This window comes from Phyllostomus hastatus, unplaced genomic scaffold, assembly GCF_019186645.2.
Source record: "Phyllostomus hastatus isolate PE091 unplaced genomic scaffold, TTU_PhHast_1.1 phas_scaffold_200, whole genome shotgun sequence".
Lineage (NCBI taxonomy): Eukaryota > Metazoa > Chordata > Mammalia > Chiroptera > Phyllostomidae > Phyllostomus > Phyllostomus hastatus.
The window spans coordinates 8655480-8943837 of record NW_025334016.1 but is presented as its reverse complement, the minus strand read 5'-3'; the positions used below and the strand labels follow the sequence as shown (position 1 = coordinate 8943837).

Below are 288358 nucleotides of genomic sequence, written 5' to 3'. Positions count from 1 at the left end.
ACTGAAAGCCACCAAGAGATGCCCAAGCGGCATTGTTTCCTCTCACAACCCTTCCCCACGTACAGCATCACAATGTATCCAAGCAGGTTGCCCCACCCTGGTGAATACCTAAGACTCTATCTCTTACATTGTAACAACTCTGCCAAGACAAAAAAATATGGCCCTAATGAAAGAACAGTACTAAGTTCCAAAATTAGAACTAACTGATGAAGAGATAGCCAACCAATCAGATCCAGAGTTCAAAACACTGGTAATCAGGATGCTCACAGAAATGGTTGAGTATGGTGGCAAAATGGAGGAAAAAGTGAAGGCTATGTAAAGTGAAATAAAGAAAAATATACATGGAACCAACAGTGAATGGGAGGAAACTGGGACTGAAATGAATGATTTGGAGCAGAAGGAAGAAATAAACTAGAAATTCAACTAGAACAGAATGAAGAAATAAGAATTCAAAAAAGTGAGGAGAGGCTTAGGAACCTACAGGACATCTTTAAATGTTCCAACATCTGAATCAAAGGGGTGCCAGAGAGAGAAGAGGAAGAGCAAGAAATTGAAAATGTATTTGAAAACATAATGAAGGAAAACTTCCCCAATTTGGCAAAGGAAATAGACTTCCAGGAAGTTCAGGAAGCTCAGAGAGTCCCAAAGAAGTTGGACCTAAGGAAGCACACACCAAGGCATATCATAATTACATTACCTGAGATTAAAGATAAGGAGAGAATCTTAAAAGCAGCAAGAGAAAAGGAGACAGTTATCTACAAAGGAGTTCCCCTAAGATTGTCAGCTGATTTCTCAAAAGAAACTTTACAGGTAAGAAGGGGCTGGAAAGAAGTATTTAAAGTCATAAAAGGCAAGGACCTACATCCAAGATGACTTTATCCAGCAAAGCTATCATTGATAATGGGGGGGCAAATAAAGTGCTTCCCAGATAAGGTCAAGTTAAAGGAGTTCATCATCACCAAGCTCTTATTATATGAAATGTTAAAAGGACTTATGTAAGAAAATGAAGATGATCAAAAATATGCACAGTAAAATAACAACAAACTCACAACTATCAACAACTGAACCTAAAAAAAAACTAAAACTGAAACAAACTAAGCCAACAACTAGAACAGGAACAGAATCACAGAAATGGAGATCACATGGAAGGTTATGAGTGGGGAGGGGGAGGGAAAGAATGGGGGAAAAGGTACAGGGAGTAAGAAGCGTAATTGGTAGGTACAAAATAGACAGGGGGAGGTTAAGAATAGTATGGGAAATGAAGAAGCCAAAGAACTTATATATACAACCCATGGGTATGAACTAAGGGGGGTCTTATGCAGGTGGGAGGGGCAGTGTAGGGTCGAAGGGAATAAGGGGGAAAATAGGACAACTCTGATAGCATAGTCAATAAAATATATTAAAGAAAAAATGGTGCATTATTATTATCTTTGAATTTCTGTTTCCTTCCTCCTCAAATGCAACACTTATATGTATTTCTATTTACTGTACTCTTGCTTTTCCCTATAGTTTGCATACATGTTTGTATAGCTAGACAATATATTGTTTGTTTTTGTGTGTTTCTGAAATTTATATAAATAGATCATTCTGTAGGTGGTCTTCTGCAACTTGATTTTTTTTCTCCCTCCACTTTATGTCTCATTTGGGATTGTGACTGAAATGACATTGAGGAGAATTGTTATCTTCATGATATTGAATCTTCCAGCCCATGAATATAATATATATCTCCATTTATTTAGGTCTTTTTTTCATGCCTTTCAATGTAATTTATCATTTTCTCCCTAAATGTCTTGCTCATTATTTGTTAGATATATTGATAGATACATATTATTGTTTGATGTTATTCTAAATGCTCTTTTAAAAAGTTAGTTTTCTAGATGTTCATTGTTGGTAGATAAAAATGCAATTTAAAAGATGAAATGACTCATTTATAATCTGGAAGTAGGAAATCAACCCACTGTTGTGAATATATATAGCTGTAGTGAAAATCTATAAATTTGGTTGGGAAAGATAGACACAAACTTCAGGATAATGTTATTTGAAGAAGCAGGGGAAATGGGATCAAGGAGAGGCACAAAGAGGATATTAATTGTACCTATAATATTTTATTTCTTTTTTGAAGCCAGTATGACAAAAATATTAAGATTTGTTAAGATGACATAGCTGGTATATAAATGATTGTTTTATTATTCTTTATACCTTTTTGAAATATGTCATAATTTAAAAAATAAAATATGCAATGTTAACTATCTGCTCAAGATAAATCAATTTTATCATGGATGACCTCAGAACCCATTAATATCATCGATTATTCTAAATTGGATGTTCTATAGTGTGGGCTGCATGCTTAATCCAACCTCTGCCTGTGATTTTTTTTTTGTGATTTATCATTAAATGAATGAATGAGCAAACACCAAAGATTTTACATTAGAATCTGGATTTCTGAATTCCCTTAAAAATTTAGAAAATCAGACAATACTATATTTCCATGTGATAACAGTCAACTATATACAAACAAGTAGTGGCTGCCTGTTTGGTTTATGACTGTTTATAATGAAAAATTTCAGCCCCGGCTGGTGTGGCTCAGTGGATTAAGCACTGGCCTGTGAACCAAAGTGTCACTGGTTTGATTCCCAGTCAGGGCACATGACTGCATTGTGGAAAGGCCCCCAATAGCAGGTGTATGAGAGGCAGTCACATATTGATGTTTCTCTCCCACCCTTCCCCCCTCTCTAATAATAAGTAAATAAAACCTTAAAAAAATTCTCATTTTCAGAGTTCCGGCCAAGATGGAGGCATAGGTAGAAGCAATTCATTTCCTCACACAACCAAAAAGAGGATAGCAACCAATCTAAAATCAATAAACAACCAGAAGTGCCAGAAAATCAAACTGCATGGAACTCCATCAACCACAGAATTAATGAAATGGTCAAACAGAACAACCAGGTCAGTAAGGTGGCAGACAGAGAGAACCCCAGGCAAGGCAGCAAACTGTGCAGGCGTGGCTGCCTTAAGAGGAAACTGAGACTCAGAGCTGGTTGTGGACTACAGCGGGGGGTTCCCACAGTGGGAGAAATTCCCTGTCTGACACAAGAGTTTGTTGGAAAGTGGACTAGAGAGGAGCAGACGAGCTGCACTGTTCCCTCTCGGGCCCCTCCCCCATAGGCAGCACCACAGCAGAATAAGGAGGGTTGCCCTGCTCTTGTAAATACCAAAGGCCCTGCCCCCTTATAATTTAACAGGTGTGCCAAGACAAAGAAATGGGGTCCACCAGCCAGAATGGCCATCATAAACAAAGCAACAAACAACAAGTGTTGGAGAGGTTGTGGAGAAAAGGGGTCCCTAGTGCACTGTTGGTGGGACTGCAGACTGGTACAAACACTGTGGAAAGCAGTATGGAACTTCCTCAGAAAACTAAAAATGGATCTGCCTTTTGACCCAGCAATTCCACTGATGAGACTATATCCTAAGAACACTAAAACACCAATACAAAAGAACCTTTGCACCCCGATGTTCATAGGAGCACAATTTACAATAGGAGCACAAGTTGCTTCTAGGTGCTGGAAGCAACCTAGATGCCCATCAGTACATGAATGGATCAAAAAACTATGGTACATTTACACAATGGAATTCTATGCAGCAGAAAGAAAGAAGGAGCTCCTACCCTTTGCAACAGCATGGATGGAGCTGGAAAGCATTATGCTAAGCGAAACAAGCCAGGCAGTGAAAGACAAATACCACATGATATCACCTTTAACAGGAACCTAAACAACAAAACAAAGAAACAAGCAAAATATAACCAAAGACACTGAAATAGGGGACAGACTGACAGTGACCAGAGGAGATAGAAGAGGGAATTTCAGGGGGGGAATGGGTAGGGTTTACAGGAACAAATTTGGAGGACACATGGACAAAAAACTAGGGGTGGGGGGGGGGTAATGGGGGGAAGAGGGAAGGGTTGGGTGGGTGGGCTGGAATGGGAGTAAGTGGGAGAAAACTGTACTTGAACAATGATTAAAATAAAATTAAAAAAAAAAAGAAATGGGGTCCAAATGAAACACTAGAGCAGAACTTCAGAAAGAGAGCTAAGCAATGAGGAGATAGCCAATCTATCTGATGAAGAGTTCAAAGTTCTGGTAATCAAAATGCTCACAGAACTGATTGAACTTGGGCACAAAATGAAGGAACAAATGCAAGATACCCAAAATGAAATGAACCAAAATATTCAGGGAACCAACAGTGATAGGAAGGAAACCAGGACTTAAATCAACGATTTGGAATGAAAGGAAGAAATAAACATCCAACTGGATAAGAATGAAGAAATGAGAATTCAAAAAACTGAAGAGAGACTTTTGAACCTCTGGGACAACTTAAAATCATCTGATATCTGAATTATAGGGGTGCCAGAAGGAGAAGAACAAGAGCAAGAAATTGAAAACTTATTTGAACAAATAATGAAGGAAAACTTCCCCAATGTGGTGAAGGAAATAGACTTCCAGGAAGTCCAGGGAGCTCAGAGAGTCCCAAAGAAGTCGGACCCAAAGAGGAACACACCAGGAACATCATCATTAAGTTACCCAAGATTAAAGACAAAGAGAAATCTTAAAAGCAGCTAGAGGAAAGTCAAGAGTTACCTACAAAGGAGTTCTCATAAGGTTACCAGCCGATTTTTCAAAAGAAACCTTGTAGGCAAGGAGGGCTGGAAAGAAAGTATTCCGCCCTGGCTGGCGTAGCTCAGTGCATTGAGCGCGGGCTGCAAACCAAAGTGTCGCAGGTTCGATTCCCAGTCAGGGCATATGCCAGGGTCGCAGGCCATGACCCCCAGCAACCGCACATTGATGTTTCTCTCTCTCTCTCTCTTTCTCTCTCCCTTCCCTCTCTAAAAATAAATAAATAAAGTCTTAAAAAAAAGAAAGAAAGTATTCTAAGTCATGAAAGGCAAGGACCTACATCCATGATGACTTTATCCAGGGAAGCTATCATTGAGAATGGAAGGGCAGATAAAATGCTTCCCAGATAAGGTCAAGTTAAAGGAATTCATTATCACCAAGCCCTTATTATATGAAATGTTAAAGGGACTTATCTAAGACAAAGAAGATCAAAACGTATGAACAGTAAAATGACAACAAATTTACAACTATCAACAAATGAACCCATTAAAAAAAAGAAAGAAAAACAATAAAAACAAAAACTAAGCAAACAACCAGAACAGGAACAGAATCAAAGAAATGGATATCACATGGAGGCTTTTCAATGGGGAAGGGGAAGGGAGGAATGGGAGGAAAAGGTACAGGGAAAAAGAAATATAATTAGTAGGTACTAAATAGATGGGGAGAGGTCGAAATGGTATAGGAAACAGAGTACTCACAGAATTTATATGTACAACCCATGGACATGAACTAAGGTTGGGGAATGCTGGTGGGTTGGAGGATGCAGGGGGAAGGGGGGATAAAGAGTGAAGTTTTGGGAACATTGTAATAGCATAATCAATAAAATATACTTTAAAAACATTTCAAACATTTCCAAAGATAGAAGAGCATAATGAGCTCCTAGATACCCATTGTTGAAATTCAGCAATTATTGGCCCATGGCCATCTTTGTTATATCTATTTTCTATGACCTCTGGATTATTTTGAAACAAATCCCAGGTACTATATAATTTTATTCATAAGTATTTTAGTATTTACTTATGAAAGGTAAGTACTTTTAGGAAACATAACCAGAATGTTATTGTCACATGTACAACAAATTAACAGTAATTGCTTAATATAATCAAATACCCAGTCACTATTCAAAATTTCTCCATTTTCTGAACTCTATTTTACAGTTTGTTCAAATAAGAGTTTAAATAAGGTCTTTACATTGCATGCACTTGATAAATTTCCTAAATCTCGGAGATCTAGTAGTGAATATAGACCAACAATGTACCCAAAAATTTTCTGTGAAAACCAAAATATTCTATATTTGTACTATCCAATGTGGTAGCTACTAGCCATATATGGCTATTGAGTTCTTGAAATATAACTAGTGCAACAGAGATAATACCTTTTTTATCTTATTTAATTTTTGTTAATTAAAAATGTTTGCAAACAGCTTTGGGGGTAAAATTCACATACCACAGGTTCACCATTTAAAGTATACAATTCAATGTCTTTTTAACTTATTCAAAAGTTGTACTTGATCACCATTTATTTTAGAACATTTACATCACCCCTAAAAGAAACCCACTAACTGTCACTCCCCATTCCCCCTGTCCCCAACCCTGGCAATCACTAATCAACTGTTTTTCTCTATGAGCTTGCCTATTTTGGATATTTCATACCAGAAAATCATACAATGTAGCCTTTTGTGTCTGGTAATTTTTACTTTGCATAATGTTTTCAAGGTTCCTCAACTGATGTAACATACATCAGTTAATTCATTCCATTTTATGTCCAAATAATGCTCCATGTTATGCATATACATAGTTTGCTTATCTATTCATCCCTTGATAGACACTTGAGTTATTTCCACTTTTTGACTATTATGAGTAATGTTAGTATAAACAAGTTTTTATGAAAACATATGTTTTCAATTCTCTTGAGTATATACCTAACAGTAAAATTTCTGGGTCATATGGTAACTCTGTCTAACTTTTTGAGGAACTGCCAAATGTTTTCCCAAAACAAATTTCCATCAGCAATCAGTGCAGTTTTCAAATTCTTCACATCCTCACTTGCACTTGCTATTGTTTGTCTTTTTGAGTCTAAGCTATCAAATGGGTATAAAATAGTATGTCACTAGTGGTTTTGATGTGCATTTATCTAATGACTGATGTTTGTATATGGTGTGATGACCATGCATTGGTGTGTAGCAGGAGTACAAATTAAATTCTTTTGTATATGGATATCCAACTTTTTCCGGCACTATTAGTTGAAAAGACTATTCTTTGTTCCATTTATTAATGCTCTTGGCACCCTTGTCAAAAATCAATTGACCATAAATTTAAGAGTTTATTTCTGGACTCTCAAGTTTTATTCCACTGATCTGTATGTGTATTTTCATACCAGTACCACACTGCTTTGATTATTTTAACTTTGTAGTAAGTTTTGAAATTGACAAGTGTTTTTGTTCTTCTTTTTGAAGATGGCTTAGGCTATTCTGGGTCCCTACATTTCTATATAAGTTTTCATATTAGCTTTACCATTTCTGCAAAAAAATACATTTAGAATTATGATAGCAATTATGTTGAATTTTTTATCAATTTGAAGAGGACTGCAATATTAAATATATTAAGTCTTCTAATCTATGAAATGAATATATTTACATTTATTTAGGTTTTCCTTAAATTTTTGAAATATATTTTTAGAGAGAGGGAAAGGGAGAGAGAGTGGGAGAGAAACATCAGTGTGAGAGAGAAACATTGATTGGTTGCCTCTCATAAGTGCCCAGACACGGGGACCAAACCTGCAACCTAGACATATGCCCTGACCGGGAATGGAACTGGTGATCTTTAGCTTTGTGGGACAACATTCCAACCAACTGAGCTACATCAGGCAGGGCTATTTAGGTCTTCTTCAGTTTCTTTCACTGATGCTTTGTAGTGTTTAGTGAACAAATCTTCCACTTCTTTTGTTAAACCTATTCCTAAGTATTTTTTGATGCTACTGCAAATAAAATTGTTTTTTTAATTTCATTTTCAAATTGTTCATTATTAATGTATAGAAATAAACTTGAGTTTTGTTTATTGATCATATATTTTGTCACCTAACTAAGCTTGTTTGTTTTTTTAATAGGTGTGTGTGTGTATTCTTTAGAATTTTCTATATACAAGGTCACATCTTCTGTGAATGGGGATAATTTCACACTTATTTCCAACCTGGATGCTATTTATTTATTTATATTTTCTCTTATTGCCTTGGCTAAAACCTCCAGAATAACATTGAACAGAAGTGGCTTTTCCTGATTTTAAGAAGAAAGTATTTAGTATTTTACTATCAGGTGTAATGTTAGCTGTGGTTTTTCATGTATGGCTTTTATTAGGTTGAAGAAGTTCCCTTGTATTCCTAGTTTATTGAGTGTTTTGTTAAATTTAAAAAAGGTGCTGGATTTTGTCAAATGCTTTTTCTGTTTTATTGAGATGATCATATGGTTTTTGTCATTTATTCTCCTATTATGGTATATTACACTGATTTTTAGATGGCAACTTTTTATTCTTAGAATAAATTCCACTTGGCCATGGTGTATAATCCTTTTTATATACTGCTGGATTTGGTTTGCTAGTATTTTGTTGAGGATTTCTGTGTTTCTATTCATACTTTTCTTTCTTTCTTTCTTTCTTTCTTTCTTTCTTTCTTTCTTTCTTTCTTTCTTTCTTTCTTTCTTTCTTTCTTTTTCTTTCTTTTTTGATGCCTTTGTCTGGGTTTAGTGTTAGGGTAATACCAGCCAAATAGAATGAGTTTGGAAGTGTTCCCTTCTTTTCTATTTTTTGGAAGTGTTTGTGAGGGATTGGTGCTATTTCTTCTTTTAAATGCTTAAATGAGGACTTGAAATGTGAATGCAACCCAAGTAAGTACAAAATAATAAAGAGTGTCAGCTTTCAGGAGCTTAGAGAAATGAGGCAGTGATATTTATGAGTACATCAGGACAAGGGAGACTTGAGAGGCAAAGCTTCAATAAAGAAGAAAAGGAAGTTCCCACAGAATTACTGTCAAGGGCACTCCCTCCTGATGCTAAGGGCTCTTGAATCTTGTAGAAAGGCTCTAGATTTCTGGATGACCTCATTCCTCAAAAGAAAACTTCCAACTGGGCAAATATTTCTTGGCTCGTAGGCCAGTTTGAGCTTCTTCAGAAGAGTTGGCTGTGTCGACCTCCCCTGTGCTTTCTTCATCAATGGGTATGTAGAACACTGATTCTGTGAACATAAATAACAGTGCTTCATAGTGCTGGTCCTGACATGCCCCAAAGTGGCTTCAGTTATTTCAGGGGGTGTCTTGCAATTTGCAGAGCTAGTTTACTTTCAATTTATTTTTTAAAAGGAGATACATGCTACTTCAGATATTCCTTTGTGGTAGATGTGTCAGGTGAAGTGAATGGAAAGATAGGTGTCATAGAAAGTAAACAAAACAACAAAATAACTGGCAAGTTACAAAAACCTGAGAATTTCATATCTGGGTCATTTAGAAGTGTTCACTCTGTCCTAATCACTTGATTTATCCATTTGGAAAAGGTCCAACTACATCAGAGTACATGCTCAGAAATATTTGTTAAATGAAAAACTATTGAATCAATAATGTAAAGCTCTGGCTGGTGTAGCTCAGTGCATTGAACGTGGGCCTACAAACCAAAGGGATGCTGGTTTGATTCCCATGCAGGGCACATGCCTGGATTGGAGGCCAAACATGCCCAGTTTGGGGCCTGCGAGAGGCAGCCATACATTGATGTTTCTCTCCCTCTCTTTCTCCTTCCCTTCCCCTCTCTCTAAAAAATAAATAAATGAAATCTTAAAAAAACTTAAAAAATAATATAAAGCTCTAGGTGTGTATGGGAGAAATAGTATTTGGGGGAGTACCTACAGAAATACAAAGGTGGAGGGAATTATCAGTGAGCCCAAAGGAGGTAGCATATATGAACAGGTAGGGCAATAGAAGGATATGTTGTGGCAGCCTCAGCTCCTGGATATTTCAGACAGCTCTAATTTACAATATTTTGTCCTGTTACTCACTTAAGAAAGTCACACTTACTAGAATTGCTTTTATGTTTCAAAATTATTCTCCCTGTAGAAGGCAGAGCCCTTGTATATGTGGAATGTTGCCATGACTGGTCAGTAGTCAGTGTGGGAGCTACATAGCATCTTAGAGATCACTGGCCTAGAAATAAGAGGGTGGGAGCCTCAGCTCTAAAACTTGCCACATAGGTTGGATCACCAGAAAGTTTCATAAACACACGAGGGAACAACTCTCTATGAAGGGGAGTCAGCCAACATATTGTTGGATAGAGGAGAAGTGGCACCCTGTGAACATAAAAGAGTAGAATTATTGGTTAAGGGTTCTAAACTAAGTATGCTTAAAATTATTAAAGAGCTTAAATAAGCAAGAGAAATGACAAGTAAAGAGCAAGATTCTATTGAAAAGAAATAACATTCAGATTTTAAAAAGAACAAATAAAACTTTTAAAATTGTAAGTACATTTTTTGAAATTAAAATGACAATGTATGAGCTATAATCGCTTTTAAAAATGTAATACTACTTGGTAAAATTGAATATGTTCAATTCTTTTTAAGAAGTTATAATTATAAAAATAAACACTAGAACAAAAACGGAAGCCTTCCTAAATATCAAAAGAAATGTATAAATTGTAATAGCAAAAGAACACATCAGAAACAGTAAACATACATAATACACATGATGTATTATGATGTGAAATAACATTGAAACTGAGACCAAAATTATCTGTCTTATCAATAAATGTGAGTCTTATCAATATCTGTCTTAATATCTTTTGTCAATAAGACAAAAATATCTGTATTATCAATACATTTTCTTTTAATTCCTTTACTAAAAGAAAAATATCTTCAATATGGCTCACAAAGCAAGACCCAACTATATGTGGTGTACAGGAGATACATCTAAATAAAAATGATTCAGACAGGCCAAAAATAGAGGCATGTGCAAATGGCAATGATAAGTAAGTGGGGGCTGTGATCCTTCATATCAGACAAAGTAGAATTCTGGCCAAAAATAATTAAATGTGACAAAAAGGATACTTTATAAAGATAAAGGCCAATTTCACAGTATAGGTATAACAGTTATGAAAAATCATGCACCAAATAATAGTCTTTAAAAGCAGAAACTACGGATGCAAGAAGATACAGATAGAAGCACACTGCTAATAGAAGAATTTAATACTCCACTTCCAGTACAGAACAGATCAATTGGCAGAAATATAAGTGAGGATATAGAAGAAGTAAGCAGCATAATCAATAAAGCAGATCTCATTGATATACACTAAATTTAGAACCTAATAATAGAGAATACACTGGTCTTTCTTAACTGAACATGGAAGAGTCACAGAAATTTATCATATATTAGGTCACAAAGAAAGCATCAATAAGTTCTATTGGAACAATGGAAATATTACAAATAATATACTTTCTTATCACAGTGCAATAAAACTACAATTAAGACAATCAAAAGCTCTTCCAACTAAAAATTAAAAAATCTCCAATTAAACAACTTTTAGGTGAAAGAAAAAATATGAATCAAAATTAACAGAATACATAAAAAATAAATAATGAAAACTGTATATATCAGAGACTGTTGGATACATTTACAGTAGAGATCAGAGGAAAATTCATAACCTTAAACACTTACATCAATAAAAAGAAAAGAGTGAAAATCAATGAATTATATAAACTTAAAAGGTGAGAGAAAGAACAACAAATGAGCCAAAAGAAAGCAAAAGAAAGAAAACAATTAAGGTAAAAGCTGAAAAGTAATGAAGATTTGAAATAGAAAACAGTAGGCCCAAGTAACAAATAAAAATTTTGGTTCTTTGAAAAAAGTAACAAAACATATAAAGCACTAGCAAAATTAATCAAACAAAAAAGGGAAAAACACAACTATAAAAGATAAGAAAGACAAAAAGAAATAGACAATGATGGAACAAAAAAGGTAATGTGAAATACAAATGACTGTCTTTCAAATGAGTAACATAAGCGGCATAAGCATTCTAAACAGGGAGGGAGAGGAGGATCTGCGAAACAGAACTCAATCATTTGGGAACAAATGATTGCCTAAGTATGTAAAGACTTTTACTTCAGAAGAAAAATGAAAACAAATACTGAACTCTAGTTAGTAGGTTTGTTTGTCGATATGACATGAGCTAGATACTCTGAAACTCATTTTGGGGGCTTTTAGCATAAGCAAATAAGTAAATATTTTGAGGGTAATTGGAATTAGGTTTCTCACGGTTTGAGAAGGGCAGTACAGATGTGGAAAGGGGAACAGGAGCATGCACCCTATTGTGCTGATTGGAATTGGACATATAAATATAAACTCATGGTTTTTATACACTTATTTCTACATGTATCTACATCTATCTATTTACAGGCAAGAATGGAAAGATATCTATATCAATATGTGCAGATCAATATCTACCTATGAGTATTTTGATAGATATTTTAATACCTTGTAGTGATAGAGCACATGGAAATGCTTGAAAAATGACAAAAGGAGAGAGGAGTTAGCTTAGAGGGACTCCCACTGACCAAATGTGAGATAATTTTGGCATCAAAATAAATAATAATAGTAACAGATTATAATCCACTGAATAAAACAAAAATATGTAGACCATTATAAATAAATGAATGAATAAATAAGTAGAGGGAAAGAAAAGTTATTCCTGGTAGTAGAATGCCAACTAATATATGTAAAAGGAATGGAGTTAAGAAATCACCATTTGGCAACTGTTGCGCGTGGGTCACCGGCCAGCAGTGACCACAGAACACTGTGGATGGCTCGACGATAAACATGCAAGAAAAAACAACACATGCACAGAGACAAACTAGTTTCTGTGGGGAAGTAGGGACGAAATGGCCACCCCCCCTAGTGGGGAGCGCGCTGATTTACCGTCCATACCTGCTTTTATTGGGCTCATTCTGCATAATAATTCAGGTAAAGTACAGTACTCATTAGGGGGAAGTAAGGAACCATAGAAAACAATGAACTCTGCCGGTCTATTGAGTTGGGGGTCAAAGAGCTGTAAGACTGAGGAACAAACTAACTTCCTCCTAAGACCCTTCTCATTCAACTGAGAGCATTCTAAACAAAGAAGGTTTCACAGTAATTTACATGTTCTTTCTTAGGCCTGATCACCCCGGGGAATCCGCACTTCTCAGTACCGAGCTGCACCACCCTGTCATTGTTTCAGGCTTAGGTGGAGCAAGAGAACTAAGGCAACTGGGAGACAAGGAGGTTTTCTCCCAGATGCTGAGAACATAGGCTATGTCAGAGCTGAGGAGTGAGAGTCCATCACCCCCTTTTGCTGCAGCCCCCCAAGTCCTTCTTTTGGGGGGCCTCCCAAAGTGATCGTGCCTGTCTTAGGTCGTTCCCCCCGTGGGGAATCTTACCCGTCTTTGGCTAACCGACCAAGCTTTTTTGGGGGTTCAGTCATGAATAAAGCAGCAGAAGCAGCATTCCTGCCAGGGAGATAAGCTTTTGTCTCCTTGCTGGCTTACGGTTCCAAGGGTGTTCCCTTAGCCTTAGCTAGGTGGGGGTTTCAGCTTCTGATACCAGTCAGGGTGGTTCCCAACAGGCAACATGGTGATTTTGGCAACATGAGGATTTTCAATTGATGATAGTTTAATGAGAAACTTGGTATTTACATAGTCTCAAAATATCTACTCACAAAACTATTATTAATTGCAAAGGAAAAATAATAATTTTATAGTGGACAAACTTGGCATATACCACCACCCTAACCAAGTGATCAAAGTTAACCTTACCACTGATGGTTAAAAAACACACTATGTAGCTACTCCTTTGATGAATGAGGACACAGAATTCCCTCTGTGGTGTTCCTGCTGAAAAGCCATAAACAAAGAACCATTTGGATCATATTCAGATTTTTTAAACTAATTTTTTTTGCTAAAAGTGACATTTTTGGAATTATCAACAAAACTTGAGTATTTTAGATTATAAAATAATATTTTATTAATGCTAATTTTCTAATTTTGGGTATTATATTTTAGGCATGTAAAAGAATATTCTTGTTATTAGTAAGTATACACTGAAATATTAGGGAGCAAAGGAGCATGAGGTCTATTTACTCTAAAATAGAAAAAAATGTATATATAGAGAGAATGGTGAAACAAATATGGTAAAATATAAAACAATGGGGGAATTTGGGTTAAGAGTAAACAGGAGTTGTTTATAATATTCTTGCAGCTTTTCTTTATTTTTTGTTTTTTATTTTTTAAATTACTTTATTATTATGCAATTACAGTTGTCTGCATTTTCCCCCCACCATTCCCCCACACCCCAGCCAAACCCACCTCCCTCCCTTGCTTCCACCCTCCCCCTTGGTTTTGTCCACGTGTCATTTATAGTTCTTGAAAACCCTTCCCACACTGACCCCTCCCCCCTCACTATTGTTAGATTGTTCTTAATTTCAATGACTCTGGTTATATTTTGTTTGCTTTTTTCTTTTGTTGATTATGTTCCAGTTAAAAGTGAGATCATATGATATTTGTCCCTCACCACCTGGCTTATTTCACTTAGCATAATGCTCTCCAGGTCCATCCATACTGTTGCAAAGAGTATGAGCTCCTTCTTTCTCTCTGTTGCATAAAATTCCATTGTGTAAATGTACCATAGTCTTTTTTAAAATATATTTTATTGATTATGCTATTACAGTTGTCCCATTTCCCCCCCTTCATTTCCCTCCACCCTGCACACCCCCTTCCACCCATATTCTCCCCCCTTTAGTTCATGTTCATGGGTCATAAGTTCTTTAACTTCTACATTTACCATACTATTCTTGCCCTTCCCCTGTCTATTTTCTCCCTACCATCTATGCTACTTATTCTCTGTAACTTTTCTCCCTCTTTCCTTCTCCCACTCCCCTGTTGCTAACCCTCCATGTGATCTCCATTTCTGTGGTTCTGTTTCTGTTCTAGTTGTCTGCTTAGTTTGTTTTTGTTTTAGGTGTGGTTGTTAATAATTGTGAGTTTGCTGTCCTTTTACTATACATGTTTTTTATGTTCTTTTTCTTCAATAAATCCCTTTAACGTTTCGTAAAATAAGGGCTTGGTGATGATGAACTCCTTGAACTTGACCTTATCTGAGAACCTCTTTATCTGCCCTTCCATTCTAAATGAAAGCTTTGCTGGATAGAGCAATTTTGGATGTAGGTCCTTGCCTTTCATGACTTTAAATACTTCTTTCCAGCCCCTTCTTGCCTATAAGGTCTCTTTTGAGAAATCAGCTGACAGTCTGATGGGGACTTCTTTGTAGGTGACTGTCCCCTTATCTCTTGCTGCTTCTAGAATTCTCTCCTTCGATTTAACCTAGGGTAATGTAATTATGATTTGCCTTGGTGTGTTCCTCCTGGGGTCCAACTTCTTTGGGACTCTCTGAGCTTCCTGGACTTCCTAGAAGTCTATTTCCTTTGCCAGCTTGGGGAAGTTCCCCCTAATTATTTGTTCAAATAACTTTTCCACTTGTTGTTCTTCCTCTTCCCCTTCTGGTACCCCTATAATTCGGATGTTGGAACGTTTCAAGATGTCCTGGAGGTTCCTAACCCTCTCCTTATTTTTTTTGAATTCTTGTTTGTTCATTCTTTTCTGATTGTATGTTTTTTTTTTCTTTCTTCTGGTCCACTCCATTGATTTGAGACCCAGTTTTCTTTCCATCACTATTGGTTCCCTGTGCATTTTTCCTCATTTCGCTTAGTGTAGCTTTCATTTTTTTCATCTAATTTGTGACAAAATTCAACCAATTCTTTGAGCATCCTGATCACCAGTGCTTTGAACTGTGCATCTGATAGGTTGGCTGTCTCTTCCTTGCTTAGTTGTATTTGCTCTGGGGTTTGATCTGTTCTTCCATTTGGGCCATTTTTTTGGGGGGCCATAACAGGTCACACCTGTTATGTAGTGAGGGGCGGAGCCTTAGGTGTTCACCAAGGCAGGGCAACCCAGTAGCTAGGTTGCGATGCTGTATGTGGGGGTCCAAGAGGGAACAATGGTGCTTGCTCCACTCTCTGTTGGATTTCAGTCCCTTCCCGCCACTTCCCCCAAGCAAACTAGGCCTTTCTGGTGCTGATTCCCATGTGGGTGGGCTTGTGTACATTCTAGGACCCTGTGGGTCTTGCCAACATACTGTTCTGTGAGGCTGGGATTCTCTCCCTGGGCCTCAGCCCCCACAGGTATTTTTCAATTGGTGTTTGAGGCTTTATTTCTTGGCGCTGGGACCCTGGGTTGCACAGTCTGTCTCGCTCCCCAGTTTTGCTTGGTTTATCTGTGTGCAAATGTGGGACCATCTGGTCAGCCAGCCACCTTTTGTGCAATGCCTCGCTTCATGATTGCCACCTGCTGGGTCTGCCCATTGCCACCTGTGCCCGGGGTCTGCCAGCTACTGCCTGTGCTTCCAGGGTTGGCTCGCTGCCATCTTACATGCCCCGGATGCCTTGCGCGCCCAGTGCCACTGCTTTTTGTGCTGCAATCCCTCTCTGCTTGGCCACCCTACTCCGCCCTTCCTACCGGTCTGGATGAACGTCTCTATTTTAACTCCTTGGTTGTCCAACTTCCACATGGTTCAATTTTCCATCAGTTCTGGTTGTTATTTTGTTTCTAAATTGTTGTTGTCCTTATTTTGGTTGTGCGAGGAGGCACAGTGTGTTTACCTACGCCTCCATCTTTGCCCGAATCCTAAATGTACCATAGTCTTTGATCCACTTATTTGCTTCCAGCACTTGGCTATTGTAAATTGTGCTGCTATGAACATTGGGGTGCATAGGTTCTTTTGGAGTGGTGTTTCAGGGCTCTTAGGGTATAATCCCAGCAGTGGAATTGCTGGATCAAAAGGCAGTTCCATTTTTAGTTTTCTGAGGAAATTCCATACTGTTTTCCACAGTGGCTGCACCAGTCTGCATTCCTAGCAACAGTGCACTAGGGTTCCCTTTTCTTCACATCCTCTCCAACACTTGTTTGTTGATTTGTTTATGATGGCCATTCTGACTGGTGTGAAATGGTATGTCATTGTGGTTTTAATTTGCATCTCTGTGATGGCTAGTGATGCTGAGCATCTTTTCATATGTCTTTGGACCCTCTGTATGTCCTCCTTGGAGAAGTGTCTGTTCAAGTCTTTTGCACATTTTTTAATTGGGTTTTTTGTCTTCTTGGAGTGGAGTCATGTGAGTTCTTTATATATTTTGGAGATCAAACCCTTGTCTGAGGTATCATTGACACATATGTTTTCCCATACCATTGGTTCTATTTTCATTTTAATGCTGTTTTCTTTAGCCATGTAGAAGCTTTTTAATTTGATGAGGTCCCATTTGTGTATTCTTTCCTTTATGTCCCTTGCTTTAGGGGGCATATCAGTGAAGGTGATGCTGAGTGGAATGTCTGAGATTTTCCTTCTTGCCGCTTTTCTATTGGTTTGAAATAATTTCAATTTAAAAAGTAACAAAAATATTTTAAAATATTTGTTAGAATATGTAGGAGAATAATTTTGTTCTATATGATTTTTTTTAATTCACATACAAAGTACAAGTCATAATGGGAAAGAATGACCTATTTGAGTAGAGTAAAATGACACATTCATGCACAATAAAGAACTTTACAAATGGAATAAAAAGGCAAACCACAAATGATGAAAAGATATTTGCTATGCCTATCATTTGTATCCAGAATGTATTACAAACATTACAAATGAACAAGCATATGAAAAGATGTCCAATTTCACTAGGAATTAGAAGAAAATTAAAATAACAGTGGTACATGATTACATATTTATTTAGATGATTGTTCGAAATTATACAATTTGATAGTACCCATCAAAAGGATGAAGGGGAAGGAGAACTTTCATAACTGGTTCAACAGTTCTGGAGGTTGTTTAGCAAGATCTAAGTGAAGTTGAAGGTGTAGACAGTTCCACCTCCAGGTATTTAGCTAGATAATTTTCAAAAGAACAGGAAATGGTTGCTCATTGCAGCATTGTTGGGAACTAGTGAAATATTGGAAACAACCTAATTGTCATCAACAGATGACATCAGTAGATGACATGCAATACATTGAAGATGAATAAAGTATATCTAAATGTGTTAACATATAGAAGTCTTGAAAACAAATCTTAGGTGAAAAAAGCAGGTAGCAAAAATTTGTATTGTGAAATTTATAAACACAGGAAACAATAATATATGTAGTTTATGAATCAAAAAGGAGATAGAGTCCCTGTCCTGGAGACTTTTGGGGACATATGAAGAGAGGCAAGTAAACACATGATTACAATGTAGAGCATGAGAGCCACAATTCAAATGGGCACCAAATACAGATGGGGGAATGCAGGTGAAGGAACACTTTCCAGAAATGGCAAAGCTTTCCATGACTCTCTCTCACACTGAACCAAGTCCTGGAAGACAAAAAGAGGTTACCCAGGTGAGAGATAGAAAGGAAAGGTGTTTCTAGCAGATAGTGACATTTGCAAAATTCCAAATGTGAGAAACTGCAGATCCTGGTTTGGAAACAGACTGGTTTCTCAGAACTGGAGTAGAGGAGGAGGGTGGCAAAGAAAGGGATGGAGGGTATTGGAAGGGACCTCCTGCCATAGGCTCTGACTGGGCTAAGGGGTTTGCCTGTGTCCTGAAGGTGGCAAGAATGCTAGAAGGACATTGAAACAGAAGAGTAACATGGGCATCTTAAATTATGGGAGATGGCTCTGGAGACAAGATTAGTTAGGTTTTTAAAATCTATATTTTTAAAAATAGAGAGGGAGGGGAGTTGGGGGAGGTGGAAGAGGATATGGGGGAATAAATGGTAATGAAAAAATACAATAAAATATGAACTATTCAAAAAAGAAAGAGAAAGAAAGAAAGAAAGAAAGAAAAGAAAAGAAAGAAAACCAAACAAGAAATAATGGAACCTTAACTGAGATAGAGGAGGTAGTGACTGAGAGATACCCGCCTGTCCAACCAGTAGGACTCAGGGAAGGATTAGCTGTAGGTGTGGGGAGAGGAATTGAGGAAGCTCCTGGCCTGCGCATCTTGCGTGTATGATGGAGTGACAGGGGCAGCGTTTTATGTCACCTGCTCCCGCCCCTGGCCACCCTGGCTAGATCAGGAATGAGCACCTTATAATGTTTTCTTCAAGTATAGAGTGGACAGAGGAAGGACCGAGGATAGCGGTTACCGCTGAATGGGGAGGAGAGAGGCCGGGAGGGAGGGATGAAGTATGTTTGGCTTTGAAGACATCTGGAGAGTTTTAATTACAAACTAAAAACTGGTGCAAATGTAACATTTACTGGTGTGACATTTCTGAGAGCACACGGGTATCATACGATTTTCTGCATTTCTCTGTGTATTTGAACTAAATTTAATAACCAAATGGAAAAAATGTCCTGACAAAATTCTAAGGAGCTGAAGTCTGCGAAAGGCTTTGAGCTCTATAAAGCGATTAAGCTAGAAAGCGGCGGGGCTGGGGGACAGCGTAGTTGTCTTTGTGTTTGCACTGAGCATTTGGAAAGTTAAGCCTCTGGAGCTGGGTACCCGGCTGAGTGCGTAGAGGTGGGAGGGGGAGGGGTGACACGCGCAAGCAGAGCTGCGCGCCTAGCCCCGCCCACTCCAGCCCCGCCCCAAGCCCCTAGCTCGCTGCAGCCCCACCCTCTTCCGTGACGCCGCCTCCTGTCTCTAGGTAACGTGGTGGTGGTAGAGGGGTGTCAAACAAAGCTGCCGGCGCGACGCGGCCGCTACCTGCTGGCCCCTTTCCTCTGAGACCGTTGACCCTCAGACACTCAGAGCCATGGCCCTGCCACTGCTGCCTGGCTACGGCTTCAGCTGCACCGTGAGTAGTGAGGGATCCCTAGGTCAGAAGTCGTAGCTGGGGTCTGGGGTCCTAAGTGTGGCCATCTCCCTGACCCTTACTGTAGACCTCTTCCTGCTGCTTCGCCTTCTGTGAATTGGGTGCAACTTGGACCAAACTTTGTAGGTTGATGGAACCTTTACTGTCTGCTTCCCCTTCCTTCATCTCTTCAACTGCAGTTGGATGCTTTTCCTACCTACCTTAGATACATAAGTAGAGTCTTTAGAGGAGGGAGGACCCTTGAAAGTAGTAAATGGTAGTGATAACAATTATCTGCGAGCGTTTAAGATGTGCGAAGCGCTGTGCTTTAATCACCTTACATGGCATTTGATGCTCTCAACATCTCTTTGTATTAGGTACTGTTTTTATTCTCATTTTACAGTTGAGGAAACTGAGGCACTGGCCAAAACTATGCAGTCTCAGTGATGAAGCTGGGTTTCTTCCAGGCAACCTGTTCACACAGCCCTGTGTGAAACAGGTAAATATAGTTTTTGTTATTAAGTTGAAGAAACCTGGCACTCTCAAGTCTGGTAGGGCCCAGGTGGGTAAGGGTTCCTTTATAGAGAGATGACACCCTAACTTGGAGGAATTTTTCTTTATTTATAATTTGGAAGGGTTCATTTTAAAATAAGATACATGATGGTATAAAACAAAACAACACAACACAACAACATAAAAACCCCTGAGTGTGAAAGGACTTTTGCCAGTAAATAGCATCATTTAAACAACAGCAGAAAAATGATTCAGGCCTTTGTTCGCATTTGTTACTAATCTCTACTTGGGTTTTCCAGTTGTGTCTGTAGGAAGAAGGTAGGTAACATACCGATGGCAGGGAAGTAGATGGAGACATTCAAGGTATTTGTGTAAACTTCTGGTAAATTTAGAAAACAGGTGCCAGATTGAAGCATTTGATTTTATGGATTCTGAACAATGTCTGTATCTAAGTTGTGGGCCCTAACATACAAGTTATCTTTGTAGCTTCAGCTCACTGCATTCCAACACCTGCAGGGGGGCTGACCACTCCAACTTGCTTCTTGAACACTGGTTTGTGCATTTCTTGGCTGATTGTAAGAGGGTGGCCTTCCTGCCTAGTATTGCCCTTTGGTAAGATTGAGCCAGCCACACAAAAAAGAAAGACCCTTGAAAGGCAGAGCATAAAAAAAAGATTCCAGAAGTAAAGAAGCATGCTGTGTGAAAGTAATTGTAATAAAAATTGAAAGTAGAGCCCACAGCTTTGGGCCCAGCAACACTTCAAATTACCAATGCCTACCTCCTGTGCAAGTACCACAGCTCTCACATACAGTGATTAAGAGTGGGAAGGAAAAAAGTGGTGGATGAGATATTTTAAAATCTGCAAGGCTGTACTGAGTGTACTTTTGCTTTTTTTAATGGCAGTTTCTTTCTTTTTTAAAAAGTATTTTATTATTTATATTATTACAGTTGTCTCACTTTTTCCCCCTTTGGGGAGAAAACCCCCCTTCAACCCAGCCCACCCCCCACTTCTATATTCAATCCCTGCACCGTTGTCCATGTCCATGGGTCCTTCATATATGTTCTTTGATTAGTCCCTTCACCTTCCTTCAATTCCCCCCTCCCACCTTACAGCTGTCAGTTTGTCACATGGTTCTATGTCTCTGGTTCTCTTTTGTTCATTTATTTTTGTCCATTAAATTCCTCTCATAGCTGAGATCACATGGTATTTGTCTTTCACTGCCTGGCTTATTTCACTTAGCATAATGCTTTCCAGTTTCATCCATGCTGTTGTGAAGGGTATGAGTTCCTTCTTTCTTTCTGCTCCATAGTATTCCATTGTGTAAATGTACTATTGTTTTTTGATGCACTCATTTACTGATGGGAATTTAGGTTGCTCCAACATTTGGCTATTGCAAATTGTGCTGCTATGAACATTGGGGTGCATAATCTCTTTTGAATTGGTGTTTCAGGATTCTTAGGGTATATTCCCAGCAGTGTACTCACTGGGTCAAAAGGCAGATCCATTTTTAGTTTTTTGAGGAAATTCCATACTGTTTTCCACAGTAGCCATACTTGTCTGCATTCCCACTAACAGTGAACTAGCATTCTCTTTTTTCTACAACCTCGCCAGCACTTGTTGTTTGTTCATTTGTTAATGATAGCCATTCTGACCTGTGTGAAGTGGTATATCACTGTGGTTTTAATTTGCATCTCCCTGATGACTAGTGATACTGAGCATTTTTTCCAAACTTTTTTTATTGTAAAGTACAATACATATAGAAGAATGCACAATGGATGATCATAGAAGGAATATCAAGAAATAAAAGTAGCCCTGGCTGGTGTAACTCAGTGGATTGAGTGCGGGCTGCGAACCAAAGTGTCGCAGGTTCGATTCCCAGCCAGGGTACATGTCTGGGTTGCAGGTCATAACCCCCAGCAACCGCACATTGATGTTTCTCTCTCTCTCTCTCTATCTCCCTCCCTTCCCTCTCTAAAAATAAATAAATTTAAAAAAAGAAATAAAAGTATTACCAGCACTCTGAAAGCATCCCCCTTGACTAAAGTTGTCAGATTCAGCAAAGAAAAGCACATATCCCAAATATGGCATGGGACCTACTTATACTAAAAGATTACTTCTTTATCTGAAATTGAAATCTAACTGAGCATCTTGTATTTTGTGTGGCAACTTTAGAATTTTCTGACTTTTCCTGCTCTCCAGAGGTAAGCACTATACTGGCTGCTATCACTAGAGTTAGGGTTTGTTTGGTTTTGAACCTCATGTCAATGGAAATGTCCAGTGTTTACTCTTTTATGACTGGCTTTGTTTTAAGCTCAACATTATATTTGTGAGATTTTTTTCATGTGGCTGACTGTAGATGTAGTTGGTGCAGTATCCTATTGCATTAGTATGACACCATTTATATACACAGTTAATCTTGACAGATATTTGTTTTGTTTGGGGTTATCAACAATAGGTTTCTGTGACTATTATTGTTTATATCTCATGGTGCAATTGCTAGGTCATGTGGTACTCAGACATTTGTCTTTACTAGATGCTGTGAATGTAATTATAGCAATTTAAATTCCCACCAGCATTTTATGTCCCTCTTGTTCCATATTCTTTCTAACACTTGATATTGTTAGTCTTTCAAATTTTAGTTATTTTGATCAGTGGACATAGTGCAACTCTGTAGTTTTACTCTGGATTTACATATTTATTAGTAATTTGGATATTCTCTTTTGTGTAGTATCTGTTTGTCTTGTTTGGCAACTTTCTACTGTATTCCCTGCCTTTTTCTTAGTGATTTCTAGGATTCCTATATAGATTTTGGATATGATTTGCTTGTCAGCTATATTGTGTTGCAAATATCTTCTAGTCTGTGCTTGGCTTTTTCACTCTCTTGATGGTGCTTTTGTTGTTGCTTATAAGGTACTTGTCTATTTATTTTTTTAATTTTATTTTGCATTTACATTTTACATTCAATATTATTTTGTATTAGTTTCAGGTGTACAGCATAATGGTTAGACAATCATATACTTTACTAAGTGTTCCCCCCAATATTTCCACAATCCACCTGGCATCATACATAATCATTACAATATTATCGAAATTATTTCCTGTGCTATACTTAACATTCCCATGACTATTCTGTAACTACCAATCTGTACTTCTCATCCCTTCACCCTTTTCAGCCTCCCTCCAAACCCTTTCCTCTCTGGAAACCATTAGTCTATTCTCTGTTTCTATGAGTTGAATCTGTTTCTATTTTGTTTGTTCATTTATATTGTTCTTTAGATTCCACATATAAGTGAAATCACATGATATTTGTCTTTCTCTGACTTATTTCACTTAACATTCTCTACTTCATCTTGATGATGGTTTTTAAAAATACATTTTATTGATTATACTGTTACAATTATCCCAATTCCCCCCTTTTCCCCTTTCCACTCAGCACTCCCAACTCTCTCAGGCAATCCCCACACTTATGTTCATGTCCATGGATCCTTCACATATGTTCTTTGACTTTGCTATTTCTTATACTGCACTTTAAATCTCCCTGAGTATTCTGTAACTACCAATTTGTGCTTCTTTTTTTAAAAGATTTTATTTATTTATTTTTAGAGAGGGAAGGGAGGGAGAAAGAGAGAGAGAGAGAGAAACATCAATGTGCAGCTGCTGGGGGCCGTGGCCTGCAACCCAGGCATGTGCCCTGACTGGGAATCGAACCTGCGACGCTTTGGTTCACAGCCCGCGCTCAATCCACTGAGCTACACCAGCCAGGGCCAGTTTGTGCTTCTTAATCCCCTCACCTTTAAACCTATTCCCCAAACCCCTCTCCTATCTGGCTGCCATCAAACCATTCTCTATATCTATGATCCTGTTTCTGTTATGATTTTTTGCTTAGTTTGTTTTTTAGATTCAATTGTTGATAGATATGTTTTTATTGCCATTTTGTTCTTCATAGTTTTGATCTTCTTTTTCTTAAATAAGTCCCTTTAACATTTCACATAATGGTTTGGTGATGATGAACTCCTTTAGCTTTTTCTTTTCTGGGAAGCTCTTTATCTGCCTTTTGATTCTAAATAGTAACTTTTCTGGACAGGGTAATCTTGGTTGTAGGTCCTTACTTTTCATTCTAGCCTGCAAAGTTCCTTTTGAGAAATCAGCTGACAGTCTTATAGCAACACCCCTGTAGTTCCTAACTTCTTTTCTCTTGGTGCTTTTAAGATTCTCTCTTTATCTTTCACTTTTTGCATTTAATTATGATGTGTCTTGGAGTGGGCCTCTCTGCATCCATCTTGTTTGGGACTCTCTCTGCTTCCTGGACTTGAATGTCTATTTCCTTCACCAAATTAGGGAGACTTTCATTCATTATTTTTTCAAATACGTTTCCAATTTCTTGTTCTTTCTCTTCTTCTGGCACCACTAAGATGCAAACGTTGGGACGCTTGAAGTTGTCCCAGAGGCTGCTTACATTATGCTCATTTTTTAAAATTCCTTTTTCTTCTTGTTGTTCTGTTTGGTTGTTTTTTGCTTCCTTATGTTCCAAATCATTGGTTTGATTCTCATCTTCATCCACTCTACTGTTTTTTTCCCTGTAAGTTGTTCTTTACTTCACTTAGTGTATCCTTTGTTTCTGAGTGGATCTTTTTTTATGCTGTTGAGGTCCTCACTAAGTTCCTTGAGCATCCTTATAACCAGTGTTTTGAGCTCTGCACCTGATAGATTGCTTATCTCCATTTTGCTTAGTTCTTTTTCTGGAGCTTTGATCTGTTCTTTCATTTGGGCCATGTTTCCTTGTCTCCTCATTTTGGCGGCCTCCCTGTGTTTGTTTCTATGTATTAGGTAGAGCTGCTTTGACTCTGCGTCTTGGTATTGTGGCCTGATGTAGTAGGTGTCTTGTAGGGTCCAGTGGCACAGTCACCCCCTATCACCCACACTAGGTACTCGAGGTACACCCTTCTTGTGGGCCGAGTACACCCTCCTCTTGTTGTTGAGCCTTGATTGTTGTTGGCAGGTCAATGGGAGGGATTTACTCAGGCCAGTCAGCTGCAAGGACTGGCTGTGACCACTGACTACCAACCTCTGCCCTCTGTAGATGGTCAGTGGTGCAGGGGTAGGGTGATGGTGTTCTGACATGGTATGTAACTGTTCACTGGGTGTGTAGGCTCTAGAGATTCCCAGGTGGTGCAGGCCAAGGTCGGCCACCACCTGTGTTTGGCCTGGGACTAGTGTGCATGAGCTACAAAGCAATCTGCAGATGGAGGCTACTTGTACTGGGCTTAGAGGTTCTCAGGTGAAGCCAAGCTGTGAACCTAGGCTGGCTGCTGCTAGGGCTGTGCCTGGGGCCACTTAGTAAGAGATATAGGAATTGGGGCCTCACTGAGGCTGGCTCTTGCTTGTTTGAGAGGTTTTAGGAAGTTTTGAAGCATGAGTCAATGCCAGCCATTCATATGGAAAAGTCAGTGTTAACTAGCTTCAGTGGGCTCATAAATTGGGTGGCACAGAGCCTCAGGGGATCTTCAGGGTGGGGCAAACAGCATTAGCTAGGTTGATGGAGTCTCATATATGGCACCCTGCTGCTGTCTCTGTGGCTGTTTGGGGGAGGGAGTTTAGAAAAGGGAAAATGGTATCTGTCTCTTTTCTGTCTGGGAGAAAGCTGTCCCCCAGCTCTTGCCTTAATGCCACACACTTCAGTTCTCCCCTGCATGCCACTGGTACCCTTCAAGTTGCTACCCTGGTGCTGGAGCTCAGAGGAAGTGAGTCTGAGTAAGTCTGTGTGTGTGGGTTCTTTAAGAGGAACTTCTTGGGATTCAAGCAGTTTCTTCCGCTGACTTAATCTCCGCTGTGTTTTTGCAGCCAGAATTTGTGGGGATTTATCTTCCTGGCACTAGAACCCTGGGCTGGGGGGCCTGGTGTAGGGCTGGGACCCCTCACTCCTGAGATATCACTCCTGAATTTTTATCCACCACATTTGGGTTTTGGACCAGCCTGTTGCGAGTCTCTACCCTTCCTACTAACCTAGATTGATGTGGTTTCTTTAATTCTGTAGTTGTCAGACTTCTATTCAACTTGATTTCTGCTGGTTCTGAGCGATGGTTGTTCTATAGTTTAGTTGTAATTTTGATGTGGTTGTGTAAGGAGGCAAGTGTGTTTACCTAGGCCATCATCATGGAGATCTAGCTCTTATATCATTCTTTATTAATTTCAGTTTGGAGAAATTTCACAGTATGGCAGTAGCATCCTAACTTCCATAGCTAGTAGATTGTGGTGCTAAGATTCAAACCTCTGTCTTCGGTCCGATTCCAGAGTCCTGCTTGATGGTGTTTTTGATGAATATTTTTTTTTGTTTAGATTTGTGCTTTTTGTTTCCTGTTTAAGAAATAGTTCCTTATACCAAGGTCATGATGATATTTTCCTGTTTATCTTCTGGAATTCTTGTTGTTTTTACCTTTCATGTTTAGCTCTATAAATCTAACTAGAATAAATTTGTGTGCATGTGTATGAAAAGAGATAGTAGTCAGGTTGTATTTTTTTCTCAGGTGGATATTCATTTGACACAGAGCCATTTGTTAAAGAATAAATTCAACTAACTTTTAAAGATCTTGTTACTTTTATTCAGTGATCCAAGAATGGGGCAGCATCCAATCCAGCAGATAAGAAGGAGCTCTGAAGAGCTATGCAAGGCAAGAGAATTTTGTAGGTAGATGCAACAAGAACCAGGAAGTTGTAACTGAATTGGTTATTGCAAAGTTTCTTTCTTTATTGGGGATGGCATGGGGTTATCAGGCAGATTACCTAACTGATGCTAATCAAGAGATTCATGCTTGGCAAGTTTAAGATTCTACTTTTGGTAGAGCTAAAACTGTAATTAAATTTTAGTTCGGTGACGTGGGGCTTACCAACTTCATTTTAGGTCTGTTGCGTTGTCTTTAACACATTTTCTGGGAAAGGACACCCTTTTTCCACTTCTCTTGCAGAGCTTTGCTTGTTATAAATTAAGTATCTGAATATGTGTGGGTCTGCTTTTAGTCTCCTGAGTGTATTTTAAAAATTATTTATTTACCTTATGCCTCAGATCAATAAGCATACACATGTGAGACAGAGGGGAATGATCTAGGGAATGACAGTACATGTACTTATTAGATATCTTGGGTGGTCATTCAACAAATCAGTATTTATATATTGAGTATCCTAGTATGTGCTCAAGTAAGATGGTTGCATTTCAAAAAATTGTTGCACTTGTCTTGGGACTAAATGTGCTACAAAATTAATATTATTTTAAAAACTTGTACATGGTTTAAAAATTGAATGTTCTCTGGCATAGACTGGTCAGAAAGTCAGTAAAGCCAAATCTGGCCTTTTTATCCCTCTTTTCCCTTCCCATCCTCAATCATAGAGCCTTGCTGGCTGAATTAAATTTTCAAGTCAAAAACCTTGGTCTCCTGGAGACAGTATAATTACTGGCTATTTGGTTCTAAAATTATAACACAAACTAACTTTTAATGCTTTTTCTCAGAAATTAAAAAGCTTATTTCCTTCCTTAATTAGCTGCTGATTTCTGTCCACAGCTAGCTGAGGTACAACCTATACTTTTATCTCTGAAATACAAAAAGTATTGTGCTTTCTAAAATATAAGCATTTGCATCACTTATGACATTAAATTTGATATGAATTAATTGAATACCTTTGGGAAAGATCACAGCTAAATTCCATACACACATTATCTTTTTCCAACAATTTACATTCTGGATTTGTACTGAGAATCTCAGGCATATTGTCAAACATGATAGGATATTAATGTTCAAAGGCACATTTCTAGCCAAAGCTGAAAATTCTTTCTCCAGTATTTTGGACAGATGGTTGTATAGTTGATTCTGAAAGCCTCTAATGAATAGTAAGAACACTTTCTGCTTTTTATGAAGCTACCTTGCCACCATCTTTGGTGTAGTTTGTTGTAAATTGTGGATCATATAATTTATAGTGAAGCAACTGTTTCCTTAAGAAGAAAAACATTATTTGAATTCACAACAGTAAAATAAAAATTCAGAATCTCTGTCTCTCTTACAAAAAGGGGCAGGTGATACCTTGAAATTTATTTTTATATAAACCTACATATTAATACATAGGGAAAATTGTTCTGTGGGAAATTTACCAGTGATTTAAATGATAAATAACTGAAAGAGAAAAGCACTATCAGTAATACATAGTACACATATTGACTTAATTATGTAATGTTAGATAAGTCAATTTAAAATTTAGCTCAATGACAAATATAATCATAAAACAATCACTTTATTCACAAGGTGGAGGTTTTCCCAATCCAAAATTCTACTTAAAGATTCCCAATTTTGTCCTTAGTGGTCAATTACATTGCCTTAAAATAACTGCATCAGTTCCAAACCCCTTAACCTGACAGCCGAGGCCATTAGAGTTTGCCACTCACTTTGTGAGAGCAATTTAATGAATCATGACAAACTTTCAGAGTAGAATAGAATAAAAAATCCGAGTGTATTATGTTTGGGAAGGATAAATATTGTTTCATGAACTTTTTTTTCTGTCACGTGTGTATGTGAATGTCACTGGATTAGTGTATGTCACTGGATTGCACTAAAATCTATTTGTTATTGTAGTTGTACTTTGAGTTTGAAAAGCACTCTCATTATAGCCATCTCACCAATTGTTACCTGTCTTTTAAATTCAGATCTTCAACTTCCTTAAAGACCAGATCTAGCTCTCACCCTTTAGGATGCTTCAAGAGATCCTATTCACCATTAACCATTTAAAAGTGTATACTTCAGTGGCATTAGTATATTCACAATGCTTTGCAACTGTCACCTATAACTATTTCCAGACATTTTCATCACCCCAAATCTTAATCTTTTTACTCCAGTGGAAACTTTGAAATGATATTCAGGTCTCGAGGAACTCCTATGTAAAAATGATTTCTATAACACATAATACATTAGTTTAACCCATGGATTGTAGATATAATGATCCAATAATGATATCTCTTTTGAGTAAAGAGTAACAGTGTTCAGTAGATTTGTTGATTTTGGCCAACTTATTCCTTACTATGTGTAGTTTCCCTATGCTACAATGGATATCAACTCTAATGCAAATGGGAGTGCAGTAGAGGAAACTTTAGGGTATTTTTTCTTATGGTAAAATTTCCTACTTGATTTTCCCCCTTTGTCCCTTTTCTGAGTAAGCCTAAGAATCCTCTCATAGCTTCTGTTATTAGATAGTGCTTTCAGATATGAGATGGGGTATATCGTATGAGTAAGAGCAATTTTCTCCCCTATTTAAAGCAAAAAATGACATTTAGCCAGATTTTCTGTAGAAATAAGTAATTAAGCTTAGCTTACTTTTCTTTTCTTTTTATACATTTATAAAATTCTTAGGGCAGCATAATACATTTCTGTTCAATAACAGTTTTAATCCAAGATGGGATTTACTTTTTCAAAAAGTACACTCCATTGATTTAATTTAAATAAAGGTTGTGAATTCATTTTAATTAATGTCACTTACAACATGAAAATATGTTGACAATATTAAATAAGTAAAGCCATTAGAACCATATGACAAAGTAACATGAATAAAAAATATAGCCTAAGACACAATTTATATGAGACTTAAAAATTAAGTATTTCTTACTGACTGACATGATCAGGTTCAAATATAGAGATATGGCAGTGTCAGGTTTAGACAGTGGCTGATGAATGTCATAAATAACTCAAACTCTTTTTAATTTCTTAATTCTGCTTTCTTCAGAACAGGCTTTTTTCTTTCTTAGACTTGTGTCTTCATGGTTGCGAGATGGTCACCTCAGTTCCAGATATCACAACTTCTCATGACATGTTCAAGATAAGAGGGGAGAAAAGGGAGGAAAAGGGCTCTTGTATCAGAAAACAGAGTGTTTCTTAGCCACTCAGTAAGTTTCCCCCTTCCATCTTATTGTCTAAAATTGAGTCACATGGCTATCCTTTGCTACAAGGGGCATTGGTAACTTGATTTTTTGCTGTCTATTTTTGGAGCTGGGAAAGAGAAAAAGGAGTAAATAATGGCTGATGGGAATCAGCAAACTTTGCCCCACCAGCCACAGACTCAGTACCTGTGAGTCTAGATGTTCTCCTGAGCCCTAGTATTCCTTTCTTTAAAAACTTTTTGGCTGTGTTTTTTAATTATACCAGTGACACATGAGTACATCATCATTTTAAAATACTCAGACAGTACCATTCTTTCTTAACAATCTTCTTTTTCATAATGGGAAAACAAGCCTAATACTCCAGTTAAGCCAGCATGCTCATTGTCTGTCCTTTGAATATATTTTGTACATTTCCACTCAATTATTGGTTTACTTACCCCCTTCCCTGACAACATTATCTTCCTTTTTCCATCCAGATCCTGGCCTTCTCTGGAAACTTGGCTGTAATCCCCTCTGCTCATTAAAGCTTTCCCTGATCACCTCAGCAGGAGCTGTCTCTGTCTACATAACCCTGAACACTCATATTGTCCAGACCACTCATTTACTGCCTTATTTCCTGTGTTGTGTTTTGTGTTCTTTTTTGTGTGATCATTACGTTCTTTGGCTGAGTGGGAAACTGCGACTGATTGCTCTTTGAGTTAACCCTTCCTTACCCAGGGCAGGCCCTTAATAGGTGCCTGTCAGCTGTCCCTGTGTACCTGTAGCAGCCATGCTCAAAAACTACAGGGGATATCATCTCTAGAATTAGCTTCTTGTTTGGGTCTTCTACCACTGCTGTGGAACAAAATATGTATTTCTTATTTTAGCAAGAGTGAATATAAAAGAGGAAGAAAATAATTTGTTTTTGTGGCTTAAATAGGTTATAAGCCTCTCAGGATATGTGGCTTAGATGAAGTGGCCAGGACAGCATGAAGATATACCATGCAAGTTGCAACTCAAAGCCTCTCTGGGGCCTATTGTGCCATGTAAAAGGACCTCGATCTTTCTCCTTGTTGGCATCCAGTTTGACTTTTTCTGGACGCAGCATATTTTTCTCTGAACATTCATCAGGCAGGACCCCTTAGGAGACCAGTCTCTCAACAATAGGATCCCAGATACGAACTAGTGCAAAGGCAAAGAGTTTTTTTGGGTCACTTCCTGAGAAGTTTATTCCTGTTTCTACATTTGTAGAAAGGATAGAGCCAACTGTGTGTATGTGTATGAATGTGTGTGTAACCCTCCAAAGCAAAGAGAAGGGACAGGTGGTCATTTTTACTTCATCATTAACTAGACCTTAGGACCCCTAAATTTGACCTGGCAACTCCACTGTGACAAAGTAACCAGCTTGGCCAGTTAAAGGATAAACAAATTATCTGCTTTTCTAACTATGTGTTTGGCATCCCAAAGGAGAGAATGGCCACAAGTCCTAGAGTTTTGGGGGCAATAAAATCAATTTGCATGGCTTAACGGTTGATTTAGATTGTGTTTTCTTCACATGAGCTTGGTAATTGAAACAGAGATGTTTGTTTTATTATTTACAGGACTACTGTCATCTCATTTCTGTTGAGACTAGTCATTTATTGTTCATCAGTGTTCATGTTCATACTTAATACTTTATAAAGGCACCTGAGTGGAACCTCTTCTAGTTACCAAGGAAAGTGGACCTTCTCTTTCCTTTTATTGTCAATTGATTTTTTTAAAAGATTTTATTTATTTATTTATTTTAGAGTGGGAAGGGAGGGAGAAAGAGAGAGAGAGAGAAAGAAATCAATGTGTGGTTGCTGGGGGTCATGGCCTGCAACCCAGGCATGTGCCCCGACTGGGAATCGAACCTGTGACACTTTGGTTCACAGCCTGCGCTCAATCCACTGAGCTATGCCAGCCAGGGCATCAATTGAAACTTTTATTGAGATCATTGTAAATTCACATGCAGTAAGAGATAACATAGAGTACCCTTTACCCAGTTTCCCATTGGTAACACTTTGCAAAACTATGATATAATAGCACAACCAGGATATTAACATTAAAGAATCTACCAATCTTATTCAGATTTCTCAAGTTTTACTTGTACTCATGTGTGTATACTTAGTCTATACATTCCATCACATGTGTAGGTTACTGTGACCACCATGACAGTACAGTCATCCATTGCTATATCACAGTTCACTTATTGCGGCTTCACTGTATCATGGGCAAAAAACCTGCAATACAGTGAAGCTGCAATAAGTGAACTGCGATATAGCGAGGGAGTTCACTGGTGAGTACCCATATAGAATTTTATATGTTGTTAAAATTATGTAGGTTTAAGAGTGTGGAAAATGTTTAAGAGCATATGAAGTGTTTATAAGAGTGTGGGAAAGGTTTATAGGAGTGTCAGAAGGGTTTATAAAGCCTTAAAGATATATAAATAATAAAATAAATATAATGCTGCTACTTCACAGATTTTCACCGCTTGCGGGGGTCTCTGTAACATAACTCCCATGATAGGTGAGGGATCACTGTAAACATACAGTGTGGTTCCATTATCACAAAGATCCTTTTTTTGTTGCCCTTTTATAACCATAGTCACCTTCTTCCCAGCAACCACCAACCTTACCTGGCCACAAACAATATCCCTCACTCCTGGCAACTACTACTCTATTCTTCATGTCTAAAATTTTATTACATTGAAAATGTTACATAAACAGAATCATAAAGTAGGTACCTTTTGAGATTATTATTATTTTAAATATTTTATTTATTTATTTTCAGAGAGGGGGAAAGGAGAGAGAAAGAAAGGGAAACATTAATGTGTGGTTGCCTCTTGTGCACCCCCTACTGGGGACCTGGCCTGCAACCCAGGCATGTGCCCTGACTGGGAATCAATCTGGTGACCCTTTGGATTACAGTCCGGTGCTCAATCCACTGGCCCACACCAGCTAGAGTGAGATTATGATTTTTTCCATTTGGCATAATTCCTTGTATATTTATTCATGTAGTTGTGTTTATCAGTTTTTATTCATTTTCATTGCTGAGTAGTATTCCATGTATATAGCACATTTTCTTTAATCATTTACCTGTTGAAGGACATCTGGGTTATCTCCAGTTTTTGGCTGTTATGAATAAAGCTGCTAAAAACATTCATGTATATGTTTTTGTGTGGACATGTGTTTTCATTTTCTGGGATAAATGCCCAAGAATACAATGACTAGATCATATAATAATTGCATGTTTAGTTTTGTAAAAAACTACCAAACTATTTTTGAGAGTGAATGTGCCATTTTACATTCTCAGCAGCAGTGTATGAGTGATCTATTTTCTCCACATCCTAGACAGAATTTATTGTTGTTACTATTTTTTATTTTAGCTGTCTGACAGGTGCGTAGTGATATCTCATTGTGGGTTTAATTGGCATTTCTCTGATGGCTAATGAATTGAATATCTTTTCATGTGCTTATTAGCCATCTGTATATCCACCTTGGTAAAATGTCTGTCTATATCTTTTGCCTGTTTCTACTCTTTTTCTACTGTTGAGTTTTGAGAATTTATATATTCCAGATACTAGTTCTTTATCTGAGATGTGCTTCACACGTATTTCCTTCAAGTCTGTAACTTCTCTTTTCATCCTGTTAACTGTTTTTCGTGGAACAAAAAGTTTCTAATTTTGATGAGGTCTAGTTTATCAATTTTCCCTTTTATTGGTTGTGTTCTTTGGTGTAAGTCTAAGAATTCTCTGCCTATCCCTAGATCCTGAATATTTTCACCTATGTTTTATCCTAAAATTTTTATAGTTTTACATTTTATGTTCAAGTCTGTGTTCTATTTTGATTTTTACATCAGATGCTGGTACAGCCAGGGTTTTATTACTGGTGTGCTGAACTGGAGTGTTATAAGGAGCTTACTTCAACCTACTCCAAACATAAACACACACACACACACACACACACACACACACATCACACTTAGGAATCTCCATCCCATGAACAACTCCCTGGTTTTACCTTGAGGTAGACTTTCCTTCATAATATCCATAAAGAAGGTACTAGGCCAGATCATTAACTTGTGGTTTCCACCCCCTGTCATTTGTATGTAACACATAGCTGCCTTTGGCTTTTCTGCTCTTCTAGTCTTGTCAGTGGAACCAGTTGCCCCTCTTCATAAATCTAGAATTACTCTCAAATATATCCCTAAAGTCAGTGAAGGTGATAAGTTATACTAATATTTGTTGTGCTCAGTTTGAGAAGAGATTTATTTTTCTCAATGTATAAAGAAAATTACCTTTTGGATCACTTAACCTTATTCTGTAAAATAAAGCCATTAAAGCACAACTTTTAGAGATTAAATGCATTAGTTGGTGATACTTTCTACAGAAAATAATGACATATCTGATCAATAGAGGCTTAAACAAGCAAGGATTTATTTCCTTCACCAAGCAGGAAGTCTGGAAGTAGGTGGCTGCTGACATACATTTAAAGTCTCAACTTTGCCTGAACCAGTAGTTCTTCAATCTTCCTCATCTTCATGTCCATCATCCTAAAGTAGCTATTGTAGCTCCATACATCATATATACATCTCAAGGCAAGAGTGGTGAGCTAGGAGCAGTGTCACCTACATTTGTCCCTTGACTCAATAGGAGGACAAAAGTCTTTTCCGGAATCCAAGAACAGACTTCTGAAAAGGAGTCTGAGGAAACAAGTGGAGTGTTTAGTCTTTTCTGACTTATAAATGGCAACTGGCAAGGGAGAAGGAATGGGGAAATGGATGTACCAATCAGCTACAATGAGCCAGTAATTTTAACTAACTGTTGGGGAAATTTTTAGCATTCTCTCTCTCTCTCTTTTAAATCCTCACTCAAGAATATGTTTACTGATTTTTAGACAGAGTAAGGGAGAAAGGGAGAGGGAGAGTGAGAGCGAAAGTGAAAGAGAGAGTGAGAGAGATAGGAGAGAGAGAGAAAGAAACATACTGATGTGAGAAAGAAACACTGATTGGTTGCCTTCTCTACCTTCTCCGACCTAAGATCAAACCCACAATCTAGGTATATACTCTGCCTGGGAATCAAACCCATAACCTTTGGGTATATGGCATGACACTGCAATCAACTGACCCACCCAGACAGGGATCTTTTAAAAAATTATATTTTATTGATTGTGCCATTACAGTTATTCTGAATTTTCCTCCTTTGCCGCTCTCCATCCAGCATCCTCCACTCCATCAGGCAATCCCTACACCTTTGTTCATGTCCATGGATCATGTCTGTAAGTTCCTTGGCTACTCCATTTCCTGTACTGTACTTTACATCCCCATGGCCATTCTGTAACTGCCTATTTGTACTTCTTAATCCCCTCACCTCTTCACCCATTCCCACATACCCTCCTCCCATCTGGCAACCATCAAAATGGTGTCTCTATCCATGATTCTGTCTCTGTTCTTCTTGTTTGCTTACTTTGTTTTGTAGATTCAACTGTTAATAGATTTGATTTTTTTCCATTTTATTGTTCATAGTTTTGACATACTTCTTTTTCTTAAATAAGTCCATTTACCATTTCATATAATAATGGTTTGGTAATGATGAACTCCTTTAGCTTTTTCTTGTCTGGGAAGTTCTTTATCTGCTCTTCGATTCTAAATGATAGCTTTGCTGGATAGAGCAAGCTTAGCTGTAGGTCCCTGCTTTTTATGATTGAATATTTCTTGCCAGTCCCTTCCAGCCTGCAAAGTTCCTTTTGAGAAATCAGCTGACAGTCTTATAACAACTCCCCTGTCGTTCTTCACTTCTTTTCTCTTGGCACTTTTAAGATTCTCTCTTTATCTTTCACTTTTCGCATTTAATTATGATGTGTCTTGGAGTGGGCCTCTCTGCATCCATCTTGTTTGGGACTCTCTCTCCTTCCTGGACTTGAATGTCTATTTCCTTCACCAAATTAGGGAAGTTTTCTTTCACTATGTTTTCAAATAGGTTTCCAACTTCTTGTTCTTTTTTTCTTCTAGCACCCCTGTGATGCGAATATTGGAACACTTGAAGTTGTCCCAGAGGCTGCTTACATTATGCTCATTTTTTAAAATTCCTTTTTCTTCTTGTTGTTCTGTTTGGTTGTTTTTTGCTTCCTTATGTTCCAAATCATTGGTTTGATTCTCATCTTCATCCACTCTACTGTTTTTTCCCTGTAAGTTGTTCTTTACTTCACTTAGTGTATCCTTTGTTTCTGAGTGGATCTTTTTTATGCTGTTGAGGTCCTCACTAAGTTCCTTGAGCATCCTTATAACCAGTGTTTTGAGCTCTGCACCTGATAGATTGCTTATCTCCATTTTGCTTAGTTCTTTTTCTGGAGCTTTGATCTGTTCTTTCATTTGGGCCATGTTTCCTTGTCTCCTCATTTTGGCGGCCTCCCTGTGTTTGTTTCTATGTATTAGGTAGAGCTGCTTTGACTCTGCGTCTTGGTATTGTGGCCTGATGTAGTAGGTGTCTTGTAGGGTCCAGTGGCACAGTCACCCCTATCACCCACACTAGGTACTCGAGGTACACCCTTCTTGTGGGCCGAGTACACCCTCCTCTTGTTGTTGAGCCTTGATTGTTGTTGGCAGGTCAATGGGAGGGATTTACTCAGGCCAGTCAGCTGCAAGGACTGGCTGTGACCACTGACCACCGACCTCTGCTCTCTGTGGAGGATCAGTTGTGCAGGAGCAGGGGAGACATCTAGCTAGGGCCTTTAGGCTTGTTTTAATTGATTGGTGCTTTGAGTTGAGTTATTTAGAGAAAAAAATCTGAGTCTTCTGAGGAAGGGGCCAAATATATGTCTAGATATTATTGATTTGAATTTTGTTTTACACTCTACTGATTTAAATGTATTATTAAATATATAAAACTAATCTTATTGTTATATGAGTTGATCACAGCATCATGAGCATAACATTTTCAAATTATGTTTGGAAAGAGAGGAAAGTTAGCTTAAAATGTTTAACATTTTCTTTGACATGGCTTTTTATTTTTATAGTTGGGCTTTCTTTTTGAGTGATTTAGCTTTAATAGGTAATGTTAGGTTTCATGCTCTTGTGGTCCTGAGCCCTAAGGTTTCAGTATACATGAAGCAATTTTGTTCTTATTTTCTTTGGAAGGTTCACAGTATTTGCTGAATGACTTCTTTTTCTATGTAAAAGTGCAGAAAAGAAAGAAAAATAAATTTCTAACATAAATATGATATGAAGGGAGGAAGAAACACTATTCATGGAACAGAAGCAAACCAGTACAAAGCCTGATCAGGCAGAAGTATCTAAGAATGGTAGTTTTAGGTAATTCTGTATCATATTTTTTATTACCATCAAAAAGTAGTTAGAAATGTATTGTTAATATATATTGAAATATTAATTATTGACTGGCTTTCTTCAGTCTCCAAATTTCCAATATCTGTTGGTGGTTATAAAAGAGTTTCTACAGCACTTTCTAATATCTGTCCTGCTTTTAAGGGATTGAGTCTAGGTATAATGATCTGATCTAATCCCTCCCTTCTAGGTCATGGTGGTGATCATTTTTATTATTATGTTTGTCAAAAGCAAAAGTATTAGTTCAACCCTGATTACTTAAACAAGGGAATTTCTGTTATTTTTCTCTAAGAAGGTACAATCAATATGAGGCCTAATACTGCTTAAGGGCTTGGGCATTGAGTTTATACCCTGTATTCATCACTTACACTAGTTGAGGGCACTTGGGAAAATTACTTAAAATTCTGTGCCTGAGTCTTCCCATCTGCAAAATGGATAAATCATAATCAGATATTTGCTCTGAGAATTAAAATACTTTAAAGCTTCTAAAGTACTTAGAACAGTGCTACATATTAACTATGATTGTTACAGGAATGATATTCACATCTGCAAATACATACTTCTAGTTCATGGTGGCCCTAAAAGAGCTATCATGTTCTTAGGAGGCACCTTACTCTTTCTGCTTTTGTCATATAGTTATTAAGCATCTGGGCTTTGGAGTGCAGCCTAGAAAGAAACAATGTGCTGGAGCTCTGAAAGAGAGGTAATAAATGGATAAGCAACTCATGCTGATGACTATAGCCTTCTCAGTTTAGGTTAACTTTATGGTTTCTGTAGTGGCCCTGACAACTTATTGATTATTCATTAATCAATCCAAGCATGTGATAAAATTGCCATTCCAATATTTAGCAACAGAGAAGGGGTGGTGATATCAGCTATTAATTTAATGTGAAATGTCAAGGGGAGTCTGAATTTGGCTACTGTTTTTCCAATAGTGGTGTCATAAGTGGGATGGGACCCAAGGAGTTGAAATAACAAGAGGCACTGGATCTGGAGATAATATGTTCCTGATGTTACTATTTGCTAAGACATTCACCTATTATCTTTGCACTGAGACTGAGCATCACTTTGCAGTCACTAGGGCAAAAGGCAGGTTGACATGTTGTCCTAAGAGATTATAAACCTTTAAAACAGATGACTTAAGGGCTTTTACATTATACTAAAAAAGTCCTCAAGCAATAAGTTTTAAAGGTATAGAATTTTGAATTGAAATTTTAAGTTAATACTCCAATAGTGCAGAAATAGAATTTTGCTTGGTACGTTGATTAGAATGATAATGGAAATTGACATTACTGAACTTCAAAGAAGTGTGTGTGTGTTTTGTTGTTTTTAGTTTGAATGTGTGAATTCATAACTAACAAGGCAAGAGTTTTGGAAAGGTTTTAGTAATAGATTCTTTCATGATAAAGACATTCTTTTAAAGAATTATGTCTGGCTAATTTTTTACTCACCAAAAAATTGGAAATATTTCACAAGTATTTAGGTAATACTCTTTGGACAGATAAATTGCTCATTTATTTAGCAGGAACTCTTTTGAACTACCTTCTGAATTTTATATATTTTGATTTCTCCTTAATTTCACAGCACTGGTGAATCTTATATTTAAAATAAAAAAGCTCTATTGTATGTTATTCTTACTCATTTCACTTGCCGAACAAAAATATGCTGACAAGAGTTCATACAAAGTGTGTATGTATATGAGTGGGCTGGGAACTCCTCATTAGCCCTTTGCTCCTTCCAGTCCCTTTTCTTCCCCTAGCTCCTGTGGTGGTGACCAGAAAGGAAGGACTAGCCTTGCTGAGGGTGCTTCAGGCTCAATCTACTGTTTTAGTCTTCTTTAAAATTTTCAGAAATCAGAAACTCAGCCTGTGCTACTAGAACCATGGTTGGGGGCTGCAGGAACCAGGTGATGGAAGTACTTCATCCTTCTTATTGTTTTTCCTCTTCCTCCCCCACACACTTTCAAAGTGGAAATGAGGTTGACATGAAACTTTCAAGTCAATTCCCATTACTCTTTCTTTCTTAACACCCCCAATCACAGATGTTGGTTTCTTTGCCTAATGTCCACTATAGCAGTGCTACTCCAAATGTGGTGTGAGTTTATGACATTGGGAGTCTTTAGAAACTTATAAAGCAAGTTGATATTGCCATGATATCTGAGTATGATCAGTGGGGTTGTAAGTTTTTATGTCTGTTTTCACTTCAATTTCTTGTAATTAATTTTATTGCATATTACAAAAGTATTAGTCTGAAATGATTTGGGAAAATCATCAAACTTGCCTTTCCTCAAAGATACTTTGAGAGTCCCTGTTTTAAAGGATGTTGTCCCTGTCTTTCCATTCACATTGTCTTTACCCTGGTGCAGACCTTTCTCACCTTGTGCCTGCTTAGCTCCACTAGTAGCTTGCCTAGTCTGCCTACCTTTTACCTCTATTTCTAATCTGTTATTTTTATTTATTTTATTATTTTTTATTTATGGAATTTATAGGCGTGACATTGGTTTCCCAAACCATACAGGTTTCAAGTGTGCAACTCAACAAAACATCACCTGCACCCATCACCCATAGCAAAGTCTGTTTCTGTCCCCATTTATCCCCCATTTGCCCCCCTCCCCCTCCCCCTAATCCTATACTGTACTGCTGTCTTTATCTATGTGAGATATCTCATTGTGTGAGAAATGGAGATATTCCTCCATTTCTAGCACAATATCATCATTAACCTGTGCAAGGTCTATCTCTTGTTTTATGTATTTTTATTCCTCATCATTCCTGATCCCTCATATCATTCCCTCTCCATTTTATGTAGGCTTCTATACAACTGTCTTTGATGTACATTCTTTAATTTGTATTGTCCTTGCAAAATATGTAGTATTTGTCTGTTTTTTAAAAATAATATATAAATAATATTGATAAGTAATATTGTATGTGATAGATATCATTTTTTTTACCCAACAGTATGTTTTAAAGATCTGTCTGTATTGCTATATGCATATCTGATGCAGTGGAATGAATTGTGTCCCCCTGAAATTTATGCTGGAGCCCTAACTCCCAGTGTGATAATATTTGGACATGGGGCCTTGGGAGGTAATTAGGTTTTAGATGAGGTCATGAGGGTGGGGCCCTCATGTTGAGATTAGTGCTCTTATTAAGAAGAGACACCAAATAGTGCGCACTCTCCCTCCCTCCCTCCCTCTCTCTTTCCCCCTCTCTCTTTCTCTCTCTCTCTGTTATGTGGGAACATATTGAGAAGTTGGCAGTTTGAAAACCAAAAAGAGAGCCCTTACGGGCAAACCGACTTGACTGGCACCTTTATCTTGGACATTCAAATCTCCAGAACTGTGAGAGAGAAATTCTTGTTGTTTAAGCCACCCAGTCTATGGAATTTTGTTATGGCAGCCTGAGTTAATACAACTAGTTTGTTGCTTCTTAGCAGTAAGGTGAAGTTAACAACCACCATAGTGTACTTATCCATTAAAAATATTTTCTTATCTATTCCATCAACACAGCTGTCTAGGTTGCTTCCAACTTATACAAAATACTATGACACATACTCGTACATATCCATTTATTGCCTACCATGAAAATATCTCTGAGGTATATAATCAGGGGTGAGATTTTTGAATCATAGGGAATACCATCCTTAATTTTGCCAAGTATTACCACATTGCTACACAGAGTGATAGTTGACTGACCCATCAACAAAGTACTAGGGTGCCTGTTTCCACATATTCTCTCCAACAGTTCATATTGTCTAGCTTTGTAATTCTTGACAGTCTGATGACTATAAAACAGTTTCTGGCCCTGGCTCGTGTAGCTCAGTGGATTGAGCACAGGCTGCGAACCAAAGGGTCGCCAGTTTGATTCCCAGTCAGGGCACATGCCTGGGTTGCAGGCCAGGTCCCCAGTAGGGGGAACATAAGAGGCAACCACACCTTGATGTTTCTCTCCCTCTCTTTCTCTTTCCCTTCCCCCCTCTCTAAAAATAAATAAAATATTTAAAAAAATAAATAAATAAAATGGTTTTCAGTCCATTTAGAATACTACCACCCCAGATACTCTTTATCTTTGCTCAAGAAGAGTTTTAGATGTATATGGTATTTAAATGTGAGGTGTTCCATAATATAGATCTCCTTACATATTTTGCTCTCTCTCATCCTCCTTCCAAACTTGAGCTTGTCTTTATTATTAGCCTTGCCTCTCATACTAGGCACTGTCAGCTTGGGTGCTGTGCATCACTTATAATCCTTTCCAGAACACTGTTGCCTCTCCTATCCTGTATAATTCATCCCATTCCTCCAGGCCCAAGACAGTATCCAATTACCCATAGACAGCTCTGGGTGAATTAACTTACCAGAGTTTAGGGTCATATGAACTTAGGTTCAGATGCAAGGGTCTACTAGTTACTGTGTAATTGTGGGTGTGGTAGTCTACCTCTCTCTGCCTTGGATTCCTCATTAATAACATGTCAGTAATAGTACCTATCACTAGTTTTGTGATAGTGAAGTTAGATAATGTATATAAATTCCTAGGTAAAGAGTCTAGCTCACAGTAAATGATCAAACATTGTAGTTACACTGGTTTTCAGTTTTCTAGTTGTTTTATATATCAAAATCTTGCATCATCAGTAAGGTTGTAGGTTTCTTCCTTAAGGCAAGGGCCGAATCTTATACTTATTTTAACTAGTATATCTGGCACAAAGCTAGAAACATAATAAATGCTTAAGAGACATTTACTGGTTTGACCTGAGGTGAATTTGTGATTTCTGCACATTACTTGCTTCCAAGGAGGGAGTGAACTTTGTTTTTGTAATTGTTGTTCAAATATAGTTGTCTCCATTTTCCCCCACCACTTTCCCCTGGCCCAGCCACCCCCACCTCCCACCCTAAATCTTAACCCCCTTTGGCTTTGTCCATGGGTCCTTTATACATGTTTCTTGACTACCCTTCCCCTTCTTTTTCCCACTATTCTCCCCCTTCTGGTTACTATCAGTTTGTTCTTTATTTCAGTGTCTCTGGTTATATTTTACTTGTTTGTTTTGTTGATTAGAACATTGTTATAGTATTCTATGTTATTCCAACATTCATTGTAACCAACTCACCTTTTGCTTTGCTGTGGTGATTTGGGACTGACTTGTGGTAACCTGTGTGTGTGTCTGCCTGTTTGTGTGGTTGTGAGTGTGAGGGAGTGTGGGGGGCTGGTTGAGGTGGTAGTTATGGATTCTCTAAGGGACAGTGTCAGGCTGCAGCTCACCATACTAACCACTGCCTCTAGCTTTCCTCCCACAGCCTTCTAGTTGGGCTGTTTATCTGTTCAGGGCAGCTGCTGTGGTCTGGCTCCCCTGGGCAGGGCTTCACAGACCCTTCCCCATTCTTCTAGGCTGCCTTCACTACAAGAGGAAACAAGGTCTTTTCTTTCCTTTTTAATATTGAGTAGTTTATTTTTATTGGGGTATAAGTGACATATAATATTATGTTAGTTGCAGGTATACAATGTAATGATTCAATATTTGTATACATTGCAAAATGATCGCCACAATAAGTCTACTTAACATCTGTCACCATACATAGTTACAAACATTTTTTTGTGTGATGAGAACATTTAAGATTTACTCCTTTAGCCCTGGCTGGTGTGGCTCAGTGGACTGAGTGCTGGCCTGTAAACTGAAAGGTCAGTGGTTCGATTCCTGTTGAGGGCCCATGCCTGGGTTGTGGGCTAGGTCCTTGGTTGGGGGTATGAGACAGGCAACAGATCCATGTATGTCTTGCACACTGCTGTTTCTCTCCCTCTCTTTCTCCCTCCCTTCCCCTCTCTAAAAGTAAATAAAATCTTAAAAAAAGATTTATTCCCTTAGCAACTTTCAAATATGCAGTACAATATTGTTAACTACAGTCACCATGCTGTACATTACATTCCACAACTTATTTATTTTATAATGGGAAATTTGTACCTTTGACCGACCCCTTTTTACTCATTTTGCCCACCACCCCAACCATCCACCTTATGCAAACACCAATCTGTTCTGTATATATGTGAGGGTTTTTTAAATCAGATTCTTCATATAAATGAGATCATATGATATTTGTCTTTGACTTATTTTACTTAACATAATGCCCTCAAGGTCCACCTATGATTTTGCAAATTGCAAGATTTCATTCTTTTTATGACTGAATAATACTTTATTATATATACCACATTTCTTTATCTATTCATCAATTGGTAGACACTTAGGTTGTTTTCATGTCTTGGCTATTGTAAATAATGCTGCAATTTTAACATGAAGGGGCAGATGCATGTATTTTTCAAATTAGTGTTTTCATTTTCAGATAAATACCCAGAAGTAGAATTGCTGGATCATATGGTAGTTCCATTTTCAGCTTTCTGAGGAACCTCTATACTGTTTCCTGTAGTGGACATACCAATTTACATACCCACCAACAGTGCGTGAGGATTCCCTTTTTTTTACATCCTTGCCAATACTTGTTATTTTTTGATAACAGCCATTCTAAATGGTGTGAGGTGATATCTCCTTGTGGTTTTAATTTGCATTTCCCTGATAATTAGTGATGCTGAGCATCTTTTTATATGTATGTTGGCCATTTATAACATCTTCTTTGGGAAAAATGTCTATTCAGATCCTCTCTCCATTTTTAAATTGGATTTTTTTTCATTTTTTAAAAATATATTTTATTGATTATGGTATTACAGTTGTCCCATTTCCCCCCTTTATTCCCCTATGCCCTGCACACCCCCTCCCACCTGCATTCTCCGCCTCTAGTTCATGTCCATGGGTTATACATATAAGTTCTTTGGCTTCTACATTTCCTATACTAACCTTAACCTCCCCCTGTCTATCTTGTACCTACCATTTATGCTACTTATTCCCTGTACCTTTCCCCCTATCTCTCCCCTTCTCACTCCCCCACTGATAACCCTCCATGTGATCTCCATTTCTCTGATTCTGTTCTTGTTCTAGTTGTTTGCTTAGCTTTTTTTTTTTTTTTAGGTTTGGTTGTTAATAGCTGTGAGTTTGTTGTCATTTTACTGTTTATATTTTTGATCATCTTCTTTTTCTTAGATAAGTCCCTTTAACATTTCATATAATAAGGGCTTGGGGATAATGAACTCCTTGAGCTTGACCTTATCTGGGAAGCACTTTATCTGCCCTTCCATTCTAAATGATGGCTTTGCTGGATAGAGTCATCTTGGATGTAGGTCCTTGTCTTTCAGGACTTCAAATACTTCTTTCCAGCCCCTTCTTGCCTGTAAGGTTTCTTTTGAGAAATCAGCTGCTAGTCTTATGGGAACTCCTTTGTAAGTAACTCTCTCCTTTTCTCTTGCTGCTTTTAAGTTTCTTTCTCTTTAATTATGGGTAATGTAATTATGATGTGCCTTGGTATGTGCTTCTTTGGGTCCAACTTCTGTGGGACTCTCTGAGCTTTCCGGACTTCCTGGAAGTCTATTTCCTTTGCCAGATTACAAAAATTCTCCTTCATTAATTTTTCAAGTAAGCTTTCAATTTCTTGCTCTTTTTCTTCTCCTGTTGTCACCCCTAGGATTTGGATATTGGAATGTTAAATGTTGTTCTGGAGGTTCCTAAGCCTCTTCTCATTTTTTTTTAAATTCTTGTTTCTTCATTTTGTTCTGGTTGAATATTTATTTCTTACTTCTGCTCCAAACCAGTGATTCGAGTCCCAATTTCCTTCCCTTTACTGTTGGTTCCCTGCACGTTTTTCTTTATTTCAGTTTTCATAGCCTTCATTTTTTTCCTCTAATTTGTGACTACATTCAACCAGTTCTTCAGCATCCTGATTACCATTGTTTTGAACTGTGCATCTGATAGGTTGGCTGTCTCTTCCTCACTTAGTTGTATTTTTTTTCTGGAGGTTTGATCTGTTCTTTCATTTGGGCCTTTTTTTTTTTTGTCTCAGCACACCTGTTATGTGTAGTCAGCGTGGAGTCTTAGGCTCCACAAGCGTGGAGCAACCCACATCACTGCGTTGTGATGCTGTATGTGGGGAGAGGTCTGAGAGGGAACAGTGCTGCTCGCTCTGCTCTCTGCCAGCTTTCAGTCACTTCCCCCACTACCCGCAGTCAAACTGGGCCCTTCTGGTGCTAATTCCTGGCTGGGTAGGTGTGTGTATGTTCTAGGACCCCTGTGGGTCTCTCCAACGAACTCTCCTGTGAGTCTGGGAGTTTCTCCTGCCACTTCAACCCCTACAGGTGTTTTCAGTCAGAGGATTTGAGGCTTTATTTCCCCACACTGGAGCCCTGGGCTGTGTGGTCTGTCTTTCTTCCCAGTTGTTCCTCCCAGTTTACCTGCACACAAATGTGGGACTGCCCTGTCCACCAGCTGCCACCTCACCTGGTCCTCCAGCTACCGCCTTGCTGCCAGTCCTCTCCACCCAGCTTCCAGTCCCCACCCCTCCTACCAGTCTGGATGAAAGTTTCTTCTTTAACTCCTTTGTTGTCTGACTTCCATACAGTACAACTTTCTGTCAGTTCTGTTTGTTTTTTGTTTTTAAATTTTTTGTTGTCCTTTTGGTTGTGCAAGGAAACACAGTGTGTCCAACTATGCCTCCATCTTGTCTAGAACTTGGATTTCATTTTGCTGTTACATTGTATGAGTATTTTATATATTTTAGAGATTAGTCCCTTATCAGATATATGATTCAGAAATATATTCTCTTATTCAGTAGGTTGCCTTGAAATAAGTAAACACAAAGACACAGAGTCTTTGAATTTCCTCTCAGACTTCCCTGTCAGTGCATCATACTTTGTTAGAGGCAATTGCCCTGACTGTATATAATGCTGGCAAAGTGTTCAAGTTCAAGTAGCAAATTTAGGATAATGGTTACCTTTGGAGATGGAGCCAAGGGCATGAATTCAGAGAGGGCTTCAAGTGTACTTAAATGTTATATTTTTATGCAGGGCTGTGGGGTACATGGGTATTCATGTTCATATGATATGAGTCTGTCCAGAAAGTATCCAGCCATGTACTATGAAAAGTAGAGACATTTATTGAAGTTACAAGATACAAGAAACATTATACACAGGACAATGACACTCCAGTATCCTTCAAAGTAGGCACCTTGAGACCTTACACAGTTCTCCCAGTTGCCATCAGCTGCCCTGTCGTATTTTCCTGAATCTCATTGATGGTCTGAAATCTCTTCCCTTTCAAAGGTGATTTTAGGTTTGGGAAAAGGCAAGAGTTGCAGGGCACCAACTCTGGGCTGTAGGGGGCTAAGTCACTGGGTGATTTGATGTTTTGCTGAAAGAACTCTGCACAAGATGTGATGCATGAGCAGACATGTTGTTATGATGAAGCTGCCAATCACCACTTGCCCATAGCTGTGGCCTTCTGAATCATCCGAATAGTTTCTGTGGAGGAATGTTCAAGTGTAATGCAAAATTTCATGCAGATTTTTTTCTCAACTCAGTCATTTTGAATATGAAGGCCACACAGTACACATGCTCACTCACTGGAATCTACCACCCCCACTGACTAGTACAGTGAAGTCGTCATTGTTCATACATGCACATTCCAGTCCACTCTCTTTGGCTGCCAGTTGACATCAGTGTCACACAAACCATTCTTGATATATTAACAATCATTGGACTTTTTCCAGATAGACCTCATGATATTTATTGTATCACATATTATATATATTATATTATTTTGAATTTGCTAGTTATCACTTCCATGCTTATATTATCCACAAATAATACTGTAGTTTTTAATATTTTCAGATTCTACAGATGTAGAATTATCAAATTTAATGTGCCCTTCTACTACCTTTTATTTTACTTAAAATATTTTGAGATTTGTCTATATGGATATATGTAATTTAGACCTCTATATTAATATTCCATTTTATAAAGAGGAGACAATTGAGGGATCTTTTCTGTTATTGGTGGACATTTAGATTGTTTCCTAATTTTCACTCATACAAACACTGCTATAACAAATTATTTGATAAATAGCTCCTTGTGCACAACACAAAAGATATTTAGGGGTGAACTTCCTAGTCTGTAGGGCATATACCTTTCATTTTGCTAGGTATTGTCATAACTCAGAAGGATTCTTCTGCTTTATTTTCCTTCTAACACTACATGTGAGTTGATGTTGGCCCACATATTTTCCAGCCCTTGGTAGCATTTTACAGGCTTTTACCTCTCTGCCCAGATCCCCAGAAAAGATGGGAGAGGAGTGAGGAAGAGGGAGGTCAAGGTTCTGCAATTAGGAGGAGAATGTCACCTCTGAGGAATTTCCTGTTATATATAGTTTAATGAGCAAAAGTTTTTGTTCTCTGATTTGGTGAAAATAATGTTAGATTTCTGTTGTAAACTTACATTTTTTACTCTGAAGCAGAGGAGTTTTTTCCCCCTTGTTTTTGTTCTTTGCAAATAAGTGGAATATGCCAATTAGCAAGCTAATGTTCTAAATGTTCACTTGTGATAATAGATATTTTTAAATGTTTTAAATAGCATGGAGCATTGGGTTTATTCTTATTGCTTTCCAAAGTTTCAAATTTGTTAAAAATGAATGGAATTTAAAATGTGATACAACTTTATGGAGAAAGATTGATTATAATTATTTCCTACTCTAATATGCATTTTGTAATGGGAAAAATAAATGATAGGAAATGTGTTTACCTTTTAAAACAAGTAAGAAAAGTCTTAAAGAGAAAGTTTGGCCATTTTATGTTATCTCTTGTGTTCACAGGTGGGAAAGGATAAGTTCCACAGAATGCTGGTGACTGAAGGTAAACCTGGAATAGATGAACTGCCTCTCAGGCAAAGGTCGAAGCCTAAATATAGTGTGTTTCCTAAAGAAATGGGAAGTGGAGTACCATCCTGGGTAGCTTTTGATAAGCAGGTAAGTCACATGACATTGGGATAAATGCAATATTAAAATGTTACATGTACTAAATATTAAGTAGATTTGAGAAAATAAGAGTCCCAATATAAATGTTAAGGTTAGTTTTCTGAAAAGACAAATTATGGAGCAAAGGTATGCCAAACAAAGAAAAATTATCCCTGTTTCTGTTTCTGATCAGGCACATTGGTTGCAGGATGCCAAATGTTCACCTTTCTTGGCTAATGCTTATTAACTTTTCTTTTAATGATTATTTTAAAATGATAGTTTACATTCAATATTATTTTGTATTAGTTTCAGGTGTACAGCATAGTGGTTAGACAATCATATACATTAAAAAGTGTTTTTCTTGATATTTCATGTACCCACCTGGTGCCATGCATAGTTATTACAGTATTATTGGCTATATTACCTATGCTGTACTTTATATCCTGGTGACTGTTGTGTAACTATGAATCTGTACCTCTTAATTCCTTTACCTTTTTCACCCAGTCTCCCAATCCCCTCCCTTCTGGCAACCATCAGTCTGCTCTCTATATCTATGAGTCTGTTTCTGTTTGTTCATTTATATTGTTTCTTTAGATTCCACATATAAGTGAAATCATGTGATATTTTATCAGACTTTCTCTCATCTTGTCCCCTGGACAGGATAAGCTGTTCTTCTATAGGCCATCACTTTTGTTTATTCAGTTGCTATTAAGTAAATAAGTTTGTTTGATTCTCAGTGTGCCATTACATAGCAACAGAAAGATGCTTTCTGTCCTTTTCTCCATACCAATTTTGGTTTTCCCTTCCTGATGACCAGATGGTGCCATGCAAAGAATTGTACAAGTGAAGGAAAGAAGTTTCATTATCAGAGAAAAGCCTGAACTTCTTAATGTGTATGTTTATACATATAGCACACACATAATATTCTGGCATATTGACAGTTGACAAAGGCAATCCATTTGAATATCTTAAAAAGGAACTAAGATCAAAAGGAAAAATACCCAGGCTGACCAATTATTTCTCATTGCTGTGTTTATTGACAACCCTGTATCTCTGCCCCATGTTCTATTCTCCAAAACAGAGACTGTTCTTAGATTATTTAGGTCCTATAATTAAAATATAATTTAGGTAATTAGATAAAGAATTCAGATGGACTTCTGGCCAAGATGGAGGCATAGGTGGATGCACCATACCTCCATGCACAACCAAGATTGGAACAACAACAATTTAGAGGTAGAATAACACCCAGAACTGATAGAAAATTTATCTGAATAGAAGTCAGACAGCCAAGAAGTTGAAATAGACCCATTCATCCAGACTGGTAGGAGGGGCGGAGATAAGCAGCCAGGCGCAGGTCGAGGCGTGGAGAGCAGGGAGAGTTGGGCGCATAAGGCAACCGGGAGCACGTAAGGCATCTGGGGAATGCAAGATCGCAGCAGCGGGTGGACCCTGAGTACGCAAGCTGCGGCTGGCGGACCCAGTGAGGTGGTGATTGTAGAGCAGGGCAGAGCACGCAACCCAGGATCCCAGAGAAGGGACTGAGGTCCCACAGAGAACGGAGCTACTGCCATTGTTGCCTCTTGACCCCGCCCTCACACACAACATCACAATCTAGTGACTGGGGTGCCCAGCCCTGGTGAACACCTAAGACTCTGCCCCTCACCATAACAGGAGCAACCAGACCAAGGGAAAAAAAAAAGAGAGAGAGAGATGGCTCAAACAGAAGAACAAATCAGTGCCCCATAACTCATCCTTTTGAGTAACCAAGAGATAGCTAACCTATCAGATGCACAGTTCAAAACACTGGTGATCAGGAAGCTCATAGAATTAGTTGATTTTGGTTGCAAATTAGATGAACAAATGCAGGTTACCATAAAAGAAATGAAGGAAAATGCACAGGGAACCAATAGTGATGGGAAGGAAACTGGGACTCAAAACAATAGAGTGGACCAGAAGGAAGAAAGAAACAACCAAACAGGAAAGAATGGAGAAATAAGAATTCAAAAAAATGAGGAGAGGCTTAGGAACCTCCAGGACATCTTTAAACGTTCCAACATCCGAATTATAGGGGTACCAGAAGGGGAAGAGGTAGAGCAACAGATTGAAAACATATTTGAACAAATAATAAAGGAGAACTTCCCCATTCTGGCTAAGGAAATAGACTTCCAGGAAGTCCAGGAAGCTCAGAGAGTCCCAAAGAAGTTGGACCCAAGAAGAAACACACCAAGGCACATCATAATTATATTAGTCAAGGTAAAAACAAAGGAGAGAATCCTAGAAGCAGCAAGAGATAAGGGGACAGTCACCTACAAAGGTGTTCCCATCAGACTGTCAGCTGATTTCTCAAAAGAGATCTTGCAGGCAAGAAGGGGCTGGAAAGAAGTATTCCAAGTCATGAAAGACAAGGACCTATATCCCAGATTACTCTACCCAGCAAAGCTGTCATTTAGAATGGAAGGGCAGATAAAGTGCTTCTTAGATAAGGTCAAGTTCAAGGAGTTCATCATCACCAAGCCATTATTTTATGAAATGTTAAAGGGACTTATCTAAGAAAAGAAGATTAAAAAAACATGTATAGTAAAAGGACAGCAAACTCACAATTATTAACAACCACACCTAAAGCAAAAACAAAAACAAACTAAGCAAACAACTAGAACAGGAACAGAACCACAGAAATGGAGATCACATGGAGGGTTAACAACAGGGGAGTGGGAGGAAGAGAGAGGAGAAAAAAGTACAGAGAATAAGTAGCATAGATTGTAGGTTGAAAATAGATAGGGGGAGGGTAAGAATAGTATGGGAAATGTAGAAGCTAAAGAACTTATAAGTATGACACATGGACATGAACTAAAGGGGGGGGAAGTAGGTGGGAGAGGGTGTACAGGGTGGAGGGGAGTGAAGGGGGGAAATGGGACAACTGCAATAGCCTAATCAACAAAAAATAAATATAACACCATTAAAAAAGAATTCAAACTTTTATATATTGTTTATCAGGTGGTACTTTTAGCAGCTTTTTAAAAGTATATTTTATTGATTATGCTATTATAATTTTCCCATTTTTTTCTCCCTGTTATCCACTCTCTGCCCTGCACTACCCCCACCCTCAAGCATTCCCCCACCACCTTAGTTCATGTCCATGGGTTGTACATATAAGTTCTTTAGCTTCTCTGTTTCCTATACTATTTTAATCCCTCCCCATCTATTTTATGCCTACCAATTATGCTTCTTATTCCCTGTACCTTCTTCTCCCCATTCTTACCCTCTCCCTCCCCACTGAAAATCCTTCATGTGGTCTCCACTTCTTTGTTTCTGTTCCTGTTCTAGTTGTTTGCTTAGTTTTGTTTTTGTTTTTTTAGGTTTAGTTGTTGATAGCTGTGTTTGTTGTCATTTTACTGTTCATAGTTTTTGATGTTCTATTCCTTAGATAAGTCCCTTTAACATTTCATATAATAATGGCTTGGTGATGATGAACTCCTTTAACTTGACCTTATCTGAGAAGCACATTATCTGCCCTTCCATTCTAAATGATAGCTTTGCTGGATAGAGTCATCTTGGATGTAGGTCTTTGCCTTTCATGACTTGGAATACTTCTTTCCAGCCCTTCTTGCCTGCAAGGTTTCTTTTGAGAAATCAACTGATAGCCTTATGGGCATTCCTTTGTAGGCAACTCTCTCCTTTCCTCTTGCTGCTTTTAATATTCTCTTTCTCTTTAATCTTGGGTAACTTAATCATGATGTGCCTTGGTGTGTTCCTCCTTGGGTCCCATTTCTTTGGGACACTCTGGGCTTCCTGGACTTCCTGGAAGTCTATTTCCTTCACCAGATTGGGGAAGTGTCATTTATTATTTGTTCAAATAAGTTTTCAATTTCTTGCTCTTGTTCTTCTTTTTCCGGTGCCCCTATGATTCAGATGTTAGAGCATTTAAAGTTGTCCCAGAGGTTTCTAAGCTTCTCCTCATTTTTTTGAGTTATTGTTTTTTTTTTCATTCTGTTCCAGTTGGATATTTATTTCTTCTTTTTGTTCCAAATTATTGATTTGAGTCCTAGTTTCCTTTCCTTCAGTGTTGGTTCCCTGTATATTTTGCTTTATTTCAGTTTGGGTACCCTTCACTTGTTCCTTTATTTTGAAACCAAGCTCAATCAGTTCTATGAGCATCCTGATTACCAGTGTTTTGAACTCTACATCAGATAGGTTGTTTATCTCCTTGTTGCTTAGTTCTTTTTCTGGAGTTTTGATTTATTATTTCATTTGAGCTATGTTTCTTTGTCTTGGTGCACCTGTTATGTTGTAAGGGGGTGGAGTCTTAGGAATTTGCCAGGGTGGGGCAACCCTCTTTGCTGTGTATGTGGGAGAGGGGTCAGAGAGGGAACATTGCTGCTCACTTGCTCTGCTCTTGTCTCAGTCTCCTGGGAACTCTCCTGTGAGACTGGGAGTGTCTCCTGCCCTTGCAACCCATGCAGTATTTTACAGGTAGCTTTGAGTCTTCAGTTTCCTGTTCAGCCAGCCCTGCCTTGCCCACATAGTCTGCTGCCTTGCCCTACATCCTCTCCTCTCAGCTGCCTGTCTCTACCCCTCCTACCAGTCTGGGTGAATGTTTCTTTAACTCCTTGGTTGTCAGAGTTCCATGCAGTTTGATTTTCTGGCACTTCTGGTTGTTTATTGGTTTTAAATTAGTTGTTATCCTTCTTTTAGTTGGGGTGTGTGAGGAAGCAAATCATTTCTACCTCCACCTTCATCTTGGCCAGAACTCCTAGCAGCTTTAACATGGATTGATTAGCAATACTTTGATTCCAATTAAAATGTCTTCAAATTTGGTACAAGTGACATGTCCCATGTCATCAGTGTTAAGGTCTATAACTTAGAGCACATATCTTTTTGAAAGCCAGTTCTGACACTTATGGAGATCTAACAGACTGTAGGGAAGCTTCTTTCCTGGGAAATCGTTTCTACTTTGAACATGGACCAATACTTTTCTATCTCTATCTTTTTAAAAAGTTTTTTCCCGTACCTGACTCATTACTGGGCCCAGAGTTCAGAAGAAACTTCTGGCCTGATGTACTGGGATGGATCATCAATGGTTTCCTGTTAATGTCAATCTTATAGGTGTTTGTACATAATCGTTCTACAATATATAATTTGCAAGGGCCAAAGAAAAGATTGTACTTTTAGTTCTTATGTTAAAAAGACGGTTATTTACAATAGGTAAAACTAATTCAGCACTGAATAAGTAATGTTGTAGGCCACAAAATATTAAACTGTTCTCTTGAGTTTAAAGTTGAAAATTCCTTTTATTTTATTTTTCTCAATATGTAACATGTGCCTTTCAAGCCTATGTTGTAGCCCTTTAATTACTTATAAAATTATGTAGAATATTTAATGAGGTTGGAATGATTTTAGCTTACAACTACTTGAGAAAATGAAGAACTTGGTCATTTCAGGCCTAACTAAATGCAACATAATTCTTTCAGTTATTTTGTTGGTCAACTTCAATTAAATATTCATTGTGCTTAAAACGAGACACTAAGACTATGAAATATTTACATGCTGTGATGAGAATGTGAACTGCAGACTAAATCCCAGTTAATACCCATAGAAATTTATAAAATACTTTCTAGATTCATGATTCAACAAAACAAGTCAATACCTATTAATAATTTTTCTTAAAAATGAGGCATTTTTAACTCATTGCCAGTTTTCCCAATAGCTTTTAATCATAGCAATACATCTAGTATTACATTCTCAAACAATACAAAGTAGAAATAAAGGCAGTTCCTTGGAGAATGTGTCAAAATTAATGTTCATAGATGCTCTTGGTGCCCATCCAGATCCACATTAACAGTGAGGTATACCCATCCCTCTCAACTGAAGCAAGTGCTTTGGGAAACAATTCATATTTGCAATCTCCTATGGACTTTTGCTCTTGACCAATGGGCAGTACATTGCCCAGAGAAGCTGGGGAGGTAACACAGGACCCTTTACCACAGGACGGGGCAGCAAATAGTTGATTTGTCAAAGTTAAAATCTGAGCTTCGTCAAGGTGAGCACCTCTTTATTCTGATATAGGCTCATAAGCCTTGTGTGTCTGACCATCGCAAAACTTCACATGGGAATGCATCCTTGCTTTGCTCATTTCTCTTCCCTTGACTTCTCCCCTCATTTCCTTCTAGGTTTCTCCTATGAGTATGTCCATAACAAAGCACATGCACCTAAATCCCTGTTTCTGGCTCTGCTTCTGTGGAGCCTAAGAAATTATTCCATGTTATTCCATAATTCTACAAGTGACCATCAAAATGCTGTGCTCAGGCTGACCATAAAATTACAAGCAGAAAAGAGGCTATTTGCAGTCACAAAAAAGAGCCAGTGTTTATTATCTTATATGGCTCCCATGGTGGACATTTCTAGCAGTTTATCTTTTATTCTTCCACCCCCTTCATCCTAATGGAGAGAACAGCAGTTTTATTCGGGCTGGAGATATAAGCACTTAAAAGTGTTCACTTCCACAGGCTCCTTGCAGCTAGGAGCAGCCATGTGACTCAATTCTGGCCAATGACATATGAGTTAAGGTTTATTAGGTGTGGCTCCCAGGGAATTTATTTTTTTAATTAAAAGAGTCAGGCTCAGCTGGTATGTTTTCCTGCCCTTCGCCCTACCTTTGTGTTTCTGTCTGGAACTAGGGCATAATTCCTTAGGGCACAGCAGCTACCTTGTGAGTGCTGCAGATACAAAGAGGATCTAGAGCCCTGCTGCCATAATATACCTACAATTTTTAGGCCACTAAGGGTCTCTCTCTCTGGACTCTTTGTTATATGAGAAAAATCAGTCCCTATTTCAGAGATTCTTTACTCAGGGAGGCCTTTGGAAATGTGCAGAGGTGTGCAGAGGTGTTTTGGGTTGCCACAATGACTGGAAGTAGCATTGGACTAAGTTAGGTAAGTGAGGCACTTGTCTTGGGTGCAAAATTTGAGGGGTGCATCAAAACTCAGTAATCAAACTAGATAATAGTTAATTTTTATTTTAATGAAATATATTAAAGATAAAAATTAATGCAAAAACTTCATGATGAACAAAATGCCAACATTTTAAATAAAGACAGGATCAGTTAACTGCCATGCTTAGCTATACTAGAGGCTGAGACAAAAGGAAAATCAGTAATACTGATTCCATCTTTATTTAACACTTAGCATCATGGATTGTTTTCCATTAATTTTTATGTTTTAAATCACCTTGCCCTAGGGCCAGCCCTGATTGTGAGGTGCTGTTACTATTGAGTAGCTTGGGGCCAACCATAATTTTATACCCTAAAATGTGGAAAGGGCAACTGCACACTGGAGAGAATATTCTACTTAAAATGCCAGTACTGCTCCCATTGGAAACACAGTTCTACTTGCTTAAAACTGTTGGCATTGGGAGGATTTATGCAAACAGCAAAACATAATTTTACCTGATAATACACCCACTTCCAAAGACTATTTGTTTTATTGAATTCATTCAAGTATAAACAAGCACCTATTCACTCACACCAGTTAGTTGCAGTAATCACCCCAGTACCTCCATAAGGAAGAAGCAAACCTGGATGATTGTTCTCATTCTATAATTGAGGAGTCATTTATAAGAAGTGGGTAGGGGCCAGGGTTCTGAGGTTGCATGTTGAAGGCACTGGAACTACCATGTAATGTTAACTTTAAAAATACAATAGCCAATTATTTTACCAGTAAAAGTGAGTTTATTCAGGAATGAGAGAAGAATTACATTTTGAGACATGTGAATTATGACAAACCATATGCAAATACAGAGAACAAAGGAGGGCACGTTACATCATAGAGAAAAAGAAATTAAGTTGGGAGGGGAGGTTATGAGCAAAAGTCCATTGAAAGAAAGTGACAGTTCAGGGTGGTGATAGCTTCTCACTGATTGAGTTGTGGCATTTCTCATTGGCTCTATTGCTGGGCAAGGAGAAAATCTTACTTCCTCCTGCTGGAGTAGTAAAGTAAGTCTCTTCCTGTTGAGAAGTACAAAGTATCCTTCTTCCTGCTGGAGTCTGCAGAGGGCAGTAGGTGGCAGTGTGTGAGAGTTCTCCCTTCAGGGATTCCCAATTCTGATACTTTTTGTAATCTTAAAAATATTTCATTAATGTTCTATTACAGTTGTCCCCATTTTTCCCCCTTTGCCCTCCTCTGCCCATCCCATCTCCTGCTCTCACAGTCAGTCCCCACCCCATTGTCCATGTCCATTGGTCATTCATACATATTTTTTGACTAGCACCTTCCCCTTCTTTCCACCCTTAGCCCCCTTCTCCCACCCCACTGGTTGCTGTCAGTCTGTTCCTTGTTTCCATGTCTGGTTTCTATTTTGCTCATTTGTTTTGTTCATTAGGTTCCTCTGATTCTGATAATTTTAAATGAGGTTTTCTTTGTTCATTTTTATATAAATAACTAAATGTGATTGTGGCTCAGTCACTTTACCTCTCTAACCTTTAATTTTTGACTATTGTGTGGGGTTTGGCTAGGTGATCTCTAGTGATGTTTTACCACTAGCAATAGATCTCTAAGAGTTTAGTCTTACTTTATGACATTTAGTCTATAACTAAAAGCAAATTCAGCTTGTTCATCATAGAGCTGAGCCTAGACCCTGGATCTTATGGCCTGAGGCTCTTTCTAATTACACTAGGCACCTATTGCTTCATTATCAATTTAAATTTGGCATTTAGTAGTTTATTATATACTGCTGTTGCTATTGTATATGATCTATCATTAGCTGCTATTATAAAAAGTCACACTAGTTAGAAATTTTCAAATGACTGAATGTTTTTATGTGACTTTTATTTAAATGTTCGGTACCATTTACACTGACCCTACAATTATACTCTCATTTCTTTTAATTTGTCAATGGCTCCTGTTTAGCCTAATTTGTTTCCTAGTTTGCAAATGACCCTATTATAGTAAGTGGAAGGATAAAGGTTGATCCTGTGGGGTATGCATACATTTAAAAATGTTATTTTATTTTTTCCATCTATTGTGGACATAATAATTATAATCAAAACTACTGACCACAGAATTAGAATTTTAATAACTTTGCATTTATCAGCATTGGGTTTGTGGTGAGCTGAATATTTATGAAGCACTATGTGAATCTTTATGCTTTGAACAATATAAAAATATATTTTTAAAATATAACTTGATCTCTTAGATCACCTTGATTTTTTTAAATTGAACAAGTTGGTTTATTATTCACTTAGTGAGGGAAAACACACACACTTAGTAACCACAGGATGTCTAAGTGAGCACATGTTAGAAAAGACTTACTGTAGGATTTGGGTTTGTGTTAGGGAGTTTTGGAGAGGGCTTATGGAAGTGGAGTCTTTCTCTGGATTGATTTCTATTAAGCAGGGATGCTTCTCTGATTGTGCATCAATAAAAATCACTTATAGTGACAGTAGACTAGAGTGAGGCCATAGCTATAAGTGTGAGAGAAGCAGCTGTCACTCCTGTGAGCTAGAGGGGGATATTTGACATTTTGTGGCTTAGACAATTTTCATGTTCTCTGTGTTGAGACATGGTTATAGGGTACTCTTATTTTTGTGTTGATCCACTGTGGTCTCAGACTGGTCATGTCTGAGATTGATGTTCTATGAAAGTGTTCATATTCAACAGGAGAACACAAAGTCTTTGCTGTTGCTGCCAGCCCAGCTTATAGCAACACCAAAGCCAGATGATAGTGCAGGGCTGGGTCCTGAATTTCAGGGGCTGCTTTTCTATTTCTAACCCAATACCAGCAAAATGTTTAATTTTCCTACTGGGGCATGGGGTCAAGGAGCAATAAAATACATTAGAATTTCATATAACTACCACAGAAAAATACATAAACATAGATTCTTCAAGTTTGGCTTATACCCAATTAGGAAAGTTATAAAATATAATCAGAGTATATAAAATACAATTAAAATTTTAAAAATAACTGGAAGATGAGTCATATATTGCACTTTTAAACCATACCCAAAATTTCAAATGACAGTTTTTCCATAAATTTATGTAATTTTCAGATTATCTGAATCCTATTAGAATCACTTCATAAAAGACACCAAGAGGAGCAAGACAGACCATGCAACCCAGGGTTCCAGTGTGGGGAAATAAAGCCTCAAAACCTCTGGCTGTAAAAACTTGTGGAGGTTGTGGCAGCAGGAGAAACTCCCAGCCTCACAGGAGAGTCTGTTGGAGGCACACATGGGATCCTAGAACGTACAAAAACCCACCCACACAGGAATCAGCACCAGAAAGGCACAATTCGCTTGTGGGTAGTGGGGGAAGTGACTAAAAGCAGGGTAAGAGCCTAGCAAGTGGTGTTGTTCCCTCTCTAGCCCTTCCCCACATGTAGTGCCACAGCACAGCAAAGTGGGTTTCCCCTCTGGCAAATACCTAAGGCTCCACCCCTTAGTACATAACAGATGCACTGAGACAAAGAAATATGGCCCAAATGAAAGAACAGATCAAAACTCCAGAAAAAGAACTAAGCAGTGAGGAGACAGCCAACCCATCAGATGCAGAGTTCAAAACATTGGTAATCAGGTTGCTCACAGAAATGAGTTGCAAAATAGAGGAAGAAGTGAAGGCTATGCAAAGTAAAATAAAGAAAAATATACAGGGTACCAAAAGTGAAGGGGAGGAAACCTGGACTCACATCAACAATTTGGAACAGAAGGAAGAAATAAACATCTAAGCAGAACAGAATGAAGAAACAAGAATTTTTTTTAAAAAATGAGGTGAGGCTTAAGTACCTCTAAGACAACTTTAATTCCAGCATCTGAATCATTGAAGCCAGAAGGAGAAAAGGAAGAGCAAGAAATTGAAAACTTATTTGAAAAAAATAATGAAAGAAAACTTCCCCAATCTGGTGAAGGAAATAGACATGCAAGTCCACTAAGATCAGAGAATCCCAAAGAAGTTGGACCCAAGGAGGAACAAACCAAGACACATCATAATTAAATTACCCAAGATTAAAAGATAAGGAGAGAATCTTAAAAGCAGGAAGAGAAAAGGAGAGAGTTACCTATAAAGGAGTTCCCATAAGACTATCAGCTGATTTCTCAAAAGAGACCTTACAGGCAAGAAGGGGCTGGAAAGAAGTATTGTAAGTCATGAAAGGCAAGGACCTACATTCAAGATGACTCTATCCAGCAAAGTTATTGTTTAGAATGGAAGGGCTGATAAAGTGCTTCCCAGATAAAGTCAAATTGAAGGAGTTCACCATCACAAGCCCTTATTATATGAAATGTTAAAGGGACTTATCTAAGAAAAAGAAGATAAAAAAGTATGGGGAAGGGTTTACAGGAACAAGTATAAAGGACACATGGATAAAAACTAGGGGAGGGTAGAAATGGGAGGGAGGAGGGGAGGGCTGGGTGGGTGGGTTGGGATGGGAGTAAAAGAAAATTGTACTGCAACAACAATTAAAATAAAAAAAACTACCAAACTTTTTTTCAAAAAAAAAGTTCCATGGAATTTTGATTTGTAAACTTCAAATATAAGGTTCTTAAATACTACATGTAATTTGTCTGAAATAAATTAACTTTATTTCAGGAGATTAACTGTATTTAGAAAATGAATAAATATAAATAAATCAGCATATATATGAATGCTAAAAAAAAGTATGAACAGTAAAATGACAACAAACTCACAACTATCAACAACTGAACCTAAAAACAAAAACAAACTAAGCAAACAACTAGAATAGTAACAGAATCACAGAAATGGAGATCACAGGGAGGGTTATCAGCAGGGAGGGAGTGGGAGAGAATGGGAGGGAAAGTACAGGGAATAAGAAGCATAATTGGTAGGCACAAAATAGACAGGGGGAGGTTAAGAATAGTATAGGAAGTGTAGAAGCCAAAGAACTTATATGTATGACCCAAGGAGATGAGGTAAGTGGGTGTAGGGGGGAGATGCTGGCGGGAGGGGGGTGGAATGTGGAGAGGGTAAAGGGGAGAAAAAAATGGGACATCTGTAATAGCATAATCAATAAAATATATTTAAGGAAAAGATGCCAAGATGTATAATTGTAACACGATGTAATTGCAGTGTATCGCAGTTTAAATCCCATGTTTTACATCACAACTACATAAATCTTCAGCTACTTAGTTTTGAAGAAATCAAAAGACTTGCCTGAAATCAAACATGTCATGCCCCAAATTTCAAACTATGCATTCTGCATTTATCACTGAGGAAAACACAAAATTACATTATTTAAATTTGTGTTAAAGTTTACAATTTCATCATATAATATATTTTTTAAATAATACTTTGAAATTTAAAAGACATTTCATAAAAAGTCCCCAAATTCAGAATAAGTGTTTTTGGAATAAAAAGAATGAGATTCACAAATTAGTGTCTTATTAAGGAAGATAGAGTTTTCCTTTCCCCCTTTCCTAAAACCTAGAGTTTAGTTATTAGGCATAATTTAAAGACCCTGCCCACATGCTTAACACTAGTCCAAAGTTAAAATTGTCTTTTCAAGCTTAAACTTGGATACCACTACATACTGATTAGAATTTAAAAAGACTGACAAATACTAAGTGTTGGCAAAGATGTGGAGGTCTGGGATTTTCATACATTTTGGTAGGAATGTAAAATGATACTGCTATTTTGGAAGAGAGTTTGGCAGTTTCTTAGATAGTTAAATATATAATATTTACCACATGAATCAGTAATTCCACTCCTATGTATTTTCTAAGAGAAATTAAAATATATGTTCACATAAAACTTCATAGCATCATTATTCATAGTAGTGCAAAACAGGGAAAACCCCAAGTGACCATCAACTGATGAATGGATAAAGAAAATGTGGTATAGCCATGTAATGGAAATATTCAGTATTGAAAAGAAACTATGATATATATTACAACATGGACAAACCTCAAAAACATACTAAATGAAAGAAAGCAGACAAAGAAGGCTTTATATTGTATGACTCCATTTATCTGAAGTCCTAGAAAAGGCAAATACATCAGAGAAAGCAGATTAGTAGTTACGTGGGGCTAGCAGTGAGATAGGAAACTTTTAGGGGGTGATGGAAAGGTTCTAAACTGGATTGTGGTAGTGGCTGCACAACTGTATAAATTTATAAAAAGTTGAATGGTATACTTATAAAAGGTAAATGTTATGTTATATAAATTATAATTTAATATATTATAATAGTTTGTTAGGAGTACCTAGTTTCCTTGTGGGTGCCTTAAACCATAGAAATTTATTTTCTTATAGTTCTAGAGGTTGGAAGTCCAAGATCAAGGTGCTAGCAGGGTTGATTTCTCTTAAGGCCTCTCTCCTTGGCCTGCAGATGGCTCTCCTTTTGCTGCCTCTTCATGTGGTTGTCCTCTTTGCACACTGATTATTTTTTGGACATAAAATATTTATTTGTAACATTTTAATTCACAAATTAGGAACTAATAGCTGATATTTGATTTACTGACTTATAGTTTAGACTGATTAATATTTTTTCTGAATTTTTAATCCATAGAGTAATGTTTATGTACTTTCCCCCTTCTATATTCAGACCACCTGCAACTTTATTGGAAACAATTATTTGCCTCCTTCAGTTTTGCATTCGCAGGATTCTGCCCTATAGTAAGATCATTACTTTGATGGTGGGTGATAGTACAAACACTGAAAACATAATCTGTGTACTTTTTTAAAAATGTTTTTGAAATAACTTAGACTTATAAGAAATTACAAAAATGGTCCAAGGCAGTTAGTTCCTGTGTACTCTTTTCCTAGCTCTCCCCAATGATAACATAGTATGTAACCATAGTACATTATCAGAGGCAGGGAATTGACAATAGTATAATTCTAAACTTGAAGACCTTATTTGAATTCCACTAGTTTTTAGATGCACTCATTTTATCCTCAGTTTATAGTTCTATGAAATTTTATCACATGTATAGATTTATTTTAACAACCACCACAATCAGGATACAGAATAACTGTATTTCTTTAGGATTTTATTGAGTTTTTATTTTAATCAACTTTATTAAGGTAAGTCTTATTTTAATTTTTCAAATGAACTTTATAGAGGTTATTTATACATGATGAAATGTGCCCATTCTAAGCATACAGTTCCATGAGTTTTGACAAAGGTATGCACCACCACCCCAAACAACATATAGAATACCTCTACCGCCTCAGAAATTTCCCTCATACCCCCTTTCATTCACCCCTCTGCCATTGCTCTTACTTCCATTACCATAGATTAGTTTTGTCTGTTTTGAACTTCATATAAATGAAATCTTATAGTCTGTCTTCTCTGGTGTCTAGATCACTTTCAGATTTAAGATTTGAGGCATTGCTTTGGTAACAAGTATGTATATAAGCAAAGTGCAGCCAATTCATGTAATAATACACTATGGCAGATTTCTGGCTATTTGTATAGTAATTTTTCATCCTCTGGATTCATATCCCTTTATTTTTTAAAATTTATTTTAATTGTTGTTCAAGTACAGTTTTCTGTCTTTTATTTTTAAGTATGTTGGTTTTACTTTTTCAAATAAATTGCTCTTCTAACCACCTTCATATATTTTTAAACATTTAAAGATGTTAGAATTGTTTATATTCTTCTACTTATTTTATTTATGCTCTCCCATTTAAATACCTGTTTTGACTATGAAATTCATTGTGCTGTTTAGTGTGGTAATAGTTCTTTTAATAAAGAAGATTCTCCAGGGATACATGTCATGATCATAAACCTTTTATCAGAGGTATATTTAATTTAGGGAGCATGGTTATTTTTTCTAGGATATTAGAAATGGGAAATGGCAGGGAGGGCATGATTGCCACATTATCAAGGGAGGCAGAAATACTTATCTCCATTCTTTTTTCAAATTCATCTACCCTCCCTATACCCCACCACCAGTCTTTCAACTTCTTTATTCCCGCCCCCTTCCATTCTTTTGACCTTTTCTCTATTTCTTTTTCTCTATTGGAATTCTCCTGTCTCTTCAGCCTCAGTCTCTTTACTTTCCATACTTTGCCTTCCTCTGCTTCAGATCTGGCAATTGCTGACTTTAGCTCTTAGGAGAGTATAACTATCATCATCAGGATCTTTCCCCTTCCATTTGTTCCTAGGGTTGGACCCAGGGTTCATGTCTCCCCAAATGGAGCATTGAAATGAACTATGTGTACAGTGGTTGGGGTATCCCTTGAGAAAAATGTCCTCCTACAACACCCTACTAATGAGAGGCTCTTTGGTATGGTAGAGAGAGCAAGCCTTTTCAGTCAGGCAGATAGGCCTAGAACCTAGACTTGCCATTGATTACCTGTTTCATCTTGGCTATGTTTTCAACCTCTTTGGTCTCAATTCTATCATCTATAAAGTAAGAATACCAACCCCTGCCCTGGCTGGTGTGGCTTAGTGGATTGAGCCCCGGCCTGTGAACCAAAGTGTCGCCAGTTCAATTTCCAGTCAGGGCACATGCCTGGATTGTGGGCCAGGTCTCCAATATGGGGCACACAAGAGGCAACCACACACTGATGTCTCTCTCCCCCTCTTTCTCCCTTCCCCTCTGAAAATAAATAAATAAAATCTTAAAAAAATAGTTTTTTTTAAAAAAAGAATACTAACCCCAACTTAGAGCTGTTATGAGCATCCGATGGACAATGCATGTCAAATGTCCAGCTCATAGTGGTAGTCATGAAGAATTAACTCTCCTCCTTTTCTTAAGAGTTGGCTTGTTGTTGTTGTTGTTGTTTTATAATACATGGGGTAGGGAGAGTGGTGTTCCTACAGGAAATGAAGCATGAATTGGGACTATTTCAGTCATCTCCTATGCTGCATACTTCTTGAATTTTTCTTTGGCATGAATTCTGGCTTATTTCAGAAGACTAATTATGGAGATGCTGGCATGGAGAAGGGTGAGTTCTAAAAACTGGCCATTAAGATATTATTGATGCATTGCTGTTCCCAGTTGTTCGCCAGTGTTTCATTTATGCTGTGGGTATTAGGGTAGTTTAAAAAGTCCTCTCTTATTTAAATAAGATATTTTGTCATGTTTCTTCTATTTTAGTAAATTCATTTACTGGTCTTTTAGGAGGAAAGGTGGTAAATAACTACCTTTATTATTATTATTTTATTTTTAATCATTTGGAACTAATAGCAGTCAGTAATAGACTACTACAATTGTGTTTACATTCCAATTATTCTGAATTTATTCTCAAAAATTTTATACCATCATCATCTAGGTTCTAGAAACTCCATGTAGGCCATTTTTTAGGGTTTGGATTTTTAAAATTACACTTATTGGGGTGACATTGGTGAGTAAAGTTCAAAGTATAGATTTCCATTATACATGATCTGTATATTGCTTTGTGTGCCCACCACCCAAAGTCAAATCATCGTCCATCAACATTGTGTTTTTTTGGCCACCATTTCTTTATTTTTTTTTCCTTTTAATTTTATTATGCACTGGTTTTAGGTATGAAACTTAGTGGCCCTTTTATGTTTAATAAAATTTTTATTTTCTCTACAGTCTACTCTGTTATGTCCCTCCTTTTTAGCTTAAAATATGAAATCTGTTTTGAGTGTTTTTTATTCTTTCTCTCTCTGGTTCTACTTGTTGCCTTTTTTTTCTCTAGAATTTCAGGGCATTTATTTTTGCATTTTGTGTTTGGATATCAAAAATAGAACTTTTAAATTCTGTCCAGTTGGCTTTTACTGTCAGCTTTATCAATTGAAGCTTTGGTTTTCACTGATATGTAGTGAGGATAATATTATTCATATGTATTCCCAGCTTTCTCCTTTTTCCCATGCCCTACTTGCTGAACAAAAAATTGTCTTTGCTCAAGTGACATTCTCCCCATCCTCTGAATTTTTCAGTCAGATTTTCAGGCTTTGGGGGATGTAGGAAAGGGAGAGGGGCTGGAGAGAGATGGAGGAAGGAAGGAGAGAGGGAGAGAGAAAGAGAGAGATACCATAGACTAAGCTGATGGTGAGGAAAAGTGGGACTTAAGAGAATCAAAAAAGAGGGGGAAGGCATTGGGGAAGATGTAGATGTAGAACATAAATTGGATCACTTTTATAGTTTCTTCAGAGGTCTAAGACAAGATGGACTTTTAAATTGGTACTGAATTGCCTGGCCATTTCTTTTAATATACTACCATGTTGAGACCAGTTCACATTTGATTATTATTTGAGTTATATCTAAATGTCAAATCACTAAATTGTATATTTTTATTTATGTTTAAACAAATAAGAGAACCAGCATTACCCTCTCTGTTACTGATCAGTTGACCTAAGTCCTCTCTCAACTCCCTCTGAAATCTCCCTTCCATCACTCTCCTTTTCAAGGCCACTGCTGCTATCCTAGTTCATATCTTTCACCTAGAGAATAGCAACTTCAGTGGCATCCCTTCCTTAAATTTGATTCTCTTTCTTGACTATCCACTCTACTACAGAGTTAATGTCCTAAAATGTTTAGAATCCTTTGACTTAATTTTCTATGGCCCAGAGACCACCTATCTTTTGGCTCTTGAACTTTACTAGTCTTATTTCCTCTGCTCTCCCTTCATCACTCAGCCCTCAGCACACAGAATGACTTAATAGGACCCCATGCACCATACATTATCATGCTGCTGTAACTTTGTTCATGCTATTCTCTCTGCATAGAATGCCCTTCCCCACTGTGTGCAGTTGTTCCTCCATCTCTCAGTCTTTAAGAACCATTTCACAATTCAACACCCCTCTGATGCTCCTGGTGATTGCACTTTCCCCTCCTACTGAGCATTTTCAAACCCCTGTTAGAATAGCCCTGTTACTCATCTCTGTGTCCTCCACTGAGCTGGAATGTGTTGGGGATGTTGTGGAAGTTCAGGAAATAGTGGTTAACTTGTGGCCTCTGAAGTTAGGCATCTTGAGTCCTAATCCAAGCTGTCCCATTCTCTTACCTTGAGACTTTGGGAAAATTACCTAATCTTCTAAACTTTGACTTCTGTAAAACAAGGATCACAGTATTACTACTTTATAGATGTGTTATGAGAAGTGAATGATATAAAGTGTAAAAGCACTTAACACATTTCCTGATCCATTAAAACTACTTAACTAGTGTTAGCCATTTTCATTAATCTTTGAATTCTCAGAGCCTGGCACAGAGCCTGACACATAGCAAGTGTTCAGAAACATATCCTAAGTGATCTCACCTATAAGAGGAACCTAATGAAAAAATAAACTAACATGCAAAATGGAACCAGAAGCATAGAAACATGGAACAGACTGACAGTAACCAAAGGGAAGTGGGGAGGGGGATAATGGTGGAAAGAAGGGGAAGGGACTAATCAAAGAACTTGTATGAATGACCCATGGACATGGACAACAGTGTGGGGATTGAGTGTGGGAGTGGGGAGTGGGCTGGGGAGGAGGGCAAAGAGGGGAAAATTGGGACAACTGTAATAGAATAACAATTAAAAAATAAAAAATATATATTATTGAATCTTTCCAAATGGCTTTTAGCTTTATTTACAATGCATTATAATAATTTGGAGGTACCATACCCTGCTTTCATAAAATTATATTTTATTGATTATGCTATTACAGTTGTCCCAATTTTCTCCCCCTTGCCCCTTTCCATCCAGGATCCTCCACTCCCTTGGGCAATCCCCACACCATTGTTGATGTCCATGGGTCATGCATATAGATTCTTTGGCTACTCCATTTACTATACTGTACTTTACATCCCCATGGCTATTCTGTTACTACCTATTTGTACTTCTTAATCTCCTCACCTCTTCACCCATGACCCATAACCTCTCTAATCTGGAAATCATTAAAATGCTGTCTGTATCCATGATTCTGTCTCTGTTCTTGTTTGCTTAGTTTGTTTCTTAGATTCAATTGTTGATAGATATGTATTTATTGCCATTTTATTGTTCATAGTTTTGATCTTTTTCTTAAATTAATCCCTTTAACATTTCATATAATAGTGATTTGTGATAATGAACTCCTTAGTTTTTTTCTGATGTGGGAGGGTCTTTATACACCCTTCGATTCTTAATGATAGCTTTGCTGGGTAGAGTGATCTTAGCTGTAGGTCCCTGCTTTTTATGACTTTGAATATTTCTTGCCAATCCCTTCTAGCCTTGCAAAGTTCCTTTTGAGAAATCAGCTGACAGTCTTATAGGAACTCCCCTGTAGGTAACTAACTTCTTTTCTCTTGGTGCTTTTAAGATTCTGTCTTTATCTTTAACCTTTGGCATTTAATTATGATGTATCTTGGATAGGCCTTTTTATGTCCATCTTGTTTGGGACTCTGTGCTTCTTGGATTTTCATGTCTATTTCCCCCACCAAATTAAGGAAGTTTCTTTCACTATTTTTTCAAATAGATTTCCAATTTCTTGCTTTTTTTTCCCTTCACTTTCTGGTACCCCTAAGATGAGAATATTGGAATGCTTTAAGTTATCCCAGAGGCTGCTTACACTGTCCTGTTTTTTTTTGCTTGTTTGTTTTTGTTTTTATATTCTTTTTTCACCTTGTTGTTCTGGTCAATTGTTTTTTGCTTCCTTATGTTTCAAATAATTGATTTGATTCCCAGCTTCATCCACTCCACTGCTGTTTCCCTATAAATTGCCCTTTATTTCAACTAGTGTCTCCTTCATTTCTGACTGGATCTTTTTAGTACTGTCGAGGTCCTTACTAAGTTCTTCAGGCATCCTTATAACCAGTGTTTTGAACTCTGCACCTGATAGATTGCTTATCTCCATTTTGTTTAGCTCTTTTTTTGGAGCTTTGATCTGTTCTTTCATTTGGATTGTGTTTCTTTATCTCCTTGTTTTGGCAGCCTCCCTGTGCTTGTTTTTATGTATTAGGTAGAGCTGCTTTGACTCTGTGTCTTGGTAGTGTGGCCTAATTTTGTAGGTGTCTGTAGGGTCCTGTAGCACAACCTCCTCTACCACCCAACCTGGGTACTCAAGCTGCACCCTTCACGTGAACTGAATACATTCTCCCCTTGTAGTTGAGCCTTGGTTGCTGTTGGCAGGTCAATGGGAGGGATTTACCCAGGCCAGTTACCTGCAAAGCCTAGCTGTGACCACTGACAACCAACTTTTGCCCTCTGTGGAAGATAAGCTGTGTGGGGGCAGGGTGGTGGTGCTCCAGTGTGGTCTGTAGCTGTCCACTAGGTGCATAGGTTCTGGGGTTTTCCGGGTGGTGCAGACCGAGATCAGCCACCACCTGTGTTTTCTGGGGGCCACCTTGCCTGAGCTATAAAGCAATCTAAGATGGCTGATACCTGTGCTGGGCTTGGAGATTCCCAGGTGAAGCCAATCTGTGAATCTAGGCTGGCTGCTGCTAGTGCTGGGCCTAGGGCCACTTAGCAAGAAGTATGGGGGCTGAGGGCTCACTGAAGCTGGCTGTTGCTTGTTTGAGAGGATTTAAGAAGTTGTGAAGCATGAGCCAAGACCTGGCATTCATATGGAAAAGCAGCTTGGGTGAGAGTTGGGTCACATGGAGCCTCTAGTGATCTTCAGGGTGGGGCAAACAGTGTTAGCCAGATTAATGAAGTTTCACATATGGCACCAGCCTGCTGGCTCTGTAGGGGAGGGTCCAAAAAAGGGAGCGGTCAGGAAAGGGTTCAGAAAAGGAGGCCTTTGCCCTCCTTTCTGTCTTGGAGAAATCTGTCCACTACTCTTGCCTGGATGCCAAACACTTCAATTTCTCCCTGTATGCCACTGTAGCCTTTCAAGCTATTACCCAGTGCTAGAGCTTGGAAGAGTGAGTCTGAGTAAATTTGTGTGTGGGTTCTTTAATAAGAACTGCTTGTGACTCCAGAAGATTCTCCTATTGACTCAATCCCTCCTGGTTTTTGCAGACAGAAGTTTAGGGACTTACCTTCCTGTCTCTGGAACCCTGGGCTGGGGGGCCTGTTGAGGGCCTGGGACTCCTCACTCCTGTTATCCCTTCTGAATTTTTATCCAGCTCACATGGATGTGGGATAAACCTGTTACATATTTCCACCCCTCCTGCCATTATGAATGGATGTGGTTTTTCAATTCCATAGTTGTTAGACTTCCATTCAGCTCCATTTCTGACGGTTCTGAGTGATGGTTGTTCTACATTTTAGTTGTAATTTTGATGTCCATAGCCTGTTTTGTAGTTATTTGCATGTAGTCTAATCTCCCTTACTTGACTGTACAATCCTTGAAGCTGAAGAGTTTGACTTATTAAGTATTGTACCCCCCACATAGAGCTTTGTAGTTAGCAAGTGCTCTGTAACTGGGTTGGTCTGTATTACTTTGGTTTTGATAAAGGAACCTTTCCATATGAAGTATCCATTTTGTGATCTCAGCTGTTGATGCACTTGTGGGATGTAAATAATATGCTTTGAAAGCAAAAAGATAATCTAACATACTGGGTATCTAATTAGTAATTACTAGAATTATAGAGTAGATTCTTTCTATTGGAGAACATAAAGGACATCTTTTTTTTTTGGACAAAGATAAAGTTACTCCCTTTCTCAAAATATAAAGAAATAGCTTTAGTTCCTCTTAGCATCCACAACATTGTCTCGGTTATTTTGGTGTTTGGAAGGCAACCATAGTCCTGGTTTACAAATTTTACTTGATCCATTTGTGCTGTTACTTTTACACTGCCAACTTTGTGTGAGCACCTTCACCACAGAATACTCTAGACTGATTAAATTGCCATACAAGAGGCACATCTGGCTGTGTCCTCAGAGACTCCTTAACTGTAGAGGCTGTACTATAGAGTTTCCCATAAGAGCCTTATGACACAATTTCTCTCTGTTTTCTTAGTTATGCTTACTAAATGTTTATCAATTTTATGAATCTCATCAAAGAACAGCTTTTTAATTTTTCTCCATTGATTTCCCACAATTATATTGATTTCTTTTCTAATTTTCATAATTATGGTTACTCTGAGTTTAATGAGTTCTTTTTTCTGAAATAAATGCTTACATTATTTGATTATAGATCTTTTTCTTTTATTTAAAATGTATTTATTTTTGAGTGCATACAATCAGAAATTTATTTTTTATTGTTTTTCTAGTACAGTTGTCTCCATTTCCTTCCCACAACTCCCCCTAACCCCAGCCATCCTTACCTCCCACCCTCAATCCTACCCCACTTTGGCTTTGTCATGTGTCCTTTTTATATGGTCCTTGATGACCCTTCCCTCTTTACCCCCTATTATCCCCTCCCACCACCCCTCTGGTTACTGTCAGTTTGTTCTTTATTTCAATGTCTCTGGTTATATTTTACTTGTTTGTTTTGTTGATTAGGTTCTACTTATAGGTGAGATCATATGGTATTTGTCTTTCACCACCTGGCTTATTTCACTTAGCATACTGCTCTCCAGATCCATCCATGCTGTCACAAAGGGTAGGAGTTCCTTCTTTCTTTCTGCTGCATAGAATTCCATTGCATAAATGTACCATAGTTTTTTGATGCACTCATTTACTGATGGGAATTTAGGTTGCTCCAACATTTGGCTAATGTAAATTGTGCTGCTATGAACATTGGAGTGCATAGTTTCTTTTGAATTGGGGTTTGGGGGGATTCTTAGGGTATAATCCCAGCAGTGGAATTGCTGGGTCAAAAGGCAGTTCCATTTCTAGTTTTCTGAGGAAATTCCATACTGTTTTCCACAGAGGCTGCACCAGTCTGCATTCCCACCAGCAATTTCCTAGGGTTCCCTTTTCTGTACAACCTTGCCAGCACTTGTTGTTTGCTGATGTTTATGATGGCCACTTTGACTGGTGTGAAGTGGTATCTTGTGGTTTTAATTTATATCTCTCTGATGGCTAGTGATGCTGGGCATCCTTTCATATGCCTCTGGGCCCTCTCTATGTCTTCCTTGGAGAAGTGTCTGTTCAGGTTTTTTGCCCATTAAACATGATTTTATTTATCTCTAGAGAGAGGAGAAGGGAGGGAGAGAAACATCAATGTGTGGTTGCCTCTCACGTGCCCCACCACTGGGAACCTGGCCTGCAACTCAGGCATGTGTCCCAACCAGGAATCAAATCAGTGACCCTTTGGTTCAGAGGCCAGTGCTCAATCCACTCAGCCACAGCAGCCAGGGTCCTCTGCCCATTTTTTAATTGGGTTGTTTGTCTTTCTGGAGTGCAGTCATGTGAGTTCTTTATATTTTTTGGAGATCAAACCCTTGTCTGAGGTATCACTTGCAAAAATATTTTCCCATATGGTTGGTACCCTTTTCATTTTGCTGATGTTTTATTTAACCATGCAGAAGCTTTTTATTTTGATGAAGTCCTACTTGTTTATTCTTTCCTTTATGTCCCTTGCTTTAGGGGACATATCTGTGAAAATGTTGGTGTGTGGAATATCTTGAGATTTTCTTCCCTGTGTTTTCCTCTAGGACTTTTATGGTGTAATGAGTTATATTTAAGTCTTTTATCCATCTTTGAGTTTATTTAACATAGAGGTCATTTTACCTAAGCTCCTTTTTCTCCTGACACTTTCAGGTAGAATCCAGCTGTTTAACACACATACTATCTCAAAATGATGGCATGAAGTTGTTTTTTACCTCAGTTCTCATGTTATTCTCTGTGAATACATGTATAATAGTTGGTAAATTTCATATATATATATTTTACCAAATATAGTTCCTTTATATTTTATATTGTAGGTGTCTTTCTTTTATATCTTTAATATTGAATATTTGAATATGTAGTTTTTTCTATTCAGTTTGTGAAGCTCCATGATTAGCAGGGTGATTTCTTTTGGATAAGGTGACCCCTTTGTTCTAGTCCTAATTAGTTTTCCAGAAAGTCTGATTTTAAGCAGTGGGTCTGGACTTCTTCTTTTAGTAATATCAAGTGTTTTTTAATTGCATTGCTCAATATATTCCATAAGGGTGTAAAAAGACTATTTTAGATGTGGTTTTGACAGTATTTTTAAGCTTCTAGCTTTGCATCCTACACTGGCTTATATATTATTCAGTATTTTTATACATTCATTTTCTCTTCAAAGCCCTGTTATATATACATAATTTTCTTAATCCTTTAAATGCTGCTGCAGTGTTCTGTGGTTAGCAAATGCTGATTTTCTAATTTTGGCTGAAAGGTTATCCAGCAGATAGAGTTTAAGTGGTTTGCACCAGCTTTATGGTTAATTAGTGATAAAGCTAAAAGAAAACTATTCAAGCATTCTAGCAACATCTTTTCCCATTTTATGCAGTACAAAATTAGATTTTAAGCAGGTAAGTAAAAATAAATTCATTGAATGCTTATGCTGTCCATATAGGTTAGATTTAGTCATGAAAATTTGAGTATAAATAGATTTATGATGCTAATGTACTTATAATGCAAAAAATTACTTGGAAGTCATCTTTGTATAATTTGTGTTTGTTGCCATGCATTTATTCAACTTACCTTATTGACCATCTCTTATGTTCAACAAGTGAATGAGATTCAAATTTGTATAAATTGAATTTTCTTAAAATAAGATATGCTTATTTAAAGACAGAATCCTTAGGAACATAAATTTATCAAAAAAGAGAAGTGAGAGAAAAAATGAGAATTTGGAGTAAGATTGTAACTTGAGTATTGATATTTAGACAAACCTCATCACCTTCACAATCCCAATTAAAATGACTGCAAAATTTTAAAATATGGAGAAACCATATTAGTTAGTGTTGGAGTCCAAGAGTTCCATTTGCATGCTGTAAACTTTGAAGAATTTCCACTAGATACAGTGCAGATGGGATTATATTAAAGAAGTATACCAAAACCAATTTTCAATTTCACTTCTTGAGAAAGTGACAAGAATTGAGTTGGGAGTTAGCATAATCTGCAGAGGCTTCCACTTGGCTTACTTTCACAGCTATTGATGGATTAAGAGTGTTACTACGAAGTGCAGGATAAGTCACACTGAGGGAAAAGCAGGCCCTGCATTAAGGCATTTCTCTGATGTGACAGGCATGCACATAAAGGAATGGCTACACACATTCTATTCCTGGCTGGAGTGGCAGTCAGGTCAATTTATAAAATGCTTACATGGAAAAATTTGAAGTTTTTCTTGTAGGGAACTATCCATGGCCCCAGCTTCTCCATTACTTTTCTTAACATACTGTATGTGAATTTCTATCAATCAGCCTCCCACTGAGAGGAGAAATCAGAACATTAGAATAGATGGTGAAGGAAGGGAAGGGAACTTACTCTTTTGTGGGGAAAACACCAGCCTGGATAGGTTGCTCTTTGTTCAAGAATGAACAAAGAAACCCAACATAAAGTTTCTGAAAAGACTGCAACATAAATGGAGAACATAATATTTAAGAGGCAGAGGAAGAAAAAAAACATTTACTTCAAAAATATGTTTTCTACAGGAAAATGAATGTTTTAAAAATATTTTATTTATTTTTAGAGAGCCAGGGAGGAAGAGAAGGAGAAAAACATTGACGTGGGAGAGAAACATTGGTTGATTGCCTCTCATACACCTGGACTGAGGACTGAACCTGCAATGCAGGCATGTGCCCTGACCAGGAATTGAACTGGTGGCCTTTTGCTTTGTAGGATGACACAAAGATTATGGAATATTCAACGTTCAAGATTAATAAGAAATTTCCTTGGGTACCACCTTCTCCTCCTTCACCTATCATTCATTCATTCTAGCCAAAAGATGACTGTGAAGAAACAACAAAAATGGGAAATTCCTCCTTATATTTAAAACTGGAAAATTGCAAAGGGTTATACAATTCCATTAGACAAACACTGGGCTGCTGATAGAAGAGGAGTGCAGACAGCTCACATAAATGAAAATTTTGCCAAGCTGACTGAAGCCCTCTACAATGCTGATTAGGAGGCTCATGCAGCTGTGAAAATGTGTGCTCAAGTAGAGAGAAAGATGGCTCAAAAAGAAAAGGAAAAACAAGAAGAGAAACTTAAGGGAAATAGCCCAGAATGCCAGGGAGAGAAGAGCTGGGATCAAAACCCATGTGGGAAAAGAGAATGGGAGGCATATGAGAGGGATGAAATCTGGCATGACAGGCAAGAAGAGACGGGGCAGCTCCTGACAAGAGGTTGAAACTTCAGAGAAATGAAAATCTAGATATCAGTGAGTTCATTGCTCTTGGTGTGCCCAATCCTTGGACTTCCAATGAAGTTCAATATGACTAAAGGCTGTTCAACCAAGCCAAGTATGGACAGTGGTTTTGCAGGTGGCAAAGATGAAATCTACAATGTTTATGATGAAGCCTGGAGAGACAGTAAAGAGGTAGCCTAGAATATCTATAGGCCCAGTAAAAATCTGAACAAAGACATGCCTGGTGATGATCTAGAAGCCGGAATAAAGATCAACAGATTTGTTCCCAGTAAGGAGTTTTCTGGTTCAGATCACAGGCAAGGAGGTCAAGAAGGACCTGTTCAGTTTGAGGAAGATCCTTTTGGTTGGATGAAGTTTTAGAAGAAGCCAACATCATAGTGGCTCTGTCTAAAAGATCCTCGGATAGCAGCCACTGCAAGGAACATCAGCATGAATGCAAGAAGAGGAGGAAGGAGTAGATACACCACTCTTCAAAGTGAATGGACTATTATCCATAATCCTAATGATGCAAGTAATATGGGGGAACACTTTATAAATGGGCCAGATAAAAACCAAATCTGGGTGTCAGATCCCCAGCACTATTTTTCATTATGGGGGAAAGGGGAGATGGAAAATTCTACTTGGAACTATTTAGTTTTTTTTTTAAGAGTGGGCTGTGTTTGTGCTTCTACCACCTTTTGGAATTTATGGAACATACAGCCTCAGAGAAGAAACTAAGACCATTTCCTTTTGTTTAACGTTAGTATTTTGAGTTTAATATTTTATATAAGAATGAGAAAAGTTATCCCAACCACAGTGAGTAGCAGGATGTTCACATATTAGAACTGTCCCACCAAATGATGTTTGCCCCTATTGTGCTCTGTTTTAATTTGGAGTAGGAAAAAGAAACACTTGCTTGGTGCATCTATTTGTTTGAAATAAAAACATTTAGATTAAAAAAAATGTTGCTGGATGAGATTGTAGGTCAAAGGCAAAGGTAGCTTGAGGAAGAAGGCAGAAATATGAGGAAACTTAAAAAATGCATTATATGTAGTAAAGAAAAAACTGAAACTGGAGAAAGTGGGATGAGTGATGGAAAAGGTAAACTTAAGAAATTCCCCCAAAATACAGAGGAAAAAGTTAGATGTTTGAGCAGTGAGACAGATATGGAAAGGTTGGACAGAGAGTGGTGTTCTTATATAGAGACAATTATTCCTAAAGAGTTAGAAATTAGGTTAAAAACAACTGAATCAACTAAGCATACCATAAGAACATAATAAAAACAAAACTGACTTTCTCCACTATAAAAAGACATAGATCTGCAGATGGAATGCTTGTTATGTACCGGAGAAAATAATAAAAGATGAATGATTAGATATATCCTTGCAATTTTATGTTAATTTCAAGGATAAGGCAAAGAATTCACCATGCATTCTGACAGAAAAGTAGTTTAACCCCAAAGAAGGAGAAGTTGATGTCATATTGTCTGCATTATTGAATGCCAGAAGACAATGAAACAGTGTCTCTTGATTGCTTTTAGGAAAAAATGTTTGTGGCCCAGAAATTCTAGACTTAGCTAAAGTGTTATTCATTAGTGAAAGCAGCATAAAGATGTTCTCAGATATATAATTCCTCACAAATATTACCATGCACATATTTTTTTCTAAGAAAAATGCTTGAGGATGTACTCCAGCCAATTATAAAGCAAATTAAACAGTTCAACTATGGGAAAGTCATGAAATAAAAGGATTAGTGATAAGCAATGGAAACAAATTTATAAGTAACTATGAAATAAACTTTAAATTTAAAGTTCAAAAGAGAATGTAAACATTTGAAATATTTATGGGAAGACAAAATAATAATACAATGAATCCCAAATACAAGATAGGGATATAAAAAGGAAAAGTATATTACTTTTCTCTATTTAGGTATGTTTCAGTATGTATTACCTTTTAGAATTAATACTTGAACTGACAATTCTTTAAAAATGAAAAATAACAAGAGAGAAAAGTTTATCCTTTTTTCAAAGATTATTTATTTTTAGAGAGAGCAGAAGGGAGGAAGAAAGAGAGAGAGAAACATCAGTGTGTGGTTGCCTCTTGGTGCCCCCACCAGGGACCTGGCCCACAACCCAGGCATGTGCCCTGACCAGGGATGGAACTGGCGACCCTTTGGTTTGCAGGCTGGCACTGAATCCACTGAGCCACTAGCTAGGGCAAAAAGTTTAGGTTTATATTACCTTTTTCTGTAAATGTTCTTTAACTCTGCTTAATAAACATATATGCTTTGTGTATTTAACTATGTTTTTAAAAAATGATTGTAAATGAAACTGTGTCAGAACATGAACATTGTATATAGACTGGTGATGGGATTTTGTGGTATGTTAATCTTCAGTAAATATGGGTGTGAAAGCATATGCATTTTTTAAAAGTATATATAATTTGGCATAGCTAAATAATCACTATCACATTAGGAAAGATTAAGAAAATAGGGGGTTCTAGGTAGTAGAAATACTCTGTACTTCTTTCTGTTCCTATTTTTGTATCTTTGTAATGCATATGCATTATTTTTACAGTGGTAAACTTTATTAAAATAAAATTCCTATAGATACAGCAGAGTTACAGGCAAATTTATGGCATTAAATGCTTTATTCTTTTCCTATCCCAAATAAAAACAAACTAAGCATTTAACTTAAGGCATTAGAAAAAGCACACACACTAAAAGACATCTGAGAACTGAAGGAAAAAAATCATAAACTTAAAAGCAGAATTTTATAAATCGGTAAACAGAATAGATTTGAACAAGTCTAAGAGTTGATTCTTTAAAACAATTAAACTTGTAGCTTGTTGATAAGGAAAGCAAACAAAAATACACAAAATAATATATTTAAATTACAAATTCAGAGAGTAAAATGTACAGCTTATGCTAATATGAAGTGAATATTATAGTAAATATTAATTAGCAAAATTGACTAAAACAATGCTGGTATTGGCCAATAATATTAGAGGAAGCGCCAAAAAGCTATTCCTACTGTTAAAGTGGTTGTCTCTAAGTAGTGGGATTATAGACTATTTCTCCACTTTTTGCTCTTTAGTAGTCTCAAAAAATCTACAATAAACAAATACTAATTTTTACAACAGGTATGAATAAAACCAACTGAAAACACCAGGATCCCCCAGCTCCTAAAACAAAGTAGGCAGTTTGTTCCTTTTTAGCTTTAAAGGTAGAAGTAGCTGCCTTTCTAAAATTTAAGTCAAGCAAACTATTGATGTGCAGTGGAAAGACTGCCAAGGTTCAGAGAGCCAGTTAATGGGCTTAAGAGGCCTTGTGACTCCAGACTGACTGATGGCCCAGGGACCACTAACAGCAAATTGAATTTCTAGATCAACGGCTGCCTTCATGGCCTTCTGATACCTCCAGAACAGGAGAGTAGAAACACCAAGTACCACACAAAACACTTTCTCCATATAAAAAGGCAATCTTATTTTTGGAAATGAAAATAACTTTAATTATGTATATATCCTCTTTATCTTGTTGAAAGTGTTCTTACAAACGCAACGGTTTATGCACACCCATTTTTAAAATTCCTACTTGGTAATGTCACTTTGCTAGGACCAGAAAAATGACATTTTTTTTTCTCCAGGGATCTTATGTAGTTAGAAAGGTAAGTGAAACAGGATATTAGAGCATGACGAGTGGAGATACGTACAAAATATAAGGGCATTGTAATAGTGAGAGTGTGACTGAGGTAGCATTTCCTAAGTTTATGTTCCCAAAGAACTTGAGTTCATTGAATTGTACCTCAAATTAAACACATTAATCTAAAAGTAACTTTGAGAAATAACATTTAGGTGTTTGTGGCTCACATTAACATATCAAAGGACATACAAGATCCTGAGATTTAAAATGAAATCTGTGGAACTTTGTACAACTCAGTATTTCCTGAAAATATGTGTCCATGGAAACTTCTTTTCTGTAATCCTTTATAAAAAGCTCAGGGCTCCTATGGATTGAGGGACACACTTTGAGCAATGTCTATTGAAAGTGTACATTAAATGGAAAAAAAAAACCTTAATTAGGAACATTGACTTAGTTTTTGAAGGTTTTTGTCTGTCTTCAAAGAATAGAATCAAATCACATCTTTAACACTGTATCAACTTCTTTTGCTGTATTAAAGGGAAGTGAAACACTCCAGTTAGAAAGTCTTCTCGAAAGACTAGTTTCTAAACAGAGAGGAGATTCTATGATATACTCAGTGTTATTTATAGGGAATATGAACTGTCAAGTCCCTGGTAGAGCTTGACCTTATTTATTTTATTATGGGTGACATCTAATATAGGTGGCCTTTAATTATTGCTTTGCCTTTTGAATTAAAGAAGGGTGCTAGAAATATGATGGTTTATTTTTCTGTTCTCTCCTAATATCTGCCCCATTTCAAATATAGTCATTAACTCCCAGGTGTTAATGAAGTCTGTTATTCATTCATCTTAATTAAAGAAGTCTTTGCTGACTGCTCTGTTTCAGGCATTATTCTTACATTGGGTTATATACGTACAGTATGAATGAGACTGACAAGATTGTAAACTTAAAATCTAGTGGGGAAGATAACAAATGAACATATAAATTAACAACACAATCTTAAACAGTTCTAAATGCTATAATTAAATCAAAACAATAAGCCAAGGATTTTTTCCTCCCAGGTGAGAGGAACCCTATAGATTGCTGGCCAGGGAGGGCTTCTCTGTGAAGGGGAATTCTGAGCTGAGAACCAAGTGGTAAGGAGCCAGCTGATTTTTCTTGATCCAGATAAAAGGGCACAAAGGGAACTAGAGACTTCTGTAGTATTTTGGGCCTATCTTCATTTATTCATTTTTTTTAGAGCAAAAGAGATTTTACATTAAGAAAATGATATTTCTCAGCCGATAATGGGACTTCTGGATTTAGGTGTGTGCTCTGGCTGGCAAAGTTAAATTTTGTAGCTCAAATATTTTCCTTAAAATGTGGATTCATTTTAATTTCTCAGAAAGAACAGCTGTTTGGCAAGTGGAGAGCTGAAGCTCTTCTCTGTTTCTGTCCTGTTGATGCTTTTGAAACCCTTCTGGAGAACAGGATTTCTAAATGGCACATATTTGGGAATTCAGTTCAGATTGAAAACTCATCTCCTGCCCTGGCTGGTGTGGCTCAGTTGACTGAGCACCTGCCTGCAAATCAAACGGTTGCTGGCTCCATATCCAGTCAGGGCATATGCCTGGATTGTAGGCCAGGTCCCCAGTAGGGGGAACATGAGAGGCCACAACACATAGTTGTTTCCCTCTCTCTTTCTCCCTTCCTTCCCCTCTCTCTAAAAATAAATAAAATCTTAAAAAAACCCTCATCTTCTCAGTGCTGTTCTAAGATTGAACTGGTTTGGCCCCCATCATTCTAACCTCCTCTATAGCCTTTCTTGGCATATTTATGACTATTAACTGACTAATTGTAATCTAAATCAATTTCCTTTTAGATTAAATGCCAGTGCTTGTTTATCTGTAGAAATAAGAAACTACAAATTAAACAGTCACTGAATTTATGAATTTAACAACAACCCATATGGATTGTAGAATTCCTATGACAAATAAATTTAGGGAATAAACAGAACAAATCACCTAGCTCAATTTCAAAATTCAACATTCCTTGCTTTCTTTTAAAAAACAAGTAGGACGGTAATCTTATTTACCAACTGCTCAGAAACCTAGGCTGCAGAGAACAGCAATTTGGATTAGCAAACTCATACCCAGTGGAATTCTTACCTTTTTACTGATTATGCTGGCACAGTCTGGCTAGGAGGAAAAACCCTGATAAAATCAAGGGAAGATCCCCTTACCCTTCCTCCCATCCCATTGTACCATAACATACCAGACAGAAGCACAGAAGTCTTCTGAAGAGGTTTTGAGCAAAACACCCTGCCCTGGTTTTTGCTGTGCCAGTGGGTTTGCTGAACACATCCTTCACTTGGGACACAGGCAAAGTTCAAAGCAAGTCTATGTTGTAACTCCAAATACATCCTTGTCCTGGGGCACAGGAAGAGTTCAAAGCAAGTCTTACAATGTCAACCCAGAGAGACAATGTCTCTCTGTTTGTTTTTTTTTTGGAAAATTCTGACTGCCCTCTCTGCTTAAACATTGTAGAGAAGACTAGTGTTCTTATACAAGGTGGCTAAGGTATGGTAGAGTGGCTGATCTTTGATTGTGGCAATCTCTTGAATTGTATGCAGGGCCAGGCCTGGGTGGGCATACTGGCAAAGGCTTTTGGGAATCCCATAAGGAAGGAAATAGGGAATGTCAGTTTCCATGACAACTCACTCTAGTGGGATCTTTTTCAGAGCATCCCGGGCCTGCCAGGCAGAAGTGCAAGTCAGGACTGCTGTGAAGCCCACAAACATGTTGGGAAAGTACTCCAAAAGGGGTTCAATGACTTGGTAACTGCTAGTGAAGCAATGCCTGTGGATATGGTAGTTAGGGGGCACACATTTTTTCATGATGTCCAGCAGATCTTTGTCAGCTTCTCGGCAGTGGATCACCAGTGGTTTCTTTAGGGACACAGCCAGCTGTAGCTGTCTCTCAAATATCTTGTGCTGCTGTGGGATAGGTATACTGCACTTATAAGAGTAATCCAAGCCTATTTCTCCAAAAGCTACAGCTTTGGGATGCTGTAAGGTTTTCAAAATCTTTCTTTCTTGATATTCATTGTAGTAATGTACAAAATGGGGGTGACAGCCAAAGGCTCCCCAAACCATATCCTCTTTCAACAGCTTTTCCCATAGACCATCCTTCATTGTAGGAGGATCACAGAAATTAGAGATGCAGCCCTGAAATTCCTTAGGGAAGGAATGGCTATACATTTTTCTGAACTTGGTAAAGGTCCCTTTGAAAGACAATTTGGAATGGAGCATGTCCAAGTGACAATGGGTATCAGTGAAACCCTTCTTCAGACTGTTCTCAGTGGCTCCTTGACAGGGAATTAGATGCATATCCTTCCCAAGGACGTGATGTTGTCTCCTCTTGGAATGTTCTTTTCTCCCTTGCCATGGCTTCTGAACTTCTGGGAAAATGAAGTAAACAAGAATTCTGGGAAAGACCTTTGTTTGCTGCCTTCAGATCTATGGACCAGTTTTGGGAGTGTACTGTAGAGCTGGAGGAATAATTACACAAGAAGCTCCAGCTGCTCTTCCCAGCCTGGGATGTATTGTTGTTGCTGCTGCCCATGGAAAGAGAGTGAAAAGGCATAGGACAGTTGGTCCAGTAGCTGACAATGTCATGTGAAGGACCACTGTACAAGGGAGGCTGGTACACGACATGGTCAGTGGTGAAGGATGAAGGCTTTAAAATTCTTGGGAGACTCAATGAGTCTGGCTCCTCCTGAGAGAATCTGAATGCAGAAATCTTAACCACATTAGAGCAGTCATTTCCTGAAGAGGGGTGCTTACTCAACACACCCCTTTCTTCATGCTTTTGGTTTTCTGAATAAGAGTCACATTTGCCTTGAAATTTTAGGGTGGGAGAGCCTTTTTCAAAGATGACTGCTTTTGAGTCATCAAGTGGCTTCTCACTGGGTTTCTCCTGAGGATCTACAAGTATTTTTCTGTCATAGAAGTTGCTGATATTTGGCAGAACCTTTTCCTTCACCCTGACCTCTGGGGCTGACACTTTTTTTTTTTTCTGGGTAACAGAGAAGGTGACAGCACTAGCTGGTCTTTCTCCAGGATTGGGATGCTCACTAGCACTCGGTTTTGTAGTAGCAGCAGCCTCCTCCTTTCCTTTTGGCATTGATTTCACCAAGGTGCTATGGATAGCTAACCCATAGGTCACTGAAGAGCCTTGGTCTTTCTTTCTACCTTCATTTCTTTGGACCTTGTTTGTTTCCTTACTGTTACCATTTTGAGCCTCAGCTTTGGCTACAAATTTAGAGTTCATGGGATTATGGGAACTGTATTTGGAATTAATTTGTAAGCTGTATGTATCCTTTAGAGAAGCCATTTCTAGAAAGGGGCTGGCGGAGTTTGTAGGGGGCAACACCGAAAGGATTTCAAAGACAAAAGGAATCCGGAGTGCTCTGAATCAGGCAGTCTTTGGGTGCCGCTTCATCTGCACCTTGGCCCGAGGAATTGGAGGCAAAGGAATTTCCCTGGTGGGATAAACCCTGGAAAACCTTTGGGCTTTCAGACACTCAGGGATGCTGGCTTCTCCTGAATGTGATTCAAAGCTATGAGGTGGCCAGCTACAAAGGGCCACATCACTGGGCTCCTAGAGGCATTTGCATTTGCTTGGGGACCCTACCTCTGTACCGCTCCTATGGTGTTTGACTTTGTGATGTTCCAATGGCCTACGGATTGGCCCCCTTTCTTTCACTTGCCTGTCATAGTTCTCACTTTTCCAGAGATATCAGAGACCCTGCACTGAGTTTGTGATTCAGTGCTTTCAAGAAGTTGCAAGGTTGGAGGATTTACTGAATGCTCAGTTTGGCGTCCAAGACTACGGCGTACTTCTGATATTACTTAGCACTTTTTTTTTGTCCAAAGCTATTACGGTATATCGGAGTACTTCCGGGTATTAAGGCATTTCTGGATGGGTAGGGGTGAGATTATAAAGCTTTTTCACGTGGTTTAGAATAGAAGGCCTTTGTGAGATTTCAAAGCTCTTGTAAAGACTACAAGGTAGTCTAGAGACCATACACAGGGCACCCTTGAGCTAGACATCTAGCATAGAGGCCACGGAGGTTGTACAGGAGGGCAGAGCCAAATCCAGTTCCAGAGCAGAGATGGGAGAGTGCAGGGAACAGCTCTCCCTACCCACTAGTCCTCTCTACGTGAAGCACTTCCTTCAACCGAATGGGGTTGTGGGTAGGGGTGGCTATCCTGGTGGCAGGAGGGCGGAGAGCTGGGCCAAATCCAGTTCCAGAGCTGAGGTGGGAGAGTACAAGGCACAGTTCCCCTGACCCACCAGTCCTCTCTACATGAAGCACTTCCTTCAACTGAATAGGGTGTGGGTATGGGTGGCTATTGAGGTGGCAGGAGGGCGGAGTGGTGGAGGGCAGAGCAGAGGGCAGGGCTGGAGTGGCATGGTGGAGGGCTGGGGGTGGGTGGAAGGTGGAGGAAAGAGGGTTGGGGGTGTGTGGGTGGTCGTGGGGGGATGGGCAGGGGGTGGGCAGAGGGCTGATGGGGTGTGGGGGTTTGGGCTGAGGGCTGGGGACTTGGGATGTGGAATGCGGAAGGAAGAGATGCAGTGAGGAGCCCCGTACAAGGAGCCTTTGCATCTCAAGTCAGTCAGTCCTTGGAGCTGCCATCATTGTTTGTTGTTTGTTCCCTTTTCCCTATCTTGTTTTCTGAAAATGTATTTACAGTTTTTAAAACAATTTAAATATACATGCTTTCAAAAACAGTTATTGTAGTATGATACTGTTTTCAGTCCTGTTTTTTTTTACTCAATATTTCTACATATCCTAAATATTTTTCTTATTGCCACATAGTTTTGAAAAAAAATCAGTCTACTGTCTTCATCATAATCCAGGAGTACATAGATGTACCATAATTCACCAAATTATTTTGAATAACTTTTTTAAGTTCTTTCACTTGAGGTTTTTCTCTAATGAAAGAAAATGCTGCAAAGTACATCTTTGCACATGTTTGTCCATGTTTTGGGATTTTTGTTTGGGGTATTTGGCCAGAAATGGAGTTCCTGAGAGGTATAGGAAAGTTAAAATGTCTCCTCATAAAACCACTTTGCCCCTGAAATATTGTAGTAATTTAACATCCCATCCATGATGAATAATCCTACGAGGTCCATTTAATAAGAGAAACAAAACCAGTGACCCACTGTTATTTTAACTTGCACTTACTTGGTAATTTTTTAGAGTGAATACTTTCCTTTTATTTATGGACATGCTCCTCAATTTTAAGTTCTTTTTCATGCCTTTTTTTAGGATGTTTTAAAAGCTAATTTAAAAAATAATAAAATGAATTAAACATGCCATAATTTCTAAAATTTTATTAGTATTTTTAACGAACAAAAATTCAACTAAATAAACTTAAAGATCTAGTTGTCTTTATTGAACAAGTCATGAATTGGACAGCATCCCACCTACTAAATAGGCACTCCAAGCAGTACAAAATAGAAGGTTTTTATAGGCAGAAACTAAGCAGGACAAAGTTATTATATAAAAAAAGAAAGGATTGTTTCAGACAAGGTGACCTGCCTTTGGAGGATGGTGGTGGGAGTCTAATTAGGCATATTACCTCACTGGTGTTAGTCAGAAAATTTTAGACTGATTGGTTTAAGGTCACCTTCCTGGGAGGGGCTGAAACTGAAATTAAGTCTTACTGTCTTGGAGGCACGCGACTCCATGTTGGCTTATTGTTTCTTCTGCTTCACAGAATGTATTCCCAAGTCTAGAATAATCATCCTTTCAAGGCTTTGACACATTTATAATTGTATTTTTGGAGGGTAAAAGGGGTTGACTTGGTATATTTAATAATTCACCTGGTGTTTATCTTGGGTTATAATTTATTTTAGGTGGGGATATACATTGACCCTTTTCCACCTTAGTATGTTTTTCACTTATTGATATGTGACTTCTCTTTCATCAGGTATTGAATTCTTATATGTAATAGAGTCTGTTTTCAGACCTTCTAGTCTTTTCCACATAGTAGTATGTCTCTTGTTACTCTGGTATAGCACTATTTTAATAATTGAACCATTATATAATAGTAAGCTATGAAGTCTGGGACAGTTAGGTCTCCTATATTACCCTTAATTTTCACAATTATGTCTAAAAGCCTGACATTTTTATTTTATCAGAGGAACTTAGAGTTATTGTTTTTTTCAATTCCCTCCAACATAGCAATGAAATATCCATTTGAAATATGGTATTTTAGTCTGCTTATTTGAAATTTAATTTATTTATCCTGTTAGTCAAGTTCTTATCTATCTCCTAGTAAATATTTTTAGAGTTTTATCAGGGTCACAGAGTTTTCATTAGAACTAATTTAAAGTGCTTTATAATTTTTTATTCTACTGTGAACATGATTTTTCCTCTCACTGTATTTTAAGCGAGTTATTGCTAGTACATAATAATATTTTTTATTCACTTGTGGTTATGCTGAAATCTTTTATTTTTTTCTTTGTTTTCAACCTTTGCCTATGCCATTATTTATTTTATATGCTTATAGTGACACTTTTGTTTCTCTATTATGAATATTTTCACTTCATACCTTCTTATATTGTCTAGAACTCCTAAAAACAATATTAAATAAAGATGTTGGTAGGAGCATTTTTATTCTACTCCTGATTGTGTAGACAAATTATTTAATTAAGTATAATGCTGAAATTTAGACTGTTTTAAAGTACATGCTTTTTAATCTTGTAAAGGAATTACTCTTAAAATATTGGTGGTAGGAAATGGTATGAGATTATATATTTGCCCTTATTTTTTAATTTGTAAATATCTTTTTTAAAATTTTATTTGAATCATTATTCAAATACAGTTTTCTCCCTTTTACTCCCATTCCAGCCCACCCACCCATCCCTCCCCACTTCCCTCCCATTACCACCCTCCGCCTTGTTTTTGTCCATGTGTCCTTTAAATTTGTTCCTGTAGACCCTACCCATTCTCCCCAGAAATTCGCTCTTCTCTCCCCTCTGGTCACTGTCAGCCTGTCCTCTATTTCAGTGTCTTTGGTTATATTATGTTTGTTTCTATGTTTTGTTGTTTAGGTTCCTGTTAAAGGTGAATCATATGGTATTTGTCTTTCACTGCCTGGCTTATTTCACTTAGCATAATGCTTTCCAGCTCCATCCATGCTGTTGCAAAGGGTAGGAGCTCCATCTTTCTTTCTGCTGCATAGAATTCCATTGTGTAAATGTACCATAGTTTTTTGATCCATTTATTTACAGATGGGCATCTAGGTTGCTTCCAGTACTTAGCTATTGTAAATTGTGCTCCTATGAACATCGGGGTGCAAAGGTTCTTTTGTATTGGTGTTTTACTGTTCTTAGGATATTGTCCCAGCAGTGGAATTTCTGGGTCAAAAGGCAGATCCATTTTTAGTTTTCTGAGGAAGTTCCATACTGTTTTCCATAGTGGTTGTACAAGACTGCAGTCCCACCAACACTGCACTAGGGTCCCCTTTTCTCCACAACCTCTCCAACACTTGTTGTTTGTTGCTTTGTTTATGATGGCCATTCTGACTGGTGTGAAGTGGTATCTCACTGTGGTTTTAATTTGCATCTCTCTGATAGCTAGTGATATTGAATATCATTTCATGTGTCTTTGGATCCTCTGTATGTCCTCCTTGGAGAAGTGTCTGTTCAAGTCCTTTGCCCATTTTTTAATTAGGTTGCTTGTCTTCTTAGAGTGGAGCCATTTAAGTTCTTTATATGTTTTGGAGATTAAACTCTTGTCTGAGGTATCATTGGCAAACATGTTTTCCCATACAGCTGGTTCTCTTTTTATTTTGATACTGTTTTCTTTAGCTGTGCAGAAGCTTTTAATTTTGATGAGGTCCCATTTGTTTATTCTTTCGTTTAAGTCCCTTGCCCTAGGGGACATGTCAGTAAAAAAGTTTCTGTGTGAAATATCTGAGATTTTCCTACCTACGTTCTCCTCTAGGACTTTAATGGTGTCACGGTTTATATTTAAGTCTTTTATCCACCTTGAATTTATTTTTGTATAAGGTGTAAGTTGGTGCTCGAGTTTCATTTTTTTGCACGTAGCTGTCTAGTTCTCCCAACACCATTTTTGAAGAGGCTATTTTTATTCCATTTTATGTTGCTGCCTCCTTTGTCAAATATTAATTGACCGTAGAGACTTGGGTTTATTTCTGGGCTCTCTGTTCTGTCCCATTGGTCCATGTGCCTGTTTTTATGCCAGTACCAGGCTGTTTTGATTACAATGGCCTTGTAGTATAGTTTAGTGTCAGGTATTGTGATCCCTCTTCTTTCTCAGAATTACAGCAGCTATTCAGGGTCATTTATGGTTCCATATAAATTTTTGAAGTGTTTGTTCTATGTCTGTGAAATAAGCCATTGGTACTTGAATAGGTATTGCATTGAATGTGTAAATTGCTTTGGGTAGTATGGACATTTTGATGATATTAATTCTTCCAATCCATGAACATGGTATATGTTTGTGTCTTCCATTTGTTTGTGTCTTCCTTGATTTCTTTCCTCAGTGTTACGTCGTTTTCTGAATATAGGTCTTTTACCTCTTTGGTTAGGTTTATTCCTAGGTATTTTATTTTTCTTTTTGGTATTTCAAATGGAATTTTTTTTTTTTCGTGATTTCTGCTTCTGCTGTTTCATTGGTGGTGTACACAAATGCCTTTGGTTTCTGGATATTGACTTTGTATCCCGCTGTTTTGCCAAATTCACTTATTAGGTTAATCAGTTTTTTGCCTGAGTGTATAGGATTTTCTATGTACACTATCATGTCATCTGCAAACAGTGACAATTTTGTTTCCTCCTTTCTGATTTGGATGCCTTTTATTTCTTTTTCTTGTCTGATTGCTGTGGCTAAAACTTCCAGTACTATATTGAATAGAAGTTGTGAAATTGGACAGCCTTGTGGTGTTCCTGATCTTAGTGGAAAAGCTTTTAATTTTTGCCCATTGAGTATGATGTTGGCTGAAGGTCTCTCATATATGGCCTTTATTATATTGAGGAATGATCCTTCAATTCCCACTTTGCTGAGTGTTTTTATCATGAATGGGTGCTGTACCTTATCAAATGCTTTTTCTGCATCTATTGCTATGATCATGTGGTTTTTGTCTTTGCTTTTGTCTATGTGATGTATTACATTTACTTATTTGTGAATATTGTACCATCCTTGCACCCCTGGAATGAATCCCACTTGGTCATGGTGTATGGTCTTTTTAATGTATTGTTGGATGTGGTTTGCCAGTATTTTGTTGAGAATTTTAGCATCAGTGTTCCTAAGTGATATTGGCCTCAAGATTTCTTTCTTTGTTGTGTCTTTATCTGGTTTTGGAATTAGGATGATGTTGGCCTCATAAAAAGAGTTTGGGAGTGTCTCATCTTTTTGGATTTTTTGGAATAGTCTGTGAAGGATAGGAGTTAGGTCTTTTTTAAATGCTTTGTAGAATTCTTCTGTGAAACCATCTGTTCCAGGGCTTTTGTTGTATGTGGGGAGTTTTTTGATTACTGCTTCAATTTCTTTTGCTGTTGTTGGTTTGTTCAGGCTTTCTGCTTCTTTTTCATTGAGTTTTGGAAGATTATATTTTTCTAGAAATTTGTCCATTTCACCTAGGGTTTCAAATTTCTTGGCATATAGTTCTTCGTAGTAATTTCTTACAGTCCTTTGTATTTCTGTCGTGTCAGTTGTAATCCCTCCTCTTTCATTTCTGATTGTGTTTATTTGGGTCTTCTGTCTTTTTTCCTTTCTGTTTTTTTAAAATGTTTGTTTTTTTCCAAATAATGCTTCTGTTTGTTTTATTTTTAAGATTTTATTTATTTATTTTTAGAGAGGGAAGGGAGGGAGAAAGAGAGAGAGAGAGAAACATCAATGTGCGGCTGCTGGCGGCTGTGGCCTGCAACCCAGGCATGACCCCTGACTGGGAATCAAACCTGCGATGCTTTGGTTTGCAGCCCATGCTCATTCCACTGAGCTACGCCAGGCAAGGCTTCTTTTTTTCTTGATGAGTCTGCTTAAAGGCTTGTCAATTTTGTTTATCTTTTCAAAGAACCAGCTCTTGGATTAATTGATCCTTAAAACTGTGCTTTTAGTCTCTATGTCATTTAATTCTGCTCAGATCTTGGTTATTTTCTTCCTTCTACTTGCTCTGGCCTGTTCGTTGTTGCTCCTCGAGTTCTTGTAGACGTAGGGTAGGTTTTTGTTTGTAATATTTCTATCTTTTTCTGGGTATGCCTGTATTACTATGAACTTCCCTCTCAGGACTGACTGCCTTGCCTGTGTCCCATCAGTTTTAGGTTGTTGTGAGTTCATTCTCATTTGTTTCCAGAAACCTTTTGATTTCTTTCCTAATTTCATTCTTAACCCATTCATTGTTTAATAGTATGCTATTTAATCTCCATGATTTTGAGTGTTTTGGGTTTTTTTCCTTGGGGTTGGTTTCTAGCTTCAGTCCCTTGTGATCCGAGAAAATGCTTGGTATGATTTCAATTTTCTTGAAATTGTTGAGGCTTATTTTGTGTCCTATCATGTGGTCTATCATTGAAAATGTTCTGTGTACATTTGTAAAGAATGTGTATTTAATCTTCTTTGGGATGGAGGGCTCTGTATATATCAGTTAAGTCCATTTCATCTAGGGCATTGTTCAATGCCACAATATCTTTGTTGATATTTTGTTTGGAAGATCTGTCCATTTTTGACAGTGGGGTGTTAAAATCCCCCACTATAATTGTGTTGCTGTCAATATGTTTCTTGAAGTCCTGTAAGATTTTCTTTATGTATTTGGGTGCTCCTATGTTGGGTGCATGTATATTTACAATATTTATGTCTTCTTGGTGGATTCTTCCCTTGAGTATTATGAAGTGACCTTCTGGGTCTCTCTTTATGGCCCTTTTTTGGAAGTCTATTTTGTCTGATATGAGTATTGCTACCCTGGCTTTTTTTTTCCTGTCCATTTGCTTGGAAAATTTGTTTCCAGCCCTTCACCTGTGCAGGTCTTTTTCCTGAGGTGGGTCTCTTTTAGACAGCATGTATGTAGGTCATGTTTTTCTTATCCATTCAGCTATTCTATGTCTTTTGATTGGAGCATTTAATCCATTTACGTTTAAGGTTATTATTGAGAGGTACTTATTCATTGCCATTTATGAACATGTGTTCCTCTCTCTCTCTCTCTCTCTTTTCCTTTCTGTCCTTAAAGCAGTTCCTTTAGCATCTCTTGAAGAGCTGGTTTGGTGGAGGTGTATTTTTTTAGACTTCATTTGTCTGGGGAAGCTTCTTATTTGGCCTTCTATCTTGATTGAGAGCCTTGTTGGGTAAAGTAGCCTTGGTTGCAGACCTCTGGTTCTCATTACTTGGAATATTTCTTGCCATTCTCTCCTGGCTTGAAGTGTTTCTATTGAGAAGTCAGCTATGAGCCTTATTGCGGCTCCTTTGTATGTTACTTCCTGTTTCTCCCTTGCTGCCTTTAATATGCTCTCTTTGTCTTGAAATTTTGCCATTTTAATTATGATGTGTCTTAAGGTGGGCCTCTTTGGGTTCCTCTTGATTGGAACTCTGTGTTTTCTGGATTTGTGTGACATTTTCTCTCATCAAATTATGGAAGTTTTCCATCATTACTTTTTCAAATAGGTTTTCTAGCCTTTGCTCTTCTTCTTCTCCTTCTGGTATCCCTATTATACAGATTTTATTACATTTCATATTGTCTTGCAGTTCTCTTAATCCCTCTTCATTGTTTCTGAGCCTCTTTTCCTTTTCTTGCTCTCTCTGTGTGTTTTCTTTTTTACTTTGTCCTCCAATTCGCTAATCTGGTCTTCTACTTCATCGGTCCTGTTTTTTATTCCTTTTACTATGTTCTTCAGTTCAGAAATTGTATTCTTCATTTCCTCTTGGCCCTTGTTGATAGTTTCTATTCCTTTTTCATGTTGATGTAGTTTTCAGTGAGATCGTTGTAGCTTCCCTGTAGTTTCTGGTGGCTCATTGTGAGTTCATTGAGCTTGCTGATAATCATTGTTTTGAACTCAATATCTGATAGTTGAGTTTCCTCTATTTTGCTTATCATTCTTTCTGAGGATTTCTCCTTTCCCTTCATTTGGGGATTGTTTCTTTGTCTTTTCATTGTTCATGAGACTCGTCTTGTGAGCCCCTGTTTCTTAAATTGAGATCTTCTGGTTCCCTGTGGTTATGGTGTGAACTTCTGTGGTAGAATACCTGTGAGATTCAGTGGTGCAGTCTCCTTCATGTATCCTGGTGTTCACAGCTTCCGCCTACTCTTTTTTGTGATTAGTTGAAGGAGTAAGGCAAAATGGTTTAAGACAGGAAATCAGTATTCTGTGATAGTCACAGTAGCAGACAGTAGAGAAGAGATGGGACATTCTTTGGCTACATATAGTGTTAACTGTGATCTTTCACCCCACTAGCCACATTTTAGAAAGGATGGAAGGAAGATAAGACTCTTATTGGGGAGGAAAGAATTGTTTGTTGGATCTAGAAAGCTGTGGCCATGGCTGGCGTAGCTCAGTGGATTGAGCGCGGGCTGGGAACCAAAGTGTCCCAGGTTCGATTCCCAGCCAGGGTACATGCCTGGGTTGCAGGCCATAACCCCAGCAACCACACATTGATGTTTCTCTCTCTCTCTCTCTCTCTCTCTCTCTCTCTCCCTCCCTCCCTTCCTTCTCTAAAAATAAGTAAATAAAATCTTAAAAAAAAAGAAAGCTGTGAGGCTGTGGGAGGTCAGATTCTGAGGTAGGGTGGGAATAAAGAATAGTAAATAGGAGTAGTGTGTAAAAGAACAGAGACAACCCCCACAATAATAGAGTTCAGGTGATTCCAAAGTGGGCTGAGATCTGGGAGGGGTGTTGTGTAGTATTTACAACTGTATTAACTAGGTCTTATTTACAGTTATATTAAAGCAACAATCATGTGGCAGAATCTATGAGATCTAGATAACAAGAATAAGGAGTATAGAACCTTGAGAGATGTACTAATGGAACACAAATGAAGGACAATAAATTATCAACATACTGTGAATGAGATAACAGGGGGAACCTATCAAATGACAGTATAACCAGCCAAGCAGCGAAGATTACAAAGAAAGAAAAAGAATACCAAAATACTATTAAAATAAATAATGTCAGAATAGTGAGAAAAAGATAATACAAATTTACGGTGACTGGCAGGCTTTAAAAAAGGGAAAAAAAGCAGAGGATGGAATGCAGGACAGATAAATTTGGAGTGGAAGGAATAACACTAGGATTAAAGGAAGAGAAACATAAGTAATTGAGAGATATAAAAATAATAAGAGTTAAAAAATAAAAAGTCACTTAAAAAACAAGATAAAATCAAACAATCAAACAACATCAGCAGTCAAACAAGCAAACAAACAAAAAACCCTTTTTTTGGTTTCTAACTGGTCAAACCGGTTTTTCTGGTCTTGCTGGCTTCAGCAGGCTGAGGAGCTTTTGGAATGCTTTTCACTCTTTCCAGTCAGAACTCAGTCAGTCTCTCACATAGTGTCAGGAAGGCTAGCAGCAGGCTCTCCCCAGAGCTGACCTGATGCCTTCCCACAGGACCCTGGGTGTGGGTATGGGTGCTCCCAAGCACGCTTTCCAGAGCTCACTGCTGTGGTCTCCCAGGCTCCAGGGCCCCGCAGAGTGCCTGCATCTTTTCTGGGTTCATGGTGTAAGCTCCGGGGATCGAAAGGGGTCCCGCCCTTCTCCCAGTTTCCCCACTGCGGGCTCCAGGAACCCGCAAATCACTGCATCTTTTCCAGGTTCACAATGTGAGAGTTGGAATCCCGAAGGGGCAAAGGGGCGTATGCTCTCCCGAGTTCACTGCCGCAGGCTCCAGAAACCCTGAGAACACCCATGCCCTTTTCTCATTCAGGGCTGTGGGGTCTGGGTCTTCCACAGAACCACACTCTCACCAGTTTGGGGGCGCAAGCACATGGCCAGGCAACCCTTGGTCGCGCAGGCTGGGGGCACTCACCCTTCCCAGGGCTATGCATGGGTGCTCACAGCCCCTGTGTGACTGTCTCCCAGTCTCACTCCCCTCTCTGTGCCTTCAAGCAACAAGGCCTCCCATGGTGCTGCTCAATCCTTGTTGTCCAGGGAGGGAGCGATGACTCTGCTCTCCTGGGTGCCCTAAGGCAGACCCAGGAGCACTGGGCCTGGGGGCTGCAAACTCCCTGGTCCCTCAGCTGATCCCTGGGTCTTTATTATCCTGAAGCAGTCTCCTTAGTGTCTGGTTTTTCAATGTCTGCTATAATTTTTGATGTCCTGTTTTCATAAATGTTGCGATATCCTAGGCCCCTTGCTCTGTTCCTCCTCAGATCGCGAGTTTCTCTCCCCTGCACAGAGGAAGGGGATTATGCTCCCTCCAACAAAGCCACCATCTTCTCAACCCCTTAATTTGTAAATATCTTTACATCTACGAGGGAAATGCTGCTTTTTGTGTATTTATGTGGTTTGTAACCATTATGGACTATTGAATTCTGTTTTCTTGTATTTTAGTTAGAATTGTTGCTCTATAAATCTTAAGTAGTGAAATTGCTCTAAAGCAGTAGTTTTCCACCTTGGCTTATACATTGTAATCACCTGGGGAACTTTAAAAATCACTGATGCCTGGGCCCACTCTGAGATATTCTGATTTCGTTGTCTGTGTGTGTGCTTGTGTACATGTTTGTGTCTGTGTGTCTGTTCCAAGCATCAGTTTAAAAAGCTCTCCAAGTGACTCCAATGTGCATCCAGGGTGAGAATTACTGCTCCACAGTTCACGTTTTTCTTATGATAAGTCTATAAAGCATCATAATTCACCTTTGTGGCCTTTCATCATTTTTGGTATCCTGAGGAAGTTACATGAGTATAATATTGTGGTAATTTTCTGTGTTTTTTTGAACATTTGAAAGAATCCGTTAGTGAATCATCTTAGTTGTAGCCTTTGCCAGGGCAATATTTTTGGTAATTTTTTCACTTATCTGGTTACTAGTTTATTCATGTGTTTTTTAAAGTATATTTTATTGATTATACTATTACAGTTGTTCCACTTTTTTCCTCTTCTTTATCCTCCTCTGCTGGTAGGTACCCCCTCTCCCTCCAGCATTCCCCCCTTAGTTCATGTCCATGGGCTGTACATATATATAAGTTCTTTGGCTTCTACATTTCCTATACTATTCTTAACCTCCCCCTGTTTTCTACCTACCAATTATGCTTCTTATTTCCTGTACCTTTTCCCCTTTTCTCCCCCTTTCACCTCTCCGCTGATAACCCTCCATTTGATCTACATTCCTGTTCAGTTATTTGCTTGGTTTTTTTTTTGCATTCAGTTATTGATAGCTGTGAATTTGTTGTCATTTTACTGTTCATACTTTTGATCTTTTTCTTAGATAGGTCCCTTTAACATTTCATATAAGGGCTTGGTGATGATGAACTCCTTTAACTTGACCTTATCTGAAAATCACTTTATCTGCCCTTCCATTCTAAATGAAAGCTTTGCTGGCTAGAGTCATCTTGCATGTAGGTCCTTGCCTTTCATGACTTTGAATACTGTGCCATGTATAAGGCATGCATTTTTGCCCAACTTTTTGAGGGAAAAATAAGGATGTGCATTATACATGGGTAATACAGTACTAATTGTGTACCTATATAAACATTTTAAATTCTTTTATTTATGCTTATATGCTAAAAGTGTAACCCTAGAAAGCAATAACAATATCTGTATGCAAAATAATACCCAGGAATATGATAATAAGTTTTTTTAAGTATAAATAAGTAACAAGTGAGTTAAAAATTAAAATGAAAGATTTTTTTTCCTGAAAGTTTGGGCCAAAAATGTGGGTGTGCACTATACATGGGAATGCATTATATATAGCAAAAGATGGTACTACTTTCCAGCCCCTTCTTGTACATCTTTAAATTTTATTAGGTTCAGTACTTTTTGTGTTTTTAAACTTATTTTCAGCACAGTAATTGTGTAAAACAAAATTCATTTTATACTGTAAAAAAGAAAAGAAAGCATTTATTTGGACAAAAAGAGCTGAAGCCTGGGAGACACACATTTACATAGCAACCTGATTTGTGTTCCACTGAGACAAAGGGGAGGCTACCTTTTATAGTGAAAATTGCTGCCTTTTATAGAGAAAATTCCCATCCAAGTTTCCAATTTGATCTGTTTTATGCAAGTTGGGGCAGGTCTCAGTCCATTGTTCGAAAGATGAAACCAGGAACTTCTTTGCAGTGGTTGACTCAGAGGGTGTAAGCATGCAGGGGCATAGTACAGGAGGCTGAAATCTCAGTCTGTATCTTTTCCTGAAATGCAGAATGCACCAGAGGCCCCTGTCAGCAATGGCTGCTAGACTCTGGTTATGAATTTGGTTCCAGTTAACCAAGAGAAGTCCATTTTGAGAGACATACAGTGCTTGGCAAAAGTAGGCTTACAGTTGTGAGTACATGAAACAGAATTCTTGTATTATTATTTATTAATTATTGTATTATTTTCCATATTAACAACTGTAAACCTACTTTTGCCCCACCCTGTATTTCATCTTGGGATTCACAATTATTGATTAGGAGTGACAATTTTTATTTATAGCTATGAGATACATTTAGAGTTGTATTAGTTTGTGATCAATTACTATAACTTGCATAATTTCTGTATTTTAAATTTATTAGAGTTTTTAAAAAGTAGCCTACATAGGGGAGGAAAATATTTTTCCCTTTACTCTTTTTTTTCCAAAGATTTTATTTATTTATTTTTTAGGGAGGGAGGGAAGGGGAGGGGAGAGAGAGAGAGAGAGAGAGAGAGAGAGAGAGGGAGGGAGGGAGAGAGAGAGACATCAATGTGTGGTTGCTGGGGGTTATGGCCTGCAACCCAGGAATGTACCCTGGCTGGGAATCGAACCTGGGACACTTTGGTTCCTAGCCCGTGCTAAATCCACTGAGCTATGCCAGCCAGGGCTTTCCCTTTACTCTTTTAGGTTCTTAGCTGAGGTACCCTTGTAATAAAGGACAGATTAAAAAGGAAAAAAAAACCACATTCAATAACAATGTATGTCACCTGTATACATGGGAGAGACTTAGGAAAACTGAGTAATTCCCAGAAATGGTACAAACCAACACTTTAAATGTCATCTCTAGCTAAAGACAGAAGATGTGGTAGGAAGGGGAAGGCTAATTATGGGAGGTTATCAGAAAAGGTACAGTAAACAAGGGTATGGTTGTTACATAGATTTAAGTCCTAGCCTCTGCATTGATAAGAGTTTCTAAAGACTTAGAGTCATCCTTCTCTTCCTGGTACAGAGAGGAGGACAACCTTACAAATGGAGATTTCCCTTATAAATATGATTGTCTCTTACAAAAGGGTAATTTTTACTCAGTTGTCACAGTTTCTCCTGTGTCTGCAGTTTCTTAAAAATAACTAGCCGAAAATAATTCTTGTTATTCTATGCCAAATAGGCATATTTAGAGATGACAGATTCTGCTCCCCTTCACTTTCATCATGGAGTTCTGTAGCCTTGTATTATCAAGGCAATTAAATTGACTTAAGACAGATTAACAGGAGGAAAACAAATTTTGTAAACATAAGAACCCCATAGAAATATGAGACTTCCTGGCAGTCAGGTAATTGAGGCTTGTATCCACTCTGAGCTAAGGAAGAGGAACTAGGACTCTGGGGCCTCAAAGAGGAGTAGGACAATTCACAGGAAATTGGGAAGAGTCAGTGTTTGGTAAACAAATGTTGGCCATACCGTGCAGATAAGTCATTGTGATATAAAGTTTTCTGTGATAATAGCTCTCTTCCTGGTACAGGGCCCCTATCTAAATTCTTTTAGGTAGTTAAGGGGAAGGTAAAAAGTTGTTTCTGAGTCTGTTTGGCCCCTATTAATCTTCATGTGAAAATAATCCACATGCTAAAGTGGTACATTCTGGGTGAGGGGATATATTCTGTTGTCCCTTACAATGTTTACTGAAAGCTCCATAAAACCCCAGCTCTATTGTCCTTTTAGGTAGTCCAGAAACATCTTTTTACCTCCTACTGTTGTTTTTAATTGAAATATAATTCATATACCATAAAATTGACCATTTTAATGTGTCCAACACAGTATGGTGTCCAATATATTTTTTTATAATTTAAGTAAAATTTACATAATATAAATAAATCATTAGTCACTTTAAAGTGTGCAATTCAGTGGCATCTAGTATATCCACAGTGTTGTACAATCATTACCTTTTTCTAGTTCCAAGACATTTCCATCACCCTAGAAGGAAACCCAGTATCCATTCAATAACATTGTACGAGAAATGTGCATTCAACAGAAATATGAAAACATTCTAGCTGGGTTTATTTATTTTTAAAAATATATTTTATTGATTATGCTAATATAGTTGTCTCATTCCCCATCCCCCTTTATTCCCCTCCTCCCTTCACATCCTCTCCCACCTGCATCTCCCCACTCCTTTAGTTGTCCATGGGTTGTACATATAAGTTCTTTGGCTTTTATATTTTCTATATTAACCTTAACCTCCCCCTGTCAATTTTGTACCTACCATTTATGCTACTTATTCTCTGTTCTTTTTCCCCCTTTCTCTCCCTCCCCCTCTCACACTGGTAACCCTTCATGTGATCTCCATTTCTGTGATTCCGTTCCTGTTCTATTTGTTTGCTTAGTGTTTTTTGTTGTTGTTGTTGTTGTTGTTGTTGTTGTTGTTTTTTAGGTTCAGTTGTCCATAGCCGTGAGTTTGTTGTCATTTTACTGTTCACATTTTTTTATCTTCTTTTTCTTAGATAAGTACCTTTAACATTTCATGTAATAGGGGTGTGGTAATGATGAACTCCTTGAACTTGATCTTATCTGGGAAGCACATTATCTGCCCTTCCATTCTGAATGATAGCTTTGCTGGATAGAGTCATCTTGGATGTAGGCCCTTGCCTTTCATGACTTGGAATACTTCTTTCTAACCCTTTCTTGCCTACAAGGTTTCTTTTGAGAAATCAGCTGACAGTCTTATAGGAACTCCTTTGTAGGTAACTGTCTCCTTTTTTCTTGCTGCTTTTAAGATTCTCCCCCTTTTCTTTACTCTTGGGTAATATAAGTATGATGTGCTTTGGTGTGTGCTTCTTTGGATCCAACTTCTTTGGGACTCTCTAAGCTTCCTGGACTTCCTGGAAGTCTATTGACTTTGCCAGGTTGAGGAAGTTTTCCTTCATTATTTTTTCAAACAAGGTTTCAATTTCTTGCTCTTCCTCTTCTCCTTCTCACACCCTGAGGATTTGGATATTGGGACATTTCAAGTTGTCCTAGAGGTTCTTAAACCTCTCCTCATTTTTTGAATTCTTGTTTCTTCTTTCTGTTCTGGTTGAATGTTTCTTTCTTCCTTGTGCTCCAAATTGTTGATCTGAGTTCTGTTTTCCTTCCTGTCACTGTTGGTTCCCTGTGCATTTTCCTTTATTTCACTTCTCACAGCCTTCACTTTTTCCTCTGTTTTGCAACCATACTCAACTAGTCCTGTGAGAATCCTGATTACAGTGTTTGAACTATGCATGTGTTAGGTTGGCTATCTCTTCATCACTTAGGTATATTTTTTCTGGAGCTTAAAAAATTTTTAATGTATTTTATTGATTATGCTATTATAGTTGTCCTGTTCCCCCCTTTATTCCTCTCCACCCTGCACATCCCCTCCCACCCACATTCCCTTCCCCCTTTGGTTCATGTCCATAGGTCATACATATAAGTTTTAGGCTTCTGTATTTCCTATATTATTCTTAACTTACCCTTGTCTATTTTCTACCTACCATTTGTTACCTATTCCCTGTACCTTTTCTCCCTCTTTTGAAGCTTTGATCTGTTCTTTCATTTGGGCTATATATTTTTTTGTTGTGACTCTCCTGTCATGTAGTAAGGGGCAGAGCCTTAGGTATTCAACAGGGCAGGCAACCCACGGAGCTTCTGTGTTGTTATACTGTATGTAGGGGAGGGGTCAGAGAGGGAACAATGCTACTTCTTCAACTCTCTGTCAGCTTTAAATCACTTCTACCACTACCCACAAGCAAATTGGGACCTTCTGGTGCTGATTCCCAGGTGGGTGGGTTTGTGTACATTCTAGGACCTTGTGGGTCTCTCCAATTAACTGTCCTGTGAAGCCAGGAGTTTCTTCAGCCACCTTAACGCCCACAGTATTTTTCAGGCAGAGGTTTTGAGGCTTTATTTACCCATAGTAGAACCCTGGGTTGGTGGTCTATCTTGCTCTTCAGTTGTTCCTCCTGGTTTATCTGCACACAAATGTGGGACAGCTACTCCGCTTACTGCTGCTTGCCCATCCCAGTCCTCCAGCCACTGCTTTGCCACAAGTCCTCTCTGCTCAGCCGCCCATCTCCATCCCTTCTACCAGTCTGGATGAATGTTTCTTTAACTCCTTGATTGTCAAACTTCCATACAGTTCGATGTTCTGCCAGTTCTGGTTGTTTTTTGTTTTTAAATTTGTTGTTTTCCTTCTTTTGGTTGTGTGAGGAGGCAAAGTAGCCAGAAGACTAGAGTGGGTTTAGCTAACTCTTAAATAGAATCAGGCAAGATGAATTTTCCAAGAAAGAAGCTGAACATAGGACCACTTTGGAATGAAGCCAAAGTTACCATTTTGAAGGGTATGAATCTTTGAGCTTACTAGATTTTTAGAACCTGATCTGGTAAAGACAGTGTCTGGTCAATAGTTGTAACCAATTCATTCAGTTTGAATACAATCATTTTACTAAAACTCATGTTTATAATCCTTTATGGTAATTAGCAAAGTTTCATATCTTCATCAGAGATTAATTACTGAGGCATTTTGTCAGCTCCTTCTAAAGAGCGGGCTTCTGATAGGAACTTGCTCAACACTTCCAGAGAATATTCCTAATTAGGATAACTGCCCACCCCAAACTGACTCAATTATATATATCATGTTGTCCATGTTGAATTACCCTGCTCTTATATCATATGTACAATTAAATTTTGCAACTTTAATTATAAAAATTGATAAAAATGAGAGCAAAGGGAATATTAAAATGGAGCTTTCAAGGAGCCTGTGCCTCAGGTCAGGCTTGAAATGGTAGCCTAAATCTGCTGTTCCCTTAGTTGTTTTCAATTACCATGTCCTTCTCAGTGTGTGAGCATGCCACCATATTGTTGGTTATTTCAATGGTTAAAGATACATTTTTTTCATACAACATGACACCTAAGCCTAAAGAAGCTATTTCAAATGATATTCAATAAAGAGACAATTCTTTGGTTGAGAATGGGAGCAAAATGGGCTGTGTTGTATTACTGAAAGTCACAGTTTTCCAAAGTGGTTAAGGAGTTTTCAAGGATACTTTTGACTATATCTGATTTTTACTAACTACTTTAGAATTTACCTCTCTTACCTAAGTACCCCACACAAATATACATGCAATGTAAGATGAAACTGGGTCTAACATTGAGCTGAGCTTTTTGAAGTTCCTGAAGAAGTGTATAGTGGCTCTTGGTGCATTGGAAGAATTTCAGATCTGCCTGTTTGAATTACTCATAAGGCAAGCAATCAGCAGGACCAGAAGTCAGGATAATTTTATACTAGAACTAAGATAGTTTGGTGTTATTTTTAAGGGGGAAAATGACCAAACTTAACATTCATGTTATGAGAATGAATATTATTTTGTCTATAACACATACACATAGAATAGAATCCCCTTGTGAAATTCCAAAGAGAGATGCTACTTCAATTTATGGTAGAGCTGAATGATGGATTTACTGCTTGAATATCATTTCCTCATTATAATCAGATGGTGAAGAAAATATAAAATAATATTTATATACTGAAGCATTGTTTGTGTATTCATTCTCACAGCTGATGTGTAGATTGTCTTCTTTCAAAATCTCCTTAACTTTTTTCTTTACAGTAACAAAAAGTGTACAGGCAATAGCCTTATTGATTTCAAATTTGCTGATTTTTTAATATTTCCTAATTTCTAATTATGATTCCAACAGATATTATCTTTTGATGCCTATGTAGAAGATGAAGTACATGATAAAAGACAAGAAAACTATAGAATAAGATACCATAAAATTTTGTTCTACCCTGAAGATGACACAATTCAAGTATATGAGCCACCAGTGAAAAATAGTGGACTGCCTCAAGGTATGGATTTAAAGCAGATTTATAGTTCTTTCACTTCTAACTTCTGCCTTTATACTATCTTTCTCTGACTTTTTGTAAAGAACCCATGCTGCTGCTCAGGTGTCTAACTTGTTGGAAGTGGTAATATAAATATGCTGCTAGCTTGTAGTTATTGATAGTGACTTACTAGGTTTCTACCCTCCTACCTCAACATTGGCCATTTTTCCCACTCTTCTGTGACATACTGTGACATACTTGTATCCTTTCAGGTGCTGCCCTAGTATGAGAAAACTCCTACTTCTTTGACTTTTTTTCTGTAAATGTTTTGGTTTTTTGGTTATGACCACATTACTTTCTTCACAACACTATCAAGAGAAGAGAGAAGACTGTTCTCTACTGCCACTTCCAGATTGGTATTCACTCTTTTCTTGAATTTACTGGCATTTACTTAAACCACCTTCTCCTCATCCTCATCCCTGTTAAGTGTAGACTTTGATGGTACTTCAACAGAGGATCATTTTTCCTTCACCACGTGTATGCCAGTCATCTTTATTCATACTCCCCTTTTGGGTAGATAAGAGTTAACTCTGTGATGTTGCCACCAGAGCAGCTAAGATTGCATTATTAGAAGCATAGTGACAGATTTCCTCTGTTTGTGCTATTAGTCCTTCATGTAGGATGATGCTAAGTTCTTTATGCCTTCGGGGGGTAGCAACCATGATGGTGAAAGAACTGAAAATTTGTCATGTGTAAGGGAAAAGAGTGAAAAGGAAAATCTGTACAGGAAAAACTGAGGTGTGCCTGATAAATGTCTTTAGGAATCTACAGGGATGTCATATGGAAAGGGGTGACCTAATTTTCTGTATCCTCAAGGACAAGACCTAGTAGATTAGAATTCAAGTCAGTAACAGGAATAATTTTCTGGAAGAAAGCCACCAAAAGTTGTAGTAGATGGCTCTGGATGAGCATGGTCAGGGTTGGGTGGAAGACAGGGGAATCACATGTTTGTTTGGTCATTGGAATAGATGGATGGCCTTGGGGACAGGTCAGAGGTTGTTTTTCATTGACAGTTTAATAGAGGTGTAGGAAGGGAATCATATATTTGTTTGGTGTTTTATGTAGATGACCTCCTAGGACCCTTTTGGTTCCCGACAAGCCATGATTTTGGGGTACATTATTTCCTCTTTGTCTTTTGGAGTATTGCCATTTCAAATATTTTAGGCTCCAAAATTGCCTTCTCTGACTATAGTCTCTATTTACTTTCCATATTGTTTACTTCCACCATCTTTGTTCTTCATTCTCCTAGCAAAACATATCTTGAATCTGTTCATATCTTCCTATCTCCTTTGATACCATTCTAACCCAGGCTACCCTCGTTTCTTGACTAGAGTAATGGAATAGCTTCCTAATAGGTCTCTCTGCTTCCATTACTACTAGTCCTACAATCTTTTCTCTCTGCAGCAGCCGGAATGTAGTGTGGGATATTACCTTGGTTCAGTGGTAGCCTCCAAGAAGCATGCATGCAGGCTTTCCCAGAGACCACAGAACAGAAGCCTCATAGGCCAAATTAAAATGCATCAGTTATATGATGCATTAAAATAATTTCAAATATGTAGCAAGATGCAAGGGAAAAGAGATGAGGTAGATTCACACACTTAGGACAGGGTAAAAGTGGATAGAATGACCACCTTGCTTAAATCTTAGGGTAAGCAATGGTCCTGTCTGTGTTGCATCAGCTCCTCCTGCTAATAGTGTGGTTTAAAGACCAGAGTAGAAGTTCAAGGAGGACCATAGACAGAAAGGACCTTGGGCTAAGGGCACACACACTATCAGAGAAATGCAGGGACAAGTAGGTCTGGCCACAGCTGCTGCTCACCAATAAGCCTGCAGAATAATATAGGCTTTGTTTGTGTTTCTTGGGTAAAGGACACATGGTTACTGAATGGGTGTCACCAATGGATGAGTGGCTGAATTAAGGCCTCATGAATATTGAATACTTATGAATATTTACTACCTCATGTAGATCAGTGCGTCATGAATATTTAGAGCCCAGGTGCCTCATGTATTTTTAATATATACTAAAAACTAATTGTCTCTTAGTCCTTCCATCCCTTTCTTTCTATGTTTAACATGTACATGCTATCCTTATTATCTACTCATCATTATTTAACACATTTTATTATTTTCTGCCTATGTGTAATAAACTGAGGATTGAAGTTTTTCTTAGAGTATGGCTTCCTTGTGTCTGGATGATGAACTGGGAGCCAGTCAGCATTGCCAACCTATACTGCCAGGCACTGTACTGAGTTTTTGAGAAAATGGACAAAAGGAATAAGGCCCATTATACTCCTACTTTGTGGAGCTTATGGGCAAGCAGGTTAGAGAGGAAAGGGAACAAGGTGACTAGTCTAAGAGTTTTGCAGTTGTTTAGGTTAGACATGCTATCTGTCCAAACCAGGACATTGATGGTAGAAATAGAAAATAGGGGAAAGATTTTAGAGACATTTGGATGGCAGAGTTGATAGGCCTTGATCAGTGATTAAATACAAAGAGTAACTTCTGACAAAGATGGAGGCATAGGTAGATACACTGTGCCTCCTCGCACAACCAAAAGAAGGAAAACAACAAGTTTAAAAATAGTAAATAACCAAAACTGCCAGAAAATTGAAGAACTGTATGGAAGTCCAACAACCAAGGAGTTAAAGAAGAAACATTCATCCAGACTTGTAGGAGGAGCAGAGATGGGAAGCTGGGCAGAGAGGACTTGTGGCAAGGCAGTGGCTGGAGGAGTGGGGTGAGCAGTCCTACATTTGCATGTGGATGAACCAAGAGGGACAAATGGGGAGAGAGACGGACCAAGCAACCCAGGGTTTCATTGTGGGGAACTAAAGCCTCAAAACCTCTGACTGAAAAATCTGTGGGGCTTCAGGCAGTGGGAAAAACTCCCAGCCTCACAGGAGAGTTTGTTGGAGAGACCCACAGGGTCCTGGAATGTACACAAACCCACCCATCCAGGAATCAGTACCAGAAATGCACAATTTGCTTGTGGGTAGTGGCGGAAGTGACTGAAAGCCAATAGCTGAACAAGTGGCATTGTTCCCTCTCTGACCCCTCACCCACATACAGTTTAACAACATAGCAGCTCTGTGGGTTGCCTGCCCTCTTGAATACCTAAGGCTCTGCCCCTTACTATGTGACAGGCAAGCTGAGACAAAAAAAATGGCCCAAATGAGAGAACAGATCAAAGCTCCAGAAAAAATACAACTGAGCAATGAAGAGATAGCCAACCTATCAGATTCACAGTTCAAAACACTGGTAATCAGGATGCTCACAGAATTGGTTGAGTATGGCCACAAAATAGAGGAAAAAGTGAAGACTATGAAAAGCAAAATAAAGGAAAATGTACAGGGAACCAACAGTGACAGGAAGGAAACCGGGACTCAAATCAATGGTTTGAAGCAGAAGAAAGAAAGAAACATTCATCCAGAACAGAAAGAAGAAACAAGAATTCAAAAAAATGAGGAGAGGCTTAGGAACCCCTAGGACAACTTGAAATGTTCCAACATCCAAATCCTAAGGGTGTGAGAAGGAGAAGAGGAAGTTGTTGGAACTTGTTTTCAAACAAGAAATTAAAACCTTGTTTGAAAAAATAATGAAGGAAAACTTCCTCAACCTGGCAAAGTCAATAGACTTCCAGGAAGTCCAGGAAGCTTAGAGAGTCCCAAAGAAGTTGGATCCAAAGAAGCACACACCAAAGCACATCATACTTACATTACCCAAGAGTAAAGAAAAGGGGAGAATCTTAAAAGCAGCAAGAAAAAAGGAGACAGTTACCTACAAAGGAGTTCCTATAAGACTGTCAGCTGATTTCTCAAAAGAAACCTTGTAGGCAAGAAAGGGTTAGAAAGAAGTATTCCAAGTCATGAAAGGCAAGGACCTATATCCAAGATGACTCTATCCAGCAACACTATCATTTAGAATGTACTTAAGAATGGGATAGAAAATGTTGAAGCCAAAGAAAATAAGTATATGACCCATGGATATGAACTAAGGCGGGGAATGGGGATGGGAGTGGTGTGAAGGATGGAGCGGAACAAAGGGAGGAAAATGGGACAACTGTAATAGCATAATCAATAAAATGTATTTAAAAAGTAAATATGGAGAGTGAGGAAGGTGAATATCTAAAGTGCCTACTTTATCGTTATCTTATTTAATCTCTTAATAGCCATCTAGAGTAGGTCATTGTCAGCTTTTCAGGAAAGGAAATAGGCTCAGAGAGGTAACTTGCTGTATCTGAGTCTTAACTGATTGCCTTAGAGCTCACTGTGTGATTGATGCATTAATAAAGCCCAGAAGCATGGAACAAGGAGCAGCATTGGGTTTAGAGCTGAGGTGTGTTTGTTAGGGTCATGAAGCTTTGGAAATTGTGTTGGGATATTTGTACGGTGAAGCCTACCAGGCAGGTTGAACCTTGTATGTTTTCAGGAAAAAAAATCAAGACTAAAGGCATGGACTGAGAATTAGGGGTGTCCAGATCATGAACCAAATCAGGCTTATTGTATCATGTTAGAACAGAGCTGCTGTTGAGGTGGTATAAAGAGGAAGAAGATTAGATTTAGTGTCTGTGTTTGGTTTTACTAGTGGAGGGAGAAGGTGAGAATTAGTTTGAGGTGGTGCTATGTGCTGTCCTCATTATTCTTTTTGTTTTGACCGATACACTCTCTACTCCCTGGTCTTTTTGTTTGGAGAACTTATGACTTAATGGTAAATCTTTTAGGAAATATGAAAATGCCTTGATATTTAAAAAGAGTTTTCATAAACTTTTAAGGTTGAAAGTGTGACATTTTATTTTGTAAAGGGACAAGAGGTCTTTAGGCTCTTTAGAGTCATTTTTAACATGCATAAGGCAGTTTTCAAAGATTTAAAATAATGTATTAGGAAATATTTGAAGGATTGTTTCAGAAAAGAAAGAAAGTTTATAATTTTTAATTCCTATGAACATCTATTTTACCTAAGTGTATGTATTAGTTAAGTGGTAGTATTGCTTTAGCAATTTTTTTTCTCATAAGTTTACACTTAAATGCTTACTCTGATATTCTCTAACTAAGCTTTACTTATGTTTTAATTACCTTTACCACATGACACCAAATTTATACAAATGATGGGCTGGAGGTCTGGGACATCCCAAGCCTGCATTAGTGACTTGCATTGTAATTATTCCAGTGAGTTTTCATTTTATTTAGCTATCCAAGAAGAGAAATGAAATACAAGATCCTTTATGAGGATATTGGAAAGGTTTCATTAAGAGTTTTCAATTCTCTCAACTCCTGATTTCAAATCTCATATAGGCAGATTCCAAAGACAAATTGAAGATAGTTGTGATGATTTGTTTGAAAATAATTTTTATGTAAATAGTAGGGAGTGTTATTCATAAACACTCAGGAAAAAAGCCCTGAGTAACAGACAATTTTAAAGTCTTTTATGAAAATTTCAGAAGTTCTGACTGGCCCATTCTTATCAGGTTATTTCCATGAGTAAAGACACAGCTCAAGTAATCCATACAGAATGTATAGTAATGATGATATGGAATGAGACTGTATTTATCAACAGAGTGGAGATACTTGATAGGCTCTAGCAAGTTCTGTGGGAGGCAAACATGAATAACCATCCTATCATCAAACTTTGTTTTGTGAGAAACCAGTCTCTTGAAATTTTTAATATGATTTTTATTAAGGAAGGCCTACTTGGACAGAGGTCACCCTGGAAAATCAGTTAATACCTTCTTTAGGCTTTTCTAAATTAAATAATTGGGGAAAAGAAAACAAACTTAATGAATCAGTGGCTCAGACCTGGGATGGGGTAGGTAGTCTTTCTTTCAGTTGTGTCTTGAGTGTCCTTGGACTGCTTTCCATGTGCCTGTGGGCCCAGCGAAGGGGCTAGGGGTCATATTTAGGTGCTGCACACTGATAGCGTTCCTGTCACTTCCATAGGGTTTCAGTAATTTCCAAATGAACTTGGAGGTCAGATGCACCTGTTTGTTTTTTGTGGAACTGACCATTTAGAAATTAATGCACCTGGATCTAGCTTCCCTTTTAGTTGCCTCTATTATCATGTAACTTTTTTAGGAAGGGGGGAGCTTAGAATAAGCCAGAAACAAAGAGGCATCACTTACCATGGTGCCAAAATAGGCATTCAGTTATATTCAGCTTCTAATCAGAAGTACATATTTTTAATGTTGCCGAATCCTTGCTGATAGAAAGATATAGGTGTGTTATAAGTCAAGTCACTGTTGCACTTCAAGGCTTGCTTTCATTGTAGGACATTATTCTCTTTGTGGTTAGATGTGTGATATTTGTAGAAATTTTTGGAATGTAGTTAAAACAATATTATACCAAGCCAGGAATGTCAGAGGTTAACCCCAGTAGTTTTACTTCCAATTGACTAACAGAAAAATTCTTTGTCAAATACTATCAAGTCCAAACTAATCTATGCTAAAGCAAGGATAATTAGAAATGTGCCATGATATGCTGGTAAGTCTATACCATTTCTCAGTCCAGAGTGATTGTCAGAATCTCCTGGCTCCCCAAGAATTTGTGATTCTGTAGGCCTGGGGTCTAGAACTGTTTTCCATTTGGTTCTTAGTGTATCCTTGCTTAAGAACACTGATCTCCACTAGCAACTTATTTCATCCCCTCAACAGAGTAGTATTTCTTAGATATGTTTTTATATTCTAGGATAATCTACTTTAATCAAGCAAATGTAATCACAGAATAGAAGTCACTCATTCATGTCACTCATGTTGGGCATATACCATATTTAAATACTGCATTTCATAAAGTGGAGGAGGAATGGTGGTAAGGTTGCCAGATGAAATGTACGACGCCCAGTTAAATTTGAATTTGAGATAAGCAATGAAGTTTTTACTGTAACTGTGTCCCAAATATTGCATGCAACATACATTAAAAGTTATTCATTGTCTATCTGGAATTCAAATTTAACTAGGCATTCTGTACTTCGATTTGCTAAATCTGGCAACCCCAGAGGGGAGACACTGGGGAGGTATTGGTCACTGAATTGAGCAGAGTGAAATTTAAGAGTGGAGGTAAATGATATGTGAAGACAGGTGCTTGGTGCATGGTGGCCACTTGATGGATATTTGTTGAAGAAAGGAAGGAAGCAGGGGAGAGAGGAAGGAAAAAAGGAGAGGAAAAGTGATACACAATGCCCATAACACAAGGCAGGCATCATGAATGATACCTGGTCCTTTGAGGGATCAGAGGAGCAAATGCTAGTACCCACTGAGAATAAGGCATTTGACTGGTATCTCAAAGGTTTCTCCAGGTAAAGATGGAAGAGAAGGTACATTAGTAAAAAGGAACCACTTGAGATAAAGAGGTTTAAGTGGTGGGGTAAGGAGTTGGGAGGTGTTTGAGAGCAGATCATAGAGTATGTAAGGAAAACTTGGCAAGAAGGCAGTAATCAAGCAGACATTACAGCACCTAACATGCTATCATTTGGGGCTCACTTAATGGCTGGGAGGGAATGCATAAGATATAATATTTCTTATTATGATCAGAGATGTAGAATTTAATCTTTTTCTTCTTTTGCTAAAAGGCAGGTATCAGACTACCTATATATAAAAAAGTTATTTTTATGAGCCCAAACCCCAAAAATGACATTGTATAAAAATAAAAATAGTCCGGGCACATGCCTGGGTTGCGGGCAAGGTCCCCAGTGGGGGGCACGTGAGAGGCAACTACACATTGATATTTCTCTCTTTCTACTCCCCTTCCCTGTCTCTAAAAGTAAATAAATAAAATCTTTTAAAAAATGAAAAAGATGGAATAGTCATCTTAGTTAAGGAATGATAATGAACACAAGAGGAGGAAAAGATACTCTAAACTGTCTTAGCATTTTTTGTGCTATTTATTTATTTTTAAATTGAGTTTATTGGGCTGACATTGATTAACAAAACCATATAGGCTTCAAATATACAATTCAACAAAACATCATTTGCATACTGCATTGTGTGCCCATTGCCCCAAATAAAGTCTATGTCCCCATTTATCCTCCCTTTGCCCTCTTCCGCCTCCCTCACCCCAATCACCCCTCTTCCCCTCTGGCTATCATCATACACCATACTGTTGTCTGTGTTTATAAGATATATACAGGGTCTGGCACAAATAACTCCACTTTTTATTAAAAAATCTTTTATTACCAAAACATAAACATGTAATGCTGTAACATAACAATATCATATTCAAGCACACTATATGACATTTTAGGTGAAGTATTCAAATTAAAACTATAAATTATTATGCCCATATTATTACCCTACTAACCACACTCAAGCAGGCCTTACTTCTACTGGAATATATATATCTCAATCCCTTCACCTCTTTTTACCCAACCCCCATTCCCTCTTATAGCTGTCAGTCTGTTCTATGTATCTATACTTCTGTTTCCATTTTGTTTATTAAACTGTTTCACTCATTAGATTCCACATATAAGTGAGATCATATGGTAATTGTCTTTCTCTAAGTGGTGTATTTCACTTAGCATAATAATCTCAAAAGTCCATCCATGCTGTTGCAAAAGGTAAGATTTCATTCTTTTTTATGGCTGAGTAGTATTCCATTGTGTAAATGTACCACAGCTTTTTTATCTACTCATCTATACTTGGACACTTGGGCTGTTTCCAGATATTAGCTATTGTAAGTAATGCTACAATGAGCATAAAGGAACATATATTCTTTTGAATTATTGTTTTGGGTTTCTTCGGATGTATTCCCAAAGGTGGAATTGCTGGATCAAAAGGAAGTTCCATAATTTGTAGAGGAAACTCCACACTGTTTTCCACAGTGGCGGCAACAGTCTGCATTTCCACTAACAGTGTACAAGTGTTCCATTTTCTCTTCCTCCTCGCCAACACTTGTGTTGATATATTAATGATAGCTATTCTGACAGGCATGAAGTGATATCTCATTGTGGTTTTAATTTGTATCTGTTTAATAATTAGTGATGTTGAGCATCTTTTTACAAGTCTATTGGCTCTCTGTATGTCCTTTTTAAAGAAGTGTCTGTTCAGATCTTTGCCCATTTTTTAATTGGGTTGTTTTCTTGGTGTGGAGTTGTATAAGTTCTTTATATACTTTGGATATTATCCCCATTTATTAGATGTATTATTGGTGAATATGTTCTCTCTTTCAGTGGGTTTCCTTGCATTTGTTGATGGTATCTTTTGTTGTGAAAAAAATTTTTAGTTGGATGTAGTCCCATTTGTTTAGTTTTTCCTCTGTTTCCCTTGCCTGAAGAGATATATTGGCAAAACTAGGGCTACAAGAGATGTCTGAGTTTTTACTGCTTTTGTTTTCTTTTATGGTTGTTATGGTTTTGCTGCCTACATTGAAGTCTTTAATTCATTTTGAGTTTATTCCTGTGAATGGTGTAAGTTGCTGGTCTAGTTTCATTTTTTGCATGTATTTGTCCAATTTCCCATACATAATTTATTTAAGAGACTGTCTTTACCTTATCGAATGTTCTTGCTCCTTTGTCAAATATTGATTGACTCTGAAGGCATAGGTTTATTTCTGGGCTCTCTATTCTGTTCCATTGATTTACATGTCTGTTTTTATGCCAGTACCACGCTGTTTTGATTACAATGATCTTGTAGTATATTTTGATATCAGGTATTGTGATACTTCCAACTCAGTTCTTCTTTGTTAAGATTGCTAAGGCTATTCAGGGTCTTTTGGGGTTTCATATACATTTTTGGAATATTTGTTCTATATCCAGGAGATATGCCATTAGTATTTTATTTTTTTAAAGATTGTATTTATTTATTTTTATACAGAGGGGAAGGGAGGAAGAAAGAGAGGGAGAGAAACATCAGCGTGTGGTTGCCTCTCATGTTCCCACTACGGGGGACCTGGCCCACAACCCAAACATGTGCCCTGACTGAGAATTGAACTGGTGACCCTTTAGTTAGCAGGCTGGTACTCAATCTACTGAGCCACACCAGATGAGGGCTGCCATTGGTATTTCAATAGGAATTAGGTTGAATCTGTAGATTGCATTGGATAGTATTAAAATTTTAATAATGTTAATTTTTCCTATTCATGAACATGTTGTATATGTCCACTTATATTTGTATCATCCTCAATTACTCTCTTCAGTATCCTATAATTCTACAAGTAAAGGTCTTTGAACTCCTTGGTTAAATTTATTCCTAGGTACCTAATTTTTTCCTTGCAATAATGAATGGGCTTGTTTTCTTAATTTCTCTTTCTAATAATTGATACATAAAAATGACATAGATTTCTGACTATTAATTTTATATCCCGCTACTTTACTGAATCCATTTATCAGTTAAAAAAAAGATTTTATTTATTTATTTTAGACAGAGCAGAAGAGAGGGAGAAAGAGAGGGAGAGAAACATCAATGTGTGGTTGCTTCTCATGCACCCACTGCTGGGGATCTGACCTGGCCCGCAACCCAGGCATATGCCCGGACTGGAAATTGAACCCGTGACCCTTTGGTTTGCAAGCCAGCACTCAATCCACTGAGTCATGCCAGCCAGGGCCATTTATCAGTTTTTCTTAAGTCTGCTTTATTGATTATGCTATTATAGTTGTAATGTGGATCCTGGCCGGCAGGATCCATGTGTGTTGTGGCTGCTATGAACAAATACACTCAGACTACAGAAGTCCTGTGGAGAAAAAGGGATGGCATAGCCACTCTCTGAGAGAGAGAGAAGGCCTCGTATCCTGCCTAGACAGGCTTTTATTGCTTTTCTGGGTACATTACATTGAGGATGGCCCTCATTTACTATGCACAGGTTCGCTGTGGGTGATGACCTTTTATAGATAACAAACGAAAGAATGTTGCTAATTACTTCAAAGAGAAGGATGTTGCAGACCAAGGGGAAAAGTGGTTGAACCCATTACACTCCATACTTGGGAGGTTTACAACAGATCTGAGGATGTTACAGCAAGCACTTGATGCCTCAATTCAGGGTGAGGGAGTTTTAGTGAAAGCAAGTCTCATAGCAGCCTATGTACAATGCAGGCCTTGATTCTCCATGGGAAAACCTATCCGTGGGCATAGCTCCTGTGTGCCATTCACTTCCCACTGGCCTTTCCAAGTGGTAAGTGAGCTATATTCCCATGCCACATGAAATGGTTCCCTATAGAGTTGTCCCAATTTTTCTCCCCATTGTCCCCCGCTGCCCTCATTTCTCCACCCTCCAGCATTCTCCCTCCCCCTTAGTTCATGTCCATGGGTTGTACATGTAAGTTCTTTGTCTTCTCCATTTCCTTTACTATTCTTAACCTCCCCCTGTCTATTTTGTACCTACCAATTATCCTTATTCCCTGTACCTTTTCCCCCCATTGTACCCCTCCCCATCCCCACTATAACCTTCATTGTGATCTCCATTTCTGTGATTTTGTTCCTGTTCTAGTTGTTTGCTTAGTTTTAGTTTTTGTTTTTTAGGTTCAGTTGTTGATAGTTGTAAGTTTGTTGTCCTTTTACTTTTCATAGTTTCAATCATCTTTTTCTTAGATAAGTCCCTTTAACATTTCATACAATGATGGACTCCTTTAACTTGACCTTATCAGGGAAGCACTTTATCTGCCTTTCCATTATCAATGATAGCTTTGCTGGATAGAGTCATCTTGAATGTAGGTCCTTGTCTTTCATGATTTTGAATACTTCTTTCCAAGTCTTTCTTGCTTGCAAGGTTTCATTTGAGAAATCAGTTGATAGTCATATGGGCACTACTTTGTAGGTACTGGTAACTCTCTCCTTTTCTGTTGCTGCTTTTAAGATTCTCTCCTTATCTTTAATCTTGGATAATATAATTATGATGTGTCTTGGTGTGTTTCTTCTTGAATCCTATTTCTTTGGGACTCTCTGAGCTTCCTGGACTTGCATGGCTATTTCCTTTGCCAGACTGGGGAAGTTTTCCTTCATTATTTTTTCAAATAAGTTTTCAATTTCTTGCTCTTCCTCTTCTCCTGCTGGTACACCTATGATTTGGATGTTGGAAAGTTTAAAGTTGTCCCAGATGTTCCTAAGCCTCTCTTCATTTTTTTGAATTCTTCTTTCTTCATTCTGTTCCAGTTTAATGTTTATTTCTTCCTTTTGTTCTAAATCTTTGATTCGAGTCCCGGTTTCCTTCCCTTCACTGTTGATTCCCTGTATATTTTTCTTTATTTCACTTTGTATAGCCTTCATTTCTTCCTTCGATTTGTGACTGAACTCAGTCATTTCTGTGAGCATTCTGATTACCTGTGTTTTGAACCCTGCATCTGATAGATTGTCTCTTTCCTTGTCACTTCTTTTTCTGGAGCTTTTATCTCTTCTTTCATTTAGGCCATATTTCTTTGTATCAGCACACCTGTTATATTGTAAGGGGTGGAGCCTTAGGTATTCATCAGTGTGGGGCAACCCACATCACTTCATTGTGGCACTTTATGTGCAGGAGGTGTCAGAGAGGGAACAATGGCACTTGCTTGGCTCTTGCCCCACTTTCTGTCACTTCCCTTGCTTCCCACAAGTGAATTGTACCCTTTAAAATGCTGATTACCAGGTGGATGGGCTTGTGTATGCTCTAGGACCCTGTGGGTCTCTCCAGCAGACTCTCCTATGAGACTGGGAGTTTCTCCCATTGCCACAACACCCACCAATTTTTATAACCAAAGTTTTTGAGGCTTTGTTTCCCCACACTGGAACCCTGGATCGTGTGGTTTGTTTTGCTCCCCAGTTGTTCCTCCTGGCTTATGGGCATGTGAATGTGGGAAATCCCATCCACCAGCCATTGTCTCACCCAACCCAGTCCACTGCCCTCTTGCAGCATGTCCTCTCTGCCCCGGCTGCTTGTCTCTGCTCCTCCTACCAATCTGGATGAATGCTTCTTCTTTAACTCCTTGGTTGTTGGACTTTCATGCAGTTTGATTTTCTGGCAGTTCTGGGTTTTTTGTTTTTAAATTGGTTGTTATCCTTCTTTAGGGTGTGTGAGGAAGCAAAGCGTTTCTACCTATGCCTCCATCTAGACTGGAACTCCCCATTTATCAGTTTTAGTAGTTTTTTTGGTGGAGTCTTTAGAGTTTTCTATACACAGTATCATATCATCTGTGAATAATTGCAATTTTGCTTCTTCCTTTCCAATTTGGGTGCCTTTTATTTCTTCTTCTTTTTTTTATTGTAGTGACTAGTACTTCTTGTACTATGTTAAAAAAGAGTGGTGAAAGCAGACATCCCTGTCTTGTTCCTGTTCTCAAGGGAAATACTTTTAGATTTTGCCCATTGAGTATGATGTTGGTTGTGGGTTTGCCATAAATGGCTTTTATTATGTTGAGGTATGATCTATCTATTTCCACTGTGATAAGAGCTTTTATCATGAATAGGTGACATATTTTATCAAATTCTTTTTCTGCATGTATTGATATGATCATGTGATTTTTATCCTTCATTTTATTTATGTGATGTATCACATTTATTGATTTGCAAATATTGTACCAACTTTGCATCACCAGAATAAATCTCACTTGATTACAATGTATGATGTTTTTAATGTATTTAATGGTTTATTAATACTTTGTTGAGGATTTTACCATCTATGTTCATCAGGGATATTGGACTAATTTTCTTTTTTTGTAGTGCCTGTATTTGCTTTTAGAATTACAATAATGTTGGCCTCATAAAATGAGCTTGGAGTCTTCCTTCCTCTTGAATATTTTTCAATAGTTTGAGGAGCATAGGTGTTGGTTCTCTCTTGAATGTTTGGTAAAATTCACCTGTCAAGCAATCTGGTCCAGGACTTTTGTTTGTTGAGAGTTTTTTTATTACTGCTTCAATTTTATTAATTGTAATTAGTCTATTCAGTTTTTCTCATTTTTTTTGTGATTCGGTTTTTGAAAATTGCATGTTTCCAGAAATTTATCCATTTTACCCAGCTTATTTAATAATTTGACATATGGTTTTGTATTATGTTTTTAGTCTCTGTGTCATTTATTTCCTTTCTAATCTTCATAATTTCCTTCCTTCTAGTTACTGTAGGCTTCGTTGTCCCTTTTCTAGTTCTTTTAAGTATATGGTATTTTTCTTGCTTCTTTAGGTAGACCTATAATGCTATTGATTTTTTTCTCAGGACTTGCTTTGCTCTGTCCTGTAGATTTTGGGTCATTGTGTGTCCATTTTCATTTGTCACCAAGTAACTTTTTATTTCTTCTTTGATCTCATTGTTAACCCATTCATTGTTTAATAAAATGTTATTTAGCTTCCATATGCTTGAGTGTTTTTGAGTTTTTTTAAAATTATGATTGATTTCTATTTTCAAGCCACTGTGGTCAGAGAAGATGCTTGATATAATTTCAGTCTTCTTGAATTTATTAAGGTTTATTTTAGGTCCTAGCATGTGGTCGTGGAGAATGTTCCATGTGTACTTGAAAAGAGGGTATATTCTGCTGCTTTGGGATGAAATGTTCTGTAAATATAAATTAAATTTATGTGGTCTAGTGTGTTGTTTAAGGTCACTGTTGTCTTGTTGATTTTTTGTCTGCAATATTTATCCATTGATATTAATGGGGTGTTAAAATCCCCTACTATAACTGTATTGCTGTCGATCTCTCCCTTAATGTCCACTAAGATTTTCTCTCTATATTTAGGTGCTCCTATGTTTGGTGCATATATGTTTACAAGGCTTATATCCTCTTGTTGAATCGATCCCTTTAGTATTACGTAATGTTCTTCTTTGTCTCTTGTAATAACCTTTGTTTTGAAGTGTATTTTGTCTAATATAAGTATTGCCACCCTAGCCTTTTTTTTTTTCATTTCCACTTGAATGGAATATTTTTTACATCCCTTATTTTCAGTCTATGTGCATCCTTTGTTCTGAGGTGAGTCTCTTGTAAACAGCATATATATAGGTCATGTATTCTCATCTATTCAGCTACCCTGTGTATTTTATTCTTTTTTATATTTTATTGTTTATACTATTAGTTGTCCCAATTTTACCTCTTTGCCCCCCTCCAATCTAACCTCCACTCACTCAGGCAATCCCATACCATTGTTGATGTCCATGGGTCATGCATATATGCTCTTTGGCTACTCTGTTCCCTATGCTGTACTTTATATCCCCATGACTATTGGGGGTAACTACAATACCAATGTGTACTTCTTAACCTCTTCACCTTTTTCACCTATCTTCATTATCCCTTGCCATCTGGCAAGCATCAAAACCTTTTCTGTATCTATGATTCTGTTTCTGTTCTTCATGTTTGTTTATATTGTCTTTTAGATTCAATTGTTGATATGTATTTATTGCCATTTTGTTGTTTGTATTTTTGATCTTCTTCTTCTTAAAGAAGACTCTAACATTTCATATAATACTGGTTTGGTGGTGATGAAATCCTTTAGTTTTTCTTGAATGGGAAGTTCTTTATCTGTCCTTCAATACTAAGTGATAGCTTTGCTAGGTAGAACAATCTTGGTTGTAGGTCCTTGTTTTACTTGCCAATCCCTTCCAGCCCCCAAAGTTTCTCTTGAGAAATCAGCCAACAATTTTGTGGAAGCTTTCATAGATAACTAACTGCTTCTCTCTTGCTGCTTTTAAGATTTTCTTTTTGTATTTAACCTTTGGCATTTTAATTGTGTCTTGGTGTCGGCCTCTTTGAGTTCATCTTGTTTGGGATGCTCCACACTTCCTGGACTTGTATGTCTGTTTCCTTCACCATATTAGGGAAATTTTCTGTCATTATTTTTTCAAATAGGTTTTCAATGTCTTGCTCTCTCTGCTGTCCTTCTGGCGCCCCATGATGTGAAGGTTGGTACATTCAAAGTTGTCTCAGAGTTTCTTACACTATCCTCATTTATTTTGGATTCTTTTTTCTTATTGCTGTTCTGATTGATTATTATTTTGTTCCTTATATTCCAAATTGCTATTTTGATTCTTGTCTTCATCCACTCTACTGTTGATTCCTTATAAATTGTTCTTTATTTCAATTAAGATATTCTTAATTTCTGATTGATTCTCTAATTTCTGAAAAGATTCTTAATTTTATCTTTTCTATGGGGTTAGGTTCTCACAAGTTCATTGAGCATCTTTGTAACTAGTGTTTTGAACTCTGCATCTAGTAGTTTGCTTGTTTCCATTTTACTTATTTCTTTTTCTGGGGCTTTGTATGTTCTTTCCTTTGGGCCATGTTTCTTTGTCTCTTCATTTTGGCAGCCTCCCAGTGTTTGTTTCTATGTATTAAGTCGAGGTGTTATGTCTCTCAGGCTTCTTAGAGTGGCCTAATGTAGTGTGTGTCCTGTAGGGTTCAGTCACACAGCCTCCCCTGTTACCCAAGCTGAGTACTCATAAGGCACCCACTGTGTACACCTCCCTGTTGTACTTGACCCTAATTGCTGTTGACATGTCCAAAGTCAGCCACTGCCTGTGTTCTGTCTGGGGTTGCACAGTATAAGCTACACAGTGAACTGCAGATGGCTGCTACTTGTGCTGTGTTTGGAAGTGCCCAGGTGAGGCCAAGCTGTGAACCAAGGCCAGATACTGCTAGTGCCAGGCCTGGGGCAACTTAGTGAGAGGTACCAGCCTTACTGAAGCCATATGCTGCTTGTTTGAGATAATTTAAGAAAATCAGAAACATGGGCCAAGACAAGCCATTTATATGAAAAAGGCACTGGAAGCAGCTTGGATGGGCCTGAAAGTTTGGTGGGATAGGGCCTCAGGGAATCACCAGGGTGGAGTAACCAGTGTGAGCCAGGTTGATGGAGTCTCAGATATGGCACCTGCCTGCCAGTTCTATGGGGGGAAGGCTCATTGAAGGAACAATGGCCCTTGTCAGTACTTCTGTCTTGGAGAAAACTACCCCCCCCAGCTCTCACCCTGATGCTGGATTCAGTTCTTCCTCATGTCACTCTGATAACTTTTAGTTACACTGGAGCTCAGAGGGAGTAAGTCCAAGTAAGTCTGCACATGGGCCCTTGAATAGGAACTGCCTGGGCCTTCAGAAGTTTCTATCTGTCACAACCTCATTCCTTGCTCATTTCTGGAACCAGAAGTTATGGAGACTTATCTTTCCAGCACTGGTACATGGGGTTAGGGCTTGGACTCCTTGCTACTGAGATGTCCCTCCCATTTTTATCCACCACACATAGGAATGGGACAGCCTGTTTCTCATCTCTGACCCTCCTACCAGTCTCAGAATGGTTTCTTCTTTAATTCTGTAGTTATAGGACTTTCATTCAACTCAATTTTTGACAGTTCTTAGTGATCATTGTTATATAATTTAATTGTAATTTTGATGTGGTTGTATGAGGAGGCAAGCCATATCACTCAGCCTCCAACTCTAGCTCCCCCAGAAGGAGCATGCCACCCATTCAGGTTGGGTGTACCCAAGTGCACCCACTGCAGAAGCCAGTTCAGCAGGTCAGAGCCACCAGGACTTGGGAAAACAGATCAAGACCATCTTCCATTGTGTGTGTGTGGGGGGTACCTGCAGAACCTGCAGGAGGAGAGGTAGCTCGATGCCTCTTCTCAGCTGTATAGCTGCACCTGTTCCAGCCTCAGACCAGGGCCTCTGAGGGAGATACTTTCTAAAGTTCCAGCTCTGAGCAGCGTTCAAAGGGTCATAGTATTTTTAGGATTCAAACTTAGTAGACATGATGGCAAGTGACAATTCCCATTGTGTATTTATTCACTAAAAAATACCTGCCCTTCATCTTGGATGTGCCCTAAGTCTACAGTGTTATTAAAATGTACTCAACATCCTTAATTCTGGAATGTGAATTCCTAAAAACTAAATTTAGTGGTATGAACAAAGATCTAAAGCAAGCCCCAAATGAATGAAATGAAAATGCATTAAAAATAAAGGGATCTATCATCATTTTCATCTAAACCACAGGGAAATTTTAGAAAGTTAAACCTTGCAGAGTATAATCAGATAGCAGGGCCTTTCAAAATTGGAAGAGGGATTTAAAATGTCAAGATAAGGAAGAACTTAAAAGCCGTCATCTGATGCCTGGACATCTGCTCAACTTGTCTTTATAGAGCAGTTAAGCAGTTAAACAGCTAAAGACTTAAAGGGTAAATATAGTGCTTTTGTTGTTGTTTTTCCATTTTGTAGCATTATTTTATTTTATACCTTGATAATATTGAGTGTTCTTCAACATGTGCCAAAGACATGGCACCCTGCCCATTTCTTTGATATTCCACCAAAAATTTCTGCTGGTAGAGTTTCTGTCATTTATCATGGAAGACTATAAACACACAAATTACCAATAAATAGAAATTTCAGTCCCCACAGGACACAGTTGAGAGATCTCACAAATATGTTATTGAAAGCTCTCATGTAAAACTACACATTTCAAATAGCTCACATTAGTTTTCTGATTAATGTGGAATTTTATGACTTTGGATTTCTTGTTATTAAAATTTTTTTATTTGATGTTAGATCTGCCTTTTCTTTCCAACCCATGCATGGTCAGGACTCTTTTTGTTACCACAGAGAACTTTTGAGAACCATCTAATGGGAGAAGTGAGGGAACTAAGATAAGAAAGAGTATAGGGTCTGGGATATGCAGACTTCTAAGAGAAGAGCAGCTCCATAATCTCTCTTTCCTTTTCATGGTGGCTGGCAGTTGTTCTTTTTGTTTTTGTCCTGTTTTTCCTATAACATTTCCTCCCCTCCTTCACTTAATTAATTTGTCTACAGTACCATGGGATATAGTTCAGTACAAACTGTGAAAAGTAATGGTATTTAGTTTGAACTTGAAAATCAAATTCAAGATCTTTTTCTGCCATTTGTTAGGGTATGACCTTTGGGTATGTCACTTAACTACTCTGAGCTTTGGTTTTCTTATCCATAAAGTGAATATTTATATTTTATGCATTATCTGACTCATGGGATTATTGAAGATTAAATAAGTAAATGTATATGAAAGTATAGCCTAGGGCTGTAATGATGATGATGATGATGATGATAATGATGATGATGATTTGAAAGCTCAGTGTTTGGGGCAGTTCTTCTCACCTAGAAAAACATAGGATTCCTATCCACAATCTTACTGAACAGAAATCAGCACTAACTTGCTTATTTTAATTTTTATAATGAAGCACAAATGTAAGATAGATAGAATTTCTGGAGAATCTCTTGGCTACTGAATAAATCTTACATATTTTGAAAAACTGTCACAATGTATTTTTAAAGAAATATATGATGGTTCTTGAAAATACCTGAAATGCACATGCTTTTATAGAAGAGTAAATATGCAATTTGTTTTAAATGTCTAATCTTGAATGATTAATTTGCATACCGGTTTCAGTAGCATGAATTAAAGGCTAATTGAAATGTAATTTTTTGCAGTAAAATTATATCATCTTTTATGAAGTACCATTAAAAATATTCTAGGCCATTTCTAATTTTATAGTTTTATTATTTTAATTTAATGTACCAAGTAATTAAAAATTGCCATAAAGAAAAAAAGATGAAAATGATTTTAGTAAATTTCCCTTCAACACAGTGAAAAGGCGATTAGTAGAATAATGGAACAGAGCTCAACACAGTACCTAGCACATTAAGATATTCATTAAATGTTCCCTCATGAATTGTAATGACTAATTAATAAGTGTTTCTAGACTTTGGGAAAAGATGCCATTCTCAGTGCTGTATAAAATACAAAGACGATCACTTGATGTCTTTATACTGAAGCACTTCCATACAGAAGTAACATAAGCCAATTTTTTTCTTGAGCCATTAGAACCTCAGCTTGCTCTGTTTGTCTTTTTCTCTTTACTTTTAGAGTAGATTTTGAGGCCTAAGTTAGTAAAAAAAAATGTTGAGAGACAATTTTCCATGGGTATCTTGCATTTCTGTAGATCTTGCAAGCTGAAGCACCGACTGGTCTTTGTGCTGGACAGTCTCTTCAAGGATGTTTGTATAGCAAACAGCTTTGGAAGACAAAGATAGTTTCTCCCTCTGGAACAAATTATAGATATGCTCATAGCCTTGGAAAATAGAGGCAGTGTCTCTTTCTAGAACAAAGGGCAGACATGCTTACTGTCCAGTCTGATAAAAGTAATGTTTCATTCTGAGACAAAAGGAAGGAATGCTTGTTGTCCATGAAAAGATTTGGGTTCCCTAATCTCAGGGTTCCTCTCCTGTAATGTAACCCACTCTGTGCAGGAGTTATCTGGACCTTGTGCCACATGTGGGAATTGAGGTTCAGAAAGCTGGTGCCAAAAATGCTGATATTTTGGCTACTGGTATTGCTGTTGGTAATAAACTGCCCTTTATTTCTAACCAAGCATCTTGTGTCTTCTGCCGGCATCCATGAATCTGTGGGAGGCTAACTTGTTAGCTTGCAAGTAGTATAAAATCTCAAATTGTAAACAGTTCCTAACAACTGTTTTCAGCAGTGTTTGGGTATGTTTGATGGCATGATGTGCTGTTAGTACACACACTCAGAAAGAGAATCTGTTTATCTCCAGTAGCTAACCACCATTTGGGGTATACTTGGGGATCCAGATTCCATATTCTCAAGAGGAAAAGTGAATGGGCATTATAGAGTTGGAAGAGATGGGATGAGATATAGAACCTTTGGCCCAGAACACTGGCTAAACTATGAAGCCCCTGATAATGCTCACTTTGTGGGTATGGACGGGAGGAGGTGGACAGGAGCTATATAGGAAGAAGGAGAGATAAGAGGAGGGTAGAGGAAAGAAGATTCCACAAAGTTTCAAAGCAGCATAAAGTCATTCATGTTTCTAGGTGTTGTAAATCATGGTGTACATGGTGTATGGTAGGTATTGCACCTACCATATTGCAGCTTATTAGCTTATTTTTTTTAAGCCAAGAGTATGGGGTTTTGTGAGCACTCTGCTTTGGGGTCTTATTGCCTTGTTTTTTTTTTCCATGATGGCAGAATAATTTTTTCAACACATGTTTTTGAATGTCTTGTGTTCAAGGCATTGTGTAAAGTGTTAAAGATACTACAGTGAGTAAGTGAACAGAACAAGAGCAACAGGAGCAGCTAACTTCCACTGAATGCTTATTATAAACCAATACTTAGTGCTTTACATACATTGTACTCAACCCTGGCAGCAACCACAAGAGGTATGAAATAATTTGTATAGCAGTCTTAGAGTTAAGAAAACTGAGGCTTCAAGAGGTTCATTAACTTGCCCAAGGTTATGTAGTTATTGAATGCTAAAAGCTTGGGAATAATTTTATTTTGTTTTGTAATTATAGTTTATATTCATTATTATTTTGTATTGGTTTCAGATGTACAACATAGTGATTAGACAATCATATACATTAAAAAGTGATCCTCCCTATATTTCAAATACCAACCTAGCACTGTACATAGTTATTAAATATTACTGACTATATTCCCAGTGCTGTACTTTACATCCCTGTGAGTTTTTGTGACTAACAATTTATACTTATTAATCACTTCATCTTTTTCATACAGTCCCCAATACCCCTCCCCTCTGGCAACGATCAGTTTGTTCTTTGTATCTATGAGTCTGTTTCTGTTTTGTTCATTTATTTTGTTCTTTAGATCCCACATGTAAGTGAAATCATATGGTATATGTCTTTCTCTATGTGACTTATTTCAGTTAGCATAATCCCTTCTAGGTCCATATATTGCCATTGCATATGGTAAGATTTCATTCCTTTTTATGGGCAAGCAATATTCCATTGTATATATGTACCAATGTATTTTTATCCACTCATCTATTGATGGGCATTTGGGTTGCTTCCATATCTTGGCTATTGTAAATAATGCTCCAGTGAATGTAGGGGTGCATATATTCTTTCAAATTAGTACTTTGAGTTGCTTCAGATATATACAAAACCAAGTAGAAGAATTGCTGGGTCATAAAGCAGTTCCTTTTTCAATTTTTAAGGAACCTCCATACTGTTTTCCACAAGGGCTGCACCAGTTTGCTTTCCCACAAACTGTGCACGAGTGTTCCCATTCCTTCACATTCTCTCCAACACTTGTTTCTTGATTGATTGATAATAGCCATTTTGATAGATGTGAACTGATACCTCATTGTGGTTTTAATTTGTATCTCTCTAATGATTAGTGACATCGAGCATCTTTTCACATGTCTACTGGCCATCTATGTGTCTGTTCAGGTCCTCTGCCCCTTTTTTAATGAGATTGTCTGTTTTTTGGGTGTTGAGTTGTATAATTTCCCTATAAATTTTGAACATTAACCGCTTGTCAGATGTCTCATTGACTAATAGCTTCTTCCATTTATTAGGTCATCTTTTTGTTTTGTTGATGGTTTCCTTAGTTTGATATAGTCCCATTTGTTTGTTTATTTATTTGTTGTTTGCTTGGCTTGAGAAGGTATGTCAGAAAAAATATTTCTTAGAGAAAAGTCAGAGATTTTACTGCCAGTGTTTTCTTTCAGGAGTTTTATGGCTTCAAGTCTTACATTTAAAAGTATTATAATCCAGCCCTGGCTGGTGTAGCTCAGTGGATTGAGCTCAGGCTATGAACCAAATCATCGCAGGATCGACTCCCAGTCAGGGCACATGCCTGGGTTGCAGGCCACAGCCCCCAGCAACCGCACATTGATGTTTCTCTCTCTCTCTCTCTTTCTCCCTCCCCTCTCTCTCTAAAATAAATAGATAAATAAATAAAAGTAGTATAATCCATCCATTTTGAGTTTATTCTTTTTTTTAGTAATTATTTTTATTTATTTTATTTTTTAAAATGATTTTACTGTTGTTCAATTAGAGTTGTCTGCATTTACCCCCACCACTCTCCACCCACCCCAGCCAAACCACCTCCTTCCTTTGCTTCCACTCCCCCACCCCTTGGTTTTGTCCATGTGTCCTTTATAGTTGTTCCTGAAAACCCTTCCCTCTGTGGGGGGATGAGTTTATTCTTTATATGCTGTAAAAAGATGTTCTAGTTTCATTTTTCTGCATATATCTGTCTAATTTTCCCAGTTCCACTTATTGAATAGACTGTCTTTATTCCATTGTATGTTCTTGCTTCCTTTGTCATATATTAATTGACCACATAGGTATGGATTTATTTCTGGGCTCTCTGTTTTGTTACTTTGATCTAATGTCTTTTTATGCCAGTACCATACTGTTTTACTATATCCTTGTAGTATATTTTGGTATCAGGTAGCATGAACCTCCAATTTTGTTTTTTTTTCTTTTCTTCATGGCTATTGAGGGTCTTTTGTGGTTCCATATAAATTTTAGAATTATTTGTTCTAGTTCTGTGCAACACATCATTGGTATTTTGATATAAATTGTATTGAATTTGTAGATTTTTTTGGCCAGTATGGACATTTTAGTGATGTTACTTCTCTCTCTCCATGAGCATGGTATATGCTTCCACTTATTTGTATCTTCTTCAATTTCTTTTTTTAGTGTCTTACAGTTTTCCAAGTACAGGTCTTTTAACTCTTTGGTTAAATTTATTCCTAGGTATTTTATTTTATTTTATTTTATTGATGCAGTTGTAACTAGGATTGTTTTCTCAGCTTTTCTTTCTGATAATTCATTATTGTTGTATAAAATGCAACCAATTTTTGAATATTTATATTCTCCTACTGTACTGAATTCATTTGTCAGTTTTACTAGTTTATTTGGTGGTATCTTTAGGGTTCTATCTATATAATATCATATCATCTGCAAATAATGACAGCTTTACTTTTTTATTCCCAATTTGGATATATTTTAATTTTTCTTCTAGTCAGATTTCTGTGGTTAGGATTTCCAGTACTATGTTGAATAAAAGTGCTGAAAGTGGACATCCCTGTCTTGTTCCTGATCTTAGTGGAAAAGATTTTAGTTTTTGCCCATTGAGTATGATGTTGGCTGTAGGTTTATCATATAGGGCATTTATTATTTTGAGGTATATTTCCTCTACTCCTACTTTGCTGAAAATTTTTATCATAAATAGGTGCTGGATTTTGTCAAATGCTTTTTCTGTATCTACTGATGTGATTATATGATTATTATCCTTCATTTTGTTTATGTAGCATATCATGTCAATTTATGTTCTGATGTTGAACATCCTTGCATCCCAGGAATGAATCCCTCTTGATCAAGGTGTATGATCTTTTTAATGTATTGCTAAATTCAGTTTGCTCATATTTTGTTGCAGACTTTTGCATCAGTGTTTTTATCAGGGATATTAGTTTACGATTTTCTTTATCTGGTTTTGGAATTAGGATAATGCTAGCCTTGTAAAAGGAGCTTGGAGTTCTTCAATCCTGTTGAATTTTATGCAATAGTTTGGGAAGAATAGGTGTTAGTTCTTCCTTGAGTGTTTGGTAAAATTTACCTGTGAAGCCATCTAGTACAGGACTTGTTTCTTGGGAGATTTTTGATTACTGCTTCGATTTCTTTGGTTGTAATTGGTCTGTTCAGATTTTCCATTTCTTCTTGATTCATTGTGTGTTGTATGTTTCCAGGAATTTTATCCAGATTGTCCAATTTGTTAGCATATAGCTGTTCATAGTATTCCTTTCTGATCTTTTGTATTTCTCTGGTGCCAGCTGTTATGTCTCCTCTTTAATTTTTTATTTTATTTATTTGTATCCTCTTGTGGTTTTTTTGATGAGTTTGATTAAAGGTTTACCAATATTGTTTATCTTTTCAAAGAACAGCTCTTTGTTTCAATGATCTTTTGAATTTTTTAAACTATTTTATTTCTGCTCTGATCTTTTTTATTTCCTTTCTTCTACTCACTTTGAACTTTATCTGTTTTTTTTTTCTAGTTCCTTTAGGTGTAAGGTTAGATTGTTTATTTGAGATTTTTCTTTCTTCCTTGACATAGGCCTGTATTCCTATGAATTTCCCTGTTAGGACTGCTTTTGCTGTGTCCCATAGATTTTGTGTTGTTGTGTTTTACTTTTCATTTTTCTCAAGGTATCCTTTGATTTCTTCCTTGACCTCATCATTACCTTATTAATCACATAACACGTTATTTAGCCTCCATGTGTTTCTGTGCTTTTCTGTTTTTTAAAAGTATATTTTATTGATTATGCTATTACAGTTGTCCCATTCTCTTTTCTCCCCTTTATTCCCCTCCGCCTGATACCCTCTTTTCCTCCAGCATCTGCCCCCACCCACACTTAGTTCATGTCCATGGGACATACATACTAGTCCTTTGGCTTCTCCATTTCCTATACTATTTTTAACTTCCTCCTGTCTATTTTGTACCTACCATTTATGCCTTCTATTCCCTGTACCTTTCCCCCATTCTCTCTCCCTTCCCCCTCTCCACTGATAACCCTCCATGTGATCTCCATTTCTGTAATTCTTTTCCCTTTCTAGTTGTTTGCTTTGCTTGTTTTTTTGTTGTTGTTGTTGTTCAGTTGTTGATAGTTGGGAGTTTGTTGTCATTTTACTCTTAATAGTTTTGATCTTCTTCTTTTTCTTACATAAGTCCCTTTAATATTTCATATAATAAGGGCTTGGTGATGATGAACTCCTTTAACTTGATCTTATCTGGGAAGCACTTTATCTGCCCTTCCATTCTGAATGATAGCTTTGCTGGATAGAGTCATCTTAGATGTAGGTCCTTGTCTTTCATGACTTTGCATACTTCTTTCCAGCCCCTTCTTGCCTGAAAGGTCTCTTTTGAGAAATCAGCTGATAGTCTTATGGGAACTTCTTTATAGGTAACTGTCTCCTTTTCTCTTGCTGCTTTGAAGATTCTCTTTCTCTTTAATCTTGGGTAATTATGATGTGCCTTGGTGTGTGCTTCCTTGGGTCCAACTTCTTTGGGACTCTCTGAGCTTCCTAGAAGTCTATTTCCTTCACCAGATTGGGAAAATTTTCCTTCATTATTCAGATAAGTTTTCAATTTCTTGTTCTCCCTCTTCTCCTTCTGGCACCTGTATGATTCAGATGCTGGAACATTTAAAGTTGTCCCAGAAGTTCCTAAGCCTCTCCTCATTTTAAAAAAGTTCTTTCTTCTTTCTGTTCTGGTTGAGTGTTTATTTCTTCCTTCTGCTCCAAATCTTTGATTTGAGTCCTGGTTTCCTTCCCTTCATTGTTGGTTCCCTGTGTATTTTTTCTTTATTTCACTTTTCATAGCCTTCACTTTTTCCTCTGTTTTGTGACCATACTCTATCATTTCTGTGAGCATCCTGATTACCATTGTTGAACTCTGCATTTGATAGTCTCTCTCCTTGTCACTTAGTTCTTTTTCTGGAGTTTTGATCTGTTCTTTCATTTAGGCCATATTTCTTTGTCTTGGTGCACCTGTTACCTTGTAAGTGGGAGAACCTTGGATATTCACCAGGGTGGGGCAACCCACTTCATTGCATTGTGGTGCTTTATGTGGGGGAGAGGTCAGAGAGGGAACAATGCTGCTTGTTTGATTCTCACTTCAATTTCAACAGACTGGCAGTACTGCCAGAATTCCCACAGGTTACTATAGCTAGAGTTTTTGAGTCTTTATTTTCCCCCATGTTTGAACCCTGGGGTGTACAGTATTTTTCGCCCTGCACTTTTTCCTCCCAGTTTATCTGCACACAAATGTGGGACTGCCTGGTCTCCCAGCTACCACCTTGCTATGTGTCCTTTCCACTCTGGCTGCCCATCTCCACCCCTACTATCAGTCTGGGTGAATGTTTCTTCTTTAACTGCTTGGTTGTCAGACTTCCATAGAGTTTGATTTTCTGGCAGTTCTGGTTGTTTTTTGTTTTGAAATTTGTTGCTTCCTTCTTTTGGTTATGTGAGGAGGCAGAGCTTATCTACCTACACCTTCATCTTGGCCAGAACTTTTTAAATGTTTTTCCTTGTAATTGATTTCTAGTTTCATAACATTGTGGTCAGAGAAGATACATGATATAATTTCAGTCTTTTTAAATTTGTTGTGTCTTGTTTTGTGGCCTCACATGTGGTCTATTGTAGAAAATGTTCCATGTGTGCTTGAAAATAGTGTATATTATGCTGCTTTGGGGTGAAATGCTCTGAAAATATCAGTTAAATCCTTCTGGTTTATTGTATCATTTAAGGCTCCATCTTAACTTTCTGTCTGGAAGATCTATCCATTGATGTCTATGGGGTGTTAAAGTCTCTTACTCTGACTATTAACTGTTTATCTCTCTGTTATGTCCATCAAGATTTTGTTTTACCATATTTTGCTGTATGTACTGCATACCCATGTTTTTGGCTCGAAATTTCAGAAAATTTTAAAAAACATTTTATTATCTATCTATCTATCTATTTATATATTGATTTATTTTTAGAAACAAAACAGATAATCATATTCCAGGGTATTATTTTGCTTATGGATATCATCATTGCTTTCTAGAGTTACACTTTTAATGCATAAGCACAAATAAAATAATTAAAATAGTTATATAGATATGAAATTAGTACTTCCCATGTATAATGCACATCCTTATTTTTTCCTAAAAAATTTTGGGCAAAAAGTATGCATTATACATGGAAAAGTATGGTATATATTTAGGCATCCCTATGTTGGGTATATAAATGTTTAGAAGGGTTATATCCTCTTGTTGGATTGATCCCTATATGTAATGTCCTTCTTTTTCTCTTATTATAGCCTTTATTTTAAAGTCTGTTTTATCTGATACAAGTATTGGCATAAGAGCTGGGAAGTTTTGAATTTATGCAGGATTCCTCTAAAGTACTTGCTGTTATACCCTACTGCCTCATGGAATATAGAACCTGTTCTCACTATGCTTATAGAAAGTACCAGACCAAGAACTACCTAAGCAATTAAAATAGTGTGGTTGTATTTGCCACAGAGGAAAGTATAGGAAGCCATAGCAACACATAGATGGATCTAATTCTGGTGGAGCCTATAGGTGGGGTTGGGGTCATCTTAAAAACACTGTAGATGTTTCAAAGATTTAATCTGAAGTATTAACATTGAATATTGTAAAAGTATATAGGAGGGGTATCATTTTTACAAAATGTCACCATTTCTTAAGCTCTTCTAAAGGGATGAAAGAGAAGCATAATTAAAAGAGACCTTTGCAATTTGAAGCAGAAAATCTGAATTTGGTTGTATATCAAAACCAAATATACTTTAGCATTACAGTATATGCACACATTACACTCCATTTGATTTGATCATAAAGACAGAACACTGTATCTCAAAACCTGCCTATTTATAATACCAAATGCTTAATTAGAAAAACAAAGGAATCTTTTCTGTAAGAGTTCTTACATGTCACAAGATCTGCCTGGGCATTAATCACATTGCTGGTGTCACATCAACCTCAGTGGCTTCAGCCTTGAATGCCAGGACACACAGGTGCAGGCCCTCAAGTTGTGAGAATATGAACCCTACACCCAGTGTGGGAGTTACACACTGCTCTCCTGTTCAGTTCATGTGGATTTCTTCCAGTAACTGCTGTTTAAGGTAGTTGGTGCTCACACCGTCGAAATTGTTGTGCCTTTCTTCCTCCACAGTGTCATATGAGAAACCTCCCACACCCTCCCCCTCACATAGCTTAGAACAGAAGACCTGAAGGGGGATACCCAGAAGCTGGGAAAGAAAAGGCATCACCACAACTTGTTGCTATGGTGAACTCTTAGTGCCTTTTTTTTAGTGCATTCATATTGAGTGCTAGTAGGTGAAAATGACCATGCTTGTTCTTGGAAAAGGTATGATAGCAATTTTTGGTGCATTAAGTCATTCTGTATCCCCCTCTGCCATCCTACCTAGTCTTTGTGGCTTATTAAAGTACCTCCCTAGTACCACTTAGGCAACTCTAATAACATGTAAGACTGATCAAATAACTCTAGACCTCAGAAGTCTTAGCTCCCTCTGGCTTCCTCAGGGTTTGAACATACTGACATTACCTGTAAGAACCAGCCCTTTGCCCAAATCACTGTTGTGGGAAAGCATTCGGGGCTGTTACTGAGATGTGCTGTGACCTCTTCCTTGTTAGCTGCATGATGAAAAATTATGTTTTATTTCATACCACAGGGACTATTATTCGGCGACATCGGATTCCTCTCCCACCTCCTGATGATGATCAGTTTTATACTGTGTATTCTTTCAATATCAGCATAGACATTGTCTTTTATGGCCGGACATTCAAGATTTATGACTGTGATGCATTCACAAAAAACTTTTTGAAGAACATAGGAGTCAAATTAAACCCCCCAAGCCAGTGTCCAGAAGATCCTTACATGAAGACTCGGAGAGAGGTAAGAAGTTGATATGTCTATGAGTTCTCGTCTTGAGAATCAATCTCTTCAGAGAGTCAGTAGAGGGTATTGGTATGTCTGATGTTAAAGAACTTTTGGGGCTGTAGTAGCTAGGATTATCTTTTCCTGTAGGATGGAAGGAAGGCTGGGTGTTGGCCTCAGTGCAAGAAAGTCTCACCTGCTGCCTCTGCCCACACTTCTTTCCATGTAGAGACTCCCTTCCAGGCAGTAGGAGTCTTCAGTGAGTCACATACATGGGACAATTTCTAAGAGCCCACAGTTGGCTTTGCGGTCACTGACAGTGTTTCCACCCACACTTACCTGGCTTATCTTTTCCCATTTTAGTTGCCTAACTCTGGGAAAATATTTGCTTCTGTACTACTGATTTACTGAACCAAGTCTTGGGTACACCTTTTACCTTTTTCCTTCTTCCTTGGGAATCCCAGCTTCCCTTATAGTGGCATCAGGTACAGAGATGTTCTGGAGGTGTGAGGAGGACCATGATTCCTCTGTTCTCCCATTATGGAAGGACGTTCTGACCCCAATTAGTATAGGGAGGAAATAATAAGTGTTAGTTGTATCATTGTTTTATTTCTAAAGTTTCTTTATAGTAATCCCATAGCCCAAATTTTATGTTTTATAAAAAAATCTGAACATCTAAAAGGGCAAGTGTCATGTGGAGAGTCACATACCTAGACAGTTTTCTTGCTGGGACTTGAGCTCAAATTTCTTGCTTCTTACCCTAATTTTCATTATTGTCATTTGTTTTCCTTTTTTCTTTTTATTGAAGTATGGTTATACACAGTAAAATTCACAGAAATTAAGTATACATTCAGATGAGTCTTAATAAATACATATACCCATGTAGTCCACACCCAAGTCAAGGTATAGAACATTTCTACCTTCCCAGGAGGTTCCCTCATGCCTTTTTCAATCAGTCCCTCTCCCCACCCAGGGTTAACCACTGTTCTCATTTCTATCCTTATAGATTAGTTTAATCTCATTTTTATTGTTTCTAAAATTTGTAATTCACTTCCTTTCAGAAAGAGAATATAAAATTTAGAATGAAATTCTCCTTTGATTCTGCTTTGATCTCTTGTTAAAAGCTACCTTCATCTGTTCTTGCCTTCTAACCCCTGCAGAATTATTCTTTCATGTTACAAGCATATAATCCTCCTGAGAAATATATATTGTTGATCTTGGAGTATCTAAGGTGAAAATCCTTGTGGCATTATGCCTGTGTGTATTGGTGTACAAGGAGATTTCTAGTTTGGGTTTGTTTTTATTTTTTCTAAATGCCCTAGATGAAAGAGTCTAAATAAATACAAAGTCTTTAGAACCAGCGGAAAGAACCTAAAAGAAATGGATCCATATAAATTAACACCCTTTGCATATGACTGCACTCATTCACTAGCAGTTGGTATTATATGGTAGTCACTGTGAATGATGATGCATTATATGAAGTGCATAGAGTACTGTGCAATTTCATAGGTTTATAAAGAAAAAAATATTTTGTGTCAGGAATTGAGAATAAATACCAAGAACATCCAAGAAATGTTTTAAGTAGTTTTCTTTCAGATTGGGAGAATCATTTTAGCATTTATTCCCTTGGGGAGAAACTCTTCAATAAATATAGAAATCTGTGGAAAATTAAGAGTTTAATAAGAGGCTTTTATGTTGACTTTAGTGGTTTTACTTCTCCAGTGTTTGCTGCATTGAAATGTAAAGTTAAAATTAAATAATTTAACTTAAACTGAAAAGAGCCCTAATGGCATGTAATCAATCATACATTTCTTTAAAAAAATTATTTTAATTGTTGTTGCAGTACAATTTTCTATCATTTACTCCCATCCCAGCCCACCCACCCAGCCCTCTCCTTCTCCCTCCCATTTCCATCCACCCCTAGTTTTTTATCCCTGTGTCCTTTATATTTGTTCCTATAAACCCTTCCCCTTTTCCCCTGAAATACCCTCTCCTCTCCCCTCTGAACACTGTTAGTCTGGTCTCTATTTCAATGTCTTTGGTTATATTTTGCTTGTTTCTTTGTTTTGTTGTTTAGATTCCTGTTAAAGGTGAGATCATATGGTATTTGTCTTTTACCACCTGGCTTATTCTTAGAGGCCTTATAGTGCTGAAGAAACATTTTTCAGTCAATGAAAATAGAGGTCCCATAATTTTATTTAAATATCAAGGATAAGACTGAAGAACCTGTGGAAGGCCATCATGTCTCTCTTCTTTCTTGGGTTAAATCTGCTCCTAGACTGCTCTGGATAGGTACAAAATTTTGAGAATTTGAACATCAGATTACATAAGCCAATGTAGGACTACATCTTCCTTGCCATTGAGCACTTTCTTATATAACACTCCTATTTAGATACATCAGATAGAATGGGGAACTTTTGTTCCAAGACAGGGCTGGAGACATGCAAATAGAGGAGTTGCACCAAGAAAACTGCAGTGCTAGTGGTTCCTCAGTTGGGGGACAGAGCCCAGCCAGTAGTTTTGTGCCAGTTGAGATGTTCTCCATTTGCTCTGCTTCTGTTTCCATGGCTTTTCAGATCATTAATATCTATAGCTTATTTTTCAAAAAATATTTTATTGATTTATTTATTTATTTATTTATTTCTACTTAGTGGGGAAGAGAAGGAGAAAGAGAGGGAGAGAAACATCAATGTGTGGTTGCCTCATGTGCGCCCCCCACTGGGGGCCTGGCCTGCAACCCAGGCATGTGCTCTGACTGGGAATTGAACCAGCAACCCTTTGGTTTTCAGGTGAGCACTCAATCCACTGAGCCACACCAGCCAGGACTAATATCTAAAGCTTTTGAGCAAAATAAAGCCATGGATATATTTCTTCCCTTTTACTTTCACAAAAATCTTTGGATGAATAAGAAGTGTATACAGATATGAATTTTCATTGAAAAGATAATTTTTTGTTGAGATGTAATTAACATTGATGTGCAGATCTTTAAGCATGAAGATCAACAAGTTTTGACAAATGTATACAATTCAGTAACTAACATGAAAATAGGAAAGAATACTTCCATCACTCTAGAAAATTCTCATGTTCCCTTTGCAGTCAGTCACCTACCAAGAGGCAATTGCTGTTCTAATTTCTGTCACTATACATTAGTTTTGTCTTTACTTTAAACAAGAATTTTAAGTCTTTGAGAAAAATAAGTTTTAAAAACATTACAGAAACATTTAGGGCATTAAAATGTTTAATATGAAAGCTTCCTAATACTTGATTGTATTTGTATTTTTAAGGTTAAAACTGGTTACATGTACTGGTTTTATATATATACCCACACACATATGATATATAGGATATATCCTATATAGGATATATAGGATATCATAGGATATATATCCTATATATATCCTATATATAGGATATATATCATATGTACATGAATGTATATGATATATATCACATATCATATATACATGATAAAACTGGTTATATATTGATAATGTTAGTTGAAATTTAAAAAATATATATCACAGAATAGTCTATGGAAAAGATATATTTATGTTCTTTGATTGCTTACAGCCCAGAAGTGCTTATACCCAAACTGCAACTATTATGAACCTTTTCTTCATTTTCAGGTGCTAGAATGCATGCAGCCCTTACGGCCCTATGAATCCTTCGACACCTTGAAACAGTTCCTTGAGTATGATAGGAAGGTTTTGCGTTTCTTCTGCCTGTGGGATGACTCAACATTGTTTGGGGACTGTAGACAACTCATCTTGAACTACTTTCTGAGTGACGATACCATTGAAATCAAAGAATTGCTGCCACGCAACTCAGGTCGTACTCCTGTGTCATGGTTCCTCCGGAGGGGAAAACTGCCCAAGGTAAGCAGTGGACACAGAACCACTTTTCAAGTTTGCTTGTTGGCTTAAAGACTGTAGTCACTCACTGGAATGTCATGTGTTATGACTATGTGATGCCAGTTGCCATATATTAGTGCAAGTGTTTAGAAAACTTCTATTTTGTGCCCTCTATTAATATGAATTTTGGAAAGTAATACAGAGGATATAACAAATTGGAGTTGGGATATTCTGGGCTTAAGGCAAGTAAAGGGAAAAAGTCAAATGCAAAAGAAATTACCAATTCAATATTAAGTTCACAATCAGTCTTAAGAAGGTAAATGACTCTTTAGTAAAAGAATTGCTTATGGTCTTAGATGGGACACTGGTCTCTCATCTTTGTAGCCTACTGATGAGATCCCGTGCTGTTTCTCTGGGTTGTGAATACACACACACACACACACACACACACACACACACGAGTGATTCTTCTGAAAGTAGCTACCTGTCACCAACTAGCCACTGGCTAGCAATAGTGACAGCATTTGCATTTAATAGCACAGTCAACTGTGCTATTAAAAAAAAGAGTTGTCAGACTTATTTTATACATATTTATAGCTATTTGACAGCTAACATAACTTGAGTACAGACAGAAGGCCTGGGTTAGAATTGTGGCTCTGCACATAATGACTGTGTGACCTTGAGCAAGTCACTTAACCTTTCTGAGTGTATTTCCTTATCTTTAAAATGTAGTTAACAAGGCTTCTCTCCTGAGGTAACTGAAAAGATAAAATGAGATAACATAGTAAAAAACACTGTCTAAGGACCTGTAAACACATACAAAGATGTAAAAACATAAAGGCTTTTTCACAGCTCTATCTTATGCTTTATTTCTTATTTGGATAAAATATTTTTCAACTTAACTCTTAATGCTACTAAGGAGGTTGCTGTACTACTAATTTCTGATGCAAACAACCACTGGTTATGTGGTTTATATTAGGAGGCTCTCCCAGATTCTCTGAGTCCACAGCCAGCCATGTTGCTGGGAGGGTTAGTGATGGTGGTAGTGGTGAAGGTAGGCAGGATTTGTCTCAGAGGTACCTCTGAGGTATGCACAGTAGATGGTCAGGAGGTACCTAGGAAGCCTGTTTTTAGAATGGCTTTGAAGAATAGAGTGAATATAAAATTATAATGACAGATCTGACATTTGCAGTGTGCTTTGACATCAGCTGCTTCATCTATTCATTTATTTAACACATATTTATTGTCAACTGTGTGTCAGCTCTGGGGTTACAATGAGAAAGAAAGTGGATTAAGTCTTACTTAATGGAGCTTATATTCTCATTGGGGAGAGATACAGTAGCAGTAGGTGTTTCCCTGGCAATCTCAACATCTTTTGAGAGAGCAAGGAGTAAGTACTATTGTAGTCAGATGAAACTGAAGCTATATGGAACTGAAGATAAATACCTAGCCCCAAGTCCTGTAACTAGTAAGTGGTGAAGAGAAAGTTTGTGTCCAAATGCACTGTTCTCCTATGTTACATGGCTTACTCATACCCACACATCATAAATTCACACGTTTGAGCTTATATTTTATGTCACATGTATCAGAGATGATTCAGATTTTTCATCTGTATGTGATAAACTAATCACTGTCGGTTGGTAAGTTAGTTAAGGTATTTCCTGCAGCTCACACAACTGCTTGGACCACCTCTAGTGCATGTAGAACTGAGGAGTGGCCTAGCTCACTCCAGGCCACAGTTTCTGTTAGAGGCTGACCACTTTCTATTGTTCTTGCCACCTCATCACACTGCCTCTAAGCCAACAAAGGCCTCCTGAGTTCAGGATCAGGCAGGATGCTAAGCAGAGTAAAGAAGGCAAGACATGGCTTGTAGTTGAGTGAAAAGAAAAGATGACTTTTGATGAAGGAATTAGAGAACCATAAAAAGTGGTTGAATCCTGTGGTAGAAGCTATGGAGCTTTGGATTTGGAACAGCCCAGTAGGATGGGTGAGTTCATGGGAAAAGATGGGGCTTTAAGAGGGCCTTGATGGATGGGTGGAATATAGACCAGCTGCAGGGGATGAGGAAGCACAGGAAGAAGTGGATAAAGTGTCCTATCTTCCTGTGGATGGCGGAGAAGAATCATACAATGCATATTTCCCACTTGAGCCCCTCAGCAGGACCATTTTTTAGTTTAGAGGTCATCTACAATATTTTTCTTTGGTTTTGTCTTCCAGTATGGCCCACCTGGAGTCTATCAACCAGGCGAGGTAACAAATCGAATAATTCTCAATGTGTATACTGGCTTTACACTGAGCCCAGTGCGTGGCTATCTGTTGGATAAATACAAGGTGAGGAACCTTACGTTTTATTACTGTTTTCAGTATGACATCCTTGGAACTTGAAATATGGAATGAGTTACATATTCTCTTGTGAGACTGACAGTGAGTGAAATCAACAAATATGTAAATGTCTTAACTCTATATGCAAACATATGCACTACATTGCTGTTGGGTAGCACTAAATTGCTAAAAGAATGTTTTAAAGTATTAATATTGATTAGTTGTATTCTGAGTTGATTTTTTAAATTTGGTTATAAATGATATAACTGAGGTGTTTTTTTAATTTCGTTTTTTCTTTGAGAAGGGTTATGTCTTTGCAGGGTCTATAGTGCCAACATTGTGTTCCTTTGTTTTTATTAGCTAGGAAAATTAGAGCAAGAGTTTTACAAGGATAGCGACCTGTCTGTGGGAACCACCATCAATGTGTGGGGAAGGAAAGTGCTCCTTTGTGACTGTGATGAATTTACAAAGACTTATTATAAGACTAAATATGGAATTGGTAAGTGATATGTCTGTCAATTAGAAACTAATACTGAAAACTTAGAATCTTTTGTTCCCTGGTTAAGATTTTACTTTCAAGTGTCAAATGCTAAGCTCATAATAGCTACCATTTATTGAACATTTGCTATCTGCCAGGCATTTGTCATCTTATTCCTTCCTACTCTAGAAGGGTAAGTTCATTATCCCCATTTTAGAGGTAAAAAAACCTGAGGCTTAAGAGGGGCTAACTTGTCAAAGGCAAGTAAAGTGTGAGCCAAGATTTGAACTTGTCTGCCTGATACTAGAGGCTTCTGTTTTCCCTTATCACACTCTACCTTACTACAATATGAGTAAGTGTTTTGGTCAAACAATATAAATGGAAATCTAAATGCTTTTCTTTTCACTGAATTCTTGCTTATCACAATGGATGTAATTATTCAAGTGCTCTGGGGAATTCTCTTGTGCCAATTTGCTCTGCCTTTTTAGGGGAGGCCCAACAAGATTTCTAGCTTCTGTCTTCCTAAATTTCAATTTCATTCAGGTTAGTTCAGTTCAAAATGAAAACCAGTGATTTATTAAACACCTATGAAGTGCACATCATTTTAGTAGATGCTGCAGCTACAGAGTTGAGTAAGGAGCTTCTAGGTTGGAAGGGGAGCAGAGACCTACAGCATGTTACACAGTGTTATGAGAATCATAGAAACAGGTGGAGGATCTGATGTGAAGCCAGAAAAACAAATCTTTCATTTATTAAACTTATCAGCTAGCTCTGTACCCTTCTTGGGCCCTCTACCTAGGCTCCAGGTACCTGCCTGGTGCTAGGCTATGTGGGGATGGTGAGAGTTGTGAACGTCTTATATTGAGGTTTGGAGCTGGGATGGCGATGCTTATTCCTGTACTCTCTGAATCTGGGAGTAGTTGTATGAACACACTTCCCCAAGGGATGAGGTGGAAGCCAGAAGCAACCGTAACTTTCTCAAAGATAAGGTAGTTCATCTCTAGAATAAGACAAGGCCTTGCTATGTGCCTTGGTGTTTCTATTGTGTAGTATCCCTGGCCTCCTGGGAATCTTTACACTGTGAGAGAAAGCACACTAAGTACACCAAGGGGTTGGAATAAAAAAATTTTCAGTTTCACTCTTCAGTTCATTAAGGGGATTTGTTCCACTGCATCTTCCAGATTAGTCAAAATGTGTGAGCTTTATAGGGTCATATCAGTAGCCTTTTCTTATTTTATTCTCTAAGATTAATCCTCTTTAGTGGACACAGTTGGGCATATTTGTTTTGGGAACTGTGGGCAAGAGGCAGCCAGGAATGTGCATGTGGTAGCTGTTGTCGAGAAGCTGCCAGTGACCTTTAGATCACTGGAAGGAGAACTTGGTCTTTACTAAACGTGCATGCCTGTTTAGAATCAACAGGTCTTCAGTGTAGACTTGAAAATTTGGAAAAAAAAAAAGATTCTCTAAAAACATTTTCTTGTGTCGTACTGACCGATTAGCTTAATATAAAGGATGTGATGAGGGTTCCAAAACATTATATGACCCCTTAAACATAAAGTCCAACATCTGATTGATGTTTGTCTGTCAGCTTGATTTTGAGACTATAAAGATTGCATTTGGAAAAATAAATGTAGTGCTCGAGAGACATGGTTCATTGTCTCTTAACAAATTTGCAGGGATCTTTGAAAGGCAGAGTGAATTCACTCACGCACTCCAAATCGCGAGCTGTCCTCAGTTTCAAATGCTCTATGGTTCATTTCAGTTGAACCCTGGTGCTTAATTTATTTGTTCACTTCTTTTGTTCACTCTATGGACTTACTGTATTATGTCAAAAACTAGTTTGTGTCTTTAAAATTAATACAACATGAGCATTATACATTTAAACAAAATTATGATGCATTTTATAATCATGCTGACTTTTTGTATTTCTCATATGTTAAAATATCCCATTTAGCAGACACTATCGTTACACAACATTTCTTGAGTAACAACAGTGTACTTAATGTAACTAATGATTAGAAATTATATCCATGATGCAGGGTAGGTAGAGGATGAATAGATACTCTCTTATAGTCTTTATATTTTCTTTTCCTGTCTTTTTGGCAAAGTTAAATTCATATACTTAATGTTACTTAGATGGTTACTTTTGACATTTTAGTTTTTTTATATTCATCTGATTCTAAAATTCATAAGACTGACCAAATTCTAAACATTATATTTTGGTACCCTCAATGCCTAAACCAGGACAAAGTCCCATCAATAATTGTAGTCATATTTCCTCCATTGTCAGCAATTTCGGTCAGTAGAATACCTGGTGTCTCCACTCTGTAGTGCCACAGGAAGGAGCTGACAATTGCTAATAGCACAGCTAGGGACCTCCCTAAGAAGCAGCCAGGGAGAGATTTGTAATACAGTATACAATCTTTGTGCTTTAGCACCTTCTCTTAACTAATGATACTACAACATATTTGGCGGGAAAAAAAATGGCAGACAGACTAAGAGAAGGAGTTGGCCACAGTCCCAAGAAAGGTGCTTGAGTAAGCTTTCTATTTATGTACAATAGAAGCAGAAGACTTGATAGGAATCCAAGAGATAACTGTACCTCTGTGTAAAACCCAATCTGATTCCTAAAAAGATGAGATATTTTTGTGCATTTAAGGGTTCTAAGGAGAAGGTGATTCCATGCAATTCTTCCACAAAACAGTCTAGGGTGACAACCCCCCCGTCCCCGACACACACACACACATGGCAGCTTGGCCATCCTGCTGGCCAGGGATTGCCTGCCAGGCTGTAACATGTCACTCCTTCATTATTTAATGTGGATGAACATGGACTAGCAGATGGAGACCTGTCAGGCTTTTCTGTAGCATGAAGTTTGGAAAAGGCTCCAGGGTCTCCAGCAGGTGTTTCTCTCACTGGAGGGGCGGGGAATTGAATGTAAACTGTTTGTATTTAGAATTCCTTCCTTCAGTTATCTTTTATTTGTCTCTAATATGACTTTTTATGATCAATTCTTAGTGGCTGGGGCAACCAAACTAGTAAAAGACCATTCATTCCTATAGCCCTTCAACACTTAATAGACTGTACTGAAATTAAGGATAAGCAAAAAACTTAAAGCATCTTTGTTTTTGTGGAGTCATTTCTAGCCATCTCTGAACTTCTTGGTGCTAGAAGCAGTAGGACATCCAAGATGAGAGTTTAATCTCAGGGGTGGAATTCTAGTCTCACCGCATGGCCTCAATAGATTGAACAATTTTGCCTCTTTTTCCTCCCCATTGAAGTGAAGTGGATTGAGGATTAGATGATTTCTAAGTATTTTCTAGCTAGAGTTAGACAATTATGTGATTCACTAATCATTTGACTCCAAAATGAATGTTCCATAAAAAATCATTTGATCTGGGTATTGGGTACAAGAAGTGGAGTTACTTTGAAAGTAATAAAGTTAATAAAGATGAAGCTTTAGGCTTTTCCCTTTGCAGGGGCCCCAGTCCAAAGCCCTGGGCCTAATTTTGTCTTAATAATTGTGTATTCTTTGTGTTAATAATTGGGTATTCTTCTTTAAATTATATAAGCTTCAGGCCTCCCTAACCTAGGTCCATATCTGGGTTACTAGAACATACAAAATAAACTTTTATGTAATGGAAGGGTTTTCCCAGCACTGCTTCCAACTGAGATGGCAAATGGTAAATCACTGTGAATGAACATTAAGACTCCTTTGAAAAATATATCATGTTTGTAAATTTATTAGAATCTAGTTAATTGTAGATAGACATTCAACATATATTTTACAAGCCACATGGAATTAAAGGAATCAGACTATTTGAAAGAGATATGTTCCAAGATCCAGCAGAGTGTCAGTCTTAAGAAGATATTTGGGAAGATGCTTTGTACAAAAATATTTTTTTTCATGTATTCACCAAATATTATTTAACACTTGAAAAATGCAGGATGCTGGGTTTATGGAAAACCAAAGACAGGAAACTCATTCAAGGGCAAGTACAAAACATTGGGAAGTAAGCAATTACCCAGAGAAATGATATCTTAAGTCGTATGTGATATTAGGTCAGATATGATGGAGTGTAACCGTTCTAAACTTTTATACACTAGATGGCACTGTGGGTGCAGATGAACACTAAATTGGTTCTTTTGTTAAGTTAAATCTGTTGCAAAAATTATGTAGTTGAGAAAACAACACTGTGTTATGAAATCTGTAATTTTAGGAGAAAGTATTGAATGCATTCTTAATTACTTTGCAATTCAACTTATGTCCTCTTTTGGTGAAACTTCTCGGATTAATATGTGAAGTTGTACATATACATCCCCTGTTAGAAGAAACTGATCATGCCCCTATTTTCTAATAATCACATAGATCACTCCCTGCCATTTAGTTCTATGGTCATTTCCCTGAAATGAAGGTACTAGTCCGTGGTGTGTTTCATGTAACACTTGGTAATGATAGGGTCTACTGTAATTCTGCCTGATTCCAAGATCTGAACGTTCTTTATTACCAAAGCTTCACTTTGCCACAAAGATAGCAATAAGAGAGGCTCATGATTCACTTATGTGGGGGCAGTCTGGCCGCCCCCATTCACTGAGTCAGTGAGAAATATTTGATGTTGTGTTCTGTGAACAGTTTCTGTTAGGATGAAACAGTAACTCTTTTGGGGATTATGCTTGAGGCGTGTCCACACAGTCTGTTAGGAAGTCTAAGGAAATGTGAAATTTGAAAACATTTTCAAATTAGAGTTAGAAATAGCCTCAAACCCTTAACCTTTTAATCAATCTTTAAAAAAAATCCTTCAATTTTAAGAGTTAGGTTGCCATGGATGACAAATTGATGCACATTTTCAATTACAGAGGTATACACTAAACCTGTACTCTTCCATCTATTAGAGCTTTGACATTAGAAAAGTAAATTATTGGTTATGTGAATTTCTTTCAGTCACATATGTCAATACCTATGGATACTGAAGCTTGAGGAAAAACAAATTAAACTCCATGGGTTGTATTGTTTTGTTGCTTTGTTTTAGGAAATATCATGACATCTTCTTTGCCATTTTTGGTGGGACAAACATAATTGATTTAGATCTATCACATCAATGTGTCATTTGCTGTGGAGAATACACTTCTCAGAGTTTGTGCAGCCTCACAAATGAGTACCTTAAAGCTCCTAGTCTATTATAGATATGTGCCCAGCTCTCTTTACATCTCTCCTTCTTCACAGATGATAAGTAAATTTAAAAAATCAACATTATTTATTAGTTAACACTCCTTTTGTGAGAGTAGGCACTGGCTATTTTAAAAGTTTTTTTGTTTGGTTTTGGTTATTTATTTATTTATTTATTTGCTCCATTACTCTTTAGTACAGTTGCAGCCTTTTCGTGGGCAGTAACAAGAGCAACCTGGAGCAGTAGTTGGTGACAAAAAGTTTTGTTTTTGTTTTTAACTAGATAGTGAAGGGCCATGTCCTGGAGTTGAGTTGGGGGAATGGGAGAGGTCTTAAAAAGTGGGCACAGGAGGAGGGAACAGTGAATGGAAAAGGTGAAGGCAGAATAGTCAGGAATCTGTCCTGTTTGAAAAAATATTTGATTAGTGAGTGTTGACTAAAGATGGGAGAGAGCTAAATTGCAGTTTTAAATATGGAATGGGTCATATAAAGTTCTAAGTTTGAATTTTCATATCATTGGAAAAAGCAGAATGAACAAAAATATTCTGAAATGGGATGTGATGACAAAAGATAAATGTTTACTTATTCAACATAAACAGTTTTTCTTTTTTTTCCTTTCTTTTGAACCAATAATGACTATTAAGTGAGTTCTGCGGTTTTTGTAAACATGATTGAAGCCTACCCTCACAGGATTTTGCAGTGTTTTGTTTGAAAGAGTTTAAAATAGTCTACAAAGTTCTCCATGTTCATCTTGAAAACATAACAAACCTTTCAAAACAGACATAATCAGGGCAAAAAAATATTGATGTTTCATTTGCCTTTGTTTTGTTCTAGACAACTTTACCTCAATTTCATGCAAGGCTCCATCTCCTCCAAAAATAGAAGGGAATTTTCCACGCTATACTGGCTTTACTTCTGAAGTGGAATCTGTTCGCCCTTCCCTAGGCCTTGTGCCCATACCTCGTCCTAATGTGGAAGAATTCTGGAAGTTCATGGAAAATGACAGGTGCTTGAGGGAACCATGATTTTGGTCTGATCTTTCCCAAAATATGTTCAAGATTTATATTATAGTCCCTGTGATGACACAGATGACACTCAGCTCATCTAATTTCAAGTCTAGGGACACATTGTTATAACTTTTTAATGAAGTCAATTAATATGCAAGTATATACAGGTTCTTATTTGAGTGGTTACTATATTTTTCCTGGTTTTACTGAGATATAATTCACAGATAACAGTGTGTAACATAATGATTTGTTATATGTATATACTGAAAAATGATTACCACAATAAAATTAGTTAATATTCAACATCTCACGGTTATAATTTTTTCCTTGTGATAAAAACCTGTAAGATTTACTCTCACAACTTTTAAACATACAATATAGTATTGTTAACTATGTTTATCATGTTATATATTAATTACATCCCCAGAACTTATTTAACTTATAACTGGAAATTTTGGTCACCATTTAATTCCTTCATCCCCCATTCTCTGCCTCTGGCAACCACCAATCTCATACCTATTTCTATGAGGTTTTTCTTAGATTACACACACATATAAGTGAGATCATACAGTATTTGTTTTTCTGACGTACTCTACTTAACATAATGCCCTCAAGTTTCATCCTTTTAAAAAAATTTCTTGTCATATTTTTTCTATTACTATTTATCCCTCTGAGTTTCATCCTTGTTATAGCAAATGGCAGGATTTCCTTCTTTTTTATGCCTGAATAACATTCCATTGTATATATATATATGACATACCACATTTTCTTTAGCTATTTATTTGTCAATGTACTCTTAGGTTGTTTGAAGTCTTGGCTATTGTAAACAATGCTAAAGTGAACATGGGGGTACAGATATCTCTTTGGGGCAATAATTTCATTTCCTTCAAATATATACCCAGAAGTGGAATTGATGGATCATATGATAGTTCTATTTTTAATTTTTTGAGGAACCTCTATAGCGTTTTCCAGAGTGCCTGCACCAGCAGTATGAAAGGGTCCCCTTTCCTCCAAATTCTTGCCATTGAGCAGTTAACTTAATAAGTGTCATTTTGAAGTACCTAAAATCAGCCAGATGGCTAAGCTATCTTTATTATATATATATTATTTATTATATATTATTTATTAATACACACACATGCATGTGCCTTTCTCTCTCTCTCTCTTTTTATATATATATATTTATATATATATTTCCTTATGATGGTCCCTAGGAAATGGTGTAGAGTAGGGGTCAGCAAACTTTTTCTTAAAGGGTCAGATAGTAAATATTTTTGGCTTTGCAGGCCATATGGCCTCTATCACAACCACTCAACTCTGCAGTTGCAGTGTGAAAGTAGCTGCAGATAGTCTGTAAACAAATATGTGGCTATGATCCAGTAAAACTTTGTTTATGGACACTGACATTTGAATGTCATATAATTTTTACCTTTTATGAAATATTATTATTTTGATTTTTTCAACCATTTGAAAATGTATAAACCATTCTTAGCTCACAGGCCATACAAATACAGGTAGCCAGTTGTATTTGGCCTATAGGCTGTTGTTTGTCTGCCCCTGGCATAGAGACTTCAGTGATTTAGAATGTTTTTTAGAATGTTATTTGGCAATTAATGTGGTGGTTTTTTAAGATTACAGTTGATATACAATATTATATTAGTTTCAGGTGGACAACATAGTGATTATACATTTATGTAACTTATCAAGTGATCACCCTGATAAATTCAGTAACTATCTGATACCATACATACTTATTACAATATTATTGACTATATTTCCCATGCTGTACTTTACATCCCCCTGGCTGTTTTTATAAATGGTAATTTGTACTTCTTAATTCCTTCACCTTTTTCACCCATTGCCCCCCAGCTCCCCTCCCATCTGGTAACCATCAAAATGTTCTCTCTATCTATGTGTTTTTCTATTTCACTTAATGTAGTTTTAATTTGAGAGGTTGGGTTGAGTTCAGTAGCCATAGAATGCTCACATGACTAAATATAATTTCAAAAGACGTACTTGCAAAATTATTCCTAATATATATGAGGAATAATCTGCCCTGGAGTCATACATGTAGAATGTGGTCACTGCCCTTAGCTACTTTTTGCTTTTTTAGGGAGAGCAGGCTTTGGAGAAAGAAGTTGGGGGAAAAGTGGTAGGAAAATGTTGCAGATGTTTGAATAGGATGTTGGCTAAACATTGAAGTCCCTGTGTAAGGGAAATAAAGGGTCAGGCAAACCTGTGGAGAAAAATTATAAAGGGAACATGTAGTTAGATTAGGAGAAGGAGAAGAGACAGCATCCTGAATTTGATAAAATTTATGCCGTGAAATGCTGTTGTAGAACAGTTTTGAAGTAGAACAATAGTTTAGCTATAACTATAAAAATGGTGAAAATATATTATTAAGAGGCATATAGAATATCTAAATGGCTGCCTTTGCCATTACATGATGTTCTTTGTATTTCAAGAAATAATTCTTTATTTTTGAGGACTTCAGAATTTTAGTTTTCAGTTTTAGAATCTATGCTGCTCAAAATGTGGCCCACACACTCGTTAGAAATGCTAATTCTTGTGCCATACACCCACATGGGGGTAGCTAATACTGTGTTTAACCAGCCCTGCTGGTTAAACCAGCAGGTTTAAACCCTGCAGGGGTTCTAATGGGTACCAGGGTTTGAGAACCACTGATTTTGATCACATAAGAAGGGTACCAACTCATAATCCTTCCTTATAGATAGCAGTGTTTATAGTAAGGTTGCAGGGCAGGCTTTTTAATGGATACTTTTCACTAACTGCTGTTTTTAATGGCAGCCACCTGAAGGAGGAGGGCAGAAAAAATGCCCCTATTGTAAAAGAAGGAATTTTTCTTATACGTAAACAAGATGAAACATGATTCAGGGTGTTTCTTCTGGAACCCAGGGGAAAACAGTTCCTAGTGAGTAGTTGCCTTAGTCTCTCTTTCTGTCTATATCAGGTCAACTTTCCCACAGAGCATAGGCTATAGACAATATTCCATGTTCTTGCCCTGTTGTCATGACTAGAGGATGGTGGTACAAGCACAAATGTCTCTAATTTTGTTTTTTTCTGTCCACTTTTCATTCTGTGCCAGGAATGCACTTCTCTCAAGCTCCTCCTACACAGTGACCTTGTTTCCATATTAATGGGTACATTTAGCTGGAGACTTATACATGAGTTTGAATAACCCAAGGTTTTATTTTTTATTTTTTATTGTTATTATATTACAGTTGTCCCAATTTTTCCCCCTTTGCCCCCCATTCCCACAGTCAGTCCCCTCACAGTTGTCCATGTCCATGGGTCACTCATACATGTTCTTTGATGAGTCCCTTCCCCTTCTTTCCACTATTATCTCCCTCCTGCCTCCCTTCTGGTTGCTGTCAGTCTATTCCAGGCTTCCATGCCTCTGGTTCTGTTTTGCTTGTTAGTTTATTTTGTTCATTAGATTCCTCTTATAGGTGAGATCACATGGTAATTGTTTTTCACTGACTAGTTTATTTCACTTAGCATAATATTCTCCAGTTCCATCCATCCTGTCTCAAAAGATAGGAGTTCCTTCTTTCTTTCTGTTGCATAGTATTCCATTGTGTAAATGTACCACAGTATTTTTAATCCACTCATTTACTGATGGGCACTTGGGCTCTTTCCAAAACTAACCTATTGTAAATAGTGCTGCTATGAACATTGGGATACATAGGTTCTTTTGAATTGGTGTTTCAGGATTCTTATGGTATATTCCCAGCAGTGGCATTACTGGATAAAAAGGCAGTACCATTTTTAGTTTTTTGAGGAAATTCCATACTGTTTTCCACAGTGGCTGCACCAGTCTGCATTCCCACCAGCAGTGCACTAGGGTTCCCTTTTCTCCACATCCTTGCCAGCACTTGTTAGTTGATTTATTAATGATGGCCATTTTCACAGATGTGAGGTGATATCTCATCATAGTTTTAATGTGCATCTCTCTGATGGCTAGTGATGTTGAGCATCTTTTCATATGTCTCTGGGCCCTTTGTATGTCCTCCTTGGAGAAGTGTCTATTCAGCTCCTTTGCCCATTTTTAAATATTTTTGTTGTTGTTCAATTACAGTTGTCCTCATCCCCCCCATTACTTTCCTCTTGCCCTACCCACCCCAACCTCCCACATTCAATCCTTTCCGTCACCATTATCTTTGTCCATGGGTCCTTTATACATGTTCCTTGATGACTACTTCCCCTTCTTTTCTCTGTTGTCCCTATCCCCTCTGGTTACTGTAAGTTTGTTCTTTATTTCCAAGTCTCTGGTTCTTTTTTGCTTGCTTGTTTGTTTTGTTTGTTTAGGTTTCATTTACAGGTGAGATCATATGGTATTTATTTGCCTTTCCCCATTTTAATAATTGGATTGTTTGTCTTCCTGGTGTTGAGTCATATGAGTTCTTTATATATTTTGGAGATTAAATTCTTGTCCAATGTATCGTTGGCAGATATGTTGTCTTATACAGTTGGTTCCCTCTTCATTTTGATGATGGTTTCTTCTTTTTAGAATGATACAGTTTCATTTGTGTGCCCTATAGCATAAGAGAGAGTTACCAAATCTGTTTGTTACTTATAAATTCAATTATGTACCCAAGAAGATGGTTGGCAAACTGTAGCTGCCTGTCCCATCCCCTGTACTGTACGAGATCTGTCTGAAGCTTGGGAGACTAGGAACTAAGGAAACAGCTATGGAGATCTGGCTGTTTTGTCCAGACTGCCCTGGGGCTAACCTTCCAAAATGCGACTTTCCATTTCACATGAGGCCTCAAACTGGGAATCTTGGTGCCATGCTTTTGCAGTCCTGGTTCCTTGGACAATCTGAGAAGGGGTAGAGAAAAGCACTTTCTGCTTCTGCAAATTAGAAACTTTTTTTCTTTTCTTTTTGTTTTTTTAATCACCATGACTACAAGGAAAGAATGAATTTCAGTATAGGAAAATTTGAAACCTCTCTGCTTAGAGTTGTGACAGGGAAGTGATGAAATACATGGTTTATTTTACTCTATGCCTCCTTGGGGTAATGATTTTCATTATCAAAGACTTCCCCAAGGATTTAAGATTTGCTATGTATTCTACATTTCACTAGCTGATATACATAGACATGCTTCTGCTGACACACCATAAATTAATTTCTTCAATGATAAGACAATCAGCTTTGGAAACATTGATTCTGGATTTTGATCCCATCTTCAGTTTACTAGATTATTCTCTTCATGAATAGAATTGTAAGTGCAAATTCCATTCTATAGATATAGCAACTTTCTACAAACATTTATTGAGTACTTATAGGGTATAAATTGTTATAGTAAATAACAGTTAATAAGATGCAGTCCCAGTCCTCAGACAACAGACTTGTAGTGGCTACTTATAGTATGGGTGATAAGTGAAATAATATTTCATATAACATTTGAAAGGTAAAAGGTAATTTTTCCCTTAAAGGGATTTGGAGGATGCTGGGGACCTAGGGGAATGACTCAGGGAGAAGAGGATGTAGGAATAGAAGAAATAAAAGAAATAGGCATGAGAAACTGGGAGGTGAAATGAGGAGGTGACTTCAGGTCCCTGGGGAGCACACCTACTGGTGTGCTCATGCTCAGGCAATGAGGGCTAGATGTTGTTCTTGCTGACATGATTGTTGTAATTGTTAACTGTCCTCATAAGTAGGGAACAACTGTTTAATGCCACTGGTTTGAGTAGTGTGTTTATGGTATTTTGGGGGAGTACATTTTCCTAATCTATTACCCTGGACATCTAAAGAATAAGTGATATTTTAATAAATTGAGAAAATTCCTCTACATATAGATTTACAACCTTAGTAAGAAGGTGGTTGAACTTTTCAACTTCAGAGACTTTATCCTACTATCTTAAATCCACAGCATACTTCAGGGTGGGGGTGGGTGCAAAGGTACAAACTCTGAGTTGTAGAATAAATCATGGGGATGTAATGTACAGCAAGTGACTATAGTTAGTAATACTGTATCATATAGTATAAGTTACTAAGACAGTAAATTTTAAAAGTTCTCATCACAAGAGAAAGATTTGTAACTATGCATGGTAACGGATGTTAACTAGACTTATTGTGATTATTACATATTATATACAAATATAAAATCATTATGTTGTGCCCTTGAATATAATGTTATATGTCTGTTATAACTCAGTTAAAAATCCATAGCATACTTTTGCAGGTTTTATTTTACATACATAATGTGTTGAAGATTACTCATATAATGCTGTAACACTCATTTCTCTTCCATTTAGCTATGGCTACATGAGCAATATACTCCGGTTCTTTGCAAAACTGATTACAGACAAATGTGCTGATGAGGACAGACTGTTTGTTATTTCATATTTTCTCAGCAATAACACAATTTCAGTGTTTGAACCCATAGAGAGGAATTCAGGTAAGAGATATACCTCTCATAGCAATTTCCTCAGAGCAATTATCTGTCTCTTCACTTTGAAATTTAAGGAGTATGGTTTGATTTTATATACCAGATGATCTAAGAAAGTAGCTTCTATGTTTTTAACCACTAACATTTATTTTACAAAGATCTCCAAATGAGAACTCAAACATATAAAATGATAAAAGTGGAACAGAGGCTTGGGACTGGGATACTAGGGATGCCTCCTTTTGGACACTATCCTTCCTTCCTCCGTGGCATCTAAGGCACCTCTGTGGAATCTAAGGGCTGGCTACCACCAATTACACTGACAGATAGCAAGATAAAAGGAAATCTGTATTCTTGATAGTACTGGTTACGAGTTTTTTGGAAAACTATATGACAAGAATCCCAGATAAACAAATACAATCTTTTTTAAAGACTATTTATTTATTTATTTATTTATTTATTTCTAGACAGAGGGGAAGAGAGGGAGAAAGAGAGGGAGAGAAACATCAGTGTGTAGTTGCCTCTTGAGTGCTTCCAACTGGAGACCTGGTTCACAACCCAGGCATGTACCCCAACTTGGAATTAAACCAGCAACCCTCTGGCCGGCTCTCAATCTACTAAGCCACACCAGCCAGGGCAACAAATACAATCTTCAGAGTCGATCTCCTTCTGGCTTTCCTGTCTGTGAGGCTATTGCCAAGGTTCTGGCCACCAGGCCCATGGAATACCCCTCTGCTGTGTTCTGATACTGTGGCCATTGCTGAGGAGAGCCATTGATTTTGACTTACTAACTTATGGAGCTGCATGGCTGTGTTCTTTTTCCCAAAACATTTTAAACTTTTATCTGTGCTGAAGACACATATTTGGGAAGAATAATTAGTGGTGTGCTGGTTAACAGACTCTCTGAAAAAAATTTAAAAGGATCTAACTTGTACCATTTGCTAATTCCATGGTGTAAATACCCCAGCCATGGCCAATTTCAATTTCAAACAATCAATAGTATAACAGCTCGCTTGCAAAATCCCTAAAATTGAACAAGCAGCCTTATGAGCTGATATGAGCCAGTCAGCACACCAATGAATGATGAATAATTTGTCTAATTAAGTTAGGCTCCACAGTGATTTGAATAATGAATCAAATCTTTTTTTTTAAAGATTTTATTTATTTATTTTTAGAGAGGGAAGGGAGGGGGGAGGGAGAGAGACAGACAGACAGACAGACATCAATGTGCGGTTGCTGGGGGTTATGGCCTGCAACCCAGAAATGTACCCTGGCTGGGAATCGAACCTGGGACACTTTAGTTCCCAGCCCGCGCTCAATCCACTGAGCTACGCCAGCCAGGATCAAATCTTAAAATATGAAATCAAATAGGGGTGAATATAAATTATGCTCTTAAAGGTCAAAAAACAAACTCTATACATCTAGAATGGGGAAGATAGGGCCAAGCTAATTGCAGCATACATAAAACAGAAAGGGTGCTGATAGTTAACTGTAAACTTACTAGTAATAATAGCAGCCATGATTGAGTACCCACTATTATCCTTTCAAGAACTTTATGAAGTTAAGTTTTGTGTTAGTTTAGGTCCTCTAAGAGGCAAACCCCAAGATGGTATTAAATGTGCAAGAGATTTATTATGGGAAATGCTGGTGAAGGAAAATGTGAAAGGAGCCAGAAGAGGCTTGGGTGAGCCATCAGGCTGCAGTTCATGTCTGACTCTTACAAAGGACATAGGGAAGGAAGAAAGGAAGTGGTGTTAGACCACAGTGGAATTCTAAGAAAGTTTCATTCAGTAAGGCTGACTGGGAGTCCTAGTGCCAAAGTCAGTACTTGGAGGCGCCCCTGTCTTGCAGAAATGGGCCTTGTATCTCTGCCTTGTTTAGTCATTTGTTGACAGCAGCCTGTGGGAAGCAAGAACTCGGCACCAACCTAGGGATACAGTTCAGAACAAAGTGGCTGGGGTGTTCCATCAACTATGCTCCCCACAGTAGGCAATCTGAGAGGTACATTTTCGTGTCCCCAGAAATTTTATTCCCTTTTTATTAATGAGAATTCAGAGGGGTTCAGAGAGGTTAAATGACTCCTAAAGATCATAAAACAAGTGACAAAGCTGGGATAGACTCCAGCTTTATTTGGCTCCAAAGCCTAGTCTTCCACCACCTATGGTTTCTGAATATGATAAGAGGAATGTGATGAGGCTTATTCTGAAAGCTCATCTGGTCTCAGATTTTATTCATAGGTTTAAAGATTTCAGTTAAGAAGATACTGGAGTTCCATGTTCAACTCTGCTCACTGCTTTTCAAGAGGTCAAAAATAAAATAATGCACAGAAGAGAGAAGATCAAATAGTGAGAATTCTGGAAAGCAAGAAACATGAGACATTGCTAAAAGAAGCCAAGATATTTTGCCTGCAGGGAAAAAAAAAGAGTTAATCTCTATGTCAGAATAGATGTAAGACATCATCTGGGGAAAACAGATGGAAATAAGCTCAAGTGACAAGTTTTCTACCTGGTATTGGGGAACTGGGTAGCAGGATGCATGAATAAATCCCCATGATTTATTCTAGTGCGCAAAACATGCACTAAAGATGAGTATCTTTCTGATGTCCCAATTCTTATGCTGCTCTGGGCACAGAGCAGGAACTTACTAAATGTTTATTTAAGTGTTTAGATTGGGAAGGGAGTAGGAAGAGGAAAGAAAGGGGTGGAATACCATATTACATTTTTCTTTATACTCTCACCTAAGGAGCTTCATTTCTTCACTCACTGTTTAATTTTTCCCTTCAGTCTGAGAATAATAGGCACTATGGGTTCACAGCTAAGTTGTATGGTCTGTGTTTGAGCATAAAGTAACTCTAAAAGCAACTTGTATGGTTCTTTTAAGAATAAACTTTTCTCTTTTCTCTTTTTCTGTAGGATATACTGGTGGATTGTTCTTGAAAAAAATGCGTATTAAGAGACCTAGACAAGAAGTCATTAAAAGTGGACTCTCAGAATATATCCAGCCTGAGGAGCTGTATATTGGAGCCAAAGTGAATTTGAATGGCTACATATTTATTTTGCTCAATGCTGATGAGTATACCTTAAAATTCATGGAGGAGAATTCCGATCGGGTGAATTTACTTTGTATAATTCTTGACTTGTCTGTCAGCACTGTGCAATCTGTTTTTCTTTCACTAGGCCTTTTCTTCTTCATCTTGCCACCAGTTTTACATTGTGCATTCACACATGTGGGCATGAATAATGGATCAGCGTGACTTGGCCACAGGTCTTGTCACAGAGGCCAGGTCCCAGTCTACTCTGTTTACATGCTGGGTCCTTTGCTGCCCAGCATCACGGATGCCAGGCACAGGCAGGAGGCAGGCCCAGGGTTGAATCAAGTTTCCTGGGTTTTCTGCTGATGCCAACAATGTTTTCAGAAAGAAATCCAGCAACTATAGGAAAGGAAGAAAATCTGATGCCACACACTGCGCTGTCCCAGTTAATTGGCACAAGCCTACAGGGAAGGCCAAGACCTGAACAAACAGAATCCCCTAGGGAACCCAATAGTTGCTGGAGTTGCAACTTCCCATAACAGGAGCCACCTGAAGCCTAAATAAGAGTTCAAGGACAAATTGCCTAAAGTAAGCTCAAAAGGTTTTTCATTTGATGGCACATGGATAAGGTTACTAAAGTATTAGTAGGCAGTGCTTTTTAGTAAAAGTAACATATTGATAAAATCTTGATTTTTAAGTGTGGACTAGTTTGGTATGCAAAACCAACATGTATATTTAAGAATCATTGCCTAATATTGAAAATTCTATCCAGAAACAATTTATTTGAAAACTCTGCTTGTAAGAAATAGTACTTATGTGCCAATTGTATATATACAGTACCAATTTTGTTTCATTTATATATAAAATGCCCAGAGACAAGTTGCTGAGATCAATTTCTCTCTGTATATCACATCATTCATGTTAGTTTGGATCCTCTGAGAAGCAGAGGCCTAGATGGAATTAGACATGTAAGAGATGTATTGGAAGAAATATGTATGAAGGATAAAGGGAGAGGAAACAAGAATAGATGGGAAGAGCCTTCAGATATCTGATCTCTGAGAAAGTAGAAGGAAGGAAGGAGGATGGGTTAGTTAGAAAGATCCTCAAATGCAGCAGAGCTCTGAGAAAGTATCAGCCAAGCCAATAGGTAGCCCAAAGCAAATACTGCCCATCATAGAAGTCCCACATCAGGCAGGATGGCCCAGCTCTGGAGTCCCCATCCTGGTCTGTCATTGGTGGGAACAGTTTGGGGAGAGTGTGGCCTCGGTAGGAACACTGTAACAATCTTGAAGACACATCATCTAAGGGCTATGACCTGACAATGCTCTTCTCTGCACAGTCTTTCTAATGGTAGGCCTAGGGAGCACACTCCAGGACTGCCACACCATGCCATACCCTCTCTCCATTTGCAGTGTTAGGAATTCGGGTTACTGGTAAATTGTGAACCACTGTCTCTTCCAAAGCATTAAATTCAGGTGAGAGGCTCAATAGTAAGGCAGTTAGATTTTTGAAACCAGCAGGCTTGTCTGGAAAATCTGACTCTACACTTAATAGTTGAAGGGCTTTAGACATGTAACTTCCCTGAGCTTCATCATCCTCATCTTTGAAATGGGAGTAGCAACAACAGTATCTCTTTCATAGACTTCCTGTGAAGATTAGATGTGATAATGTGTGTAAAGTGCTTAATTCTATGTGGCACATAGCAAGCTCAGTCAGTGTACAATTTACAATAGCTATTGTAAATTAGGGCTCAATATTCAGACATACAGTAAGTCTATACCCTTATATAAAATACAGTTGACCCTTCAATAACACAAGAGTTAGGGGTGCTGATCCCCCCCCACAGTCAAAAATCCATATAATTTTTGACTCCCAAAAACTTAACAACTAATAACCTAATATTGACTGGAAGCCTTACCAATCAGTAACAAACAGTCGATAAACATATTTTGTATATGAATTATATATTATGTTCTTATAATAAAGGAAGCTAAAGAAAAGGAAATATTATTAAGAAAATCATACAGAAGAGAAAATATATTTACTGTATTTATTGAAAAAAATCCATGTAGAAGTGGACCCCTGCACTTCAAACCCATGTTTTTCAAGGGTCAGCTGTACAAGGGGGGACCAAAGAAACCCAGAATTTATTTGTAAAAAATTGTGAATTTATTCTTACATGTTTAAACTTCAATCACCTTCAAAGTACTCTCCATTTGATGCAATACACCTATTGAGAAATTTTTTCCACTGCTTAAGATAGTTTTTGAACCCATCATTTTTAATGCCTTTTAGTGCATTTGCTGTTTTTTTTTTGTTCATTTGTTTGGTTCATCTCTTCTGCATTGGCAAAAACATTTCCCTTTGAGGACTTTTTTCATCAGGGAAAACAAAAATAAAGTCGCTGAGGGCAAAATTGAGTGAATATGGAGGATAGGGCACAAAGGTCATGCTGTTTTTTGGTCAAAAACTGCTGAACACTCAGTGCAGTGTATGAAGGTGCACTTCTAAATTACCCATCATGAAATGGGCAAACATGTTGAAAGTGTTCAAAAAAATTCACTGAAGCCAAATGCAGCCTCTTACAACAATGCCAGCTGATACACTGATACAGATGGGTTCCTAGAATACACCTAACAGGGGAAGCCTGAACTACAAGGGGCCCACCCTCCAGAAGGTAATTCCAGGTTATTTGGATCCCCCCTCATATAGCGTGAATATGTATGTTTTTAATATTTAGTTTTCAATTATAGTTAACATACAATAATGAATATGTAACAATAATAAATATATACATTTTAAGTTATAAAGGGCTTTTCTCCTTTCAGAAAGCTAAAAGCAGGGTAAGACATTACCTAGTATCAGCATCCCAAGTAAAAACTTCATATTTTAAAAACTGCCCTTAACAGGGACATTCTAAGCAGAGAAAGATTAATACACTTTTAATATTATCTGAGGAGTCTTTTCAAAAGAGCTAATAGATACTATCATGGAAATAGTTGAAAGAAAATGTAAAAGAAGGATGGAATGGGGTCTACAGTAGGTGCCAAACTCCCTGATGGAAGAAGGGGGGCTTTATATTAAATCACCATCCATGTTATTTTCATATTTAGTCTTCTAATTTTTTAGCTCTTATGTGTAATTGTTTACAATCTTATGTTTTACTAGATTGAATATGGAGTATTTTTAGAGTCAAAAAACCAGATAACAGAGTAGGAGACAGAAACTGGAGGCTGCCTGGAGAAGGAATGTAAGGGGATTTCAGTGTGTGTGGACCTTTAACACTTGGCCTTACTCTGTTCATTACATAGCATGGTGATTAACAGTTCTGGGGGCCCACTCTAAAGATCTGGAGAAAATGGGAGTTCATTTATCTAATTTTGAATCTCCTTCCTCTCCATTAGGGTCTCCAACATACTAGACCAATGTTTAAGTGTTAGAGGGAGGAGGCAGAGTCAGAAGTAAATGTTGTTTTCTGATTCCTGTGGTCTGCCATACCTTTAACTCATTTTTTGCAGATCTGGGTTTATACTAATGTCACTCCTAGTCCTAAAGCCCTAACTGAAGAGATAAAAAATCTAATCATGTCTTCTTTGTGTTGATCTCTGTGGAAAGACATGCCCAGCTAACTTTAGGTTCACAGTGTGAAGTCTCTTTTCTGGCTATCAGAAAGGTGGTCTCCCTAAGTGTCAAGCATGTTTAAATAATCTTTCCTTTCTCCCCCCGCCCCGCCTCCAGTATCCTTTTAGCAACCTTGAACTTGCCCTACAAAAGTTGAAAGATGAAAAATCAAAATCCACAGAGATCAAGCAGATATTTAGGGCTGCTGACTATAACTTGACAAAGACAGTGGACTATAATACATTCAGGTAAGCCACATTCTGCTAACAATAATCTATTTTCCTCTAAATATTTTTCTTAATGTTTCTTAATACTACATACTTTTTTCTTAGAAGTTGACAATTCTTTGCATTTATATTACTTTGTAGTCAAGTTGGCCCACTTCTAGAAAGTTCTTAGGCATTTGTATATTGAAGAAGTTTATAGTTGAGAACAGAAAGACAAAAATGTAGAAAGTCAGTTGGTCACATTGTCTTGTGAATTATGGTTTTGAAGAATCAGGGGAATGCCAGGAAGGGTGCATCTGAGTGTGAAAGGCAGAAAAAATGGAGCTAACCACACCCCTTCAAAATCTGGCAACAAAGGAGAGTCAGATCCCTGGGGATGAGATCCAGTTGGAAAAGAGTAGAAACTTTACTGATTATCAGAGAAAAAGTGATTTATATGCATATCACTGTATGTATATATGCTCACACACATTTGAGTATTTTGAAAAACATAAGAATATAGATACCAAGGGAAAATACATGACAGTAGTTATAGAAATATTATAAGAAATCATGAATAATAAAGATTTCTCTAAGGTAAAGCTTAATTCTGACGGGGTTGTCCAGTGGCTAACTTAGGCAAATTTCCAAAGAGAGGAAACAGGGAAATTCAAAATCAGGGTCTAGTACAATTGTGAGACTTCTCTTTGCCTAAAAACAAAGTGAATGGAGCATAGAGGAGAATGTAAATTAAATCATGGATGGAAGACAAAGGGGACTTTCTCTTTAGGCTGAGAATTCTGGTTCCTGAAAATAATTACGGCTGAAAGCTGTATAGGAAACAGCTCCATGCAATCAAGATGTGGGCTGAGAGAGAGAGATGAGGAAATGAGCCTAGGGGAAGGTGGCAGGGAGGTCTTTCCAACTTTATTCCTAAAGTCACCTCTTGCATCAATACCTGGTTACCTGAGCCCTCCATGAGGCCCCAAATGTCCCAAAAGCTCATTTGTTGTTTTAACAAAGCTATTTTGTTTTTCCTAAAACGTTCTTTAGAGAAAAGCATTCAAAGAACGTATTTCTGTTGTTTATAATTTTCAGCCTTCTGGGATCAATAAGAATGTATAGTTCTTTGTTATTGTTCACAGTAGTACACATGTTCAAGGCCTTTTGCAAAATAAAGGAGACAAGTAAAGAACAAGGACAATTGCTCAGGCCATGGACTAATGGCAAGCAGTGCAGGAGAAAAATTTCCATCAGAAATGAGGGAGTGGTTTTGTTTTATTATTTTGTGTCCTTTTACCAAAGCATCCATTCTCCCAACACTCTAGCAAAATCTATTGGAAACACTTTAGTTAGTTTATGGGGCTTTTGGGGAAGCACTTAGGCCAAGCAGGAGATCCAAGGAGGAAAAGTTGCTCCACAGATGGAGGCCTGACCCTAATTACTTGTGGCATAAAGGACCACTACACTGTGATTGGAGGGTGGCTTCAAGGCATGCATGCTCAGAAGTAACCAGTTCATGATCTTTAGGCCCTGTCCTGGTGAGAAATTTCTTAAGATGAAAATCAGATCAGGTCATGCCTGACTTGAAAATCCTTTCAGTGGCTTGCCATCATTCTTACAACAAGATCCAAACATTTTACTGTAGCTGACAGGGAGGGCCTTGAGTGATGTGACTCTGTTTATATTTCTAATGTCATCCTTTTTTATCCAGCCCTGTCCTCTGGCCTTGCTGGCTGTCACTCAATTTCTCAAACACTTTACTCCTTCTAAGCCTCTGCACACGCAGTCCCCTCTGCTTGGAATGTCCACACCACCATCCTTTTTGTTACAAACTGTAGGACTCAGCTTAAATATCACTTCCTTACATGGACTGACTTTCTGACTATTCTACATAAAGTGGATCACTCATTTATTCTTAGTCCCTTGTTTATATTTTTCTTTATTTCTTTTTTTTAGTTTTTTAAAACATTTTACTGTTGTTCAAGTACCATTGTCCCCATTTTTCCCCCATTACTCTCCCCTGTCTTACCCACCCCCCAACTTCCACATTCAATCCTCCTCCCCCATTGTCCTTATCCATCGGTCATTTATATATGTTCCGTGGCTTGACCCTTCCCCTTCTTTCCCCTGTTATTCCTTTTCCTGCTCCCCTCTAATCACTGTCAGTTTGTTGTTTATGTTCCTGTCTCTGGTTCTATTTTGCATGCTTGTTTCTTTTGTTGATTAGATTGCACACTTATAGGTGAGATCATATGGTATTTGTCTTTTGCTGCCTGGTTTATTTCACTTAGCTTCATATTCTCCAGTTCCATACATGCTGTTGTGAAGGGTAGGAGTTCGTTCTTTCTGCTGCATAGTGTTCCATTGTATAAATGTGCCACAGTTTTCTAATCCCCTTATTTACTCGTGGGCACTTAGTTTTTTATACAATTATATTTTATTGATTATGTTATTACAGTTGTCCCAATTTTTCCCCCTTTGCCACACTCCACATAATAATACCCTCACTCCCTCAGGCCATCCCCTCACCCTTGTTCATGTCCATGGATCATGTGTGTAAAAGTTCTTTGGCTATTCCCTTTCCCATACTGTACTTTACATCCCCATGGCTATTCTGTAACTACCTATTTGTACTTCTTAATCCACTCACCTCTCATTCATTTTCCCACCCACCCATCTCTTTATTTTTAACCTTTGGCATCTTAATTATGATGTGTCTTGGGGTGGGCCTCTTTGTGTCCATCTTGTTTGGGACTCTCTGTGCTTCTTGGACTTGCATGTCTATTTCCTTCATCAATTAGGGAACTGTTCTTTTATTTTTTAAAAATATATTACCAATTTCTTGTTCTTTCTCTTCTTCTGGAACCCCTATAGAGTGAATGCTGGATTGCATAAAGTTGTCTCACAGACTGCTTACACTATCCTCATTTTTTTTAGATCCTCTTTGCTTCTTATTCTTTTTGGTTGTTTTTTGCTTCCCTATGTTCCAAATCATTGATTTGATTCTCAGCTTCATCCACTCTACTGTTTTTTCCCTGTAAATTGTTCTTTATTTCAATTAGTGTATCCTTCGTTTCTGACTGAGTCTGTTTTATGCTGTTAAGGTCTTCACTGCGTTCCTTGAGCATCCTTATAACTAGAGTTTTGAACTCTGCATCTGATAGATTGCTTATCTCCATTTTGTTTAGTTCTTTTTCTGGAGTTTTGATCTGTTCTTTTGTTTGGGCCATGTTTCTTTGTCTCCTCATTTTGACAGCCTCCCTGTGTTTGTTTCTATGTATTAGGTAGAGCTGCTATAACTGCCTGTCTTGGTAGCATGACCTAATGTAGTAGGTGTCCTGTAGGGTCCAGTGGCACAGCTTCCACTACTACCCAAGCTGGGTACTTGAGGTGTGCCCTTAATGTGGGCTGAATACACCCTTCTCTTGTAATTGAGCCTTGGTTGCTGTTGGCCAATCAGTGGGAGGACTTACCCAGGCCAGGCAGCTACAAGAATTGTCTGTGATCACTTACTACCAACCTCCACCCTCTGTGGAGGATCAGCTGTGCAGAGGCAGGGTGGTGGTTCTCTGATGTGGTCTGTAGCTGTCCACTGGGTTCAGTGGCCCCTGGCTTTCCTGGGTGGTGCAGGCCAAGGTCAGCCCTCACCTGTGTTTTGCTCAGGGACACCCTTCCTGAGCTGTATAGCAATTTGAGATGGCTGCTACTTGTGCTGGGCTTGGAGATTTTCAGGCAAAGCCAAGCTGTGAATCTAGTTGCTTGTTCTGGGCTTGGGGCTCACTGAGGCCAGCTGTTGCTTGTGTGAAAGGATTTAGAAAGTTGCAAAGCATGATCCAAGTCCAGCCATTCATATGGAAAAGCAGCCTGGGTGGGCCCATAAGTTGGATGGGGCAGAGTGACTGGGGATCCCCAAGGCAGGTTAAACAGTGTTAGCCAGGTTGATGGAATCTTAGATATAGAACCAGTCTGCCTGTTCTGTGAGTAGAAGGCCCAGAAAAGGGACAATGGCCTTTGCTTGCCTTGATGCCAGACACCTCAGCTTCCCCTGCCACCAGTGGTGCCCTTCAAGCCACTATCCCAGTGTTGGAGCTCAGAGAAAGTGACTCTGAGTAGGTGAGTCCGTGTATTGGTTCTTTAAGAGGAATTTCTTGGGACTCTAGAAGTTTCTTCCACTGATTTGATCCTCACTCGTTTTTGCAGCCAGAAATTATGGAAACTTATCTCTCTGACACTGGAACCTTGGGCCGGGGGCCTGGTGTGGGCCTATGACTCCTCGCTCCTGAGATATCCCACCTGAATTTTTATCCACCACACGTGGATGTGGGACAACCCATTCCATGTCTGCACTCTTCCTACTAGTCTGGGTGAATGTGGTTTCTTTAATTTCATAGTTGTCGGACTTCCATTCAACTCAATTTCTGTTGGTTCTGAGCGATGGTTGTTCTATATTTTAGTTGTAATTTTGATATGGTTGTGCAAAGAAGAGAGCCATGTCTGCCTACACTGCCATCTTGACCAGAAGTCATCTATATTTTTCTTATGACAACATGTAGTTACTTTACTTAGATATTTGTACTTGGTATGTGTGTGCTTATGTGCATCTTATTTATTGTATTAAAATATTAATTTTCTGAGGGGCAGGGACTTTGTCCCACCTAGCACTGGGCTCAGTACATATAGTTCCTGAATGTATTAACAAACTACTAGAATTATTCTTAGAGATTTCAGTTTGGAGGTGATGGAATTGTTTTCAGATGAGGGTGTAAACCAGATATCTCCATATAACATGCTCAGTATCGAGTACTGTACCTTATTGGTTGGCCCACAACTATGGGTTCTTAGTTCATGGTCTTCAGTCTTCTCTTTTGCTCCTCATGCTCTTCCCTGGGCAAAGGCAAATGAACAACATAGCCAGTCCATATCATACCATATCCTATAATTCTGTATTTGCCACTTTTACTAGATAATATTTTTCTTTTATTTATTTGTATATGTATGTATGAATACTCTGGCTATTCTCACCAGAATGTAGTATTTTTGAGGTCAGGGACCTTCTCTTTCTTATTTTTTTGCTTTTGCATTATCACTTTTCACAGTGACTGGCTGATAGTAGGATGTTAGTAAATATTTGTTAAGTTGCTTGGCCTAACTGCTCTGGCTGGCTGCTGAAGGCCAAGTTCCCTATATTAGTGCCTCAAGCTCCAATCTTTCTCCTGAACTATAGACCTGAAAATACAAATGCCTCTAGGACAGGGGTCCCCAACCCCCTCCTCTTGGTTTATGGGTGGTGCTTGCATTACTGCCTGAGCTGTGCCTCCTGTCTCTCCTACACAACCCCGGTCCATGGAAAAACTGTCTTCCATGAAACCGGTCCCTGGTGACAAAAAGGTTAGGGACTGCTGCTCTAGGACATCTTCCCCTTAGGTGTCCCTTAGGCATCCAAAAATAACTTTCCCTGAATTGACTTAATTTTCTTCTCCCATAAAGTTGTAGCTGGGGACCCTGTCTTGGTAGAGACCACCATACTTCTCCCCTTGAGCCTGGGCTTGCCTTGTCTCTCCTCCCTCTCCTATCTCAACCTCTCCCAACCTCTTGAAATTGCTCTGCTTAAACTACTTCACTCCATCCCCAGCTTCACTGTTGTGGGTCAGCTTTTTATCACTGTTCATTTGGACTTTCTTGAGAGCTTTGTAACTGATATCTTTTTCTTAACTCTCATATTCCAAAGTTTTGCTAGAATGGCCTTCCTAAAATCTGATCATGTTATTCCTCTGCTACTCATTGTCTTCAGGGAAAATCCCATCCATTCAGTGTTTCATGTGGGTTTAGTCATGATCTAACCCTTACCTATACTTCTCTCCTTATTTCCATCTCACTAGAAGAGTGTTTTAGTAGAAGTCATCATTCATTGAATACTTACATTGGGCCAAACATGCTTAATGCTTTTCACCTACTATTCATTGGTAGCTCCTGCTGAGTTATTTGTTTACTTCTCTGCATCCACAGTTGGCTCCTGCCAGGTACAATAGATATTTGTTGAATAATTTAATGAATGATCCTATTGCTCAAGGAGCATTCAGTTTCCAGTTTGCAGGAAACAAGTAAATAATTGATTACCTTGCACTGGGGAAAGGCAATCTGTCTCTGATTGTATGAGAGTCAGGGAGAGCTAGGCCTCAGCCTCACAAGCCAAGTGACTTGGGCAACTCACTTTACCTACCTGCACCTCACTCTTTTGTCTATATAATGGTCTCTAAGGCCCATTCCAGGCAGTGACATTCTGAACCATTTAAAATGTAGGTTTATAAATACACTTGTAAAATGTTCCCTTTACAAATTCAGGCATTAAAATAGTAGAGTAGGCAGATAGGCAGGATAGCAGTGTCAGCCTCTGGGCTCTACTTCTGTGGTTCTGACTCTCCCCTGCTTACAAATCTGACACCCTTAGTGACACCTGGGGACTCAGAGCCTGGGCCTGCTGCTCTGGGCAGTGGTCCAAGTCCAGGCATTTTTCTTCTTCTGAGATTTGCACCTCTTCAGCCAACCCTTGAAGGCAGGAGCTAATAAACTATCTTTGCCTAAGGTGCCAGGGTAGATAATGGATTAATGAGTGGGCCTTCCTGAGATGTTTGCCTGAAAATTGACTTCAGGGATTGTAGGGACTAGGGAAAAGAAGGCAGTTTGGGGAAGGGATGTTTCTCTTCTGTCTTGTGGGGATCACTAGTTCTGCCTCTAGGCTGTTCCTATTTTTCTTGGACTATTTTTTCATGGTCTGTCAGATTAGCCTATATGAGAGCTGTCGATTATTACCCAAAAGTGCAGAGACTCTTTCTTAGAGCCTTAGATATCTGATGGGAATATTTCAGCAGGGAGCAGGGCAAAGACTAGGCTTGGCAGCTAGGCAGTTGGGAACATGGGCAGGACTAGGCCTCCCAATGTGGGCCCTGGACTCTGAACCACAGGCAGTAGCAGCAGAGAGAACACCATGCCTGGGAAGATGTGGCCAGTCCCTCCCTCTTTACACCTCCCCAAGCCTTGACCTACTCAGCAGAGATGACACCACCTCATGTAGCCTGTGTGTATTTTGGTTTACTGTGCATTCATCTCTTCTCCCTACCTGGGTGGACCTCTCAGAATGCAAGGTTCATATCCAGTTTACCCTTATATCTTTCCCAGATACCTCCAGTATTGTGTCTCAGACCTCAGTGAATGTAGTCAATTATTATGCAGTTCCTCCTCAGACTCCCATTATTCACTGTAGAGTCAGGTGGTTTCCTGTGAATATTCATGTAATAAATTCCTAATATTTAGAGCCTTGAGAAAATTTTCTGTCTTGTAAAACAATTTTTTTTCCCTGAAGGTGGTAGCATAACATAAATAGATCCAATTTTGGACTTGCAGACCTGAATCCAAATGTCAGTGCTATCATTTGGGTGGCCTTGAATAAGTTACTCAACAATGTTTTCACCTGTAAAATAAGGATATTAATACCTACTGCATACAGCTGTTGTGATAAATAAATTTGATAATGTATGCGAAGTTCTTATTTAACATAGTGCACAGTAGAAAATTAAATCCCTTTATCAATAGTTGCAATGTGGTATCACCAAAAATAGTAATAGGGATCTGTGTTCTGTTTTTGGTATTTCAATTAGTTATGTATTTACCCATGATGAGGTCATTGAAAACTTTATTTAATAAATGAAGTTGGAAGAAACTCTAAAAACTTGGAGGCCATGAAGGTGGAAAATAAACATCATTTCCCAAACCAAGGTTGGGAAACATTAATATAATCCACCCTATTACTGTCCTTTGCTTCAAGGAAGATTGTAAATTTACTGCTTAGAACATTATAATGATCTCATTCTTATTTATCTAAGACAATTATCTCTTTTATGTGGTTTTGCTCTATCTTTGAACAACTCTGTGTACATTATTATTGGTATTTTTGTTGTAAGCTGTCTAACATCTTTTAAGGAAGTCACTAGTCTATGAATCTATAAGAACAAAAGCAAAAACAAAGATTAAAAAATTCCAAAAGCACTTAAACAACTGTTCTCATCGAGAACCAAATAGACACTTTGACAGTATTCATAGCATATCTATGAGATGGAAGCTTCAGCATACATTTTTAAAATAACATTTTGAACCTTCCTAAAAGCATTAAATATAAATAGTATGATGTCATAAAAAGAATGCTGGCTTGGGAATCAAAGAGACCAATATCTTAGATTTGATTCTGTCACTGCCTGATGGTGTTTGTGTTGGTGAGAGCTTAATTTTAAAAAACAGAATAATTTCTGGCTAGTTAAGCAGAAAAGGAATTTATTAAAAGGATCCTGGGCAGTTCACAGTATCTTTGGAAGAGCTGGAGAAATAAGCTTGAAGCTAAATTCTAGGAACAGTGCCCAGACTGGGCTGTAGAACTTGTGTGGTGAGAAAATGGCCTCTGTTAACCACTGCACTACCCATGACTCATTGCTACATTTGCACTGTTGCCAAGAACTCAATTTTAGTGCCACCATTGCTACCACTGCTTTGGCAACTTTACGTCCTTTGCTACCCCAGAAAGCTGGACTCCTCTGACACCAAACATGGCCCACCCCTAGCTGTTTTTCATCTGTTAATTCCTTCTAAGTCAGGGGTATCAAACTCATTTTCACTGGGGGCCCCATCAGCCTTGTGGTTGCCTTCAAAGGGCCAAATGTAATTTCAACTCCTTAACAGTTAAGGACTAGTTACATTTACACAGTCCTTAAATTATTTCGGCCCTTGAAGGCAACTACGAGGCTAATGTGGTCCCCAGTGAAAATGAGTTTGATACCCCTGTTCTAAGTCAAAGTCTCATGTAGCTCCCTTGATTGGTGACACCTGGGTCACCTGCATGTTTTCAACTGCAAGGAAGGCTAGGAAATGGAGATGTGACTTCCATGTTGGCAGAATGGGGAACATAATGTAGGGCTTTCCCCAAATACAGAAGGATGAATTAATAGGTGCCCTTTTCATTTGCCATGGTAGAAAATCTAAGCCAAGATGAGCCAAGCAGGGAACATAAAATGTTGCTATTAGGGACTAAATTCCTTGTTTGTAACCAAACCAAATAAAATACTTGCCTGCTTTAGCACTTTAAAGATACTGAACTGACCCATCAACCAGTTAAACAAAATACAAAGCCCTCTTCTACACGTTGCTCATTTGGCAATCTCTGATACACCTTTTTGGAGTTTAAATTGCCTTATATGAAAGTATTGGATTAGATTCAAGTTCCTAGATTGAAAGCTGGTAATTATATTTTGTTTGGCTTTTGTTTAATGTTTTTAAAATTGGGATTTTCAATGTAAAAATCTATATATTTGGCACCTTTTGAAAAGTAGAAACTGGGCCTACATTTCCCCATGGCAACAACCGATTGGGGGTGAGTGGCAGCTGCCCAACTCAGACAGAGTCTGCTCTCTGCATTTCATTTCCTAGTTTCTACAATTCCTCATTGTCTTATACCTTCTCCCAGTTATTTTACCGGCATACCTAGTAAGTATTTGACTAGGTAACCCTTGGATTAGATCATTATAAGGTTCCTTCCAGCTGTAAAATCCCATTATTTTCTTACCCCTAGGTATAGTGGAAATAGGTGTTTAGGAATCACTGATTAAAGGGCCCAAAATAGAACTGAAGACTGATTTGTAAATAAGAACCTGAATATAATTGTGTATCTAAAAATTCAAAACACTTCATTTAAAAATGGTTAGAGCTATTAAGAGTATTCAGGAAAGTAGCTAAGTACAAGAAAACTACATAGAAAGCATTAATAACTAGTAAATAAATGTTATATAATGGAGGGTACTATTCACTGTAACAACAAAAAAATCATGAAATACCTAGGAATAAACTGGACAAGAAATGTGTAAGACTAAAATGAATATTATTTCAAAAGTTTATTATATCTCTTAATGGGAAGACATTATTGTAAAGTTTTAATCTGTCCAAATTAATCTAGATTTGAAGCAATTCCAATCAGAATTACAATGTGTGTTTTTGTTGTTGCTGTTGGTAGATTTGGTTTGTTCCAGTGGGTTAGGGGAAGGGACATTGACTCATTGATTTTGAGGTTCCTCAAAGAAAATTAAGGGATGGAGAAGTGTTGAAAAAGAAGAATACTGTGGATTAGATACTAGAATTTATATAGTTTGTAGATATTCAAAAATATCAAAATGTACTAGTAAAGGAATAAACAAAAATATCAGTGAACTAGAGTATAAAGTCCATAAAAGACCCATTTTATGGACTTTATTATAAGATATATAGAACTTTTCAAGTCAGTAGAGAAAGAATGGATTGTTTGTAAAGGTTTTAGTGACAATGGATTGGAAAACATTGAATACACTTTTACTTTGTGGTAGAGCACAGTTTTCCAAAAACCGTAAAGGAAAAGTTGACTGTATTGACTACAGGAAAAATTTATATTTCTCTATAGCAAAAGATACTATAAACAAACTTAAAAACAAAGGATAGACTGAGAGAAAATATTTACAACTGATACAAGAACCAGGGGATTAACATTCAGGATTTATGAAAAACACCAATAAAATCAGACAAGACTGGGTTAAGGACAGGAATAGACAGTTCTTAGAAGACATACAAATAGCCTCTACACCTATGAAAAGAAGCCTAATAATGGTACAAGCTAAAACAACAATGAAATACAATCTTCATGGAATATTGGCAACATTTTAAAAGAATAATATAACTGACTGCAGGTGAGCATGTAGGGTAACAGGTACTCTCACTTTCTACTGATAGGAATTTAAATTGGTTCAGCAATTTGAGGGCAGTTGGGAGCATTATGTTGAATGTTTAAATCATATTACTTGTTAATTTCACTTTTAGAAACTTTATATTCAGAAAAATTGACAAATGGATTGTAATAGATTATGTGCACACAATATTTATTGCAACAGACTTTGTCATAGCAAAAATTTGGAAAAAAAATCAAATATCCAACAATAGGGGAATAGTTTGATGCATTCTGTTGCATTAGTTTAGGACAGTAGTATTTAGCCATGAGGAAGAATGAGATAGACCAAGTATGTATACCTGAAGAAATGTTCAGTGTAGTAGTCAGGATAGGCTAAGTAATGCTGTAGTTACAGCCAACCCCCAAATCTCAGGGAATTAAATCAACAAAGAATTATTTCTTGCTTGCTCTCTGTATCCATTGTTCTTGTCAAGGGGGATTTTGTTCATAGTTAGCCACTCAGAAACTAAAGCTGACAAAACAGCTACTACCTTGAGTACTGATCACTGTGCCAGAGAAAGAAGAGACCTTTACAGAGAGGGTGAAGCCCAACAAATTCTTTACTGGGAAGAAATACATATCATTTACTCTCTTAATTTATTGGTGAGTACTAGTCACATAGCCCCATCCGTATGTTCAGGAGAAAAAGGGAAACCAGATGTTGGTGAATGGCACTAATGGCTACCATATATATGTCATGCTGTTTTGTAGATAAAGCAAAATTCAGGAGTCTGTATAATATGATCCTATTTATGCCAAAATCTAAAGGTTATGTGTGCATGTATATTTATTTAAATATTTCAAGGATTGTGTATACTTTGAAGAAATCCTAACAGGCTACATGCCAAGCCATTAATAGTGTATGCCTCATTCTTTAATTTTTTTTTAACAATGAAGCAATTGTTAAAAAAATAAAAAAGATAAAAACGAATAAAGCCCAAACAAATAAAACCAAAAAGCCTGGGCAAAGAGCACTGAACATTTTTTATTTCTTGCTTCAGTTTCCAGAAAGAGCTAATGGCAAATGCTGTCAAGAGTCTCAGAATCATAGAGTAGTTGTTTCACTGGAAGCTCTACTCTTCTTTTTTCATTGTTATTCAAGTACAGTTGTCTCCATTTCCCCACCACTACTCCCCCCCACAGACATCCCCACCTCCCACCCTCTATTCTACCCCCTTTTGGTTTTGCCCATGTGTCCTTTATATATGTTCCTGACAACCCTTCCCCCTTTTCTCCCCATGACCCCTCCCACCTCCCCTCTGTTTGCTGCCAGTTTGTTCTTAATTTCAATGTCTCTGGTCTACTCTTAATTATTGCTTAAGATCAAATAACTTCAATATGCTTATGAAAATTCTTATATTATTGGTCAGGATATTTTAATGTTATAAAATTCTAGGGCTTAAAAATCAATTTTAGGATGAAATGGTTTTTATAATTTTCAAAATATTACCAAATTAGCAACAAATATTATACATTCATTTCCCCCAACATTTCATGAAAAATTTAAAACATTTAGAAAAGTTGAAAGGCTAAACAGTGAACACCCATAAACCCATCACTTAGTTTGTATCATTAATATTGTACTATACAAGTATAGGCATACCTCAGAGATATTGTGGGTTCAGTTTCAGATCACTGCAATAAAGCCAATGGCACAATAAAGTGAGCCACAAGAATATTTTGGTTGCCCAGTGCATATAAAAGTTATGTTTAGACTATACTATAGTCTAATAGTAGGTCCAAAAAACAATGTACTGTATATACCTTAATTTAAAAATACTTTATTACCAAAAGATGCTAATGATCATCTGAGCCTTTAGTCATATATTTTTTGCCATTGGAGGGTCTTACCTTGATGTTGATGGTTGCTGACTGATCAGACTGGGGATTGCTGAAATTTGGTGTGGCCGTGGCAATTTTTTAAAATAAAACAACAGTGAAGTTTGTTGTGTCAGTTAGCTATTCCTTTCATGAAGTTAGTTTCTTTCAAACCCTGCCACTGCTTTATCAACTACATTTATGTAGTAGTATAAATTTTTTCCTGCCTCACATTGCATTTTTTATTGTGAATATGGCTTCTTTCTTTAAACCTCATGAATCAACCTTTGATAACTAGATTTTTCTTGTGAAGCTTCCTCCCCTCTCTCAGCCTTCACAGAATTGAAGCAATTTAGAGTCTTGCTCTGGATTAAGCTTTGGCTTAGGGGAATGTTATAAGTGGTTTGATTTTCTACCCAAACCATTAAAACTTTATTCATATCAGCAATAAGGTTGTTAAGCTTTCTTATTCATGTGTTCACTAGAGTAGTACTTTTTAATTTCTTTCAAGAACTTTTGCTTTGCATTCACAACTTGGCTAACTGTGTGGTGCAAGAGGCCCATTGTTCTCCTGTCTTGGCTTTCTTCATGCCTTGCTCACTAAGCTTAACCATTTTCTAACTTTGGGTTTATACAGAGAGATTTGCAACTATTACTTTCACTTGAACACTTAGAGGCCACTGTAGGGTTATTAATTAGCCTAATTTAAATCTCATTGTGTCTCAGGGAATAGGGAGGCCTAAGGAGAGAGAGATGAGGGAATCACCAGTCAGTGGAGCAGTCAGAACACACACATTTATTAAGTTCACCATCAAATGTAAGTGTGATTCATGATGCCCCAAAACAATTATGGTAGTAACAAAGTTCACTGATCACAGATCACTATAACAAATATAATAATAATGAAAAATTTGAAATATTGAGAGAATTACTAAAATGTGATGGACACACAAAGTGTGCAGATGCTGTTGGAAAAGTGGTGCCAATAGACTTGCTCGATGCAGGGTTGCCACAAACCTTTAAGTTGGAAAAAATGCAGTATCTGTGAAGTACAATAAAGTGAAGCACAGTAAAACAAGGTATGTCCATATTTGCTTTATCAGGAATCTCCATTCATACATCTCTCCCTCCATCCATTAATCCATCTTAACTTTGGTGCATTTCAAAGAAAATCAGTCATCAGTGATTTTCCTCTAAATATTTTAGCATGTTTACCATTTATTTACAGTTTTTTCTTTAAATGTAAAATTTATGTTCAATAAAATGCACAAACCTTAAGTGTACATGTGCTGAGTTTTGGCAAATACACATACCTGTGCAACCCAAATTTCTGTTAAGACATGGAACATTACTATCACCTCAGACCCTATGCCAGTCAATCCCAGCCCTTACTCCTCATTCAAGAAGCAATCACTATTCTAATTTTTTTCACTGTGGATGTTCCTTTCTTGTTCTAGAAGTTCACATAAATGGAATTATATAGCACAAATCCTCTTGTGGGTTCTCTTATGCAGTATGATTTTAAGATTCATCCATATTGTTGAATACATCAGTAATTCATTTCTTTATATTGCTGGGTAGTATTCTAGTGTATGATTATACCACCATTTATTTATTCTTTGCCCTGATGATAGATACCTGGGTTAGTTCCAATTTTTGACTTATATAAATAAACCTACTCCGAGCATTCGTGTACAAATCTTTTTGTGAACATAAATTTTTATTTCTCTTTGTTTTATAGCCATAAATGGAATTGCTAGGGCATAGGTATATGTTTAGTTTTGTAAGTAACTGCCAGAATTTTGACCAAAGTGGTTGTACCAGTTTACATCCCTCGTAACAGTGTATTAGGATTCTGGTCACTTAACAACCTTACCAACATTTGGTATTGTTAGGCTTTTTCATTTAAGCTATCTGGTAAATATGTAGTAAAGTCTGCCTCATTATCATTTCATTTGCATTTTCCTGATAACCCATGATGTTGAGCACTTTTTTAATGTGGGTATTGGCTATTTGTATACATTTTCTTGTGAAGTGTCTTTTCTAATCTTTTGCCAATTTTTACTGTTTGGGTTGTTGTATTATTAAGTAATAGGAGTTCTTTATATTTTCTGGATATTAGTCATTTGTCAGATACATGTTTTGAGAATATTTTTCTCCCAGTCTGTGGCTTTCCTATTCACTTTCTCAGTGCTGTCCTTTAATTAGTACTGTATACATATCAAGTTTTGATGAAGTTCAAATTGTCAATTTTTGTTTTATGGTTATTGCTTTCTGTAATATATTTAAGATTTTTTTAGTGTTTAAGATGTTTAAGACATTTTTGGTTACCTCAAAGTTCTTGATATTCTCCTATGTTCTCCTCTAATAGTTTTATGATTTTAGCTTTCACTTTAGTCTATGGTGGCTCTCACATTAAATTTTTATATGCTGTATCTGTGACACTTGTTTTTGGAGCTCTGAGATACCATGTAAGAAGTTCTACCACCTTGAGGCTGCCAGGCTATGAAGAAGCCCAAGCTGTGTGGAGAAACATGTAGGTGGTAATTCATTTGACAGCAGGAACTGAGATCTTGACTAATGGTCCTTGCCATGCACTGGACTTGTGAGCAAAGACACTTGCACATAATTCAAGATTCCAGTTACATAAACTTCTAAATTCAAACTCCAGACATTCTTTTGTGCTCTGTCTGAATTCCTGATGCACAGAGTCCATGAACATAGCAAAATGGTTGTTTTAAGCTGTTAATTTTAAGGCTAATTTGTTAAACAGCAATATTAACTGTAGCAGCATGCACCAAAACATTCCAGGGAATTAGAAGACTGAAAATATGCAATCTTCAAACTATTTAATTTTTAATTATTTGAGAGACACTTTGATATTGTTCAGTGCTTCATAGTCATGTCTTCCTAGTTCCTTAAATGCAGAGGTAGAGAAATCCTGTGCTACCTCTTGACAGTTGCTGTTATGAAAAGATCTCCACATCTCACTTAGAATGCAGATTATGCCCTCCAGAATTCTTGTATTCATACTTTTTGCCTGAACTGAGCCAGGTAAGTTGTGGCTTTTGTGAGTTTAGAGGTATTTTCCATAGTAAGAAGATGTGGCATCATGTTCCAAGACCACACTTGATTTTTAAATTCTATTTTATTTTTAAATTTACATATGAAAAGATTCACTATTTTTGGTATACAGTTCTGTGATTGTAACAGATTCTTGGAGTTGTGTGACCACTACCATGATAAAGATACTGAAGAGTTTTAGCACCCCTGCCTCCCCACCAAAAAAGTAGAAATATGTTTTCTTGTGAATAAACACCTAGGAGTGGAATGTCTAGGTCATATTATAGGCATATGTGTAACTTTGTGAGAAACTACCAAACTTGTTTTTTGTTGTTTTTTTCATATATTTTATTAGATTTTTTCCTAGATAGTTGATAATTTTGTGCTTTTATGAATGGTATCTTTCTAATTATTGCCCCAGAGTTTACAGTATATGTTTACAATTTATCCAGGTCCACATTTAAATGACACTATATTGCTTCAGGGATAGTGGGGAAACCTTATAATACCAAAATATTCCCAATTCCTTTCTCATATCTTTGTATCACCACTGTCATTTATGTTACTTATACAGAGATGTATATGTGTATATGTATATATACACATAATCAAATACACTGTGCATATGTATATATACATATTCAAATACATTGTCATTGTTATTATTTTGAACAAATTTATGTGAGATCACTGAAGGATAAGAAAAATCAAAGTTTTTATTTACTTTCACTTATTACTTCTTTAGTGCTCTTTTAAAAATATATAGCTCCAAGCCTCTGTTCTATATCAACTTGCTTCTTTTTGAAGAATTGTCAACATTTGCTTGGCTGAGAAAGTTTCCTTTACTTTTGAATGAGAGTTTCACAGGATACATAATTCTAAGTTGGTAAAGTTTTTACCTCAATGCTTTAATATTTTACATCACTCTCTTTTGCTTGTGTGGTTTTTGAGAAGTAAGATGTAATTCTTATCTTTCATCCTCTGTAGGTAAGGTGTTCCCCCCTCCCCACCCTGACCTTTTTCAACAGTTTTTTCTTTATGTTTTATTTTTTACAGTTTGAATATGATATGCCTAGATATAGTTTGCAGGGGGGGGTGCAGCATTTATCCTGCCTGGTGTTCTCTGAGCTTCCTGGAGCCATGGCTTGGGGTTTAACATTAATTTGGAAAATTTCTCAGTCATTATTGCTTCACATGTTTGTGTTGTTCCTTTTTCTTATTCTTCTCCTTCTGGTATTCCCATAACTTCTTGGGAATACAGTGGTCCCAAAGTTCTTGGACATTCTGCTCTGTTTTTTTCTTTTCAGTCGTTTTTCTCTTTACTTTTCAGTTTTGGGGGCTTCTATTGACATATCCTCAAGAGCATAGATTCTTTCCTCAGCTGTGTGCTAATGTGCCAATTAGAGGTATTCCTCATTTCCATTACATTGTTTTTGATTTCTAACATTTCTTCATGATGTCTCCTTAGAATTTTCCATCTCTTTCCTTACATTATCTACCAGTTCTTGCATGCTGTCTTCTTTCTGCACTAGAGCTGTTTGCATATTAACTATAGTCATTTTATTTTTTTAATTCTTTAAAAAATTAAAAAAAACCTTTTATTGTATTTTTTCCATTACCACTATAGTAATTTTAAATCCACACTCTGATAATTACAACATCCTTGCCATATCTGAGTCTTGTCCTGATGCTTGCTCTATCTCTTCAAACTGTGTTTGTTGCCTTTTAATATGCCTTGTAATTTTTTGTCAACAGCTGTACGTGATATACTGGGTAAAAGGAACTCTGGTAACTAGGCCTTTAGTAATGATGTGGTAAGGTGTGGGGGAAGGGGGTGTATTCTCTATTACTGTGATTAGGTCTCCATCTTTTAGTGTGTCCATGTCTCTTGGCTGTGAACTCCATAAGTAACTTCTGGTTTCTCCCCTCACTCTCCCTAGGTGGGACAGGATGACTGGAGGGGGCTAGGCAAGATTTGGGTATTTCCCTTTCCCACATGGAAGGCTCAGGGGAGTGAGAGTTGAATAATTCCCTTGCCCCAGGTCAGTTAGCCTCTGGTAAAGACTAGCCCAATAGGTTAGGTTTTGGTAAAATAGTTTCCCTTTTTGTGTGTTGTTTAGTTTTTATTTCACAATCATGAACTTAACTCTTCAGTCCAGCTTGATGTGGATGAAGGATAAGAAAAACATGGAACCCAGTGAACTGCATCAAGAGCACAAAGATTATAGGGTATTCCAAGCAGATGGGGTTGAAGGGGTACTCTTCTGAGCTACCAAAGGAATGGTCTGGTGGTTAGGATAGAACAAGTCAAATTTATTATAGTTGTCCACAGTCAGCAATAGTGATCTTCTTTATGGTCTTTCCATTCCTGGACTCAAAGCACTTGGTGGCTTCCACAATAGTCATGCCTTCCTTTAGCTGGCCGAAGACCAAATGCTTGCCATCTAACCATTCATTCTTGGTAGTGCAGATGAAAAACTGGGAACCATTTGTGTTAGGTCCAGTACTTGCCACGGGCAAGATGCCAGGACTTATATGTTTCAGGATGAAATTCTCATCATCAAATTTCTCCCCATAGAAGGGTGTCCAACCTTTTGGTGTCTCTGGGCCACACTGAAAGAAAAAGAGTTGTTTTGGGTCATACTTTAAACACAATGTGACATGCAATCACAAAATAAGCTCATAATATTTTTAGATAATTTAAGATTTTGTGGTGGGATACATTCATAACCATCCTGAGCAGCATGTAGCCCATGGGATGCAGGATGGACATGACTTGCCACTGTGCCATTCACATTATGGCATGTGAAGTCATCACTCTGCCACATAAATCCAGAAATAATTATGTGAAAGCAGGAACCTTTATAACTCAATCCTTTCTCCCTGGTACTCAGAGAATGAAAGTTTTCTGCTGTCTTTGGAATTTTGTCTCCAAACAGCTCAAAGGAGATGTGACCCAAGGGCTCACCATGGACAGTGATGTCAAAGAACAAGATAGGGTTGAACATGGCTTGGCACAGGCGGCATCTGCAAAGCCTGAAATAGTTTCTCTTGAGAGCATGCCTTGTTAAGAAGAACAGAATGTTCTGGCATATTTCAAAATGGTTACTTTCCCCCTTTCTTTGCCAGAAGGCAGAGGGGATTTTTCTTCAGTATTCATTATGAGAACCTGATTGAGCCCCTGGAGGTAAAACTCATAAAAGTATGGGTTCCCCTTGATGACTGGCTTCCCCTGGAGTTTTTATATCTTATATTTGTCTACAATGAGCCTTCAGAAATTTGTCAGTTACATCTCAGATTTTCCTACCCTGCTTGTAAGTCATAATTCTCTGTATCTGCCTGTCTGTCTTTCTAGTTTGGGGGACAGTAGTTTGCCCTGTGATCTCACTTCTCTGATGGATCTAAAAAGAGTTGTTGATTTTTCAATTTGTTCAGTTTTTTTACTTCCAAAATTGTTTTTTAAAGCAATTGTGTCATTTTTCATTTGAGAGTTCCATTTACTCCACATGCTTACCATTCTTGGTATGGTCTGTCTGTTTAATTTTAGACATTCTGATAGATATGTAGTAGTATCTCATTGTGGTTTTTCATGACCTCATTTGCCATCCATAAATCTTCTTTGATTAACTTTATGTTCAAGACCTTTGGACATTTTTTGAGTTATTTTGTTGTTCCTGAGTCTGAGAATTCTTTATATATTCTAGATACAAATTCTTACTATATATACATATACATATACATATACATATACATATATAAATACACACACACACATACATATGATTGCCAAATATTTTCTGTTTGTCTATGGCTTGTGATTTCATTCCCATACAGGGTTTTTGAACAGCAAAAGTTTAAAATTCTGATTAAGTACAATTTATCAGTTTGTCTATGGCTTGTGATTTCATTCCCATACAGGGTTTTTGAACAGCAAAAGTTTAAAATTCTGATTAAGTACAATTTATCAGTTTTTACTTTTTTGGATCATGCTTTTGGGTATTGTATATTAAGAAATCTTTGATTAATCCAAGGCCACAAAGGTTTTCTGCTGTTTTCTTTTAGAGGCATTATAGTATTATGTTTTACATTCAGGTCTATGGTCCATTTTGAGTTAATTTTTGTTTGTGGTATAGGGTATAAGTTTGGAGTTTTGCTTGTTTAAATGCAGATATGTATCTTTTTCACCACCATTTATTGAAAAAACTATGCTTTCTTCACTGAAATGCCTTTGAACTGTTGTTGAAAATCAGTTGTCCGTATATGAATGGGCCTTATTTAGACTCTATTCTGTTCCATTGACCTACTTTGTCTATCTTGTCACTGATACCACATTTTGTTGATTACCATATCTTTCGAATAACTCTCAAAATCAGGCAGTGTTAGTCCTCTGGCTTTGTTCATTTTTAAAGTTAAATAGGCTATACTGGTATTTTCTTTTGAACTTTGGAATCAGCCTGTCAGTTTCTATAACAAACCCTACTGGGATTTTGATTACAATTACATTGAATGATACATTTGTCAAGAGTTCTGAGTCTTCTGATATCTCTTCATTTATTTGGGATTTAATTTGTCTCAGAAATACTTTATAGTTTTCAGGGAGCAGTCCTCACACATCTCTTATCAGATTTATTTCTGAAAATTTACTATTTTTGACACCTTTTAAAATTGTGTAGTATATGTAAGGGTGACTGCTAAAATTTTTTTTGATGGAGGGTGCTTGATCAAAAAATTTTGGAAGACATTGCTGTATACAATTATCCTGGCCAGCAGAACTAGGCTTTCTCATAGGCCTTAGTCTTTCCCATAGGGACACTTTGCTATAAGTCTTTGAGGTTTTGTTGGACACATGTAAAACCTCATTTCATCCTTAAAATAAACCTTCAAGACAGACTCATTAGTCAGTACAAGGTCACAGAGCTAATTAAGGGCAGAGGTAGGATTCAGACCTAAGTCTGTTTGATTCCAAATCAGATATTTTCTCGTTTCAACTTAAGTGAAATGTAGTAATAATGTAAACTTTAAGATACCAAAATGTACAGAATTAATAAATGTTAACATTTTCTACCTTTGTATCTTTCATTTAAAAAGATAAGAAGTGTATATACAGCTAAAGCCCTCTTCCCAACATCTTTCCCTTATCAGTATCAAGATATACATATACATCTGTAAACAATTTATATTGTTTTGTTTACTTAAAAATGTTGACAATGGTACATACAACACTATATATATTATTTTGCAACTTGCTGTTTTCAGTCAATATAGGATACTGAGATGTTTCCATTTTAATACATGTAGACTAGTTCATTTATTCTCATTGTTTTACAGTACTCAAATTTATGAATAAATACAGTTTATCAATGTTTTACTTATTATTATTAGTTTCCTGTGGCCACTGTAACAAATTACCACAAATTAGGTGGTTTAAAACAACAGAAATTTATTCTTTCCCAGTTCTGTAGGCTAGATATCCCAAATCAGTATTACTGGGCTGAAATCAAGATGTTGGCAGGGTCAGGCTCCCTCTGGAGTCTCTGTGGGCAAATCTGATCTTTGCTTTTTTCAGTTTCTGGTGGCTACCAGTATTCCCCAGCTTGTGGCCACATTACTCTGTCTGCCTCTGCCTTCATATCATCATCTCCTCCTCCTCTTCCTCCTCCTTCTCTCTCTGTGGGTCTCTCTCTTCTCCCTTTCCCTCCTTCCCTCTCTTCCTGCCCTCCCTTCCCCCCTTATAAGGATACATACATGTGATGGCAATTAGAGCCCACCTGGATAATCCAGGATAATATAGGGAATCTCTCAAATTCAAGATTTATAAACTAACCAAATCTGCAAGGACTCTTTTTCAAACAAAGTAACATTTACATGATCCAGAGGTTAGGACTTGTTATCCTTGGGAGTCATTCTTTAGTTTCCTGCACTAATGAACAGCTATTTTGCTGTTATAGAAGGCTGCAAGGAAACATACATGTCTCTGTGTATATCTGCTAGTTGGTCTAGGATAGAAACATAGAAGTAGAATTGCTGGGCTGTAGGCTGCGAGTATCTAAGGATTATTAAATTATTCTCAGTGGAAGTGTCAATTTTTATATATATGTATTTTGCATATTGCTCATTTTTTCTGTTGTTAAAGTTTTATTGCTTTGTTCTTCACACATCCTGGACGTGAGTCCTCTGTTGGTAGATACATTCTCTGTATGGGCATCATATCTTTTTTTAAAGATTTTATTTATTTACTTTTAGAGAGGGAAGGGAGGGAGAAAGAGAGAGAGAGAAACATCAATGTGTGGTTGCTGGGGGCCATGGCCTGCAACCCAGGCATGTGCCCTAACTGGGAATCGAACCTGTGATGCTTTGGTTCACAGCCTGTGCTCAATCCACTGAGCTATGCCAGGCATCATATCTTTTGCCATATGAGCATTTAGATTTTTAATTGTAAATGGACTTACCCAGTTTTTTTCTTTATGGTTTATGAATTTTTCATTCTCTTTAAGAAATGATGAATGCCATTTGAATTGTCAGTTGTTACAGCACCATACTTTAAGTCTATACTTTTCCCAGTGGTTTGTACTGACATATCTGACATATTTCATGGTCCCATGTCTATATGAATTGATTTATAAGCTCTTTACTTTGTTAAATTTGTCTACTTATCTCTATCTCAGCCATAGTTTTAATTTTCTATATCAATTTTATGATTACTTTTTTCTTGTTCTATAAAGGCCAGATTAGATTTTGAGCACAATTATGTTGAATTTATAGATTAATTGGGGGCAGAATTGTGTTCACTATGAAATAGTGATTTCCCATCCATGAATATACTATATCTTATTTTATAATACTGTATAGTTTTCTTACTATTGCAAATATTGTCTTATCACTTTAAAATTACATTTTCTAACTGGCTGCTCCTGGTGTATATAGCTTTTTACATTATATTTTTGTATGTTGATCTTATTTTCTCTTTTGAGTACTCAGAACCTTTAGATTCTTTTGGATTTTATTTTGGACCACATCATGTAAACTGTAAATAATGATAGACTTGCATCTACCCTTATAATTTTTCTCCTTTATTATTACATTGGCTAGAAGCTATAATACAAGATATAAAATAACTAGTAATAACAGGTATCCTTATCTTTTTCCTGACTTAAAAAGGGATATTTCTAACACTTCATCATTAACTGTTTGCTTGTCATAGGTTTTTTTTTTAATTTATTTTAATCATTGTTCAAGTACAGTTTTCTCCCTTTTACTACCAATCCAGTCCCCCCTCCCAACCCTCCCCACTTCCCTCCCAACCCTCCCCACTTCTCTCCCATTACCACCCTCCCCCTAGTTTTCATCCATGTGTCCTTTAAGTTTGTTCCCGTGAACCCTTCCTAATGGCCCCTAAAATTCCCTGTTCTCTCCCCTGTGGTCACTGTCAGCCTGTCCTCTATTTCAGTGTCTTTGGTTATATGTTGCTTGTTTCTTTGATTTGTTGTTTGGGTTCCTGTTAAAGGTGAGATCATATGGTATTTGTCTTTCACTGCCTGGCTTGTTTCGCTTAGCATAATGTTTTCCAGCTCCGTCCAAGCTGTTGCGAAGGGTAGGAGTTCCTTCTTTCTTTCTGCTGCATGGAATTCCATTGTGTAAATGTACCATAGCTTTTTGATCCATTCATTTACTGATGGGCATCTAGGTTGCTTCCAGTACTTAGCTATTGTAAATTGTGCTGCTATGAACATTGGGAGGCATAGGTTCTTCTGGATTGGTGTTTTAGTGTACTTAGGATAGAGTCCCAGCAGTGGAATCACAGGGTCAAAAGGCAGATCCATTTTTACTTTTCTGAGGAAGTTCCATACAGCTTTTCATAGTGGTTGTACCAGTCTACAGTCCCACCAACAGTGCACTATGGACCCCTTTTCTCCAAAACCTCTCCAACACTTGTTGTTTGTTGCTTTGTTTATGATGGCCATTCTGACTGGTGTAAAGTGGTATCTCATTGTGGTTTTAATTTGCATCTCTCTTATAGCTAGCGATATTGAACATCATTTCATGTGTGTTTGGATTTTCTGTATGTCCCCTTGGAGAAATGTCTGTTCAAGTCCTTTGCCCATTTTTTAATTGGGTTGCTTGTCTTCTTAGAGTGGAGTCGTGTAAGTTCTTTATATATTTTGGAGATTAAACCCTTGCCTGAGGTATCATTGGCAAATATGTTTTCCCACACAGTTGGTTCTCTTTTAATTTTGATACTGTTTTCTTTAGCTGTGCAGAAGCTTTTAATTTTAATGAGGTCCCATTTGTTTATTCTTTCCTTTATGTCCCTTGCTCTAGGGGACAAGTCAGTAAAAAAGTTTCTGTGTGAAATATCAGATTTTCCTACCTACGTTCTCCTCTAGGACTTTAATGGTGTCACATTTTATATTTAAGTCTTTTATCCACCTTGAATTTAGTTTTGTATATGGTGTAAGTTGGTGCTCAAGTTTCATTTTTTTTGCACGTGGCTGTCCAGTTCTCCCAATACCTTTTGTTGAAGAGGCTATTTTTATTCCATTTTATGTTGCTGCCCCCTTTGTCAAATATTAATTGACCATAGAGACTTGAGTTAATTTCTGGGCTCTCTGTTCTGTTCCATTGGTCCATGTGCCTGTTTTTATGCCAGTACCAGGCTGTTTTGATTACAGTGGCCTTGTAGTATAGTTTAGTTTTGGGTATTGTGATCCCTCCTACTTCACTCTTCTTTCTCAAAATTGCAGCAGCTATTCAGGGTCATTTATGATTCCATACAAATTTGTGAAGTGTTTGTTCTATGTGAAATATGCCATTGGTACTTCAATAGGAATTGCATTGAATGTGTAAATTGCTTTTGGTAGTATGGACATTTTGATGATATTAATTTTTCCAATCCATGAACACGGTATATGTTTCCATTTGTTTGTGTCTTCCTTGATTTCTTTCCTCAGTGTTATGTAGTTTTCTGAATACAGGTCTTTTACCTCTTTGGTTAGGTTTATTCCTAGATATTTTATTTTTTCTTTTTTGCTATTTCAAATGGGATTTTATCCTTGATCTCTGTTTCTGCTGTTTCATTGTTGGTGTACAGAAATGCCTTTGATTTCTGGATATTGACTTCGTATCCTGCTGTTTTGCCAAATTCATTTATTAGGTCAAGCAGTTTTTTGGTGGAGTCTGTAGGATTTTCTATGTACACTATCATGTCATCTGCAAACAGTGACAGTTTTGTTTCCTCCTTTCCAATTTGAATGCTTTTTATTTCTTTTTCTTGTCTGATTGCTGTGGCTAAAACATCCACTACTATATTGAATAGAAGTGGTGAAAGTGGACAGCCTTGTCTTGTTCTTAATCTTAGTGGAAAAGATTTTCATTTTTGCCCATTGAATATGATGTTGGCTGTAGGTCTCTCATATATGGCCTTTATTATGTTGAGGAATGCTCCCTGTATTCCCAGTTTGCTGAGTGTTTTTATCATGAATGGGTGTTGTACCTTATCAAATGCTTTTTCTGCATCTATTGATATGATCATGTGGTTTTTGTCTTTGCTTTTGTTTATGTGATGTATTACATTTACTTATTTGCGAATATTGAACCATTCTTGCATGCCTGGAATGAATCCCACTTGCTCATAGTGTATGTTCTTTTTAATGTACTGTTGGATGCGGATTGCCAGTATTTTGTTGAGGATTTTATCGTCAAGGTTCATCAGTGATATTGGCCTGAAGTTTTCTTTCTTTGTTGTGTCTTTATCTGGTTTTGGAATTAGGATGATGTTGGCCTCATAAAAAGAGTTTGGTAGTGTCTCATCTTTTTGGATTTTTTGGAATAGTCTGTGAAGGATAAGGGTTAGGTCTTTTTTAAATGCTTTGTAGAATTCTCCTGTGAAACCATCTCGCCCAGGGCTTTTGTGTGTTGGGAGTTTTTTGATTACTGCTTCAATTTCTTTTGTTGTTATTGGTCTGTTCAGGCTTTCTGCTTCTTTTTCATTGAGTTTTGGAAGATTATATTTTTCTAGAAATTTGTTCATTTCACCTAGGTTTTCAAATTTCTTGGCATACAGTTCTTTGTAGTAATTTCTTGCAATCCTTTTTATTTCTGTGGTATCTGTTGTAATCTCTCCTCTTTCATTTCTGATTGTGTTTATTTGGGTCTTCTCTCTTTTTTTCTTGATGAGTCTGCTTAAAGGCTTGTCTATTTTGTTTATCTTTTCAAAGAACCAGCTCTTGGATTCATTGATCTTTAGAAATGTGCTTGCAGTCTCTATGTCATTTAATTCTGCTCTGATCTTGGTTATTTCCTTCCCTCTGCTTGCTCTGGGCTGTCTTTGTGGTTGTTCCTCGAGTTCTTGTAGACGTAGGGTTAGGTTGTTTGTTTAGAATGTTTCTAACTTTTTTAGGTGGGCCTGTATCACTATGAACTTCCCTCTCAGGACTGCCTTGGCTGTGTCCCATAAGTTTTGGGTTGATGTGAGTTCATTTTCATTTGTTTCCAGAAACCTTTTGATTTCTTCCCTAATATCATTCTTGACCCATTCATTGTTTAATAGCATGTTATTTAATCTCCATGATTTTGAGTGTTTTGGGTTTTTTTTTTCCCTTGGGGTTGGCTTCTAGCTTCAGTCCCTTGTGGTCTGAGAAAATGCTTGGTATGATTTCAATTTTCTTGCAATTCTTGAGGCTTGTTGTTTGTCCTATCATGTGGTCAATCTTTGAAAATGTTCCGTGTACATTTGAAAAGAATGTATATTTAGCTTCTTTTGGATGGAGGATTCTGTATATATCAGTAAAGTCCATTTCCTCAAGGGTATTGTTCAATGCCACAATATCTTTGTTGATATTTTGTTTGAAAGATCTGTCCATTTTTGATAGTGGGGTGTTAAAATCCCCCACTATAATTGTATTGCTGTCCATATCTTTCTTGAAGTCCTCTAAGATTTTCTTTATGTATTTGGGTGCTCCTATGTTGGGTGCATATATATTTACAATATTTATGTCTTCTTGATGGATTCTTCCCTTGAGTATTATGAAGTGACCTTCTGGGTCTCCCTTTATGGCCCTTTTTTGGAAGTCTATTTTGTCTGATATGAGTATTGCTACCCTGGCTTTTTTTTCCTATCCATTTGCTTGGAAAATTTGTTTCCAGCCCTTCACTTTCAGCCTGTGCAGTTCTCTTATCCTGATGTGGGTCTCTTGTAGGCAGCATATATGTGGGTCATGTTTTCTTATCCATTCAGCTATTCTATGTCTTTTGATTGGAGCATTTAATCCATTTATGTTTAAGGTTATTATTGATAGGTACTTATTCATTGTCTTTTATGTATGTGTGTTCCTCTCTCTCTCTCTCTCTTTTCCTTCCCTCCCTTCCTTAAAGCAGTCCCTTTAGAATCTCTTGCAGAGCTGGTTTCATGGAGGTGTATTTTTTTAGACTTCTTTTGCCTGGGATGTTTCTTATTTGGCCTTCTATCTTGATTTAAAACCTTGGTGGATAAAGTAGCCTTGGTTGTAGACCTCTAGTTCTCATTACTTGGAGTATTCCTTGCAATTCTCTTCTGGCTTGAAGTGTTTCCATTGAGAATTCAGCTGTTAGCCTTATTGGGGCTCCCTTGTATGTTACTTCCTGTTTCTTCTTTGCTCCTTTTAAATTCTCTCTTTGTCTTGAAATTTTGCCATTTTAATTATATTGTGTCTTGAGGTGGGCCTCTTTGGGTTCCTCTTGATAGGGACTCTCTGTGTTTCCTGAATTTGTGTGACTTTTTCTCTCATAAAATTAGGGAAGTTTTCCTTCATTACTTTTTCAAGTAAGTTTTCGATCCCTTGCTCTTCGTCTCCTTCTGGTATCCCTATTATACAGATATTATTACGTTTCATATTGTCTTGCATTTCTCTTAATCCCTCTTCATTCTTTCTGAGCCTCTTTTCCTTTTCTTGCTCTTTCTGGGTGTTGTTTTCTACTTTGTCCTCTAACTTGCTAATCTGATCTTCTGCTTCATCAATTCTGTTTTTCATTCCTTCTACTGTGTTCTTCAGTTCAGAAATTGTATTCTTCTTTTCCTCTTGGCCCTTGTTGAGAGTTTCTATTTCCTTTTTCATGTTTATATATTTTGCAGTGAGATTGTTGTAGCTTCCCTGTAGTGTCTGATAACTCATTGTGAGTTCATTGAGCTTCCTGATAATCATTGCTTTGAACTGAATGTCTGATAGTTGAGTTGCCTCTATTTCATTTAGCATTTTTCCTGAGGCTTCCTCATTTCCCTTCAGTTGGGGATTGTTTGTTTGTTTTCTCATTTTTCATGGGTTCCTTCTTGTTAGCCTCTATTTTGTAAATTGATCTGTTCTGGTTCCCTGTAATTATGGTGTGAACTTCTGTGGTAGAATACTTGTGAGATTCAGTGGTGCAGTCTCCTTCGTGTATCCTGGTGTTCACAACTTCCACCTACTCTTTTTTGTGATCAGTTGGAAGAGTAAGGAGAAATGGTTTAAGACAGGAAGATAGTATACTATGATATTTACATTAGCAGCCAGTAGAGAAGAGATGGGTTATCCTTTGGCTCCTTATAGTTTTAACCATGATCCTCCACCCCACTATCCACGTTGTAGAAAGGATAGAAAGAAGGTAAGAGTCTTATTGGGGACGAGAGGATTGTTAGTTGGATGTGGAAAGCTGTGAGGCTGTGGGAGGTCAGATTCTAAGGTAGGGTGGGAATAAGGATTAGTAAATAGGAGTAGTGTGTAAAAGAATAGAGACAACCCCCACAATATTATAATTCAGGAAACTGCAAAGTGGGCTGCGATCAGGTAGGGGTGTTGAGTAGTATTTACAATTGTATGAACTAGGTCTTATTAACAGTAATAGTAAAGTGACAGTCTTGTGGCAGAATCGATGAGGTCTAGATAACAAGAATAAAGAGTGTAGGACCTTGGGAGGTGTATTAATGGAACACAGATGAAGGATAGTAAATTATCAACACACTGTGACTAAGATACCAGGGGGAACCTATCAAATGACAGTAAAACCAGCCAAGCAAAGATTAAACAGAAAGAAAAAGAATACCAAAATACTATTAAAATAAAAAATGTTGGAAAAGTGAGAAAAAGATAGAAATTTACGGTAACTTGCAAAATGAAAAAAAAAAGCAGAAGATGGAGTGCAGGAGAGATAAATTTGGAGTGGAAGGAATAATACTACAATGAATGGAAGAGAAACATAAGGGATTGAGGGATATAAAAATAAGAATTGAAAAATAAAATGTCACTTAAAACACAAGATAAAACCAATCAACCAACAACAGCCACAAAAACCAAACCAAACCAAACCAAACCAAACAAAAAAAACCTCTTGTTGGTTCCTAACTGGCTAGACCAGTTGTTTTGATCTTGCTGGCTTCTGCTGGGTGAGGGACCTTTGAAAGGCTTATCACTCTTCCCAGCCAAATCTCAGTAAGTCTCTCAGGTACCCTGGGCACTCCCAAGCACACTCGCTCTCTGGAGCTCACTGCTGAGTTCTTCCGGGCTCTGGGGTCTCTGCAGGGTTCTAGCTCTATGATCTCAGGAGGCACCAGTGGCATTTTGGGATTCACTGTGCCCTCTCTGGGAATCGTAAAAGGGTATGCCTATCCACCAAATTTTTGAGTTTTGGGCTCTAGGAATGCCTCAAGCGCCCTTCCAGGTTCACAGCGCGAGAGTCAGGATTCCCGATGGGGCACGTGCTTCCTCAGTTGAGCACCGCAGGCTCCACGAACCTGAGAACACCCAAGCCCTTTCCTGGATTGGGGTTGCTATGTCTGGGTTTTCCACCGATCCACACTCCCACCGGGCTAGTGGTGCGGGCGCTCTTCTGGGCCGCCCCTGGTCATGCCGGCTAGAGGCACTCACTTCTCCCACGGCTCTGGGTGGATGTTCACAGATGCTGGGTGATTTTTTCCCCCCAGTCCAACTGGCCTCTCTGTGCCTTCAAGCAACAAGTTCTCCCCCCCGTGTTGCTCAACCCCCGTATTCGGGGGAGGGAGCAGAGACTCCCCTCTCCTGGGAGCCCTGAGGCAGACCCGGGAGCACCGGGCCTGAGGACTGCAACCCCCCTGGTCCCCGCGCTGATCCCAGGGTCCCTTTTGTCCTGAAGCAGTCTCCTTACCGTCTGGTTTTTCAATGATCGCAATAATTTTTGCTGTCCTGCTTTCAAAAATGATTCAGTAACCTAGGCCACTTGCTCTGTTTCTCCACTGATCCTTGAGTTTCCCTCCTCTTCACAAAAGCTGAGAAACACGCTGCCTAGAGTGAAGCTGCCATCTTTTCTCCGGAAATGTCTGTCATAGGTTTTTGATAGATGGAGATATTTTGTTCCACATTTTCACACCTTTGTTCATAAAGGAAATAAGCTTACTGCTTTTCATACTGTCTTTGTCCAGTTTAGATATCAGTGTTTTATAATAGTCTCTAAAATAAGTTTCAGAATATTCACTGTGAGTTTCTTACAGTGGTTTGTGGGTATTATCAGTTCCCTGAAGGTTTTGTAGAAGTTGCTTAAAAAACCATAGAGCCCTTCTTTTTCATGTGGGTAAATTTTTTGCTGATGATTTACTTTCTTTTAGGATGATGAGTCATATTCCAGATTTCAATTACGTATTGAGTTAGTTTTTGAAAATTATGTAATTTCTAGAAACGTTTCCATTCAATTCAATTTTTAAAAATCATCACCACTTTTAGACCTATTACCGTTGATGCCTTTTGTCTTTTTAAAAATCAATTTTACTACAGTTATTTGGTTAATTTTAAAAAGAACCAGATTTCAACATGTTGTCTTTTTTTACTTTATTTTCTAATTCATTAATTGCTACTCTTGCATTTTATACCCTTCTTTCTGTTTTCTCTGTTTATTTTCTAGTGTCTTGAGTCAGACATTTGTTTCATTTGACTATGAGTATTTTAAAGAGATGTCCCTGGCTGGTGTGGCTCAGTGGACTGAGTACTGAACTGCAAGGCAAAGGGTCTCCAGTTTCATTCTGAGTCAGGGCACATGCCTGGGTTGTGGGCCAGGTCCCCAGTGCAGGGTGCATGACAGGCAACCACACATTGATGTTTCCCTTTCTCTTTCTCTTTCCCTTCCCCTTTCTCTAAAATAAATGAATGGATTCTTAAAATGATTTTTTAAAGGAAATGTACTTAAGCCCTTGCTGATGTTTCTCAGTGATTTGAGTGGCAGACTGTGAACCAAAGGGTCACTGGTTCGATTCCCAGTCAGGGCAAATACCTGGGTTGTGGGCCGGATCCCTGGTGGGAGGTGCGCAGGGGGTGGCCTCACACTGATGTTTCTCTCTCTCTCTTTTTCCCTTCCCCTTTCTAAACATAAATAAAAATAAAATCTTTTTTTTTTAAAGAAATATACTTAAGGCTTTAATTTGCTTTCTGAGTACTGCTTTGGCTTTAGTCTTTTTACTGTTTATTCTCTTTCACATGTAAATGTTTCCTAATATTATCATCTCTTTCTGGGTAATTACATATTTACTTATTTTAAAATTTCCAAATGTGTATGAGGTTAGCTTTATTTATTGATTATTTTATTGTTGTTCTATTACAGTTGTCCCAATTTTTCCTCTGTTGCTCCCTACTGCCAAACTACCCACTCACACAGTCAATCCCAACACTGTTGTCCATGTTCATGGGTTGTTCATACATGCTCCTTGACTAGTCTGTTCCCGTTTCCACCCTTATCCCCCTCTCCACTCTTCTCTAGTCACTGTTAGTCTATTCCTTATTTTCATGCCTCTGGTTCTGTTTTTCTCCTTTGTTTGTTTTGTTCATTAAGTTCCTCTTCTAGGTGAGATCATATGGTATTTGTTTTTCACTTCCTGGCTTATTTCACATACCATACTATTCTCCAGTCCATCCATGCTGTCCCAAAAGGTTGAAGTTCCTTTTTTTCTTTCTCAGGCATAGTATTCCATTGTGTAAGTGTACCAAAGTTTTTTGGATCCACTCATTTACTCATGGGCACTTAGGCTGTTTTTAGCACTTCACTATTGTAAATAATGCTGCTATGAACATAGGGATGCATAGGTTCTTTGAATTGATGTTTCAGGATTCATAGGGTATAGTCCGAGCAGCAGGATCACTGGGTCAAAAGGCAGTTCCATTTAGAGTTTTTTGAGGAAATTTCATACTGTTTTCTATATTGGCTGTACCAGTCTGTATTCCCACCAACAGTGTACTAGTGTCCCCTTTTCTCCACATCTTCTCCAGCACTTGCTGTTTGTTGATTTGTTTATGATGGCCATTCTCTCTGGTGTGAAGTGGTATCTCATTGTGGTTTTAATTTGCATCTCTCTGATGGCTAGTGATGCTGAGCATCCTTTCATATGTTTCTGGGCCCTCTGCATGTCCTCCTTGGAGAAGTGTCTGTTCAGGTCCTTTACCCATTTTTTAATTGGATTGTTTGTCTTCCTGGAGTGGAGTCATGTGAGTTCTTTATATATTTTGGAGATCAAACCCTTGTCCAAGGTATCATTGGCAAATATGTTTTCCCACATAATTGGTTCTCTTTTCATTTTAATGCTGTTTTCTTTAGCCTTGCACAAGTTTTTTTAACTTGATGAGGTCTCATTTGTTTATTCTTTCTTTTATGGCCCTTGCTTTAGGGGACATATCAGTGAAGATGTTGCTGTGCGGAATGTCTGAGATTTTCCTGCTGATGGTTTCCTCTAGGACTTTTATGGTGGCATGACTTATATTTAAATCTTTTATCCACCTTGAATTTATTTTTGTGTATGGTATAAGCTGGTGATTGAGTTTCATTTTTTTGCATGTAGCTGTCCAGAGCTCCCAATACCTTTTGTTGAATAGGCTATTTATACTCCATTTGATTCTTTTCCCCCCTTTTTCAAATATTAATTGACCATAGAGACTTGGGTTTATTTCTGGGCTCTCTGTTCTGTTCCATGGGTTTATATGTCTGTTTTTATGCCAGTACCAGGCTCTTTTGATTACAGTGGCCTTGTAATATAGTTTAGTATTAGGTATTGTGATACCTCCTACTTTACTCTTCTTTCTCAAAATTGCAGCAGCTATTTGGGGTTGCTTATGGTTCCATAAATTTTTTTGAAGTGTTTGTTCTATACCTGTGAAATATGTCATTGGTACTTTAATAGTGATTGCATTTATTCTATCAATTGCTTTGGGTAGTATGGACATTCTGATGATGTTAACTCTTCCAATCCATGAACATGGTACATGCTTCCATTTGTTTGTGTCTTCTTAATTTCTTTCTTCAGTGTTGTATAGTTTTCTGAGTACAGGTCTTTTACCTCCTTGGTTAGCTTTATTCCTAGGTACTTTATTTTTCTTTTTGCTATTTCAAGTGGGATTTTTTTTCCTGATTTCTGGGCTGGGCTGGGCCTGGGATGGGGGTAAAAGGCAGAAAACTGTACTTGAACAACAATTATAAAATAAAATAAAATAAAATAAAATAAAATAAAATAAAATAAAATAAAATAAAATAAAATATAAAATAAAATAAATTTCTGTTTCTGATATTTCATTGTTTGTGTACAAAAATGCCTTTGATTTCTGAATATTGACTTGTATCCTGCTGTTTTTCAAAATTCACTTATTAGGTCGAGTAGTTTTTTTGAGAGTGTATAGTATTTTCTATTTACTCTATCATGTCATTTGCAAACAATGACAGTTTTGCTTTCTCCTTTCCAATTTGGATGCCTTTTAGAGCTTTTCTTGTCTGATTGCTGTGGCTAGGACTGCCAATACTGTGTTGAATAGGAGTGGTGAAAGCAGGCATCCTTGTCTCATTCCTGATCTTAGTGGGAAAGCTCTAAGTTTTTGCCCATTGAGTATGATGTTGGCTGTAGTCAGGGTCATTTTCATCCTATATAAATTTGTGAAACTTATTTTTTTTTTAATTTGTGAAGTATGTCATTAGTATTTTAATGGAGATTACATTGAATCTGTAGATTGCTTTGGGTAGGATGTACATTTTAATGTTAATTCTTCCAATCCATGAACAGATTATATGCTTCCATTTATTTGTGTCTTCTTTAATTTCTTTCTTCAGTGTTGTGTAGTTTTCTGAGTACAGATCTGTTACCTCTATGCTTAAATTTGTTCCTAGGAACTTTATTGTTCTTGTTGCTGTAGTAAATGGAATTTTTTCCTAATTCTGTTTCTATTTCATTGTTGACATATAATAATGCCTTCAATTTCTGAACATTGGCTTTATATCCTGCTGTTTTACTGAAATCACTTGTTAGGTAGAGTAGTTTTTTGCTGAAGACTATAGGGTTTCCATTGTACACTCTAATGTCATCCACAACTAATGCCAGTTTTACTGCCTCCTTTCCAATTTGGATGCCCTTTATTTCTTCTTGTCTAATCACTGTGGCTAGGACTTCCAATACTATGTTGAATAGAAATAGTGAAAGTAGACATCCTTATCTTGTTCCTGATCTTAGTGGGAAAGCTTTTAGATTTGTCCATTGAGTCTGATGCTGGTTGTAGGTTTTCCATATATGGCCTTTATTATGTTGAGGTATGCTCCCTGTACTCCCACTTTGTTGAGTGCTTTTATCATAAATAGGTGCTGTACCTTATCAAAAATACTTTTTCCTTATTTATTGATATGATCATGTGCTTTTGGTCTTTTTGTTTGTGTGATATATTACATTTATTGATTTGCAAATATTGTATTATTTTTGCATCTCTGGGATGACTCCCACTTGATCATGGTGTATGATCTTTTTGATGTGTTTCTGAATGTGGTTTGCCAGTACTTTGTTGAGAATTTTAGTGTGTATGTTCATTAGCAATATTGGTCTGTAGTTTTCTTTCTTTGTTGTGCCTTTGTTTGGTTTCAGGATTAGGATGATGTTGTCTGCATAAAAAGAGTTTGGGAGTCTTCCTTCTGCTTGAATATTTTAGAGTAGTCTGAGAAGTATAGGGATTAGCTCTTCCTTCAGTGTTTTATAAAATTCTCTTGTGAAACCATCTGGTCCAGGGCTTTTGCGTGATGGGAGATTTTTTTTTTCCTGCTTCAATTTCACCAGCTGTTATCCTGCTTCTTCTTGGTTAAGTTTTGGAAGATTATATTTTTCTAGAAATGTGTCCATTTCACCCAGGTTTTCACATTTCTTGGTATATAGTTGTTTATAGTAATTTAACATTTTTTTGTATTTCTGTGGTATCAGTTATAATTTCTCCTCTTTCATTTCTGATTTTATTTATTTGTGTCCTCTCTCTTTTTTTTCCTGATGAATCTGGTTAAGGGCTTGTCAAGTTTCTTTATCTTTTCAAAGAATCAGCTCCTGGTTTTATTGATCCTTTGAGTTGTTCTTTTAGTCTCTATGTCATTTAATTCTGCTCTGATATTTATTATTTCCTTACTTCTACTTGCTCTGGGCTTTCTTTGTTGTTGTTCCTCCAATTCTTGTAGATGTAGGGTTAGGCTATTTATTTGAAATGTTTCTATCTTTTTTTGGTAGGCCTGTATTGCTATGAATTTCCCTTTCCGGACTGTCTTTGCTGTGTCCCCTAGGTTTTGGACTGTTGTGTGTTCATTTTCATTTTTTCCAAAACCTTTTTGATTTCTTCCTTGATCTTATTCTTGACCCATTCTCTGTTTTAATAGCATGCTGCGAGTTTGAATATTTTTAAAAATTTTCATTGAGTTGGTTTCTATTTTCAAGCCCTTGCATGCTGAGAAAATGGTTGATATGATTTCAGTGTTCTTGAATTTGTTGAGGCTTGTTTTGTGTTCTATCACATGATCTGTCTTTCAAAATGTTCCATGTGCATTTGAAAAGAGTGCGTATTTTGCTTCTTTGGGATGAAAGGTTTTGTATGTATCAGTTAAGTCCATTTGATCTAATGTGTCATTCAGTTCTACAATATCCTTGTTGGTATTTTGTTTGGAAGATCTATCCAGTGTTGACAATGGGGTGTTAAAATCCCCTATTATAATTGTTTTGCTGTCTATATCTTTATTGAATTCCTCTAAGAATTTCTTTATATATTTGGGTGCTCCTTTGTTGGGTGCTTATATGTTTATAATATTTAGGTCTTCTTAATTCACCTAGCTTCTGATAACCTATTATGATAGTGAAATTACCAAAACCAAGAAATTGGGTTTTGATAACATTGGGACAATACTGTAAACTAAAATCTTATTTGAATTTCACCTATTTTTCCACTAATGTCCTTTTCCTGTTCCAGGATCCTATTCAGGATCCCACATGACACATTTAATTGCTTTTTCTTTTTAGTTTCCTATAACATTTCATCAGTCTTCCCTTGTCTTTTGTGACCTTGATATTTTTTAAAGAGTATTAATAAATTATTTTGTAGAATTGACCCTCAGTTTGGATTTGTCTGATGTTTTCCCCTTGTTGTGCTTAGGTTATACATGTTTGGCAAGAATACTACAGAAATGATGTGCCATTCCTAGTGCATCACATCAAGAGGTTCATGATTTCAATATGTCCTACTGTTGGTGATACTGACATTGATCATTTGATTAAGTTGCTGTCTACCAGATTTCTCCATTGTAAATTGACTGCCTTTCCTTTTGTAGTGAGTAAATACCTTGAGAGAGATACTTTGAAACTAAATTCTGCTTTTCTTCCACCTTTGTCCACTAATTTTGGTATCCAGCAATGGAACTTTCATAGTAGTTCTGGTTTTGCCTCTCCAAGATGGCTTATAAACTGCACCTAAATGCATCTTAATTTTGATGTTAAATTTATTCCCTTGGATCTTTCCACAGTAAGTATGTGAAATAAATTTGTACTCCAAATTCTAAACAGCAGAATATTGGCTTTGAGTTCTATCAGATAAAGAATAATAATAATAATAATAATAATTAGTAGTAGTAGTACTCAGGGACTCAGCAGAGAAAAGGTTCATTGCTATATGTCTAGGGCAACAGGGAGAATTTATCAATCTTTTCACTTCACTTGTAGCTTTTACAGTTCTAGCTTTGTGCACCAGTTTCATGTGTAGGAGTTCCAAATTGCTGCCTTCCTTGGCCAGAGTCCTTGTCTCTTGTGCCTGAGTAAGCATTAAAGTCCAAGCTCTTAACTGTTAATAGTGTTTGATTCCTACTCCCGCAGGTCCCACCCTATTAGCTTGTATACCTTCCTCTGGCTGTCAGACACCTCTTTGCCTTGGTACCTGGGACATTTTCTCTCCTTTTTTGCAAGCTCAGCCAGGAGTTTGAGTTTTAATTGCTGCCTTGTCTACTATTTTGCCACACACAGTCTCTTTTCTGTGCCATATGGACTCTCTAAAATTACATTGTAGAAAATACTGACTAGACACATTATTATTAGGGAATGTTACATTATTATTAATACCCGTGTTGAAGTGGATTTGGCTTTGTTCATATAGGCTTAGTTAAAATCAGCTCCACTTCTTAAAAATCTTAATAACTCTCGGGGTTTCTCTTTCTATTTTTGAAGCATGTCCATTCTTATAGCTTTGAGTTTTATGGGATACTAGAAAAAATTCTTGGCATTTTAGAATAAATAAATCATATAATGTCGTGCCAAAACAGATAGACTATTTTTTATGTTTCTAAAGATTGGAAAAATGACAAACTCTTTTTGTGAGGTTTTATATATACATATATATTTATACTGTGTTTCTTTTATTTCTTTTTCCATGATTATATTCTTGTGGGAGTGGGTAAATCATTAACAGTGAAACTAGTATTTCACCCAACATACAGTGTTCTAATGGCCTCTTTTCTATTCATGAAGTTTCTATGAATAAAAACAAGGCAGCTGTGTGGCCATCTAGTTGGGAACAGATGACCAGGGTAGTACCACCCAAGCTTTCTTTTTACACCAGAGTCCAAATTTTGTTTGAAAAATGAGGAGTAACTAAATGCTAATTTTCAGTTCCTCAGAGAGAGAATTACGATGTTAAAATTATGATGCAAAATGGGAGAATACTATGGCATAAGAGGGGAATGATACTTAGGCCTCCATAGGGCAGGCCCTACCTGGCTGTTTTTTATTCCAGTAAATTTTACAATCCAAAGTACTGGGCCTGGAAGGCATGCCTCACAGTGTAGTGTTTAACCATGCATGTTTATCATTCATTTATTTATTAAATAATTATATAGTAGGTACTTTGTGCCAGGTCCCATGGTGGATAATGGAAGTAAATTCAGAGATGAATGAGCTGCCTTGGAAAATGCCAGCCTCATCTCTAAACTTCCATTGTCCACTGTGGGACATGGCACTGTTGCTTCTGGGCTGCTAAATCTGGGTCATTCTCTTCCTACATCATTTTGGAAGGGGTCTCTTCTTTCCTGTCCAGCTTTCTTGTACATCTGAAGACATGGTCCAAATTACGTTTCTTCTTTTAAGAATTTCCTGACCACCTAGCTCACAGTGTTCCATGTCTCTTTAGTCTCATAACATTTATGACTGGTACAATTCAACACATCTTTTTTACTCCCTTATGCATATTACCTGAAGAATAAATGAACAAAGACAGTACCCTTTGTTTGGATTCAATTTTCACTTAATAGTTAGGATTCTATTAAAAAGGGATTCCTAGATTGATTTTGGCATTTCTTGAAGTACAATTTATTCTATCACATACTAATAATTACAATAATAGCTAACACTTTTACACTGCTTACCACATGACAGATGCTGTATTGAAATACACACACACACATACATATATATTCATTTAATCTTCACGGAAATCCTGAAATCCTGAAAAGTGGGTGCTATTTTTATTCTCATTTTGCAGATGACGAAGCTTAGGCACAGAGAGGTCAAGGAACCTACCCAAGATCACATATTAAGTCGCAGAGCTAGGATTTGCACCAAGCAGCCTAGGAGTTTCATCATGAGTTAAGATTTAGAGTAAAACTAGCTAAGTTTGATGCCTCATTCTGCCTTTCTATTGCCTGAAGTTCTTCATCTGTGAAATGAGAATAATTCAGGAAATTACTGGAGGGATTAAGTGAATTAATATATGCTAAACATCCAATGAGTAAATGCCCAGTGACATTATTTCCACTCATTTCCCCTCACCACTGGCCATGTGTAATCTACACTATCTGGGTCTACAAAACATGTGTGTGTTCCTGGAAGACCCAGCAGCTGTCTCCACCAACCTTGAGATCTTTGCTCTCATTGAAATCTTCTTTCTTGACTTTGTCCTTTCCGGAAGGCTTTCTTCTGGAATGGGGACAGTTGGAGTAGGAATAGGTTAAAAATCTTCCTGGGTATGTATGTATGTGTGTGTGTGTATATATATATAGGTATATAGGTATATATACACACACACACAAGCACTTTCAATTTTTCTTCTCATAATATGTGGTTTTATACTTATTTATATTTTGTCTTATTTCAGAAATGGATTTAAGGTGAGTTACTAAGATGCAAACAATTCTATAATATAACATGGATATACAAATAATAAAAGTGAGAGAAAAATATAAGTAGGAGAGAACCATGAATCCATGGTAAAGTGGAGAAAGAGAATGATGAGTGAATGAATGAATGAATGAATGAATTTACAGACTCTGGCATCATGGGTATTTACTAGAAGTCACCCACATGCTGGCTCTGAACTTCCTAGAGGTCAGTCAACACAAAATAGACCATAAGCATTAAGCAACAATAAGCCAGAATTAAACAATAACATTCCATCAGACTACTGTTCAGTCAGAGTAATTCTGTAAGGCCATTGTGTGCCATGGTTCAGGTGTCCAACTTTCTGAGGCCAAGCTTAACTTGGCCCGGAATGTGAAGATGCCTTTTTCTAACTTCTAGGTGAAAGAGGAGAGGAAAAGAGGGTGCAGAAAGGAGGAACCTAAGAGAGGGATCAATAATCTGTTGCCACAATTTCACTGCATAAAAAATAACCTCAGAATCTCAGTGTCATGTAAAATAAGCATTTAGTTTGTTCATACATCTGTGGGTTGTCAGAGGATCTGTTGATCTAGGCTAGACCCTCCTGGAGCAGCTGTGTTCCACTTGTCTCTCATTTTCCCTCAGAGAACAGCAGGCTAACCAGTGCATGTCATTCTCATGGAGATGGCAGAAATGCAGTCAGAGAATGAGAAACATGGAAGACCTCTTGACGCCCAGTCTTAGAACTAACATACCTTGACTTGCATGTCATTGTATTGGCCAAAGCAAGTCCTGTGGCTGACCCCATTGTCTAGGAGCAGGAAAGCAACTTGTCCCCCTTTAGAAGGTAGAACAACAAAGTCACATGAGAAAGGGTGCAGATACAAAAAGGGGTAAAGAATTGAGGGTACTGACAACATCCCACAGTGGGGATGGAAATAACTGTGAGAAAAGGTCACCTCCCCCTGAGGCATCAAGTCCCTTTCTCTCCTCCCTCACTCTGATTGCACCTACTGCCACCATACAAGTTAATCTGGCCTGTAGGAGGCTTGTGCATGAAGTGGCTGTGGCTAATCACTGTTGCTGTAAATTGGCTCTGGGAAAACTGGACCCTAAGAGTGACCATCAGGTGGCTTGGGAAGGACTGTGCTCCAGCATCTGCCAGAGTGACTCTCTCCCACCCAGACAGGGGAACATAGCCCCTGAAGTTTCAGGGAAGTTAGGTTTGTGGCGAACAACCAGCTTCCCATTTTTTAAAAAAACATGTTATTTATTTATTTATTTATTTTTCACTATTTCTTTTTTTATTTTTATTGATTATGCTATTACAGTTGTCCCATTACCCCCCTCCATTCCCCTCCACCCTGCACACCCTCTCCCACCCACATTCCACCCCCTTTAGTTCATGTCCATGTGTCATAAGTTCTTTAGCTTCTACATTTCCCATACTATTCTTACCCTCCCCCCTGTCTAGTTTCTCCCTACTATCTATGCTACTTATTCTCTGTACCTTTTCCCCCTCTCTCCTCCTCCCACTCCCCTGTTGCTAACCCTCCATGTGTTCTCCATTTCTGTGGGTCTGTTTCTGTTCTAGTTGTTTGCTTAGTTTCTTTTTGTTTTTGTTTTAGGTGTGGTTGTTCATAATTATGAGTTTGCTGTCCTTTTACTATACATGTTTTCTTTATCTTCTTTTTCTTAGATAAGTCCCTTTAACATTTCATAAAATAATGGCTTGGTGATGATGAACTCCTTGAACTTGACCTTATCTGAGAAGCACTTTATCTGCCCTTCCATTCTAAATGAAAGCTTTGCTGGATAGAGCAATCTGGGATGTAGGTCCTTGCCCTTCATGACTTGAAATACTTCTTTCCAGCCCCTTCTTGCCTGCAAGGTCTCTTTTGAGAAATCAGCTGACAGTCTGATGGGAACTCCTTTGTAGGTGACTGTCTCCTTATCTCTTGCTGCTTCTAGGAGTCTCTCCTTCATTTTTACCTTGGCTAATGTAATTATGATGTGCCTTGGTGTGTTCCTTCTTGGGTACAACTTCTTTGGGACTCTCTGAGCTTTCTGGACTTCCTGGAAGTCTGTTTCCTTTGCCAGAATGGGGAAGTTCTCCTTTATTATTTGTTCAAATAACTTTTCCACTTATTGTTCTTCCTCTTCTCCTTCTGGTACCCCTATAATTCAGATGTTGGAACACTTAAAGATGTCCTGGAGGTTCCTAAGCTTCTCATTTTATTGAATTCTTATTTCTCCATTCTTTTCTGTTTGGCTGTTTCTTTCTTCCTTCTGATTTACTCTTTTGTTTTGAGTCTCAGTTTCCTCCCCATCACTATTGGTTCCCTGTGCATTTTCCTTCATTTCTCTTATCATAGCCTGCATCTTTTCATCTAATTTGTGACCAAAATCAACCAATCCTGTGAGCATCTTGATCACCAGTGCTTTGAACTGTACATCTGATAGGTTGGCTATCAGTCATTTGAAAGTACTGGTTCTGGGGCTTTCAATTCTGTTTGAGGCATATTTTTCCCCGCTTTGGTCTGGTCGTGCCTGTTACATTGAGGGGCAGAGCCTTAGGTGTTCACTAGGGAGGGGCACCCCAGTCACTGGCTTGTGATGTTGTATGTGGGCGTGGGGTCTGAGAGGGAACAATGGCACTTGCTCCACTCTCCGTTGGACCTCAGTCCCTTCTGCCACTTCCCCCGAGCAAACTGGGACCCTCTGGTGCCGATTCCCTGTGGGTGGGCTTGTGTACCCTGTGGGACTTTCCAAGGACCTCTCCTGTGAGGCTGGGAGTTTCTCCCTGTGCTCCAACCCCCACAGAGCCCCCGAGGCTCTGTTTCCCAACGCTATGATCCTGGGTTGTGCACAGTGCCTTGCTTCACATTTTCCACCTTGCTGGGTCTGCCGTTTGCCACCCGTCGGCTGGGGTCTGCCAGCTGCCACTTGCACGCTCAGGGTCCACTCACTATGATCTTGCATACCCCAGATGCCTTACACACCCGATCCCAAAGCTCTCTGCTCTCCACACCACGACCCACATCTGGCTGCCCGACTCCGCCCCTCCTACTGGTCTGGATGAATGGGTCTATTTTAACTTCTTGGTTTGCCCGACTTCCATACAGTTCAATTTTCTGTCAGTTCTGGTTGTTATTCTGTTTCTAAATTGTTGTCCCTATCTTGGTTGTGTGAGGAGGCACAGTGTGTGTACCCATGCCTCTCTGTCTTAGCCAGAAGTCTCCATTATTTATTTATTTTTAGAGAGAAGGGAAGGGAGGGAGAGGGAGAGAAACATTGATGTGAGAGAGAAACATGATCAGTTGCCTTTTGCATGCTCCCAACTGGGGACCTGGCCCACAACCCAAGCATATTCCTTGACCAGGAATTGAACCTGCAACCTTTTAGTTTGTGGAATGATGCCCAACCCATGGAGCTACACCAGTTAAGACCATTTTGTTTTATTAGTAGATTATTGCTCATTTTTCCTTTATTTTTTGTAAGTAGAAATGTCAAACTCTTAATAGATGTGCATATTTATTTTATTTTTGATTTAGAGCCACTATGCTTTGTAGGTGAAGATATCAGCATATGGATTTCATGTATTACTTTTGAAATTGCTATATGTAGGCCTGATCTTCTGAGGTTGCCCACTAGGATTCATTATATAATTTAAATACAGGATGCTTAAAACAAGGAGCTGGCTCAGACCAAAAATGATTTCTCACTGGCATTAAAAAGTTTAAAAGTTCTAGCCACTGTCAAAACATAGTTGGATCAGTTGCCTCAGTTGTGCCTAGGACTTCTAATTCAGATAGTCCTTCTTGGACTTGCTTCTCATCCCAGTGCTGCCCTCTCCCAAGCTCAGAATACTTCACAGAAGACCAAAACAAATCCAAAAGTAGACCACAACAATAGAATGTAAGACATTTTCCTACTTCATATTTTGATAAGAAAGTCAATTGCTGTATTCATTGATGGACTTGTATTTCCTCCTTATCTGATTTATTTCCTAACATAGGAGTCTGTATGCCTCAATGACAGTCTGTCAATCGTGCATAAGCCAAAGAACCTACCCTGGAGCCTCTATATGATTAAGTGGTCCTATGGAATGGCCATTGTAAGGGTTGTGGAGACTGTGACCTGTACAAATCTGGGGACACCATGCATGAAGAGTCTCTTTTGCAGTCTCTATCAGTGATAAGGATGTTGGGACAAAGCTCCCAGCTTTTACTCTGCCACTTATCTTCTTTTATTCCTACCAAACCCTCACCCTAAATAGGCATCTTGGTCTCCAAATCAAAAATGTGTCTTCCTCTCCTTCCCTTCCTCTTTTCATATTGACATAGACATGTTTATTGAAGATGAATATGGTTGGATCCCCTTTTTTCCTTAACTGCATTCCCCCTCACATACACATATGCCCATCTGTGAGAGATCCTGTGGAATTTGGTGAAGCACAGCCATGCACCAGTGCCCACACTGCTCTAGAGACCTCTTTGTAAGGTTGCCCAGAGAAAACTAAATGGTACCGTGCAGGAAAATCCATGCAGATTCCAAGAGTGATTTCATTGTATGAAAAACTGGTGTTTGTTTATTTGTTTTTAGAAACTAGTTATGATATGGTCATAATCAGATATATGATGGTCTCAGCCAGGGCAGGCCATTTTGAGAAGCAAACAGACCAAAATAGGGAAAGAGTTACACTAAAATGTATAAAACATGTTTTCTGAATTAAAAATTAAACAGGAAGCACTCATAGGAGACTAAACGCTCCAAGCAACTTGGTAATAAACTAGAAAACTATCTTTAGAAACATTCCCAAAGAGAGAAAAACAAGAAAGAAAAGAGCAGAAATGGAGGTAGACAAGACATGGGGTGAATGGAACTAAAGTAATAAAGATAATTGCTTGGGAAAAATCCCATTCAAAGCTAAAAAAAATGTATCTGGAAATTGCGAACATTCACTCTGTTCCAAGCAAAATATATAAAAAGAGATCACTAGATATACCTTGGTAAAAATGTAAAGGTCATGGTTAAGGAAATAATCTTATAAGCATCAAAGCAAAACATACACAAAACAAAGCTTCAAAAAACATCACCACCAGAAAGCCAATGAACTAAAAACCAAAAAGATATGGCCTCAGGTGATGTAAGTAGACAGTGGATTAAATCTTCAGTGCTTTGAAGGTAAACATTGAGGATGAATTGTTTTTTGTACAAGGGGACAGTAAAAATGTCTTTTTTTAATCTTCAGTAAAACATTGTAATACAGTTTCTTTAATAAATTATTCCTCAAAGTAATAAATTATTTATTAAATTACACTAGAAAATGAAGAGAGAATCAAAATTAAGAACTCAAGGGAGACATTTTCTATTTTTAAAAAATGGGAACAGCATTTAACACTAAAACAGTTTACACATACAGTTATACATCTAAGTTCAAAGATAAAACACTATTTCAAGAAGTGAATGGTATTGTTAGAAAAATTAAAAAGGAAGATGACATGGTTGTAAAAACCACTGATAAAATAGCCAAGACTCAGAGAGAGTGGGGAATCAAAGGGTTGAATCCCTCATACTCCATCTTGAAAGTGAAATTGTATTTTGTTCTTATCTTTGGCAATTGGGTAGATATAAATTTAGGATGCTTTAGGGAAATTTAAACTTAATCAAGATAGAATTACAGAAACTAATTATCCTTTCATAATGTGTATGCACAGCAAATCATCATGTTGTACACTTTAAATATATACAGTTTGCCAATTATAACTCAATAAAGGTGGGAGAAAAAATAATGGGGAGTGGGACTAGAGATAGAGATGAGGAGATTGATTATATAACTTATCATACTTCTTGAATTTGTACCATTATGCATTTGTCTTATAATTCCAAAACCTATTATTAAGAGAAAAATAAATACAAGTATAGTGCACAGTGGTTTGTTTAGAAAAAAATTGCAGAACCTAAAAGCTAACCTAGTATAGTCTTTATTGCAAAAGACAAATAACAACAGAAGCTGACTGAAATAATACATGAACAACTGAAAACACAAAGCAAGATGACAGGAAAAAAGTCTTAGGAGCAGTTTTGACTATAAATGTAAACTCGCTGATGGACCCCATTATGACACATTCCACCTGCTCTCGAGGCCAGCACATGATTCCCTTTCTTTTACTTTCCCATTTAATTCTTGAGCTCCCATGGGCCAATTTATCAAGAATTCCTCTTAAGGAATGATCAGTATGTTCCTCTTGAGACCTCTTCTCTCCCCCTTCTTCCTTAGTTGTCCAGGAACCCTAGGGACACTCGCTTTGTCTAGGGAGAGTATAAGAACACTATCGGACACAATTGTGTGGCTCCATGCTAGCACAAGGCTGCTTTGGGAGACTGGTTCTGCCAGAATGATGGATGCTACTGGGCATCACTTAACTGGGCAGAAGGTTGATACTTGGGTTTTGCTGCTGTTTTCATTTGGGAGAGACATCAATATGTCTATAAACTGAAAGGAAAGGATCAATATGGGCCAAGAAATAGAAGGCACTGATGACAGGCTGGAAAATTAATAGATAAGTGAGCAGTTAAGTATGAAGAAGCAGTTAATGATGGATCAAAGCTTAGTTATAATTTTCCCATTGCCCACAATGTATGTTTCAAACTTTCTCACTCTTAAGCTCCTAACCTCATAGCAGAGCACCTCCTGTCCAGGTTAATAGAGAATGTAGAGATCCCAAGATAGAAACCTTTCCCAAGCCCCTGTATTCATAATTCTCATCTCAGTAGAAAAGGTATCTCCCCTGCTTTCTAAAGCTAACTTCCATGATAGCCCTGTCTCCAACGCACTCAACAAAAGACCTGGGGACCATCCTTGGCCAAACACATCCAACTGTAGTTATGCTTCTCAGCTCCATACTCTTCCCCAACAGCCCTCACTAGCATGCATACCCCTTGCAGTGCTTCCTGAGTGCTCTGACATCCAATTATGTTCATATTGCTCCTTTGCTCAACATCCTCCAAGAGATCTTCATCTGTGGAAGAAAATGTGGATACCCTAACAGGGCCCACATGGGTGTCTTTCATGATTGGGCTCACCTGCCAGCTCTCTAACTTATCTCTTGGTTCACTTCCCTATGTTCTACTCATTCTGAGAACCTTGACTGGTTCAAATCTTGGCTTATATTAGCTGTGTGCCCTTGGGCAGTTGATTGAAGCTTTCTGGGCCTTAGTTTCTCCTCTTTAGATAGGGATAATCAAAGTCCCCATTTAAAATATTGTTTCAAGAATTAAATGAGTTCATGTATATGAAGCAGTTAGATAAAAGTATGGCATATACTAAGCACTTTATAAATGTTAGTTCCTGTTAATACTTTGTACAGCTCCTCAGATGTACCATCCTCTTGACCCCCTTGTATCTTTGAGGATATGGTTCTTTCTTCCATTTCTCCCAACCTCTTTCCCCTCCCTGCCTTACTTCTCTGAGTGGCAAACTGTCTTTTATCTTTAAGGTCTGCTTCACTATCACCTCTGTTGTGAGGCATTCCTGGATTTCCCCCTACATGTATACACAAGCCAGTCTGGATGAGGAGTATGTTCTCTCAGCTTCTGGACATATCTTTATTGCAGCTCTTTTTCTACTTTGTTGACTTCACTTTCCTCCTGGTCTGTGATTAACTCCAGCATGCAGATATTGAGCTCAAGTCAGAGGCTGAATCCTCTCTCTCTCATTTTTCATCAGTTGACATGGCCTGATATGCAGTTTGTGGTATTCAGTTAGTGTTTGTTGAATGAATAAATGAATGAATGAATGGATACATAGGTAAATGACACGTGTAGACAAAACTCAAAGGAAGAAATATAATTGTTCAGGTTTATTAGCAATCAAATCATTGTTTATTAAATAAGACATTAGAAATTAGGAAATACTTTTAAAAATCATAATTATTCAGTTCTGTGGGCTCTCACTCATTGACGGTGGGAAGGTAAAAGAAACGTAATACCATGTATCAAGGTCCTTTCAAATGTCTTTTCCTTTTGCCAACTAATTGTACTTCTGGAACACTACTCAAAGGTTATAATTTTATTTTGTTTTATTTTATTTTTCTTCTTTTTAAAATATTTATTTGCTTTTAAATTTTTATTAAGTTTACTGAAACAATACTGGTTAATAAAATTATATAGGTTTCAAGTGTACAATTCTGTAATACATCATCTGTATATTGTATGTTCACCATCCCAAGTCAAGTCTCCTTCCATCACCACTTCCATCCCTTTACCCTTTTCTACCTCCCTCTGCCCTCCTTTCTCTCTGGTAATCACCACACTCTTGTTTGTGTCTATGAGTTGTTGGGGTTTTTTTTGTTACTTAATCCCTTCAACTTTTCTACCCAGCTCACCAACCCCTGCCCCCCTCACAGCTCTTAGTTTGTTCTCTCTATCTAAGAGTCTGTTTCCATTTGTTCATTAGATTCTACATATAAGTGAAATCATGTGATATTTATCTTTCTCTGACTGGCTTATTTCACTTAGCATAATACTCTCTGGATCCATTCATGCTGTCACAAAAAGTAGATGCCCTTTTTATGGCTGTGTAGTATACCATTGTGTAAATGTACTATAGCTTTTTTATCCACTCATCTACCAATGGGCACTTGGGCTGCTTCCAAATCTTGTCTATTGTAAATAATGCTGCAGGGAATACATAGGGGTACATATATTCTTTTGAATTAATGTTTTGGGTTTCTTTGGATATACTCCCTGAAGTGGAATTGCTGAATCATAAGACAATTCCATTTTTAGTTTTCTGAGGAAATCCCATACTATTTTCCACAGTGGCTGCACCAATCTGAATTGTACCAACACTGCATGAGAGTTCCCTTTTCTCTACAATCTCTCCAACACTTGTTTGTTGATTTATTGATCATAGCCATTCTAACAGGTGTAAGGTGATATTTCATTGTGATTTTAATTTGCATTTCCTTGGTGATTGAGCATCTTTTAATACATCTATTAGCCATGTCTATGTCCTCTTTGGAGACTGAAGGGCATAATTTTAAATACAGACAAATGATTATGCATAAAGATATTTATTATATATTATTTATATAAAAATTTGATGGAAGTCCATGAAATATCCAATAACAGAAGTATGGTTTAGCATTTTGGTTTCAAAGGAATATGTGGTAACATGAAATATATTTAGTTACATGAAAAAAACAGACTATAAAATACATTTACAACTATTAAGGAAAAAGGCAATTAATACTCACACATAGAAAAGAGACTGCAAAGAAGTATACTAGAATGTTTACTTGGTTGTATTTGCTTGGTGGAAGTGTGTATGATTTTTTTCTTTTATATATTAATTCTGTATAATTAGAAATGTATTTCTTTAATAATGAAGTAAAGCCAATAAATTTTTTATTTTAAAGTGTTCAGAAAGAAGAATCTGAGCATATATTTTTGATATGTTTTGATATGAGTGTCTAGTTTGCTAAGTTGATTGAGAGCACCCAGAGGACACAGGCCTGGTCTGTGTTGGGGCTATTTTATGATCAGTAAATACCTATAAGCTTATATGGGGTTCCCCTCCATTTAACACAGAGCCCCAGCCTCTGCTGTAGCAGGGCTCAGCATGGCCTCTAAAACATCTGGCAACCAGTGAGAAAGAGTTAAAAACAGAAAGCCAAACAACTGAAGTTTTCTTGGAGACAAATAATTTTTTAACACAGGATGGATGTTAATGAAAGGGAAAGTGGTAGAAAATGAATAATTATGCTTGTAAATGTAATGAATATTCATTCCTTTCTGCCCACATTGTAAGTTAAGCACCATCATTTGCTGTTAGCAAAAAGCTTGGCATGATTAAAAACAAAAAACATTGTTGTCTTAGCTTGTTTAAGTGCTTATTGTACCAAATTGTAGAAGAATTATAGATGAGTGTTTTAAAGGGTTTCTCTGTGAAGAAAACTGATAATAACATACAACAATTGCTCTTAACTGCATGAGAAAAATCTCATTTTGTTTGGCTACAGTTAAGTAGCCCTAAAGTTGAGTATACCAAGACATACCAGATTTCAAACTAAATAAATCAAAGTTACCATGTACATTCCACTACGTGTCAAAACAGGAAAAGCCATAATATTTGATGTGAAATTGTTACAGAACAAACAAGGGGGGCCTGGGACGATATACTATTATTGAAAAAAAAAACTCCAGGTCCGTCATGTCCGCCGCCAGAGGAAAGACGTCTCTCAATGCCAGAGATTTGTGAAAAGGAAAAGAAATGTTTATTTAATGCTATACAAACTTAAAGTAGTGACCTAATGTCTTTATCAAAAAAATCCTAAAGTCCCTTAAAAGACCCCCACAAACAGACACAGTCCTCCCTTCCTTCCCCCTTTGCCCAGTCCAGAGTACCGTATCTCAGGAAAGGAAATAGAAGTTCGTGGCTCAGGCAGTCCTCTGGTTATTCCCAGTTAGTACTCCATCTCGACTGGGAGACCTCCCTGGGTTCCCGGCACCCTCAGCTGACTCACCGGGATCTCTGCTAAAACCAGGTGGTGGTTCCCCCTTCTAAAGCTGCGGGGGTCCCCACTCTGGCAAAGGCATGTGGTCCTCTCTCTCAGGGCTGCGGAAGTCTCCACTCTGTCAAGGCCGTGTGGTTCTCTCTCAATGGCTGCTGTGTCTGGGTTTAAATCCCCCACGCCAATCTTCCTCTGCAGCCCCATTTCCTACTCCTCCTACACTTGGGCACACTTGCCCTCAATCTGCTGCCTTCTCCAGCTTTTCTGGTCACCATCGTGGGTCTGGGCAGGTGTGACCCCATGTCCTGGAGCCAATCTTCTCCCAGCTCCCACGCAGGCACTGTAACTCAGGGGACCTGCCCCCCAGTCCCATCCTGCGGGGGGGGGGGGGAATCCCTTTCCATCCCCCTGGCCTTGAGCCTGGCCATAGCTATTTAGCATCTCTAAGCAACCAGCCAAAGGCTATAGGTATGTTAAATGACCATGCCATGGATTAGCTTCAAAGCTGCTCTGCATGTTCTTGCTCTGTGTGCCCCTTCCCCCAACTCACACCTGTGGGGGAAGGGGTGAAGACACCTTAAAATCTCCTGGACACCTCGAGTTCTGGACCCTATTTCAAATGCCTATTTGGGATCCCCCCTCTTGGCTGCACCCTGTAACACAATGAAGATTAGGGCAGTAGCAGAGAAATCTAGAAGCTGCTTACATTTATTTGGAATAAGAAAATAAGGTCAATGATTTTCAATGCAGATGTACTTCTTTGAAAAAAATATATCAAAAAGTCAATTTACAAAGCAGATGAATTCGGCAGTAATTATTCATACTATCAAAAGATTCTTTAGTTTCTAAAGAACTCATTTCAGGTTTCAGTGTGCTTTCTTGTCATTAAGAACCTGACAGAAATCAGAGGAATTTAAAGCTAAGGTCTTAGGTGCCATTGCCAATTAAAAATGATCAAAATGAAGATATAGTATCTTTTTTCTTTTAGGTTTAAGTCTTTGATGTTTTTTTATTGTCGTTCAAGTACAGTTGCCTCCATTTTCCTGCTACTACTCTCCCCCTCCCCACCCATCCCCACCTACCACCTTTGATCCTACCCCTCTTTGGCTTTGTCCAAGAGTCCTTTATATATGTTCCTTGACTACCCTTCCCATTTCCCCCCCTGTTATGCCCCTCCCCCACCCCTCTGGTTACTGTCAGTTTGTTCTTAATTTCAATGTCTCTAGTTATATTTTGCTTGCTTGTTTGTTTTGTTTATTAGGTTCTGCTTATAGGTGAGATCACATAGTATTTGTTTTTTACTGCCTAGCTTATTTCACTTAGCATAATGCTCTCCAGTTCCATCCATGCTGTTGCAAAGGATAAGAACTCCTTTCTTTCTGCTGTGTAGCATTCCATTATGTAAATGTACCATAGTTTTTGCTCTGCTCATTTATTGATGAGCAGAGTTTTGTGCTCCACTCATTTACTGATCAACACTTGGCTATTGTAAGTTGTGCTGCTATGCATATTGGGCTGCATAGGTTCTTTTGAATTGGTGTTTCAAGGTTCTTAGGGTATAATCTCACAAGTGTTATTGCTGGGTCAAAAGGCAGTTCCATATTTAGTTTTCTGAGGAATTTTCATACTGTTTTCCACAGTGGCTGCACCAATCTGCATTCCCATCAACAGTGTAGGGTTCCCTTTTCTCCACAACCTCGCCAGTACTTGTTGTTTGTTGATTTGTTAATGATGGCCATTCTGAATGGTGTGAAGTGGTATCTTATTGCATTAAAACCACAATGAGATACCACTTCACACCAGTCAAAATGACCAAGATACAGTATCTTTACATGCAATGGAGAGTAAAAGGAGCCATCTCATTTGATTTCTAAGAATGAAATATTTGTGTAGCTTCTCAAATATTATCCATTATATAAAAGAAGGCATATATGGAGTTGATGACTTTTTTGCTTTAGACTTAATCCTGAGCATGACTATTTAAAACAAGTATACCATTTTCCTTTTTCACGCTGCAGATAAATTCTATGATTTTAGTTATCAAAAATATTTCATATTTTTTTCAAAATAAACTTGCTTAAGAAAAGTATCTTCTAGTTAATACAACTTCAAACTATCTTCACTGTGGAATGATGAGAGTAATAACGACTGCTATCATTTATTTAGTGTTCATAGTCTAGGTGCTATGCTAAATGTTTTTCAAACCCTGTTAACTTAATCCTCATTTTTTATATATCCAGAAAACAATTTATTATGGAGTGCTTACTATGTTCCAGGGGCTATTTAAGATGCTGGGGATTCAGCAGTGAACAAAATAGATCAATAACCTTGTCGTTTATGGAACTAAGGTCCAATTCTTTTTGCAGGGCGGGGGGGGGGAATACAGATGATATACAAAATGAGAAACTAAATGATATACCACTAGCAGGGAAAAAAAGAAAACAGGGAAGAGGGTTGGGGAATGACAGACTTTAAGGGGAAGAGTGCTCACACTTTTTAAAATGATGGTTAGAGAATGCCTCAAGAATAATGTGACACTTGAGCAAATGAAAAGATGCCCTACAGGAGGTGAATAACCAGACCATGTAAGTCATCTTGGAAAAGAGCATTCCAGATAGAGGGAACAGCAAGTGCAAAGCCCCTGAAGTTGGAGCATGCCTGGTTTGTTTGAGGAAGAAGAGCAAGGAGTACAGTATGGTGGATGCAGAGGGAAAGAGAGAGGACAAGGTTCAAGATACAGTGGAAGAGAGGATATATCATATCAGGTCTGGTATGCCATCATGTGACTTCATGAGGCCATCATGAGACTTTGAGAAAGATGGCAAGTCCTCAGAGGGTTTTGAATGGAGGCATGATATGATCTGACTCACATTTTAACAGGATCATCCTGGCTCATATGGTAAAATAGATTTCTGTGAAGCAGATGGTCTTGTCCAATATCACAGATGAGGAACAGTGGCTCAAAGGAGTTAAGTAATTTACCAGAGTTCCCATTTATTAGCAAATTAGTGCAGGTGAGATTTTAATCTAGAACTGTGTAATTTGAAAGTTCACACTTGCCCCACTAAGCTATGCCACCCCTCAGTTGCAAATAGGTTTGTAACACAAGCTGGAGTAGATTTTATTATAGTCTGCATTGAACTCTTTTTTCCCTTTTCTCTGGAATTTCTTGGCTTCTTTGGTGAGACCACCATGTCACACAACTCCAGAGGATACCATTTATACCATAAGTCTATAAATGTACTCTCTGGAGATGAGAGTATCTAGCCTAAGTGGCCATATGGGCTTTTCTCCAGTAAGATTTCTTTTTCTTTTTCTTTTTTTTTCCAATGAGATTGAAGAACTTTATAGATGGTTTTGAACTACATTTAGGCTGGTAGAAAAATCTGTTTGGTCAGACATTTGTATTGGTTCCACTTTGATGTATCTTTCCATTTCTTTTCGTACACATATTCTACCAGCTGCCTCTAGCACCGTCGGCTGTGTTGCAGCAGACTAGGCCAACAGTATGCCAGGCTGGGATATAAGCGATAGGAAGGTAGGGTTTTCTGCTGTGTATGGGCAGCTTAGGACAACAAGCGTAAGAGAAAGCCTGAGGGACTGTAGGATGTGAACATGTGTCCCCAGGCTTCTAATTAGAGGACATGAAACACATTTTATTTGATGAATGTCAAATTGAAGGAAATGATAAAGGGTACTACCTAATTGTCATCAAAATTGTGACTTGGTTTAATTTAGACTGAAACAGATTTTCTTCTAAACCTTAGAACCTTACACTCTTACACTCTTGAGATCTTGCTTACATTGGAACTATTTTTTTAGTTTGTTTGAAGGACACTGGTTAGACTTGAGCAATTCAATATGTAAGAAAATACCCTGAGTCTTTTATCCTTGTTCCTGCCAACCCTTCCCTTTTTACCCTGAAATTCCCTCCCCTCTCCCCTCTGGTCACTGTCAGCCTATTCTCTATTTCAGTGTCTTAGGTTATATTTTCCTTTTTTGTTTGTTTTGTTGATTAGGTTCCTGTTAAAGGACACATGGACAAAAAACAAGGGGGGGTGGAAATGGGAGGGAGGTGGGGAGGGCTTGGGGAGTGGGCTGGGATGGGTGTAAAAGGCAGAAAACTGTATTTGAACAACAATTAATGTGTGTGTGTGTGTGTGTGTGTGTGTGTGTGTGTGTGTGTATTAATTGTGCGTGTATAAAGAACACATGGAAAAAGCCAAAGGGGGTAGATTCAAGGGTGGGAGGCCAGGATGGATGGGGTGTAGGGTCATGGTGGGATGAAAATGGAGACAACTTTACTTGAACAACAATCAAAAACATAAAGTTTATGAGAGGCCTAAAAAAAAAAGAAAATACCCTGAGATTTCAAACTTTAAAATGAAGTTTCATTTCACCATTACTTGACTGGGTGACTTAATGGAATTATGTCTTGTAAAACTGTAGTGAATTTCATGTTTCAAAATTCTGCACAGTTACCTTAATATCCTAGAGCAGTTTGGCATTGTTTTTCGAAGTCTAATGACTTTAATTACAAAAACAGATAATAATGGCAGTGTCCCTTATAAGATTAACTGAAAAATATTGTGATCTGTATAAAATATTAGTATCAGGAATGTAGTGCAATGTTGGGTAAAGGCAAAGGGGACTTGCCATTTCAATCATTAAGATTAACAATAGTAATCATAGAAGACCAGATCAATACAATTACAGCTGTTTTTAAAAATGCATTTTTATTTCTCTTGAATTATAGGGAAGGAATTATCAAGATGAGAGTTTACTTTCAGACCTTATTTCAGGTTCACTCTGAAGGTTTAGATGAGGAAGTGCTATTTGATAGAAGTTGGCTTTGTTCTTTGTGGCTGCTGCTAAGTTAAAATGGAGTATGCAGAAAACAAGTTGGTGGGTCTTCAGTAGGTTAAACGTAGAATTACTATGTGCCCCAGTAATTACACTCCTGGGTATATATACCCAAAGAATTGAAAACAGGTATTCAAATAAAAACTTGTACATGAATGTTCAGAGAAGCACTATTCACAATAGCCAAAAATGTGGAAATCACACATATGTCCATCAAGGAATGAATGGTTAAGAAAATTGTGGTATGTTCATACAAGGGAATGTTATTCATCCATAAAAAGAATAAAGAACTGACACATGCTACAACATGGATGAACATCAAAACATTATGCTAAGCAGGAGAAGCCAGACAGAAAAGGCCATATTGTATGACTCCATTTATATGAAATACCCAGAATTGGCAAATCTACAGAGATAGAAAGCAGATTAGTGGTTGTCAGGTGGGCAGAGGGCTAGCGGGGAGGAGGAAAATGGAGTGACTGCTTCTCTAGGGTGGTGAAATGTTTTGGAACTAGATAAAGGTGGTGATCATGCAACATTGTGAACTTATTAAATGTCAAAAATGGTAAATTTTATGTTATATATATTTTACCTACAATAAAAAAATGAAGTGTGCTCCTTTTGTAAAGATTCTTATTTCTTTTTTAAATTTTATTTTAATCATTGTTCAAGTACACTGTTCTTTAATCCCACCCTAGCCCACCCACCCATCCCTCCGCACCTCCCTCCCATTTCTACTCCCCCTAGTTTTTCTCCATGTGTTCTTTATAGTTGTTCCTATATACCCTTCCCCTTTCCCCCTGAAATTTCCCTAAAATTCCCTCCCCTCTCCCCTCTGGTCACTGTCAGCCTATTCTCTATTTCAGTGTCTTAGGTTATATTTTGTTTGTTTGTTTGTTTTGTTGATTAGCTTCCTGTTAAAGGTGAGATCATATAGTATTTGTCTTTCACCGCCTGGTTTATTTCCCTTAGCATAATGCTTTCCAGTTCCATCCATGCTATCACAAAGGGTGGGAGCTCCTTCTTTCTTTCTTCTGCATAGAATTCCATTGTGTAAATGTACCATAGTTTTTTGATCCATTCATTTACTGATGGGCACCTAGGTTGCTTCCAACACTTGGGTACTGTAAATTGTGCTAGTATGAACATTGGGGTACATAGGTTCTTTTGGATTGGTGTTTCAGGGTTCTTAGCATATAATCCTAGTAGTGGAATTGATGGGTCAAAAGGCAGATCCATCTTTAGTTTTCTGAGAAAATTCCATACTGTTTTCCATAGTGGTTGTACCAGTCTGCAATCCCAGCAGCAGTGCACTAGGGTTCCCTTTTCTCCACAACCTCTCCAACACTTGTTGTTTGTTGCTTTGTTTATGATGGCTATTCTGACTGGTGTGAAGTGGTATCTCATTGTGGTTTTAATTTACCTCTCTCCGATAGCTAGCGATATTGAGCATCTTTTCATGTGTCTCTGTATCCTCTGTGTGTCCTCCTTGGAGAAGTATCTGTTCAAGTCCTTTGCCCATTTTTAATTGGGTTGCTTGTCTTCTTAGAGTGGAGTCATGTAAGTTCTTTATATATTTTGGAAATTAAACCCTTGTCTGAGGTATCATTAGCAAATATGTTTTCCAATATGATTGGTTCTCTTTTTATTTTAATACTGTTTCCTTTACCTGTGCAGAAGCTTTTTATTATTTTTTAATTCTTTTTTTAAATATATTTTATTGATTATGCTATTGCAGTTGTCCCATTTCCCCCCTTCTCTCCCCTCCACCCTGTACCCCCTCTCCCACCCACATTCCCCCCCCTTTAGTTCATGTCCATGTGTCATACTTATGAGTTCTTTAGCTTCTACATTTCCCGTACTATTCTTGCCCTCCCCCTATCTATTTTCAACCTATATTCTATGCTACTTATTCTCTATACCTTTTCCCCCTCTCTCCTCCTCCCACCCCCCTGTTGCTAACCCTCCATGTGACCTCCATTTCTGTGGTTCTGTTTTTGTTCTAGTTGTTTGCTTAGTTTCTTTTGGTTTTGCTTTAGTGTGGTTGTTCATAATTGTGAGTTTGCTGTCCTTTTACTATACATGTTTTTTCTTTATCTTCTTTTCTTAGATAAGTCCCTTTAGCATTTCATAAAATAAGGGCTTGGTGATGATGAACTCCTTTAACTTTACCTTATCTGAGAAGCACTCTATCTGCCCTTCCATTCTAAATGAGAGCTTTGCTGGATAGGGCAATCTGGGATGTAGGTCCTTGTCTTTCATGACTTGGAATATTTCTTTCCAGCCCCTTCTTGCCTGTAAGGTCTCTTTGGAGAAATCAGCTGACAGTCTGATGGGAACTCCTTTGTAGGTTACTGTCCCCTTATCTCTTCCTGCTTCTAAGATTCTCTCCTTCGTTTTTACCTTGGCTAATGTAATTATGATGTGCCTTGGTGTGTTTCTTCTTGGTTCCAACTTCTTTGGGGCTCTCTGAGCTTCCTGGATTTTTTGGAAGACTATTTCCTTTGCCAGATTGGGGAAGTTCACCTTTATTATTTATTTGTTCAAATACGTGCTCAGTTTGTTGCTTTTCCCCTTCCCATTCTGGTACCCCTATAATTCGGATGTTGGAACGTTTAAAGATGTCCTGGATGCTCTAAAGCTTCTCCTCGATTTTTTGAATTCTTATTTCATCATGCTTTCCTGCTTGGTTGATTCTATCTTCCTTCTGGTCCACTGTATTGTTTTGAGACTCAGTTTCCTTCCTTTCACTATTGGCTCTCCTCCGCGTATCTTCCTGCATCTCTTTTATGGTAACCTGCATCTTTTCATCTAAATTGTGCCCAAAATCAACCAATTCCGTGAGCTTTCTGATCACCAGTGTTTTGAACTGTGCATCTGATAGACTGGCTATTTCTTGGTCGCTCAAAAGGATGAGTCCTGGAGGACTGCTCTGTTCTTCTGTTGGAAACATGTCTCTCCCTGTCTCTCCTTTTTTTTTCCTTTTTTCCCCGGGTCTGGTCACTCTTGTTACGGTGGGGGGGCGGAGCCTTAGGTGTTCAACAGGGCTGGGCACCCCAGTTGCTAGATTGTGATGTTATATGTGGGGGCAGGGGTGGGAGTGGGGACGGGAGGAAATGGCATTAGTTCAAAAAATGGTGGTAGTTCCGTTCTCCTGGGATCTCAGTCCCTTCTCTGGGATCCTGGGCTGTGAGCTCTGCCCTGGTCCACAATCTCCGCCTCACTGGGTCCGCCAGCCACAGCTTGCGTACTCAGGGACCACCTCTGCATTCTTGCGCACCAGATGGCTTTCGCGCCGATTTCGCGCCACGTTTTCCCCGACCGTGCGCCGCCAATCCGTGCCCACCCGGTTCGTACTCTCCTACCAGTCTGAATGTATGGGTCTACTTCAACTTCTTGGCTGTCCGACTTCCATTCAGATAAATCCTCTATCAGTTTTGGGTGTTATTCTGGCTGAAAATTGTTGTTGATGTAATCTTGGTTGTGCGAGGAGGTATGGTGCGTCCACCTATTCCTCCATCTTCCTGGAAGTCTGAAGCTTTTTATTTTGATGAGATCCCTTTTGTTTATTCTTTCCTTTATGTCCCTTGTTCTAGGGGACATATCAGTTAAAACATTGCTTCATGAAATATCTGAGATTTTCCTGCCTGTGTTCTCCTCTAGGACTTTTATAGTGTCACAGTTTATATTTAAATCTTTTATCCACCTTGAATTTTTTTGTGTGTGTGCTGTAAGTTGGTGCTTGAGTTTCATTTTTTGCACAAAGCTGTCCAGTTCTCTCAACATCATTTCTTGAAGAGGCTATTTTTATTCATTTTTATGTTGCTGCCCCCTTTGTCGAATATTAATTGACCATAGAGATTTGGGTTTATTTCTGGGCTCTCTGTTCTGTTCCTTTGGTCCATGTGCCTGTTTTTATGCCAGTACCAGGCTGTTTTGATTACAGTGGCCTTGTAATATAGTTTAGTATTAGGTATTGTGATCCCTCCCACTTTACTCTTCTTTCTCAGAACTGCAGCAGGTATTTGAGGTCATTTATGGTTTTATATAAATTTTTGAAGTGTTTGTTCTATGTCTGTGAAATATGGCATTCGTACTTTAATAGGCATTGCATTGAATGTGTAAATTGCCGTGGGTAGTATGGACATTTTGATGATGTTAATTCTTCTGATCCATGAACATGGTGTATGTTTCCGTTTGTTTGTGTCTTCCTTGATTTCTTTCTTCAGTATTGTCTAGCTTTCTCCATACAGGTCTTTTACCTCTTTGGCTACATTTATTCCTAGGTATTTTATTTTTTTTTTGCTATATCAAATGAGATTTTTTTAAAATTTCTGCTTCTGCTGTTTCTTTGTTGGTGTACAAAAATGCCTCTGATTTGTGGATATTGACTTTGTATCCCACTGTATTGCCAAATTCATTTATTAGGTCAAGCAAGTTTTTGGCCGAGTCTATAGGATTTTCTATGTACACTATCATGTCATCTGCAAAAAATGACAGTTTTGTTTATCCCTTTCTGAAATGGATGACTTTTATTTCCTTTTCTTGCATGATCGCTGTGGCTAAAACTTCAAATATTATATAGAATAGAAGTGGTGAGAGTGGACAACCTTGTCTTGTTCCTGATCTTAGTGGAAAAGATTTTAGTTTTTGCCCATTGAATAGAATGTTGGTTGTAAGTCTCTCATATATGGCCTTTATTATGTTGAGGAATGCTTCCTCTATTCCAACTTTGCTGAATGTTTTTATCATAATCGGGTGCTGTACCTTATGAAATGCTTTTCCTGCATCTGTTGATATGATCATGTGATTTTTGTCTTTCATTTTGTTTATGTGCTGCATTATGTTTATGGAATTGCGAATATTGTACCATTCTTGTATCCCTGGGATGAATCCCACTTGGTCATGGTGTATGATCCTTTTAATGTATTGTTGGATGTGGTTTGCCAATGTTTTGTTGAGGGATTTAGCGTCTATGTTCATCAGCGATATTGGTCTGAAGTTTTCTTTCTTTCTTGTATATTTATCTGGTTTAGGGATTACGATGATGCTGGCTTCATAAAAAGAGTTTAGGAGTCTTCCATCATTTTGGATTTTTTGGAATAGTCTGTGAAGGACAGGGGTTAGCTCTTCCTTAAGTGCTTTATAGAAATTTCCTGTGAAACCATCTGGTCCAGGGCTTTTGTGTGTCAGGATTTTTTTTTATTACTGCCTCAATTTCATTTGCTGTTATTGGACTGTTCAGGCTTTCTGCTTCTTCATGAGTTTTGGAAGATTATATTTTTCTAGAAATTTGTCCATTTCATCTATGTTTTCAAATTTCTTGGTATGCAGTTCTTCATAGTAATTTCTTACAATCCTTTGCATTTCTGTGGTATCTGTTGTAATCTCTCCTCTTTCATTTCTGATTGTGTTTATTTGGGTCTTCTCTGTTTTTTTTTCTTGATGAGTCTGCTTAAAGGCTTGTTGCTTTTGTTTATCTTTTCAAAAAGTACCAGCTCCTGGATTCATTGATCCTTAGAATTGTGCTTGTAGTCTACATGTCATTTAATTCTGCTCTGATCTTGGTTATTTCCTTCCTTCTACTTGCTCTGAGCTGTCTTTGTTGTTGTTCCTCGATTTCTTGTAGACATAGGGTTAGGTTGTTCGTTTAAAGTGTTTCTGTCTTTTTTAGGTAGGCCTCTATTGCCTATGAATTTCCCTTGGGACTGCCTTCACTGTGTCCCACAAGTTTTGGGTTGTTGTGAGTTTATTTTCATTTGTTTCCAGAAACTTTTTGATTTCTTCCCTTGTTTCATTCTTGACCCATTCTTTGTTTAATAGCATGCTATTCAATCTCCATTATTTTGAGTGTTTTGGGCATTTTTCTTTGGGTTGGTTTCTAGTTTCAATCCCCTGTGATCCGAGAAGGTGCTTGGTATGATTTCAATTTTCTTGAATTTGTTGAGGCTTGTTTTGTGTCCTATCATGTGGTCTATCTTTGAAAATAATTCCATGTTCATTTGAAAGGAATGTGTATTTAGCTTCTTTGGGATGGAGGGCTCCATATATATCAGTTAAGTCCATTTCATCTAGGGCATTTTTCAATGCCACAATATCTTTTTTAATATTTTGTTTGGAAGATCTTTCCTTTTTTGACAGTGGGGTGTTAAAATCCCCCCACTACAATTGTGTTGCTGTCAATATCTTTCTTGAAGTCCTCTAAGATTTTCTTTATGTATTTGAGTGCTCCTATGTTGGGTGCATATATATTTACAATATTTATGTCTTCTTGGTGGATTCTTCCCTTGAGTATTATAAAGTGACCTTCTGGGTCTCTCTTTATGGCTCTTTTTTTAAACTCTCTTTTGTCTGATATGAGTATTGGTACCCTGGCTTTTTTTGCTGTCCATTTGCTTGGAAAATATATTTCCAGTTCTTCACTTTCAGCCTGTGTAGGTCTTTTGTTCTGAGGTGGGTCTCTTGTAGGCAGCATCTGTGTGGGTCATGCTTCCTTATCCATTCAGCTATTCTATGTCTTTTGATTGGAGCATTTAATCCATTTACATTTAAGGTTATTATTGATAGGTTCTTATTCATTGTCATTTTCATACCTGTGTTCCTCTCTCTTTCACTGTTTTTCTTCGTGTTCTTAAAGCAACCCTTTAGCATCTGTTGCAGACCTTGTTTGCTGGAAGTATATTCTTTTAGACTTCTTTTGTCTGGGAAGCTCCTTATTTGGCCTTCTATCTTGATTGAGAGCCTGGCTAGGTAAAGTAGCCTTGGTTGGAGATCTCTTGTTCTCTTTACTTGGAATTTTTTTTGCCATTCTCTTCTTGCTTGGAGTGTTTCCATTGAGAATTCAGCTGGTAGCCTTGTTTGGGCTCCCTTGGTTATTACTTCCTGTTTCTCCCTTGCTCCCTTTAAGATTGTCTCTTTGTCTTGTAATTTTGCCATTTTAATTATGATGTGTCTTGAGGTGGGCCTCTTTGGGTTCCTCTTGATTGGGACTCTCTGTATTTCCTGGATTTGTGTGACTTTTTCTCTCATCAAATTAGAGAAGTTTTCCATCATTACTTTTTCAAATAGGTTTTCTATCCCTTGCTCTTTTCTTCTCCTTCTGGTATCACTATTATACAGATATTATTACATTTCATATTGTCTTGCATTTCTCTTAATCCCTCTTCATTGTTTCTGAGCCTCTTTTCCTTTCTTGCTCTTCCTGTTTTTTTTTTTTTTACTTTTTCTTCTAGCTCGCTGAGCCAGTCTTCTGCTTCATCGATCCTGCTTTTCATTCCTTCTGCTGTGTTCTTCAGTTCAGAAATTGTATTCTTCATTTCTTCTTGGCTGTTGTTGGTAGTTTCTTTTTCCTTTTTCATGTTGATATAATTTGCAATGAGATCGTTATAGCTTCTCTGTAATTTACGGTAGCTCATTGTGAGCTCATCTGATAATCATTGCTTTGAACTCAATATCTGAGAGTTGAGTTGCCTGTATTTCATTTAGCATTCATTCTGAGGCTTCCTCCTTTCCTTTCAATTGGGGATTGTTTGTGAGACTCTTCTTGTTAGCCCCTGCTTCTTAAATTGGTCTGTTCTGGCTACCTGGGTTTATGGTGTGAACTTCTGTGGTAGAAGACCTGTGAGATTCAGTGGTGCAGTCTCTTTCAGGTATCCTGGTGTTCACAGCTTCTACCTACTCTTTTTTTGTGATCATTTGGAGGGGGAAGGCAAAGTGATTTAAGACAGCAAGAAAGTGTTCTATGATATTTATAGTAGCAACCTGTAGAGAAGAAATAGGAGATCCTTTGACTATGTATAGTGTTCGGTGTGATATTTCACCCAACTAGCCACTTTTTAGAAAGGGTGGAAAGAAAATAAGACTCCTTTTGGGGAGGGAAGGATTGTGAGTTGAATCTAGAAAGCGGTGAGGTTGTGGGGTTGGGTGAGAGTAAAGGATAGTAAAAAGTGTAGTCTGTGAGAGAATAGAGTTAACCACTGCAGTAATAGATTTCAGTAATCTGTGAAGTGGGCTAAGATGGGCGGTGTTGTGTAGTATTTACAATTGTATGGAATAGTTATTATTTACAGTAATATTTGAGCAACAATCATGACAGAATCTATGAGATCTAGATATCAAGAATAGCGAGTGTAGAACCTTGAGTAATGTACTAATAGAACACAAATGAAGTAAAGGACAGTAAATTAGCAATACACTATGAAAGAGATAACAGGGGATACCTGTCAAATGATACAATATAACCAGCCAAGCAACGAAAACTATACAGAAAGAAGAGGAATAGAAAAATGCTATTAAAATAAAAGATGTAAGAATAATGAGAAAATAATAATACAAATATGCAATAACTTGCAGGTTGTCTGTAATAGCAAAGTGAAATTTGTCTTTCTGTCTCAGCTGTTGGGATGCCCCCTCTTTGGGTCCAACTCTGGTCTTTTCAGAGTTCCTTTTCTTTTGTTTTGTCTCACTTGTGGGTATTTAAAAAGAAAAAAGAAAAAGTATAAAAAAAGAAAAAAGCAGAAGGAAGGAAGAAGAGATAAAATTGGAAAGAAAGGAAGAAGGAATAAAACTAGAAAGAATGAAAGAGAAGCAAAAGGAATATATAAAAATAATAACAATTAAAAAATAAAAAAATTACTTAAAAAAGAAAAAAAACACAACATAATCAAATAAACAAACAAAAAAACCTCTTCTTGGTTTCAAACTGGCCAAACCATTTTTTTTGCTGTTGCTGGCTGTAGCAGGCTGAGGAGCATTGGTTTCACTTTTCTCCCTTCTTGTTCACTCAGTCATGTACTCTCCCCAGAGCCATTCTGGTGCCTCTCCGCAGGTCCCCTGGCCCTCCTAAGGGTGCTTCCCTTGGGTTCACAGTTGTGGGCACTGGGACTCCTGAGGAGTGTGCACTTCCCCTGGGTTCAGGGTTTTGGGCTCTATGTCTTCCACAAAGCACACTCTCCCTGGGTTGCGGGTGCGGGTGCTTGGCCAGGCTGCCCTTGGTTACACAGGCTTGGGTGCACACTCTTCCCAGAGCTGTGCATGGGTGTTCACAGCCCCTGTGTGTTTGCCACTCAGTCCTCCTTCCCCTCTCTGTGCCTTCAAGCTACCAGACCTCCTCCGTGCTGCTCAATCCTTATTTGGCCAGGGAGGGAGTGGTTGACCCAGCTCTTTCCCAAGAGCCCTGAGGCAGACCCAGCCAGCCCCAGCCCTGAGGCTGCAGCCTCCCTGGTCTGGGTGCTGATCCCTGGGCCCTTATTGTCCTGAAGCACTCTCCTTACCATCTGGTTTTTCAATGTCCGCTACAATTTTTGGTCTCCTATTTTCATATATGCTGGGGTACTGTTGGCTGTTTGCTCTGTTCTTCCATAGATCTGCTCTCTTCCTCCATAGATCGGCTAGGTTTTTCTCCCATGTGTAGGGGAAAGTGGAATCTGCTCCATCCTACCATGCCACCATCTTCCCTCCCCAGATTCTTATTTCATGGTGAAGCCCATTAAAGATTAGCAGGGTGGAGTGAGTCCTAAAAAAACTTCATGTGGCAAACTTGGGGGAAAGTGGTGGCAGCCTCCTGAGGTCTGCAAAATGAAGCTTATACTTCCCGGTTGGAATTGCTGTTACTGGGACCTGCCCTGCATGCAGCGTGCAGCTGCCACATGAGGAAGTGGCTCCAAGGCCCCCATTGTCCTGCACAACTAAGGGCACTTTTAAGTCTGGGACAGCTTGTTTGTAACTCTCACATAAAGTCATGGAAAGCCATGCAATACTGAGCTCTTTAAAACCCAAGCATACAGAAACCTAGCAGATATAAATTTTAACTGCAGTAAGGCCAGGATAATTTCAGTTTATCCAATGAAAAGAAAAATAGCCTTTTATGACCTGGTAGTTCTAGAATAAATTTAGTTAAAGGTGCATGGAAAGTTTTTAGTTATTGCCATACACATTCTTTTCCCCGGTCCTTGGGTGTGTGCCACTTCTTCTTCATGCCATTTTCTACCCTCGAAAGGAAAAAGCTTTCAAGTGTTTTTTTCTGTATTGATGAAAGTAATATTTGATTATTATAAAAATTCTGAAAAAGCAGATTATATTCATCTATCAATATCTATGTGTGTGTGTGTGTGTGTGTGTATATATATATATATATATATATATCTGTGTTTATGTTTAGCAGCAATCAGGGATAATGCTGTAGATGTTTTGGCATGTATCCTTTGAGTCTTTTTTAATGTATATAGATATAGATATAGATATAGATATAGATATATATTATGGTGTGTGTACATATATGTATATGTGTGTATATATTTATACACACTGCAGTCTTCAGTTTCACTGGGATCACACTACATTTATCAACATTACATTGACATCTTCATACCAGTAATTACCATGCTTTTCATGGTTGCATAGAGTTCCATTTTATGTACATGTCATGACTGATTATTCCATGACCAATGTTCTACGAGCCTGGGGGGACTTCCAGTCAAGATGGAGGCATAGGTTAAACACACCTAACCTCCTTGCCCAATTACAGGAAAAATTACAACTAGAATACAAAACAAATATTACCCAGAATTTTCAGAAAATCAAGCTGTAAGGAAGTCTGACAACCAAGGACTTGAAGAAGCCACATTCATCCAGATGAGTAGGAGGGGCAGAGATGCATGGAGAAGTGGAGAGGCATGGAGACACAGAATGGGCTGTCCCACATCCATGTGTGTAGATAAAAATCATGAGGGATAGCTTGGGAATGAGGGATCCCAGCCCCAGACCAGACCACCCAGCCCAGGGTTCCAGCAGCAGGAAGATAAGTCCCTATAACTTCTGGCTATAAAAACCAGTGAAGGTTGGGGTGGCGGATGAAACTGCAGGATTCTCAGTAGACTCCTCTTAAAGGGCCTGCAATAGACTTAGGACTTATACAGACTCACCCCTCTAGGATTCAGCACCAGGGCAACAGCTGGAAGGACACCAGTAGCATCTGGGGATAAAGTGAAGTGTTTAGTATCAAGGTCAGTGCCAGGAGACAGCTTCCTCCTGGGTAAGACTCCAGAAGCCAGGCAGCAGCATTCTCCCCTCTCTGAAAGCTACCCCCCTCAGAGCCACAGAGTAGTAACATGGGTTGCCCTGCCCTGACAATTACCTAAGGCTCTGCCCCATAGATCTTAAAGGTGCATTTTTCTCCAACAGACACATTACTAAGGGATTCAAAGCAGCTCTACCTAATACACAGAAAAAAACACAGGGAGGCTTCCAAAATAAGGTGATAAAAAATGTGACCCAAATGAAAGAACAGAACAAAATTCCAGAAAAAGAACTAAATGAAATGGAGTTAAGCAACCTATCAGATGCAAAGTTCAAAACACTGGCTATTAGGATGTTCCAGGAACACATTATGTACTTCAACAGCATAAAAAGACCAGGGCAGAAATGAAGGTTACATTAAGTGAAATAAAGAAAAATCTACAGGGAACTAACAGTGGAGGGGATGAAGCTGAGAATCAAATAAACAATTTGGAACATATGGAAGAAAAAAAGCATTAAATCAGAACAGCAAGAAGAAAAAAGAATTAAAAAATGAAGTTAGGCTAAGGAGCCTCTGGGACATCTTCAAATGTACCAACATTCAAATCATAGGGGTTTCAGAAGCAGAAGAGGAAGAGCAAGAAGTTGAAAACTTATTCAAAAAAATAATGAAAGAAAACTTCCCTAATTTGATGAAGGAAATAGATATACAGGACCAGGAAGCACATGGTTCCAAATAAGAAGGACCCAAGGAAGACCACACCAAGACACTTCATAACTAAAATGCTAAAGGTTAAATATAAAGAGAGCATCTTAAAAAGCAGCAAGAGAAAAGCAGATAGTTACCTACAAAGGAGTTCCCATAAGACTGTCAACTGATTTCTCAAAAGAAGCTTTGCAGGCTAGAATGGATGGGCAAGAAATATTCAATTTCACAAAAAGCAGGAACCTACTGCCAAGATTGCTCTACCCAGCAAAGCTATCATTTAGAATTGAAGGGCAAAGAGCTTCCCATAGAAGAAAAAGCTAAAGGTGTTCATCATCACCAAACCATTATTATATGAAATGTTAAAGGGACTTATTTAAGAAAAGACAAAAACTATAAACAATATAATGACAATACATACATATCTATCAACAATTTAATCTAAAAAAACTAAGAAAACAAGAGGAACAGAAACAGAATGATAGATATGGAGATAATTTGGATGATTACTGTTTGGGAGGGGGAAGGGGGATAAAAGGGGAAAAGATGCAGGGATTAAGAAGTACAAATTGATAGGGATAAAATAGGAGGAAGTTAAGAACAGTATAGGAAATGGAGTAGCCAAAAAACTTATATGCATGACCCATGGACATGAACTAAGGGGGGGTTGCCTGAGGGAATGAGGTTGCTGGGTGGAGGGGGTCAAAGGGGGAAAAGTTGGGATAATTGTAATAGCACAATCAAAGTATATTTTAAAAAGTAAATGATCTGGGGGCTTTCCTAGGAGTGGTTCCTTCCTGGTCGCTTAGCCCTCAGTCAGAGATGGCTGATGACTCAGGGTTTCTGAAATTATTTTCTTTTGTCAGTGATAATGGTCAGTGATAGCCCTCAAATCAGAGGTCATGTGTGGTAAAGGCAATACAAGTCTGTAAAAATTAGCTCAAAACCCACTGCATTTAGGAAGCTTTTCCTGACTGAGCCCTACTCCATTGGGTCACTGTGTCTTCTGTGTCCCAAGAGAAGGGGGACAGGATAGTATGCAGGAACATGGGCTTTGGAGCCAGAATTCAAGGGTACACATTCTGGGTTTTGTGACATTGGGCATATTACTTAACATTTCTGTGCCTCAGTGTTCTCATCTGTAAAATGGGGATAATAGTAGTACCTACCTTCTAGACAAGTTGAAATGATCAATGCCAGAAGAACCTCCTGGCACATAGCTAGTACTCAATGAATGGCAAGATTTATTTCTATTACTCAGTTGTTCAAGTGACCCTTCCAGTTTGTGGTTTTGATAGTTGATCTGTATGCTTGGGGAGCCCAAATAGACTATAGACTCCGAAAATTTCAGATGCCAAAGTGACTTGACAGGATTTTCTATGCAGTGAGCCCCAAGTCAATATTGCTGTTTGGTTGACCCAAACTGACTTGCTGCAGTTGTGGGGTCTTCTTGGTTGCATTCAGCCTTCATTTCCCATTGAAAAAAACCAAAGTAAAACAAAAGGGAAACCTCAGAAACCCTGAGGATTGGATATAGGTGAAATGCAGTCCCCTTCAGATAGGTGAATATTGTACCTGTGGGCCTTCTTACACTCTGAGGAAATTCTTTTTATTTTTTTTAAATACTTACCCAAGGATATTTTTGTTGTTGCTTTTAGAGAGAGAGGAAGGGAGAGAGGAAGAGGGGAGAGAAACATCAATGCAACAGAAAAGCATAGTTGGTTGCCTCCTGTACATGCCTGGCCGGGGGATCATATGTGCCCAGACCAGGATCAGGGATCACACTTGCAACCTATGTATGTGCCCTGATCAGCAACTGAATCCACAACCTTTTGGTTATGGAACAACACTCAAAACAACTGAGCCACACCGGCAGGGTTTGCTGAGGAAGTTCTTAACTAGGAGAATTTAGAATTCTTAAATGATAGTGAAAATGACAAAAAATATATAAAAGCACTAAAATCCATTATTCTTTTTCTTTAATCATTGTTCAAATACAGTTTTCTCCTTTTTACTCCAAATCCAGTCACCCCTCCCACCCTCCCCACTTCCCTCCCATTACCACCCTCCCCTTAGTCTATGACCATGTGTCCTTTAAGTTTGTTCCTGTGAACCCTTCCCACTGTCCCCTTAAATTCCCTCTTCTCTCCCCTCCGGTCACCGCCAGCCTATCCTCTATTTCAGTGTCTTTGGTTATATTTTGCTTGTTTCTTTGTTTTGTTATTTAAGTTCCTGTTAAAGGTGAGATCATATGGTATTTGTCTTTCACTGCCTGGCTTGTTTCGCTAAGCATAATGTTTTCCAGCTCCATCCACGCTGTTGCAAAGGGTAGGAGCTCCTTCTCTCTTTCTGCTGCATAGAATTCCATTGTGTAAATGTACCACAGTTTTTTGATCCATTCGTTTACTGATGGGCATCTTGATTGCTTCCAGCATCTAGCTATTGTAAATTGTGCTGCTATGAACATTGGGATGCATAGGTTCTTTTGAATTGGTGTTTTAGTATTCTTAGGATAGAGTCCCAGCAGTGGAATTGCAGGGTCAAAAGGCAGATCCATTTTTAGTTTTCTGAGGAAGTTCCATACTGCTTTCCATAGTGCTTGTACAAGTCTGCAGTCCCACCAGCTGTGCACTAGGGTCCCCTTTTCTCCACAACCTCTCCAACACTTGTTGTTTGTTGCTTTGTTTATGATGGCCATTCTGTCTGGTGTGAAGTGGTATCTCATTGTGGTTTTAATTTGCATCTCTCTGATAGCTAGCGATATTGAATATCGTTTCATGTGTCTTTGGATATTCTGTATGTCCTCCTTGGAGAAGTGTCTGTTCAAGTCCTTTGCCCACTTTTTAATTGGATTCCTTGTCTTCTTAGAGTGCAGTCTTGTAAGTTCTTTATATATTTTGGAGATTAAACCCTTATCTGAGGTATCCTTGGCAAATATGTTTTCCCACACAGTTGGTTCTCTTTTAATTTTGATACTGTTTTCTTTAGCTGTGCAGAAGCTTTTAATTTTGATGAGGTCCCATTTGTTTATTCTTTCCTTTATGTCCCTTGCTCTAGGGGACACGTCACTAAAAAAGTTTCTTCGTGAAATATCTGAGATTTTCCTACCTACGTTCTCCTCTAGGACTTTAATGGTGTCATGTTTTATATTTAAGTCTTTTATCCACCTTGAATTTGTTTTTGTATATGGTGTAAGTTGGTGCTCAAGTTTCATGTTTTTGCACATGGCTGTCCAGTTCTCCCAACACCATTTGTTGAAGAGGCTATTTTTATTCCATTTTATGTTGCTGCCTACTTTGTCAAATATTAATTGACCATAGAGACTTGGGCTTATTTCTGGGCTCTCTGTTCTGTTCCACTGGTCTATGTGCCTGTTTTTATGCCAGTACCAGGCTGTTTTGATTACAGTGATGTTGTAGTATAGTTTAGTGTCGGGTATTGTGATCCCTCCTACTTCACTCTTCTTTCTCAAAATTGCAGCAGCTTTTTGGGGTCGTTTATAATTCCATATAAATTTTTGAAGTGTTTGTTCTATGTCTGTGAAATATGCCATTGGTACTTTAATAGGAATTGCATTGAATGTGTAAATTGCTTTGGGTAGTATGGACATTTTGATGATATTAATTTTTCCAATCCATGAACACGGTATATGTTTCCATTTGTTTGTGTCTTCCTTGATTTCTTTCTTAAGTATTGTGTAGTTTTCTGAATACAGGTCTTTTACCTCTTTGGTTAGGTTTATTCCTAGATATTTTACTTTTCTTTTTGCTATTTCAAATGGGATTTTTTCCTTGATCTCTGTTTCTGCTGTTTCATTGTTGGTGCACAGAAATGCCTTTGATTTCTGGATATTGACTTTGTATCCCACTGTTTTGCCAAATTCATTTATTAGGTCAAGCAGTTTTTTGGTGGAGTCTGTAGGATTCTCTATGTACACTATCATGTCATCTGCAAACAGTGACAGTTTTGTTTCCTCCTTTCTGATTTGAATGCCTTTTATTTCTTTTTCTTGTCTGATTGCTGTGGCTAAAACTTCCAGTACTATATTGAATAGAAGTGGTGAAAGTGGACAGCCTTGTCTGGTTCCTGATCTTAGTGGAAAAGATTTTCATTTTTGTCCATTGAGTATGATGTTGGCTGTAGGTCTCTCATATATGGCCTTTATTATGTTGAGGAATGCTCCCTCTATTCCCACTTTGCTGAGTGTTTTTATCATGAATGGGTGCTGTACCTTATCAAATGCTTTTTCTGCATCTATTGATATGATCATGTGGTTTTTGTCTTTGCTTTTGTCTATGTGATGTATTACATTTACTGACTTGCGAATATTGAGCCATCCTTGCATCCCTGGAATGAATCCCACTTGGTCATGGTGTATAATCTTTTTAATGTATTGTTGGATGCGGTTTGCCAGTATTTTGTTGAGGATTTTAGCGTCAATGTTCATCAGTGATATTGGCCTGAAGTTTTCTTTCTTTGTTGTGTCTTTTTCTCCTTTTGGAATTAGGATGATGTTGGCCTCATAAAAAGAGTTTGGGAGACTCCCATCTTTCTGGATTTTTTGGAATAGTCTGTGAAGGATAGGGGTTAGCTCTTCCTTAAATGCTTTGTAGAATTCTCCTGTGAAACCATCTCATCCCGGGTTTTGTGTGTTGGGAGTTTTTTGATTACTGCTTCAATTTCTTTTATTGTTATTGGTCTGTTCAGGCTTTCTGCTTCTTTTTCATTGAGTTTTGGAAGATTATCTTTTTCTAGAAAGTTGTTCATTTCACCTAGGTTTTCAAATTTCTTGGCGTACAGTTCTTTGTAGTAATTTCTTACAATCCTTTGTATTTCTGTGGTATCAGTTGTAATCTCTCCTCTTTCATTTCTGATTGTGTTTACTTGGGTCTTCTCTCATTTTTTCTTGATGAGTCTGCTTAAGGGCTTGTCAATTTTGTTTATCTTTTCAAAGAACCAGCTCTTGGATTCATTGATCCTTAGAATTGTGCTTTTAGTCTCTATGTCATTTAATTCTGCTCTGATCTTGGTTATTTCTTTCCTTCTGCTTGCTCTGGACTGCCTTTGTTGTTGTTCCTCGAGTTCTTGTAGACATAGGGTTAGGTTGTTTGTTTGGAATGTTTCTAACCTTTTTAGGTGGGCCTGTATCGCTATGAACTTCCCTCTCAGGAATGCCTTGGCTGTGTCCCATAAGTTTTAGGTTGTTGTGAGTTCATTTTCATTTATTTCCAGAAACGTTTTGATTTCTTCCCTAATACCATTCTTGACCCACTCATTGTTTAATAGCATGCTATTTAATCTCCATGATTTTGAGTGTTTTTGGTTTTTTTCCTTCAAATTGTTTTCTAGCTTCAGTCCCTTGAGGTCTGAGAAAATGCTTGGTATGATTTCAATTGTCTTGAAAATCTTGAGGCTTGTTTAGTGTCCTATCATGTGGTCTGTCTTTGAGAATGTTCCGTTTACATTTGAAAAGAATGTATATTTAGCTTCTTTTGGATGGAGGGCTCTGTATATATCAATAAAATCCATTTCATCAAGGGTATTGTTCAATGCCACAATATCTTTGTTGATATTTTGTTTAGAAGATCTGTCCATTTTTGATAGTGTGGTGTTAAAATCTCCCACTATAAATTTGTTGCTGTCCATATCTTTCTTGAAGTCATCTTAGATTTTCTTTATGTATTTGGGTGCTCCTATGTTGGGTGCATATATATTTATAATATTTATGTCTTCCTGATGGATTCTTCCCTTGAGTATTATGAAGTGACCTTCTCGGTCTCTCTTTGTGGACCTTTTTTGGAAGTCTATTTTGTCTGATATGAGTATTGCTACCCTGGCTTTTTTTTCCTGTCCATTTGCTTGGAAGATTTGTTTCCAGCCCTTCACTTTCAGCCTGTGTAGGTCTTTTATCCTGATGTGGGTCTCTTGTAGACAGCCGATATGTGAATCATTTTTTATTATCCAATCAGCTATTCTGTGTCTTTTGATTGGAGCATTTAATCCATTTTTGTTTAAGGTTATTATTGATAGGTACTTATTCACTGTCTTTTATGTACGTGTGTTCCTCTCTCTCTCTCTCTCTCTCTCTCTTTTCTCCCTTTTTTCTCCCTTCCTTAAAGCAGTCCTTTTAGAATCTCTTGTAGAGCTGGTTTGTTCGAGGTGTATTCCTTTAGACTTCTTTTGTCTGGTAAGCTTCTTATTTGGCCTTCTATCTTGATCAAGAGCCTTGCTGGATATAGTAGCCTTGGTTGCATACCTCTGGTTTTCATTACCTGGAGTATTTCTTGCCATTCTCTTCTGGCTTGAAGTGTTTCCATTGAGAAGTCAGCTCTTGGCCTTATTGGGACTCCCTTGTATGTTACTTCCTTTTTCTCCCTTGCTGCCTTTAAGATTCTCTCTTTGTCTTGAAATTTTTTTTCATTTTAATTATGATGTGCCTTGGGGTGGGTCTCTTTGGGTTCCTCCTGATTGGGATTCTCTGTGTTTCCTGGATTTGTGTGACTTTTTCTCTTATCAAGTAGGAAAGTTCTCCTTCATTACTTGTTCACCTAGGTTTTCGATCCCTTGCTCTTCTTCTTCTCCTTCTGGTATCCCTATTATATGGATATTATTACGTTTCATATTGTCTTGCATTTCTCTTAATCCCTCTTCATTCTTTCTGAGCCTCTTTTCCTTTTCTTGCTCTTTCTGGATGCTGTTTTCTACTTTGTCCTCCAGTTCGCTAATCCGATCTTCTGCTTCATCAATCCTGCTTTTCATTCCTTCTACTGTGTTCTTCAGTTCAGAAATTGTATTCTTCATTTCCTCTTGACCTTTGTTGGGAGTTTCTATTTCCTTTTTCATGTTTATATAGTTTGCAGTGAGATTGATGTAGTTTCCCTCTAATTTCTGAAAGCTCATTGTGAGTTCATTGAACTTCCTGGTAATCATTGTTTTGAACTCACTATCTGATAGTTGAGTTGCCTCTATTTCCTTTAGCAATTTTCCTGAGACTTCCTCGTTTCCCTTCAGTTGGGGGTTGTTTCTTTGTTTTCTCATTGTTCGTGGATTTCTTCTTTTTTCTTCTTGTTTGTTAATTTGATCTGTTCTGATTCCCTGTAATTATGGTGTGAACTTCTGTGGTAGAATATTTGTGAGATTCAGTGGTGCAATCTCCTTCGTGTATCCTGGTGTTCACAGCTTCCACCTACTCTTTTTTGTGATCAGTTGGAGGAGTTGGCAAAATGGTTTAAAACAGCAAGACAGTATACTATGATATTTACTTTAGCAGCCAGTAGAGAAGAGATGGGTTATCCTTTGGCTCCTTATAGTGTTAACCATGATCCTCCACCCCACTATCCACGTTTTAGAAAGGATGGAAAGAAGGTAAGACTCTTATTGGGGACAAGAGGATTGTTAGTTGGATCTAGAAAGCTGTGAGGCAGTTGGAGGTCAGCTTCTAAGGTAGGGTTGGACTAAAGATTAGTATATAGAAGTAGTGAGTAAAAGAATAGAGACAACCCCCACAATAGTACAGTTCAGAAAATTGAAAAGTGGGCTGAGATCAGGTAGGGGTATTGAGAAACATTTACAATTGTATAGACTAGGTCTTACTAGCAGTAATAGTAAAGTGACAGTCTTGTGGCAGAATTGATGAGAATAAAGAGTATAGAACCTTGAGAGGTGTATTAATGGAACACAGATGAAGGATAGTAACTTATCAACACCTTGTGACTGAGATACCAGGGGGAACCTATCAAATGACAGTATAACCAGCCAAGCAAAGAAGATTATACAGAAAGAAAAAGAATACCAAAATATTATTAAAATAAAAAATGTCAGAAAGTGAGAAAAAGATAATAGAAATTTACAGTAACTTGCAAGATTAAAAAAAAAGGAAAGAAAAGCAGAAGATGTATTGCAGGAGAGATAAATTTGGAGTGGAAAGAATAATATTAGGTTGAATGGAGGAGAAACAGAGGGATTGCGAGATAAAAATAATAAGAATTGAAAAATAAAATGTCACATAAAATACAAGATAAAATTAGTCAACCAACAACAGCCAGAGAAACCAAACAAAACCAAAAAACAAACAAACAAACAAAAAACAAACAACAACAACAACAACAACAAAACCTCTTTTTGGTTTCTAACTGTCCAGATCAGTTTTTCTGATCTTGCTGGCTTCAGCCAGCTGAGGAACCTTTGAAATGCTTCTCTCTCTCCCAGCCAGATCTCAGCAAGTCTGTCAGGTACCCTGGGCACTCCCGAACACACTGGCACATGAGAGTCAGTCTTCCCGCCGGTGTGCGAGCCCAGCCCTTTCCAGCTCCATTTTCCCCGCTGAACCGCACTCTGACCAGGTGTTGGCGCCTTTCTCGGCTCCCCTGGTCGGGCTGGCTGGAAATTTCTGAGCCACTACTGTAGGAATGCACCAAGTACCACGACCCTCCCTGGATTGCAGGGCGTGATTCCGGCCTCCCTGTGGGGCACGAGCCTAGCGCGGCCCTGCTCATACTCTCCACCGATCTGCACTTCCACCAGGCTAGGGGTGTGGGTGCTCTTCCAGGCTGCCCCTGGTCCTGTCAGCTAGAGGCCCTCACTTTTCCCCAGTCTCTGGGTGGGTGTTCATATTCCCTGGGCGATGTTTTCCCAGTCCAAATGGCCAATCTGTTCCTTCTAGCAACACGTTCTCCCCTGGAGTTGCTCACCACCCCCCCATATTTGGGGGAGGGAGCAGCGACTTCCCTCTCCTGGGAGGCCTGGGGCAGACCCCAGAGCACCGGGCGGGCCTGGGGTCTGCACACCCCTAGACCCTGCGCTGATCCCTGGGCCCCTTTTGTCCTGTAGCAGACTCCTTACCGCCTGGTTTTCCAGTGAGTGCAGTAATTTTTGATGTCCTGCTTTCAAAAGTGATTTGGTAACCTAGCCCACTTGCTCTGTTTCTCCACCAATCCTCGAGTTTCCCCCCTCTTCATAGAAGCCAAGAAAAACGCTGCCTAGAGTAAAGCCGCCATCTTCCGTCCTGAGAAAGCCATTATTCTGAAACACGAGTGTACAGCAAAAGTGTTCATAAAATCTTATGTCCTTTCATTTATTTGGTATTCTTGGAAACTAAATTATTTCTAGTAAGTAAATTTTCTAGATGATGGAAGCTTATTCATTTAATCACTATAACAGTTTGCATTTTAACTGTTTTAATGTACTTCTTTCTAATACATGTTGCATGGTTTACAGCTTTCATATAGAGAAGAAACAATTCAGCCAATTTGTTAGACTTTGAATCTTCATTACTAACATATTATTGTTATTTTTTTAGCTCTGCCAAATAATCTCAAAGCAATTTGTTCTCTAAAAGAGTTAGGGACTATACCCTTACACAGCTCTTCACTTTTAAGTTTTTTCTTTTACTTTCTTTCCCCACTAACAGGGTGCCTCAGTTTTTACTTTTTACTACAGAAATGTGCATACTTGTTTTCCCCATCTCCAAAACACCTTTCTTATTTATTGATTTATAAATTTTATATCCTGGGAGAAATAACCCAAGTCTGTTACTATTTTGTGTAAAATAAGATTAATAGGCATTGAATGAAATCGTGTATTTAGTGATAGGTTTTTTTGTTCTGTTTGTTTGTTTGTTTGTTTGTTTGTTTGTTTTACCAGTCAAGGACTTTAAAAACTTACTTCCTGGATACAGGCTATTATCCAGTAGAAGTTTGACTCTGGGAAAAATGCCATTTTATTAAATTATAGTACTTATGGTTTTCTGTTCTAGCACTGGAGCCTTCCTGCTGCTCATAAGTAGAAAAATTAAATTAAAGAAAAATAATCACCTGTCCTCTTTGCAGTTGGTAAAAGTTCTGTAAAATAGTATTCAAGGATTTTTTTCTAGAAAGAGGAGGAAAATATTCTCAGATATAATTTCATGAGTGTCTGCATTTTCTTTACAGGGAAATACTGATGAATATAACTCTTGGGAAACTCACAGACCAAGAACTTATAACTATTGTACGTCACTATGGGGTACCTGAGGAACCATGTACAGATATGAATATCTTAATTGCAACGGCCCATGAACAGTTCAAGAGAACTCTGTTTGAGAATTTTGATAGACTCATTTCTTGCTGTGTATATGAAGATCGAGAACAGTAAGCTTTTATTGATTCTAGTAAATAATTTAAGTTTCTGTGATCCCGAGTAATGAGGAAATTTGTATTTTATCAAAAAGGGCAAGAAGAAAGTTGACATATCTCATTATACTCTGCTATTTAGCAAAACCACCTTAAATCATTTTTGGAGGGTAACTAGGTAAAAATAATAGGAATGGTGAGCTTTATTTGTTGATGGAATAGAGGAGCCCCTGTGTCTTCTAAAGAATTGGATGCTCCTTTGCATTTTCTTTTACTTGGTTTTTGAAGCTTTAAACTGAAAGATAGAAAATCAAGCTGTTAGGAAGCTTAATTCTGAGGTTTCTTCTTCTTGCATAATTTTAGTGATAACTGGGATTTATAAACAGGACTTCTATAATATACAAATCAGGGAACTTGCAAGTAAACTTTCTTTAGAATTTCTTTGAATTTTTTTCTTGAAAATAATGTTCGTGCAGTCTATATAATCTATCTTTAGTACATTTATCATGTTCGTATTGAGTTTTATTAAGTCATTGTTATAAGCAACCTGAGCCCCATCTTAATATATTTTGGCATTCATCTCACCACAGACCTGATATAGTGGGGGAAAGTACTCATGTGGAGTTCAAAATTCTTAGTTCTAACTCTAGCTTCTAATTTTGTTACTACACACCACTGCCATTTAACTTCCTCCTGACCCCTTCCTTCAATCCCCAAACCTGAAGTCTGCACCAAAGTAGCCAGCTGCATACCCTGTATCTTTGAAGGTCCTATAGTTTATCTTAAGAATGAACATGATGTTTTCCCTAACCCATACTATATCCTCTTTGAGTTTTTATAAAAATGGTATTTTGACTTGAATATTTATGTTTCCTTGAGCCTCCCAGAGGATGTGGGGACTGACCTTTGCATAACCCTGGCCCTACCTTCCACCTTGGTGGTACCCCTTCCACAAGGTGAAAAGTGTGGCTCTCCTTCACTAAAGGAACACTTCTTGGGAATAATGGGGCTTCTTGATCAGACATTTCTGCGATTTTTCCAGATCTGACAAGTTTTGATTCTAGACATAAATTTTCTCTAAAAATTGTATAATCTCATTGTAAAGAAAGAAACCACTTTCTTTCCTGTTGGTTCTAATTTTTCCCATTGCCTGGAAGATCCTTGGCTGGGTGAGAACAATGGATAAGCATTTGCCCCACCAGGTTGGGGAAAATAACTTTTGGTCTGCTCTGGAGAAAACATCTGAAAACATTGAGATGAATGTTAAGGCCCCAGCTGGGGCTTCCAGGTTGTGTAAGATTTGGAGCCAAGGAAAAGACTAGAAAAAACACCTTCAAGTCATGTAATACTCATGCTGGAGGCTCTAGAGGCCTGTCAAATTAAGAGATGTTTTCAAACATCAGAACCATTTTTTGACTAGTGGTGAAGAATGTAGATCAGTTACTTAGAGCAACACTTATGGCTGCAGCCTTAATAGGCTCTACTATCACCAACCAAGAATCCAAATCTTGATGTAAAGACCTTTGAAAGGAGAGACTCTGACTTCTGATGTAGAGAAAGTTGATGAAATGCAATGTGACTGCTTTTTCTTACTATTAATTCCAATACTAGTTTTCATAGTTATACCATGTTCATATTTTTAGAAGACAATTTTTCTTTCCTATAGCATATAACTGTTACTGGAGAGACCCAAAGTATATATAAGCTAATTTATTTTGTTTTAATCCAGAAAAAAAGTATTACCCAGGAAAGACATCAAAAGGCTGTGCAAGTCCTCTAGCTTACCTTTGAGTGATGATCTTCTAGAAGCTTTATTGTGCAAGTAAGTGAGATCTGCATCCTTCATGGGAATTGTCCTGCATGTTTTTGTTTAGGGGACTATTGTTGGTTTTATATTTACCTTTAATTGCCTTTGAGTTATTCTCTGTTTTGATTATATTATTGATGACATACCTCCATTTAACTATTACAAAAGGAAAAGTTACTTATGATTTTGAATGTTAGAGAGCCTACTATGAATTATTATCTTTTTGCCATAATACATACTTACACACACACAGGTTTGTGTGGCAGAATGAAAATGTACAGCTTCATTGATTATGAGGGTATGAGATATAAAATTCAGGGCATGTTTTTCTTTTTTTTAAATATTTAATCATTGCTTTCTTATTGTACTTTTTCCCATTACCATTTATCCCTCTTAACCTACTCCCTGCAGTCATCACGCTGTTGTCCATGTCCATGAGTACTTTTTCCTTTATCCCTCCATCCCTTAACCACCCCTTCATAGCTTTCATCCTGCTCTCTATCTATGAGTCTGTCCCTATTTTGCTTGTTTGTTCAGTTTGTTCATTAGATTGCATATAGGAGTGAAATCATATATTTGTCTTTCTCTAACTGGCTTATTCCACTTAGAATAATGTTCTCCAGGTCCATCCATGCTGTTGCAAAGGATAAAATTTTCTTCTTTTTTATAGCTGAGCAGTATTCCATTATGTAAATGTCTTATGGTTATTTTCTCCATTTATCTGCTGATGGGCACTTGGGCTGCTTCCATATTTTGGCAATTATAAATAACACTGCTATGAGCATGAGGGTGCTTTTGTTCTTTCCAATTAGTGTTTTGGGTTTCTTCAGATATATTCCCCGAATTGGAATTCTGGATCCAAAGGCAGGTCCATTTTTAATTTTTTGAGGTATCTCCATACTGCTTTCCACAGTGACTGCACCAATCTGCCTTCCCACCAACAGTAGGAAAGGGTTCCCCTTCCTCCACATCCTTTCCAGGACTTGTTGTTTGTTGAATTATTGATGATAGCCATTCTGACAGGTGTAAGGTGATATTTCATTGTGGTTTTAATTTGCATTTCTCTGATGTTAGTGACATTGAATAACTTTTCATATGTCTATTGGCCATCTGTATGACCTCTTTGGAGAAGTGTCTATTAAGTCCTTTGCCCATTTTTTAATTGGATTGTTCGTTTTGTTGTTGTTGTTGCTGTTGTTATTGTTGTTGTTGTTTTGGTGGAGTTTTGTACAAATTTGGGATATTAACCCTTTATCAGATATATTGACGAATATGTTCTCCTATTCCACAGGTTGTGTTTTCATTTTGTTGATGGTTTCCTTTGCTGTGCAAAATTTCTTTAGTTTGACATAATCCCATTAGCTTATTTTTTCTTTTGTTTCTCTTGCCAGAGGAGATATATCAGATAAAATATTGCTATGAGCAATGTGCCAGATTTTACTGCCTAGGTTTTCTTCTAGGATTTTTATGGTTTTGTCCTAACACTTCAGTCTTTAATCCATTTTGAATTCTCATGTGTGGTATAAGAAGGAAGTCTAGTTTCACTTTTCTATATGTATCTGTCCAGTTTTACCAACAGCATTTATTGAATACACTATCTTTAGTCCCCTATATGTGCATGTTTCCTCTCTCAAATATTAATTGACTGTAAAGCTGTGGGTTTATTTCTGGGTTCTCTACTCTGTTCCATTGATCTATGTGTCTTCTTTTATGCCAATACCATGCTCTTTTGAGTACTATGGCCTTATAATATATTTTGATATTAGGTAGTGTGATTCCTCCACCTTTGTTTTTTCTCAGGACAGCTGTTGCTATGCAGAGCCTTTTGTGGTTTCCATATAAATATTTGAAATATTTGTTCTAGTTCTGTGAAATACATCATTGGTATCTTGATAGGAATTGCATTGAATCTATTCATTGCTTTGAGTAGTATGGACATTTTAATGATGTTAATTCTTCTTATCCATAAACATGGTATATGCTTCCACTTAGTATCTTACTCAATTTCTTTCCTCAATGTCTTCTAAATTTTCTGAGTACAGGTCTTTTACATCATTGATTAGATTTATTCCTAGGTGTTTTATTCTTTTTGTAGCAATCATGAATGGAATTGTTTTCTTAATTTCTCCTTCTGACAGTTCATTATTGGTATATAAAATGCAACTGATTTCTGGATATTAATTTTGTATCCTACTACTTTGCTGAATTCATTTATCAGTTCTAGTAGTTTCTAGGTGGATGGAGTCTTTAGGTGTTCTATGTATATTATCATGTTATCTGCAAACAGAGACAGTTTCACTTCCTTCTTTCCAGTTTGGATGCCTTTTATTTCTTCTTCTTGTCTGATTGGTATGGCTAGGACTTCCAGCACTATGTTGAGTAAGAGAGGTGAAAGTGGACATCTCTGTCTTGTTCCCAATGTGAAGAGGAGCACTTGTAGTTTTTGCCCATTGAATATGATGCTGATGGTGAGGTTTGTCATATATGGCCTTTATTATGTTTAGTTATGTTCCTTCTATTCCCACTTTTCTGAGAGTTTTTTTTATCATAAATAGGTGCTGGATTTTATCAAATGCTTTTTCTGCATCTATTGATATGATCATGTGGTTATTACTCTTCATTTTTATGTGGTGCATCACATTTACTCATTTGTGAATATTGTACCAACCCTGCATTCCTGGAATTAATCCTACTTGATCATGGTTTATGATCTTTTGATACATCATTGTATTCAGTTTCCTCACATTTTGTTGAGGATTTTAGCATCTATTCATCAGGAATATTGGTCTATAATTTTCTTTCTTTGTAGTATCTTTATCTGGCTTTGGAGTTAGGATAAAACCAACCATAAAATGAGCTTGGGAGCCTTCCATCCACTTGAATTTTTTTAAATAGGTTGAGAAGGAGAGGTGCTGGTTCTTCTTGGAATGTTTGGTAAAATTCACCTGTCAAGCCATCTGGTCCAAAGCTTTTGTTTGCTGGAAATTTTTTGATTACTGCTTCAATTTCACTAGCTGTAATCTGTTTGTTCAGACTCTCTGATTCTTCCTGATTTTCTTTTGAAAGATTGTATGATTCTATGAATTTATCCATTTCATCCAGGTTGTGAAATTTATTGGAATATAGCTGTTAATAATATTTTTTTCAATTCTTTGTATTTCTTTGCTATAGTAATTATTTCTCCTCTTTCATTTCTGATCTTATTTATATGAATCCTCTCTCTCTCTCTTTTTTATTGATGAGTCTGGTTAAAGGTTTGCCAATCTTGTTTATCTTTTCAAAGAACCAGCTCTTGGATTCATTGATTTTTTAATCATTTTTACACTCTATTTTATTCAATTCTGCTCTGATCTTTATTATTTACTTCCTTCTACTCACTTTGGGTTTTGTTTGTTGTTCATTTTCAGGTTCTTTTAAGTGTAAAGTTAAATTGTTTATTTGAGCTTTCTTTGTTTCCTGAGATAGGCCTATAATGCTATGAGTTTCCCTCTTGGGATTGTTTTCCCTGTGTCTCACAGATTTTGGTTTGTAGTGTTCTCATTTTCATTTGTTTCAAGGTATTTTTTTAAAAACTTTTTCAGTTATTTTATTTCTTTAAATTTTATTGTTGTTCTACTACACTCGCCCCAAATTTCCCGCTATTACTCTCTACTGCCCTGCCTACCCATGACTCCCACAGTCTATCCCCACCCTATTTTCTATGTCCATGGGTCATTTATAAAAGTTCCTTGACTAAACCTTCCCCTTCTTCCCCCCCTTCCCTCAACTCCTCTCCCCTCCAGTCACTGTCAGTCTGTTCTTTGTTTCCATGCCTCTGGCTCTGTTTGGCTCATTTGTTTGTTTTGTTCATTAGGTTCCTCTTATAGGTTTGGTCATATGGTATTTCCCTATTGTTGCCTGGCTTATTTCACTTAGCATAATAGTCTCTAGTTCCATCCATGCTGTAAAAAAGGTCAGGGTTCCTTCTTTCTTCATGCTGTGTAGTATTTCATTGTGTAAATGTACCACAGTTTTTTTATCTACTCATTTACTGACGGGAATTTAGGCTGTTTCCAACACTTTGCTGTTGTAAATAATGCTGCTATGAACATAGGGGTGCATAGCTTCTTTTGAATTGGTGTTTCAGGATTCTTAGGGTATAATGCCAGCAGTGGGATCACTGGATCAAAACGTAGTTCCATATTTAGTTTTTTGTAATATTCCATACTGTTTTCCACAATGGCTGCACCAGTCTGCATTCCCACCAATAGTGTACTAGGGTTCCCTTTTCTCCACGACCTTGCCAGCACTTGTTGTTTGTTGATTTATTAATGATGGCCCTTCTGACTGGTGTGCGGTGGTAGCTTATTATGGTTTTAATTTGTGTCTCTCTGAAGGCCAGTGATATTGAGCATCCTTTTCTTATGTCTGTGGACCCTCTGTATAACCTCCTTGGAGAATTATCTGCTCAGGTCCTTTGCCCATTTTTTAATTGGATTGTTTGTCTTCCTGGTGTTGAGTTGTAGGAGTTCTTTATATATTTTGGATATTAAGCCCTTGTCTGAGATATCATTGGAAAATATGTTTTCCCATACATTTTGTTCCCTTTTATTTCTATGATGTTTTCTTTAGCCATGAAGAAGCTTCTTAGTTTGATGTAGTTCCATTTGTTTATCCTTTCCTTTATACCCATTGCCCTAACAGATATATCAGCAAAAATGTTGCTGTGTGGGATATCTGAAATTTTACTGCCTATGTTTTCCTCTGGGACTTTTATGGTGTCACAGCTTATACTGAAGTCTTGTTTTATCCATCTTGAGTTTATGGTATAAGTTGGTAGTCTAGTTTCATTTTTTTGCATGTACCTGCCCAGATACCCCAATAATATTTAGTGAAGAGACTGATTTTACTCCACTTTATGCTCCTGCCCCTTTTGTCAAATATTCATTGACCAACGAAGCATGGGTTTATTTATGGGCTCTCTATTCCATTCCATTTGTCTATGTGTCTGTTCTTATGTAAGTACCAGACTGTTTTTGATTACAGTGGCCTTGTAATATAGTTTGATATCAGATATGGTGATCCCTCCTATTTTCTTCTTTTTTCTCAAAATTGCTGAGGCTATTTGGGGTCATTTATGGTTCCATATAATTTTTTGAAATATTTGTTCTAAATCTGTGAAATGTCATTGGTGTTTTAATAGGGATTGTGTTGAATCTATAAAGTGCTTTGTGTACTATGGACATTTTGATGATGTTAATTCTTCCAGTCCATGAACACTTTTTTTTAATCTTTTATCATTTTGTTGCTCTGTCTGGGAATTTTTTTCTACCTTTTCCTCCAGTTCACTGATTTGGTCCTCTGCTCCATCCTCTGCTCTGTTTTTAATATCTTCTACTGTGTTCTTCATTTCAGATACTATATTCTTCATTTCCTCATGGCTTTTATTTATGATTTCTATGTCATTTTTCCTGCTAGTGTAGTTTGCAGTAAGTTCCTTGTCACTTATATGGTGTTCTTTGTAGTTCTCACCAAGCTCCTTGAGCATCCTTATTACCATTATTTTTTACTCAATGTCTGATTATTTGCTTGCCTCAATTTCATTTAGCACTCTTTCTGAGGATTCCTCCTTTCCTTTTGATTGAGGGTTATTTCTTTGTCTCCCATTTTAGGTAACTGTTCTTGTTTGTTTCTTTATATTTCATTGATCTGCTTAGGCTCCCTGTCTTTGTGGTGTGACCTTCTGTGGTAAGTGACCTGTGGGACTCAGTGGTACAGTCTCCTTGATCTTCTGAGCTTGATGCTCTTGGGATGCCCATTCTGCCATTTATGTGAGTTCTCTGGTTGTAATTTTCTCGTTGTTGTTGGGTCAGTCTTTGGTGGGCCCTTCTCTCTGGCTGGCTGACTGAGTGTGCACTGCCCACCAAATCTTGTATTGTATGATATAGATACTGTCAGCACAGAATCAAACAGCCTAGGAAACAATGCCACACACACAAAAATAAGTCCTACCCACAAGCACTCTATCAACAGCAAATGAGCCTATGTTAATAAAGGTGTAAAGGGATTAAGACTATTATAAAGAAGAAAAAACAAATATGAGGTGACTAACTGAATGAAAAAATTATTTTGAGAGCGAAGTGGTAGGAGAAATAATAAGAGTGGGGAATAAAAACAAGGCAAAGGGAGAAATAAAATAAATTTACATCATAAATAAAAAGAGAGGAAAGAAGGCAGAATGGAGTAAGAGAAGGGAAGTTTGTAGTATTATATTTAAACAAAAATTTAAAAATATATGTAGTGAAAAAAATAGGAACCAAATTGGAAAAAAAGATCCCCCACAGCTCTATCAACAAAAACTGAGCAAAGATTCCTATATGTTTGATGGGATTAAGAGGGAAAAAAGAAAGAAGAGGTTAAGAGACATCTAGAGGAAAGAAGTGATTTTGAGATGAGAGAGGGAAAAGGAATACTGAGAGTGAGGAATGTAAACCATCCTGAGACAGGGAAAAATTAAAATTTAAAATGAAAAAAGAAAGGGCAGGAGGAAGACAAAATGGAGCAATAGAGGGGTACAGTAAAATTTGAGATTTGAAATGCAAAAATAGTGAAGATCTAGAAATAAAATGGAAGAAATGCAACAACCACCACTGTAACCAGTACCAAAAATGAAAATTTGATAAAGGCAGAGAGAATAAGGGTATTTAAGTTGGGAAGAAGAATGTAAGATGACTAATGACAAGAAAAATGGTTTTGAGAGGCTGGAGGGGGGAGCAATAGTAAGAGTGAGGAATAGAAACAAATCGTAGCAAGAGAAAAAAATAAAATTTAAAACAAAGATAAGAAGAGGAGGGAAGAAGGTAAAATGGAGATAGAGAAATGTGGAGCAACATATGAGATCTGAAACAAAGTATAATATAAAAATTAGTGACTTAATAAGCACAAACTTGAAGGAAAAGAAATGAGTGGTAAAAGGCTATGCAGGAAAGAAAATAACACAAATCGTGAAGAAGACCACTGTGGAATTCATCTCAGTCAAATCGAGTTTATCACTGTCTTCTCTTCCTGGATCTGCCCTTGTTGATGTCACATCATGTCCCAGTCTGACTCTAGGCAGCCTGTTCATGGATGCAAGTGATCCTCAGTCTGTGGCTGTCTCCTTCAGATTTGGCTGGATCCCACTGTTCTGCCCTTCCAGTTTTCCATCAACCTTGGGCCCAATAGTGGTTCCTTTAATGACCCAAGAGGACTGCCAGTACCTTCTCTACCTGTATCCCAAGAGCATCTCTGTTGCAATCAGTGGGAGAGAACCCTGGGACCCACTAAGTAGTGCCCCAGGAGTGCACTACTTAGACTTCAATGAAAATGGTGGGAGTGTTTCCCCATCCCCTCACCACACATCTTCCTCTGTTCCAGATTTGTTCCAATAATGTATGTTTTTTGGTGAATTAGCTGTCCATTTCCTGTGAGGGGCCAATCTGTGTAAAAGGGGCAGCTGCTTCCTGCTTGGTGCAAGCAGCAATTCTGTCTAGATGCCAAGGCAGGGTGGGACACTGAATCCCCCTTGTTGTGCTTGTCCCTACTCTCTTTTCTCTACTAAATTTAGTGGATCAGGGTCCAAGGAACATTGTAGCTTGTATTGTCTAGTTAAGGGCCCTTACAGAGCTTTTTCTTCTTTCCCCGGTGTAAATGTACCCAGCAGGATGCTCTTGAGCATGGCCTCACTGATCTGCAGAGCCTGTAATCCCACAGGTGGGGGTTGGGCTCTCCTGTCCCTGAGGGGATCTGGCTAGCTCCAAGGAATCTCAGGTGTTCAGCCCCTGCCTTCCAGATCCCATCCTGACACTCTCTTGTAAGAGGATCAGGCCCAAGTTCTCCACTGTGAAACCATCCTCTGCTAGCCAGTAGTCCTTTGTGGGACTCATAGTCCCTAGTGTGACTGTATCCCTCTAAATTCTCTGTTACCAGAGCTGCTACTCCTGCATGCATGTGCATGCAAGCCTCAGACCTCTGCCACGTGTCGGGGCTCACCTCAGCTCCCCTTTAAAAAGAGTTTCTGTGTGGTACCCAAGCTGCAGCACCAATCCCAGGTAGACCTGGTCTCCACAAGCTCACCTTTCCCAAAACCACAGAGTCTCTCTTGGTCAGGGCTGGCCACCGCCTGTCAGAACCCCCGACTGTTTCAGATAAAATTTCTCTCTGGATCTTTCCCACAGGGTGGTGGTGGTGGGGGCAGGGTGCTGTCCCCACTCTCTCCAGAGATATTCAGCCTCAGGTAGTCCTGCTCCCACCATACAGTTTCTGGAGCCAGCACCTCTTTGATCATCTCTCTCTGCCACAGGTGCTTGCAGCTCCTTCACCAGTACACAGCTACCCCAGCTCTGTGCAGTCAATAGTGCTGATTTGGGCTGTAGTGGTGGCAGTTTCTCTACTTGGAGAGCCTGGCCTGCCTGCTCCCAGATTTCCTGCAAGCGGACAGGCTCTTGCCCACACCCACACTCTCTGTGCTCTCATTTACATGCTCACTCATCCACTCTCTGCTGGATTTTCAAGTTGATTACTCTGTTTAGGCTGTAAGACCATTCTGAGTCTGGAAGGAAGTGGACACAGCTTCCAGCTGTTCTACAGCCATCTTGGATGTTTTTCAAGGTATCTTTTGATTTCTTCTTTGATCTCATTGTTGACCCATTCATTGTTTAATAACATGTTATTTAGCTTCCATGTCTTTGTATATTTTTCAGTTTTCTTCTTGTTGATTTCTAGTTTCATAGCATTGTGGATACAGAAGATGCTTGATATGATTTCAGTCTTTTTAAATTTATTAAGACTTGTTTTGTGTCCTAATATGTGGTCTGTTCTAGAAAACATTCCATGTGCAGTTGAAGATTATGCATTTTTTGCTGCTTTGGAGTGAAATGCTGTGAAGATATCAATTAAATCCATAAAAAAATAATGTGTCATTTAAGGCCACTGTCTCCTTGTTGATTTTCTGCCTGGAAGATCCATCTGTTGAAGTTAATGGGTATTAAAATCCTCTACTATGACTGTATTTTTGTCAGTCTTTCCCCTAATGTCCATCAAGATTTGCTTTACATATTTAGGTGCTTCTATGTTGGGTGCATAAATGTTTACAAGGGTTATATCCTCTTGTTGCATTGTTCCCTTTATCATTATGTGGTGTTTTTCTTTCTTCTTACTATAGGCTTGGTTTTAAAGTCTATTTTGTCATATATAAGCATTGTTACCCCAGCTTTATTTTTCCTTTCCATTTCTCCTTTTCCTTTCCCCTCCCCCTCCTCCCACTCCTCCTCTAGTACTGGTTTGGTGTTAACAAACTCCTTTACCTTTTTCTTGTCTGAGAAACTTGCTATTTCTCCTTCAATTTTAAATGATTGCCTTGCTGGGTAATACCAGTAGCCTTGGTTGTAGGTCCTTGCTTTTCATCACCTTGAATATTTCATACCAGTCCCTTCTGGCCTGAAATGTTTCTGTTGAGAAATCAGATGACAGTTTAATTGGAGCTCCCTTGTAGGTAACTACCTGTTTTTCACTAGGCTTTTAGGATTCTCTCCTTGTCTTCAAACTTTGCCCTTTTACTTATGTTGTCTCTCACTGTAGGCTTCTTTGAGTCCATCTTGTTTAGAACTCTGTCCTTCCTGGACTTGTGTGTCGTTTTCCTTCACCAGATTAGGGGAATTTTGGTTATTGTTATTTCAAATAGGTTCTCTATCCTTTGCTCCCCCTCTTCTCCTTTTGGTATTCCCATGATGTGGATGTTGTTTTGCTTCATGTTGTCCCAAAAGTTTCTTAAGCGCTCCTCATTTTTTTAATTCTCTGCTTAGGTGTTTTTCTACCTTCCAAATCACTGTTTTATCCTCTGCTTCATCTGACCAACTCTTTATTCCTTCCAGTGTATTATTTATTTCAGATATTACAGTCTTTTTTTCTGATGTTTCTCCTTTTTGGTTTCTTTTTTTGTTTGTTTTTGTGTTTATTTTAAAATTTATTTTATTTTATTTTAATCATTGTTCAAGTACAGTTTTCTCCCTTTTACTCCCATTCCAGCCCACCCACCCAACCCTCCCCACTTCCCACCCATTACCACCCTCCCCCTAGTTTTTGTCCATGTGTCCTTTAAATTTGTTCCTGTAAACCCTTCCTATTCTCCCCTGAAATTCCCTCTTCTCTCCTCTCTGGTCACTGTCAGTCTATCCTCTATTTCAGTGTCTTTGGTTATATTTTGCATATTTCTTTGTTTTGTTGTTTGGGTTCCTGTTAAAGGTGAGATCATATGGTATTTGTCTTTCACTGCCTGGCTTGTTTCACTTAGCATAATGCTTTCCAGCTCCATCCATGCTGTTGCAAAGGGTAGGAGCTCCTTCTTTCTTTCTGCTGCATAGAATTCCATTGTGTAAATGTACCATAGTTTTTTGATCCATTCATTTACTGATGGGCATCTAGGTTGCTTCCAGCACCTAGCTATTATAAATTGTGCTCCTATGAACATCGGGGTGCAAAGGTTCTTTTGTATTGGTGTTTTAGTGTTCTTAGGATATAGTCCCAGCAGTGGAATTGCAGAGTCAAAAGGCAGATCCATTTTTAGTTTTCTGAGGAAGATCCATACTGCTTTCCATAGTGGTTGTACCAGTCTGCAGTCCCACCATCACTGCACTAGGGTCCCCTTTTCTCCACAACCTCTCCAACACTTGTTATTTGTTGCTTTGTTTATGATGGCCATTCTGACTGGTGTGAAGTGGTATCTCATTGTGGTTTTAATTTGCATCTCTCTGATAGCTAGCAATATTGAATATCGTTTCATGTGTCTTTGGATCTTCTGTATGTCCTCCTTGGAGAAGTGTCTGTTCAAGTCCTTTGCCCATTTTTTAATTGGGTTGCTTGTCTTCTTAGAGTGGAGTCATGTAAGTTCTTTATATATTTTGGAGATTAAACCCTTGCCTGAGGTATCATTGGCAAATATGTTTTCCCATATAGCTGGTTCTCTTTTTATTTTGATACTGTTCTCTTTAGCTTTGCGAAAGCTTTTTATTTTGATGAGGTCCCATTTGTTTATTCATTCCTTTATGTCCCTTGCTCTTGGAGACATGTCAGTAAAAAAGTTTCTGCGTGAAATATATCAGATTTTCCTACCTACGTTCTCTTCTAGGACTTTAATAGTGTCACAGTTTATATTTAAGTCTTTTATCCACCTTGAATTTATTTTTGTATAAGGTGTAACTTGGTGCTCAAGTTTCATTTTTTTGCACCTAGGTGTCCAGTTCTCCCAGCACCATTTGTTGAAGAGGCTATTTTTATTCCATTTTATGTTGCTGCTTCCTTTGTCAAATATTAATTGACCATAGACACCTGGGTTTATTTCTGGGTTCTCTGTTCTGTTCCATTGTGCCTGTTTTTATGCAAGTACCAAGCTGTTTGATTACAGTGGCCTTGTAGTATAGTTTAGTGTCAGGTATTGTGATCCCTCCTACTTTACTCTTCTTTCTCAAAATTGCAGCAGCTATTTGGGGTCGTTTATAATTCTGTATAAATTTTTGAAGTGTTTGTTCTATGTCTGTGAAATAAGCCATTGGTACTTTAATAGGTACTGCACTGAATGTGTAAATTGCTTTTGGTAGTACGGACATTTTTATTATATTAATTCTTCCAATCCATGAACACGGTATATGTTTCCATTTGTTTGTGTCTTCCTTGATTTCTCTCCTCAGTGTTATGTAGTTTTCTGAATACAGGTCTTTTACCTCTTTGGTTAGGTTTATTCCTAGGTATTTTATTTTTCTTTTTGCTATTTCAAATGGGATTTTTTTTCTTGATTTCTGTTTCTGCTGTTTCATTGTTGGTGTACAGAAATGCCTTTGATTTCTGGATATTGACTTTGTATCCTAATCTTTTGCCAAATTCATTTATTAGGTCAAGCAGTTTTTTGGTGGAGTCTATAGGATTTTCTGTGTACACTATCATGTCATCTGCAAACAGTGACAGCTTTGTTTCCTCCTTTCTGATTTGAATGCCTTTTATTTCTTTTTCTTGTCTGATTGCTGTGGCTAAAACTTCCAGTACTATATTGAATAGAAGTGGTGAAAGTGGACAGCCTTGTCTGGTTCCTGATCTTAGTGGAAAAGATTTTCATTTTTGCCTATTGAATATGATGTTGGCTGTAGGTCTTTCATATATGCCTTTATTATGTTGAGGAATGCTCCCTTTATTCCCACTTTGCTGAGTGTTTTTTATCATAAATGGATGTTGTATCTTATCAAATGCTTTTTCTGCATCTATTGATATGATCATGTGGGTTTTGTCTTTGCCTTTGTTTATGTGATGTATTACATTTACTGACTTGCGAATATTGAGCCATCCTTGCATCCCTGGAATGAATCCCACTTGGTCATGGTGTATGATCTTTTTAATGTACTCTTGGATGTCGATTGCCAGTATTTTGTTGAGGATTTTAGTGTCAATTTCATCAGCAATATTGGCCTGAAGTATTCTTTCTTTGTTGTGTCTTTATCTGGTTTTGGAATTAGGATGATGTTGGCCTCATAAAAAGAGTTTGGGAGTCTTCCATCTTTTTGGATTTTTTGGAATAGTCTGTGAAGGATAAGGGTTAGGTCTTTTTTAAATGCTTTGTAGAATTCTCCTGTGAAACCACCTGGTCCAGGGCTTTTGTGTGTTGGGAGGTTTTTGATTACTGCTTCAATTTCGTTTGCTGTTATTGGTTTATTCAGGCTTTCTGCTTCTTTTCCATTGAGTTTTGGAAGATTATATTTTTCTAGAAATTTGTCCATTTCATCTAGGTTTTCAAATTTCTTGGCATACAGTTCTTTGTAGTAATTTCTCTATTTTTCTTGATGAGTCTGCTTAAAGGCTTGTCTATTTTGTTTATCTTTTCGAAGAACTAGCTCTTGGATTCGTTGATCTTTAGAATTGTGCTTGTAGTCTCTATGTCATGTAATTCTCCTCTGATCTTGGTTATTTCCTTCCCTCTGCTTGCTCTGGGCTGTCTTTGTGGTTGTTCCTCGAGTTCTTGTAGATGTAGGATTAGGTTGTTTGTTTAGAATGTTTCTAACTTTTTTAGGTGGGCCTGTATCACTATGAACTTCCCTCTCAGGACTGCCTTGGCTGTGTCCCATTAATTTTGGGTTGTTGTGAGTTTGTTTTCATTTGTTTCCAGAAACCTTTTGATTTCTTCCCTAATATCATTCTTGACCCATTCATTCTTTAAAAGCATGCTATTTAATCTCCATGATTTTGAGTGTTTTGGGGTTTTTTTCCTTGGGGTTGGCTTCTAGCTTCAGTCCCTTGTGGTCTGAGAAAATGCTTGGTATGATTTCAATTTTTTGAAATTGTTAAGGCTTGTTTTGTGTCTTATCATGTGGTGTGTCATTGAAAATTTTCCATGTACTTTTGAAAAGAATGTGTATTTAGCTTCTTTGGGATGGGGGGTTTTGTATATACCAGTAAAGCCCATTTCATCAAGGGTATTGTTCAATGCCACAATATCTTTGTTGATATTTTGTTTGGAAGATCTGTCCATTTTTGACAATGGGGTGTTAAAATCCCCCATAATAATTGTGTTGCTGTCGATATCTTTCTTGAAGTACTCTAAGATTTTCTTTATGTATTTGGGTGCTCCTATGTTGGGTGCATATATATTTACAATATTTATGTCTTCTTGGTGGATTCTTCCCTTGTGTATTATGAAATGATCTTCTGGGTCTCTCTTTATGGGTTTTTTTTTTTGGAAGTCTATTTTGTCAGATATGAGTATTGCCACCCTGGCTTTTTTTTTTTTCCTGTCAATTTGCTTGGAAAATTTGTTTCCAGCTCTTCACTTTCAGCCTGTGCAGGTCTTGAATCCTGAGGTTGGTCTCTTGTAGGCAGCATATGTGTGGATCATGTTTTCTTATCCAATCAGCTCTTCTATGTCTTTTGATTGGAACATTTAATCCATTTACATTTAAGGTTATTATTGATAGGTACTTATTCATTGCCTTTAGGTACGTGTGTTCCTCTCTCTCTCTCTCTTTTCCTTTCTTTCCTTAAAGCAGTCTCTTTAGCATTTCTTGCACAGCTGGTTTAGTGGAGGTGTATTCTTTTAGACTTCTTTTGTCTGAGAAGCTTCTTATTTGGCCTTCTATCTTGATTGAGAGCCTTGCTGGGTAAAGTAGCCTTGGTTGTAGACCTCTGGTTCTCATTACTTGGAATATTCCTGCCATTCTCTTCTGGCTTGGCGTGTTTCCATTGAGAAGTCAGCTGTTAGCCTTATTGTGGCTCCCTTGTATGTTACTTCCTGTTTTTCCTTTGCTGCCTTTAATATTTTCTCTTTGTCTTGAAATTTTGCCATTTTAATTATGTGTCTTGAGGTGGGCCTCTTTGGGTTCCTCTTGATTGGGACTCTCTGTGTTTCCTGTATTTGTGTGACGTTTTCTCTCATCAAATTAGGGAATTTTTCCATCATTACTTTTTCAAATAGGTTTTTGATCCCTTGCTCTTCTTCTTCTCCTTCTAGTATCCCTGTTATATGGATATTATTAGGTTTCATATTGTCTTGCATTTCTCTTAATCCCTCTTCATTCTTTCTGAGCCTCTTTTCCTTTTCTTGCTCTTTCTGGGTGTTTTGTTCTACTTTTTCCTCTAGCTCGCTGATCTGATCTTCTGCTTCATCGATCTTGCTTTTCATTTCTTCTACTGTGTTCTTCAGTTCAGAAATTGTAATCTTCATTTCCTCTTGGCCCTTGTTGAGAGTTTCTATTTCCTTTTGCATGTTGATGTAGTTTTCAGTGAGTTCTATTTCCTTTTGCATGCTGATGTAGTTTTCAGTAGCTTCCCTGTAGTTTCTGGTAGCTCATTGTGAGCTCATTGAGCTTCCTGACAGTCATTGCTTTGAACTCAATATCTGATATTTGAATTGCCTCTATTTCATTTAGCATTCTTTCTGAGGCTTCCTCCTTTCCTTTCATTTGGGGATTGTTTCTTTGTCTTCCCATTGTTTTTGAGATTCTTGTTAGAGTCAGCCTCTTAAATTGATCTGTTCTGGCTCCCTGGGTTTGTGGTGTGAACTTCTTTTGTAGAATAGCAGTGAGTTTCAGTGGTGCAGTTTCCTTGACTCCCAAGCTCACTGGTCTTGGGCTGTCATTTAAGTTGGCTTTGTGTTTGCCTTTGGGTTTTGATTGTTGTTGAGTCTTTCTTTGGTGGTTCCTTCCCACCAGCTGGTTAAATGAGGGTTACTCTGTCCACCACCTCCTGTATTTTGTTGTGCTGGTGAGGGCAGGTTGTGTTGAAGCTTGTTCTTCCGTGTGTATAAGGTTTAAAGAATTCTGTCTTGCTCTTGTTCAGTTGTTTGTATTGGGTACTGTCTCTACTGTTTATTTGTATTTCCAGATCGGTCCTGGATTGAGTTTTGTGTGTTTACCACTCCCTCCTTCACCTTCTTCTGTTGTTATCTGTTAGTGGTTCCTTTGTTGTTGGGTTTTCTCTTCCAGTGGGTATCCTGATTTTCACCGCCTCCACCTATTCTTTTTTGTCATCAGTTGAAGGGGGAAGGCAAAATGGTTTAAGACAGCAAGAGAGAATTCTATGATATTTAGCATAGCAGCAAGTAGAGAAGAGATAGGAGATCCTTTCACTATGTATAGTGTTAACCGTGATCTTCCACCCAGCTAGCTGATTTTTAGAAAGAATGGAAAGAAGATAAGACTCTTGTTGGGGAAGGAAGGATTGTGAGTTGGATCTATAAAGCAGGAAGGTTGTGGGAGGTCAGATTCTGAGGTAAGGTGAGAGTAAAGGATTGTAAATAGGTGTAGTGTATGAGAGAATAGAGTTAACCACTACAGTAATAGAGTTCAGGAAACTTTGAAATGTGCTAAGATCTTGTGTGCGGGGGTGTTGTGAAGTAATTACAATTGCATGGAACAGCAGTTATTTACAAAAATATTATAGCAACAATCATATGACAGAATCTATGAGATCTAGGTAAGAAGAATAGGGAGTACAGAACCTCGAGTAGTGTGCTAATGGGACACAGGTGAGTTAAAGGACAGTAGATTAGGAATACAGTATGGAAAGAGATATCAGGGGAAAGCTGTCAGGTCATACAATATATCCAGCCTAGCAAAGCAGACTATACAAAAAGAAGAGGGATACGAAAATACTATTCAAAAAAATTGAATATTTTTCAGTATTCTAGGTAGGAATACTGGAAAAATAATAATAATACAAATATGCAATAACTTGCAGGTTCTCTGTAATAGCAGAGTAAAATTGGTCTCACTGTCCCAGCTGTTGTGATGCCCCTTCTCTGGGTTCAACTTTGGTCTTTTCACAGATCCAGGATTTTGTCTCACTTGTAGGTATTTAGAAAAAATTTTAAAAAGTAGAAATAGAAAAGGCAGACGAAGGAAGGAAGAAGAGATAAAATTGGAGGAAAGGAAGAAGGAAGGAATAAAACAAGAAATCAGGAAAGAGAGGAAAAAGAAATCAGAAGAGAATAAAAACAATAAAAATAAAAAAATAAAAAATTGTTAAAAAAAATAGAATCAAATTAAAAAGTCTCTTGGTTTCAAAGTGGCCAAACCAGTTTTTCTGCTCTTGCTGGCTGTGGCAGGCTGAGGGGTGATTGGTATGGTTTTTCTTCCTCAGTCAGGGAAGCTCACACTGGCTCCCTCACTGTCTGGGAAGCTAATGTGGCTCCTCAGCCTTGCACCCTGGGTTTGGGAATCAGGTCTTTTCCCAGGGTTACTGCTGTGGACTGGGGTGTGGGGATGCTCTCCCTACACGTGTGCTCCCATGCCCACAGCTGGGTGGCAGGGAGGCTGGAGCAAGTGATCACTTTAGGAGAATTCCCCAAACAGTGTCTATCTATTCACTCCTTCCTCTTGAGAAATTCCTCCCGTTGAAGCCTGCCTCTCTGCACAGTGGCCTGGCTTCTCCCGCAGCCCAACTCTCCAGCCAGGCTAGTGACTGTGGGGGTCAGGGACTGCTGCGTGACCCAGCCTCTCTGGTGTCCACAGCCTCTAAAGGTGCTCACAGCCCCTGTGTGTTTGCTAGCACCTGGATTCCTCCTGGTGCTGCTCAGACCTTGTTTGGCTGGGGAGGGAGCAGTTGTTCCAGCTCTCTCCCAAGGACTCTGTGACAAACCCAGCAGTGGGCCCTGGGCCTGGGGCTGCAGCCCCCGGACCACACGCTGGTCCCCGGGACCCTACCTTGTTGCATCACTCTTCTTATTGTCTGGTTTTTCAGTTCCACCACAATCCTTTGTCCTTTATTTTCACATATGCTAAAGTATGTTGGTTGCTTGCTTCTCTACTCCATAGATGGGTCAGGATTTTCTCCCCTGAGCCTCTTTTTGGTTTCTATATCTTTTCCCATGCTGTTGCATGTTCTTATAATCATCACTCTAAACTCTATTTCATAAATTGCTTGCCTTCATTTCATTTAGTTCTTTTTCTGGAGCATTCTCTTGTTCTTTCATTTGGGGCCTGTTTCTTTGTCTTTCCGTTTTGGCTGTCTCTTTGTATTTTTTCTGTGTATTAGGTAGATTTGCGAAGACTCTGGTACAGCCCTATCTCAGATGCTGCCTATTACTGGCCTTCAGCAACCTGTTTGGACCTATTAGTGATCCACTGAATGTGTCTCCCTCTTCTAGCCCTGGGTGCGTGCAGAAAGAATCAAGCTGCACATCAAGGCCCGCTTTCTCCAGCACCAGACCTGGGTCAGCCCTAGTCTTAGAGCTCCCAGAGATCCACATTTACTGTTAGACTCAAACACTGAGATAGCTTCCACCTATACTCAGCAACCTGGCTTAAGCTTCACAGGGTGAGGCTCTTGCTTCCCTCAGGCTGATGTCATTCAGAAAGGAGACCTCTGCCTGATAATGATAACTCCTGCATTAATGGAGAATGACTTAGCAAAGGGATCCTGGCAGCTGTTTCTTTAGTTCTCTTCCCAGAACCACAAACCCCAGACTCTCCTCAAGTGTCTCTAGTCCACTCTGCCCTTCCTCATGGGAAGCCCAGGTAAGTGGCTGCAAATGAGATTTTGTGCATTGGCCCCTCAGGAGGCTCTCTGTGAGAGTCTTCAGCCCTCTCTCCCTGGCAAACAGAAACCTCACTGCTTTTCACATCTGCATGTTATCTAGGTTCCTTTCTGGCTCTGATACTGTAGGCTAGGGAGCTCAACTTGTGGTTTAGATCCCATACTTCTCAGAGGGAACTCCCCCTCAGGCCATTGAAATACCCCTCAAGAATTTCAACTGTCTTCTTATGGGAGCCCACCCAGCCCTTTTGTGCCTCTGTACTTCCTACCAGTATAGTTGTGGTTTGCATTCTTCCATATTTCCTTGGTTATAAGGCTTCTCTCCAGCTACTGTTCAGTTGGTTATTCAGGATGGTTTTTCTACCATTTAGTTGTAATTCCAGATTGGTGCTGGGAGGAGGTTAGTAGCTCCTCCACTTCTATCTTGAGGTTTCCCCAGGCATATTTTTGAAAGCAGTAATTCCTGGTGGCTAAAATATGCCATAAGAGGATATATATCACAAAAGGAAAGTATGATGAAATGCTTTCTAAAACAAATAATTTTTCCATTTGAACTGAACATTTGACTTCCTGGCACCACCCTCTAACCATCTAGACTCTAGTCATCATTTATGCTTGCTATGGCATTACTCCATCCTCTCCTCTGTTGTAATATTTGTCTTGACAGCTATGACATTTTGGTCTATGTGCTAGGCATTGTTATTATTGCTTTGAACATATTATCTCATGTATTGGGTTGGCCAAAAATTCAGGGGTTTTTTTTTCTGTAAGATGGCTGTAATAGCACTTAGTTGTCTTGAACTTCATTTGAAACAATTTTGTTAGATTGTGTTGTGACAGCTGTCATATCAGTGTGCATTTAAAAACACTGATCAAAATTAGTCAGTTTTTGTGTAGCCATTTTAATATTGAATATGGAAGAAAACACACAACATTTTCAGCATATTATGCTTTATTATTTCAAGAAAGGTAAAAACACAACTGAAATGCAAAAATAAAGATTTGTGCAGAGTATGGAGAAGGTGCTGTGACTGATTGAATGTTTCAAAAGTGGTTTGTGAAGTTTCGTGCTGGAGAGTTCTCTCTGGATGATACTCCATGGTCAGATAGACCAGTTGGAGTTGATAGCGATCAAATCGAGACATTAATTGAGAACAATCAACATTTATCATGTGGGAGATAGCCAACATACTTAAAATATCCAAATCAATAAAGTTATTGGTGAAAATGAAAATGTGCCTTTTATTTTATGGAAAAAAACTAAACAGAATTTTTGGCCAACCCAGTACTTTGTGAGGAAAAGTTGGTGAGGTCAGTACTATTATCCTCCTATTTTACATAAGGATGCTGAGGTTTAAAGAGGTGGGGTATTTTGCCCAAAATCAAATAGTCTAGTCTAGAAGAGGAGCTGTGATTTAACTCCTGAGCTTTTTAGCGGCACAGCCCCTTCTTCTAACCATTTTGAATTATTGTATAAATAGGCAGTAGATTAGAATATCTTGACAGTTCTACCTCCTTCCTACTGCTTAAATCCTTACTCTCTTCTCTCCAATCCTACTATCCTTCCTCTTATTCTGACCCATATTTCCTCTTGAGTTTTTCAGTGTCTTTGCATTGTTCTTTCTTCCACCAGTCTCTTAATTTTAAAATCAAGCAGCTAAGAGCAAAAGTATCATAATGTAGCTCTTCTACTCACACACCTTCTGTACCATCTCTTTGTTCTCAAAGAAAGATGAAACTCCTTAGCTTTGAACTCTTTTTCTCCATTGTGGAGCTTAGGGTTGTCAGTTGGAGCATTGTTCTCAAACAGGGACTAGAGTGGGAGTTCTTATCTAAGGCAGAATGAAAGGGAAAGAACAGATAAAACTAAATCCCATGCGGGAAAAACCAGGATCCAAAGTGTCAGGAGAGTAATCAAGAAGAGGGCCATTCCACTTGGATGTGGGCATACATTAGATTGATATGGAATTAGCTCTAGACCATTAGCTCCATTTGCTTTTAATTGCTAGTAGCAGGGTGAAGAATAATTAAGTAATCCTGGTGTAAAGGACCTGAGATGAAGTAGTCAGGCCTGGGAGTTGGGGTTTTTCACAATTAACACATTCCCAAAGCTCCCTTTCCCATTCCCAATAGTCAAGGCTAATAGGCCAGTGAGCATTTCACACAGATACCTCGTGCCTTCCCATTTTTTTTTGCCTTTTCTCTTACTATTTTTTTTTTTTTGTAGAAAATAGCTTCCTTCTTTTTCACCTGCTGAAAGTTTGCTTTTCCTTTAAAACTCATTTCAGGTAGTACCACATCCATGATGCCCTCCTGGTCTTACTTGGCCAGCAGTGATTATCTCTTCCTAAGGATTCTTACAACACTATGTTTTTCCTTTTGTACCTCACCTTGTAATGAAGATTTGTGACTTGATGTTTGATCTATTCAGATGCAGATACCTACTTCTAACCTGTTTGATTTCCTGCCTATAAGCAAACAGTGCAGTGTTGCATCTTGAATCTACTTATAGTTGTTAGATCTTGTACAATGACTATTTCCCAGTGGTTCTGAACATGACCTGAGGTAACACATGTAAATGATGTAGCACTACCCCTGATTCTAAGTATTGATTGGAAACTAAGAGAGAAGTTTAAATCAGGATCCATAGACCACACACTGTGACTTAGAAATGAACTGGAAGAAACGTGTGTCCTTCTACAGAGAGGAAGCCTTGTTTAAACGGTTGTATCTGAATGCCTTTCACATATTAAGCTGTCTTGTAGTCAGGAAGCTGTGGATGTTTATTAGATTATCTCTTGATAGCCTCGAGGATGAACTGTCCTGGAAAGTCCAGAATGTGGGAGCCTGGCCTCTGGAAGACCTAGATGTTTCTTATCCGATACTGGGGCCACCAAGTCATCATCCTCTCATTCTCTCAGCAAACTGTTTTGTCTTTGCCTATATAATTTGACATTAAACACAGAAAGACTATTCCACAACTCACTTCGAAGTCATCCCAGTCTCAGAACACATCTGTTTCTGAGCCCAGCTTAGCTTCAGGGAGGTCATTCCTCTGAGCCACTAAGCCAACCATGTTCAGTATAACTTTGCCTCTAATTGTGCAGTGACCCTTCTTGACACTCAGGGGAAATTTCAGACTAATCAGATTAGAAAATGTCTCATTCCCATTCCCCTCTCCTTCCAATATGCCCTGCCATGATTTGGGTCACATGCTTGGTGTTTTGCATCATCTCCACAGATTCCTTTCCAAAGACTGCCCTAATTCCTAATGGGCCCATCAGCCTGCAGCTTGCATTTATATTCTGCATTCTTATTGTTCCCCATAGACTCCACAGGGCTTTCCAGAGCCTTGACCAGACTCTTTTTGCATAGTCCTCCTGTGGCACGCTAAGCCAGACACCCTCTGACATCTACAGTCTCTTGTGGGAGGCAGGCGTGGAGTTTGTTGATTTGGTTCAATGCACACTGCCCAGGGGCAGTTTTACCTGCCTTGGGACAGAGTTGGGCAGCAGTTAAACAGCTGTATAGCCCCAAATTTATATCAAGAGACCAAAAACAATATGGCTAAAGGTTTGGATGCTTTCTTACACTCAGTAATTGTTACCCATGTGTTTCTCCAGACCCTGTGTTTTGGTACTAAGATTTCCCTTCTACTCTATTTTCATTTTTCTTGTGATTTAGTATTTTCCTTATTAGCACAACTCAAGCTGGAATCATGACTTCATCCAGCACAAGGGTCACTGCACAATTATTTCCACAAATATTTCTACATCCAGATACCTGAGCCCCCATCAGTTTGTGCTGTGGTAGCTGATATGAGGTCACTTTACTTACAGAATGAAGTCATTTCACTAATGCACAGAGCATCAGACTTAAATGTCTATGTAGTAGTACCTATTATCCATTAATAACAGGAGTAACACTCTGTATTGACATAGTGCCAAGAGTCCTAGACTATTTTGTGAATCCTTGAGCATATTAAAAGGTATATTTTAGTTGATGGTAGATATGATTTCTCGTTTCATAAATGCAAACATCGAGATATAAGGAGGCTCTCGTGGTGAAAGAGCATGCTTCAGGCCAAGATTAATATGTAATGGAATTAGAATGACAGCTCCCTACAATACCCAAATCTTTGTTCCTATCTGAGCTCCTAGGGGTAGGGACTATGTCCCATTCATGTTGGTAACTGCAGAGACTTGTCCTATGCTAGTATATTGGGCATGGGAGGGAGCAGATCAGGCTTCATTTCTGCCAGACCTGCATCTGAGTGCAGCTCTACTGCCTCATTCCCATGTGAACCTTGTAAATTGAGTCAACCCCTCTGAGCCTTCATTTGGATATTGATATTTCCTCAGTACTAATAAAAATTTTTTGTTCTCAAACTATAACTGGTAGAGACTATTCTGAGGTCATTCTATTTTGTGTTCCTGTGGGACTGGGGAGGAAAGAGTCAGCCTCTTCCCCTAATTACAGCTTTCTGAATTGAGACTTGGAATAGTTGGAAATTCAAGTGCAACCCTTTCCATAGGAGCACTGCCCTAAGCTAGTCTTTTACATCTGGCTTTGGGCTCCATGGAATGCCTTAGAATTGGCCTCCCAAGAGAGCTGGTGCCTCATCCAGAAATATCAGTTAAAATGGAAAAAGTTAACAGGGCTTTAAAATCATCTCGTTATACTTTACCCAGCCTTGCCCCCTGCCACCCTTCCAGAGGCATGCTTTGGGTTCAAATTATTTCACCCAACAATACCTTGCAGTAAAACTGAGGGGCAAAGGCTGAGCCTTGTGGCATCTACTGTTGCAGTGTTTGGTACACTGGGAAGTTTCCAGAGAGGATGCCCCATCACTCTCTCCTTCTCTCCCCCTCCCACCCTCTCGTGCTTTCTACCTTTTCAAATATAAGGTGATTTGTAGTTTAGGAAATTTTTGAAAATTCAAAACCACGTGAACCAACAGAACATTGATTGTGTATATGGTTTATACTTGGCAGCTGTGATCCACCTCACTGAAGCAATCTGTGCTGGTATCACAATTGGAATTTAGGGGCCTGGCTATTTGAGATAACCATAGGTACTCATTGGCAACTTGAGCAGTGCCATTTTGCCAACTCTACATGTTTGTCTCACAGTGGTGCAGTTGCCCAGTGTTCCACTTTTTTCTTAAGTGTCTGGTTTTTAAGAATCTCATCAGGTGTTTCAGTGTACATCTCTGGGTTTTCTGGGCAATGAACTGAAACCAAACACAATTGAGTCCAAAATGTGTCTTCATTACCCTCCCTCTCTTCCAGCCCTGTTCATGTAGCAAATCCATTCCCCTAAGTTATGAGAAGGTGGTGCAGTTGCCCAGTGTTCCACTTTTTTCTTAAGTGTCTGGTTTTTAAGAATCTCATCAGGTGTTTCAGTGTATATCTCTGGGTTTTCTGGGCAATGAACTGAAACCAAACACAATTGAGTCCAAAATGTGTCTTCATTACCCTCCCTCTCTTCCAGCCCTGTTCATGTAGCAAATCCATTCCCCTAAGTTATGAGAAGGCCTTTGCTGTAGTGAGGAACCCATATTAGTCTTCAGCAAAATACAGCTGCTGCTGCTGCACCTTTTTCCTCCACAGATGGTGGGAGTAAAGTAAATCAGCATTATTCCCCATGGCAAGGAAATGGATGGCTTCTGCAGTTTTCAAGCCATTCATCATTTTTTGAAGGGGATGCAAGACCAGCTGTCAAATGACACATTAGACTCACATCTAAGAAAACCCACCTAGCAAAGCATTGGGAATCATACTTGGAGGTCATTATTTTCTAGAGATGATCCAAAGAAATTGCCTTCCATCCGTTTTCATCCATAATCATGTCCCTCAGTTTGTGTAGGGATGGGAGTGGTGGCTTGTTCAAATATCAAAGGGAAAGAAAAATTTATGGAGGTTTTAGGAAAATGCTTTAGTACTGTGAGCTGGGAATTTGAAGTATGGAGGCTGACTTTTTAACAAGCATAGAAACACTTAAAAACCAGAATTAGTGTTACCCTTTAGGGCAGTTATCCTGGAACTCTGTGCACTGATTTCAACACTGTTGCCATAGAAAGCTTTCTTTAGAATTGCCTTCATAGCCTTTTCAAGAGAATTTCCTCCAGAGTGGAAAATCACTGTTCTTTGACCATAGATCACAGTCTTAGCAAGAGCCAAATGTTTGAAAAGGAGCAAGTGGGAGAGTCAGGTGAAGAATCAGGATTCTAGCATTTTTCATCAGAAGCATAGAATGACCATGAAGTAAGGAGGCACATTTTGTATATGATTAATAATTTGAAAGGACAGGTAGGATTTGGCAAATGATGGCTTGTAGTCATGAGGCAGGGAGAACTCCATGGTGGGTGACTGGGGAGATAATACTTGGGTGGATGGAGGCACTGACCTACTTATTCTCACTCTCCTAATAGTCAAGCCTTTCTCCATTTCTGAACCGCTTCCTCTCATCTCCTTATTTTTTAGAACTAGGTCCTAGTTTTCTCTCTCACATAACCTCATCTAACAATAGCATATATATAGTATATATTATAATAATAAATAAGGCCATAAAAAATCTCACTATGTCTGTGGTCCATGTGAGGAAGCTATACACAGAATTTTGGAGGAGGGAGGAAGACTGGGAGAATAACTTGTGGTGTTCCTTCCTTCCCAAGTTTGATTTGTATAAGTTTACTACCTTGAAAAGTGTGTTTCAAGGTCTCTCATCTGCTTTTTACACTCTTAAAGTTTTTACTTATATCAAGTTGATACATGTTCTTAGCAAAAAAATAATCAAATAATTCTAAAAACACTTATTCCACCATAACACTTTCCAGCTCGATCCCTCCTCAGCTCCCATTCACAAGAAACATCCACTTTCAGCCATTCTGGCTTTTTTGGCAGACATTTAAATACCATGTACATACTACTATTTCTGTATTTTTATATTTATTTATTTATTTATTTATGGGAGATGAAAATACATTTATTCTGTAAAATAAATTGCTTCAGCAAATAGATGAACATAAATTATAATTAATATAGGTATTACATTTAAGTGGATGTATTTAGCATTAAAAAGTTTTCTTTGCTTCATCATTTGAAAAATGTTGATGAAATTATAACCTATTAATATGCCTATTAGTCTCTTTTTCTGATAATCTACACATTTTTAAGTTCTTTTCTATTGGGGTGACATTGGTTTACAAAACCATATAGGTTTTAAGTGTACAACTCAATAAAATATCATCTGCACACTGCACCATACACCCATCATCCCAAGAAAAGTGTCTTTCCCTCTTAATTTCCCCACCTCCACCTATGCCCCATTTTTCATTCTTAGATAATATTATTAACTTCCTGTAATGATCCTTGGGAATTTGACATAATATTGGTTCCCATTATAGTTGTTCTTTCTGGATGCTGTTAGGCTCTTCTGTTTATTCCTGGTGCTCTGCATAGGGCTTTATGGTGTGTGTTTGTGTGTGTGTGTGTGTGTGTGTGTGTGTGTGTGTGTGTAGATTCACTGTGTCTTGAGACTCTACCTTTTGGTTCTGATAAATTGTCCATTAATTTTTAATAATATCCTCTCCTCCATTTTCATTTTTCTTTTGTGAGAACTCCTATCATTAAAATTTTGAATATCCTGAATTGAGATCTTTTCTCTCCCCAATTTCCTGTTGTCACTATGGTGTACTTACTAAGGGATCTCCTCAACTTTATATTCTACCCCTTTTACTGCATCCATTGAGTGCTATCATATATTTGATTCCAAGAGCACATTTTTGTCTGAATTTCCTTTTTTTGTAATCTTCTGTTCTTTTTTAATGAATGTAATGTCTTCTCATCTCATATCTTTTCCTCTGCTACCTGAATTGTCTTTGTTTCTCTGATTCCCCTTTTTTCTCTGTTGTTGTTTTGGCTTCTTTCCTTAATGTTGGAAGGTTTTTGGGTTGGACCTTGTTGATTGGTAGGTGTCACTTGCATGAGTCATCTCATAGCCCTTATTTTCATTAGGTAATCACCAGAAACTGGAATCTGGAGATCTTTCTGGGACCATTTAAAGTACTAAAAGAAGAATCCTAGTTTTTCGTGCTGAGTAGGAGATGGGAAAAGGAGGAGAATTTAAGTATGGCCACCGGTGTTCTGGAAATAGGAAAGGGGAAGGATGGGGGCTGAGAGGACCCAGTTCAACATATAATGCTATCCCTCTGCCCTTCATTATGCTTCATCTTCCCAAGACTGAAGCTTCTTTAGTTGAATTTCTCTGGAGAACAAGACTCACTTCCCTACAAAGAGTACTGTGTAGAGGAAAAGATGCTTGGTCTCCAGCTGCTCTAGCTTTATTTATGCTTTCAAACAGTCCTTGTTTTCAGCCTTATCTCTGCTTTCATTGGCATCCAGAATCTGTAATTGCTGAACCTCTCAATTTTGTGGGCCACATTGGCTAATCTCTAAGCACTGGTTGCCTCTACCATAGACATTTAGAGTTCAGCTTCCCTTCCTCAGCTCTGCCAGGTTGGATACCAATCCCCGGTTTGCTTTATTGTGGATTTTTGCATCTGTCTTTGTCATTGTGGGTTATTACTTATTTTTATTTCTTTGATGTCATTTTGGTGAGATTTTTGTGGAAAGGGAGATAAATATTTGTGATTATGGTGGGGAAAATTCAGTGATGCTATCAGTTTAACTAAAGATTAAGCTTTCATGTAAAACACTGAATTTTAAAATGTAAATAAAATAAAATTTTATTTAAAAATTATTTGTGATCAATCCATCATGATTTACTGCAACTCTATTTACTGCCCAAGAGCAAAGAATTCTTCCAAGAAACATTGGCTAGTTTTATCCCTTTTAATTGAAACAGTCTTTGTTCTTTTCTCCCTTGTTCCTTTTGGGGGGATTTCCATATCCATGGAGATTCTGTAAGACAGAACTGAAGAGAAAAACGTGGAATATTATACCACATAAGCTCAACTCTTCCCTGAGGCCTAGCTCTGCAACTTTGGAAAGATTAAATCTTTCAAACATTTTTCCTCAGAAAGATTTTATACATTAGGTCTGAGCTGTATACACTTTCATTTACAGCTTTTGATCCTTCCTGAACATCATTTTATTTGAGAACACCTTCCCCAAATATCATTTGAAATGGATAAATAGTTAGATGCATTTAGTCTGATGTATCATAATTTGGGCAGGGAAGACAGTTGGGGGCCTAGGAGTAACAGGTAAGCATGAGTAAATATCAGAGTTATTGTTAATAAGGTCTGATAATAGGACCTTCCAGTGGTGGCTTCCATAATTTTTTTATTTTATTTTATTATTTTATTTTATTGCATCTTTTTATTATTTATTACTTTTATTTTTATTTTTAAAAGATTTTATTTATTTATTTTTAGAGATGGAAGGGAGAGAGAAAGAAAGAGAGAGAGAAATATCAATGTGCGGTTGCTGGGGGCCATGGCCTGCAACCCAGGCATGTGCCCTGACTGGGAATCGTACCTGCGATGCTTTGGTTCGCAGCCCATGCTCAATCTTATTTTATTTTTTAAATTATTTTATTGTTGTTCAATTACAGTTATCTGCATTTTCTCCCCACCACTCCCCTGCACCCCAGCCAAACCCATCTCCCTCCCTTGCTTCCACCCTCCCCCTTGGTTTTGTCCATGTGTCATTTATAGTAGTTCCTGAATACCCTTCTCCCCATTGTCCCTTCCCCCCTCCCCTCTGGTAACTGTCCGATTGTTCTTAATTTCAATGTCTCTGGTTATATTTTGTTTGCTTTTTTCTTTTATTGATTATGTTCCAGTTAAAGGAGAGATCACATAGTATTTGTCTCTCACTGCCTGGTTTATTTCACTTAGCATAATGTTCTCCAGTTCCATCCATGCTGTCCCAAAGGGTATAAGCTCCTTCTTTCTCTCTGCTGTGTAGAATTCCATTGTGTAAATGCACCATAGTCTTTTGATCCACTCATTTGCTTCCAGCACTTGGCTATTATAAATTGTGCTGCTATTAAAATTGAGGTGCATAAGTTCTTTTGGATTAGTGTTTCAGGGCTCTTAGGGTATAATCCCATCAGTGGATTTGCTGGATCAAAAGGAAATTCCATTTTTAGTTTTCTGAGGAAATGCCATACTGTTTTCAACAATGGCTGCACCAGTCTGCAATCCCAACTTTTCTCCGCATCCTCTCCAACACTTGTTTGTTGATTTGTTTTTGATGGCCATTCTGACTGGTGTGAAATGGTATGTCATTGTGGTTTTAATTTGCATCTCTCTGATGGCTAGTGATGCTGAGCATCTTTCCATATGTCTCTGGGTCCTCTGTATGTCCTCCTTGGAGAAGTGTCTCTTCAGGTCCTTTGTCCATTTTTTAATTGGGTTTTCTGACTTCCTGGAGGGGAGTCATGTGAGTTCTTTATATATTTTGGAGATCAAACCCTTGTTCAAGGTATCATTGGCAAATATGTTTTCCCATATAGTTGGTTCTCTTTTCATTTTAATGCTGTTTTCTTTAGCCATGCAGAAGCTTTTTAATTTAATGAGGTCTCATTTGTGTTTCCTTTATGTCCCTTGCTTTAGGGGACATATCAGTGAAGATGTTGCTGTGTGGAATATCTGAGATTTTCCTGCGAATGTTTTCCTCTAGGACTTTTATGGTGTCACGGCTTATATTTAAGTCTTTTATTCACCTTGAATTTATTTTTGTGTATGGTTTAAAGAATTTTTTTGAAAGTTCAATGCCATCATCCAGGGAAAATGCAGATTCAGGCATGAGGACTCAGATAATAAGAACTTCAGGAAGACCTTCTGGAGGAAGCAAACTTTTACTTGAGACTTTCTAGACAAATGGACCATAAAGTGCCAATGTCTCCAGTGCCTTGCATTTCTGGAAATAATTTTGGTATGTTTATAGAACAAGAAGACTATACATTATGTGGAACATTGTGAAGAGGGAGAGAGTTTTCAGATGAAATCAGAGAGGGCAGCAGTAGCCAGATTATGTAGGCCCTTAGAAGCCCTGTTAAGAAGTTCAGCTTGTGTTCTAAGTGGATTGGAAAGCAGTTGGAGAGTTGCAATCAAGGAAGTCATTGATGCAATCTGTATTTTAGAAAGATCATTCTGGTGGAGGATGGTCTGCAGCAAGGTAAGAGTGGAAACAGCAAGGTCAATATATGAAGCTATTGCTGTAATCCAGGTGAAAAATGATGGTGGCTTGGAATTTGTGAATGGTACAGGAGACAGGGAAGAGCTTTGTGGTAGAACCCACAGCAGTGGTTAGTGGATTGTATAAGAGGGGGAAGTTTGGTGTGATCCTAGATCTGTATGGTTGTCTCTTGACTGGTTCCCAAATTACTGAGATATTATACTTCTGAAATCTCTAGGATTAAATAAGTGCCTCCTGTAATTAATGTAATAGGAATTTATTGATAATTAAATCCTGTACAGTAAGAACAGATAGAGAAGCATATTGTATTGGTGATCTCATCCTGTCTCCCAGTCTGGTGGCTTTAAATACCATCTATATGCTAATGACTCCCATATTTCTATCTTCAACTTGAACTTCCTTCCTCAACTTCAGACTCATATACCCACATGCTCACTTCCCATAAAAATGTAACATATCTGAAGACAAACCCCTAATATTTTCTCCCAATCTGTAGCCCTTGCAGTCTTTCCTATCTCAGCGCAGCTCTATTTTTTTTCAGTTCTTCAAGCAAAATCCTTGGAGTTGTCCTTAGTCTATTCTCTCCCACTCTCGTACACACTATGCAAAATCTTTCAGGAAATCCTACAGTCAAAATATATTCCAAATTGACCACTTCTCACTGTTCTCCGCTGCCACCAGCATCATTTAAGCTGCCACTATTTCTCATCTGTATTACTGCAAAAGAATATTAATTGCTCGTGTCTCTTTGGCCTTGCTCCTACATTCTGTTTTCAATATATCATCCAGAGTGATCTTTAGAAAATAGAACTTAGATCCCATTACAGCTCTGTACAATGTGCTCCAGTGGTTCTTAGTTTTCCTCAGTAGAAAGTCAAAGGTCCTTCATGATCTCATTCTCTGACCTCAGCTCCTAATCAGAGTATTAGGGCATACTTTTCTTAAAAGGCTCCAAACAAAGGAAGGTTTCTTACAAAACATCTTTAATTGATTGAGTTTTAGTTCTTCTCCCAAAACATATACAAAATAAAAGACATAATGGTCCTTCATTTTGGCTACAAATATTTCCATAAACAGAGCATGTTCTTTCAAGGAGTTAAAATGACAAGTGAAATTAGCCAAAATTCACAGGATAGACAGTGGTAGGGGGCAGCATATTGGAATTGTATCCCAGAATCCTTGGCCAAAGAAAATGTACACTAAAGTATTACCGAATTCCCTTTCCCCTCTTCTGATCATTCTGTTTATTCTATCTTGTTTAGATTGATGAGTCTATATGACATCTTGTAACATTTCATTTATTGCTGCTAATTTTTATTAGTTTATAAATATGAACTACTATTTTCTTAATATTTTGAGAAAAAGAGAAATCTTTTGACTGATTATAAGTATGTTATTTTCCTACTTTTATCATCACTTAGTTTTCTTATAATTATCCTTTGTTCATCCTTTCAGTAGTAACTTGTGTACCTCACTTGCTGCTTGGGAGGGCATGTTGAGTTGTATATTCTGAGAGAAATGCAGAAGCCTGGGGCAGGGCTCATGGAACAATGCATTAGTGACCACATTTGTCTTTTCCTTCAAAATATGGTGTTACATGGTCAGTATATATTTAGCTTTAAAAATTGGTATAATGTGGTCAAATTTGGAATAAGTGATATTTGAGGTATAACACAAAGAAATACTTTGTGTTTAGGTCATTATAGCAATTGTGTTGACATTACTGGGTCTTAATGGCTAAAACGTAAGGATGAATTCATGCCAATGTCCATAATTAAGAAATAGTAGTCAAATAGATTCACTATTTTTGACCTATAGTTTTATGGTACAGTATAATTATTTTTTAAATGAAAATGGGCATATTTTTTTCTGATTATAAACTTAAAACTATTCAAATGATACAGGAAAGTTTAAAGGAAAAACAAAAATTATATTCTCTCGTCAGAGATAACTATTCTTAATACTTCAATGTATTGTTACTAGATTTTTTCAATGCCTTTTTATATAAGTATAAACCTAAAATGAGAACATAAGTCTACATGCTATTTTACTTTATAACCTCATTTCTGCTCAACAACATATTACAAACATATTTTTATGACAGAATATATGGATCTAAATAACCCCTTTTAAAGGCTACATAATAAATGAGGGATCCTCAACCTCCAGGCCAGGTTGTGGACTGGTACCAATCTGGACCTTTCAGGAAATGAATCTCACAGTAGGAGGAGAGCTTGACTGTAATGCACTTGAATCACCCTGAAACCATCACTCCGAGTTCCCCATCTGTGCAAAGCTTGTCTTCTATGAAACTGGTCCCTGCTGCCAAAAAGGTTGGTGACCACTGTAATAAATGATAAAGATGCCTTTTGTTTTTCTTAAAAATATACTAGGCAAAATGAATCCATTTTGCCTTAAAGATTTAAAAGCCATCTTTATCATTTATTACAGTGATTAAAAGGTATGCAATTTAAGAACTATAAGGACATTTTCTTTTACTGACACATACTATCAAACATTTTTAACTAAAAAGACCTTCAAACATTATTAGCAAAATATAACAATAGTTTTAGTTACTGAATAAACTAATTTCTTTCTGTAGCAACTGCACCAAATATTTATTGAAAATTTTCTAAGTGCCAGCATTGATCTAGGTACTGAGGATACTTTGGTGAATTAGGTGTGTGAGATCTCTGCTCACAATGAGTTTATGTTCTGAAGGGTTGGAAACAGATAATCAACTAATAATAAATAAGAAAAATATCAGATATTAAAGCATCCCTGATATTATATTTTCATGGTAGCATTTAAACTGACATTTTGGTCCTGAATTCTGCAGATTGAATCAAATCATATGCTATAATTATATTTTCAGGTTTGAAGACAGTGAAAAACAAGTCAATTATGAGTCATTTTTCTCTGCCCTGAACTGGAGAACAAATCGATTGCCCGAATTAATAAAAGTATCACCCTTGAAAGAGGTAAAATTAACAACTATTTTAAAAAGCAGCTGTGGTACCTTTCTTGCATTTTTAATATTATTTATCTTAAAGTTATTTTTTCATGTAAAGTATGAACATCAGTGCTTTTGGAAAGAGCACTTATGTATTTCTGGGTATTTGTGTTAAAGGCTAAGTCACTTTCCATGCTGAGTGAACATCTGTTCTATAAGAGCATGTCTTTTCTTATGTAGCTGAATTTTTTTAACCTCGGTCACATCCAATTACATAGAAGATAGGATAATAGGTTACAGTTATAAATAGGTAAAACATTGTTATCAAGGGATTCTGGTAACATCATCATGAACCACAAGAGCAAATTTCAAATGGTGAATATGTTAATTCCCCAGTGTATCTGTGGCTGTGCACACAGGTTTGTCTTGGTCAAACAATACAGTATGGGGATGCACATTTCACAGTGGAGCCATATTTAAAATAAAATCTTAGAAGAAAAATGCTTTGTTAGGGAAAACAAAGTTCATGTGATCAGATGGTGCTCTCAACATTGTGGAATTGTCTGAATTCTCTAAGATCTCTTTGGACCAATTGTCTTTAAGGAGTGGGTGGGTGGGTGATGGTTTGTTTATATTTTAACATGCTCCAGAAATTGATTTTCTTGGGAAAGTCCCTTGATAAAGCAAATGTCATGTCCAATACTCCCAGAAAGGAGTCCTTTATTCCTCCTGATCTCTGCTGACCAGCTCATTCTGGCCTGAACTGGTCTAGTGCCCCTGGGTAGTTCCCTCAGGCATGCAGCTACTCTGGAGTGTCAGGCAGCCTTAGAACTTCCAGATGATTGGGAAACAGTGGTGGCCTTTGGAGTCAAACAGAACTGGGGGTGAATTCTGGCTCCATCACTTTCTTAACTTGCTCATTTATAAATTTTATTCTCAGACAAACATGATTAAGTATCCACTCTCATCAAGTTCTATGCTCTGTGCTGGGCATAGGAATCCTAGGATGTAGGTATTTTAGCATTCCCATTTTAGAGATGAGGAAGTTAGAGAAACAGCAAGGGTCCAATAGAGTAGAAGTTTAACTCAGATCTGTTTGCCCGCAAATAAAAAATAAAAAATCTTTCAAGTATGTAAGATCTGTCCAGAAGGTATCCAACTATGTACTAGGAAAAATAGAGACATTTATTGAAGAAGATACAAGAAACACTATATATAGGACAATGATGCCTCAGTCCTCTTAAAAGTAGACACTTTGGGACCTCACACAGTTCTCCCAGTTGCCATCAACTGCACCATGATATTTTCCTAAATCTCATCGATCATCTGAAATCTCTTCCCTGTCAAAGGTGATTTTAGTTTTGGGAAAAGCCAGAATCTGGGCTCTAGAGGGGCTGAGTCACCTGGGTGATTTGATATTTTGCCAAAAAACTGCACGAAATGTGATGCATGAGTAGGTACATTGTTGTGATGAAGCTGCCAATCACCAGTTGCACATAGCTGCAGCCTTCTGAATCATCTGAATAGTTTCTGCAGAAGAATGTTCAAGCTTAACACAAAAGTTGATGCAGATTTGTTGCTCTAATCACTCAGTCATTTTGAATGTGATGGCTACACAGTACACACACTCATTCAACAGTATCTACTACTCCCACTGACTAGTAATGTGAAGTTGTCTTTGTTTGCACATGCACATTCCAGTCCACTCTCCTTGGCTACCAGGTTACATCAGTGTTGCACAAACTATTCTCATTATGTTAACATTGGCCGGACTTTTTCTGAACAGACCTCATAATTGTTATCAAATACATTGGATTTAATTACCTAAAATCCAATACACCATCACAAAAAAATTAATGCTGTCATTTGGTATCCTTTTAATTTTTATCCATGTAAATATTTAATTTTTACATAGAAAAATGATAGATGGAGTTTATATCCTACCTTTCATTTAATGTTACAGTATTCTGTTTTAGCTATCATCCATTTGTCCCATTAGGACTTTTCTCCAATCCCTCTATTCTTGCTCTGAATCCCAGCCAGCTGACCTTTGTGGACTGCATCAGAAGGGCTTGAGTCCTCTTGCTTCTAGTTGGGTTGGCTAATGGAATGCAACAGCAGGAGAGTGGAGGGTGGCAGGAGAAAGAAATCATTTCCCTCCCTGCCAGTGACAATAGATTGACTTCCTCCCCCTACTAAGGTCCATAGTGCCTCTCTGGAGATTCTCTACTTATAGCTTCCCACTCCAAGTTCTGATAACTATCCTTATGTGGCCCCTTCAGCCACAGGTGGTGGTAATGACAGTCTGCTGCTACAATCCCTGAGGGGTGGAGGATCTCCTATTGGTTTCTCTAGAAACTTCCAACAATTTTGTGGATAGTCATTTTATTTAACTCTTCTTAACTGCACAGTTCAAGTAAGTCCTCTATTTCCCATGGGATCCTAAATGATACAAGTACTTATTTTTGCTAGTTAGCAACTGCCTTTGTTGTTATTTTCCTTACTTTCTACTTCTCTCCTTTTTCTTTCTACCCAATCTACCACCCAAATGTTTACGTGTATGTTGGGGGTTTCATCATCAATAGTACTAAGATATAAACGATACCACATGCATTTTATCTACAGTGTGTTTTTCTTACTGAATAGTAAATCATGGGAAATTTCTCTAGTATGTATAGACCTAAGCCATTCTTTAACAGGTATAGTATGGATATAGAATAATTTATTCATCTATTTCTGTTTGATAGATATTCAAGTTATTTCTACATTTTTGCCTCTGAAAAGATATGGTGTCTTATTACTTTAATTTTTATTTTCCTCATTTTGATTCAATTTGAATGAAATTTAATTATTTTTTAGTACTACAACCCACAGTAAGAAAGACATTTGTTCATAGAAACCCAGCATGCACATATGTAGTGGAACAAAAGGTTTATGAAACTATACTATTCTACCTACATGTAATACAGTATGATTTTTCCTTTCTCTCATCCTTTCTTTATCTCTTTCTTTTCTTTTCCCTCTTCTCCTCCCCTTCTTTCTCTTTTGAATGTAATTCATGACCCATTAAATTGATTTAAGAACCCACAAAATGATCTCCATCCATACTGGGAGAGGAGTAACTGTGTGGGAAGCTCAGAAAGCCACTCTCCTTTTAACCACCCCTCCCTCATTTCATCTCTTACCTACTCTGTCAACAGTGAACAGTGAATGAGCCTTGGAGTTCAGGGTGCTTTAGGGAGGCAGGTAGAGAAGAAAGTCTGGAACATGAATCTGAGTTCAAATCCTTAGGTTAATGATTGACTAACTGGGTGGAGTATGTGCAAATTACTCAACCTTTTAGGTTTTTCCATCTCAAAAATGGAGATAAGACTAGTACTTCTATCAGAGTGGTTGTGAGGATCGAGTCTATACATGTAAGACACTTATCACAATACCTGTTCCATAGTAAGGGCTTAAATGTTAGCTATTATTTTTATTTTTTATAAAATGGAGATGTCTTACTTCCTCAAGTCAGGGGGGTGGGCCTTTAACATTCAACTTCCAAGACTAAAATCAGTGATTCTCTCCATAAAGATAAGAGTTAGAACACATACAGAATAGAAATGTTACATTGGAAAGGGCCTGTTCTTCAGCAGTAGGCTCTTTTAGTTGTTACTCATTTGCGTGAGACCTTTACTTTTAGGCTCTCTTATCAGTTTTGCTGATCAAGCACAAACTGCTTGAGTCTGAGGAGGACATTTGAAAAGGGTCATTTCTTTTCATCCAGTTAAAGAGAAAAAGAACATAAGTATAAAATGGTACCTAATCAGTTTAACCAATAACAAGGACTTAACTAGATTCCAGAGTCTGCAACACTCTGGTACTCATAAGTCTGTTGCCGTTTCTTAAAGGAAAGATAGCTTGAGAATGTTACCAGTGGGCCTATAAGCCCACATGAAAATATTTAATTTGAATAGGCTGAGCATAATATTGCATAGTTCATACAGTAGAATCAGTAGTGAAAAGTATAGTATCTCCTGAACCATGTAAAGTGTGCTTCAGTGTTAGTCTAATTACCTGAAATACTCTGGGTCAGAGCCTTTCACAGGTTGGGTTCTCCAGGAAGCAGATAGAGTCTAATGTGCAGAAAGTTTATTTGAGAGCGTCCTTGGGATCAGTACCTGTGAAAGAGAGAGGAAGGACACACGAATAGGCTTTTGCCTACTTCTCTTTTTGGACAAGTTGAGATGTAATGCAGGCTCAAACATAGCCTTCCAGCCCACAGGGAGCTCTGGAACTTAAATGACCTTCAGAGGTGTCCTGAGTTGGGCCATAATGGCCTGTTTTTTATTCCTGTAAGTTGGTTTAAGAAGAGGTATGACCTTGGACAATATAGTTCTTTGCACCTGAGACAGCTCTGCAGCAGAAGCAATCTCTGAAGGAGACTCCTAGAAGCTGGGCCAAGTCCTTCCTCAAGGGAATTATGGGTGGTACATCACAGCATGGCAACCAACCACTCTTGAAGCCCTTGTTAATTGTCCTTGGTACCAATGGGCTCTTGGCATTGTGGCACAATCTCTTTATCATCCCTGCTCCTCAGTTATTGTCTAATCTTGCAGCTGTGGCAGGAACTGACAGGGGAGTGATTATGCCAAAAGAAACCATGGAGGAGTTGGACCAGATATGTAGGTCCATGAGACCCATTTGGACAGAGAAAATCTCTCACTTAGAGCTTTGCTGATCACCAAGATCTGGGGAGTCTGCCATAGCCAAAAAGTCACATGTGGGACTTTAGGACAAGATCCACGAGGTTTTGAAAGTCACCCAATCCAGAGTGTGATGTGATGAGATTAAAGTTCTGTTGAGAACAAGCCTGCTGAGCTCCTGTGTGGAGGCCAGGGACTGGGCAACTGCATGTGTTCTTTATTATATGAGTTGGTCAGGCTGGCTCTGCCTGAATTTCCAGAGATGCCATGAATAGCTCTCTAGAAGTTACTGGCACCAGCCACCACTTAGAACTTGGATGTCTTTACTCTTGGGCTTTATAGTATCCTCAAGATCTTATCCCTGAACTCAGGATCTTACTGAGAAATGAAACAAGACTTCTTGGCTGATGGTGGTTAAGCAGGCCTAGGTACTAGATTCAGCACCAATTCTGTTTGCATCAGCATTAATGGATGGGATGGGTGATAAGAGTGGGGATTTGGGACACCTTCCTGTGTGGCTTGATTAATTGAAGTGAATGATGTGAGCAGGTAGGGGCCAAAAGAGAGGAGTAGGTCCACAGGCATCAGCCAACCAAAGGCTAACATGAGATTGGAAGGACAGGGCATCAGGGATTTCCAGCAGGTGTCTCTCAAAAACATGGAGCAAAGTGGTGGAGAATCCTGAATTTAGCATTATTCAACAATCAGAAGGAGCTAGTCAGCAAGCTTGAACCAAGCCTTCAGCCCTGTTCAGGGGACAGAATAGGCTAAGTCACTATACCACTGAAGTTCCATCAAGAAATACACAGCACACTCAAAGGGATCAGGAATATGGATTTAATTAAGAGACTAATGACAGAGGAGTGGGTAGGGCTAAGAGAACCAGTCAGCACAGTGGAGCACTGAGGGACTAGCGAGGCTGGGAAGGCTTTACCATCACTAGGTCTGGAGAAGCAGAGGTGGATGGGTGGTATTACTGAAACCCAGTGGAAGAAGGAGCTAGAGCAATAGTAGGAGGTAGAGCATTGTAACCACTGCCAAACCATGGCCAGGCAGGGAGGGAATAGGGGAAGTGGAATCAATACCCTGATCTCTTGCTGCTTCCCACAGGCTGGATCCACCCAGAAGTCAGTGAACAAGGAAGCCTAGGAAATGATGCAGTCCATAGGGTTTGCCTCTCAGGGCAGGGAGCTCAGTGAAAATGGCAGGGTAGAAAATGGATCTTGATGAGAAAATGGAGAATGACCCAGTGTAATCTGTTACCAATAATAAAGACTTGGGCTTAGGTAAACAAGTCCCACAGCCAAGGTATAAGGCCAGGTCCAGACTAACTAACAGCTTTTGACTTGGCCTGCTGGGTGTCAGGACTGGTCCCCAGGCTCAGATGGGGCTCCCCCACCTGTAATGGTTAGGTGATCTCAGCTAACAAGACTGGATCCAACAATAAGCAAGCAAACTGTACAAATAGGACTGTAATTGTAGCTGGCCCAACTTTCATTAGTCCTGCTGCCCTTTGGTGAGAGGTTTTCCTACATGGGTGCATGTAAGTTGTCACCCATCATGACTATTGACCATGGCGGCATATAGCCTGGATTCTCAGGAGCCCCCTTGGCTAGGTGCCGCCACAGCAGCCCATGGTGAGCCATTGGGACTGTAACTTAACTCTCATTATGTGACTATCTATGGTCTCAGCATGTTGTCCTGGCACTGTCACAGCTCAGATACACCCTTTCTATTCCATTGTTCTTGCTCACAGATGGTAGCTGTAAAACTGGCAAAATAGGCTCAACTGTTTAGAGCCAGTCTGGTTTATCTCAGGAGTCATATTATAAAAAATAACACTAAATTGGTTCTCATACAAACTTTATAACTTATACTGGATGACTAGCATCTAATCTTTGAATGTTTCTGAGAAAAATTGGATGTGACTTCATTTTTGAGCACTGGAACTGCAGAAGCATTAGCAAATGGCTCTAAAGCTCTTATGTCAAAACAGGATGATATATAGCCTTGTCAGCAGGGAGTAGGGGGCAGTTGGGTGCACCTTGGGATACATTTTTGGGAACCCCACTTATTGAGTATCTCCTTTTGGTATTTAGAGGGTAGAATGCCCTATGACATTTGATTGTCCCAACAATCTTGTGAGAATGTGCCACTCCCAATTTATAGATAAGAATCTGAGACTCAAAAGCATTCCTAAAGGTAAGGACTATATAATTAGGGGCTAGTGCCAATACTTTAATAAACAGTTATTTCTAATATTTGAGGTTGAATTTAACAGTTGAAATAAAATATTATTAATTCTCACTAGATTAAAAAAATAACTGGTGACACTGATTACCTAACAAAAGCAATAAACTTAGGAAATGATACCACTGGAATCCACTTGGATTTAAAACGTTGGATGATGTCTATTTGAATCATATGTATGTCTATCACTAAAGCTGAAACAAAATCCATGAATCCTTGGAAACTTTAGTTGCCTTGTAATGCAGTTTTTAGAAAAGTTTTCTTGCTTAGGAGCTGCAGCTGTGTTTTAGCTACACTCTGTTGAAGCTTTAACTGAGGCAGAGAGAAGCAACTGTGAAATACTGTCATTACAGTAAAGACAGAAATGTATAGAATACAATAATCTACAGGCCCATCAGTGCTGTTGCAAAAAGTAAGATTTCCTTTTTTATGGCCAAGTAGTAGTCCACTGTGTATATGTACCACAGCTTTTTATCCACTCATCTACTGATGGGCACTTGGGCTATTTCCAGATCTTGGCTATTGTAAATCATGTTTCAATGAACATAGGAATACATATATTCTTTTGAACTAGTGTTTTGGTTTTCTTCAGATATATTCCAAAAAGTAGGATTGCTGGGTCAAAAGCCAGTTCCATTTTTAATTTTTTTGAGGAAACTTCATTTTGCTAAGTGAAATAAGCCAGTTAGAGAAAAGCAAATGCCATTAAGATCTCACTTATCTGTGGAATCTAATGAACAAAATGGAAACAGAGACATGGATACATGGAACACACTGACAGTTGTCAGAAGGGAGGAGGGTTGAGGAGGATGAGTGAAAAAAGGTAAAGGGTTTAAGCAAAAAAAAGGTATATATAACACATAGACACAAACAACAGTGTGGTGATAGCCAGAGGGAAAGTTGGGTGGGGGTAGGTGAAGGCGCGCAAAGTTGGGGAAAATCGGGATGGAAAGAGACTTCATTGTGGGACGATGGCCACACGATGCAGTGTGTAGATGATGTTTTGATGAGTTGTACACTTGAAACCTATGTGGTTTTGTGAACCAGTGTCACTCCAATAATTTTTTTAAGGTAATGTATAGGAATATAAGCAAATCTCCTGGCCTGACATATGAGCTTTTCCTTATGTCATCAGAATGCTCTTGATTATCTTGACAAGTATTTGTGAATTATCTTTCCAAAATTAATTTTAACTTGATTTACTGAAATTTTACTGTTTTTATGATTTTTTCAACTTTGATTATTTCTAAGGTCATGTCAATCTATTACAAGGAAGAATATCTGATAAAACCACAATTTTAATTCCATACACACTACTGGACTTTTCTACAAATTCATAGTCTCTGTAGAAACATCCTTTTTTGAAGGAGTGGAAGTTAGTAGCAGAGTAAAATCATTAACATGACTCTATCAATCTTACATTTGAGAGGAATAAAAATAACCTTGTTTCAGTGAAGCATGAAATGTAATTGGCTCCCAATCTTTTCCCCTCATGCAGCTGGTGGTCAGTACTAGAGTAGAAAATTTTAAACTAGAAGGAGACATAATCCAATTAAATTTCCTTTTAAAAATGTCAAAGTAAATAAATCTAGGGCCCATGAACTCACTCACAGCTTTGCTATTCTCACTGGGAACCTGCTAGTTACTGGGTTTCCATCCAGTGCCATCTTTGCTTTCCATTTCAAGGGCATGTGATTTTACAGATTGGCAGCTATATTCTTTCACCATTGATGAACCAGTAATCTATTACCAACTTGTTTGACATCTTAAGTAACTCTAGTGACAGCCAGCTTGGAAGATGTTATGGGCCCCTCTTGCAGACAATGATTTCCAGGCATTTTAGAGTCATAATTTTACACTGTGGTTGAATTTCACTCTGTACTTCATAGTTATTCCTTCCATAAAATGCTATGTGGCACATATACTTTATGCTTCCTACTAAATAGGATCTTTTTTTTTTAATTTGGGCACTGTCTCTTGAGTTATCTAGAAATCGCATTGGAAACTCTGGATCCATTCATAATTTATCAGGACATTGCTTTGTTCCAAGCTGTGCTTTGAATTTCATAGACTTTTATTAGTTTTGATAAATGTAAAATTGCATAATGCCTTTGTTTGACTTCCTCTAGAAGCTAACTTGGAGACAACGATTGGAATATAAATAGTTTTGGGGGGAAGTGAAAGGAGCACTAGTAAGGGAGTGAGGAAGTGAGAAATGGAAGAAAAAGAGCTTATGGGGCATATTATTAAACCAGTAACAAATGTGGATGACTGGAGCTAAAGTCCTTGAAATGCACAGGGATCCATAGCTGACAGGTCCCATCCAAAGAGCAAAGGAACTGAGGTATTCATCCATCAACTCCCATCAGTCATGATTTGAGGGCTGTTCTTGAAGTGGGAGGAAAGAATTAATTCCTAGGCACTTGTGACTAGGGCAGCCAAAGTGGGCACCAGAGGCCAAAGAAAAGCACTCAAGCAAAGGAATGCAGGTGCTGGTGGTTGGAAATCAGACTTGTGTGAGCCAAGTGGGGTGTGAGAGGGTGAGGGGATCAGGAAGGGCACTGGCAGAGCCTGACACACAAAGATATTTAAGACTCCAACAAGCACCATTGTGGGGGCTGCTTTCAGAAGCACAAGCACACTCATCCTCATTTTGAAGGGGGAGGGATGAACTACTGTGGTTGAGCTGTCCTGTTGTAAAATCACCATGCAATTATTTCCACTTAAAATTCACATGCAGTGCTGGGAATACAATATAAGGTGGAGTTTTCTTTGCATTTGTAGTGTAGGATGAGTAAAAGGTCAATGAAGACAAAGGATGTTTTAACTCACTGTGCAGATTGTCATAAATAGTCTGTAATGTTTGGAACATTTGTGGATTTATTAGAACAATTAAGCAGTGACAGTATGGAGGTTTCTCATGTCACCAAAGATCTATTTAAAGATCTATTGATTTTGCAAAGAGATTGACCATGTGATTCCTTTAGATGAACCCAATTACAGGCAAAAATATGAAGAGCTATCTTTTCCCTCTACTTTATTGATCTCTCTCCAAGTTTCATAAGTTTTACCTTCTGCTTCCTACCCTCCTTTGGATCCCAATTTGATTCTTGTTAGTTCATTTAAACCAGTAATTTGGAAATCTCCCTAAAATTGAGAGTTGGCTACCATTCTGGTACCAGTTCCAATGTGTGGGTGTTTTTCCCATACCAAGCAATTCTCGACACCAGCTGGGTGTCCTACAATTCAACTCAATTTTGATACTATCTACCCAGAGACAGCCTTAGATTCTACAGGTTAGTGCCTTAGCCCTAACTTTCCCACAAGACTGCCTCTGCCCCACTTGAGACATCATTTGCATGTCCAGGTTGTCACCTGTGCTTCTTACCAACTGGCTGTAGAGGTTTCCATGACTCCTTCCTTGGATTTGATTAATTTGCTAGAGTGGCTCATAGAATGCAGAGAAACATTTTACTTACTAGATTACTGGTTTGGAACAGCCAGAAGGACGAAATGCATAGGGCAAGGTATGGAGAAAGGGTGAGAAGTTCCATGCCCTCTCCAGAAAGGCCAATCTCTCCAAATCTCCATGTGTTTACCAACCCAGAAGCTTGGAGGTTACTGAAATAATAGGACTTCAACACATCTTTTTTTTTTTTTGAGAGGACATAATTCAACAGATAACACTACCACTTTCTTTTATGACCACTTCAAACCAGTCACCTTCCAGGTATTGTGTATGTTCTACTGTAGCAAAATCTTTCAGATGTGGCTCTTATCCATCCCAGCTTCAGCTGCCCTGGTTGTAATACAGTCATCTCTCCACAGGATTATTGCAGTAACCTCCATAGTGATTTTACTCATTCATTTCATTCTTCATATTTCCAATGAATTATGTAATTAATTTCTAATCAGGTTTTTCTGGCTGAGACTCACTAGTGCCTTTCCTTAACCACAGCATAAAGAATAAAGTAGCACAAAAGCCCCCTAATTTGGCCCTATCTTTTCCTTCGAACTGCCTTTCTTGCCTCTTTGTACTGTGTCCCAAACCACACTGGGCTACCTACCCTTTCTCAAAAATCTATTTTTATGTCTCTAAACTTTTGCTTATGCTGTTTCCTATGCTTGGAACAGCTTTCATCTCTTTAATGCCCTAATGAACTGCTCTTCATTCCATAAAGCCCAAGGGAAACATCAGTTAATTAGGTTACTTCCACAATTCCATCCCATAGAATCAATGAGTCCTTACTTATGTTTCTATGATATTTTATGACTTTGGATACTAATTTAGCTTTAGACAACATATAGCACCTCTTATATAAAATAGTTAACTTTGAAAATAGAAATATAAGCAGACACAGTATGGGCTTCCACACCTCCCTGTTGATATTAATATGAATTGACCATTGCAGCATAAATAAAAAGTAGGTATGAGGTCTGTCCAGAAGGTATCCATCCATATCATATGAAAAATAGAAACATTTATTGAAGAAGATACAAGATACAAGAAACATTATACATAGGACGATGACATCTCAGTCCCCTTCAAAGTGGGCACCTTGGGACCACACATAGTTCTCCCAGGACCCTTCAGCTGCCCTGTCATAGTTTCCTGAATCTTATGGAGGATCTGAAATCTCTTCCCTTTCAAAGGTGATTTTAGTTTTGGGAAAAGTCAAGAGTTGCAGTGCACCAAATCTGGGCTGTAGTGGGGCTGAGTCACCTGGGTGATTTGATGTTTCACCAAAAAACTGCATGAGACGGTGAGGCATAAGCAGGCGTGTTGTTCTGATGAGGCTGCCAATCAGCAGTTGCCCATAGCTGCGGCCTTCTGATTTATTCAAATAGTTTCTGTGGAGGAATGTTCGAGCTTAATGCAAAATTTGATGCAGATTCATAGCTCTACTCAGTCATTTTGAATGTGACAGCCACACAGTACATACACTCCCTCAACAGCATCTACCACCCCCACTGACTCGTACAGTGAAGTCATCATTGTTCACACAGGCGTATTCCAATCCACTCTCCTTGGCTACCAGGTTACATTGATGTTGTGCAAATAATTTTTGTTATATTAACCATGGCTGGACTTTTTCTGGACAGACCTCATATGGACATATGGGCATGTATATAGATTTTATATATAAGATGTTTTGAAATCCCTTGACACATGTTTATTACTTATATAATTTTATTGCAACCTACCTCATAAAATTAATTCTTAGCCCTGATGGGGTGGTTCAGTTGGTTGGAGCATCGTCCTATACACCAAAAAGTTGTGGATTTGATTCCTGGTCAGGGCACATACCTAGGTTGTGGGTTTGATACCTGGTTGGGGTGCATACAGGAGGCAACTGATCGATGTTTCTCTCTCACATCAATGTTTTTCTCTCTCTCTAAAATCAATAAAAACATATCTTCAGGTGAGGATTAAAAATAAAAAAAATCATATTTATTTTTAATCCTCTCTAGAGTGAAGGTATTTTCTGAAATTAGAAAATATATGTACACATATGCATCATACATATGTCTAAAGTATATGTGTGTATATTTTTATACTACATATATATGAAGTGCATATAAAGTAACTTATCCCCAAGAGCATTGTGAATGATCCAGTCCTTACCATTGTTGGAAGAAACAGTAACCAAGCAGCCAATATAGCCAGCAGTTTGGATTTTTTAAAAACTGAGTTCTTAATGAAGCATAGGAGAAGCTATCACTGCAATAATGCGGCATAACAAACAGTCCCACCCCTAAATTTGAGTGGTTTGCAATAACACACAATTATTTTTCTTCTCCATGGGCCTGTAGGTCAGCTGGGTTTGTTCCACCTGTGTCATTCTGACCAGCAGCCTCATGATCCCTCCTCTTCTCATGCCTATGGCAGAGGCATAGGAGACCAACCCAAATCATGCCAGCAGATTAAGGCCTCTGGTACATCTGCTAACATTGCATAGGCCAGATCCAGTCAGGTGGCTGAGACCATAACAAAGGGAGAGGAAAATCAACTCCATGGAAGGTGCTGTAAAGTCACATCTCATAGACAATGGGTATATAATTCTAATACAGGAAGGGATGAAGAATCAAGCATAAGAACCCAGGGTACCACAAAGACATTGTAATACAAAAGTGGGCTACAGAAATGTTTGCTTTGAAAATAAACTATTTGCTAAGAGTTTATATAACAAGATAATACAATTATTGTTGCATTTACAAAATTGTACTTTAAGATGTGGTTTTAATTATATCCACTTTTTTTCTAGAGATGTGAAGATGTATGGATTGGTATGCCATCACCTATTCCTTCGAAATACGTTAACTATTTAAAATTTTTAAAGGATGTGTATGGCTTACAGGTAGAGTAACCATGCCAATTTTGCTCAACTCCCTTTGGCTTCCTGTTCTAATTTTGCCAAGTTTATTTCAGTGGATGTAATCTCATTAAAAACAAAAAAGAATCAAGGTTTATATTGAATTGAAATCCATAGGCTATAATTAATCCCTTTTTGTCATTTTAATGTTTTTCAGAACATCATATTATATTGTGATATACAAGTACTTAAAAATGTCATTTAGCCCTGGCTGGTGTGGCTCAGTGGGTTGAGTGCCAGCCTGTGAACCAAAGGGTCTCCAGTTCTATTCCCAATCAGAGCACATGCCTGGGTTGCAGGCCAGGTCCCCAGTGGGGGTCTCATGAGAGGCAACCACACATTGATGTTTCTCTCCCTCTCTTTCTCCCTCCTTTCCCTTCTGTCTAAAAATAAAATAAAATCCTTTAAAAAAGTTTTAAAAAGTCATTTAAGGCAACATCAAACATTTTAATTATATGTATGATTTATTAATACCAAAGCATCTTATGGTAATTTTGTAAACAACATAATATGTTTTATTACAACACATAAAGAAAATGACTTTTGACAGCCATACATGACAACATAAAATCAAATTATATTAGAGCAGTAAGTTATGATTCTATTAAATATTTCTGAAATCTTTTTAACACATTTGTTACCTATATAATTATACTTTGTAACAACCCATCATATCAAAATAACCCTTAAACTGCTACAGGAAAGGTATTTATTTTCTGAAATTAGCAAAGCTGTGAGAAGAAAAGGATTGCCCCCTCCCTACAACACACTTATGGGTGTGTACAAATTTGGGAGAGAAATTGAAATGTGCAGTATTTATATTTTAATGCCCTTCTTATATCTAAAGTTAGCTTGGTAATTTAGGAGTATATGCATGTGTATATAATACATTTTGGTATCATGTATTATGTCTAAAATATTTAGGGATGTGAGTGCTAAAGATTTTGAAAGACTTTTCTTTCGTTCATTCTCTACACACATACCTCCTACCCCAGAGGTTTAAATATTCTAAGACTATGACATTTCCCTCCTGCATTTCTCTAGTTCGATTTGTATTTTTCTTCTAGGCCTATATAAGTCTCAAAAGAACTTTTGTCACATAGTATATATTTGATTAACATTCATAATCATGGACCTCTGGGAATTAATTCAGAGAAGTTTGTCCCAATCTACCCCATTCTTCAATTTTGGGTGCCCTGTATCATATATCAAGTCACTAGGTGTTCTCAGAGACAATGGAAGCCTATGGAGAAAGGTCTTTGACATTTACCTTTCAGGGACTGCTCTGAGAAGAGGAGGAGGAACTGATGATAGCTCAGGGCCGTTCTAGCTCATGATTCTTTCACTTCACATTTGAGCTTCTTGCTTAGAAATGAGCTGGCTTCTTGGCACTCAGACACATACCGACTTGCTCAACAAAAGTGGCTGTTTCAGTTTTTAAAATTGAAGTTAATCAATAAACTATTTCTATATCTAAACCTAGGATTATTCTACATGTGCCATTGCTAGAATAGGTGCCATGGGACTTTCCAATAAACTAGAATACCCAATTTATATATTAGAAACATTTACCCACAAAATCTAATTTTGACTACTTCATTTTTGTCCCAGCATTTTTAAAAAATACAGCTGACAGTGCCAAGCCATTTTTTCTCTTTAAGATTTTTCATTCCCCAGAAAACAAGCTTTTATAAGGATGACACTTTTCCTGGAACTTTTAAGGCTGACATATTTATCACTTACCTATTCAACTCTTCAGTCAGTTGTCTTTCCCTCAAGATTTTAAATATATAGATACTTTAGCCCTTGTAGGGGCTTGTAAAATAATTCATTTGAGAAGTAGGAGGAGAAAAGAAAAGGAAGCAAACCAATGATATGCTCCTGAATTTGTAGGGTGACAATTGTGTATTCTGTTGCATAGATCTGTGTGTCACTGCTCTGGTTATTTGAATTTCAAGCCTGCAATTAGCAATTAAATGGCCACTATAGGAATCATGCTGATAAACATGATACACTGCGGCTATACAGACACTTTAAATAATTATTCTTTTTATAATTAAGCCATATACAGATTTAAAATTTAGAGATAATAGCCCCATTAGCAAAGTTTATGATCCAATAAACAGCTCCCACTAGTTAATAAATGCTAAAGCCATAAAAACAAAGACTACTCATGTAATAGAATTTCTGTGCTGCCCTCTTTTGCTGGTGGTCTCAAGGCACTGAAGAGAAATGCTATCTTAGGAAAAACTTATATTCTCATCATGTAAATACCAATGAATTGTCCTATAATCCATCTGGAAATCTCCCAGCAACCCCCTCACCCTTGATCCCAGGTGGTCCCAAAATGCTGATGAATTCTGCTTAGGTTTCAAGCAATAGATAACTGGTTTTCAGCACAAATAAATCCTGCCACTCAAAAATTTGGGGGAGGTGGAGAAGATTGCTGGAATTTCTGTCTTATCTCTTTCCTCTGACAAAGAGAAATCCCAACTATTGTCATTGTTCTGGGGTACTACTTCTTTTTTCCTTTTTTTTTCCTTTTTTAAAGTTTTACAACCTTTGTATATACTTATATTTTTAGCTCCTAACATTTTCTCAGTTTAATGGAAATGCAAGTGCTGCCTGTTGGATGTCTCTGTGAGTTGAAGGTTAACATAGCCAAATCTTTTGTGTTAAGAACAAATTGTTTTTTAGTATTCCTGGAACCATGGGAATGATTGATAAAGTCATTTGAAAGCCCAAATCAAATAATCTTTTCATTAAGAAACTGATTAAAACCTGTTGAAGTTCACATTAAATGGTTTGCTGAGTCATTTTTGTAAAGTATGGGTGTTGTCGGCAGATGACTAATTTCCAATGTTTAATTACCTCCCCCCCCTTTTTAACCTAACAATTTGAACTATTTGGACCTGTTTGAGATGTAATGTGGATGAGTCTATGGATTGATTTAGTGCTTACTGAAATAGTTAAAATTAGACAGTAGAAAGGAGATGAAGAGCACTGTACCTTTCAACTATTAGAATAGTTTAAATATTTTTCCTACTTTATGTATTAACTTTGATCCAATTAATGTTAAACTTAACATTATTGGTCTTTTTTTTGTATGCTATGCTATTCAAAATTTGGTTATTTAGGGTTACAGGTATAACTGAACAGAAAAAGAGTCTGTCCTGCCAGTGCACAGCAGAGCCAGACACTGGGCACTGAGAATTACAGTGGAGAAATTGGAGCCACTTAATTGCTAGGACATGCAAGGAGAATGGGAAAGGTATTGCTCAAATACCTGAAGTCTCTGATGGCTTACAATTGGAGGGTTTTAAGGAGTTAAGAGGACCAGGTATGTACAAGTGCTTGTGATGTAAGTTTCAATTTGAGAACCTTGGAATTGGTCATTTATGCAAGGAGCTTCAGCACCACATCTTCCTGGACAACAGATACTTCACTTCTGAAAGGGGTCCTGTGTTCAAGTTCCTGCCATGTCCCAATCCTTTGCTTCTGTGGGAAGCTATAAGCCTGGAGGACAGGGATGGCACATATGCAGTGCTGTCTCTGTAAATAAGGATTGTATTAATCACCAATACACTTTAAAGGAATAGGACCAGTTTTAAGCTGGTCAGTGTGATTTGTGTGCTGTTTCAGAGAGCTTCCAGCCTTTATGGACAACTCAGTCATGAGTTTAAGATATTTAAATTGCCATTTCATCTTTCAGATAGCAGGGAATTCTTGATGAAAAAAAAAATGAAATCTCTGCAAGAAAAAAAAACAACAAAAAAAATGCTTGCCTTTCCAACTTGGATTTATTTATCTTAATTTGAGTGAGAACTGCTTCATAGCCTTTGCCATTTGTTTTTCGTTTTGCTGTCCCTGTCTTCCATAAGTTATAATTTTGCTATAAGTTCAGCTGTTGGAGTCTTATAAATAACTTAATGAAATAGTAAAGTTTTCCACAAAATATTTATGATGTTTAATAATGCAGAATCTGTTGAATAACAAATTGTCATGTTTCTGATTACATATTTTTTTTGGTTAAGAATATAGACTTTTAAAGGGATGTGTCTGTTTTTGAGAGAAGTTAAAATGAAAGAGTTTGTTCTAATAAGTTGGTTATATCTGAATGAGTAAAGAAAGACTAAGAAGGACAAGGGAAGTTGTAGAAAGTTAGTGGAAAGTAATACTGAAAAAGGAATTTTATGTATAAACCGTAGAACCCAATAATGGGAATGTGTTTACCCCTAACCCAACAAGGACTACTAACTACATTAATTCTGATGGAAGCTGAAGTGGCTTTAAAATATGGCCTACTATAATGGCTGCTGAGGCAAAGGAAATTTACTTGTGAAACTCTTATTGTCCTCCTGGACTTTGGAAATTTTTAGATGGTAATTATAATTTACACCATTGTGTTCTTACAGCCTTGGCCTTGAATAAACCTTACAGTTACAGTTCCCAATTGCATAACTAGCAGGAATCAGATTAATGAATGCACCTGAGTGCTTCCAGTGGGAAGTAGATGGGTCATAATAAAAATAATAATAACAATAATAACCCTAGTAAATGGGAACCCATCTCATGGTCAGATTGTGAAAACTGAAGAGGTGTGTGGTATGCCCTCAAACTGTAAGTGACATTATATTATAGGGGCCCCCAACCTCTGGGCCACGGAATGGTACCAGTCCATGGCCTGTTAGGAACTGGGCCACACAGCAGGTGAGCTTGAATGTAATGACCTTGAATCACCCTGAAACCATACCCCCACCATCCGTGGAAAGATAATCTTCCATGAAACCGGTCCCTGGTGACAAAAAGGTTGGGGACCGCTGTACTAGATGGAAAATACAGAAAAGTAAGGCAGACAGCAAAACCTGGACCTGACAGCTCATAGGTTAGAAATGATCCAGAATGGTTTTGTTTGTTTTTTTTTTGAAAGATTTTATTTATTTTTAGAGAGAGGGGAAGAGAAGGAGAAAGAGAGGGAGAGAAACATCAATGTGTGGTTGCCTCTTACAAGTTCCCTACTGGGAACCTGGCCTGCATCCCAGGCATGTGCCCTGACTGGGAATCAAACCAGTGACCCTTTGGTTCGCAGGCCTGCTCCCAATCAACTGAGCAATACCAGCCAGGGCAGTATGTTTTTGTTTTTTTTTCCTTAATGAAGGCCTGAAAGACCTGATACCTCCTGTTTACCTGCCTTTCCCTTTTCTTCCCTTTTCAGAAAAATTCAGACTTTACTTCCATCCAAGATTATGATCTTGTCCCATCCCCATTGGTCCACTGTTCAGCAAGACAAATGCTGACATGACACTAAGACTTCATAGGAATCAGCCTTCCTAGCACTGTGGGACCACATTATCCAAACAAAAGGTTGGTCATCAGTGCATCCATAAATCAAAAGGATTGATTTATGTCCAAAAGGGGAAACTGTGGATGAAAAAGGGCCAACAATAAACCTGACAAGCTCAGGGGAGTCTTTACAAACACAGAGACCTAAAGTAACCACATAAGATAGTACATAAAACTTCCTAACTAAAAGTGAGTCGTGGCAGGTCATCATGTCCTAGGCCTGTAGCTTCCTTGACAAAGGTCAATCTTTACCTTAAGGGAACCTGTCTATTGTCTTTTTCCATGTCAGAGTCATCCTTTTTTCCAGACCCCTCCGGGCACACCTACCCCTATCAGAGCAAAAAAACGCAGAACCCATCATTTTATATAGTTCCCCAAATACCATCTCTGTGTTGTAAATGTTAATTATTAACTATCCTGTACCCACCAATGTAAAAGAGGTATGTGTCTACCTATAACAGTGCAAACTGGGCTTTGGACACTTGGCACCTTTATATATGACCCAACAATTAGTGTTGAAGAAAACAGTTTTTTATTAAGAGGGTTCCAATCTTGGGGGGTGGGGGGCGCTGACAGCACTCCTGCTCTGAACCCTTCTCTACCACAAGACCTAGAAATTCTCTTGCTCCCCAAAAGACTGCAAGCTAAAACCATGCCCAGAAGTTCCCCAGTTCCTTATCTGTTCTTAAGCCAGTCATGCAAACTGATCTCCAACCTCTCTGGAATATTCACTTGTGGATTTCAGAGTCACCATCTTCTCACAGCAGCTCTCTTTCAGGACCTGGGGTATGAAGCTCCCAGTCTTCATGGAACAGTCCACGACTCATGTGCCGTGCATTACTGGATCATGGTGTCCCAGAGGCTGGAGCCCAGGGAGGCACGCATCCCAGTGTGTAACTCTGCCTCCAAGAGTGGGCTCCCATCCATGTGGAGTCTAAGACCTTGGTGGGTCCTGCCTCTGCCTGGTGGGTCCCATGAGCTCTCCCATCCATGTGAGGAGCAGGCCCAGAGGCCCAGAATGTCCAAATACTAAACGCCCAGTGAGACAGCTTTCACCAAACTCCAAAGCAACATACTAAGAGTGTGACTTCTCTATACCAAGTGCTTGTACCAAGAGAGCACCAGTGAGAGAGAGAGAGAGAGCCTTTCTGTGCCTTTGCTCTTAAAAGGCCCTTTCAAAATCCCACATGCACAGGACGCCAATGGGTATCCAACTTTTCCTACAGTGTTCAGTATCTACCATTTTTGTCAGTTCCCCAGTGTCTTTGACCCTCTTTAACCAGGACAAAAGTTTCCCAACCACTTATAGGTGCACATGCATCTGGTCGTCCAGGGTTGGGCATCTGGCTCCGAAGCTCACACAGGCACTATATGAGCTTCCCACCTCCCCCTACCAGTGTCCTGAGTGACTTCTTCCATGTTTTCTTACAGTCACATTGTTTTTGCTTATAGTTTGCCCCAGGCAGCAGCCTCCTTTAGCAGCCCCTCCCTGCAGAAAAGCATAGGCTGCTCTAATCTTCCTTTGTTGTGCAATGTGCCCTAAGCACTATGCCTTGTACTCTGTTTGTTCCTCCCAGCCTTGGAGAAGGCATGGTATTTTTAATCTGACACCTTGGCACCCTTCCTGCCCATCCCCCACCTCTGCAGGATTTGGAGATGGGTTTCCCTGGACCTGGGATCTCCTCTGTTTTCCAGGGACCTCTGCTTTGCTCCAACCTACTGCATTACATACCCATTTTACTTTTTATCCAATCCTAGAAATTTCTCCCCTTTGCTTTCTTCTGCCCCCTTAATCTACCACCAGTGGATTTCATGCAACCTTTTTGTCTCCTCCTTTGATTCTAATTCTTAGGTAGCTGAGGTGGCTAAAAAAGGACCAGGAGCCAAAAAGGTCCAAATTAGGGCTTTTTCCAAGGCAAGACATTGTGATCAGGCGGGTTGAGTCCAAGCAGACTACAGTGGCAAGGGAATGGGTAGAAGGGTTTTTAAGGGTGTGTAGCAGATTCCAGGGGAGTGTGGGTTACCCTTCTGATCTTCTCATAGCAGATTCCAGGGGAGTGTGGGTTACCCTTCTGATCTTCTCAGGGTGTCCTGGGTACAGGTGTTTGCAAGACAATGTCCTCTGATTGGAGGTGGCTGATTCTGGGACAGAAAGTCTAGGAGATTTATGGGCCTTGTTTCAGGGAAAAGCTTGAGGGAGAGAAAAGGGGCAGTGTGGATTCAACTGGTTTCCAGCAGGATGCCAGCAGCTATGCCTTAGTTTCTTCTGATTATAGGGAATCTCATGGTCAGGTATTTAGCCGGTGACGCATACCTTTTTTGTTCTGGCATAGGCAGTGGCTTAGGTTCTCCATGTCCCAGTTCATACTTTTTTTTATTGTTGTCCAAAAACAGTTGTCTCCATTTTCAGCCCCCCACGCCCCCCAATCCCCCATCCCCGCCCCCCACCCTAGAACCTACCCCTTTTGGCTTTGTCCATATGTCCTTTATACATGTTCCTTGATGGCCCTTCCCCTGATTTCCCCTATTATCCTTCTCCCCTCTCATCTCTGGTTACTGTGAGTTTGTTCTTTATTTTAATATCTCTGGTTGTATTTTTCTTGCTTGTTTGTTTTAATACTAATGAAATAAGCTGCAAAATTGCCATTCTTTGGAGCATTTTCTCAATCCATGTAAGAGGGTACAGCTAGGGGGCTCCGAAAAGAAGGATTTGTAATGGGGTCCAGAACTCAGGGTGTCCAGGAATATACAAATATGGGATGTCCTCACCCCCACAAGTCTGAACTGGGGATGGGACACATGGAGCAGGGCCATTGAGAGTTGTTTTGCATAGCAACAGTTTTGCAGATAACCTCTAGAACGGTGAGTTAACATATCCATAACTTTTAACTGGTTTCATAGATATGTTAAATAGCTGTGGCATGCTGTGAGCCAGGGAAATGGGAGTGACTTCCACCAAGGATGTAACTGGGAGGCAACTCCCCCTGGTTACAGAGCCTGAGAAAGAGCTTGGAGATGATTGGCTCCACACCACAGGGCCACGCCTGCCTGGACTTACTATGGCAGCCCAGTAAAGCTGGAAATCACAGGAATGCTGGCAATGTAGCCAATTGTGGGAGGAGTCTGAAATGGGGCTGTAGAGGAAGATTGGTGCTGGGATTTAAACTCAGGCATGACAGCCATGACAAGAATCACCATACAGCTTTGGTGAGAAAGGGAGAACCACGCAGC

General features: G+C 38.0%; 3 protein-coding genes and 1 pseudogene across 3 annotated transcripts; 2 read left to right on the top strand and 2 right to left on the bottom strand.

Annotated features, from left to right (window-relative positions):
- Positions 1 to 48027: 48027 nt before the first annotated feature.
- On the top strand, positions 48028 to 279970 carry EFHC2 (EF-hand domain containing 2). Its single transcript, XM_045860517.1, has 14 exons — positions 48028 to 48174; positions 100853 to 101003; positions 129949 to 130172; positions 133781 to 134029; positions 136223 to 136336; positions 136688 to 136826; positions 142807 to 142978; positions 149262 to 149404; positions 152305 to 152501; positions 156162 to 156292; positions 232335 to 232532; positions 234244 to 234336; positions 266395 to 266500; positions 279677 to 279970. The coding sequence occupies exons 1-14, from the start codon at positions 48046 to 48048 to the stop codon at positions 279776 to 279778; spliced, it is 2148 nt and encodes a 715-aa protein (XP_045716473.1). The 5' UTR covers positions 48028 to 48045; the 3' UTR covers positions 279779 to 279970.
- Positions 73695 to 74791, top strand: LOC123832658 (annotated as a pseudogene).
- On the bottom strand, positions 80339 to 84563 carry LOC123832657 (putative deoxyribonuclease TATDN2). Its single transcript, XM_045860411.1, is given in 4 exon segments — positions 80339 to 81164; positions 81166 to 82262; positions 82264 to 82347; positions 84540 to 84563. Coding segments are annotated over 4 exon segments (2031 nt in total).
- Positions 174243 to 174934, bottom strand: LOC123832746 (peptidyl-prolyl cis-trans isomerase A-like). Its single transcript, XM_045860518.1, has 2 exons — positions 174715 to 174934; positions 174243 to 174517 (listed from the first exon to the last, which is right to left on the bottom strand). Exons 1-2 carry the CDS (start codon positions 174932 to 174934, stop codon positions 174243 to 174245), a joined length of 495 nt encoding a protein of 164 aa, XP_045716474.1.
- Positions 279971 to 288358: the final 8388 nt, after the last annotated feature.

Excerpts from the sequence above, each read along its gene's own strand:
- EFHC2 (XM_045860517.1), top strand. The coding sequence starts at position 48,046 with ATGCTGGTGACTGAAGGTAAACCTGGAATAGATGAACTGCCTCTCAGG. Across the intron at positions 134,030-136,222 it reads GGAGGGGAAAACTGCCCAAG|TATGGCCCACCTGGAGTCTA; the intron begins GTAAGCAGTGGA and ends TTTGTCTTCCAG. Across the intron at positions 152,502-156,161 it reads TGGAGGAGAATTCCGATCGG|TATCCTTTTAGCAACCTTGA; the intron begins GTGAATTTACTT and ends CCCCGCCTCCAG.
- LOC123832746 (XM_045860518.1), bottom strand. The coding sequence starts at position 174,934 with ATGTTCAACCCTATCTTGTTCTTTGACATCACTGTCCATGGTGAGCCC. Across the intron at positions 174,518-174,714 it reads CACATGCCATAATGTGAATG|GTTGGACACCCTTCTATGGG; the intron begins GCACAGTGGCAA and ends AGACACCAAAAG.